This window comes from Dromaius novaehollandiae, chromosome 4 (assembly GCF_036370855.1).
Source record: "Dromaius novaehollandiae isolate bDroNov1 chromosome 4, bDroNov1.hap1, whole genome shotgun sequence".
NCBI classification, from domain to species: Eukaryota; Metazoa; Chordata; class Aves; order Casuariiformes; family Dromaiidae; genus Dromaius; species Dromaius novaehollandiae.
The window spans coordinates 12,457,061-12,699,714 of NC_088101.1; the positions used below are offsets into that span (position 1 = coordinate 12,457,061).

The window sequence follows — 242,654 nt, forward strand, 5'->3', positions numbered from 1 at the left end:
TGATAATATGGCATTAAATCTAGGTCCACATACAACAAAAGAAACAATATCTACCAGCCTCCAGATACCAAGCCTCTTACAAAAAACTTGACACTCATCCATGCATACTGTCACTAGAAATACTACTTTACTAATTACACAAAAACAGTAATAGCTAGTCTGCAAATAAACACCCTAATAATCTAGTCATAACTCACAGACTTTGTTTTCCCCTTTCTTGCTCTGAACTCCTGATTCAGCATCAAAATAATAAATGTTTTATTTGCAGTGACATTTTTAGGAGCATTCTTAGCCAATTTATCTGCTAAAAACAAAACAAAAAAAACCCCCACACTTATAAAAATTAGCATAGGGAATTTTCATAATAAAGCCCTAGATTGTATTTGAAAGAATTTAGAAGAAAAAGTAAAAAAGTAAAAGCTATCTCTATTATCTTAAGAACAACTACACTCATTTTCAGACACCTTACAGAATAAGATAGAAAACAAATGAATAAGTGAGATAGTTATTAACTAGCTTTGATCTTGTAAAAATAATTATAATGAAAATAATAGCTCACAATCACAGCAATACTTAAAAAAAATCATAGGTAGACCAAAAATACAGTAAAAATATTTTTCTGCTTTTTTTCCCCTCTCTTTAATACTTATCTGTACAAGTAAATACTAGAGCTTGTTATATACTTATCTTTTAAACCAACCATTCTTGCAATGCACATATGATATGCTTCCTGGCTTCTGTCCAAAAGCACTGAAAATGAAACTTTCACTTCTTTCCTTATGAGAAGTAGTGCATTTCACTGAAAATGAAAGAAAACAGGAATAGCTAGGGATTTCCCACATGACTTAAATCACGCTCAGGTTGATTAGCTCATGGAAATCAGACCAATCAATATGTAGGAGTGAAAGGACTTGGATTATAAATACTCCCATGGAGTGCTTTGCTTTATAGGTACTTTTGTGTTCTTTGAAATAGTTATAAAGATTGGAGGGTTTTTTTGTCTTTGTTACTGCTGTTATTATCCTTGTTTCAATATGAACTACTTATTTACTGTTGTGCTTTGTTTTATGCTAGTGGCTAAATTTCAAGGTAAGTAGGTGGGGATAGGCTTAAAATGATTTTATGTGCATGAAACTGAAAATTAATGAAGCCTTGTAAAACTATATTTAGTATAGCTTTTGCTGTGCTGTGTATGCATAGGCTTAGTTTACATAGTAGCTTATATTTGAGTAATTAACATGACTTTTTAGAAAAAGCAATATCCAGTAGTTAAATGCCCATAGGAAGAATTAGTTTACTTGTCATAACTTTTGTAGGCAAGTATTTTAGAAAGAGATTATGTCTCTTTATTTGTGTTCACTTATTCTGTGTTTTTTTTTCTAGCTTCTCTAGCTCCTTACAGAGGGCACTGTCTCTGCATAGATAAAGGCTATAATGTTATTCCTACAAGAAATGTGGAAAAAATTGAAGTGTTTGCTGAGAGCTCTTCTTGTGAACATGTTGAGATTATGTGAGTAAAGACTTTTATTTGTGTGATTCTCACAACAGGATTGCTTTTCACACTTCTTGAAAATAGTAAGGTTGAATAAGTTAATGGGGTGTTCTTCTATTAGAAGAAATAAGTCTACTTAAATTCTAACATACTTTGGTTATTACCTTAAAGAATAAGCATGCCACTTGAATTTTAGAGTAGACCCCTGATGAACAGATAGAGCTCAAGAGTACAGAAACAAATGTTTGTTAGCAAATGAACAGGACTGAGTTGTTTGGGTCTATTCATTTCTTTCAGTGCTACGTTGAAGTTTCCAAAAGAGCGAAGATGCCTGAACCCTGAAGCTAAGCATGTCAAGATGATGATGAAGCACTTAATGAAGAAACAGTAAGAATAATATGCAGAATTCCTTTTTGGATAGTGAAAAGGTTGTTTTGTCCCAATAGTCAATGATAGCCCACAGTAGAGCTCTGGGTTTTTTTCAGCATTTATTGTAGATCTTCAAACTGAGGCCAAGCTTTATTTCTTAGCATCTTCATAAGCATGTAGGGAGTGACATATGGCTTGGGTACAAGTCAGCCTAATTGGGGATAGGGGACAACCTGCTGCCCTAGTTTATGCATCTCTTATGAAATGAACTCTTTCAAAGCTTTGAGGAAGGGGTGTTGGTAACAGGAAGATAGAACTCCTCCTTGTTCCTCTAGCACTGCACTTAACCCTCTGGCTGTTTCCACTCTGGGACCTCTGAGGCAGCTGTAGGCAGTCATGAAAAGGGAATGACCTTGTGACAGGCTCACTGCTGGCAGTTAAGCTCTTACTAAGTGTTACCAGTAGCAGCATGATAGAGCTTACTCTGCAATAGGAGGAAATGTTGTAGCAGGTGTTTGTACTCAGTGTAAGGGAGGGAGACTTGTGAATTGTCTTGTGAATCCAGACTGGAGAGAAAAAAATAAATTCCTGTTATGCTTATCTTGCCAGTTCTGCAGGAAAACTTCGTGTGTGAGTGACCAGCGCAGACCTGCTCTCAGACTGCGGTTGTGGGGCTCTGGAGCTGAAGCATGCCCCTTTGCCATGGGCTCTGTACAGCTCTGCAGACAAACTGCAGCTGAGGCTTTTCCATATTCTCTTCAATTCCAAGACTCAGGCACCTGCAACATCACTGGTGATTAACACCTGGAGCAGCAGTGTGTCTCAGCATGTGCTGTGCATGCATGTGCTTCCTACACAGAAGCCAAGCTGTTAAGATGGTAGCAGTAAGACTAGATCTAACCTCTGGGGTGTCCAATAGCTTCAGGTTGCTGTTGGCAGGCATCTGTTTTTCTGTTACCAAGTATTTGCTTGAGCAGCTGAAGTAGCTGTTTTCATTACTGTAGTAAGAATGAGCCTCCTACTGAGGTCTTAGCTTACCTTTCATAAGCAAGAATCCAAATGATTTTGGACCCCTTAACAATGTCATGTTTAATCCCTAAATGCATATTTCGTTACTTTCTATGTGACTGTATGTAATGAGAGTAACTACTGGATACAAGCTAATTTATAATCTTTGTAAGTAAAATCTGTACTATATTAAGTAGCAATGTAAATGTTAGCTCTATAGTGTAAATATACAGCTACCTACAGAAGAGAATGTAACAAAGTAGAATAAGCTCTAAACTTTCTATTACTGTCTTGTAAAGGTAAACTAATAAAAGACACTGAACTGATTATTTCTCTTGTGCTATCTCATCTTCTGACACTTGACACTTTACTGACAATTCCTGTAAGCTGCTCACTTGTGAGATGTAGTGCAGAACTCATCTGCTGGGAGGAGGGAGGCAGTATCACTCCTAAGGTACTTTGAATGGGTCCACTGAGACACAACCCTCCTGTACTACTCAACCCAGAACTTCTTCCTCAGGCCATCCTGTTACTGGGTAAGGGAGGACAAAAACCTTGCAGCTGAGCCAGAAGGTTAACAGCTGTTGTGGGGGAAGGAAGGGAGCAAATGTGAGCTGGCAGTGCTGACTCTCTGATGTCTTGGTGTAAGTGTCCCTGTGTAGGTCTGGCAGGTTAAGAGGAAAAAGCAAGGTCTGCTGGGGACAAGCAGGACTTAATGACACATGCAAACAAAGCTTTAGCTCCCTCTCCTGTTTCTTATGCTTTGACTACTAAATGACCTGGGTTTGCTGCTCTCATGAGCTCTCAGTATCTCTGATAACAGACTGAGCATTATTAATACAAAACAAAAATTATGCTGGTTGCTTTGAAAGTGGGACTGAAACTGCCCTGAATCAGTCCAGTGGGGCTGGCTCCACTGTTTTACCCAGATTCTGTTGTCTTTCTCTAGAGGGTGGGAGCAGACAGCTCATATAAAAATATTCTGCTTCCCTGCTTGTTTCTGCCAAAGCTTCCCACATAACTATGAGAAGTCTCTGCCATCAGCTGCCACTGTGTGTGCCTGGTCTTAAGACAGGGAGAGCAGTGATATTCAACCTTCCATGAGGAGGCATTCAATGCACTTAACCATTTACTGTTTAGGCCTTCTGCAGAACCTGGTTCAAGTTATTACTCTCATGCCTTGCTGTACCAGCTGAATGAGATCTAACCCCCTTCTGCTGGAAGGAAAGACCAGCATGCAAATTTTCATGCATTTTTCTGAAACACAAGCTACATCCTTTGTGGCACTGTGGAGGCTCTGCAACACGCTCCATTAGCAGCCCCTGTCCACATTTTTCCCTGTGAGGGGGTTTGCCTGAGAGTAGGGTCCCCTGCTCTTGTTCTGGGGTGCCATAAGCACTGCTCATTCTTGTTTGCCCCAGTGCAGAGACACGCTCAGTACAACTGCTGGTTGACTTTAAGCCAGATGTGTACTTAAGCAGTCTACTGGATCAGAGCTCTGTGCAAAATAATTTATTTCAGTAACATTATTTCCACTAAGTGTGACTGCTTAGTCTTACCAGGACAAAAAAGCCTTCTTCCAATTTGCTCATCATCGTTCGTGAGTGGGAACAGTAATACTACTGTCAGGCATCATTTATTCATACTCCTTGCATGCACACACGCACATTCTCAGTTTTAATAAGCCTAGCAACAGCAAAGTGCAGTAAGCATATCCTTAGAAAAGACTTTAAAAGTTGCCTTATTAACTGAGCCAGCAACAGTTTCTGCTTTCTTAGCAATCCATGCCAGTTTAGCTAGACATGCTGCCACCTACTCTTCTAGAAGAGACGTAGTAGCTCTCTTCCCAATTGCTGGGTGAGTCTCTTACCTGGCACCCCACTGCCCCAGGGAATGGGCTGCCCTGACCGTACACAAAGCGCTCAACAATGTGCAACGGATCTACTGCTCCTAAGGATGAGCGTGACCCTGTCTCAGGGGTTTAAACAGGTAAATTATTAATAGCAAGCATGGACTGTGGGTGCACTTAGTTACTACCTAAAACTCTAGTCCATAGTCCTTAGCATATTTCAATGTCTTAAATTGCTAAAAAAGCAAGTGCTTACACCTATGGGAGAAGATCTGAGTGGACAGTTCTTGTTTCTTCTTGCTCCTCTTCCTCTGGCAGTGATTACTTGGGAATTTACTTAGAATATTCCTTTAGGCTGTTTTCTTCCTTGAGCCCCTCTGCATACCTCTGCTCACTGCCTGAGTGTGCAATGTGAAATGGCCACTTCCTAAGCAGCACGGAAAGTGAAACTTCAGCCTGTTTTCTTATGGGAAATGAGCAGTTTCACTGAAAAGGAAAAGAGAATCCATGAGGTTAGGTGTCTACTAGGACTTCCCCTCAGACTGTAAAGTCCCTACTGTGTTTTGCTGATAGGACATTAGTCCAGACCAATAAGTATGGAGCAGGGAAAAAGCCTAGAGTATAAATATATGCTGGGAAAGATCTCCATAGGTTTTTCCTGTCTCTGGAAGGCATTCAAGAATACTACAGAAAAACCTTTATTCTGATCATCATGAATAAAGCATTTGTTCTTGTTCTTTGCTTCATGTTTGTGGTTTTCACTGCAATTGAAGGTAAGAGAATAGAATTTAATATATTTGTGGCATTGATAAAATCTGAGTTGTACTTAGTTGTGAAGGTCTATACAACTGTAATGTGTGGAATTCATATTTGGTTGCAGAAAGAGACATAAATGAAGAATTAATGCTTTGCTACTGGTTTTAAAGTTGTGCTTTCATACAGTGATTGCTAGGTTAATGAGGTCCTTGACAATCCCTCCACACCCATCTTTATTGGTTATTCTTTGTTTCCTCACCCCACCCCATCCCTTATTATCCCATATCAAACTCATTGATTTGAGCAATCTGTGAGAGCAAATAAAAACCACTGTATCTGGTTCTTGTGGGAAGAGACAGACTTATAAAGCTAAGGGTAGGATAGAGTGAGTTCTCTTAAACTGGTTTGGTTTTTTATTTGTTAAAGTAGCTATATTATCTAAGTACTCCTCATAGCAAAAATATTGTATTTATTATGCTGCTGTCTGGATACAGCTAGGTACCTGGTGGAAAGGCAGGGCATTTGTTTCAATAGTCCTGAAAACCAAGCTGGGTATGTTTTTAAGCTATGTTCTTCTGAACAACTCAAGGTCTCTATCTTGGGTTTATTTCTTCTAGGAGACTTGGTTTCCCGTGGAGGAGAGTGCCTGTGTATCCAAAAAGGTTCTAACTTTGTCTATCCAAAGCTCTTACAAAAAATTGAATTATTTCCCAAGAGTGCTGCCTGTGAACGCATTGAGATTATGTGAGTACAGACTTTGCCTTTCTAACAGCATAAATGGCATAAGGTGTGTTGAACACGGTATTGATTTAGAAAAACAAACAAACATTGGGATTTAGCTGTGTTGGAACATGTAAAACACTAATAGGACTTCATGTTTTGTCAATCAATAAGTATTGCTCAGTCAGGACACTTGAGATATGGCATTCAGCTTGGGATGGAGTCAGAGCCCCAAGGCTCCCTCTAATGATTGATATGCTGAATATGACCAGCAAATGAGTAGGATGGGACATATTCTCTTTGGGTTGGTCATTTCAGCGCCACAATGAAGCAAACAGGAAAGAAAAGATGCCTGAACCCTGATTCCAAACAGGTGAAATTCCTAATGAAGACTTTCTTCATAGACAAGTAAGACTTTTTAAAGTTCTCTGCCTTTCTTAGTCTTGAGGAACAAAGAGCTTGCTTGGTCTTAATGTCCCTAAGATCTACTCTGGGCTGCAACAACACCTCTGTGTGGGTATCTTCTGAACTGTGGCTCAGCTGGAGATCATAGCGTCAGCACAAACCCACTCAGGCTCAGATATGCCGCTTTCCCTGGACACAGCCCTGGCTACAGTGCATAGACTGCGCTTCATGGTCCGCATGCCTGCTCCTCACAGCTGCATGGGCCAAAACCCTGTATTGCTTTAAAGCACTGGCATGCAGAAAGAGTGCTGGTAGCCATCTTGCCTTTGCATGCTTGGATCTCAGCAGCTGGTCAGCAGCTCATGATGTATTACCAATAACACATCACGAGCAACATAATTGCAAAGGGCCATATCCAGTCCCTCAGTAACATTGGCTTCTGTGTATTGCAATGCTTGCGGCACCTAGTTTTTCAAAACTGCCTTTTTCCTACAAAAGAAGGAAGTGAGATTCAGAGCAAGTCTGGAGTCACTGTGCTAGAGTGACATGATGCAAGTGAGGGGAAGTCATTCAGGAAATTGGAGAGGAAGAAATTATATTTGTGATATTTGATTCTATTTGTGTTTATTTTTGACAGGGCTGCCCAAAGCCTTCATCAGTAAGAAGAAAGACACCAGCAAGAACTTGCTTTTCTGGTGTTTTGGATCTCTGGATGCTTCCCCTCCTGGTAGCAGTAAAAAAGCAGCTGCTTGTTTCTCACAGGCCTGGCACAAATGTAGGTGTTAAGACAGCCACTGAGTCATCTCAGCATAGCCTCCTGTGCCAAACTGTCACCATAGGTAATGTACCATCTCTGTGGTGACAAAGCATAAAACATCGTGTCTTGGTAGGCATCACGAGCTTCTGTCTAGGGCTCTTCTGTCCAAAAGCTATAAATTAAGCCTGAATTAATCTGGAGTCTCCTTGTGGTGTCTAGTTGCACTTGCTTTGCTGTTTTGCATGATTAGTCAAAGCTGGATATTACTGAACAATTACACAAGATAAAGATATGTGATCCCAGTAATCAAGTTGTATGTTATCTATACTGGCCACAAATTCTAAAAGCTTTTTTTCCCTTAGCAGATGCTATATTAGAAAGACTTTTATAGGTACTCCTTGTTTCATTTTATTTTACCATCTGAGTTGCATGTGCTAGTAATTCTTGAATAAAAGCTATTGTCCAAAAAGCCTGTAAGAGATCTGTTAAGAAATGAAAGCTTCTATAAAAATGCAAGAGTGATTATTCTTTAGTTCAGATGTTGCTACTTTGTTTCACTATGCTGAAAACATGCACTGTGGCTGTTTTAACCCCTGGCCTTTATGCAGCATAGCTATTTTAGCAGAGAAGAGGGAATACAATACATAGTAGATTCCCTACATGCTTTGATGGGTTGAGCTTACTAATGGCCTAGCATTACTGTATTACTCCAGTGCAGTTCCTATAGTAATAAAAATTATTAATCTAAACAGCAAGAGTGTTTGGACCTTGTGATTGTTTAATAGCCTAGAGCATCCCCTGTACCAGTTTCCAAAGCTCTTGTACCTAATCCTGTCGGGATGGGGGGAGACAAGGGACTCTGTTTCAGTTGCATGTGCCAGAGAGTCCTGGTGCTGCCAGTAGCTGAGAATGCAGTGGAAGGGAGGAGGACTCCAGGGCTTGTCCGGCCAGGTCTGCTGTGTCTCTTTACAGGCCACAGTGGCCCTGTTTCTTGGAAGAAGCCACATGTGTCACAGCTTGACTCAAAGGACAATGCAGGTGATGCCTGGCATTGCTGGAAGACAACAGGAAGGGCAAAGGTGGTGGATGTCCCTTGCAAAGGGTGGTTCTGTAGGGATGTGCAGGGGCTGCGAAGGGGACAAATGTTTTGAAGGTCGTCGTCCCAGCAACCATCCTTTCTTGGCCTGGAGCAGCCGTTTCAATAATGCAATCCTTTGACTAGCACTAACTAACGTGCATATCGTTAGCGCCCTCTGCCCGGCCTGCACACGCATCGCGGCAGGCACTGAGGGGGAGGGCCCGCTGCTCGAAGAAGTTTGTCCCTCCGCGGCGCTCGTCAGGGCGCGGGCCGACATGGCGGCGCCCAGCTGGTAGCTCACGTGGCTGGGGCAGAGGCGGCGGCGGCGGCGGCGGCGGCTCGCCGGGGAGGCGCGGAGGGGTCCGGCCCGGCCCGGCCCGGCCCGGCCCGGCGGCATCATGTCGGGCCGCCAGGGTAACAAGCTGCCCAGCAACCTGCCCCAGCTGCAGAACCTCATCAAGCGGGACCCGACGTCTTACATGGAGGAGGTGAGAGACCGGGGGGCGCTCGAGTAAGGGGGCCCTCGGCGGAGGAGGGGGCCCGGAGCGTGGGGTCGCTGGGGGCGGCTCTGCTCAGGAAACTGAGGGGGGCTTTGGGCGCTTCTCTGTTTTAAGGAAAGGAGGAAAACGCTTTGAAAATCAAAATGGCACGAGTGCTCCTGTGTGTTAGCTTGTTGTCCCTCTTGCCTTCTCCCTGCCCGCCGGGCTGGGTAGCAGGAACAAGCGCGTGCACTGGGAGCTTTGCTGGTGTTTTCCGGGGAAGTGGGACAGGGCCTCGTATCTCCGCTCGAAAGGGAGCGACGTTAATTGTGCAGTAAAGGCTGCCTTGAAGGAAACGCTTTCTTTGTGTGTTCAGTTTCTCCAGCAGTATCACCACTACCAGTCCCACGTGGAGATTTTCACGTTCCAACCAGACAAGCCTAGTAAGGAGCTGGCTGAACTGGTGATGTTTCTGGCACAGGTAAGCTGCTGTAATTCTGAAGGAAAACTTCTGAACTAGCCTTGAGCCCTTCACCAGGCATGAAGGCTTCACCTTGAATGCAATTATGAAAGAATATGTTTCACATAGTTTTGCTGTGATGGCCCTGAAGGCATTGTTATAAAGCTGCATGTTTACCAGTATTTCTGCAGCAGTATTGTCTGTTTCCAGGAATGTAGGGTTTTGGGTTTTTTGTTTTTTTTTTTTTTGAGCATTTGGTTCAGTTTTTAAAGGATTTTATAACTGCACAGTGTATTTTAAATATGGACAGCTGACAGTAATTTACTTGTAGTCGAGTATAGTTGCTGCCTGAAACATAGGTCTTAAATCATTATCAGAAGAGCAGCTTTTTTGGTCCCTTATCATAGCTCTCACTTTCTTAGTGTTATTGCGTAGCTCAAGTTTTTCTTTTGGAGAACTCAGTTAAGACTATCTTTACCCAGGTGGCCCACTGCTACCCAGAACACATGGCGAACTTTCCACAGCAACTGAAAGAACTGCTTTCTTATCACCATACGGTCTTGGATACAGATCTTCGAATGGTAAGGCTGACACTGAACTGTTTAATGCTTGTTAATAACAAGTTTTAGGCAGATTGCATCCTGCAGTTAAAGAGCATCTGCATGAGATTAGAGCCTACAATTTCCTTCTGAATTTTTTAATAAGTACGGAAACTGTGGAGTGTTGCCAAAGTGTGAGTTTTGGTTCTGATCCCTGCTTCTTTATTACAGACATTCTGTAAAGCTTTGATCTTGTTAAGAAACAAGAATCTAATAAATCCAACGAGTTTGCTGGAACTCTTCTTTCAACTGCTACGGTGTCATGATAAACTTCTACGAAAAGTAAGCCATACTTATAAAACTATTCTTGATTTTCAGTGAGTTTTGACCACCTTAACAGAAGTAATGCAGCACCGGCAGGCAGCTGTTTTGGTTTTCTTTAGTAACAAAATAGGTAAGCTTAAAATATCTCTGCTCTTTCAGCCACTGAGTATGCCAAAGGCAAGACTTGATCTTTATGTGTGATTAGTAATGAAGCACGCTGCTGTAAAGTACTTTACGCAGTATTGCAGGCTGTAGGCCTGTTCTTCAGTCGAATTTGAGCAGCTCGGATGTGTCTGTAGCTGAAAACTGTAAGCATGTTGCTGTCAGAATAGGGATTACTGAATTCTTGTGAAGACTTCTAAGTAAAGAAAAGATGCTTGTTGTAGCCATATTTAATTTCTTTTTGACATAAAAATGAAACTAGTTGCTTCCCACCACCAAAATTACTTAACTGGCCATTAGAACATACCTGAACTTGCAAAAACTTATCAGGAGTGTGTTTTCTGTTTTTTTCGTTTTTGTTTTTTTTTAGCTATGCTTCATGCTATCCATTTTCCTGCCTCACTGTACTGTAAATTAAGCAGACTGTTCAGATACATTAAATTGGGCATATTTGAGGCTTTGCGGGATAGCTTCTTGTTGTTTTTCCAACTGTAATTTAAAAGGCAAAATAGTATTTAACACAGTGGTTATCAGTTCTCTCTCTCACCTGAGTACTTAAAGACTTCGGGGAGATTGTAGCGCATCTGCAGTGCTTCCTGCATGACTTCTGTAGGTAACTCCTTGTTATCTCTTCATTTACAGACTTTGTATACTCACATCGTGTCGGACATCAAGAATATAAATGCTAAACATAAAAACAATAAAATAAACACAGTAAGTATTTTAGTGTTCAGATTTATGTCAGTTTACCCCTTCATATTGTGAAAGGATTCTAATAATAAACTTTTTTTTCTTAGACACTGCAGAACTTCATGTACACTATGTTGAGAGACAGCAATCCCACTGCTGCCAAGATATCTCTGGATGTCATGATCGAACTTTACAGAAGGAATATTTGGTAGGTTTGTCAAGCGCAAATTGATTCCCTGTCTACCATGGGACAGTCCTCTTGACATCGCTCTTGGCATGTAGTGCTAAACGTAACATGGGGGGGCTGACTTGATATGTTTATCCTGTTTGTCAACTACTGGACATGTATTCTGTGGAGTGCAATCTAGCTGGGAGGAAAACCTCTCTCGTGAAGTTTCTTAGTTATTTAGGTTGAATCTTTGTTTTATTTGAAAATAATGTAGAAATTGCATGTAGTGTAGTTGAATAAAAGCTGTGTGTGACCTGCTTTTTTGAGCTTTTTCACAGGAATGCTAATAGAATGGAGAGACAGGGATTCTGCTTTTTAGTGTGTGGTGGGTTGTTTTGTTTTTTTTTTTTAGTTTGCAAGATCATTCTAGATGACCAGTCTAATGGGTGTTTTGATTCCTGAGGCTCTAAGATAGCTCCTGTTTTTAGCAGATAGTATCCTGAATAATTGCAGCCTAGAAAAATATTGAAAGGAATAACAGCACACTGAGTACTGTCAATTGTTCTCTCATGCCTGAGGTGCTGCGAAATCATTCTTTGTTATAACAAAATGGCCAAGCAGATGCTGCCTAGTGGGAAATTGCATGAGAAGATGGCATCTTGTTCACTCTCACCTGCTTCTTGATTGTAAAAGCACGTTTAAAATTTTTAAGCTGTTCAGTTTCCACCTCCCTTGCTCTTCCTGGTTTTTGCACAGAAATTAACTGTATGAAGAAGCCATATGAATTTGGCTAGTGATACTGCTAGTGTGCAGTGTATCTGCTGCTTCTTCTGTATTTCCAAAATAGATCAGAGGCAGAACACTAGTGGTGCAGTTCCTGCGTTTCTTACTCGGGCAGAATTCCCAGTGACTTCTGCATGAGTTGTGCTGGGATGTGAATGTCACCACTGCTCCTTTTTATGCATTACAGGGAGACTACAGCTGATGGGCAGAACATTGTGCCAGCATGTAGTTGGGCTTAAGGAGTTCCGATGTGTAGTGTTTCAGGAAATACCATCTATTCTGTGGCACAAACAAAAAGGTCACGGCAGCTACGTTAAGATTTCTGGCGTAGTAGTGGGATGAGAACTATTACAGTGGAGAGAAAACAGGGACAAACAAAAGGGTTTCACAGTTAGAGTAAATAGTTTTGTAAGCACATGAGACTCAGGATAAGTTCAAATTAATTTCAGCAGCTTTATTTCTTATAAATCCTTATTTTTAGGAGATAAACTATCTCAAAACTTTCCAGCAGCTTTTCTAGTGCAAATCAGATTTCCGCACTGATTTTATCAGGCAGTGTTTTTATTTATTTATTTTTTTTAACAGTGGAAAAAGTTGTAACAACTGTCTTCCATTATTTTACTGTAGATTAATCTTCTTTGCAAAGTCTAGTTACCCCTTCTTCCACAGCATGAAGTAGATGGAACATAAATATGTCTGTTCATCTAGATGGAGCCACAGTAATGTTAGAAAAATAGAAGAAAATGACATTAAGAAACATAACTTTGAGAGTCTATTAGGAATATTGAGGGATTTGATTCTAATGAACCTTCATGCTTGTTAGGAGGCCTATTTTATACCACTTCATTTTCTAAGAATGTTTTGAAATGGCCAGACTGAAGTAAAAGATGATATTTTGTTTTATTCCAGGAATGATGCCAAAACAGTAAATGTTATCACAACTGCCTGCTTTTCCAAAGTGACAAAGGTGAGAACAGAAATGATTTGGTATAACAGTGGACTTTGAGTAAAGCCTCACCTCCCTGTGGATGCACCTCTATTTCTGTACCCTAATTGCTGATGAATTTCATTGATTATTTGTCTTTTACATGTTTCATTTTCAAAATACCACTGGTATTGTGGGAGGAGGAGGCATGTCATTCTTACCTGCAAAGCAGTAGAATTGGAAGCTTGTCTTCTAGCAAGTGTAGGTTGGCATAGAGGGCAGGAATATTTTCCAGTTAGTCAGAAGCAACTGTCGGAATATCGCCTCCTTATAACTGGCACTGTAAGGCTTTCATTTGTGAGATGTGAAGACAGTTGCTATTCTGCCTGTGGTTTGAGTGGATCTGAGTCCTGCTGTTATCTGATTAGGTTCTGCAGTGCTTGGACATTCTAAAGAAGCGTATTTTGGTTTGAGAAGTCTTTCCACGATAAAGATTCAGAAACCGTTCCATTTCTTTAAAAAAAAAAAAAAGGGGGGGGGGGGGGAACCTGACAGACCCGTATAAACTAATTAAAGCTTGGAGTTCTGAGCATCGTGGCTCAGGTATTGGCTATGCAGGAGTTCTTGATAATTGTGGCATGGAGCAATTAGATTGATACTGCTGTGCAGAATCATAGGAGGAGAATCTGCATGTTAAAATTTGCTAGCAGCATTGTGGAAGCCCAGCTGCTTCCTGACTCTTCACGTGCCTCTGGTTTGCTGTTGAGAATTGGCAGCAAAGATGAACCGTGTTGGTGCAAAACGCCTGTGCTTTTCAGTCTTCGATCTGGTTTGCTTTCTGTTCATACAAGTGATTGGAATGTCTTGGTGTGATTTAAGATAGGGATGTTTGGCTGTTTTAACTCCCCTTGTCTGTTCGTCCAGTCTGACCTAAACTTACTTTGCTTTTCAGGTATTAGTTGCTGGTTTGAAGTTCTTCCTTGGGAGAGATGAAGATGAGAATCAAGACAGCGACTCAGAATCTGAGGTGGGTATTGCGGTTAAATCTTCTGCTCTCAGTTCTTCAAACGCTAATAGATGTACCATCCTGCCAAACCTGGGTACGCTAGTCTGTCTGTTTCTGTATTACTGTGTTTTTCCTCGTTTCCTCCACTTGTTTGTCCACCTCACAAAAGCCTTTAACGTTTTTGAAAAACTTCTAATGATTTTGACAGCTGGCCGCTTTTGATAGCAGGATGCCTTTGCCATCTGTCTCCGGACTGATACTAAGAGTACCTTCCTTCTCTTGTTGCCATTGTGCAGGAATCAATTTACTTGTAGGAGCTAACCAGGGACTGGTTGGTCTGGTTTGTTCAGCTAATGAATTGCTAAAAGTGTAATGCAGATTTGTGGGGAAAGGCTTTCACCTGGTAATTAGGAAGCAGGGGTAACTTTTTTGGCTCTGCTTTGGATTTTCCTTAGTCTTTACTTCTACCTCCTGGGCTCCATTTCTCATTTATGTAGAAATGAAGATAATTCAGTAAAATGTGTTATCCTGAGAAGGCTGATAACATGATTTCAGTATCGAACCTCAACATATAAAGATATCATTTATTTGAGTGCCACTGAATAATACTCTGTGATTACCCAACTGTAAGAACTGCTGTGCTGATGTGCTGTTACCTCTTTCTAATCTCTTTTTTATGTAGGTATGTGGCTAGTTTTATAGAATCAGGATTTTAAGTGTATGGTGAAATTTAGGATGGGAGAGAGAGAGGGAGGGGGAGTTTTCAAATATGGTACATGATCCTGAAAAATATTGATGCCTTTTGTTTCTCTGCTTCCCATTTGAAGCCTGATTTCACCTGAGTCTTGTTTTCCTCATGTCCTTTCTGAAGGATGATGGCCCCACAGCCAGAGAACTGATGGTGCGGTATGCAACTAATAAGAAAACCACCAAGCGCAAGAAGAAACTGGAGAAAGCCATGAAGGTCCTCAAGGTGAGGAGAAAGCCGTCTGGCTTGTCAGCGTTTTAGTGTAATCTTTCAAGTGCAAGAACTCTGTGGTTTCCGCTGTGTTTTTAGCTAGCTCTTGTCATCTCGTCTAGATCAAGCTCCTCAAGTGTTCTAGCATCCATTGACCAGGTATATGCCACGTTTGCCTGGGAGAGAGGTCTTTTAAAACAGACTTGTCCAATATAAGCTGTGCACTAGTTCTGGTCTGGGGTATCTCTCGTGTGGTCCCCCACTTAGAGTACATTGTGTCCTGAAGTAATTACTATCTGTTGCCCTGACGGCAGTTTGCTAAACAGAAATGAGTATCTAGGAACAAATGTCTGTACTTACAAGGTAACTTTTGATGCAGTTCCTGTTGCCTCTGAGGTCTGGTGGCTGAAAACCATATGCAATTGTAAGAATGGTAGTTTTCTTGTTAAAATCAAAGCACATGTTTTTGAAGAGAATAATGGGGAACAGCAGCTTTCAACAGCAACTTGAAACTGAGGCACCTGTAGCTTTAGTGGAAAGAAAAAATGTCTCATTTATTCTTGTTGCTATACAGAAACAGAAGAAGAAGAAAAAGCCAGAAGTGTTCAACTTTTCTGCAATTCACTTGATTCATGATCCCCAAGGTAAGCAGGGATCCTGTTCTGTTTTGTGGGGTTTTTTTGGTGGTCCTGCAAATCCTAGTATTTGGGTGTTAACTACGCAACCAGAATAAAAGTGGCAAGTACTTACACATGCCACAAGGTGATCCTTGTAGCATGCTTTATCATAGGGTCTCATAATACTTCAGAAAAGTAATTTAAAACTTGTTGCACTTGTCGAGTTAGTGCTACACTTCTATTTATTAAGACAAGGAAGGAGCACTGCTACATTCATCTACTTTATATTGCTACAAATCAGGACTTGGATCTTAGCCCCTTCCTTGTACGTGTCAAGGCTGTAACTTGTGTGAATGGGAAATACTTTATCTCCTGATAACTTTGTTTTTTAGGTTTTCTTTTTAGTTTTGATATGATTGATTAAATTGTTTTGGTGGTTAAAAATGGGCTATCCCCATTTAGAAATTAATTCCTGTTACTAGTCTGATGTTTGTCTAATATTGTTTGACTTGTTTTCAGTCTGATATAGTGAACCTGTGGGTATTTTGCTTGTCAGGTAGATCCAAAATGTATCTAAAAAAACCTAGCTTTAAATACTAATCCTGTATTTTTGATATTGTGGAGCTTCTGCTAGTTTTCCTTAATCTTGCACCTGTGCACAGATTTAGACTTTCTAGGCACATGAGAGGAAAAAGAACTGCTCAGGAGCAGTGTTCTGGGCACCTTTAGTTTCTTCTAGCAAGGACACTGGAGCTTGAAAAAGCCTGAGTTATGCAGTGTGCTCTTTAAATCTACCACACACCTGTTCATTTTTTTTTTTCTAGACTTTGCAGAGAAACTGCTGAAGCAGCTGGAGAACTGTAAAGAACGATTTGAAGTGAAGATGATGTTCATGGACCTCATTTCCAGGCTAGTTGGAATACATGAGGTACCTACTATGTTAATACTAGTGGGTTATTAACTGGGTGTGAGAAGCTGGCTTGCAACTTTGTAATAATCTATGTGCAGCCAGCCAGGCTAGGGCAGTGGTATGCTCTGGCCTCGTGCCTCTGGAAAGTGGGTTTTAACTTCACTGTATGTTGAAAAATGAAGATGAATGTGGTTCTGTAGCTACCAGTAGGCCTTGCAGAATGTCAAGGCAGCATAGCCTTATAAAGTGAGGCATTAAGTGAGCTTTGCTCGGGAAGGCTGTCAGTCTGTTATGCCGTGCTGTCAGTTAGGTTTGCCTCATAATAACCAGGGGGGAAAAGTCTATTTGCAGACCTAGGCGCTCTTGGCAGGTTCCTCAGTGTAGAGGGAGTCCAGCACTTGCTCATGAACAGCCCTTCCTCAGCAGTCTCTGAAGTACAACCAAAGTGTGATCAAATTCCCTGGAGAATCTATTCCCCTGCTGTAATCTGTTCCCCCTCTGGCCTCTGTGGGGCTGGGGAAGGACAGTAGTCCTTGCAGCTATCCTGAAGGTTAACCAATAGGTAGAAATACAGTGGCTGCATGTACGAGCAACCTTCGATTTGGGGAGCGTGAGAATGTAGTCCAGCTGTTTTCTGGTTCCATATTGGAATGAGATCTGCGTGTTTATAGCTTCTTCCCTGTGCTCTAGTCTCTGCCTGAAGGAACCTACCAAAAGCATACTTGAGCAACTCTGGTTTACATTTTTAGGACATCTGAAATGCAGGGTCTTGTCTAGATGAGGCGAGAACCAATATCTAGCTCTAATAGATAATAGGTCTATAACTAACACGTAGATGACACAGACCTAGATGTTGCCATTGTGTCCAGTCTGAGTCCGTACTATTTCCCTGTTGTATGAAGCTTCAGCAGGAGAACTTATTACCTAGAGGTTTGAATCCAACAGGTATGAGATCCTTCATGTGCAGTTGCTTGGGACGCGTGTCCAAGTCTTAGGCCGCTTCAGCAACAGGTACTCTTTAAGGTCTTGCTAGAGAAGTCAATGAATGGACTCAGATGCTAAATGAACTTGTGCTTACAGACAGTCTCTTTGTGTTTTGGAAGAGCAAATTGTGTTCCTGAGGCAAGGGAAAGTGGCACATTGTAGGATCGCAGTGCACACTGCCCTAATTCAAATTCTGTACAGGTTAAGAAGAGCTGTTTTCTGGATTTCACAGAGATTGGGACTGAGCTTTGTGTTTCCTTTGAACAAGTCACTTCCTTAGCTCCCCTTCAGCTCAGGATGGGAGAATGTCTTGTCTTGGCCTATGAAGGTGATCTCAGTTAAAAGGGAAGAAGCTAATCTGTCACAAATTTTTATTTTTCCTTTTTTCTCCGCAGCTTTTTCTTTTTAACTTCTATCCCTTTGTTCAGAGATTCCTACAGCCCCATCAGAGAGGTAAGCAGCTGCTGCTAGATAATAATGCTCATCCATTATGTCACGCACAAAGTCAGTTAGAAGTGTTGTTGTAAATTAATAGGCAGCAGTAGTTTAGTAGGTGGTAGTAGTAAGTAGGAGTAGTCCAGAGAGTATGGGTGAAGGAAGGTCAAGAACCAAGGTGATGTCCCACCCCCCCGCCTCCCCAGTTCTCCTACTGGGCAAAAGGCCCCAATTACCAGGAACGTAGGGCACTTCAGACCTCTATGAGAGCTGTGTGTCACAGCTACTGACATTAGCTGTTGAGAAACTCCAGAATTGGCATAGAAATGAAGCTGCTGAGTTTCTAGTTCCTAGCTGGAGATGCTGACGGTGACTGCCTTTTGCTGCTTTGTTTGACCAGTGTTTCAGTCCAGAACTGGAGCGTTTAAGTGTTGCTGGCAGTCTAAGGGCATGCGCTACCGTCGGGTGGGTAGCAGATGAATTCCTGATGGTTGGAGGTAGAGGGTGATACGGGAGAAATTGTTATATAAGGTGGCCCAAATAAACTAAGAGATCGAGTGCCTTGTTGATTTACTGTCTTGGTGGAGATGTTTATCAGCCAGAGCGGGCCACAGCAATTTACTTTGACATCTTTTTCCCATTTTCTCTTCTTCCAGAAGTGACAAAGATTCTTCTGTTTGCTGCACAAGCTTCACATCAGCTAGTACCACCAGAGGTCAGGACTCCACCAAGTTTCAGTGACATTAAAAATGGGCAGTGGGCCAGCATGGATATATAATGGTTGAGTGCATTGACTGGGGGTGAGGGAACGGGGAGTCTGGTCAGACCTCTTGTGTTGAACACCAAAGCAACTCCCAAATGGTTAAAACTCACTCGCAAAATAATAGCTTTTTTAAATATGGTTCGTTGGGAGAAATGTGTAATGCAAAAGTTCCTTTTTGGAGACCTATACTAGTGCTGGGCATTTTAGTTACTGACTCCACATCTCTGTTTTGTCTTATGAACTTTATAAGCCCAGAAAGAAAGAAAAAAAAAAACAGAAAACAATTTCTCAGTGGTGCCAGCTGTCTCTTTACAGGATAGCTTTTGTCTTGATGTTTTGGATGGTTTGAAAAGCATATGTGAGTTTTTGTTCCTGTGGCTGTTTTTGCAAGTTCCGAGGGGTTGTTTTTTATGAAGAAAAACAACGCTCACCATGAATATCTGTATTTCTGCAGAAAAATTTGTCTTGAAAATATCTGCAGGTTATAGTGACAAGTCCTGAGCTCTACCTTAGTGTGAAAAAGGGCTCTGTTGCCTACTGTATTCTGTTATTTAACAAAATGTAAATATTTTGACACCTTTATTAAAAATGCAGTATGTGCATTTAAGTTATTTTTTTTCTTTTCAGATTATCCAGTCGGTGTTAATGACTATAGCGAACAACTTTGTCACCGACAAGAATTCTGGGGAGGTTATGACTGTGGGGTGGGTACAAAATCTCATGCAAACCATAAAACTCTGTTGGAATGTGGAAAATATATTGCCTTTTAAACCACCTGCAGCTGATTCCTATCATTAATGCTATGCTTTCAAGAACCTGCTGGAATAAAAACAAGTTAGGGTAACTGGGGCAGGGGGTGAAGAAGAGACGGTGTTTTAAGTTGTTAAATGACTTTTGAATGCTTCCAAACAATGGGTTTCCTAATACAGTCAGTGCTGTGACCTAACCCTGTTGGGCTGCATGATGCTCTGTTTTTGTTGCTTCCTCGTTTGGCCTTGGGCTTTTCTTCTGTCCGTGGTATTGTGTTATTTCTGTTTTGAGGGTAGAAAAGCTCTAGCCTGTGAATTAAAATACCCTGTATTTGTATGCACTCAGTGAGTGGACAGCCTCATAACTCAGGACTTGGACTTTATGTGTTTAGTGGATGAAATTTCACTACTGGCACCAAATTTAAATATTGCTGTTAGTGAAATTTAGCGTGCTTTCTTTGACCCACTGAGGGAGGTATGCTTTCAAAAAACCTCTCGTATAGGCAGTGTGGTGTATGGTAAGTAAATGGAGGTGAGAACTGAACTGTCCTGGAAGAGATAAAGGAAAAGTTGGCAGGGGAAGATGACTGTTTGGAGCCATGTTTTGATTTTGAGCAGGGTGTCGGGTTTTTTCTTTTCTTTCTTTTCTTTTTTTTTTTGGGGGGGTGTATGTGTGTGTGTATATGTGGTTTCAGTTCAGAAATGAAGCTTAGTGTACAAAGCGTATGCGTGAAGATAGCTTAAAAGGGAATTAGTATGAGTGCACAGACCTCTGTTATACTGTTCTTGGTCTGGTCATGGCTGACTGAAGAACTGTTGCTTGATTTTGCTCGGCTTAGGCATGATGATTATTTGACTACCTTTGCTTGTCTTTTTGGACCCAGACTTCAGTTGGAGAATCCTTAGGCCGTGGGAGGAATAATGGCACTGTCAACACCTTAATGAATCGCTGGTCAAGCACTGACAGTCTGCACAGTTGGAGATCAAGCAAAAGAATAGCTGGAGGGTACAGAATATGGGTCAAAGATAAAGGATTTTGCAGAACTGTGGCAGAGAGAGCATCTTCTGATGTTCTTTTACACTTAGTTTTGTATGAAGATTGTATAAGATTCTTTGATTTCCTGATGATTCAGTCTATTGCTGGGCTAGTGGGAGTCTCTCCCAGTTATGTTATTGAAAAAATACTTTGTTTTTCAATTTTTTAGAATCAATGCAATAAAAGAAATCACTGCAAGATGTCCTTTAGCCATGACTGAAGATCTGCTCCAAGACCTTGCTCAATACAAGACTCATAAAAATAAAAGTAAGTGTATTACATGGATATGACTTTTAGATCTTTTTTCCTTTCTTGTATCATCTTGTCTTCCATTGCATTGTTATAGCTTTCAGAATTGTAATGTAGTGTTAATTTTTTTTACTGTAGGACTGAGTGATGTAACTTATAACGGTAGTCTGTCATATGTCTCTGCCTATTTTGAATGTATATATGTAGGAGACTAAAGCAGTCAAAGGTAGTTTTGGCAGGGGAAATGGCAGAACTGAGGAAAGCAACTGCCTGCTAAGGAAGATTTGACCCTAAATAACAGTTAGATCCTGTGTTGGAGAAATGAGTCGGAGCTTTGACTTCAGAAAAGTCAATGAGCAGGCTGTAAATGCTTATTATTTGAGTGGGGTTTCCCTTTGCTCAAGATCCTACTTTTCTCCACTGTACTTAATCCTGACTCTTTTCTTTTTGACGGTAGATGTGATGATGTCTGCAAGAACTCTGATACACCTTTTCCGTTCACTGAATCCAGAGATGCTGCAGAAGAAATTCAGGGTAAGTGTTTGTGCACTGCATTCATCATAGACATAGGCTCACGTGCTCAAAAGTGATGCCGATGCAACTAGTCTCCTTACGCTCTGGGGCATGCAATGGAATCATGCATGCATTTTAAGAAAGTATGTGTTTTCCCCGTGCCTGCTCCCTGGCTGCATTTTGTTTGACGTGGCTATATCTTGTTTCAAGGCTTCTTCATTTCAAATTTATCAAACTCATTGAAGAAGGATTGTGCTACAGAAAGTTGACTGTCTTCATAGCATTTGTTCAGCTTTTTTTTAATAATTCAAGGTCACTTCTTATTTCATCAGAGAAAAGCCATCTTAAAAAAAGAAAGATACAGGGTTTGTAGGATTGAAAATAGCAATCTGCTTAACATGTATTTTGTTCACTTACAGGGTAAGCCTACTGAGGCCTCGTTGGAAGCCAGGATCCATGAATATGGAGAGCTGGATGCAAAAGATTATATTCCAGGAGCAGAAGTACTGGACGTTGACAGTCAAGAGGAAAAGGGAGGAAATGAAGAGGAAGGTTGGCCTTCTCTCTTTATTATTTCTGTTTTATGTATTATTGTTACTAAGATTGTAGTTGCACATAAAATATGATGTTAGTCCATTTAGTTTGCTGCTCTAACGCTCTGCGTGCCCTGGGCATGTCTGCATTTGTCCACTGAGAAGCAGTGATACCATCCTGGAGTGAGTGTGGTTCACCCAGTGAAGTCTGATGCTTGCTATATGCTGCTTTGTATGGTAGACACAATATAAGAGCTAGAAAAGGGTTATGTTGTCTATGCGATTTATGAGTGGGAATGTTGTACAGCTTTGAAACTGCATGTGTTTGTCTCTTCCGAAAGGAAAGCTTTTGTTGCTTATTAGAAAACACACATTTGAAAAAAGAAAGATTTCAATTTGTAGTTAGTTACCTTAATTGGCTTCTAGTGTAAAAGCTCCACGCAGCCTGGAACCTCTGCCTGAACTGGAAAAAAGGTGTAGAGGGACTTGAAACTCAAGTCAGAAGACATTTGCAAATCAAGGCTGAGGTGCAATGGAGATGTATCAGAGGAACATATGCGCCCTGACATACCATTTTTCTTCTTCATTTGAATGCAGGGATTAGCAAAGCAATTTTCTTTGCCCTCATTTTTGGAGTTGATACTTAAAACATATCAGTCACTTTGAACAACTTTCAAAGAGAAGCAACGTGTGTACTGTAGAAAACAACAGTCAAACTTACCTACAAATTGCATTGCTTCCCTCCTTGCTTAGACGATAGGGGTCATCATGGAATATTGCTGAACACTGTATAATAAGGACGAGTATCTGTAAATCATTGCATTTCAGAGATTCTCCCAAGTACACTTAGTCATCTTGAGGATCTTGAATGTGAGTTCTGAGTTACGCTTTGCAAAACGTGGGATTATTGTACAGCCTGCCTCTGTCATCTGTTAAACAGCTGAGATGCTGACTTTTTGCAAGCTGCTTTGGGTATTTTCTATGGTTGGCTCTGTTTTGACTGGACAAGGTGTACATAAATGCATTTCCTGTAAAGGCTCTGACAGCCATTGTTCCAGTGTTGTTACAAGCTTGCATTAAAGAAATGTATTAAGGAGACTGCAGGTGACAGTAATGACAGGATACGCTAGGTGTTTTAAGCAGTCTGTTTCAAGTGGGTGCGTTCTCAAAGATATCACGCTGACATACGCTGTTATCACTATAAAAATGAGTGCTCGTAGCTGAATGTGGTGCAGGCAAGTGATGTGGGTGCACGAAGAAATGAAAACTTAGATTTTTCTTCTTTTTTGTATGGTGGCTGCCAGAGCTATGTGCTGTGACACTCAGGACACTGCAAGCCAGACAGAAATTGGTAGCAGAGGCAGGGTTTGGAGCTGAACTTGCCAGTGGGAAAGCCTGGGAGCTAGTAGTCTTTTCTAGTGTGGAAATAGGAATGTCTTTAGGAGTATGCCATTCACAAATAGCAATCAAATGCGTGAAGTATCATGTGGCTTTTCAATGTCTGTGTGGGTTCTGAAGCTTGGGATGCTGAGATCTATAGGTGATCTGTTCGATAAGCGTGTTCCTGGGCATAAATGCAGTTATCAGGTAGGTAGTGAAAGGCAGTGAGAGCCTGGGACCTAATCTTTAAATTACTTGCAACTCCGGCAGTTGAACTGAATGTGTACTAAAGGCTCTGTGTGCTTGTTTCCCCCAACAGGTGGGTGGGAAAGTGCTAGTCTAAGTGAGGAGGAAGATGATGAAGATGGGGAATGGATTGATGTGCACCACTCTTCAGATGAGGAGCAGCAAAAAGTAGTGAGTTTTAAGTGTCTTCTACCTCAAATATCAATGTGATTTGCTATTAGCAGACCTGATTCTCTTGCTCTGTACCTTCACATGGTTGCTTACAACTGTGCAGAGCTGCACAGTGATTTTTACCAGAATCAGCGAGGTGAAGTGTGTTTTTTGCACATGTACTGAAGGATGCATGCTGTTGAGGGGGAAGGGGAATTCTGTCCCAATGCTAAATTCCTTCAAAGCTGTAATATTTACATACTGAGTGCTTTGTTGCACTCTGAAATGTTACAAGCTGATGTATGCCTTTCCTTTAATACTACATGTTGGATATAAGAATATTGAGAATGCTAACAACCAATCATAGCTTTTCCCAGCATTATTCCCCTTTTATAGGTATGTGGGAAGCAAGAGTCATGGACTATGGCACAGAAATGGTTTTGCAAAACTCTGGATGATTCTTCTTTTGTCCTTTTTGCAACAGGCAGAGAAGATCAAAAGCATGCCCTTAGAGGAACGAAAAGCCAAAGCAGCAGCGGTCAGCACAAGTAGGCTGCTAACTCAAGAAGACTTCCACAAAATACGCCTTGCCCAGCTCTCCAAAGAGCTCAATTCTGCACCAGGAAAAGCTGCAAAGAGGAAAAACATTGAAATAGATGATGAAGAGGAGAGCAGGTAGGATATGAAATATTGATCAGTACTTTTTTTTCTCTACAACCTGGTGATTTTTTTAATTATTATTATTTTAATTCCAGCAGGGTGCAGAACTCTCTACTGTTGCATCAGGGTACTCCGATGGCTTGTGGCAAACAGCCACAGGGCCTACCATGCCCCTGGCCCCAGGGATTTGTTTATATTTGAGAGAAAAGGAAAGAGGGAGAGGCAAGAGGGACTGATGAAAACCTTGAGACTGTTTAGCTTGTTCAGACTGATAGGCATGTTTTTTTAGTAGTAGTTGCATGTTTGTATCTCCAAAGTTTTTTAGATTATGTGATTGGGGGACTTGAAAAACAGCAATGAGAATTTGTGAGAGTTGTCCCAAGCACGAGGATTAGCCTGGGAGAAAGAACAAAAAGTACTTGTGTGCCTGTTTATAGAAAGACAATGGGTCAGGAGGGCATTCTGTTTTCTTGCCAGATGGTGATTTGTGTGTGATGGCCTTCTGTTGGATTTTTATTTGTGTGTAGGGGAGAGTTGCTTTCACTCAGAGATATTGAACATCTGCATAAAAAGCCTAAATCAGACAAGGAGACCAGACTGGCAACTGCAATGGTGAGGAACTTTGCTATTTCATATCCCCTATCTTTTTACAGTTCTGAAGGGGTTATGTTTTCCTCTGCAAAATGAGGAGGTGGGATTGAGTCTGTAAGACAGAAGCCTAGATGCCATTTATGCTTTGAGATATCTTTTGTATATTATTTTTGCTGTTGCGCTGTGGCCGAACCAGATAAATGGTCACAGGCGATGATGGCAGTATAAGCTCCCAGACACCTGTTTTTACCCTTGCTTAATAAATACAGCCAGCAAGGGGGAATGTGTATAATATAGAGTCATATTGAATCTGGAATTGTGGTTTCTGGCATAGAACCTGTCCTCTTCAGTCAATGTTAATTGTGGGGAAAGGAAAATGACCCATGTTATTAATGTTTTCTATTCTAGGCTGGAAGAACAGACAGAAAAGAATTTGTGAAAAAGAAAACTAAAATGAACCCATTTGCCAGCTCTACCAACAAAGAAAAGAAAAAGCAGAAAAACTTCATGATGATGAGATATAGTCATAACGTCCGGACAAAAAATAAGCGTTCTTTCAGGGAAAAACAGGTAATATTCAATGTTAAGGACAGATTGGGCAGTCTGAGCAATTAACTTATAGTTCAGGTGAGGTAATGTCTATCTTATGCCCTAAGCATTTGGTACATAATTGGATGGCTGAGTTGCTGGAAAGCCCTGTGGGCTAGGTTGCTTCTCTTGGATCCTGCCCAGATGGAGTCTATCAGAGATTGCGGGGGTGGAGAGGGTGGCTTTTGTCAGCATCTTTGTAGCATGAGTTACTCTTTAATATGCATGAAGGACCAAGCCCTGGTGCAGGCAGGCAATGGAAGGCAATGATAATGTGGTTTGATTTCCTCTGTATAAACAAGAGCAGATCACAGGAGAACCTTGATGATGATTGTGTGATGGAAGAAATGTTTCCCCGACATGTAGAGTTGTCTTTCAGGAATGGCTATTAGTTTGTGTGTGTGTTTCTTGAACTCTCCGTATTCTTTCCTTGCCCTTTCTTGTATTACTGTCATATTACAGGCTCAGTTGTCCTGGCCTAAGGTCATCCAACAGTTTGTCAGGAATAGACTTAAGGCACAGATCTAAGTATGTATAGACCTATTTGAACTGTTTAGAAAATCACTCTTTTGGTTTAGCCTACCACCATTCTTCTACAACATGCTGATCTCAGCAGTGAAATTGCCAAGTGATGCAGGTTTCAAAACAGCCCTGGCGAAAGGATGTACGGGTTAAACACACATCTGTTCGGTAGTCTAGTTATTGCATGGTCCAACAGGCAGCTATGGTAGTATAGCTGAAGAGATGTTTCAGAAGGCAAGGCAAGAACTTTGGGGAATGACTTTGCTCCTGAAGGCTTTGGGCTAGGGACCCACACAGTGTCCTCAGGGGCCTGCAGTTGAAGCTGGTAAGCACAAAGTGTAGACAGCCCCACTCACACCCTTAACACAGATCAGCAGGGGATAATGCCTAAACTGAGGTAGCCGTGGCTAGAGCAGAGGCCTAGGCATATCGTCTTGCTCTGCTGCATTTCACCTTGTCAGGGTAGACCTGTCTTAACAACAAAAGTCTGCCTTAAAATCCTTTTACCTAATCTGGCAGATGGCCAGTGTAGAGTGTTACAGGTAATTATAAAATTCAATGCTCTTGAACATGTTCCAGGAAAAACTTATAGGATAATCCAGTTATGCAGGCTTCTTGTTCTTGTGTGCGGTTTTAATTTTTGTCCTTTCTTGCCAGATTCTGTCTTTTGCTAGAGCACATCTAGTTTCTTTTACAAACCCTCCTTTGTCAGTTGTTTGCAGGATCATATCAATAGAATAATGTATATTTGTTTGTCATTTGTTGCCCTAAAGAGCAGCCAGACTGGAAAAAAAAAAAAAAAATCTGTATAGAACTCAACTCATACTCGAGAGTATGTCTTAGGTGTTTCTTGTTGCATGGGAAGACTTGGCCTAATATCTTGAGCAGTCTTTCATTTGCTGCTTTTTATTCTCCGTCTTGCCACGTAACACTGACTGCATTAACCCAGGTCTCAAAACACCAGTAAAATGTAGCAAATGAACAATCCAGCTACTCTTAGGAAACTGCTTCAAGTGTTCATCCTTTTATTGAGATTTTGGGTGCATTTTGAGCCAGAGAGGTTTGGAGTAGCCAGCCAGTAGCTGCTGGAATTCAGTGCAGCTTAGGTTTTTCTAAGGTTATTTGTTTTATCTGTCATATCAAAACAACCTCCATTGTGGTGCCATTAATCACTCTTTCCCAGATTTTAGACAAAAATTCTTTAAACTAGGCTCAGTGTTACTAAAAAGTCATCTTGAATTGTTTCAGTCCTTATTTTCAATTAATGTTTTGAGTTTAAACATGACAGATAGATGTCCAAAGAAGAATTTTTTTGATAATCCCTCTTTTTAATTAAAGTTAAAATTGTGTAGGCTGCCTTTCACCTAGGCCACAACATCAATCTTGTTGACCATGATTTGGAAATGCTTCTCAATAGTGGGTTGGCATACTGTAGTTGTCTGATACTGCATTCTGTTACCTGTTTTGGTGGTGGCATAGAAGTTTAAAAGCAGCTCTGTAATACTCTCAAAAAATGCCTCTTAATCCTACTGAACACTCTCAGCTGAACTGATGTGTTTAGGGTTTTTTTTTCTGATCCCTTCTAATGGAATATAATGAGTAGATGAACAGTTTGTTATTGTGTTATTTTAATTATACAAGATCTGCTAAATGCCATACTGATGCATACTGACCTTTTTTTTTGAGGCCCAACTTTTTCCTTAAGTGTACTACCAAGCTCAGCTAAGCAACCACACTATTTCTGCCACTGTAGTCTTCAGCATTTGCTATTTACTGCTCCCAGTTTTAGCTGAGTAGTTGTTATTGCCTGACAAAATATTTCAGGAATTTTACAGCATTATGCATTTACTCATTAAAAATAGTGTAATTAAATTTTAGTCAAGTAAGCCTTTCTGCATAAGTTTTACCCCAAGTTCTTAATTTTACAGCTAGAAATGTTGCTGTTAACATGCTTTCTGTAGAAATTTGTGGAAATGAGATTGCAGTTGCATCCTGCTATTTTACTACTTTTCAGCTTCTTGCACCAGATTTAGTTTGTCTTCTGTTCATTCACAGCTTTGTTTGAGGTTGCTTTTTTTTTTTTTTTTTTTTTTTTTTTTTTTTTTTTTAAACCAATAGCCAGCAAACTGCAGCAATAAAGATCTGAGCATGCCTGGTTCTTCTGTCCATGATCTGCACCCTACCCTGTACTCAGGGCTGTTACAGCTATGCTGTTAGAAGTACCTGAGTCAGCTGGTTTTAAAGCTAGCTCATGTTCATTTTTCATTTTGGAGTCCCCTCCTTACCTGCAGTATATAAATGCCTTAGTAGATATGTCGGTATCTCGGCACGGATGGTATAAGCTGTTAGCCCAAACAGGAGTTTTCTTTTAGGATGTTGGTCTGCTTAGTGAATATTCTATGCACAGTTTTAATGTGTAAAGCTTGATCTGTAAATTTTGATTCTTGTGTGGTGATTTTGTCTACAGATATGTCTGACAAAAATAGCACTGGGATGCATGGATGTGATTGGTCAATTTGATAGTGCTGTAGTCTCCTCATTTAATTTGATATTTAAAATTGAGAGTGTAAAATACCTGAATATTCCACTGCTTGTTTCATGTTCCAGCTGGCTCTTCGAGATGCACTTCTGAAAAAGAGAAAACGACTGCTGAAATAATGAACAGTAAAGGACAGGAGTATTGCGTATACAGGACAGACCAAAGAAGCCTTAATCCTTACAAGATTCTGATTCTGAAAGCTTTCTAGGAAACAAGGCAGTTATCTTTTATTGAATTTAAATTCAATTTCCAGCTAACTGGTTTTGTATGTGTAAGTATTAATTAAAATATACAATCTTGTAAAAATATTTTACTTGAAGCAGTTGATGGTAACTGGAAGGAAATTTAATCTTCTGTATCAGTCCAGAAAAAGTGTGTGTGTGTTTGTAATGTCTATGCCCATCATATGACTGTGATTTCACAGACTTTAAAAAAAAAAAAAAAAAAAGGGGGGGGGGAGACCATTTTCTGAGTGGTCATTTTCGCCTGTTGAATAGTAAATTTATATTTTAGCACAGTAAATTCAAACAGTTGATGGGAAGAACCATTTTACTATAATGTATGAGAAAAGAATAAGAGTATATGGAGAGTTTTTCATGTTTCCATTTAAATAGAAAGGTAGTTATGCAAGCAGAAAACTAAGGAATCTTGTTTTCCTATATTTGTGCATCTTGTGATGTGACTTGCTGGTGTTTTTGTGGTTTTGTGGTTTTTGTGTGTGGGGTTTGGGGTTTTTTTGTTTTTTGGGTGGGTTTTTTTTTTTTAGTATGCTTGAGAAAAACATGGATCTGTAATGTGGATTCTCTGGTTTATACTAAAGGTTGAACTCCTGCTTCAGCCTTTACCTCAGCTGGGACCATGAATGAGTTCTCTTTCCCTTACCCAGCCACCTGCTTTCATGCAGACTTTGAGGAAAGGAATTTTGTCAAATTCTGTTAGAAACTGATTTCCTTGTGGGACAGAAATGGATGTCAATGCACAGTATAATGGAAAAGCATTTGGTTTTTTTAGGAAGGGGTTAATATTTATATCCTACACCAGAATTCACTTCATGCAGGTGTCTGCTTGTTGTGTTGAATACCAAATGAGACATCAATTGCTTTTACCTTGGAATGCCCTTTTGCTTGCAGGACCTGAACAGGGCCTGCTTTGTCAATTTTGATATGAAGATGTTTATATTTAGAGAAAGTCATTTTCATTCTTACTATTTGTCTTCTCTTGTGTTATGTTTGTTTTCACATCTTGCTTCCTCAAGCAAAAAGCTTATTAATGCTTCAACGGAAGTAGCAGAGCACAAAACACTTAAGAAGTTCCTCTAAGCCATTGGCTGCAACTGAAAATTAATGCTTCTGTTGAGGGAAAGGCAGGGATGGCTGGATAGTGGCAGCAGCCAGGCAGCGCTGTAGAGGGTGTGTAGCTGTGAAGGGACATAGATGAGTGGGAGCTATTGGGGCATGGGGAAGGAATGGGAGGCAGTGGTTGAAGAGACCATAAGTACAGGAAGCAGTGGGGAAATACAAGGCACAGTTGTAGGAATTGCAGTCCCATTGTTTTCTGTTTCTTCAACTGTGGTATTTTCAGTGAAAATGAAATACTTTTGAATTTAAAGGCTGGAGGCCTTCTCTCTTCCCCCCCTGCCCCAGCCTTCTGCTCTTCTCCCTGTAGTTTAGAGTGCGGTTGTGCTGGCATGCTGACAACTGTGCCCCTTTCCTCTTGGGTTTGTGGCCATCTCCTCTCTCCCACTTTTAGAGTGACAGATGGATTTTTCTGAGGTATGTGATGGACAGAAGCACAGGTTTGGGAAAAATGAAAGAGACTAACCCTTAGTCTAAACCCCACCCCCCCCTCCTTTTTTTTCCCTTTACCCTCTGTGATTTCTGACCTCCAGACACACCTCGACTGCCATGCAGTGGAAGGGAGTCGGTGTCCGTGTGTGCGGGGGCGGGGGGGCAGAGGCTGCCTCGCAGTGCCCTGGCTCTGAGAAGGGGGACCGACAAGAAAGGGGCAGCTGATGGCAGAGCGCGGCGTGGGGCGGGGGTGCAGGGAGACGTCGGCCGTGCGGGAGCTGGGGAGGGTGTGAACCGTGCGGGCGGCGGCCCGCGGCCGGGCGAAGTACCATTTTCTCTGTGGAGGAGCGCGAGAGCAGCCGTTAGGGGACCTCGAGCTAGGCGCGCGACGCCGACCGTTACAGCCCCCGGGCGCGTGAGGGCGGGCGCGCGACGGCGACCGTTACAGCCCGCGACCCCCGGGCGCGCGCACGCGAGGGCAGCAGTTACAGCGCGAGGGCGGCCGTTGCAGCACGCGGCGCTTCCCCGCCTCCCACACGCTTCGCCGCGCCTTGGGGGAGCTGGGCCGCCGCCATGCCCTGGCCCTGCCCCCTGAGCTACCCCCGCGGGGCAGGGGGCGGGGCTGGCCCTTATCTTTACGAGCCGCCCCGCTGCTGGGAGGGCTGGGGCTGCTGTGCCGGCCGGCGGCGGTGTCGGGCGTCATGAGGCGGAGAGCGGCGTGGGGGTCTCCGCTGTGGGGGCTGCTGGTGGTGCTTTGCGGGGCGACGGCGACGCCGCCGCTGCAGTGCAACGTGAGCCTGGACAGCCCCGCCGAGGAGCGGTGGCTGCCGGTACTGCGGCACTTCGATCCCGCTTTCCTGCGCGCCGCAGTCGCCCGGCTCATCGAGTGAGTGTGGGGCGGCGGCGGGGCCGGGCAGCCCTGTCTTCGGGGCTGGGGCAGGCCGGGGCTGTGGGCGAAAGGGTCCCTACTGGGCGAAGTGGCTGCGTGACCCTCCGTGGGGAGCAGCAAAGTGTCAGCCAACCCTTTCCGCGGTAGGATGAGAAAAAGGGCAGCCCCGGGTACCTGCCGCCCTCCCCACAGCTAGTGCTAGGAGCGGGACTGGGTCGGGGCCCCTCTCCTCCCCCGCAGCCCTAGCAGTGGGGCTGGAAAGAAGAGAGGAAGGTGATGCTGCGCAGGTGCTATATTTCTCTTGATTCTTCAAAAATTCAGTTTTTATGAGTATTAACCTAGGGAAAGCCTAGTGCTGCTACATTACGTTTACACTTAGGAATCCATCAAAGATGAGCTGAAGAGATTCATGGTAGAGAGTGAAAGTTTATGACTTGGCCCTGCAGGCACAAAACCTGTGCTCGGTGTTAGTTTTGGACGTTGCACGGACTCCTCTGGGGATGTGTAGAAGTCAGCAGGATTTGGTGAGGGATGGGATGCAGGGATGTCTGGGTTAGGGTGGGAGAGGGTTCTAATAAACCATTAGTCCCAAATGGTGCAGGCTGATCAGAGCAGTAGCAGATTCAACAAGTACCTAATTTTTGAGCCTAAGTTGCAAACTTTTCTGCCTTGTTCCCAGGTAATAACTAACTAATTCCTTGAGCGTGTTTTTCAGTGAGATTGTACCAAAATGGGTCCATGAAGTTATTCGGCCTATAGCAGCAGAACTGGAGTTCTTTATGCCCCAGCCCTTCACAGGGGAAATTCTGGGACTGTGCAAAGCACTGGGATTAAGTCTGGGAGATGGAGTTCTGCTTAACTTTGCCTATGAGTCCACTGCGTAAGTATCCAATACTGATAGAATCCGATAGAAGTGGACGTAGAGATTCCTTTTAGCTCATTGAAGGCATATATTTGAAGACATGGTAGATTAACTGCATACTTCATTCTGTTAGGATTTCATATTTTCATCTGGGAAGTTTTATTCTTTCCTTAGGCAGTTTGTGTGCTGAATTGAAGAAGGCATGCCGTAGAGCAGTGTTATTATTTATTAATAACGGCAACACGCAGCTATTGTCTTTGCGTGTATATCTACATATATAAAAACATAAAAGTATGAAAACCTTTTTTGCTGGTAAGGAAGGACCATCTGTTCAAACTTTTCCAGTTTGTTACTCTTTTAAGATAAATCTAATGTACTCCTTTAAGTTATTGGATTTCACCAAAAAGGAAATGGGAAAAATTAGTAGTGCCTTAAAAAATATATAATATGTTAATGTATTTAGGTTGTTAATTACAGTTAAACCATTTAGCTGGGATACACAAAGTTGCTTCCAAACCTTTGTCTGGATGGACCGTCACAATGACTATATAATGTGATTTTTTTTTTTTTTTTTTTTTTTTTTGGCTGCAAAATGGAGGCAGTTAACTTTATGATAGGAAACAAAACCTCAGTGGAAAAAATACTCAGTTTCATTTTCTTCTTTTGCACTAGAAGTATGTGCAGAAGGATAATAAGAAACACTGTCTGTGAGGATCATGAGAAATATTTCTTCATCTTTGTTTTAATAAAAAATAGGTGCATATAGATACTTCTTCATGTTTTTATTATTATTTTTCCTAATCTCTGATACTCAGTTAAGAGTAATACTGTTTCTTTACAAGGATTAATACCTGATAAGATAGTCATTTAAATGCTAGCTCCTTTAGTTTTTCATGGAGGATGCTCACCATTCTGAAGCCCGATAAAGCTTATGCAAGTTTAAGATTATCAGTGTTCACAAAGCTTAAGGAAAACCAGCAACCAGGAAGAAATTACTTCTCTGCATTTACAGCTCTGAAAGGCCATGCTTTACATCACTGGGTTGACAAACTTATCACTCCAGAGAATAAAAGTTTTGAATTTCACACTCATTAAATACACTTAATTAAAAAAAAAAAAAACTATTTCAGTGAAACTGAAACTCTGAATATTCAAAAAGTAATTACAGCACATTTCCTGTTCTGGAGGTAAGGTCTGGCTATCGTCAAAAAGGCTAATGTGAAAAATAGCTGGTGTTTTCAATTTAAAAGGATTTTATTTAAACTTTTAATCTAATTGTAATTAAAAATATAAACAGGATCCAAATTAAAAGGAAACAGTCTAGCAAAATGAAATTTAAAAATTTTCAGCCTGATACACTGTGAACTTTTTTAGATGTCAGCTTTTCATCTTGATTTTGAAAAGGTAGGTTTCGAAATTACGAAATTTTTTCCAAGTGGAAATGGTGCTACCTATCTGGTCCGTAGTATCTGACTCCATGCAAACAGTAGTAGAGATTTTTGACTTTCTGAGCCCAGTGGGGCCTGATAAGGCAAATACTGTACAGTTTTGGATGTTAGAGTTCTCTAGGAAAGGGCTCGCATGTGGCTATCATGCATGAGTTACATAGGACGTTGTAGTGTTCCCTAGTTAGAGCTTCAATCAAACTGGTCTGTGCCTTTTTTTGTTTGTTTGTTTGGTTTTTTTTGTTTTGTTTAATTAGAAGTGAAAGGTCTTAAGAAATCCTATCAAAAGGTACAGGAAGAGACCATTTTCTCAGGTCAGGAAGTGCGAGTGTTAGTGATGTGGTGTGAATTCCTGTTTGTATGCTTACATCAGTAAAATGCTTTGCAAAAAATAGATGCTCAATTACTGCTCCTGAAATGTTAAGCTAGTTTGACTAGACTATAATATTGAAAAGTATCACCTTACTTTTTCTTAAATTGTTTTTTCTGCTTTTTGTTTTGAAGGTTCTGTACCAGTATTGTTGCTCAGGATGCTAAAGGAAACATTTACCATGGTCGGAACCTGGATTATGATTTTACAGATATATTAAGCAAGCTTACAATTGATGTGCAATTTATAAAAAGTGGGCAGGTATGATCTATCATTGACATGGCTGGGTGTATTCTCTGGAAGAATGGTCTACAGTTATACCACCATTTAGGCAACAGAATTTGGTGTAAAAACACTAATTTACTGAAATATTAGAATACCATATTGCCTCTCTCTAGGTACGTGAGATGAATGTTGGTTGTTGGTTGTCTTGCTTTCTGAGCATCCAGTTAGTGATGAAAAATAGGAATAGATAGAAAAGTATAAATAATCTAGCAGCTCAGGATGGTTATTTAGAAGGAAATATTGGAAGAAGAAAGTATCAAGACATTTAAAAGCAAGAAGAAATACTAGAGAATATAGAGAAGGGATCAGTTTTGGCAGGGAGAGAGATCCCAAGGCCTTTCTCAACTGTTAATTTTCATGGCCGTTGTGTGTGGTTTAGATGCTGAAAATCACCAAAAATGAAACAGTTGTTAATGCAGTTCTCTTTAATGTAGTTTTTCTTAATATTCATTATTGGTTTTGCAATGGAGAATTCATTGTTTCTTTCTTACTTGCGGCATTTTTGTAGCAGTTGGTTATCATTAACAAATAAAATGTGGTGAATTTTGGCCGGGTGTTTTTATAATTTACTTTGCAAGTTTTTCTGTATCTGAAGGCAAAGTATTCATGGTGACTTCTAAAATGATGTATGAAATTCACAGAAAAAATACAGGATGCTGTTTCAGAATGTTGCTTGTGTTTAAAAAAAAAAAGTGCTCTGTTCCAGAATGCTAAAATACTGTATGTTTTCTGATTTCAGATAGCATATCAAGGCACTACGTTTTTTGGTTATGTAGGCTTATGGACTGGACAAAGCCCACACAAGTTCACAATCTCTGGTGATGAACGAGGTAAAATAAATCCATTTTCTACACCTGACATTGTGTACGCTATTTCAGCTGATTGTTGCCTCTTCCAGTGCTGTTGCCTCATTCTCCCAGAAGGGAAAATGCTTTAAGGATGCCAGGAAGGAACTGAAATTGAGACAACTTCTGTGGCCGTCAGGGAGTAAAGGCACACGTAGTGCTGCTTTTTGGCTGCTGTGTAGAAGAGAGGTATTTGTCAGCACAGTGTCATTTGAGCCTGAAAAGTGTCAAAGGAGACAGAGAACCTTGGGGAAATGAGGAAGAAACAAATTCATGCGATGTTTTCAAGAGACACAACTAGAGAAGGCAGAGTAGGGGTGGAGAGGAAAGAGATGCACTGTCTTCTACAGCAAATGAACTGCTGCTTCCTGAGGTGCTCTGTCCCTTTCTCTATGTTCCATTTTTATCTGTTCCCATAAGGCACGTTGAAAGAGGATGGGAAGAGCAGCAAGTAGAAGACAGATCTAGGGGAAAGGCAATGGGGCTTGAGAGAATGCCTGGAGATACTGGGAAGGCAACTGAGGAAAGATTAGTGAGCAGAGGGAAGATGAGAGCTGTCACTATTGACAACTAACATTTGATGATAATAAAAGGGCTTGCTAAAAGTCAGGAGGGCAGAGGAAGGATCATTGCCATGTCCTTCAGCGCTTGAGTTTCATAAGCATTGATAGACATGTCCAAATCAGAGCTTGGGTCATCATCCCCCTCTCTCCCCACCCCTCTTTTTCTTTTGTAAGAAGCAGTCGTTTTATGCTGTTCTCTGTTGGCTGTTTGTATCAACCAGGAATGATCTAGTCTGAGCTAGAAGCCAAATCTAAAATAAACGTTTATTTTTGACTAGTGGTAAGCAAATTTTCTTTTTTAATTTGGATGAACTTCTTTTTCTGAAAATTTTTTAGATGTTGTATGATCAGTATTCAATATATATATTGTATACGTAATAATTATCCCTAGGAGTAGGGATTCTAGTATGGAGTACATGTACCTCTTGATTCCTGTTTTCTTTGTTAATATTACCTTAGTTCATTCCCTAGATTCTTATCACAGTTTACACACTTTTTTTTTTTTTTTTTTTAACATTCTGCTTCTGATGCTAGAGTGGTTATTTAATTCAAAACCGGACCATTATGCGCTAATACTTTAATTCATACTAAAGTGGAAATCAAGTCTTAAGTGTACTGAGTTTTTGTAAAAGGCTTGATTTAGAAAATCTTGCAGACTGAGATTCTCTGTAAATGCCTATAACTGGGGGACAAAGGCGGTGCTGTCCTGTTCTTCCTACCTTTCCTCAGTGGTGTGCTTCAAATGTCAGTATAAGATCGTTGGAGACAGCAGTGAGATGGTATAGTCCATGCACAGACCCATTCTGTGCACCTGACCCTGAGACAGGAATGAAGGACTGCAAAGCTTTGTGTGAAATGGGCTCCTCTTGTCCATCATAAACCGATGTGCTGTCATCCACCTATATGCCTTGAACTTTGTTACTTTTTAATTATAGACAATAGGAATTCATTCAATGTATGTGGCACTTCGTAAATGAATTGATGCTGACTGCTTCCTTTTTTATGCATCACTGTACAACTGAGATAAAATTGAGGGAAGAGAAAGTATGACTTATTGCTGGAGAGAAGGATGACTCCAAATTAGGATGAAGGTCTCTCAAGTGACAGAACATATTTTTTTCTGCTGTCTTTTTCTAGTTTCTTCAGCGTATGGGTAATTATAAACTTGACCTTTATATTTCCTGTTTTCTTAGTTCTCTTAATTTTCTCCAGTAACACTCATTTGCTGTCATTGCCTTTTTTGTGGCTATTTTTTCTGCACAATTCTTGTTGTAAAATTTCAGTAAGGTAAATTATGAGGTAATTTATGTTAATATTTGAGTTTATAGCTGGTGATTATTATATAAACAGAGCTGCAGTCCTTTTGGTAGTATGCTTTACCAAGTGCTACTCCCTGTTACATTAGCCTTTGACTTTTCATTGCTCAGCATTCAGCTATGAATAAAAATTATTTCTAAATTGAGAAGCTAGCAGATCATCTTGAGAAGCTAGTAGACCATCATCACGAAAAGGAATGCGATACTTTTTGACTGAAATTACTAGCGCTAGCTTGTTCCGAGAGATACCATGTATTTTCTGTTCCATGGTGCATACGCTTTCCACTTCTGTCTACTGCAGCCTTTTTAAGCAGCTTGCTCTCTCTGCAGCTTTGTATGGTTTCTTACAACTAAAATTGCTAAAGCTGATGGTGAAATCAGTGTAGGCATCTGCCTGGAAATTGAGATTCCTGAAGTACTGAGGGTGGCCTTGAAAGAGAAATCTCTGACTTCATGGGCTATTTTCTGGTAGAAAGCTTTCAGATTGGTTGATTGTTGCTCTAGCTCTCTTGAATTTAGCACTGTATACAAACTGTTCTGTCTTCCTTATTTTCTATCTTGTCAGCTCCCTATCATTTTACTGTACCATCTTGTGGCACAGGTCACAGAAATGAAACTTTCAGAATCGACTGAAAAGCTAAGATCCCCATCTCTTACATCTTTACAGATGCCGAGATATATTCTAAAAAGCAGGGGTGTTAATCCAGCTGTCCCTGACTGAACTTCAGTAGGGATTATGTAGTCTATTTATATTTCACCTATAGTTTCAGGTAGATGATGTGCTCATCAAGCTCCTTTCCTGAAATGCTGCCATTTCATGTTGATATGTAGCTGCCCTGTTTCACTGGGGATTTAGCTTTCTGTGGTGCTTCAATCACATATCTGTATCAAATGATTTATAAAACTGCAAAATTGTATGGCTGAGCATTTGAAAGATGAATTTTCTAAAGTGAAGGCCTTTCAGGTATGTTAGCCTGTTAGGTTATGCAGCACATGCTGCGGGTTTTATATATAGCTACCAGCAGAGTAATATAATAACAGAAATGGAGCGTTGTCAGCATTCATTGTTCTGAACAGTGTTGATAAACCCAAGATGGCACAAGAGGCTGCTATTACTTTGAAGTGGCATGTGCTGTGCCAGTTTGGTATAAGCTGCATAACTTTAATGATATGATGATAATGGTATAGTGAGAGAATTCATTGCACTGCTCTTTTGTAATGGGGTGGAGGGAAAGAGTGCAGAGCTAGGCCTGTAAAAGAAAGGGAGACAAAAAGACGCATTTCACAGAGCATAAGTAACATGCATTTCTAATAATTTTTTTGTTCCCCAGAGGGTGGTAGATGGTGGGAAAATGCAATAGCTGCTTTTCTGAATCGAAATTACCCAGTCAGCTGGCTTGTCCGAGACGTAAGTGCACAGTGTTTTCAGGTTTCACGGTCATGTTATTTGAACTTAAGATCTCTAACAGATTTGATGTTCTAACTGCTATTTGCACAGAAAATTTAATAATTCATTTAAATGTATTATATAAGGGGGTTAGGTCTTGTTCCTAAGTTGTCAGCAATATGTATGATAGAGGCAATTCTTGTCCTTCGGGGGGCTAACTCTTCTAACACTGACAACGGTGCCAGAAGTCTTAGAGCTGTGCAAAAGCTTCCATTCCAGGGAGTATTTCGGTTAGCAGTGAAGGATACAATAATAGGGGATAAAGTTGGGCATCATCTTAGATGATGACCCAGTAGTTATTTTAAACTACGTTTGATACGTTATCAGTGAACTCTGTATTCTCAGTGTGTTGGGAGGCACTACTTAGGCTGGTGTTTTGTGTAACACATTTTATGCGGTGTGCTAGGGTATCACTAAGATAAAACAGGTGTGCTGCTTCTCAGATTCATCAGTTAAAATAACCATGAATGATTTGGTTTGTAGGTAATATAAACTCCCTCCAGAACTGGAATGTCTACTGGAGACCTAATTGTTCATATTTTTTGAGTTTGAGGTGTGACTTGAGGCTGTGACTCAAAACTGCTGGCTGCAGTGCTACTGTCAGAAATAATTAATTGTTCTCCCGGGCTTTCCTTGTCTTCCTTCGGAACGATTTTGTTGGCCTGAGAACAGTAACTTTGCTGGCCCAGATACAACTGTCCATATGTGTGTGTGTATGTGTATTTGTTTTGTTTTCTTTGAATATTTGCTAAGCTGGGATTATTGAGTTCAGTTACCAGTCATACTCGTTTCATGTTCATAGGCTAAAGCTGTGTTGGAAAGTTATTTGCAGAAAGATATTTTCAAATAACACTTGGCGATCAGTTATAATTTAAAAAAAGGTGGGACCGTTGGTCTGTTTAAGATGTCTCAGTACTTGCTTTTGCGCTTGAGTGTGCTATATGATTTTTGTTTCATTCTGGCCTTCTTTTTGCACTAGACCCTGAGCAGAGCCCAAGACTTTCAGTCTGCCGTTCTCAGACTAGCTGGCATTCCCATCATTGCTGAAGTATACTATATTGTAGGAGGCGTGTCACCCAAAGAAGGCATGGTCATAACAAGGAACAGAAGAGGGCCAGCAGACCTCTGGCCTCTTGATCCTTTGGGTGGAGCGTAAGTAGAAAAAACAGTGTTGTTGTCTTTCCTACTCCTTTCTGAGTGATGGGCGGGAATAATGGGAGTGCTTTCTTTAGAGACCCAGGCTCATCTCTTACTACTGCTTGTAACACAAACTTTAATGAGACCCTCTGAAAGGAACACTAGTCTCTCCTTCCTAGAAAAAGAATGTCAGGTTGGGGCAGTCCGGAAGGACAAGAGTGGGAAAAATGTGTATATGTTTGCTTTTTAGCCAAGTTCCAGAAGAAATGAGACTTAAAGGTTCCTCCTGTCTGTCTGTCAAGTATTGCACCAGTAATTTCAAGACTTAGTTTTGACCAGATGCAATAGGAGCTTTGAAGTTTAAGAAATAATTCTTCCTGTGAAACTTTTGAAATCAGCAGCTTAATACGTGAGGGAGACTCTAAATTGTTGCCCTGCTGTGAGAAACGGTACTTAACTACTCCGGTCTACCACTAAACATTTGCTTGGCAGCAGCCAGGCAGCCTGCTGGCTCTGCTTGCTCCAGGCTGACCACTGCAGGCTGCATTGTACTCATACTGATAATGGTCATCTCTTTAAAGCTCTGATTTTGCTTTTGGTGTAGTCAGTAGTAGTTTTGTCACTGTCACCGGCAAGAGTTGAGAGGTCTGTTCTTTTTCATTTGTGTTCAGTAGCTTGTAAAGGTTGCTATGTGTATCAGCATGGGATCCATTGGGCTTGCGTAAGATATAGGAAAGAGGCTTTTGAGGGAGCTTTTTTTCCCCTTTGGCAATACAGAAATAGTGACTTTTGGCATTTATTAATTACGTGGTGAAACATCTTTTGCTTTTGTGTTTGTGTATTATGGTTTAGGTGGTTTCGTGTGGAGACAAACTACGACCACTGGACTACCCCTCCTCCTCTCGATGATCGAAGGTAAATTTAGTTTGGACCTGTACAGAGAGATACTATTTTTATTTTGAGAAAGTGCAGACACTGGGGTATATTCTTCTCTAAGCCAGGTGTTAGCTTGTTCAGCAGTCAGCTAGTTCAGTTTCTGTAATGCCTCTCAAAAGGAGCAGAGGAGCTAAGGAGTAATATTCACAAGTGCCAGAGGAAAGTCTGTGTGGTATTGAAAGGGATGCAAGGTGAAAAATCACAAGCGTATAGCATGTACCAAAAACTTCCATTTAAAGCAGAATTCATTAAAAGCCATGGGATTTAGACTTTACAGTGAGAAAGTAATTGATGGCATTGTTAAGAAACTCGCAGACATCATACAGACATTAGGCTGCGTAGTATGCAAGAAGCTGTTGGCAGTTTCCCGGCTGTTCTGTACTCATGGTGTAGTAATATAGTAGCTTTGGCAGTAAGAGACTAGATATAGTCACGCAGCACTCTAGATTATTTTAGACCAAAATAAGCATTCTAATGTAAAGGCATTTTGTGAGAGATTTTTCTCAGGCATGCTTTGTAGCTTTTGAAACAGTAAAGTGTGTTTAATGATATTGCATTGTTTTTCTGCAGAACTCCAGCCATCAAAGCTCTCAATGCCACTGGGCAGCAGAATATTAATTTTGATACACTCTTTCAGGTATTTCTTTTAAATTCTATATCATGGCATGTTGGCTTTGACTTTGAATTCTCTTTCAGAGCAGAAGGGCAGTCCCGTTTTTGGCAGGGATTTAAAAGCTGTACAAGTAAGGCAAAATGAAAAAGGTGTATTGCAGGGCCATCTCTGGAGAGCTTGCTGTGTAAGCGAGCTTCGTTTTGAAATGTCATCTACTGATGGGCACTCACAAGTCGGATTCTTTCGGTAATTCATTGTGTGACTTGGGTCAAGTCCAGATTTTCAGGGGCCTGTTAGTTCTGGATCTCTTCGTGTCTGGATGCCCGGACTGAGATATCTGGACACTGATTTTAAGCTCTTGTGAACTTGATTTAATAAATAGGTGCATGACTTTTCTGGACAATCTGTTTTGGTTTCCCACTGAGAATTCAGAAGTAGACCTGAAGCAGTGCTTCTGTTTTCTGGTATATTGAACACAATTAGTAGGAAGAACTTGTTTCAGGATTTTGTTTTATTGGGGCATTTGAAACATTGGTGCTAGTTTAGGGTGCTTATATCAATACCTGCATTGAATTACAGATATTTCAAAGTTTCAAAAAAACCTAAGAATACAGTTAAATTATTTTACATTTATCAAAAACTACCTGGGATTCTTCAGTATTACTAATCTAGAAATAGGTTGTTATTTTCAAAAGCACTTAAAGGCTTTTAGAAGCACAATTTAGTTTAGTGATGGTGTGCTTCTTTATTACATATGATAACTGTAACAATTTCAAGTGAGGTTTGATTTTTGCAGTGCTCCAGGAAGCAAGGGAATGCATTATTTTTAGATTTTAAATCCTGTTGGACTTCAACAGTAATATCAAATAATAATTACCTCTTTGGTGGAAAAAAACAGTTTCCTTTAACTAAAATAGCTTTAATGATGGAAAGAGAATTGTAATGCACCAATATTTGTACAGTGAGACGATTCTGAGTGTATATTAGTAAACAGAAAAAAGCTGTCTGTCTGAGTTTGGTACTCTGATCAGAAGTAACTGTGCTGCTCATACACTAGATTAGTTAGTGATGGCTCAAATCCTGGAATTTAGATCAGGAATTAAAAATTTCAGTGCTGTTTATATGGGGATTTAGGTTAAGCTCGCTTTGGTTATAAAGAGCAGTGAGTATGTGTAATGCTGTACAGTCTGTACAAAACCATTTCTGAACTTCCCGTGTAGTCATTTCATAACAGTCTGCCAATCCAGGTTTTGGTGGATGTGCCAGATAAGCCTGCTAAAAATCACTGGAATGCCCCAAATTTCCATAGGTATGCATAGGAGAAAATAGCATGACGTCAGAATCAGAGGCATCCAGAACCTGTTCTTATGTGTGATCCAAGTTCTTAAATTTTCTCTGTATGGATTTCCCTGTGTGGCATTTGGACAGAAAGATTTTATTGAAGGAACTCCTATAACCAGCCTGATTATAACACTGTAATACCAGGAGTTGATCCAAAGCATATGGAAATCAACCAGAAGAGCACTGATGCTTAATGGAATTTTTATCAGGTATATTGTATGGCCTGCAGTTTTGCACAGTTAGGGGCATGCACTACATGAACTCTACGTAGAAATAAGCTTTATTCCTTCCAGAGGTCTGTGAATGGCTGTCTTTAGCTAACAGTCTTTGGTAGCGTGGCTATTCTGTGACTGCCAAAAAGAAGAACGTGAAAGGGCAGGAGGTGAATCCATGACCATCATTTTTGTGCAGTTCAAGCACAGTTACAAATACTACAGCAGGCAAAGTGTTGGAGAAGAGTGGTACTTTCCAGTTAGTTTTGAGAACTTAGGTCTTGTGTATTTCAGAGTTTTTATTTAAAATATTGTTGTAATACAGTCTGATGTTAAAAAGAAAATGGCAAGAGTTATCCTTGATTCTGCATTATTCATTTTCATAACGTAATCATACTGCTGTTTCTAAACAGCCTTTTTCATTTACCAAAATGACAACTCTTCAAACTTTCTGTACAGGTGTTGTCAGTGAAGCCGGTCTTAAACAAGTAAGTATTAGGTTCAGTGTTGATCAGTGCCTTCTGCCATGCCTCAGGCCATTTAAAAGCCAAACACAAACTTCCTCAAGATTTTTATGTATGTCTTTTTGAATATCTTGTGATTTCCCAGCTTAGATTTCTGCTTGTGCACATGGAACTGTGTCTTTACTTCCACAGAACTCTTCCTTCTTGTTTTGTCACTCATTTTACAGCTATCAAGCTGCACTTCATTAGGTTTAGTCTGGTTACAGGAAGACTCTACCTTTTATAGTACTGAAAAAAAATGACTGCTCAGACCAGCAGCAGTACTTTCTGCTGAGTCATTTTTGCCTTTCACTTATGGAAATTTTGGATTTGTATTACCACTGAAAATGGCTTTCCCTGAAGTTTCTGACATAGCTCCGCTTCATGTATGAAAAGGAAAAATAGTACATGGGTACATGGCTTTTAGGTACAGGATTTCTAAAACAGAATCATTTCAGTATACCATTACTGTTCTGCATTGTTACACAAATTGTGCCTCTGCAGTTTACCTTGTTTTGTTTTACTCCGGATTAGTCTTTCACATTAGAGCTTGACAATGGTGTCTTCAAAGTCAGTGCCAGGACTTCATCTCTGTTGTCTTATAAACGTGAGCGAATTTGGAAAAGGAGAAAATTATATCCACGTGACTGCTAAGATCAACAATGCTAATATTTTAATACACTGACACAACAGATGTAGAAACATTTTCTTTGCTGTACTAAGTGGGAAAAATCTGGTAAAAACTTGTGCCAAGAACCTTCATTTTTATCAGTATCTTTCTAACACTTCCGTATGTAAGCAGAACATTTGTTTCTGCTAAAATTAATTCTGCTGCTTTGCTGGTTTTATAAATGAATTGTCTTGTCTTTGGAATGATTTTTCACTTGCTCACTCTTCTCTTTTTCCCCTACCAGTAACACAGTGTATACCACAGTAATGAGCGCTGCATTTCCAGATAAGTACAGGACATGGATCAGAACTGTGAAGTGAAGAGGTGTAAGTAGCATGCCGGTACTCTAGCTACTTGTATTTAAATAAAAATTTGAAGTGAAGAGTCATTGAGGCACAAAGCACTGCAGTGGCACTCAAGCAGCCTAGTTTGAATTCCTGACTCCCTTAGTGTGCTTATTGACCTTGGGCAAATACCTTCCCTGCTATTTTAGAGATAGGGTTAAGTATCGACTTTCTTCGCAAACCTTTTATTACCTCAGGAAAAGTGCTTTATCAGAGCGAAGAGTGTGTGTTTGTTGTTATGAGCTAAAGGTAGCACTTTTCCATATAAAGGTTTTAGCTGTTATTTTTACAAATCTCACTACTGTGAAACTTACCATGTGTCTTCAGGTGGTTGGCTATGACAGAGAGTCATGCCCATAGGGAACTGAACCCCAGCCGGAGAGGGCTGTGCACTTGACACCAACAACCATCAAGCTTAGTCTATGACAGCCCCTCACAGCTGACCATAAGCATTCTCTGAGGGTTTTGTCTTACAGAGGTGCAGAAAAATCGAAGTGCTTGAACTCCCAAGGTGCACCACATTGTAGCCTTGATGTGTTCCGAGGAAGATACTAAGTTACTTTTATTTCTGATCCAAGAAACTCTGGTTGCATGTGATTGGCAGGAGCATGAGAAGCTGCATTCCCATTTGAGTAGTTAATTTTTAAACTATTGTTGTATCTTATTGGTAGTAGTCTTATTGGGCATCTGATTATAGAGCGATTAATTCCTTTCCTTTGGAGATGTGAAAGTGTTTGCTTTCTTTCTTGGTTTCATACAAACCTATGCTCTCTTATTTATCTATCTATTTATTTATTTCAACAGACAAAATGGGTGAAAAGCTGAAGGTTTCCAAGACCAGCACATGCTTTTAAAATTACTCTTAAAAGCGCTACAGTTGTTTTGCATATTAATTACATGAACCATTCAGATAATGACTTGTTAGTTCTTTGAAGTGTTACCAGATGAGACTGTTAATGAACAGTAGTGGAAGTTTGATTTTATTTTAACTACATTGATGTACTAGCAGGTGTTTATGGCTAAAAAGTATTTTTACTGTTTCTGGAAATAGTTATTGTGCATTTTGAATGTACTGATGTATTTACTAATAAATAAAAAGTTTATATTTTTGTTTGGCCTGTAGGTCTGAATATGATTAAATAAAGATATGCAGCTGATTGTCTGATTTATGAAGACTTGTAATGTTACCATTTATGTCATAGTCCTTTACTCTGACAGGTGACGGCCCTGTGGTGCTGAGGCTGGCAGGGTCGGAGGCTATTCCCAGAGAGAGCTGGCCTGAGTGCTAGGGCAGGCTAGGGGAGCTGGCAGAGCAGACAAAGCTCTCCTGAACCCAATTACAATTGCAGAACGCGGTTGCTGCAGGTCCATAGACCTTTTAATCCTGTGTGGAACAGCATCGTTTTGGCCATCCTGTCCTGATGGGCTCTGTGGGACCTTCATCAGCACAGAAGTTGTTACATGAGTGCAAAGGAACGTGGCTCAGAGCAGTGTGGATTCCACTCCAGGCAGTGTCTCTCCCCTTCGATTGTGTTTCTCCCGTGCATAGGGCCCTTCAGATGTTTTTACTAGGGTTGCGAAAGGTGAGAGAGAGGCATGTAGTCTTAAGGAGGTCCGTAACTAATGTTAAAAGCACTTGTCTTCTAGTAGTAGATGAGGTGTTTAACCACAGTAGAAGATTTTCAGTCAGTTTAAGGAGTGGATATTTGGTGTAAGGCAAGGAAATGTGGCTAAAAAGAGTAGCTCTATATGTAGCTGTAGATTATTGTGATTTTATTTATCAGAAATCCGGAGTTGTTTATGGAGATGAGATAATACAACCTTTTTTCCTCTGATAGGTGAGAGAAGCCTGTGATCTGATAGCAGTGACATTAGAAAAGGGATGGGCTTCATTTGTACTTTCGAAAGCTGCCTTCAGTAGAAAGTTTACAGCTAATTTCTCTAGTGCACACAGGTTTTTTAGTTGGTCTGCTTATGCTGCACCTGCATACTATCAATTCAGGCACTTCTTGGAAGCACAGCAGAAATGCAAAAGGGTTTGCGGAGTCAAGACCAGTGGCTACCTTCACATAAAGATTAAAGGTTTGATTCTTCATTGGACAAAATTCCCACTAATGTCAGTGAGAATTTTACCTGGGAGAGGATGATGCAATCAGACTGTTAGATATTCAAGTTGTAAGTTTCTCCCATGACCTGGAGCACAGAGGCCCTTTGGTAATGTCTGCTGTATCCAACTTGGTGGATGTTTTACTTTGAGACAAGAACCCCTCTTTCCCCATGGTTCCTATGACAGATAAAACAGGAGGAAGTATTCTGACAGCATTTTAGGATGTAGGAGGAAGACTCGACTCCCCTGTGAGCAAGGTGTAGGGTGCAGGGGGTGCCTGCCTGGGGCCGGAGCACCATTTCCAGGTGCGTGCAGTGCTGTCTGCAGTATTTGCGCATGGGTTATGCAAACTTCCTAAGCGAGCCTTCTGGAGGTGTGGGCTCTTTATCGTCTTGCACTGAGTCTCATTGTGTGTCATAACCTGCTTACCTGCATCCTCTACTTCTGCCTGGATAAATGCACTGCAAGCTTTGCCTTGACCCAGTTTGCCCAGCGATGTTACGAGTAGTCCTATGCCAGAATCGATGCCGTTGGAAAAACAAAGGTTTCCTGAAAGACGATACAAAGGAGGTCATGCTACCTTAGAGACTTCATATCGATACTGCTTTAATTCACAGAGGAGACATGGACTCCCGATCCCAGCAGGTCCCCTTTATGCAACAGCCACCCACAAGTAGAGACAAAAGAATCCTTATTTGTGCAATTTAGCATAGTCGTCTTGTCCTCAGCAGTGTTAGGCTGATTAGCTTCTGGCAATGATGTGGCTAGATTCTCTGTGGTTTATAAACTAACCAAATATATTCATTTCCCTATTATGCATGAATAAACAAATAGAAGCTCCAGTGCTGTTTGTCTTATCAGCTGTTCAGAACTTGCTTAGGCCCAGCCACAAAGTAGAATATCAAAATAAGCTTTTCTTTTTTTTAATTTTAAACAAGAAAAAAAAAGGAAAGTAGTTTTAAAGAAGTCAATTTTATTTTCATTTTGTAATTTCTAATTTTTTTAATGCAAGTCTTGCATTTCTTCAGTTCGTAAACATTCAGACATCCTGATTCCTAACAGAACAAAGCCTGTGTGTTAACCTGAATACTTTTTTTTTTTTTTTTTTGCTAACCGGGGGGATTTTTAACTTTCGGGTCATAGCAGTTTAATTACATGCTAAAGGATACAAACACTAAGCAAGTGGTCAATGATGTATCTTATGAAACAGATGATTTAACCTGTGAAATGAGTGTTGGGTTGCTTTTGTATAAGAACTGAAATTTGATAAAAATGAGAGTCGCCATTTTTAATAGCTTAAAACCATTTTAGCAATGCTGGATAGGTAGGCAAACATGAGATGTAACACCAGTAGTTTTTAAACGGTTTGTGTTTTTTGCAGGTTTTTGTTTTCTGCTTTTAAACAAAAGGAAGGATCATTTATAGATAATCGAACTGCTTGCCGGTTGTCCTTCTGCTCGTGATTTCATCTGCTTTGTGTGTCCATTTTTTAGATAGTGGGAAGCAAAATAGCTTTTTGGCTTTCCCTATCCCAGTCAGTTCCTCGACTTAGAATTAGTAAGTAAATAAATAGAACTAAGTTAAATAACTTATCCTTGCATCCTCCTGCCTTTTGATTCTGTACGACAGACTTCTATCGACAAAGCCCAAAAGATTTTTCTGCCCAAAATCAGGAATGAGTGAATCATTCTTTTTCTTCCAGAAGTTTGCATTAACAAACGGCAACTGGAAAGTGTGTAAGAGCTGATTTGTCTTTTAAGATGAGAGAAGCCAGCGTATTGCATTTCTCATTCATAATCCCCTTCGGTAATCCTAATCCATTTCAGATCTGTGGCCTTTCTTAAGCATCACATGGGAGGGTTCTTAAGGCTGCTCAAAACAACTGTGCAGTAAATAAATTGAAAGGTCTGCACTTGTTGCAGAACACCACACACGTCTTGTGCTGCAAGTGCTAAAAGAGATGGGAGTTTCCATTGAGTGGCCAAGGGAACAGCTTACTTGAGAACTTAGATCTCTGAGGAGGACTTTCTGAATCAAACCAAGTAAATCACTTCAAAGATTATTGATCACTTTGAGAATTGAATGCTGGTTATGTAAGCATATAAACAAACAAAAAATCTAAAAAAAAAAGTGGAGCGCTTCTATGCTGTTTATCCTTAAATTAGAAATTGGTAGCAAGGTAAGTTGTATTTTTCATTTTGTTTTTCTCTGTAACAGTTTTGTGTGCAGAAGTAGTTACTAAGCACTCATAGTTTGAGGTGAAATATCCTTTTTTGTATGTCAAACTATGTAAAATTATTGGGAGTTTTCTAATTGAAATTCTCTTTTTTGGCATTGCAGTAGCTGTTCAGGTGCAGAGGTCAGTGCATGTATAAAATAAAATTAGCTTCACCTTCTGTTTCCAGCTATGAGCAGCGCTGAGTCGGATGTACACACAGGACATAGGTATTTACCCTAGGAAGTAAAGGCAGGATCATCACTTCCCCTAGTGCTAGCTAGCATCTTTATTCTTGTGAGACTTTATTTGGAATTACTATTTTTTTTTTATTCATTGGTAGCTCTTAAATGACCTGTTGCCTTTTTTCTTTTAGCAGAGCCTAAATTTATTTCCTTCTGCCACCCATTTTTTTCACTGTTTTTTCCTAGTAAAGTCTCATCAAATCTGTCTTGTCCCCTCATTGTCTTCCAGATTCATCTCTTCAGTTGTCCAAATGTCTGTAACATTGTCAAGACGGTGGGGATTCTGTTGAGTACGTGAAGTGTGTCGTCTTTCCTAGGAGCCGTGGTTTTTTTGGAGTTAGCTCTTTGCCGTGCCAAAGCAATCTGGTGCTCCTTGCAAAGGCCTTTGGTTCATGTGGATGGAGCACCAAATTCTGTGCAGATCTGTACTCTGAGCAAGCTCAGTGATGTGATGGAATGTGTAGAACTTGACTCAAAATGGTTTCACTTGTTTTGGTTTTGAAGGAGTTAAAAATAATAGTCGTGGTAAGCCAGGAAATTTCCTTAGGCTTTTTTTTTTCTTTTTGGTTTTGGGGTGTGGGTTTTTTTCCTAAGTTGACAGAAATGGATTTGTGCAGGTCTTCCCTTAATCAGTTTTATGTCTTTTTATGTCCTTTAATCAGTTTTATGCTTGTGTTTATTGCAAAAGTGAGTATATCATCCCTTTGCCTTAGGAGTACATATAGAGTAGGGATGTTAGAAACTTCTGGCTTTTGGGGCTAACTGGTGAGCAGGGAAAGTGCATCTTCTCTGTGTGTGTGTGTGGTCTCCAATTGAAACATTAAGCTTTGTTCTGTTAGTTGTCTACATCTGTGTGCCACTCTGCCTCCACACTTTCTGGTGGCATTTAACTCCTGGCCTGATGTAAGCAGATATAGCAGGTTTTATCACCTTGCTTTACTTCCATATACGTTTGCCAGGGGATGCACCTTGCAGCATTGTGTCCCAGTGGAAAGTCATGAGCTGAGGCTGAGATGCATATGCATGTGCTGCAACTTCCCCAAAAGTTTGGGGAAAGCCCGTCGCAGAGGGCTTTTAACTGGACTAAACAAAACGTAGGCATGTCTCCAGCTGGGGAACGGTGGCTGAGAGGAAGGTGAGAAAGGAGCGGGTAGCTGGCTGCTTCCCAGATGCACTGTTCTATCTCAACTGTTGTTTAGTATAACCTATATTTGAGGTGATGCCACTGCTGAATTTTCTCAAGTCTTCCAGGCTGCATCTTTTTGGGCCCCTGTTCCTTTTTCTTCTTTTTCTCGCCAGAGGTTTTAAGGTAGGGGAGAGGTGCATTTCACTGTTGGGTGGATGAGGAAGGATCAGAGGTGCTGAGCAGTTGAGCCGGCTCTATTTCTTCCTCGCTCCTCCCACCCTTGAAGCAGGTTTGATATTGTTGGAGTCTCCAGTTTATTGCTGTGCACTGCTTTGGTCAGGCCTCTGTCCTCAGAAGAGTCTGAGGGTAAGGAGGTGGAAAAATTTGCAGATGCAGGAATTGCTTGGGAGAGACTTGTTGACAGACTCTTGAGGACAAGAGAAAGAGGTAGGTGATATTGCCTAGGTGATATTGCCTGTGCTTGCTCTCTGCAGTTGCACCTATAGCACATTAGTACTGGGCTGTACCTATACCTGGATGGCCACAATTTATGTTTTAAGTAGAGCTGTGAAAAATTAACAAATGCTTCTTTATGTTTTGGGGGGGAAGGGAAATGAGACAAAGTTTTATTCTGTGCCTCCAAAGGTGGTTTCAGAGAGATGTTGAAATTTTCATCTCGAAAAAACTCCCGAGATCACGTCTTATCAGGCAGTACTCCTGAACACATCCTAGGCAAGCCAGGTACCTGGCTCTGTACTTGAGCACTTGCTTAAATTTTGTTCTCCATTTTTAGGAGTGATCTGGCAGTGTTGCAGTTCCTGAAAAAGGAGTTTTTTTTCTCATGGTTACATTTTTAGAGGTACCTTTAAAAGGTGCTTTTCTCTTCTGAAAAGCTGACGCATCTGGCTTTCATTGAAACCAGTAGTGCTGCTGAGGAACCTGATACTAAAGATACAGCTAGGCACACAGACTCCCATTAGTGTCTGGGGTACGTCTTTGGGGTCAGTTCATCTGAAAGGAATCCGTTTCATGCAGTTTCGGAGTGCTCTGCCATCTATACCAGGATGCAGTAAGCGGAGGTCATTGGGGGTGTTTGTTTCTAAAATACACTCCTCATACAAGCTAATAATCATTCATGTCATTGCTTCTCTGAATAGCTAATACTTGTTGAAATATTCAGATTTCTCTCTTTGGGAAGATACTTTTATTTGGATATCCAAATGTGGATTTATAAGCTGATGCTCAGAAACTCTTGGCTTGAAAATTCATAAGGTTTTTCCTGAAATGGGATTTGCCTTGTGTAGGGGGGGAACAAACAAGAGCCTCAAATGCTAGGTATTCTGATTTTTGTGTGTGATTGTCCTTTTGGGTGCTTACTAACTTGGAAAGTTGTCAGAGTACCCGCATTAAGCATGAAGACCATAAACTACCAAATGTAGTAATTTGGGCATAATTCAGCGGTGGTTTCAGCCATTTTTAGGCCTCAGTGAAATGAAATAATGGTGTTATGAATAAACCCTACAGTGACTGGTATTTTGTTGGCAGCATTGCTAAGTATCATGTTGCTTCATCTGATTAATGTGAAGATGCCATTGTACAATTCAGCTTTCTGGGCAAGGCAGAGAATTTCAGCATTTCATCCTACTTGGAAACCTCGTGGGCTGAAGTGTTATTTAGCAGGGTCTGCATCCAACTGAACACTCTGGCTAGCTATGTCATTCCCTTGCAAGGTGAGCTGGGCAAGTCATTTCCTCCTGCAACCTCTCAGTTTCTGCACCTATGAAATAATACTCCAGTCCCCTTTGCCAAGTCTTTGAGCACCTCTGATTTTGAAACGGTTTGCTGTTGTGATGATCATTTCACCCTGTGCTTCCTGCAGTAAGCACAGAATTTCCAGTTGATCTAGTCTTACCTGCTGACACAGATGAACTGTGATTTTAGACTTTCCTTCCTATTCTTATTTGATGTTTGATACTGGATTTTTGTAGCCTGTATTTTTGCAGTTCTTGTGTCTTTCACAAGACCAAAATGGATTATCTTCCTGCACAATGTGCACATGTACCTTACACAGTACTGGTCAGATTCCTTCAATTAGCATTTGTGCTGAGAAAGGTGTGAGATAGGTGGAATGAGACTGAAGTAGGCAAGGGGGTTGCAGGAAGTGGGAAAAGGAGGAGAAGGGCTGTATTCTCTGCTGGGGAGAAGTGCCCCTGCAGTCTCATTCTCTTGACCCTTCAAAATCCTTTGAGATGTGGTCTCCTGCTAGCATAGGACTTACCATTTTTACAGCTGATTCGTTCTTTCCTTTCTCAGCCTTTCTCTCTCTCTCCTTACCCCCCCCACCCCGAGTGTCAGAATAAGAATCCACAGTTACTGTGTGATACAGCGTGGGACTGCTCTGGCAGTAGTACGTGGTGCTTTGTGTTCCCTCTGTGTTTTTTTTCCAAAGGAAACATGTCTGAGAGTGAAAGAAGGAATGTGCTGGTTCTTTTTTGGTTTTTCTCAAAGTGCGAGTTTTCAGAATTTGACCTATTCTTGAAACACGATCCGTTCGCTCTGGGTAGAGCTGTCTTTGCAACAGTGAGATTGAAAGAAGTCTGGCTGTCCTGTCCTGTTACGCTGGCAAGGTTCTGAGCAACTGATTGATGGTATAATACACCCCCACGCTCAAGCAGATCTGCGAGGTGAAGAAAAGCAGTGTTTATTTAACAAAGCTGATTATTTTCTTATGACAGCTAATTGTCATTTTAGACTTATCTCCACTCCAGCTGTGGAACTGCAAATAGATTTAAGTACCATCTGTGTGTTCATCCCTCATAATTAGAGTTATCCTTCATAGAGGGGTATATGCTTGCATATTTGTCTGCAAATCTTGAAATGAGTGTTAATGAAGCCACTTAGTTACTTTTTTGCTTCCAGATTAGTACTGAAAAACTTGATTTTTTTTCTATACAGTGTGTGAATGCCTCCAACATGCAGTTGCGTGCAGTAATTTAGCACCTTTTACTTTCATCTAGTCCCTTCAATTGTGCATGAGGAAGGGGGGAAGCAGGGAGATTGGGAGATGTAATCTGCTCAGAGCGTGGCTAACAACTTATCTACATACAGATTTTTCTTCTCCCCCCCCAGTCTGAAAATGTGAGTATTCCACCCCCCCTTTTTTTTTGTCTGAATCGAGCTTATTTTAGTCTAGCATTTGAAATGACAGTCCAGGTCACCATATTGCTATGTTACTAAAAGTTTAGGTTTGGGAGCCTAAAATTAGGCATGTGAAGCATTGTGAGAATACATGAATGCCTGATTTATACATCTACTGTACAACTACAGTACCTAAATATGTAATCTTTGATTTTTTCATATAACTAGCAAAGGTGCTGTAATTATTACTATTCTCATAGCTGACTTGAAATTTAGAAGAGTAGGACAGAAATCACCCTATCAGATAGAAGACAACAAAGTAGGGAAAAACCTGGTAGTAGTAGATATACTTGGGCACAAGACAGGCCATCTGCTTGGTGATCTTAATAAGTGTTAATATGTTTAATTATAGACTCCCAGCATTGTGAGACACGGTGCAACTGGTTTGATTTTGACTGAATGCTCTTTCCTGCATCCCTTGCATGGTTTTGGTGATACTGGGTCAGTCTGCAGTGCTGTAGGAGTACTGGCTGGAGAACATGGGATCCAGTAGTTCTGTAAATGCCAACTTCAAGTACGCCCTGCAGAAGTCTGAAAACGGTGAGTGATTCTTTGAAATGAAATCTTTTCCTGTCTGCTCATGCACATCCTATCGGAAGGTTGTGGTGGATATATTTCTTTTCCGAAAGACCTGGTATTCCTGACAGTACTGAGGCATAGTTATGTCTTCGAATATCCTCTGAAGGGGAATCTCAGCTGTCATGCTGAAAATCAATACTAGGCTTGAGAAAATAACAGCTATTTAGACGAGGGCGAGATTAAAATCAGTCAAAACCTGAATGGAAATGAAGCAGCAAAAAGCAATTCTGTTGGAACTGATACCATATGAATTAATCAATTGCCGACTAATGTAGGTGTGTTATAACCTCATGTTCTGACAGTGAGATATATGATATCACCCTGATGCTTCTGGTGGACATCATATTTAAAGACTGTTTTAGGGGTGCAGGTTTGGTAAAGCAGAAGCATTAGCAAAGCTAGAAAAAAGCTGGTTCTAAGGAAGGTGAGATACTGTGGCTAAGAAAAGCTGAAAAGCCAAGAAATGTGTTTTGTTTTGTTTTGTTTTTTAATATGTCAGTACAATGTCCTTATGTCTGCTCATAAGCTAAGCTTGTTTATGAGCCCTCCAAGATGTGTAATGATTCATTTTTATGAAACTCTCTGCATGATAATATTAGTTCTCTGTGTGTGTACTCTGGTCTGCTGTGGTACAAAGGTGCTTATGAGTGCGACTTTACACATAAGGAAGTGTAAAAAAACAAATAGACAACTAACTTTGTTGTTTCCTTCAGTCATCTGCATTGACAGTACAGCAGTATGGTACAAACTGTTTGCAATTGCCTCGAAAGCAAAAATGTTAATTACATTTAGAAATTAAGAGCGGGGATGCTGTTGTGACTCTGCATTGTTCATTTGTAACTTTTGTTTGTTGAAAAGCTCTACCTGTTCTTTAAAGTCAGAGCTTGTTTACTGCCTATAGCACCAGAGAACCAAGGACTTTCCCAGCAAGTTCATGACTATTTTGTGACAGATACTATGCAGGAGCTTGCCCATAACAGACAAAACATAACATAGAACTAGTTATGTGTTTGAGACTACGGTTTGATACCTTATCAAAAATTTCCTTACATTACCTTATATTAGGTCTGATACCTTATCAAAAATTTCTCATGGCTGTAAAATCTCTGTGAATTTCTGTGATCCTTTCAAAATCATTTAGGTCTGCTGATCTGCAGATGTGGAATTGCTTAGGAGCAGGCCAGACCCTCAGCTGGTATCGGCTGACAGAGTGAGGCAGCAGGGCTGAGCTGACAGGGCCTCAGCTGCCTCTGCCTGCTGTGGGGCCTGTAACTGTCTTGCGAAGGCTGTGGGGCACTGACGGTGCACACGGAGGCATGGTAGAATGTATGCCTGGTGTACGTGTTGCCATTTGCCCGCGTAGATGTGCAACTTAATTAGTTAAATCTTATTTAATTAAATCTGAATATTGGGTAGAACTTGGGCTGCTTATGTCAGGTTAAAGTGTACCAAAAAGTGCTCCTTAGCCTGTATTTTCACTCATTAAAATTTAATATAGTTCAAAACAGAAGATCTTAGAATAGGCTTTCCAATTTGATTAAGCTGTTAAAATCATCCTCTAGCTATCTGCCTGTATTTCTGCAGTGCTCTTTCCAGGGAATCTTACTGTGCTGGCACTTTTCCATGCAATAGACCTGAAAGGATAGTCCAGGAATGCCCGCTTTTAGGCAATTGATTTGATTATCAGTTATTTCAGAAAAAAAGCGCACTATTTATTCATATCTGATCTGTGTTTTCTGAACTATACTGCTAGCACAAATAGGCATATTTTACTCAAAATGCTGCCACTTTGGCATGCTTTCAGTGGCTTATACAATGATGTATGATTCACTTTACTGCTTGGATCCTCACAGAATGTGGATAAATCTGTTTCTCTTCCTTTTTTATTATTTTTTTTCTAAACTAGTACAAACACTGCCAGATGCAACTCACCCAGGTAAGCTGGTAAATTAGAATACCTGGCTTTTCCAGTTGCAGATTCAGTTTGTGTAAAAGTAGCATAAGAAAATAATGGCTTGCCCATCTGAAGCTTGAAATGGTGTGGATGGTGATATATGTATTCACTGCACTTGATAATGAATCTTTCATAGATTTAATGTTTCAAAGGGTTTGGTTTTCATTGATGTATGTGGAGGTAAAGCTATAAACTTCCACTTGGGATTCAGTTGAAGAAAGTGTTTGTCCTACTGCAGTAATTGGACATTATGTTGATTATTAAGGGATGCAAGGTGTTTAGAAGCGGTTTCTTTTAGGGACTGATTGTCACTGTGATTTTGGTTATGTCTGAGCCAAATTACTATACGAGAAGTAAGGCAGCTAGCGTTGGGTCTGTTTTACTGGTGGGTTGAGGAGGCAACGTCAGAAGTGCCAAACTGCAGAAAGAAAAATCAGCCTTTTTCGTTTTTTCATGGCCCAGCAGATCAGAAGGCACATTTGCACGAAGGTACGAGGCCCAGGCCAAGGATAACATAAGTTATTCATACTGTTCTTAAATTAAGACTGAGTCTTCCCTTCTTACCAAAGACTTCACTGGTGCTCAGTTCCCCATCTGCAAAACAGCGATAGCTCTTCCCTTTCCATGCTCTGCCCATTTAGAGCATGAGCTCTTGGGAGCACCGGCTGCCTCTAACTAGATGTAGGTAAAACAGCTGCAGCTCCCAGCCGTGTTATGGTAACACAATTTAGAAGGATTATTAGTTTCAACGCATAAGCCATCAGGATATCTCTTCTAGGTAAAGGTCAAGTAATGTTTCCTGCTGAAGTATGTGAGGGGGTGGTTTATGTAATGTAATACAAGCTAATTGAATTAAAGTGATCTCTTTGTCTTCGGCCAGCACTTAGCAGCTTTCAGTGGGTTTTTTTTCCTTCTTTTTTATCAAACTTCCACCTCACATACCCTATTGCTCTCCCTGCTTTGGTGAACACAGCAGTGTCCTCTCACAAACCAGATGCCAGTCCCCACCAAGGCAATACAAGCTTCTGCAGCGGGGCTAACTCTAACTCTGTACTATGCATTTGATTTTGGGGCCAGCCTGTAGACAGAGCAGTCGTTCCTCCCTCAGCTGAAGATGACAGAGAGAAGCATTGTTAGAAAATGTTTTAAACTTAAGGCTCTGGAGTAGGGCTCCAGAAATGAACAGAAAGGGACACAAAGCAAAAGGAAAATGAAGCAGTCAAGTAGCAGAGCTGGTTGGCAAGGTGGTCTAAAGTAACCAGGCGGTTCCAACTGGGTCAAAACCAGCTGAGGAGGATGGAAGAGGTTATAGAGGTACATACAATTCTGTGGCAGAACGTGGAAAAGGAATAGGGAAACTGCACCAGTGCACTTTGCTTTAAATAGGCACACATGCCATCTGAAGTAATCTTCTAATGAAAACCCCTGGAATGGGGGAAATGCAGGGGGAGGGTTAGGTTTTAAACAGCAGGGCAAGTGGCCATCATTTGGAGGGAAGAGTCTGGTGCCAGTGCTGGCTGTGGATTAAACAATGACCAGGGACCTGGAAATTCCCGGTGTTCTGTTCCTTCTGTGTCACTAAGCGGCCGAAGATCCATTTCCCTCTTTTCAATGTGTGTGTTTATTTTGTCTTTATTTTACTCCAAGACAGTGTGATGTTAACATTTATGCCAGAACAGATCTCTTCTGAAGTTCGTCCATAACTGTGGTAACTCAGGTCCTGTATTCATTTGGCTTAAAGGAAGTTAGACAAAGCCCATAATTTTAAGGCTCTGGAAGGGGGACTCATTGTCTTGTTTTCACCTGACTCCTTGCCTGGCTTCAGCCAAATCTCTTGTTTCCTGAAGCCCCAGTGCCTAGACTGCAAGGTGGACATGATAATGATGAAGGTAGAGAGAAAGTGATGAAATTGTCTATTCATAATAAAGAATGTGGTTGGACCTGTAGGCACTAAAAAGTTGTTGTTAAGTAACACTGGTACTGAGGAGCTGGCAGTGATGGTTAGAAACGCTTTGGAGGTCTCTGGTCTGGCAAGGTCTGCTTGCTTCTTAGAGTACGGTAAAGAGAAGTGGGTGTTCTGGTATCTTCAATATTAGGCTTCAGAACACCTTTCCTGAAAACTTGCTCCTAAAAGAGCAAGGTCCCTCTTTAATTTTCAGGGTCAGGAAAGGGATGGGGGGAGTCTCTCAACTGGTGCAGCAAGTGCAGCTCCGCATGTTGTTTCTGTTCTTGTGTCCTAGCTTTCAAGGCAGCTGTCTTGATCCAAAGGTGGTATCGGCGCTACGTCGCTCGCCTGGAAATGCGCCGGCGGTGCACCTGGAGAATATTTCAATCCATTGAGTATGCCTGCGAGCAGGATCAGATCAAGGTAAGGTGCCAGAGAAGAGAGTATGTGGGAAAAACTTTCTCTCTGTGCAGTTTCAGTAGTGGCCGAGTTTAATTTCCAGCTTTGTGTCTGGAAGCAATTTCTGTGTGCTCAAGCTAGCCAACGGCAAACTACTTTCTAAGGCAGAAGCAGGGGGCTTCTTTGGGAGTCTGGGAGTGCAAGATGTAGACGTACCTTTTAGGGTGCTGCGCAACTGACAGAGCAGAAGAAATTGGCCTCTGATGGCCTGCATAGACTGCTGCTGTAAAAGGAGCTAAGAGTAGAGACAGATCCTAGTGCCCACCGTGGATGGGAACAGAGTAATGGAGTAGTCTGGCGAGCAAAGTGCATCGTGTATTAGGGAAGCTGAGTAATCCCCATGTGTCCAGAATTTCACAAATTTGTTTTAAAATCAGAGAGTGTGTAGGCTATTTTTTGTTTTGTTTTTTTAACGAGCAGTTCTCCGCCTTCTCTGTTGCCTCTAGGGGAGAGTGTTACCAGCTTCCGTTGTTTGCCATTCTGGTAGACAGGGCCACTTCTTTGGATTCTCAAAGAGGAAGGTAGTTTCTGTGCCACTGACTCACTTGTTTCTGGGTACAGGCCGGTAATCCTGCAAGTGCTTCTGTGGGCCAAGGACTGTGTTGTAACTCAAGCCATGTCTCCTTTTTTGCCCCTTGCTTTCCTGTCTGCTTGTGCCTCATGAACCCACAAGCAATGAATCATGAAACAAAGCCACAAACAGCATGTAATACCGCAGCCCTTTTCTGAGAGTTGGAACTTGAGAGGGAAGCCTAGTTGGTTTGTTTTATTTTTAGCTTGCTCTCTGTCTCTCTCTTCTTGCAGCTTCACGACTTCTTCAGTTACCTCATGGACCACTTCACGCCAAGCAGCAGTAAAGAACGTAAGCTTCCACACGTTGTTTGTAGATATGGCACCTGCAGTGCAGAAAGTTGCACCCTGTCTTGATTTGTGGCTCTCTGCTGGCCCTTCAGGCTGGCTAAGAGACCCAAGGGGCCCTCCCTAGGTATTGCCAACGAATGGCGGTGTCAGGAATTAAGATAGGGAGTGAATTATCTGGAGGCTGTCAGAGCCGTGTGAAGGATGTGGAACAATTCTACTTCCTTAGGAACTGGAAGGGAGAATAAAAGTTCGGTATGTTTTCTAAGAGCAATAACAGAAATCTGCCTTTTTTCAGTAATCCCTGGTAACCAGGGTTCTGCAGAGTCTGTTTCTGAAACTAGAGAATCTGTCTTTACGGAATCATGCTCCCTCATATCTGCTTCTTTATACTGAGTCTCTCATTCCTGATTGTGGTGGGAAAAATGCAGTGGGAACCAATACAGTGTCTTCCTGAGTCTGCAGACAGCATTATATGTTAGTTCTTAATGCTGTGAACTTCCTAATGAAGTCATTCTGAAATCCGATGGAAACCTGTGGGTATTAGCTATCTACACTGCTGACCTGAACCTGCTGAAGTGCTTGTTCCTTCATTTCAAGATGCCTCCCTTTTTCTCACTGCCTCCCAACGTATTTTACAGCAAAGCTCTGTGGAACAAGGGGTGTTACTTGTTCACTGTCCATATAGAGCATAGCACAGCAGTGTCTTGCTCCTTGATGTGTGCTCCAAGATGATACAGTAGTAAAAAAATCATGTGTCTTTATACAAATTTTGTGCACCACTGGGAATGTAGATGCAGGAGTATTAAAAATGGAGTGTGACATAGGAGCCAGTTCCTTGTTACACTGTTTGCTTTTACATGTTACTGTAAATAAAATTTCACTTAACCATGGCAGCCAGCTTTCATCTGGCTCTGCCCAAGTGTTGCAGAAACTACTGTAACTGCCAGCACTGCTTCACATATGGCACGCTGACCTTCAGCTGAATCTAGTCCCTACGGCCTTTTGCCTGCTGCAGATGCTGCAGCAGTGTCAAACTAGGAGTTAGCCTTCACTGCTGCTATTGCATGTGAGCTCTAGCCTAAGCAAACAGCTTTTCTGTAGCAAATTACTAGAATGGTATGTTGAACCAAATCAACTTTTTCTTGTCTTTCTTTTTTTAAAAAAAAACAACCAACCAACCGATCTGCCATCCAGGAGATTTCATCAGTCGCATGTTCATAAGTGGGGAAAGCTTCAAAGAAGTGGAGCTGGAAAAATACTGTGATTATGAATCCATGGAGGTGCCAGACTCCTACACTGGACCCCATCTCTCCTTCCCACTCCTTCCTGACCATGCAACTGCCTTGCTGGAAGCTTTCAAACAGAAACAAGTAAGGATCCCAAAAGTAACCACACTTCCCCCTTCGCCCTACCGGGGACACGTTAGGAGGAGGAGGAGGAATATAGGGTGGGTCCCCTCCCTGCACCTGCGCCAAGAATGTCAAGTGGATGATTTTTAGACTGTTACCTTCAGAGGGTGATGGACTCGATGTGCTTCTCAGCGATGTGAAGTCTTTTGGCCACAGTCAGTGAGGATGGCTCACTTGAAAACTTTATTTACTGGGATTTAATACTAGAATTTGGCCTTCGCTGTGTGTGTGTTGATGGCAAATGGAAAGTTGACTTCATGTTCTCTCTTTCAAATGATCTGAAGGCGGTATATATTTTCCCTTGCTGCAGAGGAGGGCAAGGATTTCATGAGGCAAATACTAAGAGAATATCTGGTGGGACGTGGGATAGATGATTGGTTGTTAGGCTTCGTAACAAACTAAATGGGCTGGAGTATGAACAGCTGCCTGGCTATTAAGCAAAGCAGAACAGAAATGATTTGATAGGTATTTCCCCCTGCAATGGAAGGCGTTTTTTTTTTATTTTCCTCAAAATGGGGTTCTGACAAAACTGCAAACTTTTCATAGGTGTGTACCTATATGAACCTGAATTGTGGAAAAAAACCCACAATAGTCCATGTTGAAACCTCCTTTTGCCATTATTTGTTGTAATGCCTCAATTTGTAAAAATGTATAGGATGGCCAAAATGGAAACAACTGATCAAAATTATGTTTTGTTCCATTTAACTTTGATTTGTGGAAAAAAAAAGAAGATATTTCTATTTTAAATGTAAAATAAAAGCAAAGTCTAAAATTGTGGATTTTTTGATGAGGAAGTCGTCAAAAAACGCACTGCAATCCAGCAGGGTTAACAAGGCAGGTCCTCATACAATTGTAGCACTCTGATTCCATGCCTCAAAGTGCTGAACAACAAAATAGGGCAAAACATCCCTTCCCCAAATCAGACAAGAAACAGTTCCAAAAGAAGGGTTTCTAGTGTCTTGATTGAATGCCTTCTCCTTGGCTTTGAGTGCATGTGTTTCTCTAGGACACACTGCAGCTCAGACCCTGGCTTAATGTGGGGAAGGCTAAGGAAAATCTGTAGGATTAGCTGCTTCTTATGTTTGATACCAAGGTGGAATTTCTGCTGCTCTAGGGATGGTGTTGCCCAGTAGACAGAGCTTTGCCTTTGCTGGGGCAGGAGGGTGTGCTAGGGTTTTGGGCTCTGTTGCTAGCCATGCCATTGGCCAAGGCTGGGCTGCTTTGGGCAAGTCTTTTCTGTGGTGCAGTTGCCTGTTATTTGTCTTGTCTTGTTTGTAAGCCTGTAGGTTAGTGCTGACTGTCACAATGAGTGACATGTGGGCCCAGCTCTCTGTCAAAGCCAGGACTTGCTGTTGCAATATGGAGTTTTACTTAAAATTGGGAGAATAGTGAAAAGTTGTAACAAACACTCAGGATTACTCACGTTCATTCTGCTGTTCCCACTGAGCGTGCGTGCTCTTGAAGCCCGCTCGTTTTGCCATCCAGGCTATTGCGGCGACGTCTGTGAGTCCTTGCGGCCTGTGCAGACAGAGCTGTGTGGCTGCTCAGCGGTCACTAATTTCCTGCTCTAATTCCTTCGCTTTCTCCTAGTAGCAGCTTCATGCTCGCTATGTCTTAAACCTTCTTCATGAGACCAGGAAGCACCTCAAGCAGTTGCCAAACATCAGTCACGTCTCCACCTGCTATAGCGAGGAGGTCACTGTGTGTGGTGAGTCTGCGTGGGAGGGCACTGTGCGGGCTCTGGGAGGAAACGGTTAGGTGGAAGGGCTTCTGCTGAGGGGTACCAACGATATAAAATGGTAGCGTGGGCACTGTGCTGTACTGAATGTGAAACACAAATGCAGCCCATCCATGTGCAAAACATGCTTTGTGTTGAGAGGCAACTGGGGCTGTCTGTAAAATTTTACACTACCTTTACGCTAAGGTGCTGTATTTGAGACGCTGCCCAAACTAACCTGAACATTGGAGGGAGTAAGTCTCCAAGTAAGTCTCACAGTAAGTCATCCTATCAAGCACATTTGAAAGAGACACAGCTTTTCAGCATTGTTTTCCTACTCCATTTAAACTTTGAGATATTTCTGCAAACTATCCAATTTGCCCAGAACTTTTGTGTGTAGGCAGCTTCCAGGAAAGAAACCTCTTTCCAGTATCATGTTAAATGGCATTTTAGTTTGATTATTGACCATTTTCTATGCAAACCCTTCTCCCATTTAGTGATCAAGGTCAAACCGTTTCTTGTGCCATCTTGCCCTACATTGAACAGGAGAGAGAAGAGAACTAAGATTTTAATTCAGAGTCTTCAGAAGTTGATGTAGGCCTTTTGTTGTCTTTCCCAGGCTTCAGCTCAAGCCTTTACTTCATGCCCTTTTCCTCTGGGTACATTGCCTCAGTGTAGGGAAGCTTGGACCTTGAACTTCCCAAAGCATTTCAGTGGTCATTTATTTATAGAGGAGATACTTTATAGGAAGTTACTTTGTGGGTGTCTTTTTAAGTTAAAGATGTTTACTTCTATGTTAAATACCAATGAGGTGGCTAAACATACTGTGACTTGTATTTTTATTCCTGTTAGGAGACTTGCATGGCCAGTTGGATGACTTGTTCCTCATATTTTATAAGGTAGGCATCGTATTTGGTGAGAGGGAAGCTGGCCTGACCTTCTGAGGTATCGCATGGGTCACGCTGAGAAGTATATTGCAGGATTGGCACTTGAAGCTTAATTCTCCAGTTCAGTTTGATTGGTTTTAAAGTGCTTCACAAAGCTGAAGCTTATTCCCTTGCTGGATTTTACAGTCTGTTAGAGCTGTTGTCATGTTAATGCACATTTGAGAAGTGCCAACAGACGCTTCGTTGTAAGTGCTAATACTGGGGCACCCTTTCCTGGATGCCAGTTTTCGTTTATCAGTGCATTTGCCACTGCGAGCCTACAGGGTAAAGAAGCTGGTCAGGATCTATCATACAGCATAAGCTGGGGCAGGACTGAGAGGGCGTGTAGGTAGAGGGGAGGTATATGTAGATTGGCGTTGTTGCAATCCAGAACTCCATGTGTCTGGGGCAGTGCCGTGGGGAGGCCTCTCTTGTAACATCCACCTGTTTCTTGCCTTCACAGAATGGCCTTCCTTCCCCTTCCAAGTCCTATGTGTTCAATGGGGACTTTGTAGACAGAGGCAAACAGTCCCTTGAGATCCTGATTGTCCTCTTTACCTTCCTCTTGGTCTATCCAAATGAGGTTCATCTCAACCGTGGGAACCATGAGGACCACATGGTCAACTTACGGTATGGGTTCAGTGCGGCACTGATTGCAGTGTCAGGGTGCCACTGCAAAATCCCACTAAACCTCCTTTCCCTTGTTTCTTCAGCTACGGTTTCACCAAGGAAGTCATGCAGAAATACAAGGTAGGCATACATTTGTGTCTTTTCCTCCACCGCATGGGACATGGACTTTGAAGGCTTGGTGCTTCATCTTCTCCGTTCTGCCCTGTCCTCCTAGGTGCATGGAAGGAAAATCTTGAAGATGATACAGAATGTCTTCTGCTGGCTACCCTTGGCCACCCTCATTGATCAGAAAGTCCTGATTATACATGGGGGCATCTCTGATACCACTGACCTGGACATGCTTGAGAAAATTAAAAGGCACAAAGTAGGTTTTCTTTCCTAGACACTGCAAGACACAAAAGTGTGTCTTGCTGATTTGTTTTTTGGGGGGAGCTTGTTTCTTCATGTCAACTTGGCTGGAGGCAAGACAAATGAAGGGAGTTCTTATTAGCCAAAGTGTGTTTGGATACAGGTTTGGAGTGGATCGCTTTGATTTAATAGCGTGTATACAGAAGGTGTGAAGAGAAGAAACATTCTTGTCTTCTGGAAGATGTAAGAATCGTACCTAGGACAGTGGTGGATTATGGCGTGGGTAAATGGATGCTGGTGCTGGCAGTGAAAACCACAGTGAAGACAGGACTTTGTCCTGTAGTCCCTTAGCCTGAGTTCTTCCCTGGTTTCCCAGAGGGATTGTGACAAGTTGTTTAACTTGTCTCTGCCTCATTTTTCAGTTGAGAAATACTACTTCCCTTGGGATAAGAGTCTCATTGTTCTTAGAGCAGCCGTGGAATTTCTCTGTGTGCTCAAGTCCTCCTAAGGTTTTCTAATCAGCTAAACCTTTTTGCGTTCACTCCTGGAACGACAAGCATTAATCTTTCCCTGGTTCTGTTGCCTGGTTGCCACTGCAGACTAAATCCATGTGATCTACCTTTTGTGAAATGTCTCAGCAGCATAAAATCAATGAAGAAAAGATGATCAGTGGCCGGGAGGGATGTGGGACCCCAGTTCTAAAACAAGAATGGTACATCGGAGAGGGCCGCTCTAGTAACCGTGCACAGTTAATCAGCATTTGATGGCAGGGAGGGGAACTGAGGCTCAGGGGCCTGGCTGACTTGACAGATGCCCATGGAAGATATTAGCGTTGGAGTTCTAGGTTTCCAAGCTGTGTGACCAGCTCACTTTTCTGTCTTACTTTTTTCAGTTTGTTTCTGTACTGAGAGGGAAGAAAAGAAAGGAGTCAAATAGAAATGTGGAAATACAGGAAATAAATGGGGAGAGCAAAGCAGATGCCTCCCCAGCAGCGCATGACACAGCAACCGGTCCATCCCCGGAGCCCCGGCCGGCCCAGGCTCCCAGCATGACCAACAGGCTGGAGTTCTCCAAGTGGGTCCGGCAGACAGTGCAGGAGCAAATCGAGTGGTGCCGCCGGCTGGCGGACATCAGCGATTCGGAGGAGGAGGAGGAGCTCACCTCCTCCAGCTGTGTCTCCATGGCTGACTTGGATGCGCCGTGCTGGACTCGCCAGGAGGAGCAGAAGCAGGTGAGTGCTGTAAGCGGGGCCCTGGGCTCGGTGAGCTGTGGGTGCTCTTGCCCGTTGCCCCAACTCTTCCTGTGGTGAGCACAGCTTCGGCAGCGTGGCCAGGCCCTGCAGCAGTGTGAGCTCTGGCTGTGTGCGAGACCGGTGCTAGCTCCTGTTCTGCTGGCACTTTTTTCCTACCCTCATGAGCCAGCCTCTTCACCAGTCTTTGTCCTTTCTGAGCTCAGGGCTTTGTCCCAAAACCTGCTGCTCAGGTGTAAAGTGGGGTTACAAGTTTTCTTGGTTTTCAGTAGGGGAGAGAAATATTAAACAAGACTGACTGTAGAGCCCAGTGGTTATGTCATTTCTTGAGTACATCGGGGATCTGCAGTCAGCTGTGTCACTAATTAATGAGCTTGTCATTTGCTGATGAAGGAGTCAGGATCTTGAGTACTTAAGAACAGATGGAGTTTGCATTTTTAGCCAACTCCTACAAGTAAACTGCTAGGGAGGTCAGAGCCTGGGAAATTAGTTTCCTGTTTTTGTTAGACTAGTCTGTAAACCTCTTTTGTGAGCTGTGAAAGAGCCGTTCCCTACCTCACGTTACATATGATATCCTGATGCATTGCACACCTTATTGGTGTAAAGCTGCATATTGAGGTCAGGGTTAAAGAGATAATACTTTAATCCAAATAGTGGTTACTGAGTCAGCACTTCTGTTACTGGAAGCTGCTGAATGTCCTGGCCAGAGAGCAAAGCAGTTTAATGGTGAGCACGCTCTTGGCCCTAGGATCTGCCAGGGGTTCTTGCTCTGGGACCTGTGTCTTGGGCTGGAGGAGGACAGGAAAGGCTCTTTGAAATCTAGAGGGAGCAAAGGAAAGCTTGTTTCAGGCCTGATTTATGGCCGCCCCACCCCCATCCCCACCCCGATGCTCTGGGTGTACCTGTAGCTCAAGGCCAACAGCACTGTCGCCTCAGTGAGGGCTCAAGTCAGTGACAGCCCTGCACAGCAGTGTGGGGGACTCTGACGTGGATGTGGGAGGCATCTCTGTTTCCCTGTGGTCCAATGCTGTATTTGCTTGGTAAACATTGACGGGTGATGGCTGCTTCTGTGCCACACAGTGATGTGGTACGCATTTGGCAGTGGACTTTTCTGATCCTTTCAGATTTTAGACATTCTCTGGAGTGATCCCATGCCTCAGGAGGGCTGCAGAGAAAATACAGTGCGAGGTGGTGGCTGCTACTTTGGGCCTGATGTGACAGAGAAGATCCTCGAGAAGTACAGCTTGCAGTTCCTTATCCGCTCCCACGAGTGCAAGCACGAGGGCTACGAGTTTTGTCACAACCGGAAGGTCGGTGAGGAGGACAGCTTTAAGGATACTTGGGCTTCCGTTCTGCCAGGATGGGGTTTCTGTGGTGGTTCTTCTTACCTCTGTGTTTTTCCAGTGGGGTTTTGTTAAGTACGTACAAAATCCTTGAACAGGCTTATTGGGAGTTACTGAAATGTGCTCCCAGCTGAGCTCTTAGGTTAGGACAGTTTGAAGCCGCTCATGCTATCGGGGGCATCTGTTGTGCCCGATACAAGCCACGTTTCTGTGCATTGTAGCTGTGAAAAGATCTGAACCCATTTGTGCCGATGCCCTCACTTAAAGCAGCTGTTCCTGAAGATGAACTACAAAAGTGTGTTACTAAGCTGACGGAGCAAAGTTCTGCCTCAGAAGATTCAAAGTAGCCTCAGTGACTTCACCAGAGGTACCTTTGACTCTACCCGCTGCCAAGGAGAGTAGTTTGCTGGGAGAGTATTGCGAAATAGCAGAAGCCCAGCGTGGGGCCAGATCTGCACCAAGTCAGCGCTTGCCTGCAAGGAGCTCACACCTCTAAGGCTTCCAGCCCTGCTGCCACCTTGCTCTTCCTTTCCAACATAAAACATGTTGCTTTCACAGTCTGTTGAGTGCAGATGGGATTGATCATATTGTTTTCACTGATATGTATATAGGTATATAGGATGTATATACTGACTGTAATTGCCTGTCCTTTTTTTGGGTTAGGTTCTGACCATTTTTTCAGCCTCAAACTATTACGAGATTGGCAGCAACAGGGGAGCTTATGTGAAACTGGGGCCGGACCTGGTCCCCCATTTTGTTCAGTACCAAGCGAACAAGACAGCCCATACTCTCACCATGACCCAAAGGCAAGGCTTTCCAGTCACTCAGTTTACGACTGCTGACAAATTCAAGTCAAATTCCCAAAGGGAAAACTTTGGGAGCTTTGAGAAAGTTTGGCTCCAGAGCTGAACTTTCACAGCTTGATTTACGAAAGATTGTTTCCTAGGGGTATGTAGTAGCCCTAAAGGAGGATTCAAGCTTTGTAAAAATTTCTGAGGGAGGTTCAGGGGGTGGGGAGGGAGTGCTGCCAGATCAGAAGAGGGCTGTTTGTTAGTCTGTGGTTTTCCAGCTTCTCTTTTCAAGGTAAAGCTTTAACTTTTGATCCTTGAAGTTCCTTTCCACTTCATCACAAGTTGCATGGCTATTAAAAGCCTCTGTGACGGGTACTGTAGAAGTGAAACAAATATGGGTAAACACCAACTGCGGAAGTTAGCTGGGATGCAGTGATCCTCCCTGGGCCTGAGCTGATTGCTAGCAACTTGTATGTGCAAGGGTGAGAGGTTCTGCGCTGTGCCAGGGATGCCCTGCATGGACTGCGGGGAATTCTGCTCCAAGCACGCAGCGACTTGTTGCAGGCAGTGCGATTCAGCGTAGCAGCACAGGGCTGTTGTGTGAGGGTCTAGGCAATCCAGGGAAAGGCCGGAGGAATGGGAAGTTGTGGTGACTCTTGCAGTTTGTGGTGAGCCCTTATGTGCTTCTCTGTCTTTCTGCATCCTCCAGAATCAGCCGAGTAGAGGAGTCAGCTTTTCGAGCCTTGCGGGAAAAGCTCTTTGCTCACACGTCAGGCCTCATCAGTGCATTCAAGGCCTACGATAAGGATGGTACAGGTAAATCTGAGCCAAGACACGCTCAAGTCAATTCCTAGATGGTGCAGGGTTGGAGAGAGCAAGTTGGGTGCGTGGCTGGTTGGGAGGCTCCTCACGGAACTGTCAGCTGCTCTGTCACGAGCAGGCTGCATCACACCCGGTCAAAGCCTTGGTCCTGTTTGCTGCTATTTGGTGTCTCTATTAGGAACCTATTATTGCCTCAGAGTGGCATTATAACGGGGAAGGTGTCAGGAGGAAAAGCAAGAGGCAATTAGCTTATTTTTTTAATCAATTTAGACTCAGTACTAGGAAAGCCTTTGGAACAGGATTATTGATAAAGCCCTGGAGAAGGTAGCTGGAAACATGTCAGTCACCTCTCTCTCAGAGGAAGCGTTGCGTGGTCTCTTGAGCCCCTTCAGCCACGGAGCCTAAAACCAGTAACAAGCGGAGAGCAAGGGAGCCGATGCCCTCAGCAGTAGCTGCCTCTGTCAGAGCCTTAAGGAGGGAGCTGTGAGTTTGTAATTCCTGAGCTGCTTCTGTACCGGCCAGGAGTGCTCTGCTCGTGCAGTGACCTAGAAGTGCTACTGAGATCTGTCCATGAGGGGGAAACAGCACTCAGCAGGACTGCGTTCTTGTGTGTATCCCTTCCCTCGCAGCAAAGTAGGTTGCAAAAGTCTAATTTAGCTGGTGTAGCAGCTGTTAAAGTAGGGGCTTTCCAGGTTCCTGGGTCACTGAGAAATTACCAGCCCAGCTGTGAAGGCCACAGTCTGCAGGGCAGGCCCGGCCTTAGGCCACAGGCTTACAGTGAAAAAATCCGAAGTTAGTATCCTCCTGCTCTTCCTCGGTGTTTGGAGGTTTGCAACCCCGCTGCCCTGATCTATTGTGGCGATGAAGAACTTCCTGCAGGTCAGGGGGAGCAGCAAGTGCTTGTGCCCTGCAGTGACTGCTGCAGGCCGATGTCCTCTGTACAGCTGTGTAGGGCTTTCTCCTCTGCAAAGCACTCCGGTGTGCCATGGAGGAAGGAAGCGAGGCAGCCTGGGGACCCAGCTGTTGCTGCCAGCAGCCTGCTAAACTGGTATGTGCACTGTGTTTTCAGGTTTTTGCTCTGGTGATAGGGAGGAGTGTTATATATATTTGCTGTGTTGCTGTCCCATCACTCTACGTACCAGCCAAGCAGGGACCAGAGGCCCTAGAGAGTTTTGTTTGTCCCTAAAGGGGACAGTGGTATAGCAAGTGGTGGCACTGGAAAGGCAACGTGCCAGTCGTCTTAATGTGCTTTCAGCCTGCCATCCCTCAGGGATCTCCCTTTTCCTTGCAGGAAGGATCACGCTGAGCAACTGGGCGACAGCCGTGGAATCTGTCTTGCGTCTGGGATTGCCGTGGCGAATGCTGCGACCGCAGCTGGTGCGCAGCACGGCAGACGGCCTGCTGGAGTACAAATCCTGGCTCGAGGACTTGGCCGTGGAGCAGCGGAGCCAAGAGGTAAGGGGTGGTGTGCTCACCCCCTTCGGTCAAAGCACCATGCAGAGCAGCTCACAAGATTCCCAGGGCGTGGGACCAAGTGTGGCCGGAAAGCTTAGGAGAACGGATGGTTCCTGTATGATCCAAAAACATACTGGAATCAGTGGAAAAACTTGTGTGAATCTGAGCAGTCCAGAGGTGTTTGGACCATTATAGAAATGGATGCTGCCTGTGAAATAGAAGCCTAGATTTCGGTTCAGGCTTTTAAACTGGAAAACTAGATTCCTTTCTTTGAGTCGCAGCTTCCTAATTACAGCCAGCAAAACCAAATCCGCAGTGGTTTAAAGTCATAGCCCAAATCACCGTCTCCCCTATTAACCAGGAAAAATGGTCTGTTTGGAATTGACAGGCTGACGCTGTGCTATAATGCTGAGATGCACAGAGGGGTCAGTCACCACAAACCTGTTCCATAATGCATGCACGATGCAAAAGTGCATTACTGGCAAACTCCTCCCTGAGCACCTCGGGTGTTAACTGCGGAATGAGTCTCGACAGCAACAGATGCGTCTGTTTATGGGAAGGCCTGCAGTAACTGCCCAGAGCCAGCGCAGAGCTCTACGGTGTTAGGCAGGAGCTAGAGAAGGAGCGTGACCATGTTGTCTTTCAGCACATCCAGTCGGGCTTGCTGGAAGTCATTTATCGAAACAGATCCAACTTGGAGACCATATTCAGGATCATAGACAGAGATCATTCAGGTAAGGTGGGGTGTGTGTGGGGGGGGTCGGTCATTGTGTTCTACTCCATTCTACTTGAGGGCTCCCTTTAGTATATACTAATGCATTTTTTACGTAACAGTTTAAGGCCTGGGTCTTGCTGCTCCCTAGATCGGGGTTACTGTCTCAATGGCTTTTGAAATGTCATTGCATGTTTCCACAAACATGAGGCATTTCAAAGGAACATGTGCAGCCAGGGCACAGAATTGTAATTAGTTATTCTGGAGAGATTTAATACAAAAAAAATGGAGATGAGAGCACCACAGTAATGCTGTTGGGATCTGAACGTTAGCTGATAATGAGCCGCCACCCCACCAAACTGCTCTGGGAAAGAAAATACAGATGTCTTTGCCATCCCCTGTTCTCCCACATGATATTATGTCCCTTTGCTGCTCTTCAGTTTTAAGTTGTATGTTATCCAGTGCTCTCCACACTAGAAAATTGAGTTGCAGCACTTTAAAGGTAGATGATGAGTGATTTCCTTCCCTTAGGGTCTGCAGGCAGTGGGGATGGGCTGAGAAGTCGAACCCGAGCAGAGGTTGCTGCTTGCACGATGAGCCGGGGGCTTGCTGGCTGGACGGCAGTAGAGCGCATGCTGGCCTTGCGCTGATGTGCCTTTCTCCCCCTCCTAGGCCTCATCTCATTTGAGGAATTTCACCAAACCTGGAAGCTGTTCAGCTCCCACATGAACATTGAACTCACGGACGATGGCATCAATGACTTAGTTCGCAGCATTGATTTCAATAAGGACGGAAACATCGACTTCAACGAGTTCCTAGAAGCCTTCCGCCTTGTGAAGCAGTCGCAGGAGTGAGAAGAGAGCAGCGCTCCTGTCAGCCCTCGCTGGATCGCCACGTCCAATGCCTTGACTGTCTACGAAGCTTTCTACCTAACCGCAGAATGTGCCTGCAGATGCGAAGCCGTGTAGGGAAAGGGAGGTCAGGTACATGTAGCATGTCTCCGATGAAAGCAGTGATTACCCCAGTAAACAGAAGCGTTCTATTTTGAGAAGGTAACTGGTAAAATAGGTAAGCTGCACTTCAGTTCTGACAATTTTTGAAAAAGGACCTGTGTTTTGAGTAGATATCTCCACTCAGAGGAAATTGCAATTTAATCTCTCTTGGGAATGCATGTGATGATGATACTTTTACAGGTCTATTCAAATTTAGTAAAATAGGAGTAAGACTGTTTCTTGTAGGCCCTGTTTTGACAACTATTAGACTACAGCCTTCTCCTTAATAAACAATTTTTTCAATTGCTTTTGCTGGGCTGCTTATATTATTTCTAATTTTCCAACACTGTTAGCAACAGTGGTATTTTATTGATACCACCTGCAACACCACTGTTCTTCTTTTGCTCCAACAAGGCTGTCTTGTATATTTGAAGTTACTAAATATGTGCTGTGGAGCAACACTTCCAAAAATAAACTATCTCGAACGTGCAAAACATTCTCTAGCAGGAGGCTCTTTTGTAAAATCTGCTGGGGATTTATTTCCCCTTTTGAAGAGCCACCTTAGCACCTTAACAGAGTGACTACAGTGCATGTTTGAGATAGGCTGTTTTGGAAGGTAGGGTGCATTTAAGGATGAAAAAGGAGAAAAATGTTTATTTTAGAAATGTTTCTAAAAAACAAAACAAACAAAACACCCTATCTCAACCATACACAGTAGTCACTCCAGCAGGGGGCTATGGTAGAAGTCTTCACTTACTATACGAATTGTGGCTCTTGAAAAAAAGGAAACATATCCTAAAGGATTTTGTAGAAGAGGCCCCTGCTCGTGCCTCTATTGCATGTGTGAGATAGCTGCAATGGAACCATGTTTCCAAAAATAAACTGAGAAAAGTACACAGGGAATTTAAGTTGGGGGGGAAGGAGTTGTTTTAGTTTATTTTTGGAAGCGTTTGTAATAAATTTCTCAAACATGCAACACAGGCCCCAGCAGGGTGCTCTTTAACCAAGTCCTCTGAGGATATATTTCTATTAGTTCATAGTGTATGTTTTATGAATGAAAATCTATTTTCATTGAGGCTAACAGACAGAACATTTCACCTACTGCTGCAACACAGACATGTCCCCACGCACAGTATGAGTCCTTCCCTCGAGGGCTTGAGTTCTAATTGTCATTGCTATATGCTGTACTAACTCATGTTCAAATAATGTATTTTTGTTTCAGCTACTTTCAGTGACTTTTGTAATGAGGCAAAAAAGGCTACTGGGGCTAAAAGTTCTCTCTCTTGTGCCTGCAGTAGTCATCTGCTCTGCAGGACTGCGTAGCAGGTAGGACCTAAGGGAAATGACTGTGCTGGTTGGGGACTTGAGCTGCCAAGCAGCACCATGGTTTCATGCTTGAGGACCTGTTATCTGCAGTTAATGGAGGAGAGTGAAGTGCATTAACTTGGACTTGTCACCAGTTTCACTTGTACACTGACTTAGCTGAAAAAGAGCCAACACCATGCACAACTTATGACAAAGTGAGACTGAATTTATTAGTCTCCAGAAATTAAAAAAAGGCAGTAGACATCTAGACATTCTGTTGTTGTTTGAGGGGCAGGAAAACTTGGTATAATTCACATATGTAAAGTGATAACAACATAGCCTTCAACTCCTTGCAGGCCCAAGGAAGGACAGACAATGATAATGTCAACTTCCTTCAATCTACCCCCCCCAAAATAATGGTATGGTAAAGACTTACGGTAAAGTAATATACATGACTAATAATTTAAATTAGCTGTTTACATAATGTTATTAGTCAGTTCTTTTGACAAAAATGGAAGCAGGCTAAGCTTTCCACAAAACAAGTCACAATCGGAACAACTCCCTCAGCATTGCATTTTTTAGACAATGCCGTTGTGAAAAAAAAGAATAGAAATAATGTACAATAGTACATATAATTTTATAGTAAACCAGTATCTGAACAGATTCAGTTTTCCTTCTTTTATTAAAGCAAATACAGCTTTATAAAATAGAAACCTTCCAAAGGTCAAGTTCAAAAGCTTAGAAGAGGCTTTGCTAATTCTAAAGATGACAGCCAATACACCATTGCTTCTAGAAGATGCATGTTTTATTTTACCTCACTGATTTCGGCCTTGGAAGGTGAACCAAGAAGTAGAGTAACACATTCTGTGTAACCCTAACAGCCATCTCACAGGTCAACTGAAGATGCCTCCTCTGATGGGGATGCTCTCATTCAGCCCATGTTCTATTAGCTTTATATCCTCCAAGTCATCCTTTATAATGCTTATCAAGTGACTCAGGCCTTCTTGCTGCTGCTTCAGATGCTGCAGATTTTTTTTTTTAAAAAAAAGAACAAGTGTTAATGTAGTGCAACTTGACAGATTTTAAGTAATATTTCTCAAAGCTGCCATGAGTGGGGGGGCCTTAGCAAACTGACAAACCCCACATGATTTATTTATAAGAAGAAAAATCAGCACTTTCCACACTAATAGCTTCACTGCGTAGAGTAACTTCATACAATCTTGATGTGCTGTTGCTGAAAACAGCAAAAACGACTTATTATCAAGCAATTGAAAGCCACATCAAATTCGAAATATACCTCCCAAGTTAGTGCCAGGAGTGGTTTTAATTATGCATTTTCGGAAAGTATCCTAGGCTTGTACCAGGTAATACTTACTTGCTTGATTTCCCTTAAGAGATCTGCATCTATGTAATAGCGCTCTTCAGCCCTCACTGCTCCAAAGTGGTTTTGCATCCTGATTTGGGACATGAGCTCATTCAATCTGCCCTGGAAAGACAGATGAGAAGGGCTTAAATCAAACAATTCATTTACTTCTGTCAGCAGTGCTCCAGCATCTAACACTGCCTGTGTCACCAGAGCAGGCAGTACTACTGCTCATTCCAGTTTTGGCTCACTTTATTTTTTGGAAGACATGTGAAGAGCATGTCTTTCAAATTTATACTTAATAATTAAAGTATTTAATAATTTGTGTTATTAAAAGAAATTTAATAAAACTAAAAATTAATGCACATTAATACTTCTAAAAACCTCAAAGATGTGTTATCAGTCATGCAGCAAAGAGCATAGCATTATAACCTAGAAACACTGCTTGAAACTGTCCACAAGTACTACGTCAAGTTTGGAAAAGTTACTTTGTAATAATTTATGAGAAAAAAAAAATAATTAAGGTTGTTTGCAAAGTTCTGGTAATTACTCACCTTGAACTGTGTAGGTGCATTAAGCTCACATTGAATTGTATCTAACTGTACGCGAAGCTGCTCTTCGTCTGCTTGAATGGCATAGCCGCTTTTCCTTTGGATTTCCTGCTTTATTAACACCTGCAAAAGAAGCCTCTGAGGATCACTGGAGAAGACTTTGTCTGCTCTTCTCTTTCCCCACTAGCCTGTCCATATCTCTTTCTGCCCCTCCTCCAGCCTCTCTCTAGTCAGATTTGTTCCATTTGGTAGTCTGCTCCTCAAAGCAATCCCACAGCTTCTGGGTAAGTGAGAGAAGGGTCCCAGAGGAGTGAGACATGCTGCACCCCTCAAGCCATTCCTGACAGATTTGCACGTGACTTAAAGCAGCAGCATTTGATGAAGTCAGAATTTCGTTTTTAACATCATTGGTCATGCTATGGGCCTGGGCACAAGACTGCAGAAGTCAAACTGTCAGTTCAATGTCCCCTGCCACTCTGCTTGCTGGCACTAGGCTGTCTGTCATGAGAATTATTTATAATATCCACATTACCTGTAGAGTCCTATGAGACAGCTTCATCAGTTTCCTTTTGTACTGTGCAATTTTTGCCATAGTTGTTGTCTGGTTTTTTTGCAGCTCACTGATATCTTCTGATATTATCTGCAAAGGAGACGAGTCAGTTGGAAGGTGTGACACTTCTTGATAATATGACACGTTAGTCCCAATTTCACACTAGGAGTGCCCTAACTCCTGGTGGTGCAGAGATGCTTTCAGAAAGCTGTTCACATGCCAATACTCTGTGCAGCAGTGTCTTCACTGCTTTTGGGTCACCTGCTGCCAGTGCGGACTTTTCACTGGACCACTTCTGCTCTGGCTGCTAACTCTTCTCATACGTAGCAGAAGAAACTGAATGTAACTGGAATTTCCAGAAGGCATCAGCAAAATGGGTGCCCAGCTTAGAGTCCTAGCCTTTACAACTTAGTTCAGCTGGTCTAAAAGTATGAGTTTGAATTAGCATATAACACCACAGTAAGCTTTGAAAAAATAAACCGAAACCAAAAACCATATTGCTCAGATTTTGCCTAGAAGATAAAAATATAGGAGAAGCATAAAAAAAAGAAATACAGAACAACAAGAGATCCTAGCTCAAAGAAAAAAGGATAGTCAGGGTGTTTCAAAGTTACAGGTGACAAGAACAGGACTGGCACCCTGTGGATATACTGTCATCCAACAGATAGGCCTCTGCTAATCTGCCTCATTAAGAGGAACTATTTATTTCTTCCTGCTTTGCAGGCTAGAAAGGGAAATTTATACTGCCTCGGGGTAGTGGCTAGGGCAAACAGAAAGGCTACTTCAGATAAGCCATCTACTCCCTTAATACATGTTTTCCCAATTCATGAAGGCTCAGCATTATGCAGATACAAACTTCTCCCTTTCTTTACAATTCTTGACAACCACAAAGGAAATCAGCCTAACTTATCTGTAACCACCAGAGGGTACCTCACTTTTTCAGCTGCAGGAATAATGAGAAAAAACACACAAACAAAACCCCCCCAGCTCTACATTCATGGTTCCAGCACCAGCTCTCCACCCACAGGAGGTGCAGAGGGGAAGCTCATTTAATACTGATACCTTCATCAACATACAGTCACAATAAAGATGAGAAACCTTACATCTAATCGGGTTTGATGCTGTTTGGTCATCTGATCTTGGACCTTCAATCTTCTCAGCAGTTCCTTGAAACCCACCATTGGCACAGGAATAAGCCTACAAGAATAGAAATATTTCTTACAACACATTTTTATACAAGGCATATAGTGGACAGTAATTGCAAATACAATACGCTCTAAAGTTTCAGGTTATCTTGGCCTATAACAAACTAACATAGCTCTTAATAAGTTCTACAGGCCTCATTATTCCTAACAGTTTTAACAGAAGTCAGCCCAAGTTATCTGTAGCCACTGGAGCATACAAGGCTACCTCGCTTTTCCAGCTGCAGGAATAAATAAAAAAAATCATGACTGTGAAAAATATATCTTATGAACTAGTTCAGATAACAGAGAACATTGCAACTCAAAGTCACTCAAGTAAGGCTTTTCATCCTGACTCCCCTTAAGCCCCTAAATGGAGAAAGGGATTAGGCAGGCACCCCTGGTTATCCTCACTGCTTCAACTGAGATCTCCACTTTAAAGTTAGTCTCCAAGTAGTTTCTTACAAGTTACGTGAAGAATAACCCAGAATATTCTGTATTTCTCTTCTCTCTTTACAAGTCTTTTTTGTAATACTCAGACTATTAGACTTACTTGTCAGGATCAGGATTATCAACTTTGGCTTGTTCCCAGATAATAGGATCAACACCTTTTAAAAAAAAAAAAAAAAAAACAAAGTTACAAGTTTTCACTATGCACAGATCTGAACAGATTTCATCTCACAGCTGTTAAGTAGCAGAAGTACTGTGAAAGACACAAAACCCATGAATTATAGTAACCTGAATTACTGTTGTACAAATTAAGGTTAAAGGTTAGCTCTTAAAATCTTGGTCCTGGGCTGTGGCCGTAAGTCCAGCCCAAAAGGCTGTCAAGCATGCCTACTAGTGTGAAAAAGTGAGGAAAAAAACAACTAGTAGATGATAAAAGTCAGACTGTACATGCTTCAGGAGGAAAAATTCTTTTTGTTCCCAGAGTATGCTACAGTTGGATTTTATTTATTTATATGCACACTCACTCACACACTAACTTTGAGGGGAAAGATGATCAATGTTTTAAAGTGATCAAAGTACGAAACCAGCTGGGGAAAAAAACACCCACCCCTGGTAGAATTCACCAGGGCTCCCAATAGCATTTACATGAACGATTATGACCTCTTCACAGAACAGTTGCTTGTTTCGCCATGAAATGCTTCATCAAGTAAATAAACACATTAAAAATCAATCTAGTTTTACAAGACTTAATTCAACACCATAATGCATGTTATTACCTTCTCCAGACCTTACTACAAATCAAATCAGTATTTAAAATGCACATAATGAGGTATGTTAGAAAGAAAACAAAAACAGAAAACATACAGATATGGAAGTAACCAATTCTCTGACCAAAAAATACGCAAAAAAAAAGTTAAGCAAGTTATCAGTTTCAGGCCAGTAAAAAGAGCTGACTAGGACGGCGAGCTGTTACGAACCATAATTGTGGCATTTTTAAAGTAAACAACATTGCAGGTCATTCCCCATCAAACATATTGCCTTAATACTCACGTCTGTAGGTTTGACTGCTTCTCTAGATGTCAACATTAAGTCTGCTTGTGCATTTCATACTGCTTGATTAGCCAGCCTACAAAATCAGCTTCCTTCTCAGTCATGAGCCAACAAGCTGTACTCAACTACCACCACAAAACCCCTCCAGTATTACAGGCCAACTTCCTTACTCAAAGCAATGGCTTCTCCCCAACACTGCAGCAACTGGAAAACATTGCTCACCTCTGATTTTCCTGCAAGCATAGGCCCAATTCTTTTTCCAGTCCAGGTATAATAATTTTTTGCTATATTTTAACATTATGGGGTCTCATCGAGCATGCTATATATAGCCTGCTGGATACTGCATGCTGCTTTCCCTGGCTCATTACAGGGAGCTTACAGAAAGAATTGTGTGTAGTACTGTACACAAAGATAAGCTAACAGTTACCCTATGAAGTGGCACAAACAGCACTGCACTACTCTGGAACAAAGCAGTATAGTTACTACCTCTGGCCATGCCATGTCTGTACACAGTCCAAATGACCCAGAAAAAAATGGGAAGCAAATACAGGATGTGATTATTCTGATATTTAACTTCTTTTTAAATTAGACAAGCTGAAGTGATTCATGATGGCTAAACAGTACAGCCTAGTGTCGTGTGGCACACTACTGATAAATTAAGTTTCTGTATAATTGTCTTAATAAGCTACATTGCACTTCAGCGTTAAAGCTGGCTGCAATTATAACCACACCATCAGTATGTCACAGTGTCTTGGAAACCCCTGCAGCATTACAAGGCGATTTCCAGAGGGATGAGACGTGTTGTTCCCAGAGACCAGAGAGTGCCTGACTAGCGGCCTGAGCTTGCCGCCCCGGGTGACGTACCGGCAGGAGGGTTCTGCAGGAGCTGCTTGATTTGCGCCGGAGAAAGCTCTGTTCTGGCCATGGACAGAGTGACCCCCAGCTGCTGCAGGGACGTCTTTATGTTGGCTTGCTCAAAGTGAGCGTGGAGGGTCGTTGCTGGAACTCTCCTGGAAGTGCCATTAGGCGAGCGCTCAACAACATAAATGATGACTTCAGTCCTGAGAAAGTCAAAGGATGCTGTCAGCTAGGCAAAGGCCAGCAGCTTATACAAGCACATACAATAAACAGCAAATGTTAAATCTAAGTTACCACTTCTCCCAGTTGACTGTTAACTTTCTTTAGCAAACTGAAATATGAAGTAGCAGTAAATCTAGGGTTTAACATAAGATTAAATGAGAAAGATACGCTGTAAATACACTACAGGTGACAGCTGTTTTAACCACCATATCACATGGTGACATGTTCATCACACTGCATTTCAACGGCAATGAAATATCCTTGTACATATCCATACCCTATTTTTTTTCCTTATTGTTTTTTTGCCGTATTTTCCTACCTGCTGGGGGAAAAAAGAGCAGCTGTGAAAGTTCTTTACTCCTCAACACATCAAGAATCACCTAAAAGCTCTGGTCTTTAAAGGAACATACACAAGAAAGATACCAGACTTTATGCCTTAAAAAGCACCAAGAAGAAATGAAAGATATGAAGTCAAATGCAGAAAGAGTAGAAGCAAAACTGAGAAGAAGGGAAGAAAGAGCCATTGACATTTAGGAATAGCAACCATATTACAACAAACACTAATGCACTGAAATAGATTAAGGGCCAACCCTTTATAAAATACAGTGCTGGAGAAAAGGGCAAAACCATATCAAATTCACATACTGGTCATCTGGCATCGTTCTAACACCTTCTACGTTGACAGTGAGGGTCTGGTTTCCTCCCAGAATTTTGTGTAGCGATTCTACTAGCTGCTGCTGCTGAGTTCGAATATCTGTTTCTTTTCTATTAAAGACCAAGACCACAAGGCCATCTTCATCCTTGTTGTTGGGCATTAAACTGTAACCCACAGCCTGCAAATCAACAAACAAAAAACAGGGAAACCTTACTCAGCAAAAGCGTACCTATGCAGTGTGAAGGGCAGAGGCTAAATTAAGATAAATCCCTCAATTTTTAGAGCAACTGGTTCTAAATGGAAGTCGCAACATATTCAGAGATGTGGAAACATAAATGAAGCCCACCTTAAAAAGTACACACACAAGGCCATCAGTAGAGTAGCTTCTGAAACAGTTTCATTTTACAAAAAGTTTTTAAGTGTTCATTCCCCATCTTTGATCAGGGGATGCCAATTTAGCAGAATGCTTATGGTACTTTAGAACTGATCTCAGTCAGGAACATCCTACATATTTACACTTTTTATACGGTGCAAAAGGAACCGCAGAACCAAACTCAAACACAGAACAATTACGAGGAAGTTCCAGAAGCAGTTTGCAAAATTAAATTTCCAGATGTCTGAATGAAAAACAGTCACTAAAATAATTTAAACAACATGGGTCAACCACTCTCTATGGATTTCTGAAACTCACCCTTAGTATTTTCTTACTGTAGATCAAGACAGTTAACCTGACAACACAAGTCAAAACACAGACATGGAATATTTCTACTACCTAAGGCATGCATCAATCAATATTATCACAGAAACATTTGGGACAGTTTTCCTTTGATTATTAATAATCATTGTTTTGTACAATTGCTAATAACATTTAATGTCATCTTCATCTTCTCCTTGCTAAAGCCCCAGGTAACGTGCCCTGAGGGTAAGCCTCACTAAAGCAGCTTTCTTCCGTTGTGCTGTCATATCACAGTGCACAACAGTGAAAGCCGGGGAAGAATTATGCACTATAACAGAGTCAAACAGAAAGCTGTGTTTTAAAGAAAGTGACTTTTAAGCTACTGGTATTGCATTTATCCCTGAATTAAGCTATCTGCTCCTTCTTAAACTCAAGAGAAAACAAAACAAAACAAAACCACACAAAAAACCCACGCACACATACAAATCACCTCTTGTTTTTTATATGCATCCCTTTGATTTTCATAGCTGTGAGAAAGACCCACACTGGGGAAAAAACTCACTCATACACAGAAAACTAAAGCTCATTATGTTCTAAGTAGTACTATGACCATACGTATTACCCCTCTGGTATTTCTGTTTCTAAAAAAGCACCACCACCACACAACACACCACCGCCACACAACAACAAAAAATCCCCCACAACACTACCAGAATTTCTTTACCAAACGTAATAATTTCAAACTACAACATGATTTTTTTTAAATTCACCGTGGTTCTTCATATGTTGGCCTGAATCACATACCTTAAAAGTACACTTTTCTTGGTTAAAAACTGCATGCATCTCAGCTGATCTAGAGCTGGAATTGTGTAAAAATGGACTCCTTAACCCCTGTTGAAACCCTTCAAGTAACTTCATTCCTATTAGATGTCTGATGCTGACAGAGGCAATAAACCCAACTAGCTTATGGTGCTTTGCACTGATACCTTGGCTAGTAACTTCTACACTGTTTTTCCTGGATGTCTGCCATTGCTGGCATATAGCCGATTTCTTTTCAATATTTCATTTTAGATGCAGGAATTCATACCAGCAGCAGTAATACTTGAGCCACAGAGACAAGAGTCAACTTAGTACATGGTACCTCATGCCTAACTTGAAAGGAAAACTCCTCCTTTTTGTTAAAAAAAAATAAAATAAAAGCCAAGAAAGCTCTAAACCCACTTCAGGTGGCAACTTACAAGAAAGCGGTTTTTCAGGTGCATTATCAAAAAAATGTTCAAGATGACACCGTAAGATGTAATGCAAAAGCTGCCAAACATTTCTTATTCAGACACTGGGTTGCAGAGATTTTTTTTTATAAAATCTCCTGATTCGTGTATCAAAACTAGTCTTAATTAAGCATTAACCTACATTCAGGTTAGAAAGTTTGCACTTCAAAGAATAAGCTTGGAAAAGGAGGTTATCACCATACCTGACCTGAATTTGCTTCCAAGTCCAAAGCTTAGCAAGAGAGTCAGCACAAATGAGATTTGCAGAGGATGAAGAGCTACATATTGTTTGCTGGCATGACAACAGAGATGAGGAACTGCTGATGATATCATACGTGGAATGAAGTCAGCTTTAGCACTTGCAAGGACAGAAGCAGAAAAAACCCCAAAGGCTGTCTATTTAAGACGGTATGCACAGGCCAGGTTCACAGAGCCTTTTTCTAAAATTCATTTCCAGGTATCTGCTCTAGCCACACACGCGCTGATCTCAACACTATCCTAGAAAAGGCTGGTTTTGTCATCCACATATGCACATCTAGGGCATGTGTATCACGCATATCTACTACCTCAGCAATACCCAGATTTCCAGGATCTATACATCTTCAAACCTTTTATTGTCATACATCAGAACTGCATACGTTACCTGGAAAATGTTGTTTCAGGTTATTCTTAACAGCAAGTAAAAGTAATCCAGCCCTCCTGACACAGTCACAGAACTAGCAAGCAAGCCAACCGCTTCAAAATTGTTTGTAGGCAGATAAATAATACCATACCTTAAATCTGCAAAAAGGGTTTTCCTGCGTGAACTCCACTGGAGCAATGTTATTGTTGAAGTATCCTTTGCCTGTTCCCCAGAAGGCCTGCAGCTGGTTCCATTTTGCCAAAAGAACATCTCTCTCATCCCCCAAAAGCGTCGGAGCCGAGAGGGCGCTGGCTGTGTTGATGAGCTGGTTAGACTGGGCAGGTGTCTGTGTGGGCTGGCTGAACAAACTGCTCCCCAGTGCTGTGTCAGAGGACCAAGGACAAGTGAACTCCTTTATGAAGGAAAACCTGCTTGCTAACATATACCATCTGCATATGATCAACATCGCTTCATATATTGAAAAGCAAAATAAAGACATAGGACAGGTAAATCGATATCAGATATTTTCTTTATAAAAGCATCTTTTTATATCCAGTCTTCATCAGTAACAATAATTAGCGAGTGCTGAATCAGAAGAAAATACTTGCTTTTTTTCCTTTAAATCAGACATCTATGTTCACCCACTACATGATCTGGTATCTCCAGATCTTAATCTGAAGGGTACATCTGTTAAAAATTCAGTGCACTCAGGGCCTGCAGCTGTTCATTATCTACCTTTAGTTTAAACTAAATGCAGGACCTTTTTCCTCCCCTTTGTAACAACTGCTGTTGGCAGTCACAGCCTTATGTAACTACTTTTTCTACCACTGCTAAACCAAAGGGACAAATATTGTCATCAGAAACTCAAGGGTGAAGTTCAGACACTTGCTCGAGCTCTTGTTTAAGAAAAAGAGTGAGGACTGCGAAGGTAGGCATTTTAAAACTAAATTTCTAGGAAGCCTCCATCAACCAAGAGACTGACAGTAACAGGCTCTTTTCATGACACATTTCAGCTCCACCACTCAGAAGTCTGTTGCAATCTCGCACACTTCTTAAAAAAGAAAACATAAAGAAATAGAAGCCCATACTTACTATTCTGCTGCTGCTGGGTACCGAAGCCTCCAAAGCCTAACCCAGTTCCCAGCCCAGTACCCAAGCCAGTTCCAGTTCCTGTGCCAAAACTAGTACCAAACCCAAAGCCTTTGTTCTGGGTAGCACCAAAGAGTCCTGAAAGTAAAATAAGAATTATTGACCAAATTATGAGAACTGTACTTGTGAACTGCAAAACAAGAATTCTTATGGACTGATGCTAAACTTAATTCTAAAGCAAGTATTTTCAGCTTTGTGCTCTCTTACCAGTGCTGCCTGTATTGGTGGGAGCAGAGAAACTAAATGCTGACCCCGCAGTGGTGGTAGTTGTCCCAAATCCTCCAAATGCACCTAATGAACAAAGTTGATAAGTAAGACAGAGAGCAGGTTATGAACTGCAACTGTGCATAACATGACAATAAACTGCACGCTTTGGTGATGGTATGAGAGGAGATGTTGACAAATGAATGTATTATGTTACAAGCATGTAGTTCACACTGATCATGGTTACCGAGTTCATTATCTGAGTAGATGGGAAAGAAAACATGAACCAGAAAGCCAATACATCCATGGTGTGCAAGAAATGCAAATTAAAAAAAAAAAAAAAAAGGCAGTAGTTAACAACCTACTCCTTTACCATCAGGACATGCTTTCCTTACTGACGGTCACAACTAATACTAGTATTTCTTAGCCATTCTCAGGAATAGTTTTAGATAATGTTGCTGCTAGGTGTTTAACAAGTCATCTGATGTCTTGCAAATTTTTAAAACATTTTTAAGTCTTAAGAGCAAAAATAGGAAGACACTGAGTATAAGTAAGTCTGAGCCTAAGGTATACAAATTGCTGTGCCTACACAGGAATGCTGTCACACCAGCATTCACATCCTTTCTATATGCAGGTAGGATTGAGGTCTTTTTTCAGGCTTGTTTCCCCATTATCTAACAACTTCCCCATTAAACCTGTGGTTTTGCGGTTCAGTCAGTACCAGAGGGAGACAAGTTCAAAAGCTATCAGGTGGCAGAAGGAGACCGCGGTGAGCAAGGGCCTGAGCTCAATCGGGCCAGAAAAGCCCCAGGAACCCACATTCCCATTTGCCCCCTTGACAGAGATGGCTCCACCACGGGGCGGTGGCATGGTGGAGCACATTACCAGCCCCAAGGACTACCCAGAAACGGCCCCACATGGCTACACGGCCCATCGCCGCAGACAAGCGGGTATGGCCATGGCAATGGCAGCACCTCCCATGACAGGAGCTTCCCTGCCCCTCAAAGCCCTCCCCTTTCAGCCAGGCAGTGTCACCTGAACAAGGCCCTGTCAGTGGGGAAGGGGATGCTCCAGCACCATCTCTGTGCAGCCCCTGGGCTACAGCGGTGCCAACATCATCTGGCCAAAGCTGCGGGATACAAGATAGTTGCTTAGATGACTGGAGTGTTTAAGGCTGAGATGGGTGATAAAGGATGGGGGAACACCAGCATGAGCTCACACGCTTAGTAGGTGCCCTTATCCACAGGACTGATCTCAAACAAGAAGCTGCAGCACACACTGTTACGCTGTTCTTTACAAGAGGCAGCAGCACAGCCCTCTCCCATCTCCAGGGGGCATGGAGAAATGGCATTTCCCCCAGGTGATGCCCGCTCCCACAGCCTATGCTATGGTTCTGCTCCCTGAGGAATCCCCCCAAGCCACCTCTGCCAGCCCAGCCAACAGCCTCCAGCACTGCAAGCACTGTCCTCAGCCCCAGCGGGGCTGTGCACACCTTGCTAGCTGTACAGTATCAAATGGCTTTGTTCCCAGCTGTTTGGAACTTGTGTTCACGTGCAGCGTAACATCTGTGAAGCGGGCACTGCCACTGCTAACTCACATGTCAATAGCAAAAAAAAAAAAAAAAAAAAAAAATTGTTGCAACTTTAGACTTACTATACTTACCATCCTCTTATTTAAATAAAAAATAAAAAGATTAAACCAAACTTGACTTGACTTGCGATTGCATTTTACTCTCATTCAACATCAGGCTTAATAAAACTGGATATAAGAAGTTGTTCCCTTTAACATTCAAGTTTCAGTCCTACTAGAAAGTGAGGAACTGTAATGGGAGTGCCATCACAGAGCACAATTTTTAGATGGTTTCATAATTTAGTATCCTTTCTTAGGAAAGGATCTAAAACTGCAAACTACTAAATAAAAATACGTATCCAGGTCATCTTCTGGAATAGTTCAAATTCAGCTAAAGAAATACAGTTCAATAGCATTCATAGTTCAAATTCAGCTAAAGAAATACAGTTCAATAGCATTCATACCAAATAAAAAACAAGTCGGATCCTTTGAGTGCACAGAACAGGTAAGAGTACTCTAACACAGGGAGCAATGACACTGTGGAATGAATAGAATTCCTATACGAGCAGCTGCAACAAGACCCCATGGGCTAATTCTACAGAACTGAAAATATTAGAAATCAACATAATTCAGCATTTTCAGGTAAAATGGAAAAGATTTAAGTTGAAATATTTCAGCTGATTACACATAATTGACAGATCTACACCGGACCATGAATGCTTTTTGTAAAAAAAATATCCAGTGTACACATCACACAGAAAACACTCCCCAAAATCTGGAAAATCTTTTCAAGACAGCCTGGGACATGTGCCAGAACAGTATTTAGTAAACTGAGATTACAGCGAGAGCTGTTAATTTTGTGCTGATCGTATAAAATTTGTTTCTCCACAGAAACTACTCAGGTGTAGTGCATTCATGATAACCAACAGAAGGCCAATGAGAAGACACAGGAAAGATGAAAAACATGACTGCAGTAGTCCAAGAATCTCGTGTAAGGAAATGTGGCATTAGGGACCAACTCTGCAATTATTCCTGATTACCTGGATCTGAACAGAGAACTGATGTTTCAGTTCTGCTAGGTAATCAAAATTTGATTTTAGACTAGGCAAAATGAGAAGGATACCATGATTTATTTCCATTTCAGCAACTGAGAGTTTGGTAGACAGTGACTTTTTCTCCTCGACAGCTGTTTCTTGAGAATTTAATAAGTAAAATAATCTACAAGTCTATGGCTCTCAAACCCAGTTCACTTTCAGAGCATTTATCTCCAATTCCCACTGAGTATGAAGTAAGATTAGTAGTAAATACAGACTCTCAGTTAAGAAAATAATTCTTGGACCCCTGCTATTAACATTTATTATAGAACAAGCATGTATGCTTTATCTACCTGCACTTGCCAGACTGTTACCAAAATTGAATGGTGGAGTTGAGGTAGTGGAAACACCGAAATTCCCAATATTAAAATTCACTGCAGGATTAGCAGTTAATCCGAAACCCCCAAAATTAAACCCACTGGCAGTGGAGTTTGCAGTTTCAAGCCCACCAAATCCTGACAAGCGGGAAGCAAAAAAGAGCAAGGTAACATTAGTTTGAAGTAAAAGGTAGGTTCAGGAAGTAAAAGCTAAAATATTTTTCCATCACCAGGAACAAGACAGGCATAGTTAAAAAATGAGGGTAGGAAGTTTACTGATATTAAAGAGCATTTATTGAACACAAATAAGACAACTGCAAGCTTACTGTTTGATGCACTCTCCTTACACCGCTACTGTAATCATATTTTTCAGCTATACTGCATATAAGATTTCAGAATTTTCTGGTCCCATTTCAAAGCTAAACATGACAATTCCCATGCAATTAAAGATTTCCATTAATAGTACTTTTAAAACCACCTATGACTGCTGGATACAGTTGCATCAGTACCAGCGTGACTGACAGTAGTAGTAGAGTTATTTCGTAAGCTATCAGGAAGGCAAGGATAAAGCATCTTTATGCCAATACAATACCCCCCCACAGGCAGCTATAGCAGTCTAACTACAACAATAAAACCAGAGCAGCTAAAGCACCATGAGCTGCTAAGATACATCTTCACTACAGTAATAACTCCGATGACAAGCACCTTAGGACTAACAATCACTGAAGTGTATTGGCAACTTCTCTCTGTCCACCCTTGTGCTTGCAGTTGTTTAACTGATACACCCATGTTTTTCTGGGCTAAGAAAAATGGGCTAATACACTGAGTCCCTATCGTGCCATCCCCAGCATAGCTGAAAAACAGGCTCATGCTAGGCAGACAACTAGGAGTTCTTGGGTGTGTGGTCTGCATGCAGAATAAACCAAGTAACTACCCATATAAACAGTAAAAGATGATTTTTTCTCTTAAGATGGGCCAGAGAGTCTGTATCTAAAACACTGACACAATCAGGATGAGAGCCCATATATTAACCCAAGATAAACCAGGAAAGAAAGCAAGCCCTGTGCAAACAACTCAGTGAAGACAGGACTATTCAATCAATTTTACACACTCTAAGAGCTGAAAAAGAATACTTTTACTAAATGAGAGTTGGAAGGCTCTGATTTACATTTTACCAAGATTGACAGTCATTGGACAAGAACAACAAAAAAAAAAGTAAAAAGAGTCTTTTATTCTTTACAAGTTTAACAGTGTTTTGCACTTCTCAGAAACTGAATTCCAGAAGTCTCTCCTTCTTAGAGGAATATTATTGCAATGAGAAGTGACAATCTGAGTGATCTGACAGCATTAATCAGGTAACACTGTACAGTGATGCATACCCTGCATGCTCTAAGAGCGACTAATGATACTTAGGTATTTCCACAACTACAGGAATACAGACAACCTCCAGCCACCCCCTTGCAATGACCTCCCACAACTACACACAGTTGTACCCACAGGACAAAAAAACCCAAGCAAGTGGGGGAGAAAAAAAAAGAAATCCATAATCAGAGATACAAACCTTGACCTAGCGCGCATAGGAGGAAAAAAAGCAGCGCGGCCCCTCCTAGAGCCCACGCCACCCTCGCCAAGAACTGAAAAGAGTCTTGGCTCAGCCGTGCCGAAGCCCCTGCGACCGTTACGGGCTCACCTGCTACGGCGCGTCACGGCCGTTGGGGGCTCGGCTGCTGCGGCACGTCGCGTGCGGCTGTGTGTGTCGGGGGGCCCCTCGCGCGCGACCGTTGGGGGCTCGGCCGCTACGGCAGGTCACGTGGGGGGGCTGCCTCGCGCACCCCGCGACCGTTGGGGGCTCGGCTGCTGACCCTCGCGCGCGCCGCGACCGTTAGGGGCTCGGCTGCTACCGCAGGTCACGTGGGACGGGGGGCTGCCTCGCGCGCGCCGCGACCGTTAGGGGCTCGGCTGCTACCGCAGGTCACGTGGGGGGAGGCCCTCGCGCGCGACCGTTGGGTGCTCGGCTGCTGACCCTCGCGCGCGCCGCGACCGTAGGGGGCTCGACTGCTACGGCGCGCCACGGGGAAAGAGAAGAAGCCGCCCGGCAGAGCGACTGCAGCTGCTCCGCACTCACCGGTAGGGTTGGCGGCACCGGCCCCCGCCGTCGCCCCGAAGTTGAAGGCCATGAGGTGTTCGTAGCGGGGCCGCGGGAGGAGCGTGCAACCCCGGAAGCGTCCGGCTGGAAACAAACCCCACTGATTCCGGCCGCCGCCCGGGAGCGCTTCCGGGTTATACCACCGACATCCGAGGCAAGCGCGGCCCCCGCTGGCGGCACGACACCATCCGCCGCACTGGGGCGCAGCGCGGAGACGCCGGCAGATGACGCCAGCAGATGACGCGCCCGCCCCGCCCCCTCGCGCCCTCGGCCGCCCCCTGGGGGCCGCCCCGCGCTGGCGGCTGCGGCGGGGGCGCAGGCGGGTGGCGGCCCTGCCGGACACCGCCTCTACCGGCCCCCCCGACCCGCAGCCGCGGACCGAGCTCTCCCTCCCGCCAGCGGCCGCGGGCGCCGCTCTTCCCTCCGCGCACCTTAGCTATAAGCTATATATGTGAAATCAGTGTCACATGCCCGGTGTCGCTTAAATAGAAACATTAACCTTTATTAGTGCAATGCCTGATCTGAATTAACAGTGGAAATAAAAACTGCTCGTCACACGGAGCGAACCGAGTGCGCGGACACACCGATTAGTGCTACAAGTGTCTCCTCTGCTCAGCCACTGGAAAATAATTTCAGGTTAAAAAATAATCAATAAACAATCAACAAAGCTGACAGTCCTCCCCCACGAGTCTTCGGTACTTGCAAGTAAGTAAACGCTGCACAGGATATTCTTGGCTCCGAGAGCAAGTAATACTTTGTAGAGCAGCCAAGGGTAGGGATCATACGTGTCCAGTCTTTGCTGGGCGCAGCACGTGCAACTCTTACCAAGGTGCCTGGATGCCCCGGCGACCTGCCGCTACGGAGTTCAGCATCCTGCCCGGTGCCGGACTCCGGCTCACGCCCAGTGCCCGGAGGCGGACGAAGGTATGCCACGGAGCAGGGGAGCCAGAGCCGCAGCCAACCCGCAGGCACCGGGCAGCGCGGGAGCTTGCACTGGAACACACATGTTACTAACCATCATCACACACATGATGCACCCACAGGAGAAAAATACATGTTTTAGTGTTTTCTCACACACTTACAAATAAAAATAGAGAACAAAAGGGACCCCGGTGTTACAGGAAATATCCAGACCACTGATCACACAGAAATAGTGCAGTAAACTCTTGGTGATAACTGTCCCCACAGCGTGAACCACCAAACCATCACCGTTCCTAAATCAGTGAGGGAAAGCCTGCCATCCAATGGGAACAGCTCTTCCAAAGCACAGCTGGTATTTTCCAGGTGTTGTATTAGTAGAAGGAGGGCATAAGACTCCACTACAAGGCATCACATGGAAATATACTGGTTTAATAAACCAAAAAGGAAATAAAGTATCAGCCAAACCAGCAGGCATCTTTTAGGCTTGTTTCTTTCTAAAATTCTGTAGTCATTTTACAAAGACATTTATGTACCTTCCGCCAAGTGGCTAAGCATCTGTCTGTCGATTTGTACCCATTTATAGGGGAGGTTTCGGAGCATCCCACAGAGCCTACAGTAGAACCCAACCGACTTCTGTGGCTGCAGGGCTATGTCAAGCTACGGTCTTCTGAAAATCCATCTGCTTCAGTGTCTGTTGCAGGAAGATTCAGATGTTCAGAGGACCAGAACAACTGTGTCTAAACCAAGAGACCAAAGGCAACTTTTGCCTTCACTTTGCCCTCAGGTCCTCACCACCAACAGAGAAGAAGGCAGCCCTGAAATCAGTAGAAAGTTGCTTTCCACAGCACTGAGAATTTCCACCCTTGCACTGAAACTGAGAAGATGCAGCAAAACAGACCGATGGTACAAGAATAAATTGTCTAATGGTAGAGCAAGAGCAGGAAAAAATAATTAAAAGAGGGATACAGAACCTAAACAGATCTTCCCTGTGCATTAGGCAGAGGAAAATCTCCTCCTTTTTGGTTTAATGGAGACTTAAGAAACGGATGATTCCCAAGGGAAAAAATTTCTCAGAAACAGGTCAAAGAAAGGAGGTATTGCATCAATTCAGTACGGAAAACAAAAGTGCAGCTTAATGTGCTGTATCACGTTAGGGAAACACACACAAACAGCTAGCAACAGTGATTCAGAGAGCTAAAAAGTTCATCTTGCGTCTTCAGAAAGAGAGTAACACTGGAGGGCAAAGGCCCTTGTATACGTAAGGGGGAACAGCTCCCCTGATTGCAAGGGAGCCACAGAGGTTTACAGAGGCTGAGCAACACGCCCAAGGAATGGAGCTGGCACCTCTGAAGTCCTGCGTCAGGCTCCGGCTTGCCTCCGCTCCCTAGTCCTTGAGACCAGCTCCAGCCCCGAAGTCGCCCCGTCTGCCTTGGAGCTGGCTGAGGCCACTTTGGCCAAAGCGTCTGTGGTGCAGAGGCTGCCTGCTAATTCTCTGCTGACGGGAGAATTTTACTCTGAAACATTATCATTTGATCAGAATAATCTTATTCCTTATAGGAATCTTGTTGCTTATTTATTAAGACTAAAACTGGGAAAACCAGGGGCGATGGTGGAAGCATCACTGAGGATTTCAGTTCTGGGCTGCAGTGCAGAGGGGACACTCGCGCACAAGATGCAGCCGATGCAGACCGTGTGCCTTTAGCGCAGCGACCCGGCTTGCACAACGGAGACGCTGAAGCCCTTCCGAGTCTCTGGCCTACACTGTACAAGACAAACTACCTGTCGGCAGACCAGCCTCTGAAGATAGACGCCTTGGAGCCGTACAAGACAAACTACCTGTCGGCAGACCAGCCTCTGAAGATAGACGCCTTGGAGCCTATCTGCTGTGGCACGCAGATACCAGGGCCAGCTCTAAAGGGGGAGCAATGAACTCCTGTATCACAGAGCGTGAAGGAGCCTAATCAATACCCGACAGAAGCCAGGGCACACCGACTCAAGCAGGAAATTCACACTCACGTGGCTATACCGTGCTGATTATAGCGGCCATGCAGCCTGCTGTCTCTCCATACCTGCAGGCTCCCTGGCTGAGAAAGACTATTATCTTTGCAGGCAGTTGCCTCGCACTGGAATCAGCAGTTTTTCCCTGCCCCCTTCCTGACACCATAATTTGAGGGCAAGCTCTCCCAGGGGAATGACTTGGCAGGCAGCTAGGAAAGAAAATCCACTGGACTTTCCCTACGAGACAGATTCTCACAGAAATCGGCCGAGGAAGGAAATGATTAGCACAAAAACACTGAGGTGACTAACTCCGACTACGTATCTGGCATCTGGGACATGGCAAGAAGAGCAGCAGTCTGGGTTAAAGTAGAGCAAAGACGTGTTTTCACAAAGCATTATTTTCAGCCCAGACAGCCAAAGGGCAACATCTAGGGGGCACGGAGTAGAGATGACAGTTTCAGCCCTCGATGTCAGATAGAGGGGTTGCTCCACAACAGCTCTGCTGAGATGACTGCGTGTAGAAAGCTGGAATGAGCTTGTCATTCCCCAGGTATATGCCTGCAGCTCACAAGGCGACGGGCAGGCAATGTCCCAGCAGAGTCCCATTCCTCAGCCAAGCAGCAAGCTCAGGCCCTGGCTTAGGATACTAATTTGTTAAGCTCTGGCCTTCTGCTGAAAGCACAACTCGAGGCAAATCTGCCCCTCGAGTGGAACAGGCAAAGCTGGAACTGCAATACTGTGAGAGCCCTGGGCTGCGGCAAGTGCTTTTAGACGGTACAGATAATAAATAACTGTAATCACCGTGAAACTTCCTGGATGGAATGGGCTCCAGAGGAACAAAACTGCTGAGCCAGTTACCAGCTAGGCAAAAAGACAAACCAAAACAATGCAAAAAACAATGCCTCTATTTTGAAGAAAATAATACATTTTAAAATTTGATTCACTGTCTTGACCTAATGGAAATACTTCTCAATGAAAATACTCTTTTCACTGGGGAAAAATACTTTTGTTTTTAAAACAGCAGGTAAGTAACGATAAAAGTAAAAAAATGTTTTGGCTTTTCAAGGCCCTATACATACCTTAATATGGAGGTCTGCTTACACCCTAAACAATAAGTGTAACTGCCAAGTCTTCATTCACATTAAACCACACAGTTAATAATTGTGACACAAATATCAGAGGAAAAAGAATACCATTTTGTACCCTCCACCATGAAGAACAACACTGTGTTTTGTTTTGTTTTATAAGCTGAAGAAAAAACTTAAGCATAGATGTATCACTAACATGCAATGGGATCCTGTGCACAGTTAGAACAGGTAAGAGGTCTGTAAGGAACAGCATTTCAAATCATTGGCTTCTTTTTACCTGATACCTATGTATGTTTAACTAAGCTTCAGTGAATGTTTTGGATTAGTTTTACAAATCGGTCTTGTGAAAGGACCGATGATACTAACAGTCAGTACACACTGGTAGTAAGAAGCCTGTAGCACTCTACAGAAAAAGACAATACTAGGCCTACAGCAAAATTTTCAAGTGTTCCCGGGTGATACAGGAGCCTGCTGCACTGTAGCCTACAGTACCCTGCTGAAAGGGTACTCCGCAGCCCACATTCCTCAGGCCATTTGCAAATTTTACCCGTGTCATTCTTATAATGAATCAGGGCATTTTATTTTCACTGATATAGTGGTTATGGTCGTCTATGGCTGTCAGTGCATGTACAAATAGAGTGCAGAGTTGAAAAAAGCAGGATCTCAAGCAGTTTTAAAATGTAGTTTTAAAGTTATAACTTAGCTGGTAAGACAAGTCTCCTCCTTTGATGATGTTGCAGCTTCTCTTCCATCCCTATACCACAAAAAGTTATACTTGACACGATCGTTTCTCCACAGTGGACGATGCTGGGTAGTGGTAGTTGGTATTAGGTCAGCTCTAACAGTTTATTCTCCAAGCTCATATGTTAAGGAAAATCTACTAGGATGTCCTGATGAGTGGAGCCCTTTCGTCTTCAGTGCTCTGAAAGCAAAAAATTGCAACACAGCAAAGTTAACTGTGGCACGTTAGACAGCTTCCAAGGAGGGGAAGCTGGATTTCTGAGACTCCAAACAGGAAAGGTAAAAGATCTTGGCACCTACTTCTAAGTGCAATTTTCAGTAAGGGAACCAACACTGCAAAAAAGCACTGGAGAGCAGATGGTAGCTTTTGCAGGGACATGCGCTGAGCGGATACAAAGAGCCCTCCCAAGTTTGCTTACTCCATGCCAGCCACGGCACGCACACTCAGAAAGCTCCTCAGGGCTTCAACACCGAGGGAGGAGGGGATTGGGGCGAGTGAAGGAAAAGGGGCCAGGACACGGCACTCACTCCTGCTAGAGGGAAGGATGCTGCCTTCTCTAAGGTGACATGGATTAAGACAGTGCTGGTACGAGGCAGGATGTAAACAGACTATATCAGGATTACACTTGAAGAGCTGTGTGTGCCACTGGGGCCAGAGCAGGTTCACACAGCAGGACCATTGGGTCAGTGGCAGGAAATACAGTGAGTCATGTGCTTCGGAGAAAGTATTGTCCTCTCGAAAGGTGGGAGATAGGACGGAGGAAGTGATGGGCAAGTCATTAACGAGTGAGATAACAAGGATGCAAAAATAGGAAGGCTCAGACTGCATCCCCACAGCGCTGGGAGGGAGATGGGGAAGAGGGCAAAGGGAGAAGGGAATCCTCTCGCTACAGCTGGAAGCATTTCTGCAGGGGTGGTGTGCTTAGCTGTGAGCACTGCACCACTTGAATGTCAGGTGCGAGCTGGAGGGATTTCAGGAAGGACTCAGCAAGGTGGATGTGCTCGTTCACATGCAAAGAAGACAAAAAGAGCTTGAGAGACTGAGCTGGGCCCCTGGCAGCAGGCTACAGCTGATGGAAGGCCATAAGCACCTGGGTGGGAGGGTGATGATGCAGAGAACTGTAACGGGCTGAATTATTTTTCAGAGTCATGAGGGGTCTCTGTGTTTGCAGGGAAAACAACAAAGCCAATGTAGAAAATGATGAAATTTAGGTGTCCCTTGGTCATTTTAATTACTGTGCAGTGTTCAGGAACATCCAAGAGACCTGGTATTGAGATATACATATAGGGCCAGGAATATCTCGTACAGGGATCTCGGGCAATGGGATAGTTGTGACCCTGTGGCTGAGCCTGTCAATGACACAGGCAGGCTCAGAAGCTCAAAGGAAAAAGGATCAGGTTCTCATGTAAAGGAGTCTGAACTACGGTCCTGAGTGCATCTGCTCAGGGAAAGCTTCCTGGGTACCCAGAGCAAAATGCAAGAGTGAAGCTGAGAGATCCCAAGATCCAGTTCCTCAAGCCATTGCCCGAGGAAGCCAGACTACAGGAGTGCACTACCTCATCGGCGAACTACCACCACTGCTGCCACTACCATCGCACACCGAACCAGCGCTGCGTCTCACAGACTAAGACGAAGCATGTGCACAGCTTGGACACTCGGAGGAAGGCGTGAGGGGGCTTCTGACAGTTGTGAGGGTGTACTTAGCAAACATCACACAAGCAAGGCCACACTAAAACACGGCAACTACAGGGAGAAAACAGCCTACTAGAGTACCCACTCTATACCTCTAACCAAACAATTCAAAGTTTATCTTGTCTCAACTCCTCTGCCTTGCCTAGTAGGGCAAAGGTTTGGCATCAGTTTTAACGTGGCTAACAAACTTAATGCCAGCATGTCACATGGTAACATACCTTTTCATAAATGGAGGTACAAACTAGCATTGTCTGGACAAATCTATCTGCATGCTATTGTCTGTACAATTCATCTGCTTTTTGGTCATAAATTTGCCTTAAGATTTTGAAAAAATAATCAATTTAGTAGCCTCCATCTGTCTGAAAAGCTGATACAGGAAGCTGCTTAAAATCTGACTACAGTTCAGTGACTAAAGAATGCCAGACCACATACTGTGAATGATTCTCAGTTCTCTGATGAATACATTGAGGGAAACTACATTCAAACAAACCAAGCTCCAAGGTCAAACTAAGAGTGAGAATGGACTTAAGGCCTGCAGGCTTTCAGAGGCCTCTCCAGCAAGGACTGTTAGTACGTTTGGAAAGCTGGCTGAGCCTACAAGAACAGAGTCGCACAACACAGTTTTTTCTACTGAGAATGCTGTCAAATTGTCTGCAACTAAATCTGTTCATCAAATATGGTGGACTTCTCGCATCTTATCTTTAGGATCCTCTAGACAGGCTGATTTTTTTTTACTACTACTGGCAAGGAAATCAGACACAGGAAATACTACCTGCCTTACCATGTTTCTTGTATTAGCTGCAATCCTTTGTTTGGTGCACTTATTCTGAGTCTATTAAAACTTCCCTTCCCTAGAAAAGTCATTTTAAACAAAAATAACACATAAAAGAGTTTGTGGACACTGAAAAAGTAAAATCAGCGAAAAGAAAAATCAAATACAGGCAAACGTAGAGTAAACAAAGTCAAATTCAAATGCTACTTACCTCTTCACTTATTCCACGGGACCTGCACACAAGCACAATAAAAACAATCCCGAAAACAATTCCTAGAGCCATGATTACGAAGGGGATTCCAGTTACAACACTGGCTTCCAGCAGGACGTGCTTGAGTTTGTTGGCAGACGTTTCATCGATCAGAACACTCTGGAGTAGAGGGGGATTAACAGAGAAAAAAAGATTTATTTCTGTTCTTCTGTACAATGAGCCATTTTATTGCTGTGAAGGGCAGGGAAACAACACTCCCCCAGCTCTCCACCTTTGCTTCATTACTTTTTGATATACTTTCCCTGATAAGAATTCTTCAGTCTTCTTGTGTGGCCAGAGAAATAATCTGGTCTGCATTTTCTAAAGAAAGCAGTGATTCTGAATGCTCAGTTTAGGATCACAACAATATAGGCCTGGAAAAATGACATGGGTCACCAAATCTAGTCCCATATGGTCCACCTTCAATCTGATGCATTCAGTCATCCAACTGCAGTACAGAAACAGCCACAAAAACCTCCTAAACAAAAGGTCTAACCTTGTGAGCCCCCTCCTCCTCTAAGTAGCCCTCTTTCCCATGGCCAGTGTCTTTGAAACTACAAGAACTATGTGACTGAGGGTGTTGTGTAGGACTCAACCTAATGCAATGATCAGCAAGCAATGGCAGACTGTTAGTAGGAACAGTATGGCAACAACAGCTTCCTATCTCTCGCTGCACAAAACATCAAGAAAAATTTGAATTTTTTTTTTTGGTCAGCTCAAAGACAGTATTTTTGTGAGAATAAAATAAAATTATTGCAAATAAATAAATAAAAATATTTACCTCATTTATATACAACACTGGGAAAATCAGCGTTCGGATGTTGCCTGTTTCACTGTGTGAAAAAAAGAAAAGGTAAGAGATTATCACTTTGCAACTTTCCAACCTGAGGTTTCTGAAGACTGATTACAAGAGAAAATGAATGAGGAAATTGCCTCTAAAGAAACTCTGGGCTGTCCTTTTTTATTATTGTTGATTTCTCCCCACTGGAGTAGAACGATCTCAGCCTCCAAGATGGAAAATGATTTTCGTTTTGAGAGCAATAACATACCTGAGGATTTAGTGTGGAGAGAAAAAGATGGATCTATAAGAGGCTTATTATTAACCGACTGAATGGCAAATTTGTTTCAGTCAGTGGGAATGCTAAGCTAAGCTGAAGTTGAAAGTTACTCTTATTTGTATAACACTGAAACTATTGTCCATACAACATGCAGCTAAAAACAAAGTTTGGTACACATGAAATAACACCTTACTGGTAAGTTGTGTTAATGCAACAGCTCCTGGGCACTAGAAAATAACGTGGTAGCATTCTGAAGAACTATCATCAACCACGCCAAGAGGATGGGGCAGATAAAATAAGTTGTTTTTTTAAGTTACAATGCATTGCAAAGCTGTTTTTAATAAATATCAGCTCAGAAGCTGAGCAAGAAGAAAAGTTGCTACATGGCACTGGTAACATTGAAATCAACATGTCAGAAAGACAGAAGACTAAGTAAAAGGTATTTGCGCAGGTCTGAACTGCAGTTTGGGGACATCTCTGTCACACTGCGATACCCAGAAAACTAGGCAGAATCCACTTGGAGCAGAGAAGACAAGGAGCCTTTTACTCACACATAACTTGAGACCACACCCATTTGCAGGGTTGTACTGACTGCCGAAGTTGCGGTATGAAGCTTCTCTTACCGTACCAGGGTAGTGACAGGCAAGTTACTTCCCTCTACCTGATCAGACAAGCCCTCCCTCTTGCCTTTTGGATAGGACTCATCTGCCATTGCAAGACATTACACTCTATCTGCTTCTTGTGCCTGTGGGGGAAAGGCACAGGCAGCTCTCTCTGGGGTCATGCCTTCTTATTTGGTTTCCATGTGAACACTGATAAGAAATAATGGTAATTGCAATACTTTTGCCTTTTAAAAGCTGTGAGGAATAGGACGGCATGTCCTCATGCTGTGAGTAGCAACACTCCAAGTTCAAGCTCCGCTCCGCTGTGGCATGCCCTCTCTTTGAGTAAACACAAAACCAGTGCGCTGATGCCACCAGCGGTGCCCTCATGGAAAGCTACAGAACAATGATCTAGCTGCTACGGCAGAAGAAACACATTTACTCCTCTATTTGATATAGCTGGCCTGACTTGGACCTTTACCAACGCATAGCAAGAAGAGGTTCATTCCAAGGCAAGGGAGCTTTACCATGTTAAAACCAATCCAAAGGAAATCAGATTCAGGCTGAATTTATCTTCTCTTACTTAAGTCTTGCTCAAGTTACCTATGACTAAAAAGAGCACTAATAGAGACCCTAACTGATCAACACAAGAAATTAAAAGGGAATGGTGTTAAGGTTATGGTGTTAAATACGGCAGTACTTTCTTAGGGAATGATTTAAGTCCCCAAGGTTCTGAAATTCCATGCAAGTCAGGTGTCACCGCGCTCTTCTGTTGGTTGCTATCTGCACTAAAAAAGAACCCGCAGCCTCAGAAAAAGTAGTTTACACTTGAGGAACCAGCCCACAGCATTTTGCTTTTCTTGAATACTGTCTTTGCATGCAGAAGGAACTTCAATACCCACTTCATCTGTGAAAGGAGAGGATACTGTCATTCATAATTGAGGTTTGACTGGATTTCTCGTTCTCACTTGTTCTTCCTACTGGTATTTCATCTCAACACTGCAGACAAATTTATTTTGAGTATCAAATCAGATGTGAGATATCCACCCAGCAGCAGAAAACACTTACACAAATTCACGTAATTTTCTGACATGAACATTGATCTGCATACGCTTGGCTGCTTGCAGGACCAGCCCTGTCAGCTGGGGAATAAAGGAAATGCAAGTTAAAAAAAAATAAACATAAAATAAAAAGAATTTAGAAATATACCAACCTAATATTTACGCCAGTGTGGACCTGCTCATAGGATGGTGACACAGTATGCATACTAGTTGAGATGGAACTGAGGCAGATCAATGATTAAAAGAAGAGAAGATCCACTTAGGGATATTATTTGTATCCCTCCACCAAGATATTTTGTAAGTCATGTACCTAGATTCCAGTCTGCCACTAAATTAAAGTGATGTCAAGAGGCTACAAGAGAGATAAGGGTGCCATCATGCTGTCTGTGCTGTGCAACCTCACAGTTAGGCTACAGAGGGATCCCCCTTCTTTCAGATCCAGCTGCAGTTTTGGAAAAGGCGACCACCTACAGCTACTTGTTCTGATCCCTCAATACTGTTGCAGAGCCTCTGCAGGGCATTTTAAGCATTTCTGTGACCACTTGAGCAAAATCAAGTGGATTTAGAGTGCCTGACCTCTCTTGTCCAGAGGTTAACTAGCATGTACAAAGTCCTAGGAACAAGGCGAGGACTGCCTTCATGATCTCAACCATAAGACAAACCTTTCTTTTTAAAGGGTAAAAGCCAGATACTAGCTATGGCCTGTCACTACTGACCACAGGGAATGGGAGTGAACACCCACATAAGATGGGTGTTCACTCAGAGATGTGAGTGAACAGCATAGAATACTTCTCACAATATTGCAACCACTAAAATAAAGGCTACGATGAGATGAACAGGAGTATTTGCCTTATTCAAGCCCCAAAATTTAGTTGGTGGGGGGGAAGGGGAGGGGTAGAGATCATTTAATCCTATTACTTAAAAACAGGGGCTAGGCAACAGAAAGTACTTGGCACCAAACCACATCCCAAAGAGCACATGCGCTAGAGCTGAGAGAGGAACCATGCAATTTCCTCCTGCTTTAGCTACACATAACAGCTCGATGAGTCAGACTACTCTGTTTCTGTCAACTAAGTAGGTCATAATTTTGCTCTTTCCCTCAGTCTGCAGTCAGATGTGGGTGTCTAGGGAACAGTGTAAAACCCCAGACGATTAAGTACTAAAAATGCTCTACTAGGTCCGCTCATCAACTCTGACTTCCCCAAGGCACTGCCTGTAGCAGCTCTGCATTCCCTGGGAAAGGGCCACTTGGTGGCTGCCGAGCAGAGCACTGTAAAGGCTGCAGGGATGGACAGGGCAGATGAACAGAATTTACACACTGTTCTCAGACTGGTAATGAACCAGAACAAGCAGTGGCAAAACCTGTCATTTTCCAAGCTGATACCTTCATGACTTAAAAGGTAGCACCACACAGGAATGGGGCAGACTAGAGAGCAATTTATAAGGACTCCAGTTTGCCCTCAGTGGCCTACAGGACTCGACTCAGACCTTAATGTTTTTATTCCCTGTCTGGAGATTTTGCTGCCTCAGCTTAACTCTGGGATTAATTCCAGCAGAGATCTGAATGGCCCCCCAAATTAAGTGCAATATTGAGATTTTTGTGTGCTTTCATTACTAATGCACCACTTTCCTTTGTCAGAGGCCCAGCCAAATTGAACTCTGAACAACGTGGCAGGGGTTTTCCCATATGACATAGGCAGCAAACTGGAGTTGCCAGCTCCATTTATTTCTGTTATCTCACAGTGAGATGACCAAGAACTCTGCAGCCTTCCATGAAAGACACAGTCATCATGCTTCTGTATCTCTCCTTACATGACTCCATGCTATCTAAATTGCATTCCATGCATTCAGTCCAACGTCCACTGAATCTTTATTGTTTTGCTCTCTTAGTCCATGTACTAGCTTCTTCAATCTGAGGAAAATTCAGTCGAGAGCAGTGATGGGGGTGGCAAGGTGAACAAGAAAATTAGCTTCATCAAAATTAGCTTCATCTGCTCCTCGGAAATATTTTAACCCCCCTTCATCTCATCATTACCAGTCTGATGGCATATTTAATTGCACAGGCACAGCGGACAAATATTTCAATTCTTGTTATCTATCAAAGTTTGCTCTACACAAGCAAATACAAATAGATCAATTCAACATAAACTAGCAGAGCATCCCCAAAGTCATGGGACTATGTTAATACCATCCAAGGAGGGGTTACATGGGCTACACCCATGTTCTTCGATTTGCCTGCATCATTCTTTACAAAAAAAAAAAGAAAAAAGAAAAAAGCCCGTACTTACAGGATTGATGTCCACAAATGTCTCATGATATTCCTTTCTTGGGTGCATGCCCTCTATGTCCTCAATAAATTTTTCATCTGCTTGGTAAAAATGTGGAGCTGACAGAAATATGGGAGCACCTGAATATGAAAAAATAGAAAGTCACCATTTAACAAAGGCAAAGCAGGACTCCAGGAGGTTGCTTTAATTCAAGTTGCTCATTGAGGACCCCAAAACTCTTCCCACTGTGCCATCCACAGTGAAAGGAAAGGTCCATTCCAGAGCTACAGAACTGACACTCAGATCCCCTGCCTTCAGCGGAAGCCAAATTTACCCTCATGCAGTAGTCAGCATGGCTTCATGTCTCAGGCTTGTGTGTGATCTTTTGCACTGTTTTCATTCAGTTACTCAGATGCGAGAGCTACCTGGATAAGAGCGGACTATAAATGCCCAAGTTGTTCGGGATGGATCCTGGTACTTCCATTTCTTCTGATTCCTTTATCTAAATCATTGCTGAACAGATGGCATCTCACAGGAACCCTTCATATCACATTTCCTCACTACTGTAATTTTACAACCAACAAACCAACAAATCACTTGTTGGTGGCTGATTTCATTGAGCACAGTCGTATCTTGACAGGGATGACCAAATTGTCTTCATATATTTCAGAGAGAGAAATATGTTGCCGCTGGTGTCCTCCCAGTCTGGTTCCACCACTTGGCAACATACCTTGCTTGCAGATGCTGACATTGAGGACACCGGTGCCAGGGCAGTTTCCTGGTGGCACACAGAATCCAGTGTTATCCGGGTTAATGGTACTGTTGGCAAACACCTTAGGGGAGGGCACAAAGCGGTAGGTTGGGATGCCTGCAACACTTCCAGAGCTGTCATACACCAGATAAAAAGATCTGTAGGGAAGAAAAGCCAGATCCACATTCGTTAGTCTTGAACACACACTAACATCTGCTGCAGATTTCTTCTTGCTGGTGCCTGCATTTCTACTTAAGTTTACTTGGCCTAAAGCTCCCTCAAACGATCTTTTGTATTAAATTCAATAGGCTTTTGATCAGCACATACACTCTTGTCATTCTGCTGCTGCACGAAATGGACAACCCTGCACTAGCTGTGCTGCTCCAGGGACACTGATGCCTGCCTTCCGCATTTCAGTCTCACTCTGACACTCATCTTGTCACTGTGTGTTCTGCGAAGCAGTGCTGCTACATGCTACTGTGAGGGACAAGGAAAAGAACATAGCTGGGCAAGAAAGAGCAGAAGGGAGGAACAAATTCAGCAAGTCCAGAATTTAGCATAACACACATTTGTGGTGATTTAAATAGAGAATTTCAGATCAGTTTTGTTCTTCAAAGACAAGGAAACCTTGAAGGGAGGAGACCAGCAGGTGGAACATAAGGAAGGAAACACAAAGCTTTTCTATATCTTGTTGCATTTTGGACAGCGCTGTTTCAAGTCACTAATCCAAATAGGGCAGTCTGGGTTCTCTAGAAAAGCAGGGCACAGAGGAAGGCTTTGGAGGGAAAAAAGCTTCAGGCAAGGTTCGTATAAATGCTTCCATTCCCCTCATTACATGCCTTGTAAGGCAATCCAGCCTGTCTTTCCAGTCTTCTCTCAAATTTTCACTTTACCTTTATTTAGATATAGCTCATGCTTAATTTGATGCACATTGGGGTTTTTTTGGTTTAACTCTTGTCTTTTATGACATGAATGAATGCAGAACATTTATGCTGTTAAATAAAATCATGGGAAGAAAAGCAGAAAATCTCAACAGGAATGGATATAAGTGCTCTGCTGCAAAGCTTGAGGGAAAATTTCTTCTTCTTACCTGCAGAAATCAGAAGAAAAGATATAAATGTTTTCATCTTTGCTAATCAGTGGGTGGAAGGATGTCCCATCTGTTCCGTTGATCATGTTACATGTCTTCGTTGTCCACCAGTTCAATGACCTGACGTAAATGAAGCAAAGACAGAAAGGGCTAAAAGATCTTTAAGCAGTAGTCAGACGATGCCAGCTAATGGTCTGAGCAAACAAGAATCAGACCTGTACAGTGCTAAATCCTACTGCCTCAGGTCTGCTACCAAAAAAGGAGATTAAAATGGGCATAAATTGCATTTATCTTCTCTTCAAACTGGAGCCATAGGGAAGTAAGAATCTCTCCACAACAGCTCCTCCCATACATGTTACTGCTTACACAGGACTTATTTAGTGGGGGAAGGGGTGCTTTACATAATTCACCCTTGGCCTCTTTGTAACACAGACTGCCCGCTGAAGACCGTCAGATACCCCGGCACAAGTTCTCCCAGCTTGGCTCTGGGTAAGTAAATAGGTACTGGGAACACTTACTGTCCCACACTTGCTACTCAAAGGAAGTAGAGAGGGGGCACCTCTGCCAAAGGCAGTCAGAGGTTCAGAGGTGAACATTCACAGCAGTCCACTCTCTAAGGGCAGGAGCTGTCTTCTTTCCATAAATATATGACACCAAACACAGTGGGGGCCTGGTATGAAGCTAGAGCTGCTAAGAACCACCACCATCTTCAGAATAAAAGGAGCGTTTTTGTAAAGAATGCTCGTGTCTATCAAAAATGTGAAGAGGGGCAGATTTCGACAGAGGCCTGACCACACTGAAAAACTTACTCTTCTCCTTTCCATTCCACAATTCTTGAGAAGTTAAGGTAGTTCCTTTCCCCACTTAGGAAAACATATTCTCCATCATCAGTTCCATTCATCTAGAAAGAGATGCACGAGTTTTTATTGCTCCACTCATTCTGCAACACCTGGCTGGTAACTACAATGGGGTGAAAGGCATCTAAGCTGCCATCACTTCTTAAAATCTGCCTTGGGAGTGACAGACTCCCCCTGAGGTAAGTGCAACTTGTTAAACTCCACCTTGAATATAAATGAGGTGGAAGTGACTGAACTAGATTCTCATACCTCCCGAGAGAAGGAAATATAACATAGGTTAGCCATCTTTCCTTTGGAATTTTTCAGTGAAAAAACAACCCTTAACGAAAGAAACAAACCCACTGAAAATAACCTGAGCATCACAGATGTCCTCCAAGAAAAGTTTGGTCCTCACAGTCCAGACTGACTTGCTAGGAGAAATACCACGGAAGCCAGGAATGGCTACAGCACAGAAATAACATGCACATTCAATCGATTACCACTAAGGAAATTAGACAGAAAATTTTTCTAGTAGTTTGCATAGCCAGCCCCACAGAGTGTGTTACTCAGGCAAGGATAGGCAACAGTGAGATAGTTTACATCCAGCCTAGGGAAGCTTTTGCCAACCTGACAACGAGAACAGAGATAAAACACTCAAAGCTGTGCTTCAGCCTAGTACACAGATACAGCCAAACTAAAGGGGGGAAATTCTCTTGCTGTCCCTGCAGCCCACCTCCTGGCCTCAGTTCGGCTACATCCTTCTCAACTGATCAGTGATGACAGTCCCAGCTCTGCAGCAATGACACCAATTCTTACTTAAAGCCACTGAAAATCTCGTACACCAGTTACCTTATTAAAGAAACCAAACTCTGGATCAATCTCAGGATGCAAAAGATGAATGGTTGACAGAAGCCTGTCTTTGTAGCCCCACAGTAATTCATGAACGGTGCGCACTGTGAACAGGGATTCTTGGTATAAAAGTAGCAGCACTTCTGTGGCAAACTGAAGAGGGGTTGATCTGGTCAGCTCCATCGCTGTCTGCCAGGGGATTGGAATCAGGAATAAATGGTCAGATTTATAGAAGAATGCGTAGTAACAGCTGCATGCAAACACAGACTCACAGACACATGGATGCACTTCAGCATGCCATGAAATTTCATTATTTCTACTCGCAGCAAATCAGGTGTTGGCTAACAGGTTCTTCAGCTATTTCTCCCACATGGACGTGCTCTTGCAGATTCCCATTCAGCCAAGCACTGGCACACAATCAGTTTGGTTACGTGCCATCAATTTCTGTATTCTTAAGATTGGATTCTAAATGAAACGTGCAAAACCACTTTCTAAACAGCCTTAATTTCACTGGTGTATTACAACTGGAGACACTCTTTGAATTTCACCTTTAGGATATTGTAGTTTACACTTGTAAAGCCAAAGGCTGTAAAGATAGTCATTTCTCCAAAATGCAAACAATGCCAAAATTTGTTTCCTTTGTAGCTGACAAACGGTTTTACGACATGTTTTTAAAACACAAAAACAAAAAACAGGGGATACTCCTTGGGTGAACCAAGTTGTAGTTCTTCTGGTACTACCTGTCACAGTGTATCATGGTCAAAACTATGAACAAGAGATAACAATGCTTAAATGCTAGGGAGGAAAAGTAAATATAGTGACTATACTGTCCACAACCTATAGTAAGCTAAGTTCTATCTAAGGCTATATACAGTGCATTTATGTATTCATTGACACAATCAGACAGCCATTTTGAGAAATGCTGTGGAAAAAATAGAAATGAATGTACCCTATAATTGAAGTCAGTTAAATTAGTATGGAAAGTAAAGGTTTAGTTACACAACCATCAAGTATTTTTGCATGGTCTAATTTCCTTTGCAAGGTGTGACTACTTTACATATGTCTGTTCTCATGGTGTCCCTATGTGAGACCAAATATAGTGGTCTGTCTCTGATCACTAAAACATAACATTCTTTGCAGAGTATTTTAATCTGCCACTCTTTGCGGATGCCTTTCGTAATCTTAATATCATTCTGGGAACACCTTTTCATTCAGCTGTAGCTGAAACCCTTCCGCTTTAGACGTTATTTTGCAGTTTCAGATGCAGATTTGAAGGTAAATTTTGCAATTTTGACTTTAAAAAAATTACAAGTTTTCTCATTCAACTCTCTGGATTCTTCTGATGCATTTGAAGTCACTAATTCCCTAATTTCATTTGCTGGTGAAAATCCAACAAGCCTGATTTCTGCTAATCTCTGAAGTGTGTATCAGCTCTCAGGGCAAGAGTGAGGCACTGACACTACAGAGGCCCAAGGCAATGGAGGAACATCATAGAAAAACCCAGCCCATCCCAAACCTACACTTCCAAAACTGAATGCATTATCTGTATTGGACATAACCTGCCTCTCTGGTTCTTGAATCACCTTTATCTACCACAATGGGAGAGACAGTGAGAAGCAACAAGCTGCTAGATACAAAGTGTTTCAGGATGATTTCCAAGAAGAAATCAAAGAGAACTCACCACTGCAGGAATATTAATCGTTCTAATCAGGTCTACTTCGGGGTCTCCAACTGACTTCTGAGGTTCAAACACATAGGTCTTTGGATTCAGAGCGGATACTTTTGTACCATTGTCCAAAAACTGAACATGCACTCTTGGCCTGTATTCTCTGAGAAACAAGAGAATTTGTTCTTTAAGCAAGTTAAACATGTAAGAATAATATAAATTGCAATCACCTTACAACTATTCTACTGTTTTAAGCACATAAAGGGTGGGATTTACAGCTCATTAGGAACTGGTCCATCTTTGCTGCTGCTGTCAGCAGTAAGACTCAGCAGTAAGACTCCCCTTTGTGTCAATGCGAGCTCAATTAGACCTTAAAGAGTACTTTTGAAAATGGCACCCCATACTCTCATTGCACTTTAAACATTTGCCTTGTCTTTAAAAATCTACAAGTAATGATGACAATTTGACAGTACAGAAGGATTTAGAAGCACCACATGTGGGCTTGCCCTTGAAATACAGACTGAAAATTACACTTCTGCCTTGTCGCTGCAGGCAAAATTCACTCCCAGGCAGAACAAGATGTAGGGTTCATTTAAGTCTAATTAACCTGACCTAAGAACCTACCAGGATTTTTCTGCTGACTTCTAAGTACTTTGCACTAGGACTTCTGGGCTTGCACATGACACAACTGCCAAACAAACCTCATGGTGGCTCTTCTTCTGAGACAGGAATCCTGGACACAACAGAAATCAACTGAATTTTTGTCCTGAACTGCTCACGGCCTGGGAGGTTGCTTTTGTTAGTGTCTAAGCACTGAGACAAGCATCAAAAAGAACCCAGGATTGCTGACCAACAAATCCAGTTGGTAAAAACATCAAATGCTACATGCTGTCCTGGCAAGGAAGTCAGATCTTAATTATTCTGAAACATACGTCATAACCATAATTCAATCCATTGCCACTACCACCTTACAAGCAAGAAAAAGAATTTTGCAGAACTGGCTGGCTCAGGTCCTAAATGAGCTACACATTTGTCTTCATTAAACGAGAAAATGGAAGTAACAGTTGTCTACTCATGGCATGATCCTTTTGGTGTAAATTTCAGGTGAAATAGACTGTATTTCACAAGTCCATATTCACTCAAGAGTTTGTTGCCTTTTACATTCCCTTGCTTCCTGAGTAAATTTCAAGTGCCAAGACACAACAGTTGATTATTCTGCAAGATATAGTGCTGTGCTGTGTTTCATTCATTTTAGACCCTAGGTTCTGTCTCAGCTGCACTAGATCTGTTCATGCAGCTTACTGACATGCAGTGTTAAGTATTACTCTAGTTCAACCTTTCTAATTTAAAGCAAACTAGACACACCCATAAAACTGCTCTTATTAGAAACCAACCATTTCCCACTTCCCTTACACAAATAGCAGATCTACTGCTCTTCAGCATCCCTGCCAGCTAGGAACATTTTGGTCTGGCAACACTTTCAGTTTGATTTGGCAAGAGCTAGAATCTAGGGCTCAGGGGATGGGAACGGACAGATGTGAAGTGACTGCCCTAAAATAGGCCAGAGTTAACCTGAGAAGCCTCTGCTATTCTAAAAGGGCTGGAGAGGAAAGTAATACTCCCTGATCAGGTATACAAGTAGGAGGATCTCAAATGTTAAAGACAAAAAACTGTATATGTGGGCAAGACCAGTCAATATTAGTGTTCAGGACTCAGCAGGCTTGGCCAGATAAGTAGCTTGTACTTCAGAATTAATTATTTTATATGCTGTAAATCCAACTACTAAGATTTAGAAAGATAAGCACTACTATACCTTTGTTACAGAACCTACTTCTGTGCTAACCAGGTTTCCAATCAATGCAGGTCAAACTATGAACCGCTTCAAGCTTAGGCAGGCAGGAAGTGATCCTGTTTAGCTGTCTAGTATAGACTCTATCACTCATGAGAGCTTTCCTCCCGACCCGTCTGGGATGGTTCACTTCCAGCGTTTCTCCCCAACCCCCCATTTTATAAGAACACGGAACCATGCATTTCATTTTAGGGTGCTTTAGGAGTTCTGCCGCATGCTCAAATCTAATTGGTTCTTGAAAGCTTTGCTACATCAGGCCTGTGAGACAAACTTGGTATTTCGTCTCCGGCTTTAGCATGCAGTATGTCTGCAATGTCCCTCCCTTCTCCCTCCCTTCCTGAGTGTCTCCTCTCTACCCCACCCACTGCCGACATTCTGGTACAATCAGCAGTGACAGTCAGGGGAGGATTAAAGAATCTGCTGGAAAAGTGCACTCCAGTTTCTAGCTGTACTGCTTCTTCTATCAGACAGAGCACAGCAGAATCGAATCCTGTTGAGTCATGTCAAAATCAGGCAAACCACGCAAGCCAGAAGCAACTGAAACAGAAAACACTGGAATGCGCAGCCTCCCTCGCTCAGACCACAATAAACAAGGCAGGGAGAGCCTGCATCGCCCTCCCCGACTCTCTCACAGGCTGCCTGTGGCGTGCGTTGCAGGGGAAGGCTCTCCCAGGGAACCACAGTCCAGCAGTTCAGGCACAGGCCAGACCAGCCAGTTACACCAGCAACCCAGTCCATCCCACCCAATGCCTTCTTTGCGGTGCAGCTTCTCGAACCTGGCTGCGTGTGATGTGTGTGAAGATACCCAGAGCTGAGAAAAGGGAAAAGAAAGAAGCTAGCAAGGGGGTATGAGTACCAGGGTGCAGAAAAGTACGGGCCTAAGTGGTTTCATACAGTTCTATTACATCTGGAGCTAGTCCCATTTATCTGCCTGACAGAAAGGAAGCACTGCTGACTAGTTGTTAACATTATACTATACAGACCTGAAGAAAAGCTTCTGAACCTGAAAGCTTAACTGTTTTTTCCCAGCTCTACTGGTTTATCTAATAAAAGGTATTTTGCCAAAGCACCACACACAGGATGCCAAGGAGGTATATAAGTAGAGGCGCTGAGCCGTGGGAGGAGAGAAAGAGAAGAGGAAGACATACCACAGAGCCTGAGGTGACCACAGAAGGCTCTTCTTTTTATTCTGCAGTATTTTTTCAAACACTAACAGCCTGATCTTGAGTCATCTTGCAGCTTAGGTAAAGACAACTCCTTCTGACACTGAACTGCTGCCTGCTTTGAATGACTGTCAATGACCAGAAGTGAGACTAACAATGAAAAAACTCCATCTTTCTGCCACGGTTCCATGATGTCAAAGGCCATGACGCCTCCTGCCTGGTTTACACTGCTGTGTACAGTGGAGCAGAATCAAGTTCTAGAGGAAATCTCACTTCTATGGTGACTTCAAATTCTCTCCAAATGCAGCCAAGTCAGACCATAAAGTGTGGACCTATACCATGTTAAAGAAGAGTCCAGGAGGTATAGCAAGCTCCATCACTGCATGTGGTCTTACTGGGTCCTTCTTTTTGTAAAACCAGTAGCTAGGTCTGAATCTAAGTAGGTTTTATAGTGAGGGTTGGATGAGGAAGATCATTGTAGTCCCACTCTGTAACTGGTTCTACCTGGCATCATCTTTTACTGATGCAATTTGCTACATTTTAGCTCAGAACTAATTTCCAAGTGAAAACATGAAGGACATGTTTACATCACACTCCTCACCACATACTCCAAAACATCATCCAACCAGTCACTGTCTTTTCCCTCCTAAGGCAGCAGGCCAGCATGCAGAGAACTTCCTCTGTGTTCAGCAGCTGAGGAAAAGGAGCACAGGAGCATATTAAATGCTTTGCCCAAAATCAGACACCAGTGACCGGCTGAATCTGGAACAGATTGCAGGTTGTCTCAGTCTAGTTGCGGTGTACAGGCAGCACATGACCACCCATTCTCCCTTGGACAGGCTTTCAAGCATACATGAACAGCTGGGTTTTCTGCTAGAATGGGATCCCAAATGTCCTCCCACTTCTTTGATTCCTCACAACCAATAGGTTTGTTTTTATAACAAACACAGTGAAATGGTCTTACCGGTAGGTGTACGGCCCTATTTCCTCCACGAGAGGAGTAGCTCCTTGAAGCACTTCTAAAGGATTTGTCACATTAAAAAAGTAGAACTGCATGTAGACTGGTGGAGGAGGATCTTCCCAGGCTTCAAAGGTATCTGTGCCATTTCTTAATACTGTTCCCTGAAACAACACAAAGACAAGTTAACTGTTTTGATAAATGCTATGTAATATTTATAGGAAAGAGGAAAGCTATGCCCTCAAAACAAACATGGGCAATAGGCTTGGAGATGCGATTTCTACAAATACTTATAGACATGCTCTACTTCGAAGCATCTCACTAAATCTCAACAAAATCAGACAATGCTTGCAGGTCAGGGGCATTTGTTGGGATTGTCGTCCCACTTCTCCCCACACACGTTTCTGCCTGACATTTCTGAGAACGAAGACTTAGCAGCTATTACACAATGAACCTGTTTAAGTTAAGTACACCTGTTTAAGGTGTATCAACAAAAACTGCCTATGAGACACCATGAGACATGTGCCCACATGGCAGATAAAAGAAGTAGAACTCAACAGTGTGAGGCCAAGTCCTAGGAGAAGCATCTTAGGAGGAGCAAGGCCAGAAAAGAAGCTGAGCTTCCTTGTGTTTTTATTTCCTTTGTCAAGAATGTCAGATTTCAGTATGGCAAAGAGATTCTGTCTCCAAAGTGATGAGACTTTGTTTCTCAGTGGCCTGGAAGGAAAACCTGCAGGTGAGAGAAATGTCTTTAATTTAGGCAAATGGAGATTCATAACTTTGAGGTCTCTGAACACAGCAAAGATTCTTCAGCCTCTGCCTTCTATTACTTTCCTGTAGTGATGTGAGCACATGCACCTCCAAATCCATGGAGTATCACTCTTACTTTGTATTCACCAAAACAGGGATTACAGAAGGATAGATATAAATGATCATTTTATGATAGAAGTTCTTAAGTAATGAATCAGCAATTCCTTTACCCACTAGCACACTCATGTTATAAGGAAGGTCACAACTGCACTAGTGTGTGTTTCCATTAGGGACATATAATATAGGTCTCAACCCCTCATTTCAGTACCATTTCATTTTAGATAAAATTCACCACAACTATAAAAGCATCACCGCAACCAACACCAAAATCAAGGCTTCTTGCATGGTTATACCACTGATACTGACACTGTGGCAGTAGGGGAAAAAACTGGCTTGCAGAGCGGAATTTTTAGGAATATGTACAAAGAAAACCGTATCCTTGATGCTACACCACTAGTAGGCGGAAGAAGGGGGCAAATAATTTGCAACTAAATGGGTCTCATCGACACTTGTTCTTTTTATTCTTCTGAGAAAACAAGTCAAATATTGTAAGTACAAGCCCAAAAGCAGGGCAGATTGGACAGCTGCCATTTCACGGGTGCGATTTATGGGGTCTTAACACCATCAGCCACTGCTGCCTCAGGATTCATTCTGGGTCTTCCACTTAAGTAGTTGTTTTCCCTCCGTATTTTATTTTAATTTTCAGTGATTAGATAAAGAGAAGACTGTTTCAAAGAAAAATACATTGGCAGGAAGTTTGAACAGCAGCAGTATTCCTGAATGCCAATGAAAGCCAACCCAGCTGGCAGTATTTAGAAGTTGCAGACTGCTTTCCTCTGAGGATTTCAAACCATGTATTCTGCACACACCACAAAAATAATGTATTTTAGACATGCTTCAGGAGTTTTGTGCATTTCTTTGGGACTACCAGCACCTCATATATCCCATTACCTACACAGCCCAATGCATTTGATCCTGTTTTCTTGCAATCTATGCCAAGGAGGCTTATCGCTATATTCAGAAAGAGCCCTTCTGAAGTTGGTTTGCAGGATCAGAACAGAAAATCTCACTGAATCAGGTCTACAGTTTCCATGACTCTAACAGAAAAGGCTGGAAATGAGACAGCAATGTAGCTGAGACAGTTAGAGATAACCATGACAGCTTTTCTCCATACGCAAATAACCACACTACCAAGTCAATTATTTCAGAGGTCGCTTGGCAGTAAACTACTGGTCTGCTCCCTTCCTAGGTTGTGTAAAGCTCACATTTCTCATGTGCATGAAACACAGTGAGTATAAGCTTAATGTTGATAACCAGACTCATTATTACCTGTCTTGAGCTTAACCATCCATATCTAGGAATTTGTACTGTTCCCCAGCAACTACTGACTAAGCATATTCAGGCCACCTATCAAGCGCTCAAATGTCTCTCATATGAGACAACTAAAATGAGGGATTACTTCTCAGCCTAAATGTGCAACTGTTTTACATACATTAAAAAAAACAAAAACAAAAACAAAAGTGCACTCTGGTCATACTCATTCCAGTTTTAAGCTCCAGTCTATCCTTTTTGACAGGGGGGATCACATTTATGACGTGCAAGGATGCCACCTCCCCGTCCCCCTCTCCTGAGCTCAGCTGAGAACAAGCTCCTCCAGTTGATGTAGCATTGTTAAATGTAACATGGATTTCCAACAAGCTATCAATATATAAATATATGCACCAGATTACATGCAAAGAGCAGTAATAGGAAGGAAATGAAGGAGTTTTTCTCTGACAGACTGGTGTTAAGTACATGCTCCTGAGATTCTGAAGTCGTAAGTGATCTCCTGGGAGATGGGCTGGAGAGCAAAAAGGTACTGAAACAGTTAAAGTAATCTGGTGATTTATTACTTGGATCTGCATAGCACCATTTGGATCTCTCACAGAAATGACAGCATCTATTTTTAGATCTGCACACTGATAGCACTAGTGCAACCCAGATTCACAAACTTCTGAGCAGGATTCAGACTCCATGAATCTCTCAAATTATAAAATACTGCAAGCTCTTTCTTCTATTTTTCACCAAATGTTACCAGGGATATTTGGGTCTATGACATGGTATCACATGGCCTGGACTTGAGAGAAAAAACATGACCATGTATTTTTGAGAGAAACATATGTCCACATCCCTCAGCTGAAGGCAGTCTGTTTAGCTCTGATGCTACAAGACTGGGACTACTATCCTTTTTGTCAGAGGTTGTGTTCACTACAAGGTTGGGCAGGCTGTGAGATATTAGATCATAGGACTGCTCTTAACCATAGAATACATAAGCTACAGTTCTGTTGTAGTTATAGTTACTGTACCGTGGAAGGCCAAGGCATCAGACTTTTCCTCCTGACACTTAAATGCAAGAACAAGAGATAAAACTTGAAGTACTCAGAAACCTTAAGTCAGACACTAGTCCTGCAGGCAGGTCTAGAGGACAGGCCTCAAACTCCAAGATCCTATCTCACAGAGATGCAAAGGTGCACCTTACTGCAAGATCACAACCTAAATTCTGCATACAATGTGATTGCGCATCCCCACTCAGTAGCACGGGGTGGGGGGGTTCTCCTTTTCAGGTGGAGTCCACTTTCATTTCAAGCCTACCAAGGCACCTTTCCCATTGACTTTATCATGCCAGTCCTGAATGTGCCCTTATCTCATTTTCTTAGGTTTCCTTCCTTGGCCACTCTTCACACACAGGAAATAAAAAGAATGTTTTCCCTCAGAAGTGTAACAGTTGTTGCTGGTGATTATGAGGGGCGGGGAATGTACTGTATGTTTTTTGACCTTAGTTAGAAAGTTAAATTTCTGTTGTTTTCTGGAGCTGTAAAATGTTCTAATACCAGAGCATAGTTTTATATGTTCATCTATGACAGAATTTAATTGCAATTGTTAAAGAAACAAGCAATAGAGTAAACTTTTAGATCAACATGAGTAGAATTCCTTGACCCTGATATTCCCCTGCACCTTGGGAACAGTCTGCTCAGAAGGAGTATCTCAGCTGATCATTCACCTAAGCCTCCACACTAAACTGCACCGAGAGCTTTAGTATTTCACATTAGACAAAACACACACCTGAAAATGATCAATACATAAGAAAAAGTCAAGAGATAAAACTATCTTCCTTGGCCTTCCGGACCCTAAACACTCCTGCCAATCCACCTCTAGAGATGGCTTGGAACAAAATTCCAGTGAAATTTCAAGGGGTTAGAACACTAAACGTTTTCTAAAATGATCAGTGTAAGATATGTGGCATAAACAAATCACTTGAGGGAAAGGCACAGGGATTGATTACCCAAGTTCGGAATTAAGTACATAGATCAAAGCCTCTTATATTCATAAACTGCATGCTCATGTCAGTTAAAGCCGTAACTATGTAAGCGACAAACAGCATAAGGCAAGCACTGCTTGCTGCTAGGATGGCCCTTTTCCTGTGGGCATTTATTTTTTTCTTGTTCATTACATGTTTTTTTTCCACCATTCGCTGGATTTTCAGGTGCTATCCCCGACAGCTAATACTGTATATATTGAACAAGCTGGACATCTGATCTGATCCAGCATGACACTCTAATTCATAAAAAGCTAGTAAGACTGGCAAAGAAGACAGAGAATAAGTTGACAAGGTTCGAACGCCTTGTGGGAAAGGTGCTCCCACTCCCCCGTCACGACACGTCTGTCTGCTGATTTTCAGGGAGATGGGAAGTCTGATGCCCTGCTGAATTCCCTGCTCTTCGTACATCCCCTGTTCCTCTATCCAGGAACAGACTTCCTTTCTCCTGTCTTTGGCTGGAAAGCATGCAACACACACTGCCTAGTGAAAGCTGACCCATCCGCAATGATTCACAGGTGCTAGCACAGGACACACAGGCACTTCGGCTGGTCCAAAGCGCAGTCTCCTATTTAAGCTATAACTGAGACTGCAAAGATAGCTCTCCATTGCAAGTCATCTCTGTCTGCCATTGCAAGACTGTAGGAAAGTTCTCAGAGGAGCATGAGCTACCAGTCCTAAGGGCAACCTCTCTCCCTTTGAAGAATCACAGAATAGTTGGGGTTGAATGACACCTCTGGAGCTCATCTGGTCAAACCCCCTGCTCAAGCAGGGTCACCTAGAGCAGGTTGCTCAAGACCATCTCCAGTCAGGCTTTGAATATGTCCAAGGATGGAGGCTCCAAAACCTCTCTGGGCAACCTGTACCAATGCTCAGTCACCCTCTCAGTAAAAAAGTTTTTCCTTATGTTCAAGTGGAATTTCCTGTGTTTCAGTTTGTCCTCATTGCCCCTCATCTTGCTGCCCTTCTGCAATTCCCCTAAAGGCAGAGAGATTTCTGAGGCTAAGAGGAGCCAATGTGAAATTCATGAGCATGGAGGTAAGACTTCATGTTCAGTGCCCTGGACTGCAGAGCAGTAAGAAAGCTGGAAAAGCTTCAGTCTTGCCATATCTCAAAGGCAAAGTAAGATTTTTCTATTTGCACAAGATTTTCTAAGCCACATATATAGTTACACAAGAGACAGCAACTTCCTAAATCACACACAAATGAGAAAAAGCTCACGTGGGGAGGAGCACATGTGGAAAGCAGCAGAATCAGCAGGGTGACTGAAAGTGCACTGCTTTGGAGCTGAAAGCTGTTCTTCTGCAGTTCGTAGATGAGGCTCCTGGAGAAGGCGAGGAAGGATTCACAGGCTACTACAGGGAGTAAAACGCTTGACTCTGCACAATGCAAATGTACGCTAGCACGAGCTAACAGCGGTAAGGAGGAAAAGACTGTGCTCTAGAAAATTTACGCTGCGTTACTGAAAGCTCTGCTGACCAACTACCAACTTACTCTTGTGTAATCAAACGTTAAGAGTAAGCAGCATGTAGCTAGGAGATAATACTCATAAGGAGGATCAAACCTAATTCCTGGCAGTCCTATACCCTCCAGTCAAACCTTTTTTTCCACCCTACTGCTCTTTGGTAACAGCAATGGAATAAGGCTTGAAACTAATTTCTGACCTGATGCAGAAGATGACAGAGCTCCTTTCCAAAGAGACGTGAGATGTGGGGAGATGGATCTGTTCATGGCTACACAAAGCTGTACTGGTTCGGTCTGGTTTGACAGACATGCAACTTTGCATACATTACCACTCACATCAGCTTGCACCCGGCTTTCAGATTGCCTAGAGAAGGGTATGGGCTGATGAAGAAATGACTTCAGGATAACCCAGGTATTACCCATGATTACACTCCAGCATGGCAGAGGCATGTACCTGAGAACAAACACTACAGGAGTACCTGTACGAGTAGTTCCTGAAGAGCAGCTGACACACTGGAAGGCTCAATGACCGCTTACCCTACAGTAGCTTTTTTCTGGCTATCCCTTAACTTTACCGGCACACTTTAAAGTGACACAACTTGCTCTAAGCTGACTGTCAACCTAAAATTGCACTTGTTAAACCAAACTGGTTTAAGTTAAGACAATACAGCTTCTACGTTAGGACACGCTCCCTGACAATACGTCAAATAAAAGATCAGTACATTGGTTAGGACACTGTGGGGATCAGCAGACTTCTGTCACCAATTAGATAATAGCACTGGTCAAATCACTTTATTTCTTAGCACTCTTGGTTTCTCTGTTTAAATAATAGAGAAGATATTCTTCAGAGTAGGTAAATTAATAATTACTCATTTACATTGGTCACAGCTATTTTAAGGGAAACAGCCAATGATCGTGTTTCTAGTGTTAAGTATGGAGGTTACTAATGCTAAGGCAGTTGACTATTCTCACTGGACCACCATACAAACACAAAGAGCCAGTCCAAGAGAGGAACAAAAGCTTAGGCAGACCATAAACAACGAGATCCCTGCAATGATAACAATGCCTGGATGGATGTCCTGAAGTGCCCTGCAAGCAGCCTTGAACAGGAGGGTGAATCGCTTTGCTATCACCACCTAGGCTGGGGAAGCACCACAGGTTTTGGCCTACAGCATGCCGGAAGGGCTGTGCTCCAGAAGTGGCAGAACAAGCCACCACAGGAAAGTCTCAAGCAGTATATGATAAGGATGATGAAAGAGCAGGCAGGAGCGGCACTTTAGGCGTCCCCCGCTCTCCCCATGTGCTGCTGCTCTGGAGCAGGCCTCAGTACAGTTGCTGCCTCACAGTCAGTAAAGCTGCTTCATGAGCATTGATTTTTACGCACACGAAAACCCGGCCTGGGCCCAGCCTACACTGAGCCCCAGCCTGGCAGGCAGGCGCAGAGGCGCTTTGCTACCTTGCACTGCTTTGGCCCTTGCCTGACCACTGTCGTACCAGGCCAGGCCAAAGATGGCACGGCAGCGCCACCCGCCAGCCCCCTCCCGAGGAGGGGGGGGGGGGGGGCTTCCTCCCTGCCCTCCCCCCCGGGTTATTTTGAGAGGCTTCTCGAAGGAGTAAAAGCCGCAAGGCGGGGGGGGGGGACGCGGGGGCCGGGCTCTCACCTGCTTCACCTGCTGGTCCACCACCGTCTGGAAGACGTGCGCCACCAGCAAGGAGATGCTGGCGATGAGCAGCGTCATGGCCAGGACCCCCACGGTGACGAGGCACAGCGACTTCATGGCTGCCGCCGAGGAGCGTCCCCGCCACTGCCACTGCCGCCGCCGCCGCCGCCGCCGCCAGGCTCGGGGCCCGGCGCAGGGGGCGGGCGGCCGCCTCGCCCCGCCTCGCCCCGCCGGGAGGAGCCGCGGCGCCGCGCCGCGCCCCGGGGCGGCCCGCACAGCGCCGGCACTCCGGTTGCAAGGGACCGGTAGATGCTTTAGCAGGCGCGATATAGCTTAGGTCTGTTTTTTTTTAACCTCACTTACCAGGATAGAAACATCTCCGGGAAGAATCTTTTGTTCTTGCTTGCAACCAAAGCTCCCACTGGCATGGCGCAAATTTTGCTGTGTGCTGTGGGCAGATCTGCTAGTGTGCATTTCTCCATGCAGTAGACTCATCTAAAAGCTTTTCTGGCAAACAAGCAGAAAAACAGCTATTCCTCAGAAAGAAGATTAGGGAAAAACTGTTGTAGGCAAGACAAGTTGCCTCTAGACTGAATTAACCTTCATAGCGATCAGATTCTACCATAATTCAATGAAGTTCAACTTCCACTAATACAGTTAAGCCACTCACAAAAAATAAACTGATGTACCCACTTCTCCTTTAAAAGACAGTTAACTAGACACTATTGCTCCAGCTTCCCATCCACAATCACATCTCGGAGCATTCCTAGCAGCAGGGAAAGCTACCCACAAAAGCTCCTTTCCCAGAAAAGGGTACCGTGCTAACTGCTTTCCATCACAGCCTCCGTATTTCACAGAAGGCAGGTAAGGCTTAGCAATACAGGACTCCTGTCCCATAGCTATAACCATGCTGCTAGCAGCACCAGTGTTTCCAAAGTCATGAGTCAGTTCCCTCTCCCCTTGCGCTTTCAAATCACGGGACTGGCAGCTTGCCAATGCTTTAATGCCTCCGTCATCCTGATCCAAGTAATGCCTTCTCCAAAAGAGAGCAAGCGGACCATCAGGTGGATTTCCTGCAAGATAGACTGAAGCATTTTCCTTTATAAACATTACTTCCTGGTATTGTAATTGCAGCAATTAGTGTTATGCTAGTACGCACATTTCTGCTTATTAAAGGTTATGTGGTCACATTGCACAGTTGTTTGGGAAAACAGAACTATTGTGGTTCCTCCCATGCAGTAAAAAAAGATTGTGCTGTCAGCCTTTTTTAATTTAGACTCCCACCATAAAGCGGTGGTCTTTACTCTGTTTCATCATCATCTCTCCAAAAAGCAAGCAGCAGACTAAGCGATCAGAATCCCTCTTTGAACACTAATTTAGCTACAGCAGTAGAGCTCTCTCCCTGGAAGAATTTTCCATGGGAATTCTCCCTCTGATGCCACAAGCTCTTCCCTATACCACAAAATATCGTCCTGGCCAGGCACTAGCTAGTAACAACTTTTACAAGCAGATGCCTTCTCCTACAGTACATTAAACACACTTTCCATGGCTACTGAAGCAGTGGATTGGAGGCCTCTCCTATCTCATCTGAAGTACTTTAACTGCTCTGTGATTTCTGACTTTAGTAAGGATATCCTGATACACATGCTCCAAAGTAAATGAGAAGTGAATCAGGTCCTCTGTCTCTAAATCAGACAGAGATTTAGAAAATTAAGAATAGATAATAATCCTTTAGCTATACAAAGTCATTTTTATCATAACTAATTTTCATAGCCATGAAGCATTTTTTATTAATAATGTTAAAGAAAATGTTGTTTTATCTGAAACTTTGGAAAAACAAAAGAAATCAGAAACATTGAAGAGATACCAGTAATCACATCTGAGGTGGTATCTTAAATGGGACATCTAACTTTTTCTTAAGGGCAAATTTGATTAGCCATTGCAACAGATAAGGATTTTGAAATAAAATGCTTTTACCTGGATACTGGCATGAATTTTGGTTTTGATTAATTCAGTGGGGGGGGTTTCATAAAAATCTACGTGTGTGATGCACAGAACTACATGTTTCCTCCATACAGATTTCTAGATTCTTGATGTGGATTATTCTCTTTTTTGACAAGTTATTTTATTTTTGGAAATCAAGAAACTGCTTACTAGCAATGATATATTTAAAACATTCCTGTGAAGAGCAACTCCACCTCTGAAGTGCAGCATTGGAATGCAGTGGGTGCAATGCTGGCTCAAGGCACAGTCCTGTGTCATAATTACCAAATCGTCGAACAAGCAGAGGCGTATCTTCCCATTCCAAAATCATAATGATATTACAAGGGAAAAAGGCAGAGAAGGTCCTAATTCAGGAAAACGTGCTTATCCCAGGAAATCTTCATGTCTTTACCCTTTCCTCTCTCACCTCCTTCAGTCTTCTTCCCTTTCCCCCTTCCTTTCACTTTCTTACCATTTAATTAGCTATTCCCAAGAACATCCCCACACACACTTAAAAGGACAGTGTTTGCAGAAGCTCATCCTAGTTACTCTGTTCATGTGCAACACCTTTGTCTTTTCATTTCCATTGCAAACCCTTGGGGCTGGTTGTTTCTTTCTCTATTATTGTACAGACCCTAGTATAACCAGGACCCTAGCACTGGTGGGGCCCTGGCAATAACACCACAAATATGGTGAAAATAGGCCAGTCCTACTCCGTAAAACATACCAATCACCAGCTCCCACACTGGGGCCTCACTGACAGCTACTTAGCAAAAAAAAAAAAAAAAAAAAAAAAAAGAAAAAGAAAAAGAAAAAGGCAAGCAAATAAATAAATAAATAAATAAAAAGCAAATGGATACCTGGGGCAGACTGTCTCTTCTATGCTGAGTGCCATTCCTCAAGCTCAGCTGCAGATACAACAGGCCTCAATGCATGATGTAGGGACCTGTAGGAGGGAAGCACATCCAAGTGGATGCATATCGCCAGCAGCATCCCTTAGGAAATGTAAAGTCGGAAGGTCATTCGGATAGCTGTGGCCAGAGAGAGTGCCAAGTCGTCAGAGTCTGGAGAAGCCCAACTGTAGGAATACAGACCCAGCAAGCAGGCATAGAGCGTGCCACAGAAAGCCCCTGTCTCTTGTTCTGCCCCCATCACCCACCTACACTGCGGGGCTCCTCTAGATTTTGCAGTTGTCTCGTGGTGAAAAGGGCAAGCTTCATGTTCCCAAGGGAATTGTTCAAGATGTCTCCAGATGATTTCCATACTGTAAAATATTTCAAGAACCCTTGTTTTAAAACCAAACCATGGGTGAAATACTCCCATCCCACGCACTGGGAAAATATAAAAAAGGATTACTTACTGTGGTTGTCAACGTGGCTTCTTCCATCTGTCTTGCACCAGTTACTTGGCTCCTGGGGTCTGCATAAGGAAGGAAAGGGCTTGTCAAGGAAGGAAGTAGGGAATTGCACAGCACAACAGCAATTAAATCAGAACAGACCCCAGAAATCCTGTACTTTAATAACTATTAGACCTTCCTTTAGTGGATGTTTCATGTTGGCCACAGCAGAGGGGTGGAAACAGTAGGCAGGAGGAGTAGGTTATTTTTCAGTTGTCTCTTCGGGTGTATTCATGTCACTTCATGTGTCTCTGGCTTTCACCACCCAAGATAAGAATCATGCTTGTCTTTCTTTCAGACTTAGGTTCTACAATACAGTGTGTCACTGCTGACAGACTTGTTTACACCAGGTTTAACCAGTTCCAAACCTTGTATTTCTTCCCCGTAGCAACTGTCCAAAGGCATACAGAGAAAATAAAACAGCTTTTCCAAGTGTAGCCAAGTGTAGCTTCATCTCCACAGCAAGTATGTAATCACAACTAGAAAAGTGTTTAATTCAATAAACACTCTACAGATTTCTGTCCTATCTAAAATTATGTTAGACTTGTCTACCCATTTCCTTCCGCTGGATGATGTTTTCAGTCTCCTTGCACCTTTGTGCCCCCAGGTGCTCTGTTTACATCCATCTCCATCACCATGTTTCTGAATCCTACCTGTATTTTCCTCTGGAATATCCAACAGAACAAATTCAGAAATAAACTTGAAAGGGACTGACATCTAGTTATCAGGAATGGTGCTTTTATGAAGGGGGGCATCCCATTTGTCTTACACCAGTTTTGGTTTACCTCTGTTTTGCATACTGGCTGGAATATAACTCCTAGTTGTCATTTAAACTCTGCCCTGCTCATCAACAGAACATAAAACATAATACATGTAACTTCCAGATCATTAACAGTGTAGTTTTCTGATAGCTCACCACAAAGACCCTTTGTTAGCTGGACGTTTTATAGCACCGGCCAAGGAGAATAGCAGAAGCTTTACATGCAATACACTCCCAATCTTAGAGCAGAAGCTCTTGCGAAACAAATGCATCAATACTAGACAAGGAAAACGTTCTCAGAGACTTAGCTCTTCTGCCTTTCATGCACTTGTCATCAACGAATTAACACATACTATATATGTCTCTAGCACTGTATGCATAATTAATAAACTAATAATATAATTATAACTTACTGATTTCAGCCGAGAGTTGAAAGGCTTGGAAGTTGGTAGGCATCAAATTTCATTGTACCCATGCTTTAATTTATTACTCCCACACACTACAAATTTACCACACTGCAATTTACCAGGTTCAACAGCGACCTTGGAAAGGGCTGTGAACAGAGTTGCTGTCTGTGGAACAGCAGTTTCGCTCTCAGTTTCACTGCATATGGATGCACCTGAAGCGAGTGCATCATAAAGGCCAGGCTGGGATTTATGTTTATAAAGGGCTTCACTGTTTGGCTTCCAAACTTGGCACAGTGACTTTTTAGGGGACAAGAGAATTATCTGTAGCACTTGTTTTTGCTTTTGAGGAGATTAATACTTACTAACTTTTATGAGAACAGTACCAAAAATGTTCTTTCTTCTGAAATGGTTGGTTCTCCTTGACTCAGATGTTTTGACTCTCTCTTACTAAATAATCAGTCCTCATAAATTCTAAACCACACATACACACACATTCCTCTACGCACACACACAAACACACAATATTTGGGATATAGATTATGTAGTACATTTAAAAATTACGCATACACAACTATATTCCTCATAATCCAAGTTACACAGAAATTAGCTGGTGGAACTACTCCTACCCATCAACTACTACTGGTTTGGTTTGCTGCTTCCCTGACTCATCGCTGCTTCTGCATATAATGGCTCGTGACTCACAGGCATCAGACTGGGCCTCCTGTGTAGGAGGACAGAGCATTGCTTCAGACCACCTTTCCCTTTCTGTTCTTTTCACCCAGATTTCTCTCCTCAGTCAACTCTCCTCTCTTCCAAACTTTACCTTGAACCTAATCTGTCCCCATCCTCCCCTCGCCACTGTGTGGACTGCCTGCTCACACTATGTCCTCTTTACTCAGTTGCACACTGGAATTCAACCACTGCCACAGCAATGTTGGAGCCCTCACTGCTGAACTGGGGAACTCTCACAAACTGAATGTGGCCAAGGAACCCATACTAGGGGGTGGGGTATGGAGGAAATATGTTGAGGAGCCGGGGAACACATCTAGCAGCTGTGCAGGTATAGGCTATGACGAGGCACTAAGCTGTCAAATAGAGATCTTGCTAGGAGAGGGAGCAGCAGGACCTGGATTGGGAGCATGTGAGACTATGGCATTTGGCATTGTTTGGATAACCCAAACAGAGTAACCAGTTTGCTGAGGACCTGGCTTTCAGTACCAAGCCCCATTAATCTGCAAGTTTCCTACTGTCATTTATTACCTTAAATCAAGTTATAGCTGCTAGACTGCATCTTCCTCCACTGCAGATTGCAGCAGTCAAGAACACTGTCATAAAAGCTTTTCAGGTGCCTGATCTTATCCTGTTATGCATTAAGTCATACTCTCCACCTGCTTTCTTCCCTGAGGACACCTCAGGTCCTGGGAAGAGCAGAGACATTACAAGATAGACAGCTAGAGCCCCAGAGAGACTAGCAGAGCTGCTTCGAGCTCACAGCTTTCCATACAGTCCTGAAGCAGCCCCAGGACCAAAAATAATTCTTTGTTCCTTTGCTGATGAGCACTGCAAACAGCTCCGTGCTGCTGGGCAGGCCCTCTGCACGCCAAGTGACAGGCTGCAGCACCTAGAGAGAAATTGGGAGCATGGATGAAACATGTGCCCATGCTGTACACTGCAGTAGAGCAGAGGAGGGCCTGGCCGTGATGACTCAGGAAGAAGCTAGCCATAATTCTGCTCAGCTTTCTTATCTGCAACAGCAGTGTCACCTGGCAGGGGCTCTTGGCAGACCTGGTGAGCATGGGGACAGGGAAGAGGAGCGTGTGGGGCACAAGTCCCAAGGGCAGAGCAGAGAAGCCAGTCAAAGCCTGGGGATGAGTTACTTGGCTGAGAGCCTCTCCCAGCCCCGCAGACACCCTGGACGCCGTCTCCTAGCGACCCAGAGCCACCAAGCTCTGCCCTTCCGTGCCAGGCAGTGAGGGCCTTGTGGTGTGGAGCCGTCAGGATGAGCACAGCACCATGGTGAGCAGGAGCAAGAGACTCAGGGAGGTCTGGTGAGGAAATGTGGGGCTATACACTCTTTCATTAGCCTACCTGTCCCTCTGGCACATTCATGCTGCCCTCCAGAAGCTCCAGCTCCAGCAGAGTTTGGCCACATCCTGAGCCAGGCTGGCAGCGATCAGGGTTAGTGGGTTTGGACCAGAGTTCTTCCCTGTGAAATGTATTAGTGGGCAAGCGGGCAAAGCAATCAAATCACCCCCCTGGCTTGTAACCTGGTTCTTCGCCTGGCTCATGAATATCAACTTCCAGCTCCCCTTTGACAGCCTGAGCCCGTGCAGCCCAAGTGTTGCTGCATATTTGGTCCTAGGATTTGACACTAACCACTGAACTCAACTTCTGTGTCCCACTTCCATGTGGGGCAAACAGCAGAGATAAAATGTCAAGCCACAGCCCAGACGTGGTTAGCCTTTTATTCCTGCTTTCTTAATACAAGTGAGGTGAGTCTTAAAACACACTTCCTTATAATGCACATTTTCTGCACTAACTAGAGGTCTTCCATTCAGGTACAAGGGAAAATTGTCATCAAGATGCTTTCCAGTACATAGCACTAAACAGAGGTTCTCAGATTCCCTTAACAGCCAGCGCTGGCGATTCTTAAAAAGCGGCCTGGATGATTTCAGAAATGGCTTCCCTCCTCCCTGCGATAACATCATCATCCATGGTACAAAGGGGCTTTCCCCCATTGTGCTACAGAGTAGATCACGTTCAGCCCATCAGAAAGCACAGAAGACATCTGCTATACCCCAGTGCAAGCTCATGTCAGAGCAGGAAGCCCAGAAGGATTTCAGTGAGGAGATGGACCACAAGCTGAGCCAGCACCCTCAGTCATTTTACTCTCATTTGAAAGACAGCATCTTTCCAGAGGTAAAGACAATCTAGTTGCTGATATTTTTCATTGAAATGAGCATTCTTTCAGCACTTGAAATGTAAAAACAGTCCAGGATTGAATTCCCTCTTGCCTTTATATAAAAATCAAAATTCCTTATTCCGTACAAATAGCAAGTCAACAAAGTCTGAATTGCCATTTAAAATATATATCCCTGATCTTATCGTAGGGACAGCTCTGAGGAGCTGACAGGTTTCTCAAACACTTTGCTAACATGGTGAGATTACTCGCACAGTTATTTGACCAGTCCCATACTTTCCCATCAATATATGGCCCTGGAGGGAAGGGGCTTTACCCTTTAGCCTTGGAAACATCTCACGATATCCCTGAATGTTCCAGGAATATGAATAATCTCCCCTTCTTCAAACAGAATAAAGGCCTGGTGTCCTGCATCACATCTGTAATTCAGGATGCCTCATACACACCACAATTGCATCTCACATCTTTAGACACTCCCTTTCCTAAGTGGAGGGCATTCTTCCCTCCAGCCTATCTTCTTATTGTGTTCCTCATTCTGCTGTGAGGTCCCCCCCAAACTCAGTGGAAGTAAGAATAGCCGGGGCAGTCTTTTTGAACCCTCTTCTTGTTTGACCCTCAGCTCCTTCTAGAGGTGATGAATATCTTGGAAGCTGAGATGCACAAGAGCTTCAGGCCTGTGAAGAGTGACCATAAAGAGGAGATCCTCCCTCCTCAGAAAATTTGGCATTATCCCAAGGACAAACACCAAACAGATGCAATGCCTGGGTCATCAGCACAGTGAGTATAGGACACGACAGTGTGAATTCAGAACTGGCTTCTGAATGTAGGACTGGGCTCAGCCCAGTCTCTCTTTTCCAAAATGCAAGATGGAAAAAGAGAAAAGGTGCCTATATCTGTGGGTCGGATGCATTGCACATCTTGCCACAGCTTACCTCTAGAAGGACTCAGGGAACAGCACTAACTTCCTGATTACTGTCCTTTGTCTTAAGCAGCTCAGTGGATATGGAATATTGTGGATACCCTACCTAATTCCTCCAATCAGACATACCAAAGAGGCTATTATGGGCCTGTTCCACAGCCACGGCATTCAAAGGAGACTCCCTTTGCTGTGACTGAGATCTGCAAGCCTATACGTGCATCTCTGGCAGTCACAAAGCTGCCCAGATCTCCACCAATTCCAGAAACTTTCTTCACCTTCCCCACGGATAAACTGAAGGGTGACATAGCTACAGTTATCCAAATTGCACTGACCTCAAACCTTGTGGTCTCCTCCATGCTGTCAAGAGGCACCTACAGACCATGAATAATTGTGTCACATCTCTTCTTTCTGCAGCAAGGAGTCCAGAGGAAACAATCTATATACATCACTTCTCAAAGGAAAGGTGGTGAAAAGAGAAAAGATGCCCGGACTCAGCTACATTCCTCCTGTGAATATAAACACAAAGCCAGCAGGCTTGGATTTTTGTGTGTGGGATGCATCTCTGGTAAGTAAGAAAAAATAGCACCTTCTCACCAAACGCTGGTGTTATCAGCTTACACCATTCTCTTCAAAGTAGTGTGCCTGAAGATGGTTTGAGCCCTGAAAAAAATGCCCTGCACATTCGCAGCTGTGAGCAGCTGCAGCAGATGAGGGTCTTCAGGACTTGGCTGCTGAGATTTTAACTGGGCTGACCCTCAAACATTAGCTCGGAATACAAGGACCTTTTCCAAAGAGAAAAGGCAGATAACAAGAATTTGACTTAGCAACTCAAAAGTCATGCAGTACAGGGGATAAATAAAGACCAATGCAGTAATAATACAATATGCCAAATTCACACACTGCGATGATAGGTAGAAAATGCATAGAAACAAAGGGCAACTGGACACACAATGTAACAGAAGAAAAGCAGATGCATGAAATCAGGAGCACAGATGATTTCAGAGAAACATTAATAAGGAAATTACTTATCAGGGCCAAATGATGACCTAAACGCCCTAAGCTCAGTAGCTTTTAAGAAGCTTTTAAGAAGGGTTTAGGTATCTTTATTTGGGAACCTCTGCATAAACACTGGGCCCAAGCATGCAATCAGCATGCCAAACTCATCTTTTATTATATTACTCATGTCTAAAATATCTTTGTGTAAGCTAACATGATTCCATCATACTACTTGATCTAAATACAGTAAAAATTGTAGCTACTCAAACTTTCGCTTCTGACCTTTTGCCTGTGGAAAGCTCCAACCCATCTCTATCTCACCTGTCCAATATGTTCCAATCCCATGACTTTTCCTTAGCCTGACTACAACTGAGCTGACCTAAACTGCCAGTAATAGTTACTGGTACAAGCCAAATTACTATTCATCTTTTTAACCTATTTTCTCTGTAATGGTTATCATACACTGTTTCCTATATGACCTTTTCATGAAATACTATACTATATCGTGCCTCCTAAAAGAGTTTGGATTAAAGTCTACAACTGTTGGGGGAGCTGAGGGCCTAAATCCCACAAGAGCTGATGAAAAACCTAGTATGTAAAGGTCCCTGACTCTGGCCCTTCTGATTTCACAGGAGCTTTGTACATAGAGAATGAAAAATGTAAAGTAAATCACAAGTCAATTTATTCTGTAATGCTGCCATGTCCATCTGTTTACTTCAACATCTGCCTGCCTGCAGGGAGGGGACAGAGGGAGACACTTGCTATGTTTATTTGCTTCATTTTGGATTCAGCCTGGCTGAGCGCAGTTTCAGCAGTCCATACTTAGTTTTATGCAAACTATACTACAAAGGGCACAATTTAAAACTGGCAACCAATGGCACCAGTTTTCCTGACCTGTGAGCCATATTCCACATGAATACCACTTCAGCCTTACAAAGGTGAAGGATGCTCCATTGGCATGCTACATGATACGGCAGACTCTGCGAAAGCAGATTTGTAATGTGTTGTACCTCCATCCACACTTGGGGCTCCACATTCATCTTCTAGCCAAAGATAAACTTTCTAGTTATTTCTGTTGGAGCAGGTGACTCTGCTTTTGAAAATTCAACTGCAGTGCTCTAAGATTCTTGGTTTTTCTTTTGTTAGCCTGTACTTAACTTCTTATCGACCTCAAAGAATTCAGGAGCAGATTATGGAGCTAAAAATTTATGCTGCTGCACCAAAACATAGATGCATACTATCTCTACATACTATCTTACGGAGTAAAAGTAGAGGTCTTGCATGATGAGCAAGAGATTTTTACAAACTCTCCTAACTGCAGTTTACTGTGCCTGTACATTTGAGTGAGGCTGCAGTCTTACAGTCAGTTTCTGCTTTGTTTTGGGTCTGTCTTATATCACAGGCTGATCTCTTCTCTGTTCCTGAAATAAACATAGGTATTGAAGGCTGCAATTAGATTATTTTGCTAGCCTGGGTTACATTATTATTTGCTCAGTCACTCAACTAACTATTGAAATTTTGAAATATATGTATCTTTTAGCAGGCAATATCAGTGCAATGAGAGCAGCACAGCTGAGCTCACTGGAGTCTCAGCATACACAAGTCCTGTGGTCTCGGTCCTTAAGTGCAGAGAGCTCATTGGCACAGATGAGAAGAGACACCAAAATGGTGCACATAGGCAGCATGAGGGTTTAAAGCAGAGCAGCCCAGAGGCCATTCTCATCTGTTCAAGCTTGAAGTAGCTTTCTGAAGACATAGTTTTCTTATGAGGACTCTCAAGATCCTAGTGTGCTACAGTGCAGCCCCTCCTCCCCATTCCAGTGCATCTTCAACACACCAGGCAGATGAACCCATGTCATCCACTAATTCCTGTCTGTATCAGAAATACTTGGGCATCTGTTTTCTTCATGCGGCATGAAGGCCTGGCCCACTGCCAGCAAACCTTTACAGACATCTATAAACTCCCAGAGAGATTCAGCACAGAGACTACGAGGAAAACAATTCACAGCTTACCTCAGAGGTCTATGAGTTCTACTTTAAGATAATGAAAAGCCATTGGGATTTTCTCTTCCTGATTGCCAGTGTCTATTACAGTTAAATGCACGCTTGACATGCCTAGAAATAAGGCCAGAATAAGTCATTCTTAGCCCCTATCTCCTACTCCCAGATGGTCTGTAGCAGCCATTAGTAAACAAATGCTTTACATGTCAGCCTTTATACAAATAGCTCATGTCTATCAGCTTATACAATGAAGCTCTGTGTGTGACAGCCCTTGGCTCCTGTCCTGGGGCAGGGCAACACTAGCTAGAGGCACAAAAGGCACTTGCTTCCCTGGAAGGGTGCCAGATGACAGGGGTCTTAAGTGGCCAGTGCTGGAGAAGGAGGAGCTATTAGAGACGGAGAGCTTGTTTTCTAGCTGCTGGAAGGGTGATTACTGACAAGAAAGTCACACTGGGCAGGCCTAGCCCCATAATGGAGAATGCAATGGTGATGTGACTTCCCCAGTTCACCTGGTCTCCACTGGAAATCTGGCCTTTGGCTGTGGAGAAAGTCCATCTCTGAACACAGCTGTGCTGGTGAACACATCATCATCCAGGTGTATTTGTGCTAACACGAACCCCACTTGGCTGGGGAGAAGCTAGGTTGCAAGGAAACCACACTCAAAGAGGCTCTGAGAGAACAGATGGGGATGTTAAAGAATCAAGGGGACTCTTAGGGGCCTAATCCCAGTAAGGAAGCCTATAGCATCTCCTTCCTGTGGTTCCCTTATGATCTCCTCCACGCACATGCACAGATCTGGAACGAACTGCCCCTCTCAGCAGATCTAGTCCCTCTCCCAGCCCCACCTGAGGAGACCCAGAGACCCACTGCAGAGTATCAGTCACTCAGCTTCACCTCCCCTCAGTCTTCCCAGTGAGCACAAAGCTTTGGTACCATGACGTCATGGTGCCCATGATGAGCACCTGCACATAGCCGGATTTTGTTCTAGCACAAGAAACATGGAGTCCACCAGCTGTCCAGATGGGCAGGTCTCTAGCCTGCCTCAAGAGTACAGCTGTTCACATCATAGCAATGCGGTGTTCAATTATTCGTAGCATTTTTTCACCCTAAGTGGCACTGAGAAAAGAACATTATGGGGCTGAATACTGTCTGAGAACCTATCGCACTGCGTGTCCACCTCCACCTTCCTCAGGAAGGCAAACAACTCAGCACACCTTTGCTATTCCTAGTCCCCTGCGTCTTGCAGAATGTCACTTGAGTGATAAGCTGTCTGTCCCCAATCCTCGTCAGCCCCTGGGCACCAGCCCTGGCTCAGTATCGTACTTTGTTGTGCCTGCTGGCCTCAATAGTATTGAATATTTTGTGGCCATAAGCAATGCTGGAGACTCATGTTGCCAACAGTCCCTATGATGGGGACCTTCACTGCAGTCTGCAGTGCCTTGTATAGGTTAGCTGTATCCCTTGACACCTCAGCCAGGGCAAAGCAGGGAATAGTTCAGTGAAGCAAAAAATCACACCCTCAGTTCTGGCATGTGACCAGTGTCTCACGATGGAGTCACTGCATCATGTGCTGGCTTGCTAAGCACAGATTGAAGGCCCACATCTTGCTTCATTCTCTAACATGACCGGGTGAAAAAGGGCTTTTTGCTTTCTCCTGCTATTAGACCAAAGCAGCACATGATTAAGTGACTGCATTGACATCCTCCCTCAAACATTACACCCAGGAAAGAGGAACTTGTGGGAACAGCTTCAGAATAGGGCACGAAGATTTCCTGTCAGCAAAAGTGTATTTCAAGGCACATTGAACTTTCCTGTTACTGTCTTATTTATATCCCTGGCTTCTTATTTCAGGGAGAAGAAATATATTACATCAATGAAAATACTAGCTCTGATACCAAGAGTGTTCGAGTTGTGGAAATAAATGCTCTACCCCCAGAGCTTATAGAGTGTCTGGGAGGCTCACTTCCCAGGAGAGTTATAAAGAGTCCTCGTGAGGTAAGGAGGCCAGGCTACACAGAAGAAAAAAACAAAGTCGGGGAACTGGTAGTTTCATTTAGAATGTAATCACACAATTTATAAAATAATCACATGGCTTCTAGCTTTGAGGAAAGCATTATCTTCATAAAGGGGACAGGAACAGTCACATTCAGAAATTATATGAAGGTTTGGCATAAGTGATCTCCTGAAGGTTAAGACTCTCTCAACCTTCTGAGAAAGAAGAACTTGCACTCAGTGATATATGAAGAAATGTAAAAGAATCTATAGGCAGGCTGGAGGGTGAGAAGATGCTTGTCAAAGGAAGGAAAACTCTCCTAAAGAGCTCTGCGAATTGTTTCTGCTCCACTCTGCACGTCCTTGGTTCATTTAGAAAAACTTCAGACATACCTCAGCAAAATCCTTCCTTAGGAAAGCAGATGAAATTATACCTGGCACCTTATAAATCTAAGGGAATATTTCAACCAGTGTGAAGAAGGTATTGCTGTGACCCAGGTGAAGACATTGGTGATGTGGCTCTGAAGCCTCCTTCAATTCTGATGAACAGCTTTATTTCACAGTAAATAAAATGTCAGAGCTAGGCTGTGAGAATACACATGGGATGCATCATCCAAAAAAAAAAAGAAATCTGCCTGTAGAGCTTGCTGACATGGGTAGCATGCAGTGAGAGAGTGTGTGAAATGATACTCTATTCTACCTCCCTGCTGAGTATCCTCCCAGGAGCTGTTCTCTCCGAGCAGCTAAAGACATGTTTCTGGTATTCTCTCCAAATCAACTGTTTTCTTTCTCCAGCTTGGAAGATTAGACCTGTCAGCTACAAACACACACGTATATGTTCTTTCTTATCACAAAATTCAAGCTTGTATTTGTTTTTTTAGTGCTCTTCAGACTTTGGACTTGGATAATCTTCTGTGTTAAAAGTTGCCTGAAAATAAATATTTGGATGTCTTTTATGCTGCTCTACTCTAACAGCCAGGCAATATAATGAATCTACATGGAAGTCAAGGCATAATTTTTCTAGGACTTTAGATGACCTTGAGGGTATATCAGCATGATTTTTTTTGCTGGAACAGTTTAATTATGATTCAGCCTTTAAGAGTTGCTGGGTACCACAGCTTCAGTGAACTCTGGGATGAGCTCAGGACACTTAGCACTTCACAGAATTTGGCCAAAGTATATTACATTGTTTTATGTATTGGGGGCCCTGCTACTGCTCATCACTGGCAAAATAATATAACAGAACAGAATAATGTCTTAATATTATTTCAGTCCATTCCTTTACTGTATACCGACTCTGCCATTCTGCTGCATGTAGAACTTCCACTGCAGAATAAAGGCATTTTGGTGGCCTTTCTCATTATGTCTCTAAAGAATATGCTGATTAAAATACTGGATGCATGGAGATACTTAATTAAGCAAAATCTCTATGACAAATCTATGGATCTTCAAGCTTTGATCCCTCTCTACTGGACTGCAAGAGATGTTCACTACTAGGATGTTTCCTTTTCTCTGTCTTGCAGTATCTCATATTTTCTCTCTCCTCCTTCAAATTCTTAGAAGAGATCTGATTCTAACCTAGGAGGAGGATCTGTTTGGGGTGAAAAGTATTAGGCATCAGTCACGAAACAGCTGATGAAATGCAATCATGCCAGTTAGGGAAAGGAGAATGGAGAACAACAAAACAGAAAGCATGACTTCAAGAGAAGGTGACTTTAATGAACTGAGATTACTGGCAGATAATGTCTCCTGGGAAACAAACATAAGGGAAAATCAGTTTAGGGAAAGCTGGCATTCCTTAAAGAATATTACTGGCACAATACAGACATTCTGAGGAAGCACAGAAAATCCAGTAAGAGACCAGCTTGGGCAAGCGATAAGCTCTACCTCAAAGCCAAGAAGGATTTTCAAGTCAGATTACTAAGGGCAAGTAGGAAAGAGCAGCACAAGTGTTTAGGACTTAGGAAACTAAGAAAAGTAAACACATTGAATGAGATGCAACTAGCAAGAGATATTAGGCAACACAGAGACATTCTTTACGTATGTTTATAATGAGCAGAACACCGAGGGAAATATTTTCTCAGTGGAGAAAGAAGCAATCAGCAAATGATGATGAGACAGACAGAACCTTTAATACCTTCGCTGCCTCACTTTACTGAAAAGCTCAATCACAGTCAAACAGCTAAAGCAATTAACACACAAAGGGCTAAGATATTAGAATGTACCAGGGAGAGAACAGTTTTCATAGTCATTAGACCTGTTAGTTGATTTCAAGGCAGCTAAGTGAGGGTGAAATGCATTATACTGCGGAAAAACAGTAGAAACAAACTCAGATTCACTAGTTGTTTCCTTGCAAATTCAAGAAAAACACATGTAGCTCCAAAGAATCTATTAAATTTGCAGATGAAACCAAGCTAGAAGACACTACAGGGATGTTGAAGGGATTCAAATGGATTCAAAATGATCCTGACATATTAGACAAAAAAACACAGAGTGCAAAAAAACAGGGCCAAATGCAAATTACTTCTCCCAAGCATAAATTTTCAGCTGCACAAATACAGAATGAGGAACAACTGGCTAGGAAGGAGGTCAGCAGGAAAGGATATGGGGATTTTAGTAGATTGTGTCAGCAGCGTCCTGGTCATGCAAAAAAAGGAAGCATCCTACCATGAGAACAGAGAGGAATGCGAGCTAATCCTCTGCTCTGCTCAGTCCGGGTAAGACCTCAGTTCAGGGTGATGTGTCTGTCCACTTTTGGTCACTATTCGTCAAGAAAATTGTGAACAAATTCAGAAGAAAATGGGGAGAGCTAAAGGAATGACCACATACCTATGACCAACATGCAAAGATGTAGTGAACTGAGTTATCTAGTGTAGATAAGAGATAACTGAGGATACACATAAGAAGCTCCATTTAAGTAGAAGGGTGGTACAAATAGACTGGATGTACTTTGCTCCTCATGTTTCTTTTGGATAGGTTAAGAAATACTGAACTCAGGGGGAGCAGAGAGATGTAGTTATGAAACTAGCAACAGTTTTCTAACAGAAAGGACGATTAAATAATGAAATACATTGTTCTGGAGGCTGTGGATCATCTCGCTGTGGATCATCTCTCTTTCAGGATCAGGTTAGACAATCATCGTCAAGTTGATGTTGTCTTAGGGCAGACGGGTAAAACAGACCGGTGCTTCTTGACTGTAAGATCACAAATTTTTTGAAGAGAATCCACAGATTTTCTTGTATCCTACAATTTTTTGATGGCTATGAAGAATTCATACATTCATGGACCACAAGCAGCCTGCAGACATTAGCCCTAACACCAGACTCTTGAGGTCCCTATTGCCTTTGATATCTTGGACACAAGAAAAGGCTTTGATGGTGCTTGGTTTTCCTCCACCATCACTGTAAGCCATATAGACACACACGCTGCTTCATTATGAGAAACAGCTTTCCCTTGTCTTCACTGTCTCCTTTCCAACTTTTAATGGCTGACAATGTAATGCAGCTCTAGATCTGGGGTGTCCTCATGACTAGCCACTCTGAAGGCTACTTCAGAGGACAGCACTACCACCAATTCTAATCTGCCTAGTTTGGTTTCTGTGCTATCCCTACCTTTTCCAGTGGGTTATTGTAAAAAATAGCTTCTTGGTCAGCAGTCTGGGTCGGAAGGCATAATAAACGCTGCTCTTCAAAAGCTGTCTAAAAGTGACTGAGAGAAACCATCCCTTCATTGAGTGGGAGCAGAAATGAGCTATTATTATCAGAAATGCTACTCATGTGCCACCTGCTGGCTACTGGGAAATACAGCACACAGGAGAGGGTCAAGATACTTGAGGTACTACCAATTAGTATGGGGAAAAGGATGGTACAGAAAGATGGCCAGGGTTACTGTTTCTTCCAGGAGGACGAGGCATGTCCAAGGTGTATGAACACTTTCCTCACCTGTTTTGCTACCTGGTTGGGTGAGCATCCAATGCAAAAAGGTGTCAAGCCACTGCTTTAAGAAAAGAAAATCTGAAGAAAATCGCCATGGTGGAAAAAAGGCTAGTTCCCAGTGTGTCTCGAGTCCTGAATTTAAGATTTTACCCTGGAAGATGATTTCTAGGGGAAGACAGTTTAGACTCAGCCTTGAGAGCTACTGTCTAAGAGCTGATGCTGTTTCTTTCCCTATTTCTTTTTAGCTCTGCCTTTGGGCACATCAGGGACAACAAGAAGAGATGAACAAACCACCTTACTTTTTTACTTGTTTCCACACATCCACCTGCGCTTCTCCCTTCTAACTCTATCCCTTGCTTGCCTTCCTCCACTCTGCTGTGCATCCTCTTTTATTACAGAGGCATCTTCCCAAGTCTACCCCTTTGAACACAAAGAAGAAACAACTCACTAGCAAATGGGTGGGTTAGAAAACTCAAGAGGAACAGTAGACAAGACATGGGTCTTTTGTGTAATATTCTTTACGCTGAAAGAATCAATGGTGATGAACATGATTACACTTTACTATACTGCTACTGCAAGGGGTACATACCGAAGTATGCTTATGTAGCAGTAGTACTTGGCATCTGCTTTATCAATATGAAATATGATAAGAGAGTTACCACTCATTATTCTATTACTTTTTAGGAACCATGCCAGCCCAAATTTGTTAAGATCAGATATGGAGCCTGGTACCTCGACCCTAAAACATGGAAAAAACAAAAAGTGGGTGAACCCTTAGTGGATCCAAAAGAAACAGGCAATGGCGTTAAAAATTTCACGGCACCATCCATTAAGAAGGTACTATAAGCACTATGAAATCAAGGACACTGAGCTCAGCTGAGTCAATGACTACACAGTACATGCTATGGGAACATACCTGAGCACCATGTGCACTGTTAACAGGAGACCTAAGGGCTGCTACCATTCACCTTACTGGTGGCAATGACTGTTTTTTTTCACTTTGTGACACCAAGAAGCCACAGTATATCAATATATATGTATACAGCCTATCAATATGCAAACACAGACAGCTCTTACTCACGAAAAAGCTGCTACCTGCCTCCACTTCACCTATGAGCTGTTGTCCTTTCCCTTCTCATTAGAGCTTCCTAAAAGCCCCACTGGGCTTTCTCCCATGCTGCCCTTACACTCAGGAAAAGCTCCCTGCAAACCTCCGTAAAGCTTCCCCAGCAAATCTCTTTCCTGAATTCTCTGTGGAACTCCAGATGCCCCAATAGTACAGGCAAAGGGGATAACAGGGCTGCTTAGCTGTGATTTCTTCTCTACTTGTTCATGTTTCCATTTTGTTCCATTACAAGAATAAAACCAGAAGAAGCACTGCACTCACAGAACGGTCGTTTAAGAGCAGCGCTCTCCAACTTCCTTAACACAGTAGTTGTAAATAGTGGGGGATCAGACAGTGGAAACTGGACAGGCTCATGAGTGCTCCCTATACAACAACCCCTACTGCCACCGTCAGAACCAGAACAGTCAGGTAGATGGACCACTGGTCTGATTCAGTAGGGCATTTCTTACACTCTTTTAAATTACAGCTGACATTCCTTGTCACCACACTAGATGGCACAGTTTACAGAGTAAGATTCAGAAAGTTAATTTGAGAGACAGAATGAACATGGGCCAGGGCTTACTAATAACAGCTATGGCTGCCTGGTTGTTATTTATAAAATTGTCATCAGCAAATATACACCCTACTGTTTTGGTTTTGAAATGTGAGAAGGCGGCAGGTTTGAGGCTCCTGATCTTGCCCCAGCCAGCTGGCTGGTAAGTCTACAAAGTCACATGTAGCTTTTCAAAACAAGGTTCAGCAATTGCTACCGCATTTACTGAATAAACAATGGTGCAACAATGCTTCAGTGTTCACTGAAGACACTAACTTCCAAATTAATGCCACATCAGAAATGATCCCATGAACAAACTAAAATCTTGAATTAGTTAGAAACAGAATTGGTCGTATCCTTGAGACTCTGAGAAACTGCCTCCTCGTTCCTTTACTGCACTGTTGCTTTGTTTGGTTCCAACAAAAGATTTTTAAAAAAATGCAAGATGCATTCTGCAGCCTTTCTATTAATCTGCTTTGGAAATTCTCTTAGGAGAATCCCAGGTACTATGGGATGCATGCATTTAAGGAATTCCTGGAGAGGAAAGGCTACCGGAAACCAGGGGTAAGTTACCAGTTACAACGATCTGTGCATTTGCATGGGAGCAGCGACCTTGGTGCTCAGCATCCTGTAGCTCTTGAGACAGGACTCTTCTCACTTCTCTTCTGTCAAGCATCCCTCTTTCTAGCATGTGGTAAGTGATCAGTGACCCAGGAGTTTTAGTCTTCACATTCACTGAGAAATTGTTCTAAAAAAAGAAATACAAGGTAAGTTATAGACAGCCTAGGAGGAGTTCCAAGGCTCAAACTGTCTGCTACCTGGACAGGGTACTATTATTACAACCATAACTGAACCACTTTTAGCTAGTTTAATCGAACAGAAATTCACATTGCCTCTGAAAGGGACAGGTCTGCTTTTCCCTTAGCTATCCATTCTTGTTGCTCGGTAGCACTGAGCTCCCTTCTCCCTCTGACCCTGCACAAAATAGAAGCCACCCCACAGCTAGCAGCAACTGGCAGCAGGCTGGGTTGCTCAGCAGAGTGAGCAAGTCAGGAAAGGCGTATAAAACTGTTCTTCCCTGCCTGGGAAGGCTGTACAGCTGTGTGGGAAGCTTGCCTCTGGTGGCGCCTAGCTCCTTGTCACTTGTCTTTCCAAGCCATTCAAATGCATTACTAGTAACCACAGTTTTTTGTGTGTGCATTTTGTTTTAGTTTCTTCTGCAGATACTGGGTGAAGAGGAGGCTGAAGCAACAGACAATGAATTTGAGAGATAAATAGAACCAGAAGATAACTTTGCTCTTTTCTTGCTTATTAAAGGAGGACCCTGCCTTTATTTAAGCATTCTGCCTTCAATCTCTCAGACTTCCGTGTCTTCAAATTAAACTGTTCCTTAAAGGTTTCTGTAACAGTCACTTCTAAGCTGTGTCAGTTACATTTCTCTTTCTTTCTGAACCGTTTTATCAGATATATTGAAAGAAAGAAATGTTGGGATTAGCTGATCCAAACACTGCCTGTTCAGCTGTTCTCAAAGCTAGCAGAAGGATGCTCTTTTACGGTGATAAGAAAGGTAACGATTTCTGTCTGTTCTGTTTCAGGGAGGTGGTTAGGAATTTTCAACTGCAGTTCACACTTACTACCTAAAGCACAACAGTAGGTAGGTGCAATAACTGAAAAGCGCAGCTGCGCTAAGTGTTGTATAAATACAGAGCAAGGGACTGTTTCTGCTGTGAAGACTAGAAAAAGGGTTATAAGCAAACTACAGATTTATAATCTACTACGCAAGGAGTAGTTAACTCATTGAAGTCAGCTTTCTGTTTGAAGTAGCAAGGCTAAGCTGCAGATACATATCCCCTTGAAGCATCAACAGTGGTAAAAGGAAGCATGCGAAAAGACAGATCCACTGAGAAAGTGCCCAGGCAGGTCCTAGCTTCACAGCTCTTTTCTGTCCATGTATTATTGAACAGAAGATCAATTTTTAGCACGTCTGAGCACACCCCATACATCAAAGCACAAAAGCATGTATTTATACTAAAGCACAGACTCAACACTTTGTTGGAGCAAGGCTTCAGAGACAGTGTCTCAGCTATTAGACCCATGCTGTATGCACAGAAAGGAAAAATGTTTAGATGATGGCTTTGGTGTATTCACAGAGATTGACATGTACCACATCAACCAGGGAACTTCACTGTGAAGACTGCACACTTGTGCTTCTATAAATTTAAATGACATTTCATGTCCTGTTAGGCTGATACAGCATTGCTCTAAATGACACTGAGAGATTAAGAACTTTGCATACTGGAAATAGACTTATTCGGACATCCACTTAGCCATTCTCTTTTCTAATGAGATAGCCGGTAAGATCTCATCAGGGGGCTTTAGAATTAAATAAAGACAACACCTTCCTTCAGATAAAGGGAATGTGTTTAAGAAATCAGTGGTCAAAAGTGAATGGAACTACCTCCCCTAATTCTTTCTCCACTATTAACAGTGTTAATAGCCCAACCTGTATTAGTTTGCTAAACATTTTGAATATTTGTCACTGCAGGATTATCAATTCGAAACACTAAATCATAACATCTTCTATTCAATTTCATGGGTACTTATCTGTATAATCCTTTAATTCTGAATTAAAATCTGACATCATCACTTCAAGAGGAACACAACTGGGTAGCAAAATGAAGCTATATTAAAGTAATTGTCAGTTTGATTCTGCACTAATGGAATCTGAAGTCCTGCTAGTCCAAAAAAGCCTCCTGGGCATAATACAAATGACGGAGGAGTGTGACGATGTTAAGAAATCCAATTGTAAGCATTAGCATACGATGCAGAAGTAGTACCTTTATCTCAGAAACCAGGAAAGCAATATTCATCAGCACAAACATTAAAAGTACAAGCAGGTTGGTCACCCTTAGCCCACAGTCACCCTGCTAGAACATATAAATCATAATGCCACCAGCACTGCTAAATTTAAACTCCACGAACTCCTGCACTTACTATAGCTATAAGCTCACCAATCATGAATGCTGCTTCTATGAAAAAAAACAAATAAATCAAGCTTTCGGTCGCCAACTTTTGTGTGTCACCTCTCCTCATTTTTGTACTATCCTTGATTTAAAACACTGGCAACGAGTGGTGCCTCTGTCGTTGCCTTGGGCTTTTAAAATAAACCTCGGCGGAAAGCAGGGACGACCAGGCGGGCAGAGCCCGGGGGTGTTCCCCCCGCTCCCCCCACGAGGGGCGGCCCAACCGCCCGCCCCAACGGTCCCAACGGCTGCCCGAAGCGCGCGGTGGCTCCGCAGCCCGCCCCGGGGGCGGCTCGCGGCGGCCGCGGCTCCTCCCTCCCCGCGGCCAAGGCTTAAAGCGGCCCCGGAGGGAGGCGGCCGCGGCCCCGCTGCTTGTGCCCGGCCATGGCCCGCGACCGCGGCCCGCCCGTGCTGCGGCAGCCCGCCGCCGCCGAGCCGCGGCTCCCGCCGGACGCCGCCGCCCTCCCCGCCGCGACCCGCGGCTGGGGCTGGGGCTGGGGCTGGCTGGGAGCGGGGCTGTGGCCGGCGCTGGTGGTGGGGCTGCTGGCCGCCCTCGTCGCCTGGCTCTGGTACGGCGGCGCCGACGGGCGAGGCGAGGAGGGCGGCGAGGCGGCGGCAGCTCCCTGCCGGGGCGGCGTCGGCGAGGAGCCCCCGCAGCCGCGGGGCGAGGCGGCAGCCACAGGTAGCGGGGCGGGGAGAGGGTAGGGGGGCTGCGGGGGGCTCCCGCCTGCCCGAGCCCCCGCGCTCGCGTTGCCCTCGCTTAGGGGGCGGCGCAAACTGCGCCGGTGGGGGGGTGCTGCAGAGCTGGGAGCTGCTGCTAGGGGCTTGCTGCCGCGAAGCCCGACTGTGGTGCTTAAACTGTTGTTTATGCCTGTTTCAATTGAATGCTGTGCTTAGAGGACCTCGTGGCAAGCAGCGAGCAAGTTCTGCCAGAAGCCAAGGCCACTGCCCCGTCCAGCCCGGAGAAGCCAGGGGAGGATTTGGCAGCTGTAACAAGGAAGGAGCTTAACCACGTTCAAAGTGATGGCGTTTCCTGTGACTCTCCGGAGACGGAGCCGCTGCTCCCAAAGCAGCATGCCACCCCCGTGACCGACTCCTGGGAGCGTCCAGCTGACGTGCACGGTGGCCAGGCGGGGGAACTGAGACCCCAGAAGGGACAGGCAACTGATGGATGGTGTGCGATGAACTTGGCAGAAGCCTCTGGTGATGTTCATAAGGACAAAAGTGAGGAGCAGCTGGGTCAGCCAGCAGAGAGTCGGGACTTGGACCATGAAGAGTGGGAAGTTGTTTCTGAGCACCTGGCCTGGGGGGAGGCTGTTAAGGATGGCAGCGCGGAAGACTGTGACAACAAGGAATGGGAACAGGGAGACTGCCCTGATGGGGACTTGAAAGCTAAGAGAGTTGCAGCGGTGACCCCAATGTTTCAGAATATCCACGTGACTTTCCGTGTGCACTATATCACACACTCGGATGCTCAGCTGATTGGTGTTACGGGTGACCACGAGTGTCTTGGCCAGTGGCACAGCTACGTCCCGCTTAAGTATGACAAGGATGGCTTCTGGTCTGAATCCATTATCTTGCCAGTAGACACCAAAATAGAGTGGAAATTTATCTTGGTGGAGAATGGGAAGGTCAGACGTTGGGAAGAATGCAGTAATCGAACCCTAGTGACTGCACACGAAGATCAGGTGGCTCACCAGTGGTGGGGATATCATTAATTACATTGTGGAAGCTGCTTATTTAATGGCAAACCTGCTTAGATAAATCACGGAGCCCTGAAACTTTACCCGTCTTCAGTAGGAGATAATCTCAATTGCAGAGCTCTGTAAATCTTTTATCAAACCTGGCTAAACTGAATGAGCAGCAGATCTTGTTGTCTTCAGGAGGTAATTTAGCAACCTGAAAAGTCAACCTCAAAAGCTTCTGAAGATGTGCAAGGTAGGCTATGAAGGCATGAGCAGTGTTTCAAGCAGCTGCCTGTCAGGATAAATCTGGAGCCTGGACTTGAGTTTACGTTGCTTAGAGTGGGGCTATGGGATGAATCGTTGTACAAACTGCTTATGGCTTTAAAAGCATACTAGGAAGTGTGGTTGTCTACACTGTAATAGGAACTTAAGTGTTTTAACTTATGTAACATATAAATAAGCAATAAACACTTTCAGACTGCTGATCCTTTATAACTTGGCTTGTGAACTGACTCTTAAGTTAGATAGAACTGATATAGTTGACCTGTACTTTCAGTGCTAAAAGCTCCCCCAAAAGTGGCTGGCCCTCTGGAGTGACAAAGGGTTGAACACTTACATACTTCATTCTTTACTTCCTGCTCTCCAGGACGTACTGCAGCCCAAATGAAGGCTTGGCAGATAGGTCCCTTTTAGCTGGATCCTCCTGCTAAGAAGAGAGCAAAGGTCAGAAGCGACTGTCTGATGAGCTTAATAAATTACTTTGTCAGGGCGGGACCAGGCTTGAAAAAAAACGTGGACTGCTGTGATGGCTAAGGGATGGGATTCTGTCTGAAATAGAGCAGGTGGTTTGTTCTGCCTACTTGTGAACAGCACAGACTAATCTCTCTTCAGTGCTAGCAATGATCTTCTCCTAGGCTCATTTGCTTGTCCTGGGACTAGACTTTTCCATATGAATTTGTTCCCTCTAAACTGTGAGCTTCTAGCAAGCCAGATGATGCAAAACACTTCTAGCCACTAAAGGCAAAGCAGTTGACATTTATACATGACAAAAGCAGAAAGGTGCTTGCCTGCTCTCTGTATTGTAGGATCCAAATAGATGATGCCACTTTGAACAAGCTCTCCTTCCCATAATGAGGAACCTAGTTTGCAAATATGACTTCCCTAGAGTGAACTTGCTCTGAAGACCATTATTTTGTAGGAATTCTGGAAGTGTATAGATTAGCAATTTAGTTGGAAGACTTGCTTCAAAAGCATGTTTCTGATCTAATGATCTCTGCTTACTCTTTTTTCCCCCATGTAGTAGAACAGTCTGAGTATGTGAACTGGATTGTTTTTTGAGTGATAACAGATTGGAAGATGAACTTCTGAAGCTCAGCTCTTGCAATTTAATGGCTACCTGGCATACAGCTGGTGGGACTGTACTAGAGCTGCTGTCAAGAACAGCTGTCTGAAATGTTGGTACTGGTGCTTAAGTGCCAGCTGTTTCATTATACAAAGCCATTCTGAGTGGGCTGCACTGCCTGCTTATGTAGGCGTAGCCACAGAATAGCTAAAGACAATCTGGAGTTCTTTTGAAGAGAGGATGAGGAGGGAGGGGGACTAAGGGAAATGAACTGTTGCATTGTTAAGTTGAAGTCTCGCATATTCTCAGGCAAAACAAGTATCTCTCAGTTGTTATTACATGACAGAACATCTTGTTCTGTGGGTCAGCATTACTTCTGCAGATACTGTCAGCTTTACTTTCTGGTTGTCTTAAACAACTTAAAGATTCAGGGGAAGAAAAGTCTAATTTCCTTTCTCAAGAGACTTTGTATACAAGAGAACATTGTATGAAAGGGTAGTGGGAGTAAGTTCAAGATTGTAAGCTTTTTATGTTAACTGGACTCAAAAGGGAGAGGAAGCTGCTGTCAACTCAGGAGGTAACTGATGTTGGTTCAGTGGGATCTGGAAGGTCTTGCACATGTGTGCACATGCACATGTTAGTCCTGAACTACTTCAGAGAGCTAATACTACACTTAATTATTTAGTGCACTTATTTGAAAGGAATGAGACTTTCTTAGGAGCATACCCTGGGCTGAAAATACTAACATGAGGCTCATTTCAACAGAGGAGCTACTGCTTCACTGTAACATACTTGTGCTGTTTAGTTATGACCTTGCTCTCTCTCTGTGTACAAACAGAAAGCTCTAAGATCTGTCAATGTGCATTATGACTGAATACACAAAACACTTGTGTGGGTTTCATTCAGCAACTTACAGCTTTAGCTGAATAAGCAGAATCATGCTGGAACTACTGGTCTTGTACAGTAATTACATTTTTGTACTCACTTTTCTGCCAGTAAATCAGAGTTAATATATCCAAGGGGTACAGTTGAAATAGAAGGGTGTGGGGTTTTTTTTGTTTTGTTTTTGTTTTTTGTTTTTTTTTTTTTTTTAAGGAACTACTCAAGTTGAAGCCAAGTATGTTATTTCAAGATGCCTTAAGTTCTTTTTCCCATTGCTGCCAGTTCTTCAAATAGTAAGGTACTGTGAACTTAAAAACCACTTGTTGAACAGCCTTTGCCATTTGAGTGGAATCATACATACGTTGGAGGCGTGTCTGAGAAGATTAACTGTGTTGTTAGATTAAGATACTGACTAGAAAGCCACTTAACTTACACTAGAATAGATCCTCTAATGCAGTGATGAACATGTTTTGGACTAACTCTGAAAAGTCTCTCAAATTATAAGTGAAGGCACTTTTTTTTTTAAATTAAACACCCTGCACTTTGATCCCACAGACAGCACATACAGTCTTCATGGTTGCATCATCTTGCCGAATGACTAAGAAAGATTTCTACACAGACCTGCACTGCACTTCTAAAAATTCTAAATTACTGCATCATTCACAATTACTCCTTGCCCAGCAGGGCCCATGCTATGTAAATGAAATGTCATTTGTATGGTGAATGAAACAAAGCTGGATTTCAGTATCAAAGAAGTAGTTAATCAGTGTTTTCTCCAAGTTTACAGAGGTGATCTCTCATTATTGAACAATGCCTTCACTCAAGCCTTAAGGTAGACTTAAACAGTTACAAAGTTGCTTTGTCACATAAAGGTGGTCATACTAGAATGGGCTGATGACTTGTCTAGGACACTGTCCTGACTGGGAGCACTAGTGGAAGCTGTATGTGAGAAGTCATTGTTGACATTCCTATGTAGATATAACAGCCTAGCAGCCAACAGCTTGGGATTTCTAAAAGTAAATGATAAGCTGCCTTACTCATAGCTTGGCAGAGAGAGAGAGACACTGACTTAGAATGTAGATCTTTGGTTGCAATCTGCTCAGGCTGTTGCCAACTTGACTATTTTTAGGTGAAATGCAATCTAGTCTCATTTGTGCAGTACTTTGGTGTACAAATGGCAAGGGGTATGTGTCACTGGCAAGCTGAGCAGACAGCCTAAGGCTGGAATGGGGACTGGGCTCCCTTTGGGCAGGAACTAGTTAAAGTGGGGTACAGAAACTTGTACTGCAACTTGCCGCTCATTTATTTTGAAAGGTGCCTTTGCAAAAAGCAAACCTTTTTTTTTTTTTTTTTTTTTCTTTTGGAAGTTAAACTCACTGCTTGGAGTCTCTGTACATGGTCCACTCGAATACAGTAGACTGGTATTAGCAACCAACTCCCTAGATATAAAACCTATCTGTGGTGTCTTCTTGTGGTCAAAATTTGCCTAACAGTCCTCCTGTCACTCATAAACCTGTATCTGTATGACATGGGAAAACAAAGTGCTATTCATATTGCAAAGTCCAGGACACAGATAATCTGGTCTTGGCCCTGCTAATGTATGGCCTTTTCACCTTCCCAAGCTAATGTTTTCCTTTCTGGTGGTGGCAGAGAGGGAGCCCACACCTGTACTGAACTCTGCTGGGTTCTAGCACATGGATGTAAAGTTGCTTTTCTGCTTGGCAGATGTCCTTTCTCTCTGGCTATCTGCACCTCTCCACCTGCTCCTTTCCATTCTCACAGGGCTGCAGTCTTCTGAAACTCTAACCTGGCTGCTTGAGCACAGCTGGAAGGGCACTTTTCATTGACCTTTTTGAGCCTGCTGGGCTGCAGGCTGAATACAGGCTCTCACCTCACCTCACCTCTTTCTTACTAAAGCCTTGGTAGATCTGTCTAATATGTAAAACAGGCCTAAATTGTGATGCAAAACCCACTATGTCAATGCAACTGATTCCTAGGAAGAGGGGTGTGCCTTTACTAAGATTATGACTAAAGCTTGCAAAACTGTTGCTAAGAATCAGTGGAAAAAATGATCTGCTCATACAGAAAACTGCTGGAATTAAGTGAAAATACTGCTGCCAATGACAGAGGACAGCTTAAGAACAACTCAGTCATCTCTTCTTTCCCTTAACAAGGCCCAAAACTAAAATTCAGAGGTTTGGTCTACTCTGAATATAGTTCCATGTAGCTTTAAAGCCAACAAAACAAAGTTCATGACTGGATGGCTTGTGCTAATGAAGCTGCTTTTGCAGAGCCATGCTTACAAATCATTTGATTTGGAGAAGGTTACTGGATTGGCTGTAACCCCTTCAATGCCAGTGTGGCCTGCCATGCTGCCACAGACCACTGCTTTCCACAAAGCAGAGAGAGACAAAAATGATAGTGCTAGTGAGCCTGGCCCATAGCCACCTCCTGCTGACCTAGGTACAGCTGTATGGCCTACGTTTTTGTGCTCAGGCACAGATTTATTGGGGGGGACATCTTGCCTCTTACCTTGTTAGTACTGTCACAGTGTCTAGAGAAAGGCCCCCCTGCTACCAGGCCAGCAGCTTCAGCGACCAATTTCTCAGACAGCCTTGCTGGACTCTGAAGAGGCAGCACTGCAACTGCTCTTCATGAGAGGTCCCCAGAGAAAAAAAATCAAGTGGCAAATTCTGGAAAAATAATCAATGTAGGGAGGGTATAAAATTCCTCCTCCCTTTTGCCTTCTTTCTATGACTATCTTGTTCCCCAAGATACTGTCAAATTCTAATGAGACTTTAAACATCAATCTGATTTTTGAGTGATTCTGTTTATCTTGTTGCTTTTGAATTATTTTTAGCATAGGATACTCTGCTAATTCTTTTAAGTGCAGTAAGTCATTTGCCCACTACTGCAAAAATCCTCAAATGTCAGAAGTCATAGGAGGTTTAAAAATAAACCTGTATGTGCCAGATGTGCTAAACATTCTTTCCTGTTTATTACTAAATCTTAGACTAGGAGTGGCCTTCGAGGATGTTATTCTTAGGCACACACCTTAAGGGAAGGCTATGTGTTTTGGTGACTCAACTGAAGAAGATTTTGGAGAGCAACTGGAAGTAATATGCTCAGCTACTTTAGCAAACTTCTTTTTAAAATGCGTGCTGGAGCCTGGCATGTAAGTCGTACTTAGGTATTTAGCTAAAGTGTTACAAGCAAAGTCAGTGTAGATGCGAAATGCATTTTCTTCTGCCTAACTTTCCCCTTTATCATTCTACAGAGTGCCATGGGTTGCAAAAGGACAGAGGGTCCCAAACAAACCAGGAACCTGCACACCCTCAGCCTTTTGACTTTAAGTCAAAATGTGAGTGCTGTGCTTACAAAGCTGATCCTAGGGCATACTGTGGACTCCGCTTGCACTATGAATAAAACCAAACATCACAACAAGCAGGGAAAATAACACAAAAAGTACCATTTGATGAGTCCATTCTGCTTGAAGAAATCATGGTATAGGACGAAATCTGTGCAGTCTTGCAGCTGTAGGCATGTGGTTCAACACTTCATCTATCTTAACGTTAACGAGTGCCGAGGGGAGATTTCCTGCTTGTGTTGGAAATATTCGGTCATTCTGGGACATCCAGATGAATCATAATTTATTAAACTAATAACATGAAGTATGGGGGGGGGGGGGAGGATTTGTTTTCAGAAGTGCAAGAAAAATACCAAAACAAGACATTTCAAAACTATCTTTCTAAAAAAGAGTACCTGAAATTGTGTGCAAGATCCAGAACACATCGGGTGCATATGCTTTACTGGAACCTGGAGCAGTCAGCAATTCCATGTGGCCAGTGTCCCTCACAGCACGTAGCTATTCCAAATGCGTGCCAGTGAAAGAGTCTGTATTTAGATATGTTTACTCCTCTGTACTTCCCACTCATTTAAAAATAAGGACTGTAAAGAGTGTGCTAGTTCAAGGTACAGATTACAAAACTACAAGAATCTTTATTATTAATCTTTAAAAGTATAATATATTTTAAACACAATGTACATACGTGAAAGTAATCGCTATTATAGAACGTCTTCATTTTGCTAGTTTTTTCTCCTTTTCTTTCACTTTCTCTATCTTCTTCTCCTGAGTTTTGATCATTGATGACATTGCTGAAAATAGCAGCAAGAAGGGATTATGTGAACACCACCTAATGTTAAAATGATTGGAGTGCAGACACTTGAAGCTGTATAAGATCCTCCCACATGTCATACTCTGCACTTATCAAGCCCTTACAAATGCAACTTCAGCTTGCATTTCTTTGAATGCAGGATTTTAATAGAAAAGATAAACCTAATTACAAATGGACACCACCTAATCTGCTTTCTGGACCAAAGGGCGGCATTCAAAGCTGGAGTAAGTGGCAAAATGTTACTGATTTCAGAGTCTCTCTTACGTGATGGTTTGAAATTAATACCTTTGGTCCAATGTTCATGGAATAGGGTTTACTTAGGGTGCACATAAATGGCTTTTTGATTTCATCCCTTTCATATATTGATATATTACAGATTTCAATATATATTTTGAATGCATGATACAGAAAACAAGCTACCTAAAGGTGTTAACAGATGGTGAAGAGTAAGAGTGAGAACAGTTACCTTATACTTTATATAAAATAATTTGATTAGTTTTACCAAGTCAGATTATTTATATATCCCTGTGTGAACTGTATGATGTGGGGAAATCACAATTTTCCAAATTCATGGAGGGAGACTTAAAGGGCAGCAATTGGAATGTGCAATGAGCACAGGAAAAAAGAAATTCCATCTCACCTGGCATCCTGCCATCACAGGAATTCCTGAGGGTTTTACCAGTGATTTCAAAGGGAGTAAGAACAGAACTTGAAAAGTCCTCCATGGTTTGTGGTCATCTCAGATCAAACAAACATTGAGGATGAACGGATATGCTTTATGGCCACTGCTGGGAAACTGTGTGTGTTTTGAACTCTACCGCTGTCAGAATCTTTCCGTTTCCATGAAAATGTCATCAACTCTTTAAAATTTTCATTTAATTGGACACGACAGCGCACGAGGGCACCCCTGACCAGATGCCATGTTTGAAATGTAAAGGATCTTGAAGCTTATTAGAGTTAAGGGGCTGAGCAACAGTACATTGTGCAGTTAATCTAATTACTCTCCTAGGAGCAGGATAAAGTACAAGTGGGTACTAGTAAGTCAGACACATCTAAACTGATAGAATGCAAAAACATAGCTAGTGCTATAGCAGGTACCACAAATAGTTTATGTCAAATGTGTTTTAAATAAAATAGTAATATTTTTGGTAAATTCTGGCACCTTGGTTTTTCATCTGTAATGTTTCCACCAGGTTTTGCAGGCTTTCCATCTTGTTCTGTAGCTTCCTAGATGTACTCTCACTAGTCTCCTTGGGCTGAGAAGCTACTGAGAAAATTATTAGTCAAATGTTATCAGAGATGTAAAAATAATAATAAAAAAAAAATTACTGAATTATTTAAAGACTCCATCTAAAATAAAGCTCCTAGAAAATAACATTTCAAATGATAAAACTTCCAATAACAAAGCAAATGACAAGGTTATTAACATTATTTTATACTTCCTGGTATTTCTATTTAAATGAGAATGGAACCAAATTTCTAGATTGCCTGTAAATGTGTTTTGGGGGATGGAGAAACAGTGTTTTATATTAATAAAATAATATTTATGCCCACAACTTATAAACTCCTCTTTGCCAGTAGATCTGGAGGGGTTGTACAAAGGAAAGCAGTAGTATAATTTGCATTTTAGAGATGGGAAAACTAGAGGACAGAAAGATGTAACTAACTAAAGCTAGGAATAGAACCAGAAATTCCAGGTCCTCTGAGACCCAGACAAGTGCAGAATTCAACAGGCATGCTGCCTTTCTGACATCCACAAACGCACGTGAAACATAAGGCTGCAACAGCAGTGAGCATCTTGGTAGCTGCCCTGCTTGGGATTCAGCTTAATCAGAAGATGCTGTGCTGATGTTAGCCCAGTGAGGAGGAGCACAGGGACCTTCACGAAGTGCTTTACAAAGAATTATAGTCTGTCTCACTGTGTGGCTGGCCCCAGCCTGGAGTCTCTTCTGACCATAATGCGCACTGTTTAATTTCTGCTACAGTCGTTCATCCTCAAATAAAGCAAAGGGACAAGAAATGGGAGCCAGGGGGGAAGCAAGAGTGCCACAACTCATCATCCTTCCCTTTAAACAGAGCAATGTTGGCAATGGCTGAAAGTCACGGTTGGGATTGCTAGATCTCCAGTGGTCTGTATAGACACAATTGGGGATTTAACTTCAATTACAGTTGCAGAGATACCCACACCACAAAACCTGGCATTACATTTGCCACTGATCCCTTGCCTAAAACAGATACCATCCAGAATTGAGGCCCACTGCAGGGGAAGGTGGTGTTGCTCTCCAGATACAGAAACTTGCATGAACCCACGTGGTCAGGTCAGCACTTTGATGGGGAAATGCCACAGACATCTGAACTCTTTTTATGAGCAGGCATTTCTGAGCTGTTAAACATCCATCAGAAATACAAATTAGCTAACAAATGCACGCTTCATCTTTGCACAGCCAGACAGCCCGCAGAAGCAAAGGTTATTCAGCAATACTGTTAATGTTCTAGTCAGGATGGCTGCTCAGCCCAGCTTAAGTATTGCTCTGTGCAATGCATAAAGAGAAGAACCTGATGTTTGTAAACTGTAAAAACAAAGTGATTGAAGAGAAGTCTGCATTGCTGTGATAACAGCACAATACATGTATGACGAATTTAGGCTGAAACTACCAAAAAATCCCACCTGAGCAGCAGGAAATAATAGTCCCTTTTTGAGCTCTTTGGAGCCATGCTCAGATTGTTGCTTGTACCAGAATTAGCTTAGAGCTAGGTGGGGAACATCTCGATTACACTGCTACCTGCAGTGCTTATGCATCCTCCGAAAGAAATGGAATTTTCAGGCTTTTAGAAAGATAGAGGGATGGAAAAATAATTTTTTAAAATGCTATCTGGTAAGTAAGCATGGCTTGAAAAGTTAGTCTCTCACCTATTTTCCCTATCGTACCTAATCATTTTGAGGGCTTTTTGCAACTTCATGTAATAAAGCACTCCTGACAGCCTGGCTCACTGGCAAGTAAAAACTATCATGAAAATACTCATCATTTTCATACCCATGCGAATGCAGGTGCAGAAAAGGTGCAGAAAGCCTATTTCTATCTCAAGTTCTACACAGTGTGCCTTACATCAGTATTTCTGTAAACTCCAGAACTCTTTTAAGCATGTTACAGGAACTACAACTATTAAAAACATTTGTATTAGGCAACTGTTGCCTGTTGTTGCAATTATTGATGTTAAGCAACTGCACATAGTATTTAGCTGAATAAAGCAATTTACTGTTCCTAAATTTAGTGGTGTATAGCATTTACCTTCTATTCTGTTTGAATAACATGTTAATCGGCTGCTATATTTTACTCACGCTTCATTCATCACAGGAAAAAAAACCCTACTTCTCTTAAACAGAACTGTGACAATGCTAAGCTTTCAAAAGATAAAAGTCTTTTGCCTTGTAATGAAGGCAGTCCGAGGTAAGCAAACACAGATCAATTTCAGTTACATAAGTAGGCCAGAAACTCTAAAACGGTGTTTTAAAATGAAACATCAATCAATTACGTTTCAACAAATCTGCATATTCTAGTTGCACTTCTGAGAACCAAAGCTGAAGGTGAGACTTGTGTCAGCCATGCACATTTGGGAAATACCGATGTTTATGTTCAGGAACATGAATGGATTACATTAGCTACACATTATAAAGGTACATGAAAACTAAGTATAGTATGGACTAGAGTGCCACAATCACATATTGCACAAGATTGTATCACTGAATGATGGTGGGACCCCACTGGTTTCTACAGAATTACAGAGGGGCTGAATTTAACCTCCTGTTTCTAAGTCTCTACTGTACTGGCCGGGGAGAGACCCAGCCAAGCTCTTTGGACTAGAAATGGGACCAGACTTACTTATCTGGGTGCCTGTGGCTGCACCCTCTGGAGAGCCACCCTTCCGTGTGGATGGTCTGTGCTCTGGTGAAGCGCTAGGAGCAGCAGCAAGGTCATCAGCTGGAGCAGTTAAAAGCGAGTGCACTGGAGACCTTTCTTGGCACCTCTCTTCCCGAGAGACCTTCTTGGGGGAGGATGTGTAACGAGGAGCTGCTAAGATGATGGATGCACCACCTAGGAGATCACCAAGCCTAGTGAGCGCACACCTGAACACACACCCCGTTACCAGCATCAGTGCTACCTATGCAACGTTTACAAAGTTGGGTCCCCTTCACTGCACCCTTTGATCCCTTCTGTTCCTTATTAGTAGCCAAGGAAGCAGGATGCCACAGCCTTTTTGCAAAACTTGCTTGTCTCCACTAAATTGATCGTCACGTGAAGAATGGCTTCTAAACTTGCCTAGGAGAAAGCAGTGCCTTTTTTTTCTGCTGGCAGCTCACTTCACATTTATTTCCACCAAGCCAGATGGGAATGTCATAGTTCTTAACCACTCAATTCTCCCTGTAAGTTACTGCTCACTTGGATCCCATTACTTAGGTGTAAGAAACAGAAGACAACGTTGTGTACCACAGGTCTGCCATTTCCCTCCTTTGACATAACTGATTGATACACTTTGAGTTTCCAGTAGAGAGAGGGTCATAAGGAAAAGAGGCAAGACATGCACAGAAATATGTGATCAACAGTTCATGTGATATATTTTCATGTGTACAGTACACATAATACATGTAAAAAAAGATTGCACGCAGCTAGTGACGGGAAGACTTACTGCAGAACTTTCTCTTTTCCCTCCCTCAGTCCATTTCCTTACTCCTAACACCCATTTTGGGACATCTTGAAGAGAATTCTGAGAGTTATTTCCAACAAATTCTCCTTGTCCAACTACTTCTTGAGTCTTCTGACATAAAAACTAATACTTGCAGCTATTTTGGAAGCTAGGAAAATCCCTGGATGTTGTAGTAGGTTTGCTAGAAAGCTGAAAATACCTACTCAGGATATTTTCCTTACAGTTCAAAAGTTTAAAAAGAGGACCCCAAATAGTTACTCTTCAGTATGAGCAGCAGAGATCTAGCAGAGATCTAGCAGATCTCTGAAGCGTAGTGGCATAAATACTAAGAGGTAACATTTAAATATATCAGCACTTGCAGGCAATATTCAGGGGGAAATTCACAGAATGGAGAATCTGTGGGCAAAAAAGGAGAAGACTGCAAAGACTAGCATCTTCAAAACTGCGTGCTCAAACCCATATCCTTACAATCCTATTTAGGTTACTAAATAAACATCACCACATTTTAAAAGGTACTGACTACTCAATATTTTGAAAGAAATCAACAGAGTCTGCAACTACCTGACTCCTCTCAAAAGCACATCAATATTTAGATACCTGAATACAGAATTTAGGAGCCTAATTTCAGGCACCAAAATCTGAAAATATTATCCACACTAATTACACAAGACTATCACTATTCATGAATAACTATCATAGAAGATATTCATTGTAGGTGCGCTGGTATCAGTCTCCATGGAACAGGTTTGCAACAAAATACAGTTTTTGCACCAATTGCAATGGAGACTTTGTAAATAGTTTCTGCTAAGAGGTATTTCAATAAGTGACCTAAGAAAATATATTGTATTTGGACTGCATTCGTTTTTCTACTATTCTGTAATGTTCCAGTTCTACATCTATATGGTGCATTCATCCTCAAATGCAGCCAGTGAAAACTTACCAGAGGATGTGAAAGGCAGGGAAATATCCTGGGACTGAAGATCTGCAGTATGTAAAGGTAAAGGATCCCTGCAAGCAAAATGATGGCAAAGCTCACATTTGGAAGTATCATGGTAAGTTTTGCTAACGCTAGCTAGCCACCACTGTCAGTGTGAAGCTTTAACAGGTAATCCACAGATCTCATACATGTATATTAAAGTTCAACAATGCAAATAAGTTCCAGAGCTCTTACTTAGAGGGATGAAAGAAGCTCACAGCTTAGTTTTGTAATTCCCAGGAAGCTTTTAGCATAATGAATAAAATAATATGAACAAGCTCAGGACTGATGAAATTTTAAAATGCCTTAGAAACGGAATCGGCAATCAGTACTTTGAAAAGCAGGTAATTCAGCTAAGTGAAATCACTTCTCACCAGCTGAAAGTATCCTGTTCCATGCTGCTTTCAGTAGTAGAGTCTCTAACTGGCGTTTCCCTGCATGGAAAGACATATTGCTGTCAAAATCACAACAAAAGCCTTGCCAATAGGATCGCTATATTTTACATTTTTAGATGATTAATTTGTTTTTTAAGCAGCACGCAATGGCATGCATCTGCTGACTGTTGTTCATATCCTAACACTGAATACAAAGCAGAGCAGAATTGTTATTTGAGCTCACTAAAAACATGTATTAGAGTTGGAGTGAATTTAGACCACTGAAGCAAGGGATATCTTTGGGAAATAAAGGACTATACTCAGTATCAGTATTGTATAGTCACAAAGATTTTTTAAAAAATACAGTAAAAGTCTGCTTTTCATGACTAACGCCGTAGCAATCTCCCTTCTCGTTACTCATGTAACAGTGCTTCTATTTAGCTTCTACAAAATGGCGTCCAATTATTTGGAATGTGCTATTTAGCCCATATTTCACCTAATGCCATTAGATGACTTCCATGACATGAATTCTTGCCTTCTTCATGTTTGGTCCCATATATGTTCTCAGACACTGTAAATTCTTAGATTACAGTGATATTTGATGAGATAATGGAAACAGATCATTAAACTTGATAGATTTCCAAAAACAAACCAGACTCATTTTATCACATGGAAATATTTCAGAGAAGCAAAATCCTGTTGAATTTAATGTTGAACTTTTGTAGAAATGCTCCACTCCCACTAGCAGCTCTGCTATTGTACTTGTACCCTTGGATATACCACAATTCTTAACTAAGGTACTGGGAACACAAAAAAATAACCCGAACAATCTTAATCTCAGTTTTCATAGGAGACAATCAGCAAAATCTCGGCTCTGCTTCAGCTAGCTACAAGCACTTTGTTCTAGCTTTCCATATACCATGTGTTTCTTTCAACAAAAGCCCTCTATTCAATTATTAAAAATTCTATTTAAAAGGAAATGTATCCATTTCCAGGGATTTCAATAACATCCTGTGGATGTCATTGTCACATTTTTCTTTACAGAAAATGCTAAGGTACAGAATGCCTTTTAATAATCCTTCTCACTCGTTTAACATTGAGTCATTGGCACACGGAAACAGAAACTTTGGAGACTAAGGAACACAAGCCTGGTCAACGAATCTTATACATCACTACTTGACTAATCTATCTCAGAATTTTGATCTGCAAGGAATTTCTAGTCTTTAGGAACATAAATACTATTTTCTTTAAAATTTTTAAATCCATTTTGCCAAACAGCTCTGTCTGCTTTTGTTTCTCAAAATACCATCTGTGTCATTTTGCTGTATCCACTTGACCAATGACTGTATCATCTGGGATCTTTTCAGAAAGGTGACTTCTCACCTCTTGCAAAGATCTGGACGTAGACTGAAGGTAGCAGCACATTCTCTACTTGCACCATCTCTGTGGAAAAAAAAAAGGCATAAAAAGACATTATCAGAATTAGCAAAACCAACAGGAATTAGAAAGCCTTATGCTTTGACAGATAATTTTATATTTTGAGGGATGTTTAGGTGTAGGATTCTCCCATCCTTGCTTCAGCTCTGACAGAGAACACTATTGTAGGAGAGAGAAAACGCTGGAAAAATTCTCCTAAAACCCACTTTTTTCCAATCTGAACCATATGTTGAATCACACAAGCTTGCAACCATATGTAGGAAGCAACACTTTCTCCCACTGCCACTATAAACACAGAACATCATAGGCAATAATCATATAGCAGATGCTGGCAAATCAGCACCGTTGACTGTTCACACCACCGAAGAACTCTATGAATGATAGGCAAAGCCAAGTTTGTAGGAAGAGGTAGTACATTTATTACTTGAAAAGTAAGACAGACAAGCTTTTGAGCACAAGTCCTTTTTCAGGCCTAAAATAGCTTCTATACTTAACCTCTCAAAAATTTGCATGTTTGTAACAGGCAGATCTTTGGTTCACTATGAATAGCTGGTGAAAAGCAAAAAAACAGAGTATGAGCAACCTGGGACTGATCTGATATAGTTCCATCAGTGTATAGTATGAGAGAAAAGTCACATTTGAAATAAAAGGAGCCTATCGAAGCCCTTGAATTATACTTTCTGTTACAAAGTGTCTTTATGTCCTGGATTGGAAACATCAGAATCTGTGTTGTATTGATTTTTCAACTTCATGTACCATTGTCATGATCATTTGTATGTTAAGAAACTTGCCTGCTTCCAAAATAAAAGAAGGGATATTTACATAACACAGAAAAAGAACAAAGGAGTTGAAAATTAAAATAAAAGCACAAATGCCTAAAAGCAAAACAATAAAGGCAAATGGTGTAGTCACTTTCTATTTCCCTGCCATCTAAAGCATCTGATGAACCAGGCAAGCTATAGGAGCTGATGAAGCCCTTAGGTATCTCGAGTTTATTCCTAAACCCAGTTTTCCTGCACAAAAGCACCCTGTACTGCTCCCGAAAGGCATGAATGGCCAGACCTTAGTTTCAGAAGGCAATACAAGTACACAGCACACAACAGAAATACTCTTACACTGTGTTCCTCGTGGTTGCTAAAGGTGATGTTCTCCCACCATCACTGTCATTCTTGCTAGGAACCACAGAGGGGATCTCACTGTCTGAGCTTAATTCTTGAAGAATCCTCTTTAAATCTCGCAGTGGTTCCTCCTTCAAAATGCCTGGTTTGGATGGCATCTGAAATAAAATCATTCTGTTAAAAAGTATATTTATAATGGCATTCTGTTTTTTAGTTCCTACGTATATTCATCCAAAGCTACGCACGTATTTTCCCCCTCTTTACTTGACTTTCTATTTGGAAACTGGTAATTTTCTGGTAATTTTAGTTGAAAATTGGTGGAGGCAAGATCATGGTAACTTGAAAACTGTCAAAATACTCTCTGAACATGATTAGAATCAATCTCTTATCTGACAGAATTTTGTAAAGAAACTTCTTATGATTAAGTGAGAACACTGGTAACATCTGTATTTTTTAAGTAAACATTGCAAAAAGTTTACTACTCTAGTTGCAAGGTGAAAAACAGTACAATAAGGCTTTGAGTATGAGATGATACACTGTTTTTTCCATTGCCTTTTTCAGTACCAAAAATGGATAAACCTCACTTAAATGACAACTGTGTTTTCTCCTCCTTTTTAACATGTTATTGCAGGTAATACTTAGTACACACTATGCAAATACAGCTCTGAAGACAGAAACATTAATTTCTCAGGCACTCACTACTGTAACATCTGAGTTATCTGCAGTACTAACTGCTTCACTGTCACAACCCTACGCTGAGATGAAGGACAATATTACTCCGATTTTACTGATCAGGACTTGAGGCAAAGGCCTAGTTCAAAAGAATCCATTCTTTCTGAGAAAGAATTTCAGGAGGTAAGAACCGGATTTTTCAGAGTACACAACACTTCATATGTTCAAAGCCCTGCTCCCATTGACTTAAGTCTCATCTGTGGACAGAACCGGCTAGAAACTTTTTACTAACATGTCTGCATGGAAAAAAAGGTCAATTCATCAAAATGGGAACTTCCAATGTTCCCATTTCAGCAGAGCTTAAACCAAGAGCAGATCCTCAGCTTCACAATGGGTTGATGCAATACTGAGTTGAACCAAATTCTTCTATCCTACACGCCTGGTGAGGATCCAGGCTATTGGCTAAGACAGGATTTGTCTCAAGCTGGGGCTGCTTCATGTTGTGCAAATAACTAACCATGCAGTGGAACTTGGAACCAAATAGATTCAAGGAGACCTTGAATCGAGATCTCCTACATCCTGTTATTGTCTTAACCGTGTTACCACATTAAAAAAAAAGTCCTTTTTTCTTCTCTATCCCCAGAAGTATAAATTGAATAACTCAAAGAAAAAAGACTGGGAGTGCCTGATGCTGTAGGGATTTCACAGAATTAACTATCCTTTGTTCTTTGATGTAAATGTTTGTCACCACATCAGAAAGGGTGAAACAGAAAAAGTTTCTGAATACTACCTGCAGTAACTTGTAGTCTCCCACAGACTTTGGGGTAAAATATGCTGGCACTCCAGGATCATTAATTATATTTGGGGTCTGAGGGGGCAGCAGCAATAAGACTGGACCATGTATGTAAGTAAAGGGGAGATGGAGGTTCTCTTGGGGGAACAGCTGGTGTTGGAGTTCTCCTGGGATCCTATGGCATCTCTATACTTATAAGTAAAGTATGTGCATAACATCGCTTATCGTGTCTATACTGTGCAACTTGGGAATGCTTTCTAAGTGGATACCTGTCCTGGTCACATCCTAATTCCACCCTAGGGAGAGCTCTGGGTACCCACCATCCTCCCTTCTGCACCCTGGCTTCTATGGGAAGGAAAGCTGTATACGCAGGAGGAAAGGACAACATGAAATACTCAGCTTAGGAGAGCAAGAATGTGGGGTGTTCCCTAGAGTGCATCTGCCTCTCAGTCTAGACATGCTTTCTCTGTCATTTTACATAGGGATTGATCTAACTTCTGTGGGAGCAACATCAGGTCCAGTTTGGAGAGCTTTACAAAATCTATACAGAAAAAAAAAAGATTTTTTTTGCAAGAGAGATTTGAGATGATGCTTTCTTTGATGAAAAATCAGAACAGCACTAGCATCCAATTTAAATCTAAATGTAGATACACAAAAACAAAAGGAAGGAAGGAAGGAAAGTGACATGTCTAATATTAGGACAAAATTGGTCTTAATCTGTGAAAGTGAACCTGGAGAAGAACTCAAGTATTTAAACAAGAAAAGCTATTACAGATGAACCACCTGTAAGAACATGATGAAATTGATCAGATACTATGTACATGTCTATTTTCACCACCAAAGGTAAGTGATTTACAACAAGTAAACTACTAGCAAAAAAAGCAGAGAGAAACAAAATGCTTATAAATCAGTTCCTTCAGTTTTGAAAGCTCATAAAGTTATTGGTGACAGAAAACAGAATATGAAAGTAAGAAAAATTGCTGTTATGATCTACATAATTTTTTATTGCCTGGTTGTTTTTTAGATACATTTCACAAAAGGAAAAAAGGAAAACTGGTGAGTCCATAATGTAAGAGAAATACAGGAAAGGATTTAATCTTTATTGGTAAGAATCCTCTTTTGGATTCTTCCTACCACCTGCTCTCCCATTTAGAAATTCCATGTATTTTTAATCTTTGGAACATCCCTGTTTCAGTGCAGTTTCCCAGCTCGAGGCAGGTACTCACATGAGGAACACAGCTGGCCAAGTTCAGGGAAGGTGGCACACTAGCGGAGTGCTGCTGGGGAAGCGGGAATACATGCCGCTGCTTGCCTGAAGCAGAAGCTGACGAGTAGCCTGGGCCCTGCAGCTCCTGTGGAAGAACATCAGTCACAGACCAAGCAGAAAAAGGGAGTATGGATAGCAAGGCCTCTGGAGTAGGGCCTCTCTTTTGGTCACATCTTTTTATAATATCTAGCACTCAATTCTCAAAACACTCTCTAATATTTATTACATGTCCTCAGACATAACCCTTTTAAGTCCTTTAGTGACTGAATTGGATGCAACAGTAGTTGTTTAATTTGTTTTCAGGCATTCATCATATGCTCTGGAACCATTCAAACAGAGGAAGTCTCAGGGTCATTACAAAGCTAAACTGCCCCATGTTTCTTGTCTGTTCCTTTCGCACTGAGGAGAGGATTTCTTTCATTAGAATGAGGTTCTCCACCTTTGCCGTGGTTCATGTGAACTCTCTTTTGCATCGTTTATGTAAGTTTGTATTTTGAATACAACATTTTATTTCCCAATCAAAACTAAAAATTGGGGTCACCGTAAATTTAATTTAATTAAAAGAATTATTAAGCATTAATTTTAATGAACAGAATTACTGTTCTCAGTGTATCATTAATTTGTAGTAACAGTTCTATTGTAGCTTTAATCATCTGTAGTTATCAACAAGGCACGCAGAAATAAATATTCTGTATTAAATTCACTAGTAAAGATAAGAGATTAGACCAGTTCTACTAGGTAGTAAGAATTCTAGACTCACAGAGATACTCTCTCTCTCATTAATGCATATAGCTCCACAGGCTCTAATTACACGTCTTTATCTTTTTCTCCCAGGCACCTACTGATCATATTTGCTTTCCCCTTGCTTACATCTCGGTCTGCTTCTTAAAAATTTACGATTTTTTTTTCATGTTGCCTAACTACTTCACATCATCAATAAGACGAAAAGCCATTGTTACCAGTCTGCAAATAGCTTGAAGGTTGCTGCTTCTATTTCAGGCCTGGAGCAGGATGCGTGTGCCCAAAAGCTTGTTAGCGCTTTCTAATACTTACAGTTAGTCTAATAAAGGACATCACCTATCCTTACAGACCTTGTCTCTCTGATTCATTTTTCATAATGTTATAAACACTTCTAGTTTTAATTTGCCTGAAGCTGCAAGAAAATGCTGAACTGTCATTGAAAGCTTAGTGCCTGGAGCATATGGTCAAATATCCCTAGAACTGTTTAATTTTTTGATGTCCTTCCAGTATACAGCACTCCAGAGTAATTGAAATTATGGACATTACTTGTGCAGTAAGGAGCTATTCCACATGAGTAAAGATTTGAGAATGCAGACTTTTGAGAGGACCTTGCAATAAATGGGGTTAGTACTGAAATTAGGACACAAAGTAAATGCACCTACTTTATGTCTGCACTTATCAATAAAGTACTTACTTTTACATCTAAAGCATGCTGCAATTTGAAGCGCATAGCTTCTTGTTCCTGGCACTGGATTATGCACTGACATTCTGAAAACTGCATGGATGCCTGTAACAGGATACAACAGGCCTAAATAATTTTACTAGTTTTCTGTGAATTACATTCTCTCATGTTTTCCTTCTGACACAGGGAAAAGAATGCACACATACAGATACTTTATTTATCTATTGCTAGCAGTATGGAAAGTACTTTATAGAAATGTATGATGATCAGATGCCTTCCTTGATAGGGTTACATGGGCAACAGACTTGTTATATGATCCTAGTAGCAATAATATGCACACTACAACATCAAAGAAGGGCGTTAATCCTGTCAGGGACAGTCCTAGACCTCCTGAACACTTCTGGGATTAGACAATTCAAGTGTTTTAATAAAGCAAAACCCAACCCAAGGTTTTAAAGTAGATGTTTGATAACTTTGTTGACATGTCTGGATGTCCACTTCATTGTTAAACACTATTTCTTCTTTAAAATGGTATACTCTGAAAAGATGTGGCAATGTCTAAGAATATAAGTATTTTTCATTGAATGCTCATCGGGAAAGTTATCAAGAAGAACAGAGGAAAGCTTGAAGCCAAAGCAGTGAAGCACACATAAAAAAAAGTTCTTTAGGAATCAGACTGCTTTTATCAGTCTAAAAGAATTCATTCTTCAGTGTTAAAATAAAACATGACTTTCTTTCTGTGCTTCTCTATGACTACCACTGATGCAAGTGCCAGGTCACTGAGGCACTGCGCATGTATGGTTACAAGCAGCAGCTTTTCAAACATTTGACTGTGGATCACTGTTCATGAGCAAGATGACCAATTATACTTTATGATGTTCATACAGTAGATGATCTACAAAGGTAGGTGCTAACATCCAGTCAGAAGTCACAGTGCAATCTTTAGTAACTTCTATGAATTGGTATTTAGTGAGTAATCACATGTGCTAGTTTTCAGTTAGCACTGGCCTCCATTGCGTCTCAGCCTCTCTGTCAGCTGGCTAGCACTGTTCACAAGGATTTACGTTAAAAGGAAGTTAAGTTTCCAATGTCAAGCATTCAAAGTAGGAAATGCCACACCTGGGAGATATCAGAGCTATGCTTTTTATTTCATTTAAAAGAATGAAGCAATTTATTTTTCTCTAATATTATTTTCAGAAAGAGTGGAACTGTTTTGTCTGAAAACTGTCTTTCCAGTTCATGACCGACACCATCCATGGAAGTTTATATCCTGAAAAGCTAAAATTCTAAGCATCTGAAAAGGACTCTTGCAATGAAGGGAAGAATCCAACAGTTCACCTGTAATTTATGTGCTAGCTGGACCTAACTCTAACACCTAGATTTAAGAGGCAGATATGTCATTAGCAACAAAAAGTTCAATTAAAAAAGGCAAATGCAACAACATGAGGTACTTAAAAATGTTCTTGGCCCTGAGGGACCCACAGCCAGCTGACTCAGGCCCCAGAAAGGGCTGGGCACCGACATGTGTTGAGTCAGTGTATGCCCACGCTCGGCTCCAGAAGAGCTCTGGTCATAATTGTATAGCGCCCTTTCTGGCAGTGACACCCAGGAAAAGGAGCCATACAAGAGCTAGTTGTACTGCCTGCAGGGCCAGTCTGCTTTCGATTCCCCCAAATTTCTATTTCCCCGAGCTAGTAAGGAGTAAATCAAGGATTCTTATAATGAAAATAGAAGCATTTTACCATAAAATCCAGCTAACACAGTTACCACAGTTATCTCTTTAGGTATGCAGCTTGCAATACATGTGAATAGGACATAATAAATGCAACCTGGATAAGAGGTCAGACCTCTTCCTGAGAGACCATGGGAAAGCACCCAGCTGTCTTACTGAACTGAAAGCTACCTTATCAAGGGCTGTCTCCATCTTGGATATTTTTTCTTTCAGACGTTTGTCTTGCGACCTCAGGATCTCCAGTTCCCCAGCCATCTTGGTATTTTCTGTTGCAGTATAGCTCAATTCTTGGCTCAGTTTACTATTTTCTTCTTTGAGATAATGCTTTTCCTGAGTTTAAGGAGATGAAGGACAAAGTGTGAGACAAGAATTTACAGCTACCTATATTATACATACTTTTTTCCTGTGATATTTTTGATTTCTGAATGTTTTGAATGAACCGTTGCAGAAGCTTGGCTATTTTATTTTGCAGAAAGACAAGTTTTTTCAACAAGAAGATGAGGTCTTATAAAGAACAGTGCATTTGGACTAGCTCTGATGAAGTAACCTCTCAGATTTTAGACCCCTTTTCAAGCTAGAATTTTAAGTTCAGGAGTCTGTGACCAGGTCAAAGTTCCTCATTACACTTTATTGAGCTCTTCCAGCCTAAGTCCCCAGGAATCTACCAGAGTCTAAGTACTATCGTAAAGATATTAAGCGGTCCATTGTATACGTAACATCAGTCCAAACTCATGCAAGCCACAGAAGCCAGAGAAGGTAGAGAAGTAGAGAAGGACAGGTTACAGTGAAGAGATAAAAAGATTCTCTGTCATAGAATATGCCAGACAGACCTCAACACACAGATCTCACAAACAGAACCGAGAAGGAACTAAGCAGGAACTAAGATAGAAAAATCTGCAAAACAGTCTTCCTTTGCAAACAGCTGATTGTATTCCCACATAGATAACAACGCTTACAGAGACCATGAAATCAAGTTGTTGTATTGCATAGATCAAATGTATTAATTGCCAAATAAAACAACTGGCTTGCCATTGGGAAGAATGAACCCTAATCATCTCTGGATGGATTTTCCAGCTAGGAAACAGTATATTGTCAGGCTATGTAGCTGGAAAACTTTTAAGAAAGATGATTATGTTAAGACAATGTGGCCTGGGAAACAGTTTCAGATTTGCCAGGATTAAGAGCAGAATCTACAGTAAAGATATCTGGAGAATTTATATTGAAAACATAGAATTTCCTAATATTTCAAATACAGATTCAAATTATATAAACCGATTTCAGCAGGCCTATATCAGGTGAGAAATTAGCTCATTGTCTCAAATTTGCCTCAAATAAAACAAAAAGGGGAAGCACTGTGGGCCAAATTCACAAGGATACAGAGTGCATTAGTTAAAACGTTTTAAAGGGTCTGAGATTAAGAGCCTGAATCTCACTGACACTTGCACTGTTCTTTCAGAGAAAACAAATGTTAATGAGAACCTGGCTCTGTGTCTGTGGGAGTCTAATTTATATTGTGGAGACACTCCTTGGTCTATCATAGGCTAGCAGGAAGCAAAAGGAGGGTGTCCACTACATCAAGCAATACACTTTGGTACTCCTTGGGCTAATTATGCTTTTGGCCCTACATCTCTCCAAAGAACAATGTCTCTAAATCTAGTTAAATACTTTTACTTGGAGCTCTTGTGACCTTAGCTGCATTTGTCATTGCCTCTTCCAAGAATTTAATCTTGCTCTGCAGTGCATCTATCTGTCCTCTCTTGGCTGTGATTTGCTTCTGCATTCCCATTGCAACTTTCATAGCTGTAAGAGAACAAGGTTCGCAACTGTTAATTCTCAATAAGCAACATTGATTATGCATTCTGAGCTCTGAGGAAAGACTCTGGAAGGCAGTTACCAGCAATACGCCAAGGCAGATTAGCTGAACCAAGACACCACTGTCACTTACATCAGCAAACCACTGATTAAGATCAACAAAACTTTTGCTGAAGGTGGTGGTACCAGGCCCATGACACATACAAGACAAGAAGAGAGCGGTCTCTCAAAGTCTGAATAAAGATCTTGTGAGAAAATTTAGCTCACGCTCTAAGTTTTACAGTATGTAGTAAATGGTAAAATATGTCTGCACGTGCAACTTCATTTTTTTATTTCACAGAGTATCTGGAATATCATTAACATCTATTGAGCTAACTTTTACTTATAAATTTTATCAATACTTATAAAAATCCTCTTGTTAAAAAGACAAATGGGTGGGAAGGTCTTTCCTTAATTACCATGGCCATCAGATCCTTCCATAGTCTTTAGAGCAGCTCTGGTCTGATCCAGTTCAGCTTTGGCAGATTTCAACTGCATTTTCAGTTTCTTTGCAGTATTTTCCATCTCTTCAGTTTTATCTCGGTAATTCCTCTTCAAATCTTCATATTCCTCTGATGAGTTTAAGCAAAGATTGAAATCACAGTGGACAAAGGTTATCATTCTTGTAGACAAAGATTACTGACCTGTTACCTACTTCTTTAAGGGAATATTACATATGCATATAGGTAAGACCACAACAACCATTGCTAACAAATATAAAGCTGTAGTTCAGTGCTTTGCATGTCAGCAGAAGCTTTAGTTTCACTAGAAAAAACTGTGTTCTTCAATTGCTCCTCAAAGCAACAGTTCAACAAGACGATATAAATCCACATCTCTGATTCCCCACTGCTATAACAAACTGTACGTTGTGAAAGGTAAAGCTACTGATGAGAGACAGCATTTTGTCCACATCATTCTCTCCAGCCTCACTTACATGCCTGACATAGGTCTGAACTGATCCCATTTTCCACCCAGCTCTCCCCCACTCTGCTTCTCAGCTCTGTTTCTTATACAACTTTCCAATTCTTCTCATATCATCCATATAACAATGGGCCATTGTGCTCCGACTCTATCAACAGCTTGGCCCCGATTCCTCTGTGGTCATTTGCTCCGATAAGCCTTTCTCACGCCTCACTCACCTGGCTAGTACCATAAAAACCTAAGGCAGACCTTCCGTGTAAAATTACATTATCTGTTTAATTCTTATAAAACTTAATGAGTTTAGAAGTGTGGCTGTGTATTGAGCATGACTGTGAAGCAACAGATGTCACCAGTGGGCATCAGAGTATGGGGTTGCTTAGTTGTAACAGAGCACCTCCCTAAATTTTGGTGAGCTTGCTCAGTTGCAGGCCCTGATATTTTACCCTGAGTTTTTTTTGTTTACTATTATCTTGATCTACTTGCACATACATTAGTTGTGAAAGTAATAGTTGGAGTTAAGTCATAAGCTTTTAAATAACGACATAGTGTAATCACAACAAAAGAGAAATGAAGTCAAGTTCCTCTGTAATTTGATCACAGATGGTTAATGGGATCTGCTAGTGTCCTTAAACAACACTTCGGAAAAGTAGTAAAGTTTGTATTCTTTGATTTACTAGATGTGCTTCATTGGGCTCTAGAGAAAGTCATTCAAGCAATTACTATTTTTGCACAGGGTGGAGAGAGATTGCCATAAAGATTGTATCTCTGTCATTCTGTGCCAGAATCCCAAACCATGACTTGGCTCTCCAAAGCGATCTGACCATCACATGCTGGCAGGGAACCTTCTGATGTACCAGCAACCCTACTGGGATTCAGCAAGCAAGCTGCTCTTCTATTTTTAACATCAGCCTGATTTAGCAGCTATCTGAGCTAAGCTCAAGCTCCCTACCTGCAAGGCCAGCCAGCTCACTGCGATTGGCTTTCAGTTCATTCATTAGCTGATCTTTTTCCAGTTTCATATCTTTAACTGCATGGAGCCTCTCAGTGCATGTGTTCATCAGTTTGACCTTTTCCAGTTCCAGCTCACTCAGTCTGGCCTCCATTTCAAGTATTCTGGCTTCTTTCTCCTCTTTTACAATCTACTTATACAAAAACAACCCCACAATAGACATGTGAAATATACACAGAAATATATAAATTAACAATAAAGATGTGCAGACATCATCACTACTTTAAATGCCATTTGTCAGAGAATAATCTGGGGCAAAAAAGAAAAACAGAGGAGAAGAGACAAATTACTTAAACATTGTTAATTCAGGCAAAAAGAGTGTAATAGAATCTAAACTGATGGTTTTAGGGCATGTTTTACCTTGCCAGGTGTATGATGTGAGAATGATTTCCATCCTTTTGCAGCACTACCCCCATATTCACTCCTAAAACTCAACTATCTTCTCACAGAAGAGAATCAAATTCCCTATCTCAAATAAAAATGTTCTGAAGTTGCCGACCTAAGACTACCATAACATGTGATTCTTGTCTGAGAAATAACCAATTATAAATAGTGTCCTCAGTCTGGAATTCTGCATGCTCAGTGTGTTTTATTTTTTAGTAATGCTTTATATTTCTTGTTCTGTTACTCATGTGGACCACTGTATGACTGAGGACAGTATGCTGCACTCCAGCTTTCACAAACCTTTTGGCAACTGCTTTGCACAGACAGATTATTCATTTTTGATGGTCATGTGATAGTATCACTCTTATCTATCCACTAACTCTTCTAATGTTATTAGGATTCAAGGTGCATTGTCTGACCTGCTTGAAAACCACACAGTGTTAATATATGGACTTAAACAAATGAACTGTCTTACAGAGACGTAAATACAGTAACATATACAGACCTTAAGTTCTTGTACTTCTAGTTTCCAGTCATTGATTTCTTTTCTAAGCTGAGACTTCTCAACTTCCATTGCTCCAGCAGTTCGACTGTGCTGGCCCACAATCTGGGTCATGTTATCAATTTGCTTTTGGAAGATCCCAATAATCCTTTCTTTTTCTACCACCTGCAGTTTCAGTGTGTCACACTCCGACTGCACATTGCGTAAACGGTCTCCTTCATTCTTTAAGTGCTGAAGCTCCTGCATCCTACTGCCAACTTGTGAACGTAGCTTCTTGATTTCCTTATTGGTAATGTCAATGGTTTTCTCCTTCTCCTGCAGGCAGGCTGTCAGATTTGATACTGTTCTCTCAGCAGCCTCCAAATCCATCTGTTTGGCTGTAAGATCTTCCTTAACTTTACGGAGCGTCTCTTTGGTTGACTCCAGCTGGGCAGTCAAGGAAGAGACTCTTTCAATGCTTTCATTTTTTTCCTTAAATGCAGCCATCTGAATAAAAGCAATGAAACTATCAACCAAAAAGAATGATTATTTCCACCTTCAGAATTTCCTTTCCCCTCCTGGTTTTCTATACTTTATCTTAAACATCTAACAGATGCATGGGAAAATTAAGTTGGCATGGTCCAACTTAATGACCATATGATTCTTCTGTTTTTCTTTCCTCTTTCCCTGCTTGATTAAGTATTGCTTGCTTTCATGTATTTTGAATCACAGAAAATGAAACATGTTAGAGTGATGTAAAAATAAAGAACGAAATGGCAGTGCTGTACAGAATTCAGAGGAGTTGGGGCTAAAGATCTTTATTAAAACTCAGCTGATTGCATCGTATTTTGGAAACATTTTTTGTATACATGGCTAATTTATCACTGATTTTACTCCTGAGGCAGCAATGCACATACAGTTTCGCCATTTATGAAGCAAGTGTCATAAATGACTCAGGAACTGCTAACAGTATAGACTAGAACCAGTAGCAAAGAATGAACATCACAGTATGAGGATTTGGAGGGGAAAATAATGGCTTGGGAATCTGTAGAAGGTACATGCAAAGCAGCACAAGGCCAGTGGTTTGGTAGATAACAAGAGAATCAGTATAACTTGGTCTTTTCTCATAATGCAAACAGGCTAGTGAAACTGCCAGTGAGTTACTTAGTGATAGTTCATTTTTGAAGGGCTGAGTTCTTGAAGAAACCTCAGGGATCGGACTATGGCTCAATGTCTAGGAGTCTACTTCACCAGAGGTAGTTCTTTCTGACAAAAGATTCCATTCAGCTCAGAATTTGGCTTATAGACATAAATATCATTATGTTCTCATTAAGCACTGCATAAAGTAGGGCAACTATGAAGGCCTTTAATTTACTCATTATTCTCACAGAAGTGCTCACTACTGAAAATACTGCCTTGAACAGTTTGGTTGTTTCTTCTGGCAGCAGCAAACCTTTTGTGGATTTTTTTAAAATGTTATTCTGGAAGTTTACAATCAAAGCAAACACAGTATCAACAGAACATGCATTTTCTCATGAATCTTATGCCACCGACAAAAATCACATTTAAAAATAATGCTTCTACTGCAACAGCAGTGAACATAGATCAAGGCTAGACAGGATAGGTTAACAGACAGAAGCAAATTATGACTATCTTACATTCATATATTTGGTTGGAAAACTTTGGCACATTAGCTGCAGATGCCTCCCAATCATGATAACCCAAGTTGTTGCAGCTCTATCGGAACTACAGTCTCCTGTCGTTATATTTTCCATGCAGAACACCACAACACTGCAGTTGCTCACGAACCTGGCACTCCGTTTGCTCCTGACATTCGATCCTCATTGCCTTCACCGTGTTTTCCATGTGCTGCAATTCCATGTTCTTGGTGTCTAGTTCTCTCCTTAGATGGTCAATAGTGATGCTGTTGCCTCTATCCCGATCCCAAAATCTCTTGTTCTGCTCTTTTTCTAGACTTAATTCTACCTCTTTTTTATGTAGTTCAGCCTACGAGAAATTACAGGCATCTCCCACCTTGAATCATATATTTTTTTCTTTTTCTTAACACTATCAACATTCAGTTACATAGTTGCATATCTAAATAGGGATTACTGCATGGATTTACAGGTAACAAAAGATAGGAGTATTGGCTAAACTAGTTTGACACCTCCTACGCATGCTTTCTTACAACAAAGCAATAGCTTTTAACTGCTTTACATATTGCTACTACAATTATATTGAAGCACATAACATTGCCACACGAAGCCTTTGATGTCATTTATATCTATCCCCAAAATCAGTATAAGCAGCCAAATAAAAAGAGATTTTACTGTGTCAACATTAAATGAACAACAATAAAGCACTACAGTGTATGCCAAGGAAGGCATCTCAGACAAATATGCATCCTTTAACACTAATGAGTATTGTTCATTTCTTGTTTGATTTCATACAGTAATTTCTTACATGTTCTCCAGACCTTAAATTTTTTCTATCTCAAAGATAATATTAACAGTACATAATTAGAATTATAAATTATAATTAGAAATGTGAATAAGATTAAAAACAGTGACATAAACATTTCAGAGTTACTAATTTCAAAAATATGAATTGAAAATCTGGCCAAACATAATTATGAATAGACATTTCTGCTACGAATAACTTTTGCCATTATTTTGGAAGATGAGACTATCCATATATGGTTAAAGCAAAGTAGAGAACAAAGTAGAAAGCTCAGAGAATGGAAATACAAAGTGAAGGCACTGAAACAAATGAGATCCTAAAATTATGATTCCTAGCTTTCAACTATATTGTGATTATTCTGACTCCAACCTTCCCTACAGCTATGTGCAATCTATAGGAAAAGATTTACTTAACATATTCCTTGTTAGAAGGATAACATACTGAACAAAATCATTTCAGCCTCTCTTTCAGAAGCACTGTGACTCTAATTAAGCAAACAGACCTAATGAAACCACACAAACTAATCTCCCCAAATTCAGTCATTAAAGTATAATCTTATGTAAAGAAGACTAGTAAAGGTGATTATAATGCATGGAGCCAGCAGCAACGAAACCAACTCTCTATGGCAAAATTTCTATACTGCACATTCAATTTGTGAATATTACTAATCAATCACAAAGGAACATTTAACGCTGTTAATGAAAATCTTGGATATGTCTCACAAAATATGTATAAAAGGACCAAGGTTCCTTAACAGAGGGATCTAAACTGTGGGGTTAAAATGAAGGTGGCTGAGGTCTTTAATATGATTTGCATACTTTCAAGGATTTTGAATCTCTGACAAAACTAATCTTAATTCTCATTGTTTGATATTTCTAATGGAAAAGGCTTTGGGGAGATTTTCTTCACAGCTCATTCAAATTTATAATGAAAGGTAAGCCTCAAACCTAATTATAAGGGGGCTGCCACACCTCTAAAACAAGCAAGGTACAAGCCAGAACATCAGCAGAAAGGAGAGGCTTTTAAAAAGCAAGATTGTTTCAATATTGTCACTTGATCTTACCAACAGCTGATGAAGCTGGTCATCCAGATTTCCAGATTCTTGGCTATATTGATCCCGTTCTGTCTGAGCTTCTGCCGTCTCACAACGAGCTAGATGCAACTGCTTTTCAAGATCTTCTATCTAAAATAAAAGCACAAATAAAAAGCAAGCCAACACCTCAAGGTAATTATTTTTATGTGTTCTACTTCAAAAAGTAGGTCTGCTTCCTTTTAGTGCTACTCAAAAGATGTACAAATGTCTTTTGACTCAGCAGAGCTGTTTCCTAGGTATATTCAGGATTGTGTTGTCTTATTTCAGTAATTCAGCTCAGTTTCATTGCAGAGCTAACTCAGGTTCATGAGTTTGATTCTACCCTGACCCAAACCTAATCAAAAATTCCTTACCTACACTGTAAATCCTAAATATTATGCATTGTCAGCACAATGGTGAAAAAACTTAGAAAAAAAAAATTCAAGCTCCTCACTTTGTTTGCATGATTAGCAGCTAGGAAAGCCAATAGAGTCTATGTATAGGCAAAGTGCAATTTATATGGAGTTCTTAAGAGAAAACATACTAAATCTCCTGCAGTGCTATTCTAATAATCACTTTAAGATCTGCAATCTCTGCTTTGGCCAATGACAAAACCTGGGCATTTTCTTTCTACCTCCTTAAGAGTGTTTCTTTAGCATATGACAGAAGTAATAAATCTCTTCCCCTACTCTTCCTCCGCAACTTCTGGCAGTGACATTGTAAGAGATGTGTATGAGGTGGTAGGCCAGTTTACAATCCTTTCTAACAAAGAGAAAAATATTAATAGTGGCCTATCCAAACAGAACACTTACTGTTAAATATTTACATTTATATTCACAAATAAGAACCAGATTTTCTGACTGCTCAAAGTATTTGTTATCAACAACTCACACTGGCTTTAGTTTTCACCCACGGCCTTGAAAATTTCAGTTGGTATTTTCCTACCAGAGAAGCTACGGGGAAGTGCTTGTTGTAAAAGTAAGAAATACAACTGTGAAAGCTTCATTTAGATTCTCTCCTATTCCTCCCTGGGAATGATTCCACAGAGCAGCCTTAGATCAAATGTTCTTCACCTATCAACTCGTCTTTCACTGAAGTCTAGCTTAGTAATTCAGTATACTGTACTTCCTATTTGGAAGCAAATTTATATTGATAGACCAAATAGTATATTCTCTTGTAGACACATGAAACCAACATTTCTTGGAGTTAGTAGACTGTGAAATACAACCTATAATTGATTCTGTAGTTTCCAATTTTACATCTGTTATGAACCAAACATTCTGAAAAGGCAGATGTCTTAAGGAATATACACTATGGTTATAGTTATACAGATGATAGGCTCTTACGCAGTGCACTGCATGATTTAAGTCAAAAGACCTTAGGTAAACAGACCTACATGAAAAGCACAAGATAAATTGTACTTCTCCCTGAGGATGAAGTATAGCAGAGATTAATTTACAAATTCACAGCAGTTCGGTTGTGATGCTGTGAAAAGTTGCATTTGGAACTGACTAGTGTGAATGTTGATATATATGAATCAGTGGAATTGGTAAAAGTGAAAAGCTATGGACGCGATAAAAGGCAGTGTCTTTCCTGCTCTGCTTTATAGTCCATGTATGTGCACACCGCAACTCCACGCTTGACCTGCCACATCCCTGCCATTCCATTCCCAGACCTTTTTGGATCAGAGAATATCAGCTCTGTCAAACCACATAGCAATCTGTGGCCTGTACTTTCCAATAGTATATAGGAGAAGGCTGCCTAAATCCTCATGACTTGTAATCTAAGCTGGATTTGGATGCATCAAGCATTTCTGCATGAGTCAGCTCCATTAATTTTAAAAGGAGTGGACAGCAACTATTTTTGCATCACCTTCTAAGGAAAATATGAACAATCTTTTACCAGTAATGAGAAAAGAATTAAAGATATTCAAATTGTTGATAAAACTGGAATTGAAAGGGACAAAATAAATGAATGAGGAAATGTAAATTATACAGAAAGGGTACATAAATGCTGTGATTAGTGACTTGGAGTTATCTGCTACCGTAAAAGGCTAAACTGTCCTGGGCAAATGCCCTTATTCTAATAGTTGTTGAAGAGCCTAGTGGACATCTAGTAGGCATCTGCACAGTAGCCCTCTGCTGTCATTGTACTCTTACAGTTCATTTATAGACCCTCAGCAAAGCAGAGGTAACAGGGGTGCCCTAAGACCTCAAGTAGTGAGAATTGGTAGTAGTCTTTACCCGAGTAAACCCTCAAGCTTCTGGGTGAGCCCAGAAGATGGATGTTTTGGTTTTAGGGAAGTATCCTCAAATCGATCTTGCGACTCTCTTGCTATTTCCACTGCGAAAAGGCAGACTTTAGCCTTTGCATTTTTTAAAAAGGAAGATTCCAAGAAAGGGAGAGATTCTGCAGTGGGACTGTGTGAAGTTCTCTCCATTTGTCTGCAGTAATTCCATGCTGTATCACCCAGAAAAAAAGTTGGTCTCCAGGGAGGAGTGTGGTTAAAAAAACATAATTTATTGAGAATGTTTTCTAATGGGATAAAAAAAAAATGTTTGAATACACAGATGCTCACCAGCCTGTCTGTTTTGCCTGTTATCATATCCTTCTAATCAGAATTCTATGGATTTCCATGAATGTTAGATTCTTAACTCACACTGCAGCATCACTGAGCATCTGAATGCTTCTCAAGAGCTCGCCTAATCCCTATGCTCTCACATCTTTGCACTTACCAAGACAAAGTTACCAGGGAATTTTTCTTGGTGCTACCACTCAGATAGGAAGCTATTTTTATTGTCTGTTTTTTGTTGATATATTCTTTAGTGGTACAGTGGAACAATGTCCACTATGTGACATTTGTAATGTAGAATCCTTTTTTACGTATTCCAAAAGGCACCATTCATGGTATGCTTTCAACACATTCTGTAGAACTATTCCATGCTAGAGAAACCTTGCTTGTCCTTAAAAATAATACAGATTTATGGAGTTAGGGATAATTTGACTAATCTTTTCATCCAGCCAGTTTTCCTGAAGCAATGCCTTGCCAAAAGGCTTTCGTTATCTATCCAGAACACTTCACGTATGCACATATCCAGGTTAGCTAGTGCTAATCCTAACACAAGAATCCATACGCACCTTGTGTTCATACATCCTCTTAGCTTCCCGTAATTCAGAACGCAGCTGAGAAACAGTAGATTCCAATTGACTAACTTGATGCGCATGCATTGAATTTCGGCTTCTTGTTTGTTCTCTAAGAAATATTTTAAATGAGGAAATTAAAAACCTGGCAGAACCAAAGCTTGAAATATTTGTGGTTGTTTTTAGACTAATCAATATGATCACTCAAATGCACTTTTTAAAAGTGTGATCATCATTCACAGTGGGATCACATAAAAATTATACCTTCTTATTGAACAGATTTGCTCATAGTTCTCTCACATAAAACCACATAAAATGAAGTCTTAATCCTTTTTATTCCTGATAACGACTCATTTATCATCAAGTTAGTTCCAAGAAAGCTGTTTTCAAATGCACCTCAACTACTGTACAGGTAAAACTGAGCAGCATTTTGCTATCAGCTATTCAGTCTCAACTACTCAAGTAGACTATATATACTCTAATACTCAGATATAATGCATACTGATATACCCAAATCCCATCTTAAATCTGCAACAGCACAGGGCCTGTCCTTGTCTTTTAACTAGCAAATTGAGCAACTGAACAACTGACTTCCAAGTCATCAAGTGGCTGGTGAGAATTATAGTGCTGTTTTATTCTCACTCAGTCATTGGCAATGTCAACATCTTTCCCTATATGAAAATCACCCGTTAGAATTACCATTCATTACTATTTGTACGTGTGCACCTGTTTACCCATTCTTGTTTGTTATTCAGCTGAAAATAATCCTAGAAATAAATTTTGTCTCTGAATCCACCAAACTTCTGGAAGGCAAAGGCCACGGTGCAATATGGGCATCCTATACTGCCTGCAGCCACAGTTCTTAGTTCATAACATTGTTGCAGTTCTTCTGCCTGAGGAATTCAAAAGTAACTTTGCAAGTCAGCTAAAAGGAAGCATGTAACTTCCATCACAGCTGCTAAGAACTTATTTCCATGCTGAAAATGCTGACAAAAACAAAGATTGGAATTCCTCCTTTAAGGGTGGCTGCATGCTTTGCAGAAACTGTTCACAATTCAGATTCCAGAGATTCATCATTCAAAAAGCTGGTGACAAAACAGAGCTCAGGGCTCAAGACACAGTTTGAACTTCAACTGACTTTGCTGGACTTGCTCTGCTTCTTAACTACAGCAGTTCAAGAAAAGAACTAGTCCCCGAGTCTCCTGATTCTCAGAGTTTGCTTAAAGCACAATTATTTTCCATTTCATTAATTTAGCATAGTTTTGGGGTTGTTTGTTTCTGTTTTTCCATTCCACAGTTCATGCAAGAATCGCTTAACTCTAAAACAAAGACACTAAGAAACCAAGAGAATAGGGCAGAGTATACTAGCAGTGTAAATGTTCTCTCGAATTAAGGTTACTCTTAACATCTTCTATATGTTTTTAACATTTTCTATCAAGAAACATACTGAATGATCTCCATCTGGCTTTGGATACTATTTGCATGGCTGCATGCACTGTTAGCTTTTTCAGTTAATGCTGCCACCTCCTGCTCATGTTCACTTACTAGCTGCTCAACCCTGTTTTAAAAAGAAAATACTGGTTATCATTTTAGTCATGTCAAGTAATAACTCCTCCACTGAACAGATGATATTTTTCAATAGCCAGAAATGTAATGATTTTGATGGTTTGTTAGTGAATAACTTGATATCTTGTATTTCATTCACCCTTTCTTCGTAACTCAGGTGGATAGTTTGGGAAATGAGGACTTCTTGAAGAAGGAAGGACAAAGTTCTGAATGAAATCAGCAAGAAAAAATGCTGATGGAACCACCCAAGTGATTCATTCTTTTTATTTAATAATGCAGATACTCTCCAAACAAATTCCAACGATCTACCTGAGCATAAGTGCCTCGCCATACTAACAAAAGGTAAGGTACACCCATATTCGTGATCAAGAAACATGTCAGGAAGTCATGAGATCACATCTAGTGAGCTTGGCCTTCCCAGTGCAGATGACCAAGTACTCTTTTAGAGTCAGAGGCATGGGGACTCTGATGAAAATGTCCAATCAAGCCTTGAGCTATGACTGAAGAATACTGTAATGCCTCAAATGACTCTGCCACCAGACAAGATTATCTTAATACTCTTAGGTCAATGAAAATAAACACGTGCTATGTGCATACTAAAATTCAGAAAAAATAATACACTACAACACACTGGGACCCTTTCTGTCCAGATTCTTCCAAAATAACTTTTTTTCAGAAAGTAACTATGACTGGAAATTGTCAGTCTGAAAGGAAAAGGTACCAGGAAGTCATGAGCAAATAAACAGCTAGAATCGGAACAATTATCACGGCCTCCAAAACAGTGATTGTGCAGCCCCACCAGTGCACTTTAATGTTATCATCATCAAAAAAGAACCATTTGTGGAAAATGTGAAAAACTGTCTCTAAATTTTATGAATAAATAAATGGAGAACAGGTACCTATTTTGATGTTGCTGAAGCAGAAGTTCTGTTTTGGTCTGTGAATCTTTTTTCAGTGATTCTAGTTCTTCTTCCACCTATCGTAAACAGATAACAATGCTAACCTCTGAAGAAAACACAGTCTAAACAGGAGCTTGCAAAGTAATAACCTACCTTTTGCTTCTGCCTTGAACAGTGAAAATGTGCACAATACAAGTTAAATTCCAGCCATAAACCCAGATCCAGCTAGGGACAGTGCACAAGCCTAGCATCCCTGCATCTGACTTCTTAACTGTGCAAGCACATTTTTTCCTCTTTATGCCTGGCATGGATTCGAGCTTATCCAGGACTTGCACAATGCTTTTTGGAAATCATGTGATCTCCTGCACATATGCTGTACAGCTACAGCATGTACACACTGAGGATATCTAGGATTTTTGGATGACAAGCAGCCCTTGATTAAAACATTGGACCTTTCGGACAAACAATATTTATTACATGTTGAGAAATCCAAGATTAAGTTATCCTCTGGACAATATTTCTGGACAAAAAAAAGGAAGCGTTTTCTAAGGAAAACCAGGATGGGACCAGATGGTATACCTTAGCTCAGACATCTTTGTTTGTCATGTGGAGATAAAATGAAGACATAATCCAGGCTATCACTGCCTCCCTTCCTCAGGATAGGGTGGTCTGCAGCACTAACTGTTTGCACGTACAGCACCAGACTCCTCTTGCATCTAGCTCTCCAAAGGGATGTGTAAAAGAAGTGGGACTCCTCGTGCCCTCTAAGACTGACTTCATTAAGGAAAAAAGAGGGTTCTTAGATTAATCAGCTTGAATTAAAATCCTAGTGAAATCCAAGCACACAGTAGTTTTTGTGCAAGAATTAGCACTAAGCACCATCTGATGATTTATAATGACTAATATTGATTATCTGTAGTACTGTAACTTGTTAGGCGATACCTTTGTCAGCAGGAACTTAGCAGATTTCATGTGGTACAAAAACAGAAATAAAAGAACTCATCTTCCTCAAAAAGCACCACACTGACAATTAAAATATTCTTTGCATTCAGGAGGGCTTTCAATCAAGTCAATTAACTTGAGCTGACAATGGCCAATTTTGCCTAGGTGTTAGCGAAACCTTTCCTGTACCAGTCAGATGTTCTCACAACATGAACTAAAGGCAACTTCAGCAACTGATCTCTGTAGGATTCTTCTTAAAACATGCTAAGCTTGCTAAACTTCAGCAAAGCTAAGAAGGAGTCGGGAGCACACGTGAGAGGCTTCACGAAGAACAGATCATTATTAAACAACATTATTGTTAGCTGCCTGAAAAAAAACAGTTGATATCCAAGGCCTTCCTGTGTTATTTCTGTTTAAAGAAGAAACTGCTGATAACCAGTCCAGGATGTTTTTGGCGACTGTTACAAATGAAATGCCCGAGAAGTCCCATTTGTGTGAATGAAGTGGGAATACAGACTAAGTAACTTCCCCTGCTCATAGTTTCTAAGACCACTACTGTGCTCCAAGTGGCTCTGCCTTTCCTTCTTATACATTTTTCATTGTCTGCTGGATTTTTTTTTGGCCTTTTCTTCCACTTGTGAGACACTGCTCCTGGGCACTGGTGTCTCGACCACTTCTTTTCTTGTTTCATGTTTCCCTAAACCAGCAAGCTTTCATTCAGCCTAGGGAGGACTGCCCATACACCCATGAACTTCACTTAGGTCTGAGTCTGTCATTCTACCAGTTGCACTACTTCGACTGATACTTCTTTGTTAGGATTCAAAGGAAGAACTTATGCTCCCCTAATGCTCTCTGAAGCTTTTCTTTTGACTCTTTAAAAGCAACACCTGAATACTCCTCATTTGGGCCTCATAAATCACAGGGGACTTGAGGAGTGCTGTCACTAGCCTCCTGGCCCTTGCAGAGACACTTCCCCATCATTTTAGGTTACTGTCATGGAGGTGCAACAGCTACTTAGTTGCCACTGTCAACCCAATATAAAAGATAAAAAAAGAAAACCATGGAGCAATTAAATTCCATGTGCTTTTGAAAACTTTATATAAAAACAAATTTGTCTTTTATTTTTATATAAAGACAAAACTGTGCTAAGCTAACTTCCAGCAAGCTCCTCAAAATCGGGGGTGCGGGGGATACTCACAGAGCACAATCAGGCAGCCTTTATAGGTCAGTTGCATGATAACTGTTTTTAGATGGAAGAAACTTCAGCTAACCCCCATTTTGTGGATATCTATCAATCACTTGCTTATGCAAGTGCAGATGTGAGCTCACGGAAAGTTTTAAAGAAATATTTCTATGTAACAAAACCTAGCGTGGTGGAAGGAAAAGTAGCACTTGCTCCACATACCAGGACAACCTTTTCTTTGAGGTACAACACCTCTGAGTCTAAATCTCGTAGGACTTCAGTAAAGGCTGTGCTCAGGTTGTGGATGTGAAGGCTGGTAATATTCTCACGCTCATACAGTTTCTTGCCTGTGCTGTCTTTGTAGTCCATTAGGATGCCACGCAGTTCCATGAGTACTTCCTCATGGCCATGGACCATCTTTTTCAGATGCTCAGTTTGGCTGTCAGCCTCCCTCAGCATCTCCTCCTGCAGGTGACTGGCTGTTTCCAGTTCTTGAATGGTAGTTTTAAGCTGTATTTTTATGCTCTCCTGGCTCTGGGACTCCCTTTGCCTGAATTTGGAAACCGAAGAAATACTTTAAAAGATAGGATTCACAACAGGATTATTATCCTGAATAACAGGTATAACATTTTTGTTAATATTTTAATATTATTTTAATAAACTTTAATGTAATGGTATTTTGACAATGTAATAAGCTGTTTTCTAAGCCAAAGTGCCATGGTCTCATTTTCTTCATTCCTGAGGGCAAGTCCCACACTTAGGAGATCTGGTCTGCCTCCCACAGCCCAAATATAAACTCCAAAAAGCATACAGCTGGCTTGACATTTGTACCTGATATCCTCAAGTGTGTCTCTTTCCAGCCGCGCTTCCAGTAGTTTGGTCTGCAGATCAGAAATGGTCTGTTTTAAACTGATTTTTTGTTGCTCATGTAGCTCAGTGGTCTGGAAAGAAAAAAAGTAAAACCAACCAAATTACTGAATATGTAACTTAAAAAAATGTGGCTAAGAACACCACAGGAATTAAGAGTAAGAGGGCTTTTAAAAATATTTCTTGGTTAACTAGCTAGTCAAGCTGTGCTGGGGTGAACTGAGTGAGTCTGGGAAATGATTACAGGGGTTGTGCCAACATTATTACCTGTTAACTATTTCTGTCTGCCAAATGGCACTTGGGAATCACAATGGCCAAGTAAAATTTAGAGCAGCCAAGAGGCTGCTCAAAATAGTGCTGGTGAAACTGTTCATAGACCTAGCAATTACAAAGATGACAAAAGCTCAGCTGCACTTAGGCAGCTGCCCCAAATTTGCGACTTACTTCATTCAGCCTCTTCTGCAGATCTCTGACTTTCTGTGAGTATTCTTCCAGGGTATTCTCAATGTGTTCTTTGCCAGGATAACCTGTGTTTTTTTTCACAGAATCAATGTCCGTTTCATATTTGGAATAGAAGACAGATTTGGGGGGACTGCTACCAGTACTAGCAGAGGTTGAGCTTTCCATCACTGTGCTGAGAATGGAAGAAGCTAAAACATTCTGGTTGCTGAGAAATGGGCTAACAGCACCTGAAAGGTAGAAAATTTTAAGTGTTGAAAACAGAGTCATTACACAAAACTAAACAGTCATTTCTTCCCAAATTGGGCACTGCTGTCTCTCAGTGCCTATCTGTAGGTAGGCAAGCCTAGGAATCATCCTTTCTAAGGACAAGAAGCCCAGCCAATTCCTGGTGTGCGTACTCTGCCTTCCGATACACCAGTGCACACTGGATGAGGAATGCCACAGTGATCAGATGAGAACGCTTCAAACGCGCTCTGCTTCTACCTCGGGCTTGTGTCAACGAGAGCTGTACAAGATGCAGGGCCCTGCTGAGACAGGCGTGGTAGTATCAGCCCAAGGCAGGACAAGCAGCTGGTGATGCAGCAGATTTCTTACCCCTCTCTCTGATCAGTGGCATGGCTAAAGCATTCCTGCATTCCCATGACACCTGGCTGCCTGATAATGTTGTTGGTCTGACAGCCTGCCTGATTTTTTTTCTTGGGATCCAGTGTACAGTAACGTTGAGTCAAGAATGCATGCTTTTGTACACAGATCCCTCTGCAGTCACCATCACTGCCTCTGCTTCATATTTTTCCATTGTTCAAAATTCAAAATGTTGTTTTCATAACACCAGGAAGCAATTAGCTACAGATGATTCAACTTGAAATATGAAATATTAACTTCTGAGTAACCTTAAAAATGACATAATAGCCTGTGATGTTAAGAGTGATTTAGTCCTAAATCTGACTCTAAAATTTGTTTAGTACTTGCCAATGCTAGGCATGTTGCCTCTTGGTAAAGTCTCCTCATGACTAAGAGAATGTGTGAACGATTCCACTGAGAATTTGGTGGCTTCTTCCTGGAGTTTCAGATCCTCTTTTGTTTGTCTTTCTGGTGCCTCTCTGTCAAATGGTACATAAAAGCATTTGCTGAAACAGTAAGTCTAAATACAAAAGCGAAGACAACTACATTGTGTCACAAGTGGTACCTGAAACAAGTAACTGAAAAGAGAAATGAAGCCAGAGAATTTATTTGGTGATACTGTTATACTTTCCCAATTTACGCTTACATTTGGCAACCCAGCGACAGGTCAACTGCTGCAGCTCCACTGTAGTCAACTGAACTATCCTGTTCTGCCACTAGCACGCATAACAGAAAAGTCCAAACGATAGCACTTCATCAAACAAATCAAATAAATGGTTATATCTCATGAAAATACATTTCCTCTTATTGCCATATTTTTCTCCCAGCTGGCCAGTAAAATGTCACCTTAATGACACAAAACTGTAACTCTCTACAGGCTTCAGAAGGTGTTTGGATCTCTATCACTTTTGCAATCAAACTTTCAGAACTCTGAGAAATACTCATTTTCAGGCATAAGTAAGAAACACTTCAGAAAACTTGTACCATTAGAGAAAGTTTTTGGCTATGTAAACCTTCAGCGCGCAAAAAAGGAAACCAGTGCAGATTAAAAAAAACTATTTTCTTGGAATTTATCAGGCACCAGGTCATTCCCTACACACAATTCCAGCATTCTGAAAAAAGAAGGTGAAAAGCAAATGGGGGAATAAAAAAGAAGAAAATTTCTTCTGTAATTATTTTGTAAAACAGATTAAATGGTCTATTTTTTATTGTAACTGAAGTCCTCTCGATTAATGGTTAGTTTCTTGTTAGCACTTTGCTGGCTAGGGGAATGAGGGAACCTCCCTTTCTCTTGGGACTTCAAACAACAGTTGCTGTTGGGAGGGACTGTTTCCCCCAAGAATCTGCAGTAAGGGAGTCTGGAGAAGAAGGAAGCAAAGTTAGACCCTTTGCCCATTCAATTGCCTAAAAGAGCAGGATTTATGCACTACAAAGACAGGCTTGCATCAGCCCTTGTCTCATAACCTCATAAATGACAAAGATAGGTCATCACAAAGTAGTTACTGCTATGCAAGTATTCTGATTCATCTTCCTATTTTGGGGCTTGCCACACAACGTGCTTTAATGATGCTCCTGGTTCAGACTGAAATGCAAGACCCCCAAATGTCAGAGGAATACATAAATCTGAAGACAGACTCACTGTTATAAACCATACGTTTTTTACCAGGGATAAGAACACACACACGGGAGCGGCTTGGAAGGAATGTTGAAAAGCTTATCTGCAAACCGTGTGAAGAAAAGGAAGGGGTGGTCACAGACACCAGAAGCACTGCTGGCTGACTCGAGCAGGAATACATAGACATTAACAAAACCATCAAGCAGAATCTGCATTGATATAAACCCTGGGTTACACTATGTTGTACTTAAACTCAGAATACTCCTAGCTGTAAAAGAAGTCGGAGGGATACCTCATAGGACTCTAAAAGTAACAAGGAACAACAAATAATGGTGTGGTGTTAGCTGCTCAGCTATCTCTTCAGCTGTGCGAAGTCTTGATACAATGCTACTCTTTCTCAAGACATTTAATGTTGGATTACACAAGGTTGGAGGTTGTACTTCGAGTACTTCGAATGAGAATTGCAGGAAAGAAAGACTGGTGTAAATGCTATTAACTTATCAGTGATCATAACAATCTTTTGGCTGGACATTCTCCATTCTCTACATTGGCTTATTTACTGCTGAAACTGGGGAGGACTTCCTCAAGTGAGGATGAAAGAAAATAATAAAGTCTAAGCAACCAATATAGAAACACAAGCCTAGAAAGTAGACTTTGTCCCAGGAGGTGTATAGTAAGGGACAGGTAATCGAAAAACAAGCAAAAAGAATTCTTCTGAACTAAAGAGAAAGAAATCCCACCTAAGTGAGAGTAATAGCCTTAGACAAGCTTTGGCAGGTCACCTACCAGCTGGAAAGAGAAGGAAACTATAAGGAAATGTGAAGAAAAAATAGCTGAGATACAAAGAGGAATATAAAATTATGGGGAAAAAAATGAAAGCGGGAAGTCTACAGAAGCCAGAGGAATATGAGATCAGCGAGGAGAGCAGCTCTGTGTCACTTAGTGTAATTACTACTATGTGTGCTTAGCAGGATTGTGACATTCGCAAATGACCCCATTACAATATGCACATTTTTTTCACAAGCAACAAGTCACTGTGTGTGTGCACTGTACTTGTTAGGCTGCCTCTCTACATTTTTATCAACCCATCCTGAGAAATCTGGATTTCCATTCCATACCACTAAAGTAAGGGAAAAAGAAAAGCTTGAGGACTCAGACACAAAGAGCTGCAGAGCATATGGGAAAGCATCTTGAGGAATCTGTTACCCTGAAAACTGGGAAAAAGGGGCATCAACTACAGGGAAGGGTAGGGTTTCTATCAATACAGCCCAGTTATTGTGGAGTATAACCCAAAAGCGTAAATGTTTTCACAGAATGGTTAGAGAAATCCACAGGGCTTGATAGTTGGGATGGACACTCCGATTCAGGAAGTATTTAAATTTTAAGTTCCTGAGTACTTAGATGCTGAGGTATATTGAGGAAAGTATCATTTTTACCTGACCATTTTTGTAAGCATCTGCCACTGGACACTTGAAATTAGGACAGTGGCTAGATGAAACTTTGATTTGATCCATCAAAGTGAATCAGTAAATTAAGGCTTAGAAAGGAAAATCTTTAACATCTCCATTCTTCTGATTTGGCCATTAATTCTGAAACTCACTGAAGGTCCATTTTGGAAGAAACTTTCAAATATTAGGTACACAACTATATATAGAAATAATTAAATCCAACCATCACTTTAGTGGAAAAATGAAAAAGGCAAAAAAACTCACTAAATCTCACAAGCATCTCTTTCCCAATGTTGAATAATACAAAGCGTAATAGTAAACGGAACAGGGCCTTGAAAATTCATTAGCATAGGGCCACACTATACCCTGATCTTTGTACAAAAATCCTGTTGCCATCAGTGGGAACTCACTCCACTGTGGATAGGAACAGAGCTAACTATAATCCTGGCACACAAATTACAATAATCAGTGTAATTCATCCCTCAATGTAGTGTGTCTTGGGCACCCGTGTCCATAAATTTTGTGATGTTTACATATTTCCTGTTAAATTATTACTAATGGACTACACCTTCGCTGTCTGTTTGCTTCCATTTTCAGTGTGCATGATGTTTACTGTAATGATAGATAGCAGATACAGTATTTTTCAAAAGTATCCTACCTTAATTCCTGGATATTCTTGCTCATTGTAACAGCACCTGCAAAGAATAGTAACTGTCATTATTTTGTAGCGTTTAAACATTCAACTTCATGTCATAAAAAGTGTATTTGACCTCCTAATTTTAATACTGCAGACAGAACTCAAGGATATTGTTGTAGTTACTCTCCTTTATAAAGTTTTACGCATTTTAAAGCATTTATTCTGTTTTTGATGAATCAGTACAGCTGTATGTTTTTATAAATACTTGTTAGCATCTCCTGTAAGTTCTTCCACAACAGCATATACTGACAGTTTCCTATGTTCCCAGATACATAATTTTTCTAAAAGAAACATTGAAGGTTGGATTTCTACAGAAGTTTGCCTCAATCTTACCTACAAATCTTGCCTATCTAATTTACTCTATTAAAGCCACACGGACTTTCTGCTCACACAGGCACTTTAAGAGGGATGCCCAGGAGGAAAGAGAAACCTGAGGTCTGAGGTGAGCCTAAGAATGGCAACTCTAGATTCATACGTGTTGAATTTTGGAGCTAGACTGCGGTAAAAGCCACTGGGGACACTAGTAGACCTAGAAACTTCAACCACACCACGAACTAAGGGTCCGATTTCCCGATGCCAGGACAGAGAGTGCCAGCCCGGTGCCTCCCGTCGCTGCGGAGGGCGGTGGGGGGAAATGGCGGTGGGGGGAAATGACGGTGCGGGGGGCACGGGTCCAGCCCGGACCCCCTGAAATGGCCGCCGCCGAGGCCGCTTGCCCTTCCCTGCCCGGTGGGTGAGGAGTACCTCAGGCACAGCCCAACTCACCTGCGGGGAAGCCTCCCCCGCCTTTATAAACCCTCCCGCCTGCCCTACGCGGGCTTTTGGGACGACAGCGCCCTGCTTCCCGCCTCACCAAGGCGGGCGCCGGCTGCGGGCTCCTGGCAGGGGCGGCTCCCCGTGAGGAAACCGCCTCATCCCCCGCAGAGGGGAGCCGGTCGCCGCCCGTTTCACCTCAGAGCAGCGGCGAGAGGACAGCTCCGCGGGCGAGGCCGGGCCCGGGGCTCCTCTCTCCGGGCGGGGAAGAGGGACCGCGCAGCCCGGCCCGCCTGGGGCTGCGCGGGAGCTGCCGCGGGGCGCCGGGCGCCGTCCCAAAATGGAGGCCCGTTGGTGCCCCCACCCCCTCGACCGCCGCCTCCCGCCGCGGGGACCCAAGCCGCCCTCACGGCTGCTAAGTTGTAAACGCCGATGGTTTAACGAGCTTCTCGCTCGAGCCTGGAGGTAAAAAAAATTCCCCCGGCACCGGGCGGGGCTGCTGCCGCGGTCCCGGGGGGGAGGCTCCCGCCGGGAGCCCCTCTCAGGCCATTTGCCCGCGTGTGGGGGCCGCGCGGCGTGACAGGAAAAACGGGCGGGAAGCGGGTGGCGGGGTGGGAAGGGGAACGTAACGCGGCCCCTGTGGTGACTGTCCCATCTTGGACCTTGTGTCTGGCGTGAACATGCGGCTCTCGACAGTCGGCACCTCTACCAAATTACTCAAAATAACCGCCAGCAGCATGTGCCAGAGAGAGCTCTGGAGGAATGCTGCTCCAAAAAGAAAAACGCCACAAAGCTCTGAAAAACTTCAGTCAGAGAAAAGTCAGGAAATACATACACATGTGTATATGTGTATTTAAATACCACAGCTAAGCAGCAAAACACACAACTTTTCTTCTAAAGAAGGTAATGTCATTTTTAAAAGAAAAGAAAGCCATACAATTACTACTAAAAGGCTAAAGGAAGAAAAGTGGTTTTACAGGGATTGCTTCAGATTGAGGAGAAAAGGGTGAGAATTAACCAGTTGGAAATAGAGCCCTGGTCTTCGCCCTCATTGCTGTGCTGCACATCAAAATTGTGATCAGTGCACCAGCAGTAAAACACATGGGGGATGGAAAAATAGCTTGAGGAAAGAAAGTACTTTCTGCTGCACCACCTGGAAAAAGGCGGCACAGAAAACATACTTCCTTATTCTGTCAAAAAAGAAAAGGGATGAAGGAAAATTTATGGATAAATGGGTTACAGAGAAGGCAGGTGGCATTACGCGACACTGTCCTGCCCCTGTGCCAAGCTAGGTTTTAATGCTCAGTCTCAGGTGTTAACAAAGGATTATAAACTCACCCGGGATGTGGACTGCACCTACCTCTGACAGACACTGGAGAGGTTCGTTTTTCTTATGTTTTAGCAGCTTTCGAAGGGCTTGTTAAGCCAATACACTGCACTGATGCACGTCCCCTCCTGAGGTGAGGATCACCCTCGCAGAGGTGGTGTGTCCTGAGGTTTTGCTTCCTGCAACGGGGCTGGGAAAGGGGGGGTCCGATCATCTCATGTTCACTCCTGCTTTTTTTCCGCTTTTTTTTCCTGGCTGCAGGGTGTGCATCCAGCTCCCCAACTCCAACTCCTGAACTGCGGGAGCCGTTAGGAGCCACCTGCCCCTCACCCCGTGCCTGACTCTGTAGCCTTGGGAACAGACCCCTCCTCTGAAGCGCATCATGTGCATGAGTGAGAGCCAATAAAAACCACATCCAGTGTTTGATTTCTCTGCAAAGTTTCATTCAAAATGCTCCAGCTTCGGCAGGGAACTTGATAGCACAGGGAGCTTCCTACAGAGCATTTCCTCTCCTGGCAACAGGTGCCTTTTTTTTGCCTAAGCAGGGGCTTGGCCTTTCCTGAGCACCCCAGTGTCTTTTCTCCTACTGCTTCTTCCCCCAAACAGCAGTCATATCCTGGGGACAGAAAAGCCCTTTTAGGTATGTTATTCCCCAATAACTTTTCTCCTATTTTGGGAATAACTCTGACAAGAAAATCTAAGAATTTCCACGTGCTTGCCAGCCAGATGCAAATATAAATTCCTGTCTTTAAGAGAATCCCTTTCTTCCACTGTGTGCAGGGACATAGCTTTATGGGAAGGCAATGGAGTTATGTATACCAGCTGAGGCTCTGGTTCTAAAACATCTGGGTCGTACCCATCAACCATTTCAGTTTTGGAAAAAGGCATTGATAACTACTTTTAATGGTTAAATAACTGTTTTCTTTTTGCACCCCACCCAAATTAATATAATAAAATTATAGAATATAAGAATTATAATAGTAATATTATAAAAGCACCTGGCTCTTTCACTGGGTTTTAAGCTAACATTTTTACCTCATGTTTTTGGCAGATGAGAAGTGCACGTACAATGAAAGCCTGCAGTTCAGCCAACATGGTGTTACTTGTACTGTGGTAGCCAAACTTGGTGTTTGCCCTGAAGAGAGTGGCTGAGGTAAGTAAAGTGTCTGAGGTAACAGTCTGTCATGGTGCCTCTGCTGTCAACAAATGGATGTATCTAGAAGCTGTCAAATCATATACATAGCTATCATATACATAGTTAAATACTATGCTACTATTCAATTCCATGAGGTGATGGCTTCTCTGAGTCTTTTGTGCTTCCCTCCTTTTAAGAAGCACGTAACTGAGCCTGAGCAAGGAAAACCCCTTTGACTATTGCATGATAATAATGGATAAATCCAAATACTCACTGACTTTTATTAATTTAGTGTTAGAATGAAGATTTCCTTTCCAATGTGCCTGCTCCTGTCAGTCTTGATCAATTCTGGCATTCAGAGCATAAAATGAGCCTACTTCTCTGGAAGGGATTAAGGCAATATATGGAAAATCAGGAATTCCTATTACTGAAATGTACTCGATGTTACTACAATTTTAATGCTGTCTATGCTGTAAATTTTTGGAGTTGTATTATGAATCTTTTTTGATATCTACTTCCTGACTGAAACAGTTGCTTTAGCAGGATTATGCTCTTCGCATTACATGGGAGAGGTGAAAATTCAGATGTAAAGAGAAATTCTGCAGTTCTGGATTCAGATACCTGGAATTCAGCTCCTTCAGTTGTGACTGCATTTGTTCTGTCTTTAGAGGGACAGATTTATTCCTCACCTTGTCTTGTTGCTTTTCAGTTTTCTCTGAGCAACTGAGGGACAGAGAGGTGTTCAGTGCCGAAGGCAATATTGTATGGAGAGGGTTCTTTGCCCACCAAAGAGAATTCTTTCTTTTCAGACTTCAAAGGTAAGTGACTTTTTTGACATGGAAAGAAGACAGATTGATGATATTGCAGCTTCCTTCTGCTTCTCAGCTGCGTTCTTTCCTTTCACTTTTCGGTCTCTTTCTTTCCCCTTCACTCTCTGATTTTTCATATTTTATCCCAGACCTGTCCAGAAGAGTAGGCTTATTCTGTGGTCTGGAAGGGAGAAGGACTGAAATCCAAGCTGGCACCTGAACACAGCTTCCCTGTGTAGCCTTAGGAGTATCTTCTCTAGAAACATATTTTGAACATTGGTACTTGATGCAATCCCTTTGAGTCCATAGAAGGGCTTAATTTTGACTCTTTCCTGTCATTTCTTCTTTCAGATGCCAGAATGACATTTTACAGAGTTTAGTGGATGAATATTTTACAGAGTCAGCTCAGTGTGACTGGAGGTAACGTAGAAAACCACTCTTTTCTGTTTGCCTGTTTCTAAATTTACGGATATAATACACCTTCTGAAGAATTGTTACCCCAAGAAGGAATGTTTCACTTCTTAAGAGGTCATGGGCTGATTCACCAGGGTTGTGGCTTTTGACAAATGCTGGGTTTTGGTTTTTTTCCATCCTTCTACAGATGTAGGTGAATGGCTTTAGGACTTAAGGGAAGAGGAGGAAACTGAAACACACGCTGGTGGTTGATGATTAATAGTCTCTCTGCTTGTTTCTGTGAAAGGTACGAAGATCCCCATTTCTACCACCTTTTGTCCACCTTGAATACTTAAATAAATATACATTTAATATAATAATTTAATATAAATTCTGTAGAGCAGAGCTGTTTGAGCCTTTAACTCACTCATAAGCAAATTGTCGTTTGGGTGAGTGCAGCTAGAAATACGAATGGCAGCTCCATAATGCTGGGGGCTAAGGTGCTGGCCTGACAGTGTGGGTGCACTGACACCCTGGCCCCCGCCTCCACAGAAGGCTCTAGAAAGGCCTCTGGGAAGGGTGAGCCCCGGCCTTTCCCTCTCTATTCAACGCAAAGCTTTTTGGACATCCTATCTCTCCTGACTTGCATGGCCATATACCATGCATTCTCTGACCATCTCCAGAGCCTAGGATGGTATTTGTTCACCTCTTGCATGAAAAGACTAGAAATGAAAATACTGTAATAATCAAAGATGCTTTATGTTTGGAAAGTGACTGTGGGCCCTTTCTCACTTTTACAGACCCCCTCCTGTGAGGTCAACAGAGTTTTGCTGGAGTAAAACAAGAACATGAGGAGAGTAAGGCAGTTCATTGCTGGCTCCTGAACTCTTTGTTGACATGCTTGCAATGACGATTTTCTGCAAAACTCAGCAGACTGGGAAATCAGTTAAACTTCTGGTCTTCTGATGTACAAATCTGAGCCATTTTGGCATGTTACTCCTTCTCAGGAGTCTCATCAGTACAGATGAGGGGTGCTTTATTTTATAGAAGTTCTCTTTAGAGATAAGCATGAATTTGCTTCCTCCTTCCTCTGAACTTAAAGGATATAGCTAAAGGGAAAGTAGACGTGAGCTGATCATAACATTTAATTTTCCAGCCAAAAAAGCAGTAACAAGTAAGTACACAATTGAGGAGCTGAATTTAGTTTGTTTGCTAGGTTTACTTTTGATCTGACCTGATGACTTTCCCAGCTCAGGGACCCAGTTAAGATCAACAATGCTGCTCTAAATACTTAGTAAAGATTTAGCTTCCTTCCATTTTGAAAGGGAAAAGCGTAGTAAATGCTTATCAACTAAACTGTGAAATGTTTGAGCTGAAATCAATAATGACAATTTACTAAGTGGTAACTCTGTTAAAAACCTGTGTTAGCTGGAGGTCAACAGATGGGGGCAATATTGCTCTGATGAATGTCTTCATTTGGAAAAGAAACTTGAAATATTTGAAGGAATTTAGAGAAAATCAGAGAAGCCTGCAGCAAGGAGGGAATGCCTCTGTTGATGAGAGATGTAGGCTTTGACCTTGAACTCTGAAAAGTGAAATCAATGGCAATTTCTCCTTCATTAGCAATATAATGCCAGACAATTGAAGGAAAGGACTGTGATATGACTCTAGCCTACATTTATTTTCTCCTGCACTGAAGTTCTTCAAAGTTTTAATTTAAGTATATTATTCTCTGTGAGCAGTACTTTCTTGAACCCAGGTCTCTTCTGTTACAGTCTAACAGAGAATATCTGTTCTGAAAGGATGTTTCAATTATTCACCATCTTAGAAGAGTTCCCTTCTGGTAGTAAACAATGCTAAGATAATTCTGCTGTTTGAGGATATTGCTGGAGGCAACATGATGAAAAAAGGTTTGTATTTAAGACTTTGAAATGTTTTTATGTAGCTGAATGGAGACTATTGCTTTAATTGTATTCAGCACTGAAATCCATTTCTTGGAAGAATTAGCTCTAAGGTGATTCACAGCAGTGATGATCTGTGTTATGTTAACTCCACCTTCATCAATATTTGCTGTATGTTATTACTAAGTTATCTTACATTGTGGTGGTGTTTGCAGTGGAGGAGTTGGGAATAAAGTTAAATCCTGCATGTGTGAGCTGGAGTTGCTGCTATGTGTAACATTCTAAAAACCTTTTGAGCATCACCAAGGAGGTAGCCCAAGCACTTTTCCTGGAAAGAAATGTGTGCATTTCACGCAAAGGGCAACTGGGAGCACCTGACAGATTTTGGACTCCTGTCTGTGAATGAGAGACTGCTGAGAGAACAGCACAGTATCTGGCAGCCCTTTTTGAGTGATTGATCACCATATCTTTTTCCTTAGCTGATCATGGCGCTCTGATATATCTGAGTACCTGTATGTTAACCTCTATACAGCTGGATTAGCTTTATGGAAGTCTGAAAGAACTAGCAACTCGGGAGGTAGTAGGGAGAGAACTGCTTGAAATGGCTACAAATTTGACCAAGTTGTTATAATGCACTGGGGACTCTGTTAAGTGAGTGTCCCTGTATCTGCAGCAGAACCTGCTATGCTAGATGCAGAATGGGAAATAGTGCAGAGAGGAGCTATACTCTACAATATGTCTTAAGAAAAATGTGTGAACTTATTTACAGTTTAATAGATGAAGTTCATAACCTACTGCAGAAGGAGGTAATAGACTGGATAGACCCATGCATCTGATTATACACAGAGTAGCAAATGCGGACATAGGAGAGGTTCCAAAAAGATAATCCTCTTTAATTCCCAGCCTTCAAGTTTCTGTTTGTCTTGAGGCAATAATTCAGGAGACAAATGCTTATGAAATGGCCAAAAAATTGGAAACAGTCCAGGTGTAAGTTATTGGCATATGTGGCGTGAGTCAGCTGAAGGAGACTTTCTTATGCCTCCTTGAAAAAAGGAGGCCCAGGCTTTGAATTTATGCAATTGTCCACATGAGTGGAAAATACTGCAGGGAAACTACAGATCAGGATGCTGTAGAACTTAAGTTAACAACTTGAAAATGTGCCATGGGAACAGCTGCCCACATACTTGCAACCTAGCATCTGGAAATATTGGCAAAAATGATGCTGGACCCACAATGAATTTAAGTGCTGAAGCAGAGGAAAAATGGTACCTCAGAAATGACATTGATAGCTGTTAATCATCAGCCGCTGTAGGCACCATGAGAATTGGAATTGGTGGTTTCTACAGACGTTAGGTGTAGTGAGCATTTCCCTGACTTGGAAATTGATTTAATCCAAAGTACCTTGGCATATAAATAGTCCGGCATGTTCTCACACAGTCTTCAAATAGTCCTGGTGGCTATGGATAACAGGAAGTATAGCCTCAAAGAGACAGCTTCCAGAGCCTTAGCCTGTCTCCACAAGGCCTGTGGAGGGACAGAAATGAATTGTTCTTTGTGGTGACTTGGAATGAGGGTTGTTACGGTGAAACATTAGGAGTGTTTGAAACTACAGAAATCTGATTTGATGCAGGCTAAAGAGTGAATTCTGGATAAAAGCAATCTGTGCGACAGACCAGGATGTGAAGCTAATGAAAAAATCAGTCCCAGGGAGGGAAGCAGAGGGGACAAAGTTCAATGTAAGTGAGGATGGAGGATCAGCTGCCACTGAAAATAAAGGGAGGGGCCTCTTTTCCCAGTTACCCCTCTTGGCTACTGGGAATGAGAGCTGGGACACAGGGCAAATACAGGGCCATGTGGAAACTAGCATCTTAATGGTGGTAGGAGTGGGACAGTATGAAGGGCCTGAAAAATATGAAGATACATGGTCGATTATGGGTCTGTTAACACAAGATCTTCACTGCTCTTAATGCGTGAAGGAGAAATATTACACATCCCAGGGACTATGAGATCAAAAGTGTGCGTACCTTACAGGCGCAGGCAATACTGTTTACTCAGCTACACAAGCAGGAAAGGGAGAGGTGTGGGGGCTACCCTCTCCATCATCCTGTTCAGGGGCAGATACAAGATGGAAATTTTTGTCAACACCTTAACTGATGTGTGCTAGGAGTAAAATCAATACCTGCTAAAGCAGTGAGCGAGTATTTATGTTGTATGTGCATATGCAAGTACAAATGCAGCCATGCTGATAGGTTCTACCAAGTCAGTGGTGACTGCCTACATTCATAAAAATATCCTAAGTTCTTGCTATTGTTTCTTATTCTATATAGTGGGAAATGACTGACTTTTTCTGACTGTGTAGTGTTTGGGTGAAAGAAATTATGTCCGGTGAAGTTGGTAGGCTCCACGTGGAGGAAAAGCATTTCATGAGAGGAAAATTATTAGCAATGCTCCACTGTGCTTGTTTGGAACAGGTCCATTGTATTTTCAGCAAGTGGCAGTTTGGATTGTTACAATCCTTGGCAAGTACAATAGAAAGATGGTGGTTTCCGGGGGCGTTATAAAAGGGTGAGCACCGGTTTTTGCACACTGCATTTTATAGTTGCATGCTTGATGTGCACAATTGGGCAGCACTGCCTTATTTGCTTTAATCCATCTCTCTCTCTCTCTCTCTCTCTCTCTCTCACTCACTTCCTCGCCCTCCCTCATAGCAGCAGTAGCTGCTGCAGCTTTGGCAGATCAGGGAGAGCACAGAAAATGAAAAGAGCTCAGCTATCGTCTTAACATTTTTCCCAAAGGATTAATTTCACCTGCTTCTCCAGTTTTCCTAATAGGCTTTTTTGTATTTTTTTGAATCTAAGAAGTGTGGAGTTATTTCACATTTTAAAACCTTCTAAATAGTTTTAGGAATGTACTTCTTCTCTCTTCCTTCCCCCCCCCCTTTTTTTTGACAAGTCAGAAAATTGTGAAGAAAGCGGACAGAGTGAGCGAGCGTGAGAGGGAGAAGACGCTTCTATTCTTTTAGTGCAGTGGACTGAGGCAAAAAGGCCATTGTAATGGTAAATTGCATGCAGAAAGGAAGAAAAGACTGATAATCTATCACAAATGAAGCATTCGTTTGGATTTTGGCAATTTGCTGGCCAATGGCTTTTAAATCTATAAACTTTTTTTTTTCTTTTTTACTACATATTTAAAAACACAAGTTTGATATACTGAGGGCAGGAAGATAAATCTTAATAGAGCTATCATGCCTAGAATATCTGGGAATGGGGAAAGCACAGCACTGGAACACCACTAAAAAGCTGAAGATCTGAAGAAGAAACAGCATGCTGAAATCTTGTTGTGAAACATTTTCAACACATCACCGTGGACTCCAGCTCTGAAAAAAAAATTTGTCTCAGACTCCTCTTGTTTCGCCTATTTAGGAATGACTCATAGTGGGTTTTGGGGGAGTTTAATTTGCAAATTCCTTATTCTGTGATTGCCTGAGTGGGTTTTGTATCTGAATGAGTATGTGATAGGACAGATGAGGATGTTAGACAATATTAACACCAGCATATCATCTTCAGAGTCCAGCATTACCCATAAAGGAAGATATATTTACCTGGAGGCATTGCTTCAAGGAGGCGCTCCATGGGGATTCACACTGAAAGGCGGACTGGAGCATGGGGAGCCATTAATCATCTCCAAGGTATTTTTCTTACTGTAAATGAGATGTAAATAAGCTAGGAATTGTGCCCGATTTAAAGGGCAAGAGTTGTAAAATACCACTGTAATGTTAGATTTGGCACTGTGTTTGGCTTGGTTCTGAAAACTGCTGAGCACCTGTTGAAGTCAGTGGGTCTGCTCAGGATCTCCTTTTGCTGAGCAACACAGGAGAACTCTAGGCATTGTGTAACTACTAAAGTACAGTTCTTGTCCCGGAAGAAATATCTTTGGTTTCAGAAATTGACTCTTTTTATTTCACTACAGTCCCTTTATGAATGGAAGTAGGGAACTTTCGTTTTCATGAGGTGATGCAGTCGTCTGATGTTATGAAATTGTAGCATATCTGAGCATGTTCAGTAATCCATCACAAGCCCTTCTGAAGTGAAAAGAGGTAAAGTGCTTTAAGTCACATGATGTGACGGTCAGCTAATTAGAAGTATGTGGGGGGAAACAGAAGAATAATAAATACTTATCCGTATTTGGCATGCATGCGTGTTATGCTATGTTATGTTATGTTAGCAATTTTCTCACCCACGCATTCTCTTCTTTTTTAATATCTATAAAATGTGGTACTCCTAGATTTTAATTATTTTTATTATTTGTGATTGAGTTTTGTCAACAGACAACTAAATAGCATGACTGACATATATTTTGAGAAATAAACAAGATAAAGAGCTCTTGATTCTCATCAGAACTAGACTTTTAAAAGTTTCCAGGTACCTGAAGATGCAGATACTTACGACATGGATTTTCAAAAGCATCAGATTGAATCTATGAATATCTAGGTACCTTTGAGCTATAGTCCTAAAACCCTCTCCAAATTAGAATTTAGGTCATTCTGAAATTTTGCATGTAGTGGCCTTACTGCTATTCTGTGGTATCTATCTGTCCAGTCCATTCTGCTTGTTTGTTTATAGTGTCAGTTTATATAGTGTGCCATTAGGTGCATATGTACATATGTCTCATCTTATTTCCTCATGTAACCTTGGATGTATGTGGGGAATTCAGAGGATCAGAAACTGTCAGCTAAAGGAAAACTCTGGTATGCTAAATCAGTTTTGTTCTAATCCTGCAACTCACTGTGCGAACATATTCACATGAAGACTGTCAGTTACTTGAATAGTTCACCTGAAATAAATAATTTTTAGTTAGTGTGTTTACATGATGTAAGCAAAAATTGGGACTTTCATTAAAGTTCTTTTATCATAAAGGGTTTTTAGGAACTTCACATGATTATCTTTCTTGCAGAACCTTGTTGAAGACAGCTTAGCATAGCCACATAAAACAAAACTAGCATCACTGAGATGGTGTTGTGTGTTTCATTTTATAAACATGAGATGAATATTTCAGTCAAGTTATTCACTTCTTACGATAAATTTCTACATCTGTGAGGAAATCAAGATTTTCTTTTTATTCTGACATTATTCTGTAATATAAGAACACCCTCTCCTTTTTTTTTTTTAATTGGGGGCAGGGTGTCAGAGAGGAAGAGAGGTGGCTCTGGCTGCTGAACATTAATTAATCTTTGGGATTTGGTTTCCACAACAACCAGGCCCCTTAATGTCAAACACGCCTGGAGTGTGCATGGTGCCACTGGGAGCTGTATGACTTGTGCCTGTCTTCCCTGAAACAACACTGCAAATATGCATATTTTTTCTTAACTTGCAGCTACAGCCTAGTTTGTACTATCAGTGTTAGCATTTTGTTGTTTTGTTCATGCATCAGTGAAGCAGAGCAGGAGAACAGCATGTATGTGAAAGTTGTGCTTTCTGGAATCCATGCAGCCCCTGTAGCTGTCTCATAGTTTCTAATTTCAGCTGAGAATTGATGTAGTTTGCTCTTGTATTTGAATTCTTTTGTTTGAATTGACTATGTACTGTTAGAATGAATTACACATTAGTCATTTAGCTAATTCAGGATTCTTCTTCTGATTATACTGTGAAGTAATGAGGAACTGTGTGGAAATAATAAATTGGACTATATTACAGGTAAAATTTTCAATTCTGTGCTCACACAAGAGTACTTACACCGCTCATGAAGGTAAGGCACTAGGAATAACCTAATAGCAGTTCTATATAATGTTATCTATAAATATCAGAAAATGTAGATGTCCAATTTTAATTTCTGATTATTCTGTATTAACGTAGTTTTACTTCTGCTTCAGCTTCCTAGTCTGTTTTGACAAATAAATCATGTCCACTTAAATGTGCTTTTGCATTGACAAAATGGTATTAAATGTCCTTCGTATAAATGAAAATGTAGATTTCAGTCAGTATTTAAGTACTTGTGAAAGCTTGCAACAGGACTTTAAATAATCCATGTCCTGCATGTAACATTCATATATTGTTATGGAGAGCTTCACAGTTGTCAAATCTATTTGAATGCAATAGTTGTTTGTAGTCATCAGGAACTGTTGCTCGTTTGGGACCCATGAATATTGTTCTGTCTCAGTTTCAGACCAAGGACTGTGCTAAAAGTTTAAAACCAAGGTGAATGAATTTACAAAAAGCCCAGAGGCATGAATACTGGTGCTTGTAGCACTGTGCAATTCTTTGGAAAGCCAGCTTTTTCCACCAAGATAGAATATGCCCAGGAATGACCTAAAAGCAAAGGGAGCTTGAGTGTATATGGATTAGAGGATCATATCACAAACTTTCTAGAAAAAAAACCTATGGTTGCGGTTCCCTGCCCAATCCCCGCTGTGTATTGCCCTTAAAGACTCCCTGCTGCAAGAGTTAACTTTCAGTAAATACTCTGGCACCAAGCCTGTCTACATGTTTACCAGCAGCTCTTGTAATAAGTAAATAGCTGTTGAAGACAACAATTGGGAGAGTTAATTGCAAAAACTGATCTATATGCTCAGCTGTTGGAAGTTTTAGTGTCTCTTTCAAAGTAGGAACAAGTTACCTTCAACATCGCAGTAAAAGTCCTGTGATATAGATGCATTGCAATGTAACAAGACAGCCTGATTTCTCAGTGTATGTGTGGTTAAGAGCACTGAAGTGCATACTTAGTTTAACATGCTAGCAAATGCTTTGCTGAATCAGGCCAGGATGCTCAGCCCATCATGGAACCAAGTCTAAATCAACGTGTCAAAAATGGTGGTTATGCAGCTATCATGAATTTAGGTAGTTAAAACAGATGAGCTTTTTGTGCTAATGCTGTTTCCTTTTCCCTGTGGAAAGACAAACTTGTATAGAGGGCAGTTTCTTGACAGCTAATTCAAAGTCCTGAGCACAGATCTCTTTGTAATGTGTTTTTCTGGAGGGAGGGAGCAGATAGTAGCCAAATTCATTAAGTCTACCCCTGCTTTCCCATATCTAGATAGGAAGGTACTTTGCCATTCTCTCTAGTCAGCTTTTCCCTATCTTGTTTCTGGGCTGGCTTTATGCAACTCATCACATTAAGGCTGTGTCATAAGATCCTGAGATCTGAAAGCCTTTAGGCTGTGTAGGACCTGTAAAAAATAGAATTGGAGAACTGGAAATATTAACAGCGTGTCATCAAAAGGAAATTCAGGGTTTTGATTGTCCTAGGGCAGCACTTAGCTATCATGTGTGCTTAAGAAAGTTACTGTTGTCTTCTGGAGCTGCCTGTTGGCCCACAGTGCTGTAGGGTTGTGTGTGGTTTTCCTGATCTGCTTCCTGTGCACAGGTTTGTGAGGGATCCTCAGAAGACAGCTTTGTGGGATTTTCCTAAGGTTAATTTTTGTCATACCAAAAGATAAGGGATAGAAGAATGAGCAAAAAATTGTGTGTTGTAAATTGCTTTGCATGGGGACCTCAAGGGAAGTTACTTTCAAAAATCATTACGTAAGTCAGAACCAGGATGTTACTGGTTAGCAATGGAGCAACGTCCAAAAAGGCGGAGCATGGGCTAGGAACTAACAAAATGTATTTTCCCTTTTGTATTAATTCTGTGAAATGAAACACACTGTTGGCGAGGAGTGTAGGTAAGAGTTTGAAAGGGAAGCTTGGTCTTATTAACTTCCCCAGGAAGAATGTATTTCTTATTTGTGTAAGCTTAGAGAATGTCTGTCAGTCATCTTTACTTAGAACTGTTCATAGTTTCTCCCCATGTTTTCAAAGACATCAATGTCCTCCTGAGGTGAAGAGGAGCAAGAGTGTGGTGGCAGGAGGGAAGAGTCTCCCTAGAATGAGCACTTTGTGCTGAATTTTTCCAGCTGAGTGAGCTATGCACATTCATAGACCTCAAAGAATCTAATTGAAATCTCCAAAAAATGTGCTACTTGCCATTATCAAATACTCCTTCGTAAGAAGATCGCCAAGCTTTTATTACTTTCGCTCTTTTATACATCACAAAACTTTTCTCTCTTGTCTATTAGTGTTTAAAAGATAACTTGGTATCATATAAATATGTTATTCAAATAGCTACAAGTAATACTTAAAGAAGAGTAGAGGTCAAGTCACATGTAATGAGCTCAACCTCAGTGCTCTGTTTTGAGATCTTTGTTCTTACAGTTCAACTTTCATTTTTTTTTCTTTACTATACCTGTTTAGTAATTTAGCACCATGTAATTTGGCCTAGACTTGGTGAAATTTGCTTATAGTGGAAGGCTTAAATATGCGGGACCCGAAAGTTTGTCAGAAGTGCAAAAGTGATTGCAGTCGATATTGAAGACTGAATTGGGACCTGCTTTTCTTTGATTTGCCTCAAAACCAAGATAATACCCGTAAGCAAATCCAGATTCCCATCTACCTATTACTTTTTTGATTGATCCTTATCTGTAAGATCATTTTTGCAAAAATGAAAGCACCGGTCTGTTCTAGGCAACAAAGGCAGTCAAACTGGGAACAGCAGTGTTCATTTCTTCTTGCTTTGCTGCAAGAATTTTTAATTTAAGGTTATTAACATTATACGGTATTAGCCATTCTAGATCCTGGCAATCTGTTTGTGCAGTCTGTCTCTCATTCCTGCACACCAGCCTTTGGAATAGCTTTAGTTGTAGCCCTCTGCGATGCCCTTTTATTTTGAGCTCCACGTTGGTGTTATTAACAGAAGAGTTGTTTCTCTTGCCTAGGAATTAAAGCGTCTAAAATGTTCTTTCTCAGATAGCAGCTATGTGGGAACACTTTTCACATGCTGTGCTGTAGTTCATCGGTTCCCTTAACTCAAAAGGATAGGTCATTTAGAGGGACCCCATGCCAGAAACATGACACAAACTCTGAGGTTTACCTCCCAGCAGGGTTGTAGGAAGCAATAAAAGTTTAATAGGAATAGCTTGGGACAGAGCCTGAGAAATAATCCTGAATTCTTGTAGGGGCTTTAGACCCTGTTAGGAGCCTGATCCAACTTCTGGCGAAGTTAATAGCCCTCTGGCAATAGGTGTTTAGACAAACTAGATCAGGCGCTCCTCCACGAGGCTCCCATGCCTGTGCTACTTCCCTAATCCTTTTGATTATGATGCCTTGCTCTCCTCACTTGAGTGAGCTCATAGAGCATTTAGTGATACATAATGAGAATCGTTCCATCAGTCTTGACAAAACAAAACCCAAAAGGCCATTCTGGACCTTAGCTGGCCTACAGACAGACTTACTCCAGTCTTTGCCTTTGATCCGGCTCCAAACTCTGTAGCATTTTGATCAAAACACTCACGGAGTCAGCATTCTTCCATTAGGTCAGTCCCAGGAGCCCATCGCTCTCCTCACTCAAGTGTCCAGATTCCCTGTGAACAGTGTCCAGATTCCCTGTGAACAACATGAAATATTCTCACACACCGTCAGGCAAAGTTTGTTTGCATCAATTTTTCTCCCGTTTGTGACAAAAGGCAGTTTGGAAACTGTTTAACATTTTTATAAGCCTGCAAACACAAAAAGGACAGTCAATTCAAAAGACAGACTTGTCTGAAGTTGGCAGATTCACGATAAACATACCGACCTGGGCATGAGGACATGAATCGGAGCCAGGGGCACCATGACTTGTTCTGCAGTTTTTCCTCTGAAAGTTTCCACACTTGTTCTTGTTTGGCTAGAGATGGACTTGACTTTGTTTTACTCCTCAGTGCCCCAGAATAACTTAGTGCCTCTGTGTTGTTACTATTTTAAAAATATCCTTTTTCACTGTGTATCTTTCAATACATTACAAGCCAGCCACTGCACTGATCCATTTCAAAGCCAAAAATGGCTTGTTATGCTTGTGCCTTCTTGCAGAGCACTACCTGCACTCGTTACACATTTAGGGCTATAGATACAGATGCCATGTGTAATATGGCAAGTCCTTAAAAATGTGGTCTTCTAGAACAAGAGTGGTATAGAACAATCACCTGAGTGCTGCTCTCTTGCTGTTTAACTATGTCAGTTCACAGGGTGCTGAGGGCTGGAGTGTTGTTTATTACTTCATCCCCCGTGCTCACTGGGAAAGCAGTAAGTGGGCAACGATGTGCCTAGGACTAAACCATAATATACTGCTTATGCTTGGTCCCAGTCAAAAGGCCAGTGAGAAGCTGCTTCTATGAGCAAAATGAAATGTAAGCTTGCACTGATAGGCATCCTTTTTGAGTTGCAGTAGAAAGATCGAGGACCAAATCAACTCGGACAACAGAAACAACCTCTTTCTGGATGCCCGCCGCCTCCCCCCGTACATCATTCAGATTTGGCACAGGGGAAAGGTGTGTTATGTCTGTGGATGAGCAAAGGGACTCATTGTGCAAAGTCATCTCTCTGGCACACTGGGCTCCTGCTGCTAGACTGTGGCAATGCACAAAGCAGATGCCTGATCCCAGATGACGAGGAAATTTGGCTCATGTGGGCCTTGACTTGCAGAGGGGGACAAGGGAACTGATGCTGTAATTGTTTCAGAAAGTAGAGGGGCAGTTCCTCAACACCCTTCCCTGTTTCTCAGGGCTCAGATTAGGGCCTCACGAAAGACTGCTGATGCCAGCACTGGGGACAGGATCGTCTACCTTTTCTTAAAGCTAGGGAATTGCTTGATGAAAAGGCTTCTATTGTCAGCCACCTCCATTAGGCTGCCAATCGCTCCCTAGCACAAAAAGACTTCTGTTCACTGCCCCAGCACTGAATTAGCAATTGCAGACAAGCTGACTGACTGACGTGAGCAGAGGCTTGCTGGGACACGGCTGCTGTACCAGCAAAGACAGCAGGAGCTTTTCTGACTGCAGATAGGCTGCCTTATGGGGTAGCACCAGCTGATCATCATGATGAGCCCATCTACTGGGAATATCTTGGTTTTCCTTATTAACAAAGATCAACACAGGTGAACCCTAAGGTCTGCAGACAACTGAATGATGCCCCTTTCCTGAACATGCATGTAGAAGGCAATTATCCTTGAAAACAGTCATGCCTCCTTGCTGAGAAGAGAGGTGTTGACAGCCGTCTGTCCAACTGACCAGTCACACTCATACCAGACATCAACCCAAGCTGCAAAGTTTCAGTCCAAATCCACAGGGATAGCTGGTCTGAAAGATACAGTTTAAGCCCATCTCTGCTTCCTAGTGCCTTGTGTCACCATTGTGTTGCAACCACATGAGGACCATATGCAGTGCGATGTCCTTCAAAGTCACAAAAGAGGGCAAAGGAAGTATTTTCTGCTCAGGTTGTTGGGCACCAAGGAATCCTGTGTGCTTAAACATAACATAATTCTTAGGGTCAGTATATGGAGCTTTCGTAAATCATGTCATGGCTTTAGCTTACACAAAAGAGGTTAGACAGAAGAATGCTATGCATCCTTGTTCACTTGGCTATGGCAGGTATGGGCAGAGTTAAGGCTTATATTGATCCTAGAATGAGAACCAGAGAATGCATTTTTAAATCAGTGTTTGTGTGGAGTAGATGATGACTTGTGAAATGCTCTAGTAAATTCAACCTTTCCCATGCTTGGGAGCTCAAGGCGTAAGAGGAAATAACCATCACCAGTAATAGAGCTTGAGCTGAGCTAATCCCATCTCAGATTTCTTTGGTGTTTGCCTTTGAGATCTTTCGATGAAACTCAAAGCTGTGGAGCAGGAATCCAGCATGGATCTATTGTCCCTGAACTGCTCAGACTTTGGGAGAGATGTTTGAAAAATAATTCTGAGATGAACCATAATTTGCCTGCCAATAAACATTGGAAGTCAAAGGAACTGAGTCCAGAAGCCTTTGATAACAACCACTGAGCCACAAAGTCTTCGCCACTTACTTGTGTATTTCCAAAGCCTTGAGTGGATCACCATCTGGTGGCAGCAAAGAACATTCAAGATCAGTGTATAACATGTCAGAAAACCTTGAAACGGGTCAATATCCATCAGCCTAGGAAGCAAATCTCTCATGTTCTTCCTCACTCGAGAGCTGAGACAAAAAGGTTAGGATAGGAGCATCAGCCACAGAGAATGATGGGCATTCTGCCATCGTTCTGGCAGCTTCTAGACTGCCTGGTGCAGTCTTGCTCTTCCTGTCTGGCCTGAGCCTGACCTTATGCATGGAAAAAGGAATATCCAGTTAATAGAAGAATACAATTCAGCACCAGGACTAGCTTGTCTGCGGGAAGAACTTGGCATTGTCCACTTGCCCACCACCCATCTGTATCGAACTCACATCTTGGTTTTCTTTTTACAAAGTCAACAGTGTGGTCTGCACTGAGTGCCTGCCTTTGTGGGTGTTAAACAGGACCGAGCTTGCTTAGGCCACATGAAAGGAGGAAATTGGAGCTGTAGGTAGTCCTGGCTACCACCCACCAGCAGTAGAGCTATAGGAAATTAAATATTTGGAGGTTCCCTGAAAACTGTACTTGTCTGCAACAGGATATTAATCATCACTATGTAGATTTTAAGTGCACTAGGTATGTTTCTCCTTCTCCTTGTAACTGCATCTCAAGTAGGCTCCCCTATCTGTGTTTCCATCTCACCCACAGAGTTCCTGTCTCCTTTCTAGGTCTGCTAAGAGCCCTCAGCTTTGTCTCACTAGATCCTCGTTCTTGAGGAAGACATGGACTCCATCCTTCAGGTGGACTCGCCCAAACTGCCCTCTTTAATGAGACAGAGGTGGAAATCTGTTAAATGCTGGGAAGCATCTTCCCCCTGTGGAGATACTGTCCTTGTCTATGTATCACGCTTAGCAGCCCCAGTGAAAAAATACCTTTGTAAATGTTTTAAGTTTGCATGGCAAGAAAGGGCTTGTGTAGGTTCATTCACATGGCAGACCTGGAAATAAACTTCTGGTCTTCCCATTTGCAGCCAGACACTGCCTATATCTATTTCCACAATTTGATTACTTTGCTATGAACTTTAAAAAGCATATGATTCCAGGTTTCTTGGACAATTGAAATTAGGAAAAATACAACAGGAACAGACAAGCCCAGCTTATCCAGGACACAGCTTGTTAACATCCTAACCAGTATTCAAGCATAATATTAGTTTTTCACACTTGTGTAAAAAAACGCACCAAAAAAAATTAAAACCTCAGTGAAGAATGATTCCTGCTGATAAGAAAATCACTGTGCTTAATTTCATTAATAGAATAGGCTGTGAGATACATTTCAAAGCACAGGGTGAGAAATAAGCTCCCAAATCCCATTAAGAAATAACAGGATTTATGTGCATTCCTCCCATATATTAACTTTCCCCTCTGGAAACGTCTTGTGCTGAGTTGGTGCCATTTTTCAAGCAGGTGCAGTGTTTTGCCGTTCCCACAGACCCCTCCAGATAATCTGCCAGCCTGAAAGCCATTCCCTTTTCTCACTCAAGAATGGGGATTTTCCAATGCACGGATGAATGACGAGTTTGGCTGACAACTGTCATAGCTCCATGTTCTCCTGGGTTTCAGTCACACATTCTGCAGTGATGCTGTAAGCAGTTTTGCGCTGTCCATATCAGCAGTTAAAATGTTCCTGATGCCAGCCAACAGAGATAGAAGAGAGACCATTTTTCAATAACCCCTATCAATGCTGGGTCATTTTCTGAACACCAGCTGAGATACAGACGTACAACTTACCATGCTGAAGTCTTCAGGCAGTCGGTTTGTATTATCAGTGAGGTCTGTTTTTATTAGCACTATCAGAGGTTTTTCTGCTCTTCAATGGAGGCAACTTTTTGATGATATGACAAATGTAAACACTTAAAAGTTTTCATGACTTTTAAGGGCATGGATAAATGCAAAATGTTGATTCACGTAAAAATAGAGCTAAAAAACATGAGTTTGACAAAGAAATGGGAAATGTATCCATTTCAAAATGTGCAAAATGGAAACAGTTTCATGGTGTAGGAGGGGGCTACAAGGATCTCTGGGAATCCCGACAACAATCCTTGTTGTCGCAAGCAGCCACACAGGAAATGTTTATTCAGAAGAGTTGAAAGAGCATCCAGTCCACTGGTGCTGCAGAAAAATTCCTGACACCTATAGGGAAGTGCTGACTTTGTGCTAAAGACCATTAATGACACCTGCTTGAAAGTATTTTCCCTCTTTTTCTGTACAGCTTGTAATTGGTACTTATTTTTTCTATAACGGCAGTGCCAGCATGTCACAGATGAAGACTGGGACCCCATTGTGCTAGCTGCTATTTATGAGTGTAATAAAAAGATCTGCTTCAGGGGGTTCAGAATATATAGATGTGATACAGTCACAAGATGCAGATATAAAAATCAAATACAGCAATGAATGAATAGTGAAGTGAGGGTAAGCGAGTCTGCAAATGCATCAGCGACTTTACTACCTTGCATAATAATTCTGTTGCTCAGAATTTGTAAGTTATTTAAAGTTGAGTTTAGAGATGTTTATAATTATTATCTGAATATTCCTATCCATGGAAATTTGCAGTAGTGCTGGGTCCATTTTTTGCTTACTTTTCAGCTTTTTGGGAAAATATGCATTGTTTAAATGAATGCTTGATTTAGAAAAGTGGATCGGTCCTTAACGTCAGACATTGCATTTTTATATGTTGATTGATGACCAGTCTTGCCAGTGGACTGAGAGAGATCCACATTTCTCAAATGCAGTCTCACAGGAACTAGGAAATGAGCTGATGGAATTCAGATTAAAGACCTGGCAGTTTTCCAGGAACAAATACATGGCAAGATACATTTCTAGTTTCAAGAGAGAGACTTGAACGGCAGGAAGAAATGTGAAACATTTGGAGAGAAAGGGGTGGGGTTGTGGGGGGAATCTTCATTTTATGAATGATCCTCCCCTTCTCTTGCTCTGCTTCATTTCATGTTTGCTAAAAAGCAGTTGCCAGTGTTTGTTGAATAGTGTCAGTGCAGAAGGGATGCAGCCACTGACCTGACTATAAGGCAACAGCAAAAGGTTAGCAGAATTAGGCTTGTACTGCAGACTTGTATTAATAGTTGTATTGTGGTGGTGTTGGCACAAAGTCTGCAGTTAAATAAGTTGTTGGCGCACTTCCCTAGGTTAAATTACTACCACTGTTCCCCCTGCTTGCAAGTCAATGAATACAACACTTTGGGGGAGGCAAGTTAAAAACATTTTTGTTCTTCTGGGATACGGCACATTGCTGATTTCAAGCTAAGAGGTTCCACAGGCTTTCCAAGTAGACCTCTGTTGTTGTTCTGTCTGTACAAACAGCCCGTGCAAACTAATACTGGAATAGCCCAGGCTGGGAAGGAGGTGGGTGAGGGGGAAAGATACAACAAAAGACTGATGTAGAAACAAATGCCCTGAGAAGGGTCCTTGCTTTTTCTCATGCAGGAGCTATGGATGTTTCTAGCATTGGGCTATTGTTGGGGAGGATTAAGTTTCCATCACAGCTTCATCAGGGGCAACTTACCCTTTTTATTAGCCTAGAAAGTCAGCCATGCAGGCGGGAGCGGAGGGGGGGTACTGCCTACCCCTGCCCAAAAGTGCAAAGCCGCCTTTTTTTTCCAGACCAAGGCCCTCCTCCTGCTCCTCCTTTAAGTCAGTGGCAATTGGCTTTGGTCAACGGGCCCAGGCACCCCTCTCTGCTGTTTGGCCAGGGCCACTCAGAGCAGTAGACCTACCCAATTTTGCTTGCCAGAAAGCTTCATATTTACAAATTATTGATAGTTTCTTCTATTTTGGAAAAAGGAATCCTTACACTTCCTCTCAAGTCTGTCTCTAATTTAGCAACATACCTTGGCCCGCCAAACAGCAATTTTTACTGAACAAGGGCTACAGGATCATGTAAATTCATGCTGTTGTAAAGGTAAATGGCATTTCTATATAAACACACTCATACATTTGCATTTGTTGTGCAGATAACAGGACAGTCACTGAGAAGATGTTAGTACTACACGTGGCTTCCTCTTTCTTTCCTCTGAGGAAATAAAAGTTTTCTGAAGCTACCACTAGTTTTGGGCAACTCCATTTTTAGGGCCAACCTTTATGGTAGTTTCAATTGTCTTCATTTTTAGAAGCCCTCTGCTCAGTTCTCCCTGAGAACCAGGCCCCTACTGAAGTCAATAGTTGAGAAGAGTGAGATCCCCGGGAAAAAGCTTTCTCATTCAAATGCAAATGAATTTAATACATTTTTGAATAGAAATTGAAATTATATCATAATTAAACTGCAACAGCAGGAGGGAAGGAAAAAGTAACAGGGCCAACTCAAGGTTTCTCATCCATGCAGGTAAAACTGAATTATGCTTCCCAAGGAGGAGGGATTGGGACTAGGCCAGGCAGGGGCTGTTCCTGCTGTTGGAGAAAAGGAAGATGGCAGACAGCTGGGGGAAGTTGCCTGGACAGTTGAGCTTTTAGTAAAAGCATTTAACTACGTCAATTCTTTAAGATAGGGCCCAGCATGAGAAGGCCTTCTGTTATGCTCTGGCTCCTTGGCAGCTCTGCTCTTCATTGAAACCTAAATCTCTGGGAAGCTACTACCTATAGGGCTCAACTGTTGCAGTACCTGGACTCAACTCTGAGCAGCTGACCCCCAGTGCGCGGCAGAATGCAGAGCAGAAAGGGTCACAGTTCCTTCTTGTGGCCTCAGATGGGGTGAGGAACGTGGTAACATCCATGGGCTTTTTTTTGCTACTTCGGCTGTCCTTGGCTGTTCACTAAGAAGTAGGTCTAAAAATTACTCTTACCATACATGGTAGCATATTCATAACATTTTTTTCCTACAGTGCTTTCAGTAAAGCTAGGGCATCAACCGCAGTCTGACATCCTTTCATGACCTTCATTTGCTGTTAGATGCCTCCTGCAGCAGGGAGTAGAAGAGTTTGTCATTCCAGCATGCAGCACCAGAGAAGCATGCAAAATAACCCTCCCTCTTACAAAAGGGACAAAACCGTTGGCCTTCTCATAACTTCATGGTGATGTTTTTTATATGCTTTCCTTGTTCGTGTGCAGCATGACAGTCCTCCCACCCCAGTGGTTAAGGTGTTCTGGCTGGCCATCATCTTCTTATCTTTGCAGACTGTGTTAGTGAAGAAGATGTTTCTCGGTCTTAATTTGGTTTTCAGCAGGGATAATTACTGGGGGATTGTACTTCCCAGTGAGTCTGAGGACTTGGATCGTCACTCTGTGCTTTCAGTGAAGATTCAAAGCTGAGTTTTTTTCTGTTTTGCGACTATCGGTAGCATGTGAAAGAAGAGGTAGGCTTCAGTTTGAGAAACTTTTGCATATAACACAATGGTTTCTGAAAGGAGAGGACTGGCTGTTTACAGAAACATGATTGCACGGTACCTGAATCTTTGCTTTCCTGAAGACTGCATGTGGGCCTTTTCTCTGAGTACAACTCATGCTTGCTTGCAACATTTCTTTTAAGCTGTTTTCAATTTCATACTCAAGTGCAAAGAGGGAAAGATAGGGTGCATGGTTGACACTTGAAAGCTGAGACTTGTTGTGTGACATTGACCAGGTCAGTCTCTGCCTCCATTGGCTCAGTTTCTATCTAATAATGAGGCTAAAATCTCTTTCTTCTGTTCATATTTATTAAGTGTGTAAATGTTGTGAGCTAAATTCTGCACTGATATAATTTGGAACAAGGGCCAGGCCCCCAGCTCAGAGCAGGATGTCGGCTGTCTCTGACTGCATTTTGTGCAGCCCTGGCAGCAAAGGGACCCTGATTTCAGCTGAAGTCTTTATAGATTTCTGTAGTTTGTTGTAGAATATATCTATGATACATATCTACCCATGGGCTTTGAAAAGTGTAGAGTGGCTTTGTCATGCTGAAACTTTACTGAAAATTGTTTTCTCATTCTTGTCCTGCTCATCCAATGCACACGGAGTGTTTCAGAAGACTGGTTCCTTTCCTTGAGTTCCTTGAATCAAATGTTAATAGCTAAATACATTTAGAGGCATCCCTGCCCACCAGTTTCATATTCTTTTTGTGGCTTATATCAGGGTTTAATAGAGTGATACACAGTGAGCCACTAGCTTCAAATAGAGGTTGGAGAGTTAGAAAGGAGCAAGCAGAAACAAAAGTCTGCTCGAGTGACTCTGCATCCCTTTGACACCCTGTGTATCTCATCAGCTGCTTAAACAAAAGGTTCCTCTGCTGGTCAGAGTTGAGGAGAACCCAGGGTGAGCATCTATTGTTCTGTACGTTTTATTATTCTCAGGCTGTGATCTTGTCAGCTCTCATTAGCTCAGCAGGTTGGACTGTGTCAGTCCTTGGATGGGAGACTTTGAAATGCTACGAGAAATGACACGAGGGGGTTCAGTCCATGGCTCTGCTCCCTCTGAGTCAATACCGAACCACTGACCCATCGGAGATAAGGTGGGGAGGGTGTGATAGTGCTGCTCCATGGGACATGCTGGCTTTCCGTGATGAGAGATAATAGAAGGCCAGTCAGTGGCATATTTTACTGGAACAGAGGTGTGATCCCCTGAGCCAAATTCCCTCTAGGGTAGATTGCATACCAACTCCAGGGCCATCCTGTTATTTTTTCCATGCTCTAGAGCTGCTAAGGGTGGTTGGTGACAGCCGTGAGATACTTTAGCTACTGATGGCAGTGCCTGCGGTGAACTGATTATATTTATATAGATATATGTGTGTATGTCTGAATCTGAGTGCCAGTGATATCATTGGTGATCTTTAATAGCAATACAGAGAAATAGATGCTTCCAAAGGACAGAAGTTGATGCGTGTTGGGATCAGGTTTACATGGGATATTTTACCTTTGTACCTTGGTGGCTTCATCTGTTGTTTTCAGACAACACAGATAATGACTGCCTAAGTAATTACGGAGGAGCACATGATTACACAGCAGACAAGTTGAAGGAAAAACTTCAGGAACTGGCAATGGCTATTTGCAAGGCAGGTTTATTGTGCTAGGGTATGTGTTTAGACTGTTTCCAAATATAATGTAATTCAAGGTCAAAAGACATGAATGATTACACAGTCTGTAAGTTGCTGATCTGGGAGCCAGGTGAGGAAGCCCAAGTAAGGAAGACACCTCTCTGAACAAGAGAGACTGTGCCTTTCCGAACACCACATATATTCCCCCATCCCCCCCCGCCCCCCCCAAAAAAAGAGGGTGGGCAAAAGGAAAATGTGGTTGTCTCATAGCTGCTCAACAGGCATCCCTGAGATCCTCCTGGCAAGATCAACTGAAGCTGAATTCATCATTGTTTCGCTTGTGTCACCCAGCTGGTCGGGTCAGAGAGCTTCTCTGACCTGAGCCCGCGAGTGATGGACAGGTCTGTAGAGGGCATTATCACAACATAACCAAAAGGAATGAAAGGAAAACCATGTGCCTTTCTTAACTTTTTTTCCCCTGTTCCCCAAATCTTTAGGATAATACATCTTTTTTCTTATCTCACCCTGAATTCATTAATGCTTCTGTTATGTAATAAGGTTTTCACAGCAAAATATAGCCTGTAGAGAAGTAGTGGAGCTCTTCCAAACATCCACAGAGATTCTCTTGGGCTGTTAGAGAAGCATTAATCATGGTCAGAAATATTTCCTGCTGGGTTGTAATGTGCTGTTTGGTTTCCTCCAGCCCTCAGGCACTAGTGGAAATTCCAGCTGACAGGGAGGTGGTTTCGCTACTGGTTTAAGTTAGCTAAATGGATTTTGAAGTAGAATGGGGGATCTGTAAATTCTTAGTGCTATTACTGCTCTTGCCAAAACCAACAGCAGCCAGGGAAAAAGTGCTGGAAACCCACAGAGCTTGGTGGAAAGTCAGGAGAAGACCAGAGGAAGAATTCTGTTGGCCTGGGGTCTTTGTAATTCCTTTATCATTTTATATATCTGTACCTCTGTGTGTTGGTGGGTGGGGAGAAGAAGGGGAAGATGTGTGTTTAGAGCAGGCGGTGTCAAGAGTTTGGTTGTTCACTTGATTTACTGTTTTTAGTTACAATATATTGATAATGGAGTGAGGGGTTTTTTTAATGCATGTAAAAAGAATGTGGAACTATGAAATGTTTTTGGTTTGCTGTCCTATACAAAGAGACTTGTGGACCCTGAGCCAAAATTATGGCAAGACAAAAACAATGGAAAAATGTTGGGGTTTGTGTTGATCAGAAAAGATTTGTTTGACCCTTTACAGCAAACGCAGGTGAGCTTTGAAACAAAAATAACATTGCAAAACAAAACTGAAATATTCTGTTTTAAAAATGCCAAAGTTAAATGTTTCAACCCTTTTAAACCTTCTTCCCTGCCATTCAGGGACGAATACTGGGTTTAACCTGTATGTGCAAGCAACCTTGTTCTTGCCACTCAAAGTCACATTGTAACAAAGTTATTACTTACTCAATAATGCTCCTCATCTCTTGTCAAAATCTGACTTTAAAAATAAAACTGTTCTTGAATGTGGAACAATTTAGAGCTCATATAATCTGTGCAGACTTTCCTCATTAACTTAATGGCTTGTTTTGACATTTTGTCTTTTAGTGAAAAGAGCTGTAACTTGCTGGGATCTGCCTTCAAGACCCTCTTAGAGGTGGAGGGATATATTAAGCCCATAGAAATGCTTAGATAGTGAGGTAGCATTGTCATGAAGAAATGGATGTGTTAATATCCCTGGATATTATTCCAGTTCCATTCATGTTTCTAGTGCACTTGTGAAGCTTCAGATTACATCTTTTATAACAACTAGCTCTATCTCCATGCACAGCATTGCAATGAGGCCGTAATGAGCACTCAGATACTCGCTGGAGATAAGACACAGGGCCTGTGGCTAATGGCTATATAGAATTAATAATAGAAAGGGGAGAATTCAGGAGAAGCAATACTGGCTGACAAATGCGAGCTTGGTTTTGCTGTGTGGCATTGCTAGTGTTATTCCAGTGTGAGAGGTGTCAGCAGGAGGATCCCAAAAGAGTCGTTCAGGACTGCAGAGGACTGCTTCCTGGTTTCATTCAAAAAGCTTTTCTTTTTTTTTTTTTTTTCCCCCTGAGAGCTTCATATTTCCTTTTGTGAGAAATACAGATTCATTTCATCCTTGGCTACTGACAGAGTGATACAGTGGATAACAAAAAATGTTTCATGGTCTATATATATTTTATCACTGTAGCCTATGCAATAATGTAAATCAGACTGGGATTAGTCGTCCAGTCAGGGATACAGGTGAATGAATCCTTTGTTCTTCTTGCATGGGAGAAGTTGTATTTATGAGGTACCACTCATATTAAGGAGGACCCAATTTTTAATATATTTCAATTATCATTGATTCTGACAGGGCAGTTTGGGCTCTGCCAGGTGGCATTTTATTTGAAAGAAAAGGCATCTCCACATGAGTATTGGCCTAATGAACAGATGTAATTGGTGCATAATGATATTCATGTGATAAATATTTATTAATTTGCATTTTGGATGTGTATGCTGCAGGCTGCTTAGGACCAGAAAGGCATTCTACACTGGTAGCCATTATCCTCTCTACTAGATGTACACACTGCAAGGCAGGGACTTGTAATGACCTTTTCAATGAGAAGCAGTCAGTGTCACCTTCGCTAAGCCTTAGACATGTGTGCAACTGAATACTTTGTTGAGGGGATCCTGGCATCTCTGTTTAGAGACTAAGGCAGGAGATATATATTTCTTTCTTGCATCAAGTGCTTGTGGCTTGTAATTTTTTCCCTCACGTGCACCTAGGAGGGCATCTGAAAACAGCATTGAGCACTAGCAAAAACAAGTAAATGCATTTTTGGAGACGGTGATGATCACTGATGGAGAGGATTGTGATGGAGAGTGCGACGTACAAAACCGTCCATTACACATCCACCCAAAGGCACCTAAAATACACGTTTGTCACCTAAATACAGGTTTGATGTGCTTTCTGTCTTCATGCACTGGGCTTTTTGGCTGCTTTGCAAGTTGAATAGGGCTGCTGTAATTGTATAACCTCTTTTTCTGATCCAACGTGGTGAATTTAGTCACTTTCTGGGAGTTCCTGTGTTTCTCACTGGCTTGGAGTCTATTGTGAGAAGCCTTAGATGAACCGTGGGTATGGAGAAAAGAGGATTACTTCTGAAAATAATTTCTCCTTGTTCCCTCTTTTATTTGGAATTGAGAGAGATTTTGTTGCCACATTGGGAAATAAACTCTAGCGAAAGCCTGAGCTCTTCGTAGCTTAGCGTTATGATACCTGAAGGTGGTCGCTTTTTACCTTTCTGACTCTCAAGAATGCATCCTCAGGGCACGTACTGGAACAAAATGTGTGTGTGTCCTCTTCTCTCTCTTTCTTTCCGTATCCTGAATAAGGAAGGTAAACATACATTGTCATATACCATCTATTTGTATATTCCTCCTATAAACAGTGTGGGACTGTCAAGGCATGCTAGGGAAAGATCACATAAAGACAAGACTGCAAAACAACCACGCTCTTATTCCATTTCCTTATGTATGAAAGGCATTTTATGCAGCCCTTCCTTATCTGACACACATCCATGAAATTATTTCTGTACCATAGTCTTCCTAGGCTTTCCTTGGCTGTCTGTAAAACACTGGCCTGATATAATACCTACCCTATCCTTCTACTGCATTTCCAATAAACCGCACTGCCAAAAATCTACAGGGGAGATTGGAGAGGAAGATATTTTTCTTTCCTTATTATTATTCGTAACTGGAGCTGAGTGAAAAATGTTTTTTCAGGCCACTGGACTTTAAAAAAATATTTGCAGTTGATCCAGATGTTTTGTTTCAATAACAGTTTCACTCTTGAGGATCCCCCAAAATAATTACAACATCTATAATAAAATCAAAGGAAATAATGAAGTTTGAATTTAAACTGAAAAATTTAAACTTTCTGTTTTAAAAATACTGAACTTCAGGCTTTTTTTAAAAAAAGAATTTCTTATCAGAATTAATGTGTATTTGGAAAATGTTCCCACTACTAACATTCCACCAGTTGGACTTAATCTTGTAAGTCACATAAGCATTAGAAGAGCTTACTAGCTTTACAGTCTTCAAAGCACACTAGGCAAGAACTGGATTCACAGAAACACTTTGTATCCAGGAAGACTTCCCTGGTCCTTTCTTGTAGGACTGAGCACTATCAGAAATGTGACTCTCTCACTCTGATTCCCTGCTGGCTTACTTACTAATTTTACTTACTTACTAACTTACTGCTCTTACTTACTCTTACCTGGCAGCTCCCACCCTGAGTGGCTTCCCATGCAGAGAGGAGGTTGTGGCCCTTTCCCCACGAATACACCAGTGGGGAGAGGCAGGGAGAGAAGTACCGTGAGGTTATCCTGGTGTGATGACCACCGCTTTGGGGACCGGGGAGGGGACCTCCACAGGCAGACAGAAACTCCTGCTGCGCTCTAAGCAGACAGCTGTGAAGAAGCTGGGTAAGGCCAAGAAGGAGACGCTGTGTGCTGAACGTTAGTGCTTAACCTCCCTCCGCACCCCGGCTGCCAAAACCTTGTTATTTCAGCTATTCCAAAGAACTCCTAAGATTTCTCTCTAAATCTAGGGGTAGCACTAATCCAGGGAAAGGGATTTGAGTAGTTTTAGGCCTTGTCAGTAGAGCGGCTTGTGAGAGTGAAGCAGCTTTTCTTAAAGCCGGTGTATTTATACCAGTCTAGTACTTCTGTGCCAAAGTAAGCTGTTGACTTTGCACTAGATTCACTCATGTAGCCTCTGTTTTCAGTGGCGCCATTTGTGTGCGTTAGAGTGGTGCAGACATCTCTAGCCGAACGGACCTGTAATTCTCCCATGGCTGAGACTGAAGGTGAGACAGCTGAGAACCCAAACTGACACTTGCCACAAATTTGTATTCCTTTGCTGTTCAGTGCTCAGTTTTGCATGGCCCCCACCTAGGTTACTTAGCTCTGTGTCTGGCTGCGCTGGTCACTTCACATTTGGCAGCTAAATGTGGCTCCTTTTCACGACTCCGGCTGAGCGTGCCACGGAAATGGAAACTATGTGGGTGCTGGATGCTCAGTGTAACCCTTGAGCAGCCCACAGCCATGTCAGCCTGAAGGTGATGGAAGGACTTGGTCTTTCTGCTCAACCTCATTCTCAGATAAGTATTGAAATGGCTGCAATTCCTGGCCCCCAAGCGCTGCCTGCCTCCCCAGGGCCTGCCTGGACGAGCAGTCATCGTGTTTAACTGACTCGGCCAGCTCTAAGGTTACCTGGGGACAGCTGCCATGTACAGGACGCTGCCTTGCTCTGCTGCGGCGTCACGCTTCTCCTCCCCACGTGAAACATGGGAGCAGTCAGCAGGGTATTTCAGAGGGGGATGGGAGCACAGGCCAGACGTCTCTGGGATCTGTGCGTGTGTGCGCTAATGAGGTCCAGAGGTGACGCCAGCCAGCTATCCCAAAGTGTAATTTGCACATGAGTGCACCAAGAATGCACCAGCTATTCAGCGATAATAAGTTTTTATAACCACACGTTTCTGACCATGTCAAATTTTGTACCCATTCAGCTGCTAAAATCCATGGAATTTGACACTGGAGAAACAATCACGTTTGAGAAGAGCTCGTACAAAGGGGAACTCACATTGCTTCCCAGCTAGAGCTTGAGCAGCTGATTGGCTTTTCTAACACAATAACACACATTTATTCCTAAAGCAAGATTAAAATTTTAGAAGAAGAAAGATTAGTCAGCAAGATTAAAATAGAAAACATTCTTAGAGAGTTACAGTGACCACAGAGAAATTTCCACAGCTATAGAAGCAAAACCAGATTTTTCTTCCACGATTTTGGCTGATGGAATTCTACAAATGCACAAATGGGAGCCTCATCTGTCCTCACATCAGAAATCCCATTATTTTTCTAACGCTACTAATGCGGGTAGAGTAAAACAAGTGCTTAAGGGTAAGATGAGCGAACAGAAAAGAATGATGTTCCTAGAGGCCTTGGTATCCAAATACTAAAATATAGCGGAAAATGTTGATGTACCCAAGGGGGATTCACACTGAAGTGGGAGTGGAATGTGACTTCTCCATTAGAAACATACGCTGTAAGCGAAATTATTCCTGCTATAGAAAATGGCTGATGAGAGAGCCTCAGTGCTGTGAAGGAGGGACAGTGGAAAGAAGGGGGGCTTGGGAATGAAGAGAGACTAGGGATCAGGATGGTGTAAAAACAGAGAAAAGAAAACAAGAAACAAAAATGCTCAGCCTTCCTCTTCACAGGGTAACTTTTAATTTATTTGGCTAAAATTCATATACCAAGGCATAAGCTTTCCCTGCTCAGGTAAGGTGAACAGGCAGTCTCAGGTCTCAGCCGATGTAAATCAGCGTGGTTTCACTGACGTCAGGAGGGTCGCTCTCGTGTACCTCGCTGGTCACCTCTTCCTGCTGTTTAATGCTGTCCTCCTGTACTATCTATTCCGTAGTTTAAACAAAAATGCTGCTGGAATTAAGTATCCCCCTTTTTCTGGGCAGGTCACCGTTGCACTAGGAACAAGATGTCATCCTTCTCAAAGAGAAAAAAAGCTCTTAGACTGACCCTTTTGTGTGTGTTACCTTCCTGAATAAAGTATTAAGTACAGGAGATGGATGCACTAAAATTTCATTTCCCACACTGCTAGTCTGATATCAGTTTACCACAATAACCACTCTCTGGAAAAATAAACATTAGCTCAGAAGAAGGCAAACTGCAAAATACAAAGAGATGAAATATTAAGGAAATGGTGAGAAGTCACTTGAGCTTGTATAGTAGCACTTAACTTTCTCACCCCGAAGGCTCAAGTGAGGTTGACGGAGTTACTGCAACTCATTAACCATGAATCTATTGTTCACCTTAAGCTTTTTCTACATGGTGACCGATACTTCAAAAACTGTGTGGGAACTGAAGGGAGATTAGGAACAAATAAAAGTGAAACCAGATTGCAGGCCTGATCCTTTCTCCACTGTGGCTTTGTGCCCTGCTGGAGGACCAAGGAGCTTGCGCTCAAAATCTGATTCCATCTCTGGTCTTTGCCCCCCCCATCCTTTGTCTCACTTGTGTTTTCGGGCTGGAAGAGACTCTAGCAGGCTGTTGAGGGTAAAACAAACTTTTATACTCTTCCCTGAAAAACTTTGTCTTTCACAATGAGAATGTACAGTGCCCACTGCACTAAAGAGTATATATTTGCAGCTTGAGTTTTCCAAAAAGCTTGGGCTTATATACAGTCTTTTTTCTGATCCAAAGCAATGCTGCACCCTCCAATATTACAACACCAGAGCAACCTGCTGTGGGAAACCTGCAGTTTTCAGTCTGAGAATTCTCACCAACATGTGTATTACCAGTTCAAGATAGAAGCTCTCAGTAGGAACATGCTCGTCCTTGAACTCAGTCTACTGACACATGGTGATACATGATGACAGCAGTGGTTTTCAGCTGTAGCAGGTAGCAAGGTAATATTGATAATAGTTGCAGATGATGCATGTTGAGACTTAAATGGACACAGAGGCCTCTTTGAACTGTTTCTTAGGAGCATGGTGTAGTTGTCCAGTCCCATATAGCTTTAATGTACTAGCACGGTAGCAGTCCAAACAAGGCTGAAGAACAGTGATAATATTTTAATGGAGCATGAGAGGCAACTGTAGCAGTAGCTCTTCCTCCGCATTAGAGGTAACAGTGCCCTGTCTGGCTGTGAGCCTCTTGCCACCACTTCCACAGCTCCCTCCAGCCACAGTGGGGCTCTTCACACTCCCATGGACTGGATCTTTGCAGATCTCTTGAAAGGTAGCTTTTCTCCTGTGCCGAGCCAAATTTTTGCATAACCTTGGGTATGTTAAGTCCTTATTCTAACCTAATCACCTTCACTACATGCAGGATGCCAGGTTTTGCTGAAGAGAGGCATTATAGATGACCCTTCCCTCCTGTCCTCTGCCCTTAATTCTCTTTTCAAACTTCCAAGGCTTTTGCTGATTATTGCTCCCCCTTGTGCAATGAGGGCTTTAAAACTAGGACTGCTGAGTGCATCTGTGCAGGGCACGATGAACACTGAGGATGGAAATCTGCTCTTGAAATTGTCCAGTGCTAAACCTGGAAAGAGTCAGTGAAATGACATTAGTGTTTCTTCAGCTCTGCACTGACGCAGCTGAAGCAGAATTTGGTTCTAGCTATTTGCGTGTGAGATGGAAGAGCGTTATTATCTGCTTGGAGAAACTGAGACACAGCAAAGTCATCTGAGGACAGGCCTTGGGAATTGGCCAACATCCCAAGTCTGTGCTATGGCAGCAAAAGGCAGCATTTTTTCATCTGAGCTGCTTCTCTCCCAGCGGCAAGGGAAGTAACCCCTTTTCTGTCTGTTATACCTTTGCCTCAACTGGACTTTGAATTAGCTGGTGGTGAGAGAAAAAGAAGTGGAGCTGGTGCTGAGTTATGAAGAAGGGAGCTTTTATAGGATGCAGAGGCCAGGTCTCAGGAAAAGGTCTGTCTCACTCTGGGGCAGGGTTTAAGTGACCTTACTCCCTCTTTAGAGTTAAAAGAAGAGCTGGTTTGAGCTTATTTCAGCACACACAGGTTTCTCTTTTCCCCAGATGGAGATACTCAGAGCCCTCAGTGGGCTGATGGGAAATAGAGTGAAGGGATTATGGGCTGGAAACAGGGGAGATGACTGAGTACCACTGTCAGCTCGGCTGGGCTGGTTCAGAGGCAGTGAAAGGACAGGCTCGCTGGATCATCCTATCTGGGGAAAAACAAAAAAAAGAGGGAGGAATTGTATGGATAAAGTGGAATTCATTGCTGCTCACAGAAATAAAATATGATGGCATTTACCTTTCAGTTCAAAAGAAAAACACATGTGATGCTGAATAACAATGTGACCTTATTCCTAGACCCTGGGTCAATTTTGCCTCCTCCCCCAACCCTATGAAAGCTACCTGATTCACCAAATTCATCAAATATGATATATGTAGGAATGATTTCTGGAGGCAAATACATTGATCCTGGAACTGGAACAACACCAGGTTCTCAGCTGAGAAATTGGCCGGTATATTTTTCTTTCGTTCTTTTTTTCTTTGCAGTGAATAATGTGTCCCTAAGGTACAAAACTAATTACAACAAGCATATTGCTCTCTCACAAAGGAAAGACTCAGGAATTCTGGTAGGTGGTATTAGATATGAAGCTCGGGCATAATGTTCAGCAAGGTTTTGGGAGAAAATCACATTCAAGTCATCTTTCGGGCTAAGTCCTTTGGAAAATTCACTTGCAAAGTTGTGGTGTGATTTTCCTGCCTTGCCCTGCTCTTTGAGGAAAGATGCCAGCAAGATCAGAGTGGGGGCTCTGTTATTTTTGTTCTTAGAAAGCCAGCTGATGGGGATAGAAATTCATCAGAGGGAAAACTGAGCAGAAGTGACATCATCTTTTGACAGAATTTCGTGTATTGCCTTGGCAGTGCATTCAACACTGTAAGCTGACATTTCAAAGAGGAGGCAGTATGAAAAAAAATGCAAGGAAAGTAAAAAAAAAGCATCAGGTCATTCAGTTTAGTGAGCTCTTTTGCTCCACAAGTAGAGTCACACAGGTTTTGTTCAGAGAGGAGCCTTTCCTTCAAAAAGGCAAGTTTGCCAAGGGCCATTTCTCATCCCAAGTGAGAAGGAAGAAATATCTGCTGGCTGACATTTGCTTAAAGATCAGCCACTTCCATCTTTGCTTGTGTGGTTGGAAAGGAGCACAAAGGGGTTTGATTAAGCAACACCATGGCTATTTGCATGGTTGAAAGAATGGTTCCAAAACTAAAAGTTTAAAGACTGCTCAATGGATGGGGTGTCTGTACCATACAACAAGCTGCTGTCATCACCACTATTAGACAAGAATATTTTGCAAGATGCAGTACTTATAATGGGCTTAGATTCTAGTGTGTATATAATGAAACCTGCTAATAAAACTGAAATCTGAGTTTGTGCTTTTCAGCTTTTGCTGTTTCATGCACTCTTTATTCTTAATGTTGAGGGAAGGAAACAATAGGTTATATATTTCAACTCTACCGTCTTTTCTGCTGTATTGATTCTGAATGCCTAGCTAATTTATAGGTACCTCATTCTCTCACTTCTGTTTGCGTCTAATTTATTCATAAAAATGGACAATCTGAGCATGTAAATCTCACATTTGCGTATACTTGTGTGTCTAAGTCATTCCTCTCAGGGTTTGTGCGTATGTAATCTTGAGGGATGCTTAACTGAATGTTTGAAACCCCATTATAATAATTGCCCATGGTGGACTTTATTAGCAGATGGCATTCCTCTATGATTCTTTCTCCTCCTTGCGAGAAGGTGAACTCACAGTGTAGAGTGTCAGTGTTGCCATTTATTGTATCTACCATATATCTTAGCCTGACACTTCAGACAAAAAGATGTAATTACCAAATGCGTCAGCCTTCTCCTGAGGCCTTTAAACGCTGGAAGGGCGGCCAGCGGAGAGGCGTGTGGAGAGGGGCTAGTTGGGGATGAGGGTGGGAGCGAGAGTGAAATGGCAGTGAGGCTGCGTGCCTCAGCACCTCCTCTTTGTCCTCGAGCATTTGTGGAAGTTGCTGAGTAAATATCATCTTGGAGAAGCAGAATCCAGACTCCACAAAAGGCGTTTGTAAGCTGTGATCTCCTGATGCTCGGAGGATAATGGTGGGAGAGCAAAACCAGTGGGAGCTCACACTTTCTGATGAGAGAAAGAGGAGGTTTGCTGGGTAACTAAGATCACTGCAATTGGCAAGTTCTTTTTTGGTTCTTTTTCTTAGCTTTGTATCAATCTGCTTGGTATTGTATTTCTTTGCTGATCGCAAACTACCAAGGATGTAAAATGCTCCCGTGATGTTTGCTGTTCTGTCTTAGCCTTTGATCTTTGTGAGCATGGAAAAGTCTAATCTGCTGAAAGCACTTGCAATTTCTTGTTGTCTGTGATGCTGAAAATGGTGGAATACTGAGAAAAGGGGCTGGGTGGTCACATATGGATACATTTCCAGCCTAAGGATATCAGAATAGCTCCAATGACTTCAAAGTCCAGTTTACACGAGCTGGGGAGCTGGGCTCCGTGATATATGGTTTAGTTCTGTGAACACAGTGAACTAGATGAATACAGTGAATCCTTTGGGCCAGTTTCTGAACATTTATAAATTGGCATCATTCTGCTGAGGTAGTGGAGTGAGGCAACACTAGGTTTTTGCATCTGGTTTGTGTACTTGTATTGATAAGTAAAATATTGCATCAACTGAGTTTAATGCATTTTCCTGTTGTACTGGGTGATATGGATGCATTTCTTTCTTCCTCATCAATCCAATAGTCAAACTGTGATTCTAGAAATGTGTTCTGTTTCATAATACCTCACAATTCATAAGGAATTACCTTTATATAATATTCTAGTGCCTATTTCCAAACTGATTTCACCTGCATATTTTTGGGGAGCTGGGTCTTTATACTACCTTCCTCTCTGTACTTCCTGAATTAAAGAAACAATTGTGGGAGTATGAGAATATGAGAATGAGATACTGTAGTATCTCAAAAGGAGCTTGGCACCTAAATGTGCTGTTAGTATCTGGGCAAAAGCCACTGTTTTAAAAACTAGGTTTTAAATCAAAGCATTAGGTTTGCAGCTTTGCCACAGACTCGCAATTTCTTCCTGGTCCAGGGAAAAGCCATACTGAAGTTCCAGTAAGCCTACAGGTGATCTAGCTGTATTTCAGTCTGCCTTATCAGTCAAACTGGCATTTGCCTTCCAATTCCAGAAATGTTATTATGGTGATGATGTATGAAATGGAAACAAGACAATTAGTGTTTTAGACACGCTGTTAGCTTTGCCAAGCTGGCACATGGAACAACTTATTCCAACTCAAAGGGAGCAAATCTAACTTGGAGACCATTCAGTGTATATACCAGCTACAAAATAGCAATAAACCTTTATTTTTGGATCACAGTAGGTTAATAACTGCTTGTTAGTCCCAAGGTGTTCTTTTCTTCCCCAAGTCAGTTACTTTGGAAATGAAATTGATTTTGCCCTTGTTACTGAAACTAGAGTTTTGAGCATGAAGCTCGGTAAGTGATGAAGCATGCAGTATGAACTGTTAAAACTATATTGGAAAGTGGCAGGGCAAAATTGTTTAGGGAATGCGAGGATAGGAATGGGAGATAAGAGCCTTTTCAGTTATTAATTGCTTTAGTTTACCTATGAAATTCGAGCCACTGAAAAATAATCAACTCTGAAGAATGGGCACATAGAGCAGAACACAGTCAGCTCATAACTTGATTCTGACGTGTGCATTTTACTACTTGGACTTTAGGCGGATATGTCAGGTTTAATGACTTTCCGGACAATGCTGAGAAATGTTTATTATATGCGGAAGTTTATTAGATTAAGTGACTAGGAGACATTTTGTGGAACAACTTCAGTGGGACACTGCCAACTCTGATACTTCGTGGTTTAGGCAGGATATGTGCAAAGCTTTTGTTAGTGCTCTGGTTTTGCAAATATACAGGACAAACGAAATGTACCCACATTTGAAGGAAGGCTAATCCTAATGCTTACAATAGTCAGTTAAGGCTTAGATATTTGACCCTTGGATTTTGCTGTAAGCTCTTTCATTCATTTTTTGTATGGCTTTGAATAAATACCTTACTAGAGATCAATGAATCCATTATGAAATTAGTTCATGGTTGTCTCCTGGGAGTCTTTTGAGACATAAGTGATCAGGTGAAAAATTTCAAACTTTGCTCAACCTCTAATGTAAAATTATAATTTTTATATATCTCTGCATTCTCTCCTTTCACACTGGTAAGGTACCTTTTGGAGTATTGTTTCTAGTTCTTGTTTCCACAGTTCAGAATGGATTTTGGTACATTTGAAGTAGGCTTATATGATGCTGATTCCAAGGCCTTAGCCTCCAGATGATTCATTTTTTTACAAATGGTATGTGTGGCTTTGGGGGTCTGGGCTAGACAAAGTTGGTGAAGGTTTAATAGCTAGACTTTACTCTTTGTTTGCAGATTCCTCAGAATCATTTATTTCTTTGAGAGCCAATAGAAATAGCTGTCATTACTTTTTACAAGTTTTGAGCTGTCAGAGCCTACCTGAGTTCTCGAAGAAGCCTTCAAGACTTAAATCCCCTGTGGGCCCTGGGGATGGAGGCAGCAATACATATCCTTGATGATTGACTGCTGGACTTGACAGCTGATGCTGGGAGCCACGCAGTCTCCCACAGCCTACTAGGAGCATGTGCATGTGGGGAGAGGAGCCCATTTGAAACTACATCCAAGGGAGCATTTGACAGATGCTAATCAGCCTGGGTACAGTTGTCTTCATACCAAGGTTATCCTTGCTGCTACTTGAAGTGGAGGGACAAGGAGAGGTTTTAAAACATTTTTGTTCATTAAAGTATGACAAAAGACCTTATTCTGCCCAGGCATACAGCCCACAAAGCTGTTTAGGGACTGAAAGAACCAATTGAGGCGATCCAGTAGTAGCAGAACAAAAGGTCTAGGCCTCTGTAATTAGCTAAGTACTGCCTGCTGTTCCTCCTACCCCCACTTAGTTAATCAATAAATACACTGAGTGACGTGACATATTTCAGGCGGATGGCTGAGTGAAAAACACCTCTTCCTCCAACAGGCAGACTGAGTTCTTACACTGTGCAGAATCACCTGGGCTCTTCTAAAAGCCTTGGCTGGGCCATGGTGTTTATGTGCATACTTTTCTTCAAGAATTGAGATCCCCTTCCCAGTAGGTGGACATCTAAAGTGAAGGCAGTTCCTGTGAACAAATGATGACAATACAAGTGGTAAGTTTAGAAGGCTTGTTCTGCAAGAGCTATGTGGCTAGCAGAAGCCCTCCAAAGTGAGGGATGTCTTGCTGGTTTGTGCCAGCTGAGGTGCTGTCTGGAAAAGGCTGATGACAGTATGTTCAGGGATGAAATGTAGTTACTTGAAAAGATCCTTGTAAAAGAATGAGAAAAAGGAAGCCTTTCCCCAAATGATAAATTGGAGTGAGCTTTCAGGAACAGATTTGGTCCCTCTGGATGCAGCAAAAACACTCAAACATGTGGACTACCTCAGTACCTAGACAGATCTCAGTGCTGAGCTGAGTGCTGTGGGATGCATCCTCACATGCTTGGCATCCAGGCATCTCATTACAGTATCTGTGAGCTCTTGGTAGTGGAGAGCAAGAGCTCTCTAAGAGACTTCATTCCTTGTCCCCAGAGTTGCTAGCTGAGCAAGCCTGGCTTACTAAGGTTGGTACAAGAAGTCCTATTAAGGTTCATTGATGGAGGCAGCATTGTGTCTCATTGATTTGGGGAGAAACTCTAGTAAAGAAGAGAGGAAAGCAGCTTTATTATATCTAGCTTCTGATTTACCAAGACTGGGATTCATGACTGACTTCCTACAGCAAAGGAAAGATGACTGGAAGGACAACATGGAAGTTAAACATCAGGCTAGGACTGAGGGATATGTTGGCTCAGTTTTGAGGTCAGTTGCAGGCTTTTATGCAGTCAGCAAGTCCCTTAATCTCTCTGTGTTTTCACCTGTGAAATGGAAATAATAACACTTCATCCCTTTGTATAACCTTGCAAGCTCTTCAGGGCAGGGAGGCATCTGTCCACACAGCACTGCAGCTGTACTTTCTGTAGGGATCTCTAGGATCCACTATTGTGCCACAAGGAACAGTCGAGGGGCCACCTCACCACCATACATTAGTGGGAAACGCCGTATTTTGGCTTGCCTTGTGATTAAGGTATTAATCCTTGCCCCAGTAATGGCCAGAACACAAGACAGAATCAAACTACTAAGCCTCTGTTCACATCTGGGGGTCTGGTCTACCAGCAAAAGATAACAACCAAAAAAGAGTCAGCTGGCTCTGGTGCTAATTCAGCTTGAGGAACAGCTTTTGGGATGTCTACTGTAACTGTTGCACTGTGCAACTTTTCAAAGAGCCAGCATTGTACATTTTTAATTACTATGTTGGCAAGGGTGAGTGGAAACAGCAGCAGTTCAGTGTTAGTGTTCACAAAAGTTTCCGCTGGGATTGTCAGACTTGCAGCCCTAAGGTTTATTTTAGTTCTGCTCTTCTCCCGCCAGGCCCTTTGTATACGATCTGAGCTCTTTAAAGCTCATCCAGGCTGTTCACACGTTCAGCAATCTGCTTCGGTACAATCTAGACATGACTTCCTTTTAGCTCACTAGGTCTCTGGGAAAGAGGATGCCTTTAAAAATGATCCTCGCCGTGAGACACAGTGGTGCAGCTGACCTGGAGTTAGTCTTGTGAATTGCTGTTCACTGCTGCTTGGGTTAAACCAGGCTTAGCACAGACAGGAGTTGTTTTCTGAGGTTGTGGGTCAGTCTGTTACAGAGAGTGGACTGCAAATTTCAGGCTCAAAATGTGAGTTTGCTTTGGATTTGGGAGCCTGGAGGAAGGGCTGGTATTGGCCCATTTTTTAGTCACAGCAGAGTAAAACCCATATCTCAAGCCCTTTTGGGGCACTACACTATAGAAGTTGCTTTCTTACAGTGGAAGGAGTTGTTCTGTGAAAACACCTCTCTACAGGCTTCGTCCAAATCGCATTAAATGGAAAAGATATATTCTGCCTTTAGCTGTCCTTGGTCTCATCCTCAGAAGGATATTAGTTATACTAATTCCAAACTGCCAGACTAGTATCAGCTGTACCATTTCTGCCTTGAGGTTTTGAGTGTGTTTTTCATTTTTTCCTCTTAGAACTTTTGCGCAGTCTTAAAGTTTTCTAGAGCTTGTTTGACTCAGAGCTGTTGTTGCAAACTTGTTTGGCAGAAAGGACGTTTTCATCATTCACAGGATCTATTTTAAAATTCCGTAAAGATTCCTTAAGTGAGAATGATATCCCAGAGAACTGTACAGGCGGCTGTGGGTATGGCAGCCGAGGAACTGATCTCCGGGATGCTGCAGAGTGACTTGGAGCTGAAACAATTGACTACATTCATTGAAACTGCAGGGAGACCATAGGGAAACAGAATGTAGTTACCTTCACTGGAATTTGGCCAGCGTCCCAGCTACCACCAATGCCTCTGCTCTTACAAGAACGTCCTGGGATTTTCGTTAATGTATGATTCAGCTTATAAAAACATGTGCCTGCTGCCTGAGCCCCTGGAGCTACGGCAATTAAAGAAATGCAATTTAGCCAATGTGTAATGACTGGCTTTAGCAGGCGCATTTGCTTTCTTCTAGCTATTTCTCGTCCCCTCCCGTCCATTCTCCTCTCCATCCCCAAGATGCAAGAGTAAAGTTTCCAGTGCGCTGCGTAAACCAGCAGACCGCGAGCCCCTGGGCCCCGTTCAGGTACTGTTCTGGGCACACAAGCAGTCTTTGCATAGCTGCACGGTCACAGATGTGAAATCAATAGAGTGAATTTCAGAGAGGAACCATCTCTGCAACGGCCCAGTCCTCGCTGTCAGATCTGCTAACTCTCTGCCAGGGAGTAAGGGCGCTACGGATGCTCTTGCCTGCTCTCATCATGCTTGAGGCAGGAATATGGTTCCTCAGTGCTTAAGACTGAAGCTCAGGAAATGGAAAAGGTTGTGCAGTATTCAGATATAAAGTGTTCCCTGTATCCAGTCCAGCTAAGCTTATATGCATTCATACATCACCTTATGTCTGTAATCCTGGCACCTTAGGGACCCTGCACTACATGCAAGAATAGAAGAGACCAGCAAGTCAAAGGGCCCTTCTCACAGTGCAGGAGTTAGGGCACTTTTTGTGTGCTATCCTAATTTAGGTATAAAACTTGACTAAGCCGAGCAGTGCTCATCAAAGACATGCTTTTGTAGTCAAAGTCTTTCCTAAGACAGAGGGCCTTCTGCTGCTGATGGCTAAACAGGTCATTTCACATTGCCCTTGTTAATGGGAATCTGATACTTGTTTGGCCTGTCAGTTTATTTTCAGGGACATTTCTGGAAACAGAAAAGCAGCAAAAATACTGCAAGGCAGAACTGTGAGAAACCAGGAGAAGGCAGGAAGTGGAGAAGGCAGGAAGGGGATGTGCATTTTCACTGTGAGAGGTTTGCCGTGGACTTTTGCCTGGAATATATGGCAGAACAAGGATTGAAATCATTATTCTTGAAAGGTGTTTAGATGTCGAAGGATGGTGGGTCTGAGCCCTGCATTTTAGGGGTAGGGCAAGGTGCAAATATAGGCTTCCATAAAGTTAGCAGCCATCCAGACTGCATATTCTGGTTTGTCCTCCCACAGAAAAATTTCAAAAAGGAAGTTAACAGCAAGGGCTCTCCAGCAGGCAGGAAGGAGGCAGAAAGAGAGCAATGGGCCTGGCGTTTTTACAGGTATGTTTACCTTGTCTGTCCCCATGGCATCTGACAGCATCACTGGCAGTGAAAATTTGGACCTGCCTCTACCTGAACTGCAGCTGAATTTGTTTACGTGTCTACTGTAAAAGTACCTTCACCAAAAATTGTTTGACATAATAAATTTATAAACTTGGAAACTCAGCTGTAAATCACCTCCCCTAGAAAAAGGGCTTGATAAGATAATTCCAAGGAAGATTTGGTTCCTTCATGGGATTCAAACAGGCAGAGCAGTGGTTGCTGTGCACATACCTGAACCAACTGCAGTACAGCTAGTACAACTGGGACAGGACAAAATAGAGCAGAGCCTTATTGTCGGAGTTGCTAACTTGATTTTCTGGGGCATGTTCTGGAACCTAAGCTCCATGCTCAGCTCTACTGCTAGCGATCCCTGAACTAGCTGAGTTCAAAGTCCCCCAGTGCATCCTCGTGAGCTGCGGTGGTTCAGGAAGCTTGTATCTGTTGAGAGAACTGTTTAGAGCTGGAGTGAAAAATGCTGCCCTCTTGAGAGGATAAAGGCTGGATCCAGAGAAAGGCTCCCCCTTAGGACAACAGACATTGTGTTTCACAAGGACTATAAGATTTTGCCATGCCTCATCCATAAGGATACCTGTAAGAGAAACACAGAGGACAGACACTAGCATCTTTTGTCTCTCCGTTGTGAGAGCAGCTTTCAAGAGTACCTTTCCCTGCCGCCCACATCTGAAGGTATATTTTTAAGGTAGCAGAGAACTGTGCTTCTTCTGCATCCCCTAGCAGCAGCTTCATCATTAGTGTCTGCATCTGCAGTGTAAAATTAACAAGAAGGTTCCCAGATTGCCTTGCTAATCACCAGCTAAGCCTGCTTTTATCGACTTAGTTTGAAAACTCTGCTCCAGCTTTTTCTTGAACTGGCAAGAAGCCCTCTATGCTCAGGGTGAAGATATTTAGACTGGCAATGAGCAGAGCACTTTGCCTCTTGGGCACTGTTTGGAGAATTGACATGGATCCTAAATGAAATGGATTTGGTGCTTTTTAACATGGTTGTTATCCAATCCTCAGCAGCCTAGTGTGCTTTCAGGGCAGATTTATAGGGCACGTGCTTTAACTCCTGGTTCAGAGGTAAATAACAGCAGTAGTGTCAGAGAGCTGCAGAGCAGGGAGAACACAGAGATCTTGGCAGGAAGAATAGGTAGGATCAAAAGATACCAGCTGGGCTGGTAGGCTGAAGGGGTGGGTACCCCTTCACCTCTGTTTTGCAATTAGACTGAGGACTGCAACATTCATTTGTGAGTCTGACTACTTTTTCAAGATCTAAATTAAGAAATAACCCAGATGATAAACTTTATTCATGCAGCTGCCATTGAATCTCTGAGATCTTCAGCCTGGCTTGAGTATAGGAACTGCTCTATTTTCCTGACATACAGTAATGATTAAATGGCCTTTCAAATGAATTTGTTTGCCGCTAGTGCACAATTCATGTTAATGAAAACATAGGCTGGAAGGGTGAAATTCAGACCTGGGCCTGGGTTTGAACTGACAGGGTTTCCTTCCCCTTGTCATTAACACTCCCTGAGCTGCTCTTTTATTTAGCCCGTCATTACAAAAGCATCCCTCATGGGTCGAGTCCCACTTGAGCACCTGAAGTCGCACTCCCTATTCCAGCTGCAAACGGGACAGTAGCATGGAGAAAAGCAGCTGAATTTGAATTTTGAACTGCCACAGGGTGGCAGCAAGGGACAAGGATAGTGGCTGTGGAGTGAGGATTTTGGCCTGAGCCACGAAAGCTCTGGGTCTCCCCCCGCAGAGTTTATTCCTCCATCTCCCTGCTGCTCCCAGTAAGACCACGAAGCCCTGCAAGACACCTGCAACGCCTAAGCGAGGACAGGCTTTTCCGTTCTGCACTTCCTTTTCTCCCTGCCATTTGGATAGCCTGTTAGGACCCTGTTTTCAAAGAGTTTAGAAAAACGCTCATGAACAGCTAAGACTACGCACGTTTACGTGGGTTTATAAAGAGTAACTTCACAAACACTCAGCATGCTGGTCCTGCCACAAAGTCAAGGGATCATTTGCTTGTGCAAGTGGGTCAGCACAGATGTAGGTGGATGGCTGTCAGAAGTACGTGGACAGTTTGATCTTTAAGGTATTTGTTCTTCCTGTATGAAACTGAAACTAGTTGTTCCATTCCCTCATTTGCTTTAGAGCATTTCCAGGTATTTGATTGTGATTCTTTATTATTTGGGTGTTACAGCAGTGCCACAGAAAATATTGCCTGCGAATTCTTTTCACGGGTCGATCTGAGCCAAGAGGACTCTCATCGATGGTGCAGTGAAGTGCTGCCTGCCTTATCACATGGATGCCCATCCTGCAGACAGCTGTGCGTGTGTCTGGTATACTCCTGTCCTTCATGTAGGGGGGACCAGAAGCAGTAAATTCTGCTTCACAAATGCCCATTTTAAAAAATAACTACTACACTTGCATCTCTGGGGCTGGCTGTCTCAGCAGCGACGCTTAGGACCTCGGAGAAATGGACTTCCTTTTGTCTCCAAGAGGCTGTTCCTTCAGGAAAGAGCTGAAACCTGCTGGAGAGGCAATGGGGAGAAGGGGGCAGGGAGGCAGGGTGACAAGCTGATCTGTAGGCAAGGAAAATGAATCTCCAGGGCTGTGAGCCTGGCATTTTTCATGGGCACTAAATTCACTTGAGAAGACTTTTTAATAATTATAGAAGGCAGAGGGGATAAAGAAAGGGTTTGCCAAGTGTGATGTGATGACAATGGCTTGGACCGTAAAATTCCTCTTTTGTACTGGCACCGTCATTTTAAGCCGCGCGCTGTTGCCATTATCTGGTCGGAGGGGAGTTCTCGCTGGGTTATTGTGGAGTGTGTGTGACCTGGCAGTGAGTCAAAAAGCATCAAGCCGTCATGCTGTGATGAACTCGCCTAGCTACTTTCAGAGAGTCCGTTAGCATTTCCTTCTCGCTACCGAGGGGTGCCAACAGCGCTATCTTGCCCCAACAGACACATGTCGCTTGATGCTGAGCTGTGTTTTAATTGCTGTCAGCTGCTGTAAGCTTTAGCCTGCAAAGCGTCCCTAAAAATTTTGATATCTGATTTGTGTTAAAGAGTGAGAACTGAACACCTAAATCCCTCAGGCAGCTATCAAATGCCTCACTAGAGCTCCAGTCGATTCATAAAGCATGGCACTGCTGCATCATTTTTTTCTTCTCTCAAATGTAGTTCATTCAGTGGCTATTAGTTTGTCTTAAAAAGTTGAGGGAGAAAGTGATGAAGAGGGGAATGTGGGGCAAAAGAGCAAAAAGAAAAAAGGTAGCACAATGGGAGAGAGGACAACCAAAGCAAATAGAGAGGTATAAAAACTAAGGAGACAAGTAGGGCCAGAAGTATGTAAGAAATGACATCTAAGAGCAGTTCCACTTTGCTGTGAGGGAGACTGGCTCAAAGCTGGGGACATGGCAGTAGTATTAAGGGGGGAGAGTCTTATTTGGCCTCAGTACAGCATGACCTGGCAGTCAGAGTAGAGAGCTGGAGATGGCAACTCCAGTGCTAATGTGTGACTCCTTCTGTGACCCTGAAAAAGTTACATAAACATTGCTTCTGTTTTTATTTCTCTCTAATTTAAGAACAGTACTTCCTGCTGTCTTCCCATGGTGCTGAAAGGTCAAATTAGCTAATAGAAGGAAAGTTGTTTGAGAAACATTATTACCGTTGCTGTTGTTATTATTGCTATTCATAATAGCATATATAATGGGGGTGTTAATATAGGGGGAAAGGAAATAAGGAAAGAAGTGGGAAACATCAAAAGCAGTAACTGCTCATGCTGGGATCCAAGGAGGTGTCTCCAGGAAAGATTACTACTACATGTTCAGCAGCCAGAAAATCCCTTAGTTTTAGGCTTACCTGATTTATGAAATTACCTCATCCAAGGCAGGAAGGCCACAGTCTAATTATGTCATGAAAAAAATTCAGCAATTGCACTTTAAGGGCCTGCTGGATGTTTTCTTTGTTCTTCTCCGAGCCGACCACGAGTGCATCTTTTCAGGTTATCTACAAAGGACACAAGCCCCCAAAAGTCCTGTGGCTTTTGGCCATCAAGTTACAGCCCCTAGGGATTACAGTGATACAGGTCATTACAGCAAGTATGGAAAAGTAATACAAGAATCTGGGAAGAGATGTCCTGCAAAAAGGCACAAGGCAGTGCTAGATAATGAGGACTGAAAGGCAAGTTCCAAATGTCGTATTTTGCTCCTTGTCTTTAGAACGGGCAGGAGGGAGGTTAAAGAAACAACCAGATTCCCTGCTATGACAGTTCCCATGACGCTATGGTTGGCTTTTCCCAAGCTTGAAAAATTGGCCTTGAAGTGGGTAACAAATAATTTTGCACGTGTCTCTGACTGGTTTGTTTTCCTAGGTGGCAGGGACAGGAGAAGGGGGAGTATGTAGGGTCAGGCCGTGAGGAGAGAGCAGTCAAAGTGAAAGAAACTGCAGTCAGCAGAGAAAAGCTTCTGTCCCTGTCTGTCTGCATTCAGTGCACAAGGTGACATTCCTTGGGGTGAGCTGGTCCTTGCACATACTGCTTATTCTGGTTTGCGAGCTGACGTTGGCCCATGACATCCTGCAGTTTGGGAGATGCACTGCAATCACCAAGAAGGGCTCTTTGAAGACAGTACGGGGAATCTGTGGTCTGTTACTGGCGAAGTTGGGACACATGTAGTCTCCTGCACAGGAGAGCCACTGGGACCCTTGCTGGGTTGACTGTGGCTGAAGGGCGGGCAGGGAGAGAGGGAGGAAGTCAAGTGAGGAATTAGCAAGCCTATTCAAAGAGCACCAAGGGAAGACACTGTGGTGCTCAAAGACAAGTACGTGAATATACCTTTTAAACCTCCACATGTTTCGGAAAGGTGCCCATCACCATGTTCGAACTGAAGCCATGGAAAGGATTAGGGATCATTTGATGTCGTTAACTCAAAATACCAGTATTTGTAGGGTTCAGGCAGGCTCTTAACATTACCTTGCCTCAATTTTAATAATCACAACCATTACCAAAGACCCAGCTCTGGCCTTTCCTGGGGCACTGCTCTGAGTGAGAAACATTAAGCGCTAGGCTTAGTCCGTCTCTGGGGGTAAAGCTGGTGCCCAATGCTTTGGTTCCCAACGTGATGACGAGGGTGGATTACACGGTGGCTAGACGCCAACTGGCACCCTGCATGCTGGGAACTCAGCAGGGAGAGGAGCAGTCGGGGAATGGGCCCGTGTGAGCAGACGCAGGTACCCTGAGCAATGGGCTCAGTGTCTTAATGCCATATGAACTGGGGTTTTAATTATTGAAACCTTTTAGGCTGTGAGAAACGTGAGAAAGGACTGCGAAGCTGGGGGCATAATAGCAAAGCAGGATGAGTAAAGGAGTCCCAACTGCGGAAACCTCGGGTGTACTTGGGGCAGAGCAGACTCTTTGACAAACAGCTATTTTTAACTCTCATATTGCAAGGCAAATGTTAACTGTAAGATATGTGCAATCACACTGGCTTTGTATGCTCTGGAGAGGGGTGTCTTGTGTCCAATACAACAGAGTAACAGGCAGCGAGTTCTCGTAGCCCTTTCAGCTAATATCACCCTGATAATCTCTGCAGACCAAACAGGATCAAGTTAGCCTGCTCCGGGCCCCATTCTTTGCCTCACCTGGTAATATACCTCTGTGGAATGTGCGGAATGGATTGTTTGCAAAAACCCAATAGCCAACAAAGAAGTAAGGCTTCTCCGGTTCCCGCGTGCACCAGCACAGTGTGTGCTGCAGGCAGACCCTCTTGGGGTAGAAGCTGGCCTCGCACCGGGAGCAGGGAAGGAGCAGGAGAAAGCAATCCCCAACGTTCGACGCGGGGATTGAACAAGCGCTGCTCTGCACCTGCACTGGTGTCGCTTTTCCGTGCTTGTTCTGTCTGGGACGCAGACATACAGCGGTATTTTTTTCTGTGCTTTGCCCGGTTGCTGGGATGTGATGTCTTTGTGCTTAGGTCACTAAATAGCAATGCTGCTTCCTCTTTGTTTGTGCATGGCAATGGCAATGGGGAGAAAGGCTGACTGTAGAACTGAGAGCCCGGACTAGGCTTTAGGAGATATGTCACAGAGATGTGCTGTCCTCAGGCAGGCCACTGAGTTCTCACTGGGCACTTCTCACCTTTGAATTGGGCACAAAAATCCTCCTCTTTCCAACAGAGACTGAATGCTCTCTGCCAGAAAGATTGTCTTTTACAGGATGTCTGGGCAGCACGAGATACAGTGACCAGTAGTGAAAACCCCTGTGTTTACAGCCAGAATGATACTTTTGGGCATGAGCTCTCAATTGAGACAGTGATTCTGACACTTCTTTTACCTCTCCATTGATTTCCAGGGAGCTCTGCCTGGTGTGCGCTGCTGTGAATTAGTTCTGAACTAGACTGCTGCATGGTCTCTCCCTAATCCACGCTGTACTGTAGCCCAGGCTGCAGGGTACACTGGTCACGGGAGTCATTCCAGATTTAGGCAAAATCGCAGTTTCCAGTGTTGTTCTGTTCCCTGTCTTGGTGTTCATGTGGCTGAAGGCAAACGTTAGACTTCCCCTTCTGTACAGTTCGCCTCACAAACCTGCAGGGCTGCAACTTCTCACATGAATGATGTGGAGCTGTATGAAATCACCTCCTGCCCTCTCACCACTGGGAAGTTGCTCCCTGGGCCTGCCAAGTACTCGCATCTGATGCTTTTCACTAGTCACAGACACATCTTGAAATATTTTGGACAATTTTGCTAATGGTCCTTTTATCTTATCTGAATGTATCAGGTCCTGAGACTAACTTTGCTCACTGTCCCTTGGCCTGAGTTCTCATTACTCGCCTCTGCAGGCAAGTAGGGCTGTTCCCTTGCCCGGGGAACTTGCAGGCTCAGGGAAGGAGTCGCTGGTGGCAGGGCGCAGAGGGACGGTTCAGGTAAGGGCGGCTGGGGATGACAGCAAGGAGTGGGCGGCAGGTTCTGTGGGGAATTAGGGAGGAAGCTTTTGGAGAGCAAGACAGAAAAGAGACAGAAAGCTACTGCCAGCCAACACAGCCTGGGATGAAGCCTGAGCAAAAGGAGGGAGAGGTAGGAAGCAGCATTACAGAGGTTTGAGGTATCGGTTCTCCAGACACCCTGACATGGAGCAGCAGGCAGACAAGTGGTAGGAGAGCCAGGAGAGAAGCCTTGCCTCTAGGTTTGGTCCAAAAGTCACCGTGTAGCTGAGAGCAGGCTTTGCTGCTGTCTCTCCGCTGTTGACTCAGCTTTTCCACATCTCTGTTTCCCTTCTCTCCTTTTGTCTAACCCGTCCATTTACACTGTAAGCCTTGGGGCAGGAACTGTCTGTGGTAATGTGTTTGTACCGTACCTGCTAAAAGAGGGATCTGATATGGCTCTAGGTGTTACCGTAGAGCAAATACAGATTAGTTCCTTGTCTTGTATATATGGAGAGGGGTGGAGAAAATTTATTGTTAGTTTTCCCTCTTGTTACAAAAAAGATCCTGGAGGCTTTTTGAATGCCTGAAGTCAAAGCTCTAGCGTAGTTCCATCTTTCTTTGTGCGTTAGCTTGAAAGAAGACTTCATTCTCCCTGCTCCTTCCACTTTTAAATGTAAAAATCTCTGTGGGAGCCTAACAGTTCTGTGCTTAAGAAGGTGGAAAATTATCTTAAGAGCTAAGCCTTCTTTCCTCTGCTGGCTTAGGAATTTAGAGTCACCAAGAGGAGTTAGACACAAACTCATCCAAGCATGTTTTCTTATCTCTTGTAGCTGAAGCCAGCAATCTGTTTTCCATTCACTTCTTGCCACTTTTTGCTGAGGGTCTGGCTGCTGAGATTAACCTTGCTCCCAGGACAGGAAACAATCACACAGGAAACGGAAAGGTGTGGAAGTGTTGGAGCCTGCAGGGCAGTCCCAGGAATGACCTTGAATCCTTGCCCCTTGTCAGTAACTTGCATCCCTCCTGCATGGATCACAGTGGCACTTTTGCCTCTGGATCACTGACTGCTGGTGCTCTCTGGCCTGGTGCCCTCTGTAAATTATACTGGAACAGGTTTCTGCCCTTCATGGAGGCTCTGTGTACACTGGGGCAGGAGCACTCCGGAATTTTCCCTGCAGTCCTGGTCTCCAGATCATCCAGGTTCAAAGAGCTACGGAAAAGCAGTCTGGGTACTGCCTTGTTCCTGGGTTTCCCTCCAAGATGAGGACAGGCTGGTGTGCAGCCAGGCACCCTAAGTGGCACAGGGACTCTGATGCTGCCTGCTGTCTTGGGGTAGTGCGGATGCAGACCAGCCGCCGTAGGGAAGGGGTGCGGTTGAATCATCCGTGGGGAGCAGGTTTCTGTCTGGATCTGTAGCACTTGGAGGGGAACTGGCAACACTTTGCTGCTGCTGCATGTGTGTCAATTTGGCTTTTAGGAATACCCGTAAAGGGTGAGGTCCTGGTGCCCTTCGTATTAGAGACTGTACCATTTTCAGTCAGTTGGGTAAATACAACCCGCTTACCTGAAATCCCTCCTCTTAAACAAACCGGAGTAGTTGCTGCTCATGGAAGCCTTCATCAGGGCCAGGTTTACAACTGCCTCAGGCAACAGAGTAGAAGGGCAGGAAAGGAGTAAACTCAGGGGGACCAGGAGTGATTCCTCCAGGCATTTTCTCTCTAGGGAAGCTCCTCTGCCTCGGTGAGGGGTGGATGGCCTTGCTCACTGAGCTGTGCCTACCTCTGCCTAGCTGGCAGGGGAGAAAGTGGTTTTGAAGGCAGAAGCTTGCGGACTACTATTTAGGGAGGGCACAGCACAGGTGAGGTTTTCTGCCACAGCCTTGACATTGAATTTTGCCACTCGCAAGATTCAAGACAGACTATTATATATATCCTTAGAGCTCGAACCGATGAATTCAGTGGAGGGACAGGTGAAACTGATTTTGTCCAAAGTCCTGACGACAGGGAAGAAATGAGTCTGTCCCTATACACACATGCATGCACACACACACACTGCAAAGAAGTCTTGAACTCACTGTGACAGTCTGGTGCAGTACTAAGCTAGTGACTCTCCTGTGTATGGGGCCAAATACTGCTGAGTTTCTCTGATGTCGCTCATATCGCTAAAATCAGAGCTGGTTACTGTCGTTGCGAACGTGGTGAGTAGAAGTCCCATTAAGCTTACAGTCGTGCACCTCTGATATAGTGTCTGGAAAAAAGGCTTGAGGATGCCAGGAGGGTTGGAGTTGTGAGGCATGGAGTTCTCCTTGCTATGTATCTTGGTCCAAATCAAGTAAGTATATTCATTAACATGGTTCAGGCTGAACCTGAAAATTATTGCTCTGCCTATGTTTAATAACAAAATTTTTGGAAGTGCCAGAAAGGTGTCATAGGACTGTTAACCCTTCAAAACTGCAGTTTAGCTTGTTCTTTCTTTGAATGAAGTTCAGGCTGTCAAGGTGAACTCATTCTGCATGAGCCTAGTACAGCTACTGGGAATAAATGAATCTCTCTACCGCAATAGTTTGTATTTGTGAGCAGAAATGTTACTGGGGAACAGTCTGGAGCACTAAGAGAAAACAATCTCTGTCTTGCTTCCCCGCAGAATAAAACAATAACTAAGTTGGAAATATTTTCTTTGGCTTAGAGTAAATGTCAGTAGCTGAATTCTCTCTAGATGCATGTCTGCAGCAGGGACGGGGATATCCAGCAGTGATATGGCTCCAGGGGGAGACCTTTGACTTAGCTATTTTTTGATTGAATTGTCTTAACTGCTCCATCACACCGACACAGAGGCTGTGGACAATGAGGAGGAATGTCTGCTGCATGGGAAACCCTCCCTGCCCCCAAACTGTGACATGGCATTAAGTCTGAATGAGGGGAGCAGTGTATTCTTGGGAGCCGTTTGGCAGGTCTGCAGCTTTGCTCGTAGTTTTGGGAACCATCTCTGCACTCTGTGGGGCCCTAAAAAGCTCCAGCTCCAGCATAAAGCCTAAATCAGTCAGCAGCTGAACGCGTTTGCTGCGCTAGCAGAATTTGGCCCAGTGGGCCTGTGTGTGCATTGCTCTGGACTGGGCACAATATGTGACTGGTCTGGTGTGGTTGTATTACACCGAACACTGGAGTGTTCACAAACGCTTTAGTAGTGTATATGTGGGGATGAAAATGGATCAGTGACAGGCGCCATCTGAGAAGGAACACGATCAAAGGGTCTGAAGCAGGGAACATTTTTCTGTAACCCTCTGCCTGGGTGAGTCAGGGACTCCTTGCACCAGAGAAAGTTACGTCTCTCCATTCCTTCATGGAACAACATCTCTCCCTCTCTCACCCTGTCAGTTTCTATAAAACTGTTTTCCGCAGCTCAGGAATTCTGGACAGCCATCTCCAGCAGTTCATCTGTGATGCTTCCCTTCCCACCATTATAATATCTGACACAAAAAGGGCAGTAGTTTGTCGTTGCAATTGCTGCTGCTTCTGTCAACACTCAGCTAAGCTGGCTTACTGTTTTTTTCCGGAGCATCTCCCAGTGTCACTCAGCAGTTGTACTAACCTGCTGCGTGGCACAGCTCTCGCTTGCGTAACTGCATACAGTCTGCATACATATTTGCTTGCTTTCTTCTTCTTTCTTCTTTATTTTATGAAGAAACTTCAGCAAATAAGTTTACAGTTTAGGAATCACATGCACCATTCATAATATAAAGGACACAAAGCTGGAATGATCCATCTTAAAAGGTACAGAGATTTTGTTGTTACAAAAGCTCCTCAAAGAAAGGGAAGAGAAAAGAGGAATAAATAAAGAAAACCTCTTTAAAATAATCAAGAAAGGATCTCAGTGAGACAGCATTCTCTGAACCTACAGTAACCATAGCGAACCAAACAAAAGACAGAAGTAGTAAGTCTTATGTATCCTTGGTGATCTGCTTAAGCAACTTCTTGCTTTTACAGTAAGCCAAAAAGGAGGAGAACAGATGGGTTCAAAGTCTGCTGCATGATCTATTGAATGACAAGAAGCCTCCTCTAATGCAAGAAAATGGACTAGAGTGCTAATGCAACGCAGGCCTGAGGTGGCCTTTGGGCTCCTCTGGGAAGGGCAGTGGGCATGGTAGGCTGTGCTGCAGTAAAGACAGCTGAAAGGAATTCAGTTTGTGTCAGCCCGGGCAGACTTCAAGGCGTTCTGAAGTGGGTATATTTCAGGAAAGATTTCTTTTTCTCCTTTTGAAAGAACCTGAATGAATTGTCTAGATATGTTTGAGGAAAGCAGAAGAAAGAAGTGTGTGTGGTGGGATGTTGGAATCATGGCCCTTACGGAGAAGTTTGGTGGGTTTTCATAGGAAGTAGAAACTCAGAGATGGTTGGTGGAACATCCTCTAGAAGGGCTTATGTCCCTGTTGCATGATTCAGAAAGCACAGAGACTCCCCAAGGCCAAGGCCTGTGAGCAAGGGCTTTGAAGAGACAACCCCTGGAATGAGAATCAAGATTCAGATCCCCACTGCCCACAGAGAGCTCACATGCTAAATTGAGAGGGCAGACAGTTTTGCTGTGCAGATACTCCAACTGATTTCAAGGAGAGGGATTCTGCTCACTGCATGGAAGTACCTGGGCAGCCGACTCTGCTCACACTGCCTTTAGTAGTGCCTGGCATTGCATCCACCCCACTAAGCTTTAGTCCACCATTGCATGGAGGGCAAAACCAACCTGTTTCTTAAGCATTCCTTCCCCCTGTGCTCATCAGAGTTGCCTCTCATAACTTGACTTGGCAGAGCAATTGGCTCGATTCAGGCAAAAGGAAAAAATCATCAGTCCCCAGCTGGCTCCTGCTGGCTCCTGCTGGCTCCTCCTGCCCCTGATGGATTGAGTGACGATTCCTTGCCCAGAAGGTTTGCTGGCTCCACATCACCTGCTTTTTCTCAGCTTAAATAAACCATAAGAGGTCTTACTGGCTATTGATTGACCTCTTATGCTAGGTCATGTAGCTTACAGTGATTAAATTGCTGGAGCAAGTGACTGTGGAGGGTGATTTTGCAGCGCTGTGGCTGCTCAAACTACTCCAGCCCAACTTACACACTTAAAACAACAGACTGCACTATTTGCTCTGCCCCTGTTGACTGACAGCACTTGGAGCAACTTGAGGTTTAGGGGACAGCTGAAGACCTACATTCTCATTTCTTCTCACTTGGGGCCTGGTTACCAGAATGAGACTGGCTGTTCGGAGAAGGTAACCACATACAGAAGTGGCCTGCATGTGTATTTATTTATCTGTTTAGGTGCACACAGTTTTGCAAGCATCTTTGATCATATGGTTCTTAATCACAGATTCAACAGGGTCCCATCTTTGACTTTGCTCATCCTTGTCCAGTGAAGCAAGTGTTCATTTGAGTAGGTTACGTTCACACTGAGGTTTGTTTGTTTTTGTTGATAGTTGTTGCATTTACTAGAGGTAAAACAATGTGCTTATGGTGCAGCTTGCTTTTTTTGAATTAGTCAGTCTCTTCCTTGAAATGTTAACACTCCTGAAACACAAATATTTTCAGAGGCATTCAGGGAGAGGAAGTGGCCTTCTTACAACTTGGAACATCTGAACATTGCTTTAGGAGAAAGTGTCTCATCTCTGGACTTTCAGTGGAAACCCAGGAGTCTTTTTGCTTCTTTTGCCTCTCCACATGATATTGCCAGGTCACAGGACTGTTGTGAATGTTTTCCTCCAGGAACTTGAGGAAAGTCACATCCAGGGAACCCCAGCCAAACAGATGAGATGACTGTACCTAAGCAATAGGCAGATGGGAAGACTGACAGATTACTAATAGATGAGACAGCTGTACCTAAACAATAAAAGATCAGTCCATATCTCCATTCAGATTCTCTCTGGGTACACAGGTAATCCAGTTTTGATGCTGCCATGAAAAGCTTCTAATCACAAAATGTGGGCCATGTTTTGGATCTTGTTTGTGGATGGTTTATGTACACAGGAAGAAAGCAGATCATTGTCAACAGGAATTTCTTACAGATCGCTCTGTACTCATGCTAACAAACTTTCCTCAAAGGCATTCTTTAATGCAGTTCTGCGGCCCACTACGTGGCCTTGCAAGCCTCAGTTTAAGGACTCCAGCGTACACAGTCCCTTGTTGATCCATCCTAGGGTATATAGTAACGTGTTCCGCTGCAGATTTGCTGTTGCTTTTTAAAAGTAACTTCCAAATTTGAAGTAGTCTTTTGCTTCTTTTTTAAGCCATGTTGCTTTTGCCTTCCTGCTTTCAGCCTCTGCAGTTTCTGGATGGAAGACCGGGTTTTGAAAGATCCAGTTATTGTGTTGACAACAGGTTTTTAATCTGTAAGAAATCACTCCCGATGTGTTTTTTAATACTGTGGTGAATTTCCAGCATTACATTTGTGAAAAAGGGAATTAATTGATTGGTGTCCCATTTCCTCCTGGTAGGTGCAGTTTTTGCTCTTTAGAGAAAGTGGCCAGAAACTTTCTTTGCTTAAAGAGAGGAAAAAGGAGATGGAAAGGACTTTCTTTTGTCAGTCTGTCAGGAGAGGTTGTGTGTCAGGGTGAAATGATTTAACAGTCATGCAATCACAAAACATTGGTCTGAAATTCTGCACAATCTTGTGGTGCACAGGAGTTTCAAGAAGGACTTTCTTAAAGTCATTTCTAAAGAAATCACAAGAGCCTGATGATCTAGTTTGCTAAGGAAAGACGCTGTATCTGCGGCCCTTGGAATGAGGACAACCACATAGCTATGCTAGTGCTGTTAGCTCCAATTTGCTAATGTTTTTCCTCCACTTTGCGGAAAGGGGAGCCTGAGCATGTTAAACATGTATTCAGCAAAGCATTCAAGCATCAGCTTGTGCAAGCATTTGCTTAAGTGCTTTATTGATTACACTCAGATTGTAGCACATATTTTAAACAAAGCACCTTTTAAAGTGTTTTGCTGAATCAAAGACTGAAAAACATGTGTAACTTTACAGACATGATCAATGCCAAGGAGAAAAGTTACTGTGATCTGAATCCTGACGGATCTCTGGAGCTGGGCACACAGTCAGTCACTAGAGCTTCAGGAGCTGCACTAAGCTGTATCATTGCTTCTGCTCCAGCAGACGAGCTCTGGTTAGCCCAGAGGCAGCAGCTTAGGTGACTGACTACTTTGGAGAGTCGGGCTAGCAGAGGAAACCGCATGGCTACTCCTGGCTACTTGCCAGGACACGCAGCGTCAGGGCCGCGCCAGGGCTGGCTGCTCTCGAAGGGGCAGGGCCTGGGAGCCGAGCACGATAACGCGGCTGGCAGGACAGGGGCCTCTCAAGGCAAGCAGGACACACCTGGAGGTGGCAGCCGGGTTCAGCCAAGAGTCCAGACCATCAGGGGAGATGGTGGTGAAGAGACAGCTTCAAGGTCAAGCCAGGGATGCAAGTCAGTGTCAGGTCCAGCGATGGTGACACAGCCCAGTGATGAGCAGGAAGGACCAGAGTGACAAAGCAGGTCCAACGTCAAACTGGGGAGTCAGTCAGCAGGTCAGAGCCCAGATCAACAGGACTCCATGGCCGGGCATGGCTGTGGCTGAGCTGGAGACCAGCACACCTACGACGCAGCTCAGGCGGGGGCTGAAACCCCAGGGCTGAGCTTAAATGGGGGCCCTGGGCAGGGGACATGGACAGAGGCCCTCGGTGAGGCTGGTCAGCCCCATCACGGGCCGTTAGTGCCCTCAGGGCCCTGACACACACCTTAGTGAATTCATTAAACTTTGCCAGTTACTGCAGGACCTTATGGGGTCCTTCCTGTGACACGCCGCCCGGGAGCACTCGCATGTTTGCCGAGTGATGCAGCCATAGCTGTAGAGATGCACAGCCTCCTTCCCCTGCTTCCTCTCTCCTCCTTTTTGCCTGGGACTGTAGTCTGCCTGAGTGGTAGAGCTCCGAACACCCCAGACACCGACAGCAGTTGGAGGGTGTCATTTCTAGGATCACATCGATGTCAAAACGGATCATCCTGCCTTTCCTTGCCCCATGCTCATCATGTCCGTGTCCCTTATCTTGCATCCGCTGTAGTGAACGCATGGCCCCTGTGCTTATGGAGCCAGCTTGCCAAGTCAAATAAAACTTGAGATGTGTACACACGCAAACATGCATATTCTGCAGGCCAGATTTTGTTCGGGTCGCTAAGCCCAGACATAGAGTGAAAAGAGAAAGAGTCTCATAACCAGGACCCGGTAAGGAGATGGCAGGGTGGTTTCTCTTGGTTGCTGTGTTTACCTGTGCGAAGCACAGATTCTTATAAACCACTAGATGCACAACATGCATTAAGTTCAATGTTTATTTTAAAATAAATACTGAAAATTAAGTGGGTGCTTGGAAAGAAGGGCATAAACTGGCATAAGAAGGCGTAAGCGGGAATCTATCAAGAAGAAAGATTTTTCTTAGAGCTGTTCACAGTGTTACCACCACTAGCAATCTTACCAGAAGCACTGAGGTATTTAGTGTTTCCTTAAACTCTCAGATTTCAGATTATTTATGACTGTGATTATGGAAGAATCCAACCTCCCATTTTCATTAGGAAAAGGGCAGAAAAACAAATGTCTAGCCCATGTGGCTGCAGAGAGAACTTTAAAAAAGTGATCCTATGGAATGAAAAACAGTAGAATATGTAAATAAAACTTGGGATTATTAAAGGGCAAAACACAGATCATGATTTTGGGATATAACTGTGGTTTTTAAGGCTGAGGTTTTTTTCAAGGCTGAAGTTAATACAAATGCTTCTGATGAGTATCTCTTCCTTTGAAGTAGTTGGTACAAGTAGATACTGGTCCAAGAACGCCTTTTCTCCATTATGTGTGATCTAACATAACAAAACAAGAACAAAACCAAAAGTCCCTTCTGTTGACTGTATCGCAGGTTAATCTACCTCACAGTGTCCCACTCTATTGTATTTAGTTTAAATGGTACCCACCTGATTTTCTTTACAACAGCAACAAGCTGGAGCAATACTGCATTTTTAGTTTGTTATTTATTTATGTTGGCAGCAAGGTCTAATGTTTCATCTCTAATCCTTCCTGGTGATTGTGATACAAGGCTCTTTATATGAAGTCTCATTCCTGTGGTTTTATCCAGTTCTTAAAAAGAAAAGAAAAAACTCATTCATCAGTGGAATGACTTCCTGGTGGAATGAATGACACAATGATTTTTACCTGCCTTTGTAGGGGGCTAAGACAATTGATTGGCTAATGTTTGTCGAAGTCACATTTTAAGTGCTATAAGATGCATGAGCCTGAATACTATTGTTCAGAAGAACAGAGCGCCTTTGCCTATGAGAAATTGCCATTCGACATTGAAACTAATGTACTGGTAAAAAATCTAGGTAATACGTCTACATGTGCTGAATTACATGTCTGAGTTATGGCTCAATTACACTTTACCTGGCATAACTTGAAATAAGAGTAACTTCCAGAAGTGTGTGTGCATTTCACTTCTCAGAAAATGGCACCCCTGCAAATACTCAGCCCTTCCACTGGCTGAATCAGTCTCCAGTTCAGCTGCATTTTTTTGTTTCAGTGTAATGCTTGGGAAGGTAAAAGACTGAAGCGAGAGATCATACTTCTAATGTGCCACATGGTGTTATACTTAAGTGTGGGCGACATGATGATTGCTAACAGAGGCTGCAGCTTCCGCTGAACATGGACTGCCAAGTGCTTTGAGTATCAGATTTTTGTGGTGGCAGGTT

General features: G+C 42.4%; 10 protein-coding genes and 3 long non-coding RNA genes across 16 annotated transcripts; 8 read left to right on the forward strand and 5 right to left on the reverse strand.

The window, feature by feature from the left end:
- The first annotated feature begins 955 nt into the window (after positions 1-955).
- On the forward strand, positions 956-3,196 carry LOC112985142 (C-X-C motif chemokine 11-like). The gene is made up of 4 exons (XM_026103553.2): positions 956-1,089; positions 1,384-1,510; positions 1,790-1,879; positions 2,471-3,196. The coding sequence occupies exons 1-4, from the start codon at positions 1,035-1,037 to the stop codon at positions 2,493-2,495; spliced, it is 297 nt and encodes a 98-aa protein (XP_025959338.1). The 5' UTR covers positions 956-1,034; the 3' UTR covers positions 2,496-3,196.
- A 2,053-nt stretch (positions 3,197-5,249) lies between these two features.
- On the forward strand, positions 5,250-7,459 carry LOC112985147 (C-X-C motif chemokine 10-like). The gene is made up of 4 exons (XM_026103558.2): positions 5,250-5,491; positions 6,092-6,218; positions 6,513-6,602; positions 7,237-7,459. Exons 1-4 carry the CDS (start codon positions 5,431-5,433, stop codon positions 7,259-7,261), a joined length of 303 nt encoding a protein of 100 aa, XP_025959343.1. The 5' UTR covers positions 5,250-5,430; the 3' UTR covers positions 7,262-7,459.
- A 1,210-nt stretch (positions 7,460-8,669) lies between these two features.
- On the forward strand, positions 8,670-29,598 carry SDAD1 (SDA1 domain containing 1). The gene is made up of 22 exons (XM_026103505.2): positions 8,670-8,922; positions 9,290-9,394; positions 9,856-9,954; positions 10,144-10,254; positions 11,041-11,112; positions 11,196-11,296; positions 12,950-13,007; positions 13,918-13,992; positions 14,843-14,944; positions 15,504-15,573; positions 16,371-16,474; positions 17,836-17,893; positions 18,532-18,590; positions 19,266-19,342; positions 20,593-20,690; positions 21,130-21,206; positions 21,605-21,737; positions 23,418-23,515; positions 23,979-24,169; positions 24,682-24,766; positions 25,154-25,315; positions 28,463-29,598. The coding sequence occupies exons 1-22, from the start codon at positions 8,833-8,835 to the stop codon at positions 28,511-28,513; spliced, it is 2,076 nt and encodes a 691-aa protein (XP_025959290.2). The 5' UTR covers positions 8,670-8,832; the 3' UTR covers positions 28,514-29,598.
- A 1,183-nt stretch (positions 29,599-30,781) lies between these two features.
- On the forward strand, positions 30,782-45,069 carry NAAA (N-acylethanolamine acid amidase). 2 transcript variants are annotated; one of them, XM_026103506.2, is made up of 11 exons: positions 30,783-31,067; positions 31,786-31,950; positions 33,882-34,008; positions 34,772-34,862; positions 38,088-38,164; positions 39,183-39,355; positions 40,193-40,255; positions 40,847-40,913; positions 42,902-42,930; positions 43,860-43,941; positions 44,764-45,069. In XM_026103506.2, the coding sequence occupies exons 1-10, from the start codon at positions 30,883-30,885 to the stop codon at positions 43,933-43,935; spliced, it is 1,053 nt and encodes a 350-aa protein (XP_025959291.1). In that variant the 5' UTR covers positions 30,783-30,882; the 3' UTR covers positions 43,936-43,941; positions 44,764-45,069. The 2 variants fall into 2 exon arrangements, 1 of the variants encoding a protein (XP_025959291.1); XR_010388872.1 differs by lacking the exon at positions 42,902-42,930 and having other exon boundaries at positions 30,782-31,067.
- On the reverse strand, positions 44,985-61,656 carry LOC135328132 (uncharacterized). Its single transcript, XR_010388873.1, has 2 exons — positions 61,481-61,656; positions 44,985-46,615 (listed from the first exon to the last, which is right to left on the reverse strand). It is a non-coding gene; the product is annotated as an uncharacterized LOC135328132 (long non-coding RNA).
- Positions 46,609-71,349, forward strand: PPEF2 (protein phosphatase with EF-hand domain 2). The gene is made up of 16 exons (XM_026103508.2): positions 46,609-53,390; positions 57,624-57,751; positions 58,592-58,649; positions 59,843-60,018; positions 61,651-61,765; positions 62,627-62,673; positions 63,164-63,330; positions 63,414-63,450; positions 63,545-63,694; positions 64,571-64,909; positions 66,052-66,237; positions 66,934-67,076; positions 67,771-67,877; positions 69,175-69,338; positions 69,985-70,072; positions 70,723-71,349. The coding sequence occupies exons 1-16, from the start codon at positions 53,330-53,332 to the stop codon at positions 70,902-70,904; spliced, it is 2,148 nt and encodes a 715-aa protein (XP_025959293.2). The 5' UTR covers positions 46,609-53,329; the 3' UTR covers positions 70,905-71,349.
- A 1,203-nt stretch (positions 71,350-72,552) lies between these two features.
- NUP54 (nucleoporin 54) lies at positions 72,553-88,471 on the reverse strand. The gene is made up of 12 exons (XM_026103559.2): positions 88,252-88,471; positions 83,150-83,233; positions 82,886-83,020; positions 81,945-82,174; positions 79,218-79,405; positions 78,357-78,553; positions 76,546-76,600; positions 75,915-76,008; positions 74,794-74,901; positions 74,265-74,384; positions 73,723-73,833; positions 72,553-73,369 (listed from the first exon to the last, which is right to left on the reverse strand). Exons 1-12 carry the CDS (start codon positions 88,301-88,303, stop codon positions 73,241-73,243), a joined length of 1,503 nt encoding a protein of 500 aa, XP_025959344.1. The 5' UTR covers positions 88,304-88,471; the 3' UTR covers positions 72,553-73,240.
- Positions 88,472-88,749: 278 nt separating this feature from the next.
- SCARB2 (scavenger receptor class B member 2) lies at positions 88,750-117,398 on the reverse strand. 2 transcript variants are annotated; one of them, XM_026103515.2, is made up of 13 exons: positions 117,176-117,398; positions 109,892-110,049; positions 105,931-106,078; positions 104,250-104,438; positions 103,374-103,465; positions 102,565-102,684; positions 101,454-101,632; positions 100,745-100,863; positions 98,464-98,537; positions 96,517-96,568; positions 95,697-95,855; positions 95,495-95,564; positions 88,750-93,201 (listed from the first exon to the last, which is right to left on the reverse strand). In XM_026103515.2, the coding sequence occupies exons 1-12, from the start codon at positions 117,290-117,292 to the stop codon at positions 95,535-95,537; spliced, it is 1,437 nt and encodes a 478-aa protein (XP_025959300.1). In that variant the 5' UTR covers positions 117,293-117,398; the 3' UTR covers positions 88,750-93,201; positions 95,495-95,534. The 2 variants fall into 2 exon arrangements, with proteins under 2 accessions (XP_025959300.1, XP_025959299.1); XM_026103514.2 differs by lacking the exon at positions 95,495-95,564.
- Positions 117,399-117,560: 162 nt separating this feature from the next.
- On the reverse strand, positions 117,561-120,762 carry LOC135328369 (uncharacterized). The gene is made up of 4 exons (XR_010389201.1): positions 120,519-120,762; positions 120,318-120,422; positions 120,019-120,104; positions 117,561-117,682 (listed from the first exon to the last, which is right to left on the reverse strand). It is a non-coding gene; the product is annotated as an uncharacterized LOC135328369 (long non-coding RNA).
- Positions 120,763-123,720: 2,958 nt separating this feature from the next.
- Positions 123,721-137,749, forward strand: FAM47E (family with sequence similarity 47 member E). Its single transcript, XM_064511353.1, has 8 exons — positions 123,721-123,737; positions 124,280-124,640; positions 125,261-125,418; positions 125,975-126,125; positions 130,409-130,552; positions 135,169-135,321; positions 136,635-136,706; positions 137,738-137,749. Exons 1-8 carry the CDS (start codon positions 123,721-123,723, stop codon positions 137,747-137,749), a joined length of 1,068 nt encoding a protein of 355 aa, XP_064367423.1.
- Positions 137,750-139,472: 1,723 nt separating this feature from the next.
- On the forward strand, positions 139,473-141,345 carry STBD1 (starch binding domain 1). Its single transcript, XM_064510434.1, has 2 exons — positions 139,473-139,847; positions 140,063-141,345. The coding sequence occupies exons 1-2, from the start codon at positions 139,550-139,552 to the stop codon at positions 140,881-140,883; spliced, it is 1,119 nt and encodes a 372-aa protein (XP_064366504.1). The 5' UTR covers positions 139,473-139,549; the 3' UTR covers positions 140,884-141,345.
- Positions 141,346-147,064: 5,719 nt separating this feature from the next.
- On the reverse strand, positions 147,065-185,520 carry CCDC158 (coiled-coil domain containing 158). 2 transcript variants are annotated; one of them, XM_064510436.1, is made up of 23 exons: positions 185,478-185,520; positions 183,326-183,362; positions 178,966-179,210; positions 178,486-178,595; positions 177,877-178,204; positions 175,530-175,606; positions 173,062-173,176; positions 169,915-170,034; positions 168,201-168,398; positions 166,416-166,898; positions 165,467-165,656; positions 164,016-164,168; positions 163,433-163,545; positions 161,917-162,075; positions 160,026-160,118; positions 158,550-158,675; positions 155,856-156,016; positions 154,687-154,746; positions 153,304-153,363; positions 152,894-152,961; positions 151,131-151,343; positions 148,412-148,516; positions 147,065-147,229 (listed from the first exon to the last, which is right to left on the reverse strand). In XM_064510436.1, exons 3-23 carry the CDS (start codon positions 179,146-179,148, stop codon positions 147,153-147,155), a joined length of 3,192 nt encoding a protein of 1,063 aa, XP_064366506.1. In that variant the 5' UTR covers positions 179,149-179,210; positions 183,326-183,362; positions 185,478-185,520; the 3' UTR covers positions 147,065-147,152. The 2 variants fall into 2 exon arrangements, with proteins under 2 accessions (XP_064366506.1, XP_064366505.1); XM_064510435.1 differs by lacking the exon at positions 185,478-185,520 and adding an exon at positions 184,218-184,283.
- Positions 185,521-186,524: 1,004 nt separating this feature from the next.
- Positions 186,525-188,073, forward strand: LOC112985120 (uncharacterized). Its single transcript, XR_003259667.2, has 4 exons — positions 186,525-186,597; positions 187,289-187,397; positions 187,740-187,808; positions 187,990-188,073. It is a non-coding gene; the product is annotated as an uncharacterized LOC112985120 (long non-coding RNA).
- The last annotated feature ends 54,581 nt before the right edge of the window (positions 188,074-242,654 follow it).

Bases quoted from the DNA above. Each gene is read 5' to 3' on its own strand.
- SDAD1 (XM_026103505.2), top strand. From the start codon at position 8,833: ATGTCGGGCCGCCAGGGTAACAAGCTGCCCAGCAACCTGCCCCAGCTG. The intron at 13,993-14,842 runs GTGGGTATTGCG...TCCTTTCTGAAG, and splicing joins ACAGCGACTCAGAATCTGAG to GATGATGGCCCCACAGCCAG. The intron at 18,591-19,265 runs GTCAGGACTCCA...TTTTCTTTTCAG, and splicing joins ATCAGCTAGTACCACCAGAG to ATTATCCAGTCGGTGTTAAT.
- STBD1 (XM_064510434.1), top strand. From the start codon at position 139,550: ATGGCCCGCGACCGCGGCCCGCCCGTGCTGCGGCAGCCCGCCGCCGCC. The intron at 139,848-140,062 runs GTAGCGGGGCGG...TGCTGTGCTTAG, and splicing joins GGGCGAGGCGGCAGCCACAG to AGGACCTCGTGGCAAGCAGC.
- CCDC158 (XM_064510436.1), bottom strand. From the start codon at position 179,148: ATGGAAAGCTCAACCTCTGCTAGTACTGGTAGCAGTCCCCCCAAATCT. The intron at 164,169-165,466 runs GTAGGGAGCTTG...TAAACTCATCAG, and splicing joins TGAGCTGGCTGGCCTTGCAG to AGGAATATGAAGATTTGAAG. The intron at 147,230-148,411 runs GTGCCAGAATTT...TGCTATTTTCAG, and splicing joins ATTACAGATGAAAAACCAAG to CAATGTCATCAATGATCAAA.
- FAM47E (XM_064511353.1), top strand. The intron at 126,126-130,408 runs GTAAGTAAGAAA...TTCTTATTTCAG, and splicing joins GTGTGTGGGATGCATCTCTG to GGAGAAGAAATATATTACAT. The intron at 130,553-135,168 runs GTAAGGAGGCCA...ATTACTTTTTAG, and splicing joins TTATAAAGAGTCCTCGTGAG to GAACCATGCCAGCCCAAATT.
- PPEF2 (XM_026103508.2), top strand. From the start codon at position 53,330: ATGGGATCCAGTAGTTCTGTAAATGCCAACTTCAAGTACGCCCTGCAG. The intron at 64,910-66,051 runs GTGAGTGCTGTA...TGATCCTTTCAG, and splicing joins GCCAGGAGGAGCAGAAGCAG to ATTTTAGACATTCTCTGGAG. The intron at 67,077-67,770 runs GCAAGGCTTTCC...TGCATCCTCCAG, and splicing joins ACTCTCACCATGACCCAAAG to AATCAGCCGAGTAGAGGAGT.
- NAAA (XM_026103506.2), top strand. From the start codon at position 30,883: ATGAGGCGGAGAGCGGCGTGGGGGTCTCCGCTGTGGGGGCTGCTGGTG. The intron at 39,356-40,192 runs GTAAGTAGAAAA...ATTATGGTTTAG, and splicing joins CTTGATCCTTTGGGTGGAGC to GTGGTTTCGTGTGGAGACAA. The intron at 40,914-42,901 runs GTATTTCTTTTA...CTTTCTGTACAG, and splicing joins ATTTTGATACACTCTTTCAG to GTGTTGTCAGTGAAGCCGGT.
- NUP54 (XM_026103559.2), bottom strand. From the start codon at position 88,303: ATGGCCTTCAACTTCGGGGCGACGGCGGGGGCCGGTGCCGCCAACCCT. The intron at 73,834-74,264 runs GTGAGTAATTAC...CTGTCTTTCCAG, and splicing joins ATGCACCTACACAGTTCAAG to GGCAGATTGAATGAGCTCAT. The intron at 73,370-73,722 runs GTAAGTATTACC...AAAAATCTGCAG, and splicing joins TCTTAAGGGAAATCAAGCAA to CATCTGAAGCAGCAGCAAGA.
- LOC112985147 (XM_026103558.2), top strand. From the start codon at position 5,431: ATGAATAAAGCATTTGTTCTTGTTCTTTGCTTCATGTTTGTGGTTTTC. The intron at 6,219-6,512 runs GTGAGTACAGAC...TGGTCATTTCAG, and splicing joins TGTGAACGCATTGAGATTAT to CGCCACAATGAAGCAAACAG. The intron at 6,603-7,236 runs GTAAGACTTTTT...TATTTTTGACAG, and splicing joins AAGACTTTCTTCATAGACAA to GGCTGCCCAAAGCCTTCATC.
- SCARB2 (XM_026103514.2), bottom strand. From the start codon at position 117,292: ATGAAGTCGCTGTGCCTCGTCACCGTGGGGGTCCTGGCCATGACGCTG. The intron at 106,079-109,891 runs GTAAGACCATTT...CTTGTTTCTCAG, and splicing joins ATAGGGCCGTACACCTACCG to AGAATACAGGCCAAGAGTGC. The intron at 101,633-102,564 runs GTAAGAAGAAGA...TCTTCCCTACAG, and splicing joins TTTTCTTCTGATTTCTGCAG to ATCTTTTTATCTGGTGTATG.
- LOC112985142 (XM_026103553.2), top strand. From the start codon at position 1,035: ATGAACTACTTATTTACTGTTGTGCTTTGTTTTATGCTAGTGGCTAAA. The intron at 1,511-1,789 runs GTGAGTAAAGAC...CATTTCTTTCAG, and splicing joins TGTGAACATGTTGAGATTAT to TGCTACGTTGAAGTTTCCAA. The intron at 1,880-2,470 runs GTAAGAATAATA...TTATCTTGCCAG, and splicing joins AAGCACTTAATGAAGAAACA to TTCTGCAGGAAAACTTCGTG.